Consider the following 260,846-nt stretch of genomic DNA (forward strand, 5'->3'; position numbering starts at 1 on the left):
GGGACCCGACGGGCGCCGTGCTAGGAAACAAGAACCAAATATTTATTTGGGACCATTACCGTGTCTAAGATGTCCATCTAAAGAAACCGTGATAGGAGGAGTCAAGCACTGTGAAAGTAAGCATTCAAGTACGCACAACTTTATTAAAAGAATCCTTGATGTGTTTAGACGGTGTTCATTGCATCTAAGCATACATGTAAGACTATTATCCACTGGGGGACGCGTGGTGAACCTATACGAGTTATCCATTGGAACAGGCACTAGTGGGAAAAGAGGAAATACAGAAAGGAATTTCTATCCCTGGGGAATACCCATATTAATAGACTATATAAAACAAAACTACACATGGGCCCTTATTCTGGTTGGTGCGGATATGTCCGCGTGCGTTTGTTCCGCCGATGTTTTGTGTCAGCGCATGTGCAGAGGCATATCTGCGCATGTGCGAAAGGGACATACGTCCAAATTCCGCTTGAATTGTTTACACTACGAACAAGGGGAGGAGAGGGGCGTGAAGGGCTGTTTGGCCTCATTAACATATGCATACGCTCCGCGTTTCATGGGCGTTCCCATGAAAACGCTGGGTGTACGTATGGTAATGCGGCCGTGACGCACGTGTAGTGGGCGGACATATGACATTTCCGGATGTCAGCTGCCCGCCCAGATCCCTGCTTTTGCACGGAGAAATGCCCGAGTGGTCTGAGCTCGTGGGAGCTGCCTGACCGCTCGGTCCTGCATTCGATGGTATGCGACCATCGAATGATGGGGGAGGTTCCCAGAGATGGAGGAGGTGTATACATGAGAAATCCACTCGTGCTCCGTGCGGTCAGCGGCTTACCGCATTCAGACGGAGTGAGCGATCCGTACGGAAGGAGGGGATTAGGACGCACGGTCCTGGCCGCATATTCGGCTCCGGACGCACAGACCAGAATAAGGCCCTTTGTTTGTTTATATTTTTATTTTCCATGTTCTATACGGAGATTGATGCCTGAGAATTCCCGTTTGATGTTTTGAACCATACAGTAGGATTGTAAGCTCTTTGGACATTTCCACCAAACAGTAAGATTATATTACCCTGCATATAACAGTTGGGCGCTTTATCCTATTTATTTTTCTTCCATGAAGTACTGCATGTGTATGTACTCTGTTACATGCATCTTTTGTTTTTAAACTGTGCATAGCCGGACAGTGCTAGACTATGGAAGTGATACCACCTGAAGATGCCACAGCTATTGGCTACAACTGTCCAATCTATGAGATCGGTGACACTTTTAGCTACACTGATAACGAAGCACAGGATATACTTTTTGACTGCCATTTGGATGACCAAGCTGAAGCCACACCTTTGGAAGATTTATACAGAGATCTACTTAAAATTAAAAAGCGCAAAATAGATTATCACTATCAGGGTATGTCGTTAAGTGATTACCATCGTGCTAAAAAAAAATTCCTAAGGGTTTGAGAATAAAAAAATCCCCTACCATAGGGAAGCATGACTCAGCGTTCTGCCGTAAATGAGTGGCTATAAAAAATAAATGCTCGTTTGACTTAATGCTCCTAATCATTGAGTATTCTGCTAAAGAAGTCAATGTTTGTAGAAGAAAAAATTGTGACTTTTGAAGCTGCACATAAAACCAATCTAGAAAACAACAAAGATACAGCCTGGTACGAGAAACTTAATACCCAGTTACAAACCTGTAAGCGTGAATTGATAAAATTTAAAAAGGATAAAAAAACTAAGGTAGACCTGGACTATGGCCCTTATTCTGATCGGTGCGTACTTTTCCGAATTCTTTCGGATGGCGTTTTTTAGCCGTCTGCGCATGCGTGGAGAACGCGACGCGCATGTGCCACGCATGGTCTCCGTACTTGTTCTCATTAATACCGTACAGAAATGTGCACCGCAATCACTCGGGCAATATGGGTGTGTTATGGGCGTCATGCGGAATGACACAGGGGCGTAGTTTCAAAGTGGGCTAAACTGGGCGGAAACATGGGCGGACACGGGGGAGTACACATCTTTTGGTAGGCGTGCATTCGGACAGCACGCCGAATGCACGCGAACAAAAAGGGAAGAAATGTGCGGTGTCCAAAAGGCTACTCTTGCTTTGCGGACACCACTCGGTCATGCGCTAGGCAATCGGAACGCCTAATCAGGACGGACGCACCTCAACCAATGTCACCTGAACCCAATACAATCACATACTTTACCCATTACTTGTTAATTACACGCTTCTCACTGCTACAATTGGAAGCATTGCAGCTTAAAGGGAACATTACATGCTGCACTTGTCACACACTTTTACACTGCAAATAATGCACACAACTTAATATTAATAATACTAATACACATGGCACTTCTGCATGTATCAATTAATACAGACATTTGTGGGGCCAAAATAACATTTATTAAAAAAAATTCTAAAACATCACAAAAAAAATGGTACCATAACAGGACTAAAAAGAAATAATATAGAATAAATAGCCACAGCAGAATCATTAGGAACACATCAGGTGGCTTCACAACAAAAGTACAGCACCAACACTTCAAGTACAGCACACAGTAATGGTAGCCGAAACAGGGCAACAGGGGAACCAAACATGACATTTGAACCGCGGGCAAAAGTGGTGACCCTGGGCACGGATTTGGACACAGGATGCTGACACACACAGCTCAATGGAAGATTTGGGAAGACATAACGGTGGAGATTAATGGGGACACAAGTTCATTGCGGGCACGTTTGCCCCTGGCAGGCTCCTTGCCACGTGCAGCAGCTCTTCGGCCTCGTCCACGGCCAGAGTCAGATGGTGGCTCATGTGGAGCACATGCTGGTGAGGGGGTGGATGTTCTTCCCCCTCTGGCAGCAGGGAGTGATGGTGTTGGTAATGCACCCGAAGCGGGTGACATTAGGGCCCTATTGCTGGTAACTAGCTCCACCATAAGTTCATTATGGCGGAGGAGGAGGTCATTTTGCCGCAGGGCTTGATCAGCCAGCACCTGCAGGCTAGCAGCAATAGCTTGCTGGCTGGCACTCATAGCCTGCAGGCTCGCAGCAATACTCTGCTGGCTGGTGGTCAAACCCTGCAGCACCTCCTCGGCCCTACGCACCCGCTCGAATGCCGACTCTCCCTGCTGCACAATACTATCCAGCACACGGCCCCACATGGACAATTCAGCCGCGGACAATCCCGGCTGCTGCTGCACGGGCCTGCTACTGGGGCCAGGTGGCACAGACTCCACAACCTCCTCAAGAGAATCTGGACCAAGCGGTGGGGATGCTGTTGAACGAGAAATTACCAATTACCACACATTCCATGCCAAATTTAAAACATCTACTTATGGCCTGGCAAATAATTACCTTCAAGCGTAGAAGCCATCACTTCCGCTGGGGACTCGCTGTCTATAGTACTCACCCCCCGGACCTCCTCCACTGCAATGCAGCACTGGGCCATCTCTTCCAGGGGGGTGAGCTCCAGCTTTGATGGCATGGGGCCAGCCCCAGAGGTGTGGCTGTGTTCCCACCGCTGGGTCAATTTCTTCTTGAGGTTGCCTTTGAAGTCGTGCCACCTGCAATCAAAGTGTACATATTAATACATATAACTCCTCATGTTTGCTGTAGCACCCATTGCAATATGAAACATAATACAACATGTGCCTACTGACACCAAACTTACATTATATTCATTTTTAAAACCAACCCTTAGAAGATACAAAAACAGTCACCCTCCAATAACTATCAATTCAATGTCATGGCCAACATGTCTGTGCCTCCAAGCAACGTGAACACCCATTGCCCAACTCCATCTAATATTGAATGTAAACATTACTGGACTTGTACTACTCAAATGTAACACACATGTACTTGCCTCTTCTTAACATGCTCCGTCTGACGAACTTGTGGAGCCACTGCATTAATCTCCGCCGTTATCTCCTCCCAGATCTTCCATCTCCTTGTGTGTGTCAACTTGACCGCTGGGCACTCAATTAAATCACGTGCCCGGGTCACCAGGATGTCAAGCTCCCGCGGTTCATATGCCATGTTTCTTGTGGTTGGTTCCTCTGTTGCCCCACTGCGGCCACGGGCACGGCCACTGGCACGGGCACTGCCACGGCCACGGCCACCGGTTGCTGTACTTGAAGTGCTGGGCTGGCTACTCTGTTGGGAAGCCACCTGCTGTGTTCCCAATGATTCTGCTGATGCTGAGGATGGGCCAGCTGCTGATTGGCCTGATGTTGATGGGCCATCTGGGTGCTCTTGGTTGAGGGGGACATTGGTCGGTGTTGGCCTCCATGCGGAACAAGAGATTCTGCACCACCTGGTCTTCCTCTGACTCTGAGCCAGCCATGTTTGCAACAAGTGTTTGCCTTTCTAGGACAACTTTAAATACTATTTCTGTAATTGGCGTTAATCAGCTGCAACCTGCGTTCCGTACGGCCGCGTCCCGTACGCCAGCGTCAACCGTGCGGCGCATACGGGCCGCCCCTTGGTGTTGAAAAATATTACCAAAAAACCTGGCAAACTCAGTAAGTCTGATTTATTAGCTAAATGCAGATTCCAACACCAATGACCAAATAAAACTGAGGTCACACATGAAATGTATATTTGAATGTACTTCTGTACTGTGCACTTGTTTGCTATGTAGTACAACTGACACTACCCATTCCATATGTCAATCCAGTCCACCACTTAGCCACAAGTAATCAGTGCTAGCATCCAAATCACATGTGAAAGCACTCCAAATTCAGGTTAGATGCTAGCTACTTTTCATTCCACCTCTGTAGTAGGGGCCAGTAGAAGGTAAGTGTACACATGGCAGCATGGCCTAATTTTGGGAAAAGGTCTGCCACTATTTGCTATGTTTCTGCTGCATAGCTTTCATTATAAATTAGCTGTTTAGTACCTTGTTGAGTTAGGTGTAAGTGTCTAGTGATGCAGACTATTTCACCTGTTGCTTATACCCATGTTTGGTGAATGTTATAGATTAGATATAATGTGTTTCCATCTTATTTTACACTGTTTAGGATGGGTGTGCGATGCAATGGGTTAGCCGTCTGTTCGGGCGCATACACGCTGTTAGTGTAAAAATTAACAATAAAGTTAATACCAAATATCACTCTGATCAACCAATGACAGCACATGATTGTTTGATTTGTGCCATTGCTAAGATGGCGGCTTATGGCAGAGCAGCACCTTTTTCGCCAGCAGAGCTGAGGACACTGGTCTCCGTTATGGAGACCAGGCTGGGGCGGGCGGGCCCCTTTATAACGAACAGGCAGAAACGCTCTGCCTATGCGGTGGCCCGCCGCCGTATATACGCACGCACCCAGGTGCGGCGGACCATCGCGCAGCTGGAGCGGCGGTGGTCCGACCTCCGGCGCAGGGAGCCAGAGAGGCTGCAATCAATAAGGGCCAGCATTGCTAGATGTGAGTATTTCAACAGTAAATGTGGATTTGGACATGATTGCTTACCTGACATTATTTAATCCACTAAGGTCACCAGCCTGATCATGAGTTAAACATGGCATACAATATATGAGTGCTACTTCCTGTTTGACACCCTGTAATGGTCATAAAATATGTTATTGGGGAGGATTAATGCTTGTGATGCTTACAATGGGCCAAATGTCACAGCATATCTGCCATGTTACAGGCTGTGTTTTGTAAAGGCCACTGAGGAGCTGTTTGCATGTACAATTATCAGTACTTATAACCTTTGCATTTATAGGTTGATAAGGCTTAAAACAAATTACCACTAATTGGCACTTTTTTTATTTTTCCCAAACACAGCACGTGCACGAGCAAGACAGGCCCGGGAGGAGGCAGAGGCGTCCCAGGCCCAGGAGGAGGCGGAGCCAGCTATGGGCGAGGAGGAAGAAAATGAAGAAGGGGTGGCGGAGGAAAGGGATGGAGTGGAGGAGGATGTGTGGCCAGTGGAGGCAGAGGTGGTGGCTTTCGACCACGAGGTGGCAGCCGAGGAGGAGGTCGTGCCAGCCGAGGAGGCCCAGGAAGAGGGGGAGGATGAGGAGGCCTGTGAGGTGGAGCAGCCGGCCGAAAGTGGTATGTATACATAAAGAATCGTTATTCCTTTTGACATCCACTATTTGATATGTAGCACTGTTGATTCAAATGTGTTTGTAAATACTATAAAGGCAAACAACAAATTGGGTAGCAACAGACACACTTTGGGGTTAGATAGGGTGGCCAAACCATCCCTTTCATCCTGGACACATATTAATGACACAGGTTGTGCGGATGGCTTTCAGGTCGAATTGAAGTGCCACTGAACCTGTGTAGTTAATCTGTATCCAGGAAGAAAGTGATGACTTGCTCATGTAAGGGTTACATGTCCCTGCTGGTTGCATACAATCTGTAGCCTCATATAGGTGAGTAGAGTTTACTGGTGAATGATCTTTGTAAACTAGATTCAGTATGGCCTAAATGGAGTATGGACAGGCGTGGCTTATACTGGAGTAACAAGTGGTCAGTGCCCCTGGGCCCTCCTCTAGCTAACCACCCCCTGCGGTCTGCATGTATGTTTTGCACCATAATTGTGTGTGGATTTGGTCTTAGTAATGCTTTTGAGCATGGGAGTGGGTTAGTGCTGCAGCCTCCCCTAACTGGCATTCTGACAATGATTTCTGGAGCAGACCATCAGCAGGCAAGCCATGCTTGATTGCACAAATGTACTGAGCATTCCTGAGAGTTGTGTAACTCCCCTGCCAGGCTCCATCATATAACAGACACTGAACTTTGTTTGCCGAATTGTGATTGGTGCAGCGCGTGGCATGCTTCTCAGAGCTTAGTCATGGGTGGGTTTGGATTGAGAAGGAGCAGTATGACTGTGAGGTGTTCTACAGAGTAAAGGGTAGAGGGCCAAAATCAGGCTTTCCATGTAGTATGTATGCATGTATGTATAGGTGTATGTCTCATATATATAGTTAGATATGTGTGTATATATATATATATATATTTATATATATATATATATATATACACACACACCTGTCACAATGCATGTTTAAAATGTAGGTTTGACTATGTTAAATGTATGCATGAATATCATTAGTCATTTTTAAATATGAATTTCCTCCACAGGTGAGCCTGCCCAAGCAGAGGAGGGTCGCCGTGGGGCTCTCCTTCGTCTACGAGGCCTGATGCGGCAAATGTTAAGCCTCATGGACAGCATCATTGATGCGGAAAATTAAATTTCATTTTTTTATTCTTGTTTGTGAATAAATATTTATTTAAAGTTCAAAGTTGTCAGTGTTTTTTCCTAACATGCTAAAGTATATGTGTAAGTTGTTTAAAATGTTTAAAATAAGCAAAATGTACATAGTGTATATAGATGTATGTTAGGGTCACATGCTGTAAGGGTTAATGTGTGTCATGAATGAAGTAGGAATGTGGGTTAGTATAGATGAGCATTTAATTGATTGAAATTGATAACAATCCCTTTTTCAGGAGGTTGCCTAATAGCCTAAGTGGGTCATGTGATCGCTGTGTGTACTCAGTACAAAAGTGTTGGATTGTGCGTAAATACTCCGCATCGGGGCGTACGGACAGCTTCCCGTACGTTCTGATGCGGTAAGACCGTGCTTGTGCGGGAAGACCGTGCAAGAATCTGTACGTTTCCACCGCACACGCACGGTGTGTATGTCGTCCGTACACACGCCCTGTTCTTAAAGAGTGAGTCCGTCCGAATGCGGAGGACAAGTGGGCGTTTCTACGGACGATGCCCGCACGCCGCCGCACAGCGTGGCGTGCGGAACGCACCGTAAGAATTCGGGAATATCCGCACCGATCAGAATAAGGGCCTATGAGACACACAGTGTCTATCAATGGACTGTTCCCCACAAAGAAGGAGGCACACGCAAACTGTTTTTTTGCCGTAACCGTGGTAGATACCAACAAGACGATAATTCTACAACAGACTTTAATTCCTTTGGTAGTGATACTGGCAAGTCCAAAAATAAGAAGGGAAAACAACAGATACCTTTAGGAGTAACGACCCGGGCACACACCACCGGCAGTGTAAATACACCCGACGTGGCGGACAACACGCCAGACAAGGTTTCAAAAACCTCGGAAGAACATGTAATTAATCTTTCCTCCTATGATCTTTCCACTGTGGAAACCAAGGTCCTCTCTAAAGGGTTATCCTTTGTCCCTTCTACTGTCTTTAATCATTTAGATTGGGCTGTCGAACACCAGCACCTGGCAAGACAGCTACGCCTCAGAGAACATTTTCATAAACATCAACCGCCCAAAGCGACTACCAAACAACTGGATATTGAGGAGTCACTACCTAAACAATTGAAAAAAATTCTCTGCAAATCAACATATGATCCGTAATAATTTTATGTGTCTATCTGTACATTCACCCATGTCATCAATGAGGAGGTACAAACCATCGCCCAGACACTGCAGCAATATCATAACAATCTTAGCCATTTAGAAAGAACTGCATTAAAGAATTTGGCTACTAACAAATCCCTAGTCTTTAGACCTGCGGATAAATGCGGGGCACTGGTCATCATGGACCTCGACAAGTACCATGACCAGGTTATGGTCCACCTTAATGACATTTCTACCTATTCTATACTAAGTGGTGACCCTTCTGCATCTTTTCAGTGAGAGCTCAGTAACATCTTAAAAGAGGCCATGAACACTGGACACATCTCCAGTGATTTATTCAAAGCACTCCTTCCAACACATCCATTGGTAGCTCTATTTTATTGTACTCCGAAAGTGGATAAATCACTGACAGCCCCTCCCGGCAGACCCATAGTCACCGATAGAGGGTCACTGATGCAACCACTGTTTATTTGGATAGTATCTTCCAGCCTTGCATCCGTGCCCATACTCGCTATCTACTTGACATAACTGTGCTACTACGCAATCTACAAACCTTACACCATTTAGGGGAGGATATATGTATGTTCACTATAGAAGTCTGCTCCCTATATACCGCTATCCCCCACTCAATGGGACTCGTGGCTTTGCAATGTTTCCTGATGGGGAGAACGGTATATGAGGGAATTGACATCAATCTGATTATTGAGTTGATGAATATGGAACTTACAAAAAACTTCTTTCTGTACAACAACCAAATTTTCTTGCAGCAAATGGGCATGGCTATGGGGGCGGCGGTAGCCACCTCATAGGTCAATATCTTTATGTTTGAGTTCGAACCACGTGTCTTTTTTGATAATGCTGCTATAGCTAAAAAAAATGTACAGTTTAACCGTTACATAGATGACCTTCTTATCTTTTGGAGGGAACCCCCTGAAGAGTTGTGCTATTACATTATGTGCCATAACAAAAGTGACAACCCCAACAAATTTACAGTACGTTTGAATATAATTTCCACCAAATACACTTTTTAGATGTATTGATTAAATTGGAAGATGGGTCTATTTCTACCTGTCTCTTTACTAAGCCTACAAAATTGACCGTAATGCACTGTTGACCACTAAAGTCCCTGAGCCTGCCAATGAGATGGTTATTCTGTGGGTTACCGCATATAACCAGATGACTTCTTCCATTAACAACATCACTCAGAAGCACTGGCCACTGATACAAACCGACCCAGATACTGGTATAGGTAATACCAGATTACTTATGAGCTATAACCGCTCTAAAAATCTTAGAGACACTCTAGTAAAATCTGATGCTTCTCCCAAATCCAGTGGGTATCCTACCAGCAAACAAGGTTGTATATGCTGTTCTTGCGTAACCTGTCAGTACCTAATTCCTGGGTCTACCTTTAATCACCCACAGACTGGCAATAAGATGTACATTCGACAAACCCTTTCATGTAACTCCCAGTTCACGATCTATCAAATTATCTGCCCCTGAGGATTATAGGGAAAACAGAGTGTCCCTTTAAGGAACGCATGGCCACACATCGGTCCTCTATAAAAAAAAAGCCCTCGCCAAAGGTACGAGTGATCAGTCTGTCGCAAGGAATTTTGCTTTGCTTAAACATGGCTTATCTTCCATCAGATATAGGATGATTGACCACATCCCCCTATTGCCTAGAGGTGGTAACTGGGGACTACTGCGCTGTGAAGCTCGATGGATAATACGCATGGGCACTTTAGCACCGAATGGGTTAAAATGAGCATTCTGGTTTATACACTCTTTTATAAAATAGTCTATTACTTGTTTTACAGTATATCCGATTATTGTAACATCATTAGAGTCTAGTCATGCTTCTGATATTTGTGTATCTATACTGCACCTGTCTCTATATTTATCGGTTCCATAAATATATATAATAGGTCTGATCACGTTATATTTAGATTGTTATCTATTCTGATGACGGTACATATAGATTGTTATACATTTTTCCATAGTACTATGCATGTTTGTTCTTCCTGTTTATAGATGTAACTATGGTGATGGGACACTATTGACGCTACTCCTATTGGCCAAGCGCCGTAGGAGTGTGATGTCACTCTTTTGCGCCATCTAGCCAGCTCCCGTCCGACGCTGGCGTGCAGACCACCCGGTGATGTTATAAGGTATGTTGTCCTGTTATGTTGTTAGCATGATGACGATGCTCGTGTAGCATTCAAACGTTGCAATAAACTTGTTTTTAATACCGCAAACGTTGCTTAAATTTGTATATATATATATAAACAGATATATGTATAAGCGCTGATTGGTAGAAAGTCCAGCATTATAAAACCAAGTGTTACCACTATGGAATTAAAGTCCACGAAAGTCCAATTATTAGGGCTGCTGCTCCTCACTCTCGTATAAATACGATAGCCTGGGGTCCAGGGCAGGTGATGTTAATCTAGAGAAAGTGGAATAAGAGAGGGTGCTTCATGGTGCATTAAAAGATGTAATTTATTGGATCAAACAGAACAAGGATCCACGATACAGTAAGACAATTGCTCGTACCGCATAAGTATACTCTGTGGGCTGGCTACCACATGGCTCAATAGTAATAAATACCAAGGCAATCAGCTCCCGAATCCAAGATGCCGAGTACCCCGTCCCAGAGTCCGACAGCAGACAGGTGCTGGCGTGCGCTGCACGGTGCGGGATGACGGAGAAGGAGATGCCGGCAGATGTCTCAGGTAACTGAACAAGAATCGGACAGAGCGTCACAGGCCACATCCTGACGCGTTTCGTCACTTGGACTTCGTCAGAGGGCGTGGCTTCTGTGAACACTCATCCGATATTTAACAAACAGACTGGCCAATCACAGAATACTTAGTTCAGGATGGATCACAAGCCTTAATTAAAACACATGTGTTACATGGGTCATTTATACATAAAATGCATTTACGTGCCATTACATTCAGATGGGTATAAAAAAACATGAAAAATACATGAAAAATACACAAAAAAAGCACAAAAAAAGAAGAAAAAAGGAAAAAAAGCACATATACAGGACTACTTAGTACTACAAACATAAAATTATAAACCTTAGACACTATCCAAGATTCGCTGAGGTTTCAATGCATTTCAGTACTTGGCTGCGCTAGATAAAGTAATCTATTTAAAAGAAAGGGAGACACAAGAAACATTATATAAAATATCCAAATATACAATAACAAAATATAAAAATATTTTTGTAAAATTGATTCTCTGTATTTAAAAGCAGGATACATAACTATATTCGACAAGAGGAAGAGACGTGATTTTATGCCTCTTAATTGATAAACGGGGTAATCTCATACCCTTCATACAATCCTGCTGGAACTAGCATGTTCAATTTTAATATCCAATGTGTCTCTCTTTTTAATAAAATCTTCTCAATGTCACCACCTCTTCTACCCTGTCGAATTTGTTCAATACCCTTCACTTGGATACAGGCAGGGTCACAGTTATGACAGTCCTTAAAATGACGTGGGACACTATGATTGACTAGCCCATGTTTTATATTCTGCGTATGTTCTAATATACGTATCTTAAGGCACCTTTTTGTCTTGCCTATGTACTTTAGACCACAGCTGCATGTCAACATATAAACCACATATGTAGATTTACAGTTTATGAATTCATTAATTTTGTAATTTACCAGGGTGTCATCTATTGTGGATCCCTTTTCCATAAATTTACATATTTTACAGTTGCCACAAGCAAAATAACCTTTAACGAAAGAAAAGTAGACTGGGGTGTAACAGGTATGTTTTCTAGTTGGCTTTTAGAAATTAAAGATTTCATTGTTCGAGCCCTTCTGTACACAATATTGGGCCGCTCAGAAATGTGACCTCCTAGGATTGGATCTAATTGGAAAACATTCCAATGTTTGTTAAAAATGCGGCTCACTTCACGGTCCCTGCTATTAAACTGGGTAATGAACTTAACATCATTCATATCTCTGCTGGGTTCCTGTTGGTCGGAGTCAGCCTTATATTGTAATAGCTGGTTCCTATCCAAGTTTCTTGCTCTTTCTAAAGCTCCATTTATGATTCTTGGAGGGTACCCATTCTTCTCTCTGAAGCGTTCTATATATATATTGGCCTGTTCATTAAATGCTTCTAAAGTAGAACAGTTCCTCTTCAACCAGAGGAATAGGGAAAATGGGATGTTGTCCTTCCAGGGACAGAAATGGCAGCTACTATAGTCCAGATAGCTGTTCACATCTACTTTTTTGAAAAAAGTGGAGGTTTCAATACTTGTAACACAGGGAAAGTTTTCAACAGTTAATAAAATATCGAGAAACTCGATTTGCACATTCTGTAAGTTGTGTGTAAATTTCAAATTATATGAATTTGCGTTAAGTACCATCATAAATTCCACAAAAGATGTCTTGTCATTATTCCAAATGACGATGACATCGTCAATATAACGTTTTATCAACACAACATTATCAAGGCAACTATCAGTAAACGTATCAATTTCCCATTCCCCCATATATATATATTTGCTAAGCTGGGGGCACAAATGGTCCCCATCGCAGTTCCGCAGACCTGCAAGAACCACTCCCCTAAAACTTCAAAATAATTATGGGTTAACACAAACCTCAGACAATCACAGATAAATATAATCATATCTTTTGAAAGGGACTCATCCCTTTGTAGGTGATGTTTGACCGCTTGAATACCCATATTATGAGGTGTACTGGTGTAAAGAGACTGAACATCGATGGTGGCAAATCGATATCCATCTTCCCATTTTAAATTTTTTTAAATCTGTAAAAGATGTGTAGAATCCTTTACATAGGTATCAATTAACGGTACATATCTTTTAATAAAAACATCTATGTACTCAGAGACGCGCGATGTCAAAGAACCAATTCCGGCGATGATCGGTCGGCCAGGTGGTGCTTCACAATTTTTTCGCACTTTTGGCAAGTGATTAAATGTGGCTATGTTAGTATTTACATTATACAGATACTTGTACTCCTCTAAATTAATTAATTTTTCATTAAGGCCTCTTTTGAGGAGGGTTTCTAGTTCAGTAAGATACGTCTTAGTAGGATCTTTTTCCAGTTTTACATATGAATTATTATCCAACATTAAATCATGAGACTCTTTTACATAGTATTCTCGATCCATTACTACAAGGCTTCCGCCTTTATAGGCATTTTTAATGACTATGGAGGTATCTAAAGTGATATTCTTCAGAACTTCAGATTCCTTGCGATTATACTGTCGCTTCTTGCTTATATCCATTTTATCAATGTCTTTTTTAACTAGTTCTGAAAAGAGATCCAAATAGGGACCTCTTGACTCCACAGGGTAGTAAGTGGATTTATTTTTGAGCCCGGAAGCCGAAGGTAGAGGGACATTAGCTTTATTATCTCTACTGCTAGTATCAGGATTGCGAAGGAAGTGGCGTTTTAAGGTTAATTTCCTTATATATAAATTTTAATCAATGGCTAAGTCAACTTTATTAGGCTCTTTTTGTAGGAGCAAAAGACAGTCCCTTTTTTAAAACTGATTTCTCTAGGTCGGAGAATACTCTTTTAGAGATGTTGATGATCCCCTTATTTGGGTCAATATATTTTGTAGGCGTTGTTAAAGAGCTAGAGGAAGGGCTGCTTAAACAATTCTCATCTTGGGTTCCCTTCTTGGTAATCCCTGTTCCCCTCTTTCCCCTAGACTTCTTTTTACGCTTTGGGGTGTTTTTAATTAGGGGCCCTGTCAGTTGGAGTTGGGGCGTTCGTAATCCTAAAAAAATTATTAGTATCATTTTCTTGGTTATAGGATCGGAGTCTTTCAAATCTGTTATTTTGGAGGAATCCCCTTGGTTCATTGGTCCCTAGGTGGGGGTGGGTCTCTTACTCGATTCCTATTATTATTTCTATTTTTGATTGGAACATTTTGCCATCGAAATTGCTGATCATCTGGGACAGCCTGGTTATTTCCTCTATATGACTTAATCCTAAACTCTCTGGGTTTAGCAAGAATGCGATTTCCACCTGTATCAGAATTAAACATGGAGTGTTTATTTGTTTTAACAGTCTTGCGTGCCTGTTGCCAGGTTCTACCTTGGTCAGTATCGGAATCAATTTTATCACGCAAAAAATTATTTTGTTTAGTCTCCACAATTTTGCTTTCAATAACTGACACTTTTTTATCCATATTGCTTTTAACTTGTGATAAGGGAGGTTATTCTGGTTGGTGCGTAAATTTCCGAATTCTTTCGGAGCGGAACGCACGCCACGCTGTGCGGACATTGTAAGAAGAAATGCCCACAAGTCCTCCGCATACGGATGGACTCGCTCTCTAAGAAGAGGGTGTGTTTACGGACAACATCCAAACCGTGCGTGTGCATTGGCCACACAAAGATTCTGCACGGTCTTACAGCGTCAGAACGGACATGAAGCTGCACGTACGCACCGATGCGGTGTATTTCCGCAAAACTCACGACTATTCTCTGAACTCATAAATCTGTCACATGACACACTTATGCAATTAGGCTACTTCATTAAAAATTGTTTGTTTGTAATTGGAATCAATTAAATCCTAATAGATACTTAAACACATTAAACACATTACTACCGCTTTACATTAACCCTTACATCATGTGAAGTGAAGTTAAAGAGTGTAATTAATGAGTAATGAGTAGAGGAGTGGATTGTATTGTGTTCAGCTGACAGTGGTTCAGGTGCGGCCGTACTAATTGGGCGATCCGAAAGCCTAGCGCATGACCGAGTGGTGTCCGCAAAGTAATACTTGCTTATGAAGACCGCATATTTCCTGCCTGTTGGTTCATTTGCAGTCGGTGTTCTGTCCGAATGCACGCCTATCAGAATTAGTGCACTCCCTCGTGTACGCCCATGTTTAAGCCCAGTTTAGCCCACTTTGAAACTACGCCCCTGTGTAGTTCCGAATGAAGCCCATATTTCCCGAGTGAATGCGGTGCACATTTCTGTACGGTATTAGAGAGAACGAGTACGGAGACCGTGCATGGCACATGCGCATAGCGTTGCCCACGCATGTGCAGACGGCTAAAAAATGCCATCTGAAAGAATTCGGAAATTTACGCATCGACCAGAATAAGGCCCCAGGTGTCATTATTAAATAATTGTTTAAGAGAGGGGCTGATTGTATTAATCTCCCCATCAACCTCTTTGAGAATTTTCTTTTTCTCAAACATCAACAATTTCATCAACCCAAATGAGCATTCGTCCAATATCCGATGCCATTTTCATAAACTGTGTATTACTGTATCATGTCCCATTGTGGGAACCTTCTGCAGGCGGAGACCTTGAGGGATACGGTTGCAATTGACATAATTGTGAAGCCCCTTGATATCCCACAAGGTCTTAGCCTATTTCATCAATAACTTTTCCAAATTGATCACACATTCATTTTTATCAGAAACAGTGTCATTCCTAATTTTCAACGGATTATTTTCATAAAAAATGCGCAAGCATTCTTGTGATCGTTTTGTACTTAAATCACTGTTCCTAAACATAATGAAGCAGTTTTTTAAGACAATAAGCAAGACAATCTGCAGCTTAAATACAAATAGGACCCAACAGACAATTAAAACATAAACAGATATATGTATAAGCGCTGACTCGTAGAAAGTCCAGCAATATAAAACCAAGTGTTGGAATTAAAGTCCACCAAAGTCCAATTATTAGGGCTGCTGCTCCTCACTCTCGTATAAATACGATAGCCTGGGGTCCAGGGCAGATGATGTTAATCTAGAGAAAGTGGATTAAGAGAGGGTGCTTCATGGTGCATTAAAAGATTTAATTTATTGGATCAAACAGAACAAGGATCCACGATACAGTAAGACAATTGCTTATACCGCATAAGTGTACTCTGTGGGCTGGCTACCACATGGCTCAATAGTAATAAATACCAAGGCAATCAGCTCCCACTTTCTCTAGATATACATATATATATATATATATATATATATATGTTTGGTAGAATGACCCGGCACTGTGAAGAATTCAGGTACTTGATCCGGTGCCCCACATCCACTACCCAATGTAGAGGAAAAATAGACAAGTGCAAAGTGCGGCACTCAGGACAGCTTGTAAAAAAGATTACAGGACACGATACTCCGTTTGTCAACGTACTCCTCTGGTTTGCAAAGTAAGTGTGTGCTCTCTGTTTGGTGTCCAACCAACAAGTGAGTTGGTTGGACACCAGAGAGCACACACTACATTTGCAAAGCAGAGGAGTTGGAGAATAAAAACTATTCTAAAAATAGGTGAATACAGCCCTACAGAATGACATGCTAATGAGTTTTTCCTCTTCACAAAAATCACCTGTTTATAGTACCAATATTTTTTTCTTATAAAGGTTTGCCTTAATTATTCCACCGAAGAAGTGTTTAATGGTTTACTATCGAACACAAGCCTTTCCAATTATGGTCCTATTAGGAGGATCAAGCCTAATTTAAGCCTTTAATACTCCTTTTTAAAGAAGACTACTTCTTTCCTGTAATCATACCTATTGTAGGTGTAGCAATTAAGAAGATCAATTGTTTTTCCCCTGATGAAGTTTCTTGATGAAACGAAATGCATTGGGTAACCATCATAAACTGTAAAGGAAAATCACTGCTGTATGTACTTCTACAGCTTCAAAGAGTCGTGTAAAAACAAAGTAGTAATCATTGTTTTATGGTATTTTTATTAAATATTAAATATATGTTATGTACATATTGATTGTTCTTCTTTTAGGAAAATTACATATGAACACATTGGGCGTTAGAGAAAACACTATTGGCTTTGGATATATGCGTGCACCTCAGACAGGACCACAGAATGGGTAGCGATTCAGCAATCCAGTACGTCAGACGACCACGCCCCAATGCGTTTCGTCACTACGGACTTCATCAGGAGGCGTGACAGATGGTAAGTATGGCAGGGTATAAATAGTCAGCTAATTAGCCTTAATCATCAGCCGCTCTCATTAATTAAAGCAACACTTGATACATATTCTCAGTAATAGACATACACAAGAGGATCACCTAGAATACTATATAACACAAGCACAGGGAAAAGAGAAGCGTTGATACCGAACTGCACAGTATCGATGAAGGGACACCCACTCTAGGTGCGGCGAAGGAGTGTTACCTCAAGCTACAACGTCGGACCAGTGGAATGACCCAACACTTTAGTGCAGAAATGGTACAATATCGACACCCTCATTTAGACCCATTGGCGACAGGGTATTTAAAGTATAGATCCAATATGTTTCCCTCTTGCTAAGTTTGGCAAGAATGTCACCTCCTCTCTCATCGAGAGTAATATGTTCTAAAGCCTTGAACGAAAAACAATCTAGGTTGGAGGAAAAACACATACAGTAGCAAAATGTCTAGGAACACTATGCGCCAAAATTTTATTATATAGTATGTTCCAAAATACGCAATTTAACTGCTCTCTTTGTTTTGCCGACATATAAATGACGTTTGAATATGAAGAAAGGAAGCGCTTGTGGTAAAATAGAGTAATAATGATGTGCTTGCCTGACAAAAGAAGAGGGGAGGTAAGTGGGGAAGGGAGGGTGGGTAAATAAAACTTTGGCTTTAAAAAGTCTGTTATGTTTACAGCCCTTTATGTGGCTTGTTGGTTGTTGAAGGAATGCGGGCAGGCGGTACTGGGGACACGCAGTCAGAGTGTCCAACTCCACTTTCCCTACCATACCTTGGTATCTCCTCCTCGGGTAAGTGCAGCGTCCGTGTTGGTCTTAGTTCTGCGTCTTCCATCTCCCTGTTGCCGCGATGCTCCGCTGTAGTGAGGCCGGAAGTTCGGATCGCGTACTTCCGGGTATCGGGGCGGGACTTCCGGCGCAAACATCCCGAGGAGAAGATACCAAGGTATTGTAGGGAAAGTGAAGTTGGACGCTCTGACTGCGTGTCCCCGGTACCGCCTGCCCGCATTCCTTCAACAACAAACAAGCCACATAAAGGGCTGTAAAAATAACAGGATTTTTAAAGCCAAAGTTTTATGTATCCACCCACTGGCGTAACTATAGCACCGCAGCCCCCGCCACCTCGGGGGGGGGCGCTGTGCATATGGGGGCGCCGGGGGCTGCGGTGCTATAGTTACACCTCCCCTCAATCCCCCGCAGGCTTACCTATTTCGCTGGTCCCGGCGGCTCCGTTCTTCTGCTGAGGACCACCACAAAATGGCCGCCCCCATATAGCACACTGTTCTCTGAAACTGTCTGCTGTATGGGGGCGGCCATTTTGTGGTGGTCCTCAGCACAAGAACGGAGCCGCCGGGACCAGCGCGAAAGGTAAGCCTGCGGGGGATTGGGGGGGTTTGAATGGGCTGCGGGGGGCGCCCCCCCCTAACGGCGGGGGGGGTGCCCAAAACATAGCTACGCCGCTGTACCCACCCTCCCTTCCCCACTTACCTCCCCTCTTCTTTGTTCAGGCAAGCACATCATTGTTACTCTATTTTACCAGAAGCGCTCCCTTTCTTCATATTCAAACCAAATTTATTATAAGGAGCAGCTAAAACTTATACATATTTTTCCAAAATATAAATGGCGTGCGTAGTGAGACAAGTCATCCGACTTTTGATATTCCAAGATTTTGTATGGTCGGCCTTCCAAAATAAAGATCTCTCTTTATCAGCAAACTGACAAACCTTGCATTTGTTGCAAGGAAAAAAGAACATTAATTGTTTTAAATCAACCGTCAGTCTTGTCTTGCCCAGTTTTCAACATACTAGGTGCAAGAGAAGTTTTCAAAGATGTTACTTTTTTTAAAAGGCGGTGATTACCTTTCATGATGATAGTTCTTTATTGAAGTGTATGTGAAAATATTACACTTTTTAGTAAATACTCATTGATGATGATTGCTCATGTGTGCACTCCTTCTGTTTACTTCATATATATATATATATATTTATATATATATATACGTAGAAGGAGCGGCACTGCGCAGACTGAAGTTGAAATAAAAATCCTTTATTTTAGCCCAACGGCTATAAGTCCCTGAAGACGGGGGGATATACCCCGAAACGCCGTTGGGCTAAAATAAAGGATTTTTATTTCAACTTCAGTCTGCGCAGTGCCGCTCCTTCTACGTATATTCATTGGACCCACAGAGGTAACCAGAGAAGGCACGGGCAGCAAGATAATTTGAGAGGTAAAACCAGAGTGCCGGGCATTTCCTAGCTATATATATATATATATATATATATATATATATATATATATATTTTAGACATTAATTTTTTTAATTAGTCTTATTGTGGTCACATTCTCTCATGCACCCTGTTTTTAACTAAGATTCCATAGCTTATGTTAACCATTTCCCTAGATGATTAGTGACAGGTGTGTTGGTAGCTGCTCACCTATAAAAGCAAAGTGTGCTGTGAGCTTCAGACCAGATAGCATGCCTGGAATCAAACATTGATGTGATAGCTATGTGTATTGTAGCCATTTTCAGCGATAGTGTTAGGACCTGCAGAAAAGTGGGGTCCCGTGAAGGGGGCTGCAGGCTTAAATGCATTGATCACTTCATGAACCAAATCTCCACTATTTATTATCAGTTAATTTAGCGTGTGCAGAGCCCCTACAATGTCTGTTTAAACAATGTGGTCACAAGCCATAGGGCACCCCAAAACTAGGATTGGTGAGTGCCGATGTAAATGTGTGTGTGTATATATATATATATATATATATATATATATATATATAGTGAAGAGGGCATCCCCGGCACTCCGGATACGTGATAACCTGCCTGGTGCCTTCCGTGAGGCACACCACCCACACGGTGATATAGCAGTGACGGCGGCTCTCAGGACTTTAAAACAAACTACAGGAGGCTCTTGTAGTTTGTTTTAAAGTCCTGAGTGCCACCATCACTGCTGTATATATATGTGTATATATATATATATATATATAATATACAATTCAGCCGGCAGTCTGCATAAACTGGCCTCAGTACCTGAGCAAACACTGCATTTCCATCCAAAAAGAACAGCACTCCAGAGACAATAGTAATATGAAAAACAGGATCTGCATTAAAACACAGGCCTTCTTGGTTTGATATTAGAGGGCACAAATGTAAACTGAGTTATGCCACTCTGATTAACAGAAAAATATATGAAGTGATCACAATTCAAAGCCAGCACAAAGCTTATATAATGTACAAATTCTTTGTTATATGCCCCTGAGGAAGTCTTAAAGACGAAACCCGTTGGGTGTTTGAGAAACAGCGCTCTCTATTGTAGTAGCCTCAGAAGTGGATAATAAGTAGTGTACATACCCTTAGGTTTTGCTGGCGTGCGTATATAGAAATGGTCTTTGTGAGGTTCTCCCTTTCACAAGCTGCCGCCGCCTCCTCTAGCATCCTCAAAAACTGTCTTCTGTAAGGGGGCGCCATTTTGTGAGGGAAATTTTTCATAAGGAGCCATGAGGAACTCCGGGACGCAGACTAGTAGATCTGCTGGTCCCGACTCCCTGCCACAGATGCGGTGGCAGCGTCACAATAGCCCCCACAGACCACCGACACCTACACTTGGTCAGCACCTCCCTGCCATCGTGGGGTCTGCGGCGCTATTGTTACACCACTGAACATATCCAAAATACGGCTATATCTTACAAAAGACATTGCAAAACTGTTATCAGTGTTCTCGTTATCTCCCACATTAATTATTGTAATATTCTTCTTACTGGTCTTACCAAAAAGCAGCTGCAAGGTCTTACTAAATTCAGCTACAAGGCTAATCTTCTTTGATAGACGTTCATTGCTTACATCTGCGGATCCTCTCTCAGTCCCTCTGTTGGTTACCTATATTCTACTGTATTCAATATAAACTACATTTACTAACATAGAAGGCCAAATCACACCAACATATATCTCTTCTCTTATGTCAAAATATTTCCCTCGCTCTTCACAAGATCTACGTCTCTAATCCACACTCATTACTCACTCATATTCATGATTGCACAACTACTCTCTAAGGCGCCTTCAAGCATTCTCTGAAAACTCACCTCTTCAGGCAGTTTATCAAAATCATAAACTTTATAAACCCTTCCTTTCCAATTACCTTCCCACTGTACAGACCAAACATTTCCACACTTAAAGGCCCATTTATCATATAAAGAATTAACTTATTAAAATGTAACCTTTTTGATTATTCTAAAAAGTTGTGAACATAAAGACACAAAACATACATACATCGACACAAACTTGTTGAATTAAAAAGGATAAAAATCTTCACTCAGTGGGTCCCCAGTACATTGGTTCCCTTCTTTAATCGATTTATTGGTTAGGTAACGTGTCAGATCCCCTGGTGTGTGGGCATATATTTGCAAGTTGGAGTTTATACAGATTGGTGGGTGTAAAGTACAGTGTTTATCTCCTGCGGACAAATTTGGGGGATAATGCCTGTGGGTCCGCCTGTCGCTGGACCTCAGGTAATGCTCTAGTTGTCTCTCAGAATGTAAAAGTGAATCCTGTCAGATATAATAATTTTACTGACAAAGTCGAACAATTATATTTGGAGAGAAAAAAGATTTATCAGCTGGTTTCACTGTATATTTATCAAGAATTCACCAATCTCTACACCGGCAGTGCCTGAGCCCTTGTCAATAATTAACCTGCTATGAGGTATATATGGGCTTAAGTCTGTGGTACCCCTTTATTTGGTTTGGGGGTAGGGGTGTGGCTGAGAGGTCTGTTCGGGTTGACAGCAGAAAACGTCTCACGCTGAGTGCGGGTAGTGATCTCGTCACCCGCGTGGACGTGAGCCACTGCGACCACTCAAGACACCTGCCACTGATCCCCTGCTGCTATGGATCGTGTGAGGTGTATGGCTGTGCACCACCTCAATTACACGGGTTGCCGGGTACTGCTGGAGCGTGGTGACAGATGTCAGATACCGCGCTGCTCAGCAGCAGGAGATGCACAGTTACACTAGTTACAGATCAAAATACATTGTAAGTGGGGAAGGGGTACACTTCTTGTGCGGACCCCAATACCCCTTCCCCACTTACAATATATATATATATATATAATGTAATGAATGGAGCACATACACTGGATCCGAAAAAGTCTTGGTCAGTGGCGGTTTTTACCTATGGGCTGCAGGGCCGCAGCCCCCCAAGGCAATCCCATTGGAAGGTGTTCTCTCCCTCTAGGATGCCTCTCTGTGTGCAAATGCGCGGCAGCCCCCAAAATGGGTTCTGCACATGTGCAGTACCGCAGACCATTCTGCCCATGCTCCGGACCCGGGAACCGGATTAAGCCTCCGGGGGTTGCTGCAAAGGCAGCCCATGCACTGTATGTATAAAGTTACTGCGCATGCGCTGGCCCCGTGCCGGGGCCGGAAGGTGCAGGGAGTGCGGTGAGTGGCTGCGGTAGTGGAGGGGGGGGCCCGCATTGCGGCAGCCCCCCTCCTCCAAAACAGTAAGAGCCGCCACCAGGGCCAGAGCTACCATTAGGCAGCCTTAGGCACGCTGCCAATCAATAGTACAACTCAGCTCTCTCCACTATTCAGCCCACATCCCCCCCGGAATAGTCCTGCAATTTGCTGACTCCCCATGTGCCGTTAACCGCTCAATTTAAGTGGTGGAGGAGGTGCGGCGCCGGTCATAACACTAGATGACCGGCTCTCCCCTGTCTTCTGCTGCTGCCTGTCTTGTCCTGAGCCCGCCCAGCACCCGGCGCAGGTGGCTGTGAGACCAGTCCGCAGCAGGTGAGTCCGTGAGCCCCCCTCCCTGCTCCTGACTCCCATCCGTGATTCCCCCCCATGCGCTGTTCGTCAGCGGCACGCTTGTGGGTTGCGTCCGCCCCCCCTCAGCGTCAATCCCTGTGTATACCCGCACCCCCCTTCCCTGAAGCGCGATGATAGTGCGCCTGGATGCTTTTGGGGCTTGGGACTCAAAAGTAAGCCAGAAAATGTCACAGTCAAGGTGCCTTCGGTATATCAAACCAGTAGAGCTGGTAGCTTACAAAAATAAAATAATTATACTGTTCGGGCAACTGTATCATTTGTGATTAAACACGTTAACTATTTTCCTAATACTACAGTACGTGTAAGCCACAAAATGTTAGAAAGATACCAGGAATTGGCGGTGGACGGCAGCTATGATTAATATTTTAATTGTTGTGTACCATTGTTTAGACTATGTTTTAGTGTTAAATCTTGATACATAATAAATTCCTAGTTGGTTTTGTGTAGGATGAAAGCAATGGGATTGATTATACAACACTAACAGTAAGTACTGGTACTCAGTAGAGAACTATTCACAAAAGAAACCCTTACACCAGTGGTTCCCAATCTTTTTTGAATCACGGCACCCTAGAGCATCAAAATATTTTCAAGACACCCCTAGGCCAAATGTTTCTTATCGAGAAATTCAGAAAAAAATAATCCTAAATGAAGTGCATTGTGTTTATATGTCACAGTTATCTGGTGAGGGACAGGATTTGCTTCTGTTTGTCCACATACATTATGATTGGCAGCCACAAGCACTGGTTTTGCCTGGGACATTGACCATAAATAATATGAATTGATCTTGGTCCACCAACCCAAGGCACCCCTGCAAGTGTCCTGAGGCACCCTAGGGTGCCTAGCCACACAGTTTGGGAACCACTGCCTTACACTATGACAGTGGTTCCCAAACTTCATTAAATCACAGCACCCTGGAGTATCAGATTTTTTTCACAGCACCCCTATGCCAAAAGCTTCCTATTGAGAAATTTTGTAAAATATATTAAATTAAGTAAATCGTGTTTATTTGTCATCATTATTGTAAATTATGTGGAAAGGGACCAGATTTCCTTCTGTTTGTCCACAAGCACTGGTTTTGCCTATTACATTGACCATAAATAATTTGGATTGATTCCTGCACCACCAATCCATGGCACCTCTGCAAGTGTCCCATGGCACCCTAGGGTACCACGGCACACAGTTTGGAAACCACTACCTTATAAGATTAAACTGCACATTATTTATGTAAAGCTAAGTACACATTAGCCAACAGCACAAACGATATGATATCACTAACAAATTCTCTTGAGCTGCCTAAAACTCCTGGACAAACAATTTAGTGCATTCACATCAAACAATATCCTTAACGGTATTGGTATCATTCAGTGGCCATATCCAGGAGCATGCTGTCATTGATGATATAGTCAGGATCTACCGATCAACAGTTTGTATAATCGCTGAAGCCTTTATTTTCATCATCTGATCAACAAGATGAACAGGTGCTTGTAGGGAAGCCAAATCATGAATAAATTAAAAATTATATATATATATATATATATATAGATAGATAGATAGATAGATAGATAGATAGATAGATAGATAGATAGATATAAAGCTGGATACACACTAGACCATATTATGAATGATTTTGCTGATTCCGAAATGTCAGAACAGCATACTGTTATACGGTACAGCTTTTTCCAACATTGAAAAAACTGTACCGTACACAGCGAAACCGGTCGGTGCTTTGGTGCAGACTCCTAGATACACCCTGAGACCCTGGTCCTTTTATCCTGCTTCTTCCTCGGAACATTAATGCGGACAAAATACAACAATACCCTCTATATTTAAATACTGTGGATACCATCCTGCCAACCTTCATCTACTGGTCAAGGAAGATCGGTATATCCAGCCTGCTGCCCCCATACAGCGAACTACCATCTTACCGGAGGCAAGCCACCTCACCAGCAATTCTTTGGCAATCCACCTACTTAAATTCCATCTATTTAAAAAGGTTTTCCAACAGTACCAGGACTGATACCTATTGGACATCAAAGGACTGAGGTCAAGGATGACTATATAAAAAAACTCATGCACCATTTTTCATGATTTTTTCATTATTTTACTATATGTAATTTTTTATGCTATATCGGTATGTCACGTTTTTTAGCAATGTTTATTTTTTTTTTAAATATCCTGTTTTTAAAAATATCTTGTTTACAATCAGCGCAGAAAATCCCTCCATTCCTCTTTATCATCTGTCTCAATCCTTATAGGTACATGTTCTATTTATATTTGTATGATTTATCATTCTAATTGTGAAATCACTATTGGCCTTTATGATGCCTTACAAATAAACAATGACGAGGCATACTGGCCTACATTTGCTATCTCCTCTCTGGGATATTCTCTCTCTCTCTCTCTCTCTCTCTCTCTCTCTCTCTCTCTCTCTCTCTCTCTCTCTCTCTCTCTCTCTCTCTCTATATATATATATATATATATATATATATATATATATATACGCAAGAGCCTATCGCGACCCCCGAGCACTGGTTAAAGAACTGGTTGTCAAAGATAAAATAGTTGCGGGACAATGCAAGATCGGTACAGAGCGGTGCGGTACAGAGCATTGATATCTACCAGGGCCCTAATGCTGCCTTTTTTGTTGAGCTTCTTGATCTTGCATTGTCCCGCAACTATTTTATCTTTGACAACCAGTTCTTTAGATAGTGCTCGGGGGTCGCGATGGGCTCTTGCGTCGCCCCGAGCCTGGCTAATATCTTCATGCATGAGGTTGAGAAAGATCTTTTTATCTCTAATAATACCATTATGTCCAACAATAATGCATTCTTTAGATACATAGACGATATGTATATCGTGACATATGTAGATACGTGGACAGATAGTGAAGAAAGCTTCCACACATTGATGCAATCAGCCAATACTGCAGACCCCATGTACGTACTCATGTAGTTTCAGTGACATCAATTTCCTAGACGTCCAGGTACATCTTACAGAACAGCATGAGATTGTTACCACTTTATACAAGAACCCCACTGACAGGAATACCATTCTTTCAGGCACCAGTCACCACCCACCCTCATTAAAATGGGGATTACCATACTCCCAGTTTTTCAGGGCTCTGAGAATCTGTAGTAAAAGGGAGGATGCTGAGACAGAAATGCTCGGTATGCAACAAGATTTCTTGACCAGGGGGTACCCTCATAAATTATTAAGCAATACCATGACAACAGTCTTAGCCTTGGACAGAATGTTAATTTTAAATGCCCCCGAAAATTAAAGAAAAAAGTGATAGAATAGTGTGGACCCAGAAATTAATGAGATTAGCCAGACAATTATGGGCTATAGTGTCCACAGATAGCAATCTGCCAGCCCTTAAAAACAGCTCCATTTTACCCTCATATAGAAGAGGCCGTAACATAAAGGATCTGGTCGTCCATAATGACATCTCAGATCACAAAATACCGTAAAAACTGTAATTATAAATGCTTTGGTTGCATCACTTGTGGAAATCTGGACACTGGCGACCATTTCTTTCATCCTAGAACCGGAGAAGAAACACTATTCCTTATCCCCTGACATGCACCAGCAAATTTGTTGTTTATATTATAAAATGTCCTTGCGGACTACTCTATATTGGTAAGACCATTCGTCAATTTAAAGAAAGAATTGCTATGCATACAGTAAGTCAAGCATCAGGGTTGCTCTGGAAGGCCAAGGTTCGGACCAACCGGTAGCACGCCACTTCAAACAATTTAATCATTCCTTACCCACACTCCGTTACAAAATCATAGATTGCACCCCCCCCCCCCCCCCCAACAGGTGAGGTGGTGATAGGGGTAAAGCACTTCTGCAGTTAGAAACACGTTGGATATACCGGTTACAAACAGTTTGAATGAAGAACTACTACTATCATGCACTCCTCTTGAAGTTGTGCCGTATGGTGCGCCAGACAGCATTCACGTGTAACCAGGCATAGAGTCCAGTTACTTTATTCAGCTGATGATTGAACATTCAAACAGATTTGCCATGTCTCTCTCTAATGCTTGTTTCAATTAGTTTCTGATTAGTCGCCCTGACTGTGTTCCTTGTATTTCATTTATACTATGTTTGTATACACAGGTCACCATGGTGATGGTATGACACTCAAATGATATGCCCCCCCCCCTCCCGGTGGCTCGGTCCGGTCAGTGCAGTGGTGCACTCATGACGTCATCCGGCTCCCAGGCACTGTGTGCAGGTGATCAGGTGGCACAGAGGTGAATGTACACTCGTCTATATATATGTAAGTGCTCATTTATGTTTATTTTATGTCTTGATAAAGGACTTCAGTGTCCGAAACATTAAACTGCATTACCGGCTGGTTTTGTCTTCATTTGCTGACCTGATGTACTAGTGTCTGAGTGCATGTTGCTTCTTCTACTATATATACAATAGCACTATTTAAGAGAACAGTATGATATAAATTACACAGAAAAAACAGTAATAAAAAATGCGGGTCTTTGTAAAAAAATGCCTACAGGTGATACCGCTAAAAAAAGAAGGGGATAAAAAGCGTTTCTATATGGAGTATAAAAGTATAACTTATCTATTAGGAGGAGTCAGCAGGCAGTACCCAACGCGTTTCGTCAAGGAGACTTCTTCAAGGGGTGAGGGAGAGATGTGCCTGGTGCTCTATTTATACTGTATATGCCTAGTGCTCATAATTATGATGTCACATCCTGTGGGATGTTGCTATCGTTTCTGAGGTGGTGGGATTTACATAAAAATCACATATACTTCTAGGAGTGTTTGGGTATTGGCGCTATCTAGCTAAAAGTGGTGCAGGAGAATTGAAAACATCATTCAGATAATAAGATAGACATATTATTTAAATTCTGGGATGCGTGTCCCCACTTCCGGCGGGCGTCACTTCCGCCCCGCTTCCTGTGTGTGTTTAGTTTTGCAGACTGGGTAACTTCCGCCTCTCTCCGGCGGATGTTCAGACGTGCCCCGCTTCCGTTTGTTGGCGGGTTGTATATCATTGGTTGCAGTAGCCATCTGTCATTCTTCAGCTAGTGCTTCAGTGAATGTTTGAACTTGTAGTATGGTCTTTGTCTCCGTATTTTTTATTACTGTTTTTTCTGTGTAATTTATATCATACTGTTTGTTCTCTTAAATAGTGCTATTGTGCATTTTTAAAAGGAATTGGATAAGCAGCTTGAGGCACAGGCAGCTGGGCGGGAGAGTGAGCACGTGGGCGGGCGGCAAGACAGCCAGGACGTGCTCCATCTCCAATCTCCTAGACTGGAGTAAATATGGTGCCTGCCCGTCTGTCCCTATATAGGGTTCGGATCTCGCGAGATCTCGGGAAAACCCGAACAGGCTCTGTAGCTTGTTCGGATTGGCGGGTGTTCAGGTGTTCTCGGATTCCCCCCCAATCCAAATGCGCTCATCCCTAATTAGCAGCACCCCTGGACAGATACAGAACACTTAGCAGCACCCCTGGAATTATACTGAATACATGGAAGCACCCCTGGAATTATATTGCACACATGGCAGCACCCCTGGGCTGATGCAGCACCCCTGGAATGATACGGCACACATGACAACACCCCTGGTATTATACAGCACACAAGGCAGCGCCCCTGGATTTATACGGCACATGTCAGCACCCCTAGAATTGTACTGCATACATGGAAGCAACCCTGGAATTATGGTGCACACATGGCAGCACCCCATGGCTGATACAGCACACTGAGCAGCACCCCTGGAATGATACGGCACATTGAGCAGCACTCCTGGGGCGAGATTCACCAAACAAAAAATGCAGTAAAAACCCCGCTGCGGGGGGTTACACTAGTTCTAGATGGCATACCCCATGGAAGCCTATGGGCATCCCTTCGCGTTCCCCAGCCGCTCCGGGCGCCCCTGGCGATCCACACCACACCCCCATCATCTGTGTCCAGGCAGCCTCCTGCTGTGCTGCCCGGACCAGTGACCTCCTCCGCCCTGCACAGCCCCATTAGTGCCAGTTACATATCATGTCCCCAGTAGTGCCAGTTACAGATGTCCCCAGTAGTGCCAGTTACATATCATGTCCCCAGTAGTGCCAGTTACAGATTTCCCCATTAGTGTCAGTTACATATCATGTCCCCAGTAGTGCCAGTTACAGATTTCCCCATTAGTGCCAGTTACATATCATGTCCCCAGTAGTGCCAGTTACAGATTTCCCCATTAGTGCCAGTTACATATCATGTCCCCAGTAGTGCCCGTTACAGATGTCCCCAGTAGTGCCGGTTACAGATGTCCCCAGTAGTGCCAGTTACAGATGTCCCCAGTAGTGCCCGTTACAGATGTCCCCAGTAGTGCCCGTTACAGATGTCCCCAGTAGTGCCCGCTACAGATGTCCCCAGTAGTGCCCGTTACAGATGTCCCCAGGTTTTTAGCAAAACTATGGTTTTCAGAAAAATTTGGATAATGGGTATTTGGATAAGGGATACTCACCCTGTATATGGATTACACTGACGCTGATCAGTTTATTCTAGTTTATTGTCTTCTAGTAACCTATCCACTACTTTATTTTATTCTGGTGCAGATAAAAATGTATATATTGAAAATTCATATATGAAGATACAGTAGTATATTTGTTGACCCTTGTAGCTATTCCCATTGGACCACATGCTATAGTTCACTGCCATTCATGTCTCTGTTCTACCTTACTTTAAGGAGTGTTGCCCTCGTTGCACCAGGCTTCATAAAACAGTCACCACTCATCAGTGGTGTGCAAACTGTCACTATAAGTTCTTTGGTCATGCCCCTCTTGTACAGTTACATTATATTTTCCGTATATCCATGACCTAAACACCTGGGAATACAATACCATAGACAACATCATGATTTATCTGTGAAAGAACAAGCTATCACTCTTTTCCCTCTTGGATAATGCATTTAGCACCTTGGAACGGAAAAGTGAGTCCTTTTGCTGCCATGCACATAAAAGACAGGTGTATCTAGCACACTGCAATAAAGCCCAGCACAGACAAGGAGGGGGAGGCGGAATGTTTACCACCAAGGGGAGATTATAATTAACGATATCTTGAGCAGAGTTTTTCCACATGCTCTTTGTGATGGTCTCATTTATTATGTGGATCAACTGATCATCTGCCACTAATTGTTGGTATTATCTGCTTGCTGTTCTTATGCCATTTTTAAAGGTTAATTACTGGGCTGCCTGTGGTAATAACCTTTCAAAATGGTCTTTGGATAGTAACATTTCAGCAGTGAACTGTCATAGCCACAAGTCATAATTGTTAGCATTCAAGGTATGGAGGATGATGATGTCAAAATAATAGCCTTAAAAAAAGTTAGTCAAGATCACAGTTTTTATGTAGGATATTTAGGAAGATCTGGACTTTGACATGGATGGACATGAAACTATAGGGATAAAGCTATAAACTTGGAGCTTTACCTATAATTAAATATTGCAACCTGTGGTACATGCTGATCATTACTGTTGGAGCTCAGCATAGATCTATTCTGTGCTGCTACCGGTCTAATGCTGCAGGTGAAGAGTTAATGCGAAAATGCGCAAGTAAATTCACTTCCCCAGAAAGCCTTTGCTGTTTTCCCATTGATGGCCATATGTAGCCTATACTTACATAGTTACATAGTAGTTAAGGCTGAATAAAGACTCGCGTCCATCGAGTTCAACCTTGGTTTTAGCGAGCATGATCCATTAGCTTCATCCCTTGTTATACGTAGTGTATTCTGATATCTTTAAAGACAGATTATGATTATTGTTTGTACCCCTGGATGTATTTAACCAATAGATGTTATTTTAAACGTATTTATTGTGTCTGATGACACCACCTCACCAGGAAGAGAGTTCCATAGTTTTACAGCCCTGACATTACATTTTTTGTCCTTCTAAGGGAATGAAATCTTCTTTCCTCTAATCTAAACTCATGCCCACGTGTCCTAGAGTCCTTCCTTACAGAAAAAAGGGCACCTGATATTGGCTCCTGATATATTTGTACATGTTAAGCATGTCCCCTTTAAACATCTCCTCTCTAGCGTAAACAATTTGTTCAATCTGCCCTCATAGCTTAAATTCTCCATTCCCTTTAATAGCTTTGTTGCTCTTCTATAGATAGCGCCATGTATTATCTATAATTAGCATACTTAATATTAAACTAAAGATGCCCCACATATGGGGTTCTGAGTCTCCATACACCCTCCTGATGGACCAATCATCCTCCTCATATTAGATGCAGTGAGAGGGCGGGGCCAGTATAACTAGCCCCTCCAAATATCATAGCAAATCACAGAATTGCAAATGAATTTGTGATGTAGATATAATACTTATTTATCCATCATTTATTTGAACTACACTATAAGCACCATCTTGATGTGTGTATAGTTTGTATTTCTCCTTCAGGTCTGTACTGTAAGATAAGTAGATTATTGTATTGCTTATTTTCAGCAAAACATGTATTTTCACTAATACATAAATACATAATACTAATAATACTAATACATAAATAAGTAATGCATTGCAGCAAATGGATTCTTTAATGACCAGTTTGATTCCCCAGACAATAATTTAGCCTTCCATTTGTGCTGGAGGACATGGGGTCGAGCAACAATGGCTGCTGAGCACCACCTAAAGCAATTGCCCCCTAAGTAATAGCTTATAGCGAGGGTCATCCCTGCTGCTCATGTTGAATGTTCTGCAATGTATAGTCCTTACTAAATATTTAGAGATGTTTCAACATTGCATCCTGTGTATGATATCTGCTGGCCCACTGATCTCTGGGTAATCTGATTGTGACTTGTGTTTTTATAGTTTGTCTACTTAATTCCTGACCTCTGCTTTGTACTTGACTACCTTTCTCTTGACTTCCTTGGTTCTCTCCCTGCAAAACACTTCTACGGCACCCCATTGCTCATCATGTCTGTGACCATCTTATGTGGGGTACACACCAGGACGACCACAATCGTCCACGACCGCTAGACGACCATGTAACGAATTCCCTTGGACTTCCTGGGAGCTCCCGGGCAGTCCCATGGAAACGATTAGCAAAAATTTAGATTTTTTGCGGAAAGATCTAGATCTGATCCCGATACGCCCGTGATGGTTGTAAGGACGGTCGGATCGCTGGTTTTTGTTGTTAACAAGAAACACATGCGACCGTTGTCAGATTGGCCTTTGAAATTTAAATAAAGGGGCTGGACTAGCTGAGGGGATAGGAATAGCATCAGCCATTTCAAACCAGTGTATTTCTGCTTTGTGACTAGTGAGGCTTGGTTTATACCTGATGAACACTGCACATAGCTATTTTAAACATTACTTTGCACTGACAGAGTCCACTATGGAGAATATAGTGATGGGTCGTCACCAGCAAGATTACCTGCTCTATTATGCTGTGCTGAAGCTCAAGCGTCAGAGGCCCAGCATAGGAGAGGAAGATCATGCTGGACAAAGCAGTGGCTACTGCAGCGTCAAACTCGGTCGCACATGCCACTGCTCAGGGAAAATAACCCAGACGACTACCATAACTTTTTGCGGATGGATGATGCCACCTTCCAGGAATTGCTGCATCTGATAACTTCCCACATCGAGAAGCAGGATACCAAGTATCGCATGGCTATCCCTGCTGAGGAACAGCTGGTGGTGACTCTGAGGTTTCTGGCAAAAGGACGGTCTCTTGCTGACCTGAAGTTTGGATCCCTCATCTCCCCGCAAGCTTTGGGCCTCATCATCCCGGAGACCTGCAAAGCCATTGTGAAGGTTCTGCAGTACCAGTATTGCAAGGTAAGGAGGAAAAATACACCGTACACTTTATTGTGCAAACAAAATTGTTTTATTGATAATTTAGGCCTAGGACAGAAACAGGTTTTTTAGGCCTTTAATATATAAAACATTTGTAAATATATAGAAAAATATATAATTATTGTGTTAACGCTAATATATGACAATATCGTATAAAATGTATTTTTGAAAAATCACACTACTATATATAAACATTTAAGTATCACCCAGTTTTAACTTTCCCAATAAGTACAGGCTACTGTATGGCAGAGGAGGTCTGCCGCAGATATGTGAAGTCTGCGGCACACATGGCGCATGGCGCAGATGCAATGGGCCCGGCCCCATTGATGTGCGCCATGTGAGCAGTGGCCCTCACATATCTGCAGCTGAGACCATGTCTGTCGCACAGTACTCCATACTATTGGAAAAGAAAAAACAGTGGAATACTTGGTTTTTGCTCTCCAGATTGAGAAGAATACTGTTCTTCCTCTGGTAATGCAGGTACAGGTAGCAGCATGTATATAAAACAAAAAAAGACACTCTGGCAACTTTTGATACAGGCCCTTTTTATAAATGCAACAGTAGAGATAAGGTACTGTGTGGCAGAGGAGGTCTGCCGCAGATATGTCAAGGCTGCGGCACACATGGCGCATGGAGCAGATGCAATGGGCCCGGCCCCATTGATGTGCGCCATGCAACATGTGAGCAGCGGCCTTCACATATCTGCAGCTGAGACCATGTCAATGGCAAATGACAAACTAGCCTATATTTTATGACAGATCCTCAAAAATAGGAGACTCCGGATCGTCCGTCAGTAAAGAACTATATAGGTGACGATAGTTGGTGGTTTGAGAAGACTGTGAGGGTGTCGATTGGCTGTGTGTTGGAATTTGTGTGCTCCACTAGCCTGGTACGGTGGCAGGGGGAGTAGGCACTGGTGTTTCTAATGACAGTGGTGTTTCTGGTGCACTACCCATGCCAACTATTTTGGTGCCACTTCGGAGACACCCTAAACTGCCATGATACACTAACTCCATGCATAACTTTTCAAAAGTCAGTTGCTGGTCCGGAGCCATGTTGTGCACACACTCTGCCACGTAAGTGAAGTAGTTGTCATGTTTGTCCGGCTGTCTTTGTAGGACCCGCTCTGCCCGTTTACAGAAATTCTTCCTCTGCTGCTGTTTCTCCTTTTTTTCCCTTACCACGCATTTTTTTTTGCACGGGGGAGTGGCAGAGTGGGTTCCAGAGTGGGTGGTGGAGTGGGTGCCCACGCAGTTCCCGCACCCCCAAGCAGCGGGGGCTGCCTTACGGTATCTCCGCCACTGAGTTTGAAGTACAACCTCCACCCAAATCTAACTCTCTCTGTACATGTTGCATCTGCCCCACCTGCAGTGCACATGGTTTTGTCCATTTGCAAACTAAGGGGATGATTCTGGTTCACTCGCAGTAAACCAAATCAGCCGCCTGCCCCAATGGTTGGGGTTTGTGAATGCGCAAACCCCGACTGCCAATGGCTGTGGTGATTTGCACTGTCGCCGGACCATTTTCACAGAGTGGTACGAGCTGGGGGCGTGTGGTGTTGGGCTCGGGCGTTGCCCATGGGAACGCCCAGTGTTTCATGGGCATCCACATGAAAATTCTGGGTGTTCTCACGGGATTGCGGGCAGGACAAGGTGTGTCAGGGGGGGGGTTTGACATCACATGACATCAGCCGCCCACCCTGTCTTCGTCCCGCTGCCCACAAATATAAGTCAGTCTCCACTGATTTATATTTGCGAAGGCAGGGGAAATAATTCCATGGTCGCCGACCATCTAATAGTTTTTCCTGGTGTGGGCACATGTGAGTGGATGTTTGTGACACATCCCTTCACATGGTTGCTAAGGGAAACAACAGCAGAGGTGGACGTGTATTCCCCGGGGCTGCGGGGCGGCGTTCCAAGGACTCAGTAAGCTGCAAGCTTCGCATCTTACCAAGTCAACCAGAATCATCCCCCAAATGTGCTTTGCAAATGAATCTGAATCACCCCATAATCATATCTATATAAATGCCTTCTTGCATGCAGTTTTATATACTGCAGAAAGAAGTGTGTACAACATATGAATAATGGAAATGTATCATTTTATATTTTTGTTGCCTTTCTGTGGATTTACTGTGTATTCATAACAATAGCTACACTGTAATGAATTCACTGTCCTGGATATTGCGTGTACTCAGCAATAATCACTCCCATCTAACTACAAATAATTTATAAGGGGAGATATCTAGTAAATTAATCATCGGACAGTGCAATTAAAAATAACTTTACCTATAGAATACTATGGGCCAGGTGCACTAAGCTTATAAAGTGATAACATGGAGAGTTATAAACAGCCAGCCAATCAGCTCCTACCTGCCATGTCACAGACTGTGTTTGAAAAATGTCAGACAGGAGCTGATTGGCTGGCTGTTTGGCTCAATTTTATCACTTTTGAAGCTTAATGCATCTGGTCCCCTATATGTTGTGATTCATACCCCCCAACTTCTGTGTTGGGGAAATAGGGACACTCGAAAAGGGGCCGGGGCGTATGCAAATAAGGACTAGGCTTATGCTAATTAGCCGTGACCTCATTTTCATACGAGAATAGACGCTGTGCGCATGCGCACAGCGTCTATTCTATTAGATTGGGGGGTCTCCTAATTGCCACCCCCCGCAGCGGGACAATGCCTGCCGCGGGTGGGACAGCGGGACAGGACCCAAAAATCGGGACTGTCCCGCTGTAATCGTGACAGTTGGGAGGTATGTGATATATGTAAAAAAGACACAGGCGTATGAAGCCTAGGGGTGCAGCAATGTATAGCAGAATTCTTCTCGGTGCCTGCTGCTTGTCCGGATTTTCCTTTTCCTTATTCCCACTGTCCAGTGATGATTGGAGGCCTGAGTCAGCTGACTGCTGCATCACTTGTGATGGAGGACTTGGAATCACCTGACTGCAAGTGTCATGGCGGCATCCAGCAGACTATAATACAGTGTTTTATTAAATTTAAACATTTTCTGTAAAATTGGGTGACATTTAATAGGATGCGATTTTTGGTAACATTTTGAAATCGCACCTTATCGCACTTTTAAAATCGCATTTTTGCAGCAAATTCGCATATTTAATGAGGTACTTATTCTGGGGGAAAAAGTGCGATTAAATGTGATAATGTGCAATTTTTTGTCATGAAAAAAAAATATGGCGTGAGGTCCCCCCTCCTTAGCATAACCATCCCGGGCTCATTGAGCTGGACCTGGTTCCAAAAATACGGGGGACAAAAATTCTGGGGGTCTCCCATATTTTGAAACCAGCACCGGGCTCCAACAGCCTGTGGTGTCTTGCCACAGCCGGGGGACACTTTTTACATAAGGCATACCTCCCAACTTCTGAAGTGCGCGATGCAGGACACTGCTGCCCCGCGCCGGAGGCACGCCGGAAATTTTGGGGGTGTGGCCTAATTTCAGGGGCGTGGCCTATACTCGCGGCTCCCCGCGAGGCCACGCCCCCATTTTGCCGCTATGGGGGCATGACCCAGAGGCTCTGTGAGCCTCTAGCCATGCCCCCAGCCCCCTGCGCACAGCGTTTATTCCCCGCTGTTTAGCAGCCGACAGGGGGGACTCCCAACAGCCCTCCCTCACCGCGGGACACTGCCGCCCGCGGGTGGGACAGCGGGACAGGCCCTGATAATCGGGACTGTCCCGCTGAAATCGGGACTGTTGGGAGGTATGCATAAGGTCCCCTGGCCGAAACTTGAGTACCGTGGCTGGCGAGCCTTGGATGGGGTACCTGGAGGAGTGGGTAACCCCCCAATAAAGGGGCCCCCCCAGGCTGTGGACGCCGGCCTGATAGGGTTAAACCAGTCATTCCTAACATTGTTTTATGCAGGTGAACTACAAGTGCCAGCAGATCTCCCCCTCATGCTGGGACTTGGAGAACCACAAGTCCCATCATGCGGGGCATTATTGGGCCCACTGGGACTTGTAGTCCACCTGTAAAAAAGAATGTTAAAATAAAAGAGACATACACAGAAAAGTATAACTTTATCACACACACAAACATACACCTCACTTTTACACCAATATACTTACCGCACCAGGGTCCAGCGCTGTCCTCCCTCCTGCAGAGCCAGCTCTCCCCACACTGACAGCGGGGTGAGCCGGCTTTCTTCTGCGCAGTCCCAGTGCTACAGAGGCTGCTAGCGTGGTTGGCTGATGCGTCTCCATGGAGACGCATAGCTCAGCCCTGATTTCAGAAATACGGGGGACCCTATGCTTTTTGTCTCCTGTATTTTTGGAACCAGGTCCGGCTCAATGAGCCCGGGGCTGGTTATGCTCAGGAGGGAGGACCCCATGCCATTTAAAAAAAAAAACTTTTACACATTTTTTCAGACAGGACCATGCACAGATCTCAATGATCTGTGTAGGGTTCTGGCCAATTCGCTTGTCAGAACCTGGTCTGCATGTGTGGCGATTTTTAGACACATTTTCCCGAATTCTCATCTCATTAAACGTGCAAATTGTATACTTTTCAATGGGAAAACATCTGGATGCGAGTTCCGGCGCAATTAAAAATCACACTTTCGTGATTTTGGGGCTCATTAAATATGCAAATTTGGGAAAAAGTGTGATTTCAGCCGTTTTAGGCTTAAAATTTGCACAAATCACATTTTTGCATCTCATTAAATGTCACCCTCTGTCTTCCTATTCTATTGAGAATGGTACCTTGATACAATGGGAACGATTCTGACCTGTTTACTGGGCTGCAAATTCGACTGCATGGTACGCAGTGTGCATGCGCGAGCCGTCCAACTGAAGGCAGCCAGCGAAGGCTAGCCTTAGCTCTCTGCTTACTGGGTGATTGACACCCTGAGGCGTTTGGGGGACATGCCTCCAGAGTTTTCTGTGCGTTCCTCAGGAAATGCAGGCATTTCCCAGCTGTTGGGAGGGAGGGCCACTGATGCCATCAGAAACCTCCTTCTTCTCAGGACTGAGGGGCAGATTTATTTAACTTGGTGAAGTGATAAAGTGTCTGGTTTTTATCACTGGCCAATTAGCTCCTACCTGTCATTTTTCAATCAAATACTATAACTTCACAGGTAGGAAATGATTGGCCGTGATAAAAAACAGACATTTTATCACTTCACCAAACTTAATAAATCTGCTCCTGAGTGAGTCTTGGCTTACTCATTGCTGCAAGCAGGGGCAAAATTATTCAATGGTAAATGATTCCCCCCCTGTGTGCATGCCAGCGTATGCATTTGCAGCCGTGCACATGGGCTTGTAGTGCGGGGGCATGCATTCGGTGGGGCGACACTGTGGAATTTACCTGCTCACTTAGCTCCAAACACTTGCAGCTCGGTGAAAAGGTCTGAATCATGCCCAATATGCATTGCATTTTGATTTAATTTAATGTATTAACCACATTTTATTACTCTGTTTATATTGTTCATGGGAACCATCAGTATTTTTTCTTTTGTTTTTAATCTGGCGCAGTTTCCTTGTGCTGTATTTTTATTGTTATTTTTTCACACCTCATACAGAGATCTAATGTAACTGCAGCCAATTATATAGGGCATCTAGACCTTTTTGGGTATTTGTTTCCTAGAACGGCCACACCGATTTTGATCGGGACGGAAAAATCGCGTTGATCGAATCGCATGCGACCAAATCGCGTGCGATGCGACCGAAGCGATGGACCCAATTTTTACATTGAATCAAATGTGAATAGGGTCCCTGGGACCCTATTTTACATTGGATTCAATGAAAAAATTGTCCCCAGACCCCAATTTTAACCCCCCTGATGGCTCAAATGGCCCCATTGTGAACGGCACCCCACGATTGACGCCAACCTGAAGCGTGGTGAGCATAGGGAGCCTGTGAGGGGTGGCGGTACGCGTCCTCCGACCTTTTCATACCCCTACTATCCACGTCGGCGTGGAGTTGAGAATAGAAAGTGTGGCGAGCGCAGCGAGCCCGAAGCGTGGCGAGCGGACGCGCATTACTTCACAGGTATACGTGTCCGCTCGCCACGATTCGGGCTCGGTGGCTCGCTGCGCTCCCCACACTTTATATTCTCAACTTCACGCCGACGTGGATAGTAGGGGTATGAAAAGGTCAGAGGACGCGTACCGCCGCCCCTCGCGGGCTCGCTACGCTCGCCACGCTTCGGGTTGGCGTCAACCGTGGGGTGCCGCTCACAATGGTGGGGGGCTTTAATTTATAGGCATGACGGGGGCATATACAATGAGAAATGGGCCATATTGGCACAAGACCGACGCGATGAACGCGATTATAATGTTAAAAATATTTTAACATTGAACCCTATGGCAAAATCGGGTCCATCGCATTGGTCACGTCGCGTGCCATGTTAATGCACGCGACCGACGCGATCTTGCCTTTGCCGGCAAAATGGACCTGATTTCAAAGGAAATCGGGTCCATCGCGTTAATCGTGTACCTTAAGTTAAGGTACACGATTACTGTGGCCGTTCTAGGAAACAAGTACCCCTTTTTTATACCTTCACTGGACACATTGATAGCGCCATGAGTTTATTTACTCTTTTTTCAAAATGCGCATTTGTTCATAATGACGAATCATTTTTCCAGAGCCACATTATATTTGCCGATGATGAGAAAGTTCCTGAGGAGGAATCCACTGAGAAATCATTTCAGATTGCCACTTCATCATAAGTAAAACCAAACTCACTTTTTTATATGTAAAAATTCACGATAGAGAAGCTCAGTTTCTCTATCTTGAATTTCTTATGGGTCTACACACAGGGTAATTTAATCGCTTTTTCTAATCAGTCTCACTAGATCACTTTTCATGTTCCTTCCATCATTTTCCTCCCTTCTTCATTTCCTTGCTTTTTCTTCCTTCCTTCCTTTATTTTCCTTTTCCTTCCTTTTCCTTCCTTTTCCTTCCTTTTCCTTCCTTTCTTCCTTTTACTTTTCCTTCCTTCCTCCCTTTTTCTTTTCATTCCTTCCTTCTCTTTCTTTTCTTTTTCTTCTTTCCTTTTGCTTTTCCTTCCTTCCTTTTGGTTTTCATTCCTGCCTTTTCCTTCCTTATTTCCTTCCTTCCTTTTCCTTCCTGTTACAAAAATTTCAACTTTACTTGCTCTTTGAAAATAATGTTGCTGGATCATTATTAAGGATGTTCTTGTATTCCTGTAAATCCTCAATAAAAAATACTTTTTAACAAAGAAAAGATCCCTATTTTGCAATGCAAAGCTGATAGTGTGTAAAAGGGAGAAAGAGGTGCGAAGGCTTCGTAATGACTCCTGACACAGCCTTGTTCAATAAATTGCTGGATATTTTATAATTACAGTAGCAGGCAATTCCTGAACTTAAGTATCCAAATAATGCAGAACAGTAATATAAGATAATACCAAAGACAGCAATGCCTGCTGAGAGATGCTGTAACTGTTCAATGTCTTCTGAAGGTTTCTGCTAGTGATTTGTCAGTAATGGGTCCAGGTGGGCCATGCCATACAGCATGGGTGTGGATGGAAAGATCTACAGTGTCTAGCTCGATACAAAAATGTTGACGTGCTAAAGTCAATATTGACAAAAGGTTGACACTTGAAAAAAGTGTTGACATGGACCCCCAATTAATGTTGCGCATATCCTCACACAGCTAATTTTTCTTGCCATGCTTTGTGCATGGTGCCACACTGCGCTTGGCATACTTTACCACTCCAAGTGGATGTTAAAGTATGAAAAAGTTCATTAAATGGCAGACGTAAAAGGAGGGTACATTTTGCTACTGCATGTGTGAACTTTCCCTTGCAGGTTAAATGGCTGACATCAACAATTTATGAACTTTTATGTATATTTGCTCATTGCTCTCTATGCCATACTTTGATTCTATTACTATGCCTATGTACACTTCTACTTATACATGTGCATGTTTGGGCTTCTACTTATACATGTGCATGTTTGGGCTTATACTTATACATGCGCATGTTTGGGCATCACGGATGGTGTAATGGACATTTCTGCCTCACAGCGCTGAGGTCATGGGTTCAATACTCACCATGGCCCTAACTAGGCAGCATAGGCAAATCTAGAAATATGGTAATGGGTGGTCCCAGAACCAAACAATGTAGCAGGGTGGACCTTTTGCGTGGCGAAGCCGCGTGACGAAAAGGGGGTGTGGCCTCGTGGAAAGGAGGCGTGTCATCACAAAAAGGGGCGTGGTGTTACACATTAGACCACACCGTAATGCCCATTACACATTTTAGCAAACTCCATAATACCCATTACAAAAAAAGCCACACGCCGTAATGACAATTACACATGCCACACACCATAGTGACAATTAAACATAATGCCACACACTGTAATGCCCATTACACATAATGCCAACACCGTAATGCCAAGTAAACATAATTCCACACACAGTAATTCCAATTAAACATAATGCGACACACCGTAATTCCAATTACACATGTCACACACCATAATGCCCATTACACATAATGCCACAGACTGTAATGCCAATTAAACATAATGCCACAAACCATAATGTCCATTAAACATAATACAACACACCGTAATGCCCATTACATATTACACCACACACTATAATGCCTATTACATATGATATCGCATAACTGCCACTTACCTACACGCTCATTGTCAGAGGTATATTGCTCGTTTCCAGGGGTTGTATGCTTCTTGCCAGGGGTTTCATTCTTGTTGCCATGGGGGATTACATTCTCGTTGCCCGGGGGGGGGATTACATGCTCATTGCTGGGGGAAGGGGGAATGGAGTTTTCTAAAGAATGGTTCATCCTGCCGACAACTTATTCTGGCATTCATAATCAAAATAGTCACTGTCCTCATGTCCATCAATGTCAAGGAAAGTAATGGTTGATAGCAGACCATGAACACTTTACCAGTAAAGAACCAATGCAGTTTATAGTAAGATGGCCCATACACACTAGAAGATTTTAATTTTAAAAGACTTTGCCAAAATCTCTGAAAGATATATCTTTTACCAAAGTAGTGCGTACACACTAAGCTACTTTCCCCAAAGAGCAAGAGATTTTTCAGAAAATACTTTGCCTAAAATCTTTCATTATAAGGCTATTTACATAATGGGCGGGGTTTGAATTCCAATGTATTTATGTATTATGCTGGTATTAACCAGCAAACCACTCCCCACCAATGTATTTATGTATTATGCTGGTATTAACCAGCAAACCACTGCCCACCAATGTATTTATGTATTATGCTGGTATTAACCAGCAAACCACTGCCCACCAATGTATTTATGTATTATGCTGGTATTAACCAGCAAACCACTGCCCACCATTGTATTTATGCTGGTATTAACCAGCAATCCACTGCCCACCAATGTAAAAAAAAAAAGTTAGCTGGTAATGTATGCATCGCTGGCACAGGACAGCGATCTATACGTTACTAGTGCCACTGCCCACCAATGTAAAATAAAAACAAGCTGGTAACGTATACATCGCTGGCCTGCACCATCAATGTATATGTTACAACTCATTTATTTACACTGGTGGGCAGTGGCACTAGTAATGTATACATCGCTGGCCTGTACCAGCGATGCATACATTACTAGCTCTTTTTTTTTTTTTTACATTGGTGGGCAGTGGTTTGCTGGTTAATACCAGCATAATACATAAATACATTGGTGGCTAGTGGTTTGCTGGTTAATACCAGCATAATATATAAATACATTGGTGGCCAGTGGTTTGCTGGTTAATACCAGCAAAATACATTGGTGGCAGTGTACTCACTTTGTAGGAGCGCAGCAGCGCTTCTCAAGGAGCGGCACTGTCAGTGGACGGACGGAGCGACCAGGAGCAGGGCGGGTGAGTTATGACTGGGGGAGGCAGCGGGGGAGTGCAGCGGCGCCTACTTGGATGGGAGAGCAGGTCAGAGGGAGGGAGCGGGGGGAGGGTGAAATTGCCGCGGCACCTTAGAAACAGCAGGGAAGGGGACGGGGCCCTCTTCTGGCGCTATCACGCACGCACACAGCCAGCACTGTCACAGGCAGCGGGGGCCCCTTCGCTATCTTTATTCAATACTCCCGCGAGCCAGGAGCTCGCGGCCGGCAGCCAATCAGGAGCGGCATTAGTGGTATTGGTGGCCGCTCCTGATTGACCGGTATTGACAGGGACGGAGCTGCTTGTTTTATACAGTGATTATACAGCCGGGCACCGTACAGCCCTTTTCTGCCCGGCTGTCATTTCTTTAAATTGCGGCGGCCGGCGGTCTAATGGGTGGTCCGGTGCACCCCCGGACCACCCCCTAGATTCGCCTATGCTAGGCAGAGTTTGTATATTCTCCCTGTGTTTGCGTGGGTTTACTCCGGGTACTCCGGTTTCCTCCCACAATCCAAAAATATACTGGTAGGTCAATTGGCTTCCAACAAAAATTAACCCTAGAATGTCTGTGTGCATGTTCTAGGGAATATAGATTGTAAGTTCCACTGGGACAGGGACTGATGTGAATGTTCAACTATACTCTGTAAAGTGCTGCATAATATGTGTGCGCTATATAAGAAACTGTTAATAAATAAATAATGTTTGTGGTATCTGCCAGATAACGCTAGTGGTTTATCGGGATTAAGTCATTTTTGTTTTCTCATTCTGTCTGCTTACTGGGACAGGTGGGAATGTTCCATACTGTTCCATTTTTCTTTTTTGCCTCCTTAACAAGGAATTGGGTAAATGTATTTTGATGCTCCTCCCTCACTTATTGGATGATGTTTTCGATTGAAAAAATTCTTTAAGGGACGGGTAGATGCATCTCCTCCCGTGAGCCAGGTATAGACCAGATGTTTGCTGTAGTCCATGTTGACCCGATCTTTTTTGTTTTTCTTATATGCCATGAGGTCTTTCTTATATTTGTCGACTTGCCCCGTCAACTTTTCCACCCAATTGGTTGCTGTATCTCCCGTCAGTGTGGAACGGTGGAGTCCCTCAAACTCAGACAGTTTGTTGCGAATGCCTTGTAGCTCTCTGGTCACTTCCTCTATCACTGCCACCATGAGGTCGAATGAACATTTGTTCAAAATTGATGTCCATGTCTTGCAGAATGGTATACTGTATCTGCCTAGGGTTGGGACATTCTTCACCCGAAACCCTCGCGGTATCTTCTTATCGCGGACATAATCAGACAGGGTGACCCCATGGTAGTAGAAATCAAGCTCCTTTCTTTTTAAATTGAGCCACTCGTGGTACAGTTGGACATTTTCAGGTGTACCAACCGACGCAGCCGCATCTACTTTAATAGGCCACCCATTATAATAACAAGCCCCCCAGAGAAGTGCTTGTAACTGTCAGCAGGTATTTAAATGTATGTGTTTGTGTTTATGTCAGCACATCAGTCACATGATTATGTTTTGCACATGACTGTTTTTTTCAATGTTTTTTAACTGGATCGATGGGTCTTAGTATGCACTTAGCACTTTAGGAGTGGAGGCGATGTCCTGTGGGAGCTGGAGGGGGTGACTTTATTGGCTGCCTGCCGGTTCCTGCAGAGTATTGCACCTCCACGGCACAATGGGGTTTATTCTAGTTCATTCTTTCTGACAAAATCCTTCTTAGATGGACAAAACCATGTGCACTGCAGGGGGGCAGATGTAACATGTGCAGAGAGAATTAGATTTGGGTGAGTTATTTTGTTTCTGTGCAGGGAAAATACTGACTGCATGATTTTACACTGCAATATAGATCTCACTTTGAAGAAAAACCCCACCCAAATCTAATTCTCTCTGCACAAGTTACATCTGCCCCACCCGCAGTGCACATGGTTTTGTCCATCTAAGAAGGATTTTGTCAGAAAGAATGGACTAGAATAACCCCCAATGCCACATTGCGTGCAGATTCATTCAAAAGCAGCCTGAATTGATGTCAGAGACGTCTCTTAATGCACAACTGTATGTTATAATGTTTTTGATGTATTTATTTTCGTTACAGATATTGTTTACACACAAGGGGGGCGGGACCTCTCGGTATCCCAGCCTAGCAGACTCCAGTGACGTCATCATTAGACGCCCAGGGGAAGCTGAGCAGGGAGGACTGACAGGAAGGCTGCATGTATTTATGCTTGTTTTGCACGATTGTTTGGTTGGTTTTTTGAACTTGATAAAGGGGCAACACAGCCCCGAAACGTTGTGAGAAAGTGGTCTCCTGTGTCTTCATTTTGCGAGTGCCACCGTCCCCCACAACCATATATATATATATATATATATATATATATATGTTCCACTGCTGGTTGTCACTCGCTTAAGTAAGCAGTCACAGGTGCACTCCACATCAATCAATGATAATCCAAAGAAGGAGGCACTGCAGTTGAATAAACAAGAAAACGGCTGTACTATAGCGCCAAGCACTTTCGAGGATCAAAGCCCCTTCCTCAGGGCACAATAGCAACAACCAATAGTACAAACATACCACAAATAAATACCTTTACCTGTCCAGCAGCCGTCCATTCACGCCAGGCGCCGGCGTCCGGCCCGCCGGAAGTCGTCATCATGGTACTTCCGGTGATACGCGCTGTCAGCCAACGGGGAGCGTTCATGCGTTCCACCCGTCTCTGGCTTGCGGTCCACCATTATCCAGGTGACCATCTCCACGGCCAGGTCCGTTACCAAGCGCCCTATGAATACAAATGGACAGGCTATTACTGCACAAGATGTGTACAACACAAAAGCATGCAAAACAGTGTATAATATTACAGAAAGAAAAACAAAAAATAAAAAATATAACAAAAAATATATCAACAACAATAAGCAATAATGGCAAGTGTGAATGTTCAGATGAATATCAGAAATACATAAATACATATATAATGCGGATGGGCCGCAGGAACGTGGTACCCCAATGGTAGTTAAGAGTTAGAAACGGAACAGACTGAATTAGAACTATGTCAGGCTGTTCCAATTAATTTTTTCTTTGAGACCTCCGGGATTGGTAGTCCCAAGTCTCATAATCCATTGTGATTCTTTAATTAGCAAAGTCTTAGCACGGTCCCCTCCCCTCAACGATGTTGGAACATGATCTATCATAAAATAGCGGAGGGATTCCAGGGGATGGTTCAATGCTTTAAAATGACGGGCCACAGGCTGATCTATGTCACGGCCCCTCAATGCTAAACTGATAGAGGACCTGTGGCCCCCATGCGCTCTTTAAATTTATACGTGGTTTGGCCCACATAGTATAGTCCACAAGGACACACTATTATGTAAATCACGTAGGTGGCAGTACATCCCAACACAAACCTGATGTCATAGTTTTTATTGGTATGTGGGTGTTTAAAGTTCTTACAGGGTATTAGTAATTAGTAATCACTACATTTATAGCATCCCGGTGCTTTAAAATAGGTATTAGGGCATCTCTTTTTGCCCATGCCGGTGATGTCTGTGCGCACTAATCGATCCCTGAGATTACTACCACGTGAGAATGCCACAATGGGTCTCCAGTTTTTGAACACAGGGAGGTCCTTATCAGTACTAACAATAGGCCACAAGGCCTTAGTGGCCCACTGAATCACAGGATTGGAAGTGGAAAATTTGTAAACCAAAGGGATTTTATTCTCGTCTGCTCTAGGCTTCGGGGTAAGGAGGTCATTGCGATTTAGGGGGAAATTTACTAATATGAATTTGTAAAAAATAGGTGTATTTGTAGGCAGAAATACACCTATTTTTTACACATTTGTATTTTTGGGATTTACTATCCCAAAAATACAGCAATTCGTATTCCTAAAGATGGGACATTCGTATTTGTATTTACAAATACAAATGTCTACACCATCGATAGAATACGACAGGAATCACCATTCAAAAGAATGGTGGTTCCTGATTTACTAAGCAGCCGTATAGATAATACGGCTGCTAATTGGTGTGAAACAGCCACGAAAATACGGCAGGAAAATACACCTTGATTGTCCTGTCGTATTTGCTTTAAGCCTGCACGGATCAGTCAGATCCGTGCAGGCTTTAGTGTAAAAAAATAGAAAAATAAATAAATAAAAAAACGGCGTGGGGTCCCCCCCACAGCCATAACCAGCACCAGGCTGAAAGAGCCAGGGCCGGTAATTAATATTCAGGGAACCAAACAAATAGGGGTTCCCCGATTTTTAACAACCAGCCCCAGGCTCCAGGTCCGGGGCTGGTTTCCAAAATACGGGGGACAAAATTACATGGGGTCCCCCGTATTTTAAGAACCAGCCCCAGCCCAAACCAGCCAGCAGGGTAATGTCACAGCCGGGGGACACTTATTATATAAGGTCCCGTGGCCAAAACATTAACCCTACTGACCAGTCAGCCTGGCCAGGGGCCCTGGGGGAGTGGGGACCCCCCCAATAAACAGCCCCCACCCCCCTCCAGGACTTACCTGACCAGGCTGAAGCCTGGTGCTGTCCCCGGTGAAGAAGAAGAAGAATACTTTCTTGGCTCCTGATTGGCCGCTAGGCGGCCAATAGAATCATTCTGAGAAGAGGCGCAGAATATGAAATATCTCTGCATCTCTCCTCAGTGCGATGCGGAGAGTGCGGGGAGCGCCGGCAGCTTGAAGATTACCTGGACTACGGCGGACCAAGAGAAGACATCTTCACCACAGGACCAGGTGAGTAAGATTTCCTTCCACAGCTCCACCATGGATTACTTCGGACCCGGACACCGCCATGGACCTGGAGGACGACACGGACAGCCGACATGGACCTGGAGGACGACACAGGACACCGGACACAGGACAGAGGGCTACCTACGGGCTCAAGATAGGTAAGTATCAGTATGTGTGTAATGGATGTATTAAAGTTTTATTTTCATTGTGTCAGTGTGTATTTATTGGATTATTTTTATTACTGTGGAACTACAAGACCCAGCGGGCCCTTTAATGCCCCGCAGGCTGGGACTTGTGGTTCTCCAAGTCCCAGCTTGCGGGGGAGGCTTGCTGGGACTCATAGTTCCACAGTTTTAAACAATAGTTTTTCATCTATTTTTTTTACACTGAAATCAGACCGGTGACCACAGCCCAGGGTCACCGGGGACAGCACCAGGCTTCAGCCTGGTCAGGTAAGTCCTGGAGGGGGGGCCCCTTTATTGGGGGGGTCCCCACTCCCCCAGGGCCCCTGGCCAGGCTGACCGGTCGGTAGGGTTAATGTTTTGGCCACGGGACCTTATATAATAAGTGTCCCCCGGCTGTGACATTACCCTGCTGGCTGGTTTGGCCTGGGGCTGGTTCTTAAAATACGAAGGGACCCCATGTCATTTTGTCCCCCGTATTTTGGAAACCAGCCCAGGACCTGGAGCCCGGGGCTGGTTGTTAAAAATCGAGGAACCCCTATTTGTCGGGTTCCCTGAATTTTAATTACCGGCCCTGCACTTTCAGCCTGGTGCTGGTTACGGCTGTGGGGGGGACCCCACGCCGTTTTTTTTATTTATTTATTTTTTTCTATTTTTTTTTACACTCTGCAGCCTGCACGGATCTGACTGATCCGTGCAGACTGCCTGAAAAATTTGTATTAGCGGCCATATATATGTATATAAAAACTAGGTTTTTCATATTAGTAAATTTCCCCCTTTTAAAGCGGCAATCATTTACACTGAAAAAACAGTTTGATTTTGCAGTGTAAATGATTACCGCTTTAAAAAAACTGGAGATTTCTTCCCAAATCTCTCACTTTCTGAATCTCTCATCCTATTAAATCTCACCCTTAATCTCATAACTTGTTTTTTGGTTTCCTCAGTAACCCTTTCTGATACCCCCTGTTCTCAAATTTTTGTATCACCCTATCCAAACTCTCAGGCACCCTCTCCCTGTCACTGGTGATCCTCGCTGTACGGATCATCTGTGACAGGGGGAGGCCCCTCTTCAAGGCCACGGGGTGGAAACTGGTCGCCTCTAAAAGAGTATTGCGATCAGTAGGTTTACTGAAGACGCTCGTGGTGATGCAACCATCTATAATGGTCAAATCCACATCCAAGAAGTTAGCTCTGACTGGGTCACAAGTGAAAGTCAATTGAATAAATGGACTCGAAGAGTTGACCTCAGTCATCAGACGGTTGAAACTTTCCGCCTCTCCCGTCCACAATACAAAGACATTGTCAATGTATCTCGTATACATTAACATATGGTCACTAATGGATGGATCTGAAAAGAATAGATCATATTCTGTCTCAAACATAAATACATTCGCGTAGGAGGGTGCCACAGACGATCCCATGGCACACCCCCTACGCTGTACAAAAAACTCCCCGTCAAACAAAAAATAGTTACGATGGAGTGTCAATTGAAGTAGAGACAGAAATAATGGATGGTTAAATTGAGCATCATCAACATTTGCACTCAGAAACCTTTGCATCGCTCTAAGTCCACGTTCGTGTGGTATCAACGTGTACAGACTGCACACGTCGAGGCAACACATCAATGTTCCCTCAGGGACCCTATCCAGTTCCTTGATCTTCAATAGGAACGATGTTGTGTCCGTGAGGAAGGTGGCCTGTAAAGGAAGGATAGGTTGGAGTATACTGTCCAATAGTTGGGACACCGGTTGTAACAAAGATTCTCGGGCAGAAATAATCGGCCTCCCTGGTGGTTTAGTGGGATTCTTGTGAATCTTTGGGAGTGAATACAATATACGGACTCTCGAGAACTTCACGCACAAAGATTTCCAAACTTTAGTGGGAATCAACCAATCCTGGTGTGCTTGTGTAAGAACCCCAAACAACTCTGATATTCAGGACTAGGGTCTTTTTTCAGCTTTTGATAAACTTGTGGGTCCCTTAGTTGGTCCAAGAGTTCACTCCGATAGTCGTCAAGATTCATGATGACAATTGCCCCGCCTTTGTCCGCAGGGCGAATTATAATCGACTCATCACCCTCCAGGGACTTCAATGCTGCGAGTTCTTCTTTGTTTAAATTGGGGCGTACTGCCCGGGGTGTAGCAAGGAAACGTGAAACAGAGTCCTCCATCAGATGTGTAAAAGATTTAATTGAGCTGTTATGAGAGATCGGGTCAAATTTGGACCTCACCACCTTTTTAACGAAAGGGTCAAGAATGGAGACTGTGTCCTGCTCCGCACTGCTGATAATGCTCCTTTAATCTTAGTCTTCTGGAGAACTGATGCATCTCCAACTTCCAACTAAATTCGTCAAAGTGGTTAGTGTCTTCCAGTGTCAATAGAGGACGACTCGAGAGATTAAAAATTAAACTTTGAGTTTTGTCGCAGCAATCACGGCTGCTTTTCGTGCCTCTTTTACCCTGGCCCCCTCTACGGGTGTGGTGTATTTGTGCCTTTGGGCCGTGCTTCTAAAGGGACACTTCCCATGGGGGTTGTGTCCTCAATGTCAGACACCCTAAAATCACTGTCACTGCTACTGTGTTCAGTGGCAGATTTGCTAGATTTACTTTTATTCCAGGGTCTGCGTTTCCTCTGGCTCTGATCACCATATGTAGGATCATCATTCCCATACAGCCATCTATACACTCTATTTTCTTCATAGTCAGTGTCCACAGCACACTTTTTCTGATTCTTGAACTTGATCAAATCCCTGTAATATTTATCACATTTGTCCTCAAGCTTTTGTAGCCAACTAGGATTTTTTTCTGTGTTCCAAATCTCTTTATACTGATTTTGGAAAACTGATATCTTCTTCCTAGTAACAGTCAGCTCCCTGTTAGCCTCCTCGACGACGAGAATCATTAAATCGAAAGCACACTTGTTCAGTTTTGCTATCCATTTTCTAACAAATTCGGGGTTAGTCCTCCCAATGGTGGGGACATTTCGCACTCTAAACCCCCTTGGTATTTTGCACTCCTTAAAGTAGCTTGATAGTGAAGCGCTATGCAATTTGAAGTCTGTTTCCCTACGCCTCAATCTGAACACTTGGGATAATAGGTCCTCCAAGTTCGGGGCTAATTCAGGGAGTTCTACTGTTTCTTGGGATAATATGTCCTCAATTTGGGCTTCCGAGAAGCTGAAGGTTTCACCCCTCGGTGTGACAACAGGGCTTGCATCAAGTTCATGGTCCATCTTGGACTCACACTGCCAAACAGATACAGGCAAACCAGTGATAGCACACTGTTAAGGTATTGCACTTGAGGATAATTGCCTAGAATTGTGACTGTGTGTATAACGCTGGGCGGAGTCCACTCTATAACTCTGCCCAGAATTATACAGATCTGGCCTAATATACAGGTCAGCTCAGGAGTCAGAACACACAGAACCCCCGCAGCGGCTGCAGGACAACCCCTCCCCCTCCTACTGAGCTTCATCCTGTCGAGGAGCTGGGTGCCCTGTAGTGAAGAAGCAAATAATAAACTACATTTCCCAGCAGCCCTTGCTGCAGTAAGCTGGAGTTTACTTTCAGTTTCCGGACTACAGTGCAGCCAAAGGTCCAAAAAGGGGGCAGTGCTACACAGCACTGTACTATACAGTGTACATTAGTGATGGCCATCGTTGCCATTGCCATCTATGGCAATTCTGCAACTGGCCATCGATAGCATAGGCGCCAATTCTGTGGGTGCACAAGGGCTTGAGCACCCACAGAAATTCTTAAGTATCCACTGGCCGCCCGAGTCCCCATGAACCCACTCCCCTATATTTTTGGCTTGAGCACCCACCAGCAAAAACATAAATCGGCACCTATGATCGATAGTGCTTAACTATGCAATGGATGACCATTGATATTTTTACATATGGATGGTCATCCATTGTATTTGATTGATTGGCCTGTGGGCCAATCAAAACACAGGGGTCGGGGCTTCACGGGTGTCGGGTGGAGCTATGCTCCGTGTCCCGACACTTTGAGAAAAAAGCAAAACATCATTTTGCTATTCCATCGATGGAGGAAAACCATCTGGTTCTCCCCCATCGATGGCAAAAGTATTCGACATCAGTCATGAACCATCAATGATTTTGAAGGCCATCCCTAGTGTACAGTCAGAGCCAGCAGCATGAGCAGGGGAGGACAGTCACTTCCAGTGTGTGTGTGTGTGTGTGTGTGTGTGTGTGTGTGTGAGTGTGTGTGTGTGTGTGTGTGTGTGTGACTGCTAAATATTTTGGACTGTATGAATGTGTGTATGTGTGTGAAAGTAAATGTTCATGTGAATAGGTAGGTGTGTGTAGTTTTGGATTTTAACTCACCCCACCCCTAACGCAGCCTAACCCTAACCTCTCCTAACCTTTACCTGCAACCGAGATTTTATCTTCACCCCCCCCCCCCAGCCAAAAACTTTTTAACAACCTTGCCCCCCTCTCTAAAAGGGCCCCCTCCAACAGCCGCGGATCAGATCTTCGTTAGCAATCAGATCCATGGCACAGCTCCACCACACAGACACCCATCACAGCCACCAGTGCTGTGTAGCGTTGACAGGGAGGTGGGATGGACAAAGTGTTGGTGATACGAAGAGGATGATGGGGGAATGGAGAGGTGCAGTGGTGACTGGGGGACAGAGAGGTGCAGCAGTTACCGGGGACGAAGGGATGTAGCGGTGATGGGGGTGTAGAGGTGCAGCGATGATAAGGGGACTAAGAGGTGCAGTAGTGACAGAGGGATGCAGAAGTGACAGGGGAGACTGAGAGATGCATGGGTTAGGGACAAAAAGATGCAAGGGTGGGGATGTAGAGGTGCAGTGATTACAAGGGGGAGAGGTGTAGAGGTCATAGGGGTAGGGGTGATGGGGAGACGGAAAGGAGCAGTGGTGACGAGGGGACAAAGAGGATGACGGGGATGGAAAGATGGATGGGGTAGGGACAGATAGGTGCAGCTATATGGTTTTGTGTGTGTGATATATATTTATTTGTATTATGATTTTTACTTTTAGATCTTACGGTCCCCCAGTCTCCCAGGACCTCCAGAGCCTTAATCTACCTCTGCCACCCCCCCCCCCCCCCCGACACATACCAGCGCAGCGGGGACAGCAGCACCTTAAACACTTGACCAGCAGGGACAGTATCAGCGGTTGCAGGGCATAACAGCTTCCACAGCATCTGTAATCAAACCCCCCCCCCCAATGCTTTCACCTTATTTCTTGGTATAGCTGCTAGAACTCATGGTAAGATGGTAGGAGTGTTGTTTTCTATTACCTTTGTTTGTACTTGTTTTGGAGACTTTGCTTAAGTTACCTGTATGTGTATATTGTTCTGCCTTTTACCTTGTGTGGAGTGTTTTGATTTACACAATTACTGTATATCAATAAAAGGTATTATAAAATAAGAGTCCATAGCTAGCATCAGTGGTTGTAGCACTTTAGTTGTAGCTAGAATGCTAGTCATAATCTATATTCATATTCAATCTCTACTGATTTTCCAAAGGACATGATTCAGAGCAAAGGTAAAACAGGAGTAATATCTGGTAGCAGTAAATTAAGTGTAGGATTTATGAAATTGCTGGTTTCCAAGTTGTCTTCAAGATCTTAACAGACTGCAAAATACACATCGAATAAACAGTGCAATCACAGACAAAGATGGTTCTACAGTAGCTTGTGGTCATGATCCCCATCCTCATAGTAGAATGGCTTGTTAGTATCCAATTGCAGTCTTAGTGAGGCCGCTGTATCCTCCAGACAGGTAAATAGAAATATCAGCTGCCTGTCTGCAGCATACTGGACTGCACAGTAATTGCAATATTATCACGTGTAGCAAATACATTCTGTTCCCACTCGCAAGCTTTGGGAGCTTCCAAAACAACATCATGTACAGTAGGGCAGAGAGTGCAGCCTTTTCTCCTCTAAAGCTTGTTTCCTGACGGGTTCTGCAGCTACCAATGCTGGTGTTGTCTGATGAATTGTATGGAAATGACTGTGAAGACCAGTGTGATATTCATAGGCTGCTGGTATTTTCCTTAGTTTCTGGGCTAGCCATCCCACTGTGGCATCAGTCCCTGTTTTCTTCTGTTTGGGGGCCCGCCCAGTGCTCCCTGAGCAGCCCCAGGCTCCCGTCCCTGCACTGAGTAGATGCGGCGTGCATGCACTATTCAGTGATCACCGGTTGCTCTGGATCATTGTGCATTATAACAAATGCATGAAAATTCCGCTGACGATCCCATACGACTACAGTATGTACATCTCTCAATTATTGTTTCCCCAAAAAGTGTAACAGCTTCATAATATGGGTGAGGTGAAATCAGGGAGATTGCTGGGATACGGTCACAAAGTTGACATGGCTAAGGCCAACAGTGCTGGAAGGTCGACGCAAGCATTAGGTCAACATGAGTTTATCCCTTTTTTTTCAGCTAACATGCTGAATTGGTATTACATACCCTACCATACAGTATGACGTGGGCCGCATGCAGCGAGGCATCCTGCCTGCACATACGAGGGGACATGGTACACTTAGATGATGTCCATGTCAACTATGTTAACATTCGGGACATAAAAGGTGAAAAAGTAATGTCGACTTTTTGACTGTATTCCCATTGTCGACCTAATGCTTGTGTCGACCTTGTCGATCTTAGCCACGTCGACCTATTCAGGTGTCGACCTTCAGCGGTCAACGCAATGTATGTCGGACTTCATTGAGTCGACCCTATGACTCATACTCAAAGGACCGTATTTTTGGTTACTCGCAAGGCTGCAAGTCCACCAAACATAGTCGTCGTCGTCCCCCCCGCACACACACACACACCACCCCGCACGGCGAATTTCCTTGCACGCATGTGAATGGATGTTTAGCATAACATTTGCAGCTTGCGTGTGGGGAGGAAATCATTAGATGGTCGCCGTCCATCTAATGATTTCTACAGCGCTCGCAGACCTGAGAAAACTCTATGGTGTCTTAGGACTATGTGCGCCCTGTGCGGGAAGTGGGCGGGCAGCTGACATCCGCTGACGTCAGCTGCCCACCCCCCCGCACCCGTGTAATTGCCAACCCCCGCCTGTAGTGCTGTGTGTGAACGGCCAGGGAATTGTCAATTAGCTGTGGCTGCTCGCACCAGGCGGCTGCACATGTACATAAAAGAATATGCGCAGTCACCAAACATCGCTCACCATTGGGAATTTGCAACGGTGAGTGCCAACCAGAATAACCTCCATAGACAAGTAGATTGCTGCTATTTCATGGAGCCTCCTACAGAAAGCGGGGGGGGGGGGGGGGTAGGAAACTATAGGATGGAGCTGATACACACTAGTTCCATCACAAGAGATTCCCTCTTTAGATTTCCATGGGTACAGACACTAATGAAATGTGCCGCATAAGCCAATGCTCGGTGCATGCTGTCCTATATCAAAAGTTTCCATGGTGATTTATTTGCTGTTCATGCTCTACAAACAGGTGACAAGTAGTGAGTTCAGAACTGCTATAAAGCACAGTGACCCACAAATTGGGCGCTGCTGTATCACAGGGAACTGTACTGTACAGCAAACCTGCAGCTATCAATACGGCCTCAGCTGGAGCACAGAAATATTCAGTAGATCATTCAAATGTCCCTACTTGGCGACCTGACCACCATAGACGTATCTAGAAATTAAATGCTTGTAATGTCTTTATGTAATATATGTAATGTCTCCCTCCCCCCCTTTTCATCCCTGCTTGATGCTGCACTGTAATCCACAAAAAATTCCTAGTGTGCGCAAGCATACATGGCCAATAAAGTTGATTCTATTCTATTCTATTCTAAATAAAGTAGGACAGAACAGCTACAGAAGGAAATGTCAGGATACAGTGGGCCATTAGTAGAATTACATAGTGCAGTTGAAGATTGGGCTACCTGCATGGCTACCTCCATTAGAAGAGTGGAAATATAGGGGGTTGTTCTGATTTGATCGCTCACCCGTGTGTTCGTACGGGGGAGCATTGTTTAGCGTCTACGCATAAGCATATTAAGAAGCAGACTGATATGTTGTGAAATCACTGAAATTATATTATTGTTAGGGAGGATTCAGTATTGAATCCCGGCGGTCAGGATCCCGGCGTTCAGAATCCCGACGCCGGAATCCCGACAGCCGACAAGGGGGGGACATGGATCGCCCCCCCCCCCCCCCTTGCGGGCTCGCTGCGCTCGCCACGCAGCGGGCCCGGTGCCTCGCTACACTCGGCACACTAATTTATTCCCCCTCCAGGGGTGTCGTGGACACCCACGGAGGGAGAAAGTGTCGGCATTTCGGCAGTCGGGATTCCGGCGTCGGGATTCTGAACGCCGGGATCCCGACCACCGGGATTGTAACTGCATCCCGTTAGGGACTGAGCCATCATGGTCATTTCTTTCCTGTTGGTTGTCCAGATGACACGCCTTCCTCCTGAGCAGTGGCTGCTTCACAGATCACAGCACTTCTGGGAAACTCTGCAGAGATTGTGCTCTGCAGCCAACTTGTGTCCATCATGTTGCCCTTCTGCTTTTGGGCCAATAAAATCACAGTATGGGTACAGTACGGTATACAGTATGCACACCGTAGAAGACCCTGCTGCACTCAGGCTTCCACACTTTGTAGACCCCATCACTGTGTCCTACTCTAAAATTAAAGCAGCATACGTCTATGTCACTCATCGATTTGACAACCCGAACATCCTAGCCTCTCCTCCACTGCTCCCCTCCCTGCTTCTGTCAGTTATACACAGTATCTGTTATTGTTTGTATTTCCCACTGCAAATAACATTTCCACTGAATACTTATCCTGCCATGTTGTTCAGATGTAGAATATATAAAGTAAACCCATGGAGCCAATGAGGATGTGGCCTTCTTGTATTCTGTATGTCCCTTTTGTACACTGCATGTCATCTGCTTATATATATATATATATATATATATATATATATATTTCTTTATTATGGATGAAAAAAGTCCCATTTAGTGTGATAAGTGCTCGCATTGAATAGCCCCGTGCGAATTTATAAGGCATAGTAAATTACCATGAGGAGAAAAAAAATTGATATAGAAACCTATATCGATTCTAAAGGCGCTTTATATGAGTGTGCTTGGCTTACAGCAGCAATCTATACAAAAGGAGGAGTCACCTCCAATACAATAGACAAGAAAAAAGAAGGTGGGCGATTGCGCTAATATTGAAAAAACAAATCAAATACTTAAATTAAGTGGAAGTGGTCAGGTGTGGATAGTAAAAAAGGTAGAGGCAGAGATGGACTGGATGTTGGTAGGGGTCCAATCTCTCACTCTTGCCAGATTGGACCCCTACCAACATCCAGTCCATCTCTGCCTAAAATTGGGAACTTCTACCTCGAATCCCCCTCCAGGACTGTCCACAGTACACTGAACTCCAGGTGAGCCACGCCATCTCCTGCCACCTGTATGAGAACAGTGTCCACTCACTAAGACATTGGCTGTCTCCATTACCAGTGACTGGGGTTACCTGCAGTGTTTTCCTCCAGGTGAGCAGTATACCATCTCAGCCACCTGTCAGAGGGTCCTGCCCCCCTTCAAATCAAGTCCAGATTGGAGACCATATACCCATCCTCCTCCAGTGCATAAAATCCTAATAGTGACTTTCCACTACAAATAGGAGGTGCCCAAAGTGGGTATTGAGCCAAATAAATCTTTTCCAAACCGACAGAGGGACTCCTGAGGGATATAATACGGACATTTCTCCATCGATTCCTCCAGCGGCATTAACAACCAATCCGTAATAATAGAGAGGACCGGTGGATTGCCCCCAGCACAACCCCTTGATTCCTGTTTTCCCCATACAGCAAATATTAATGGTTAAGTGCACTTTCCATTCGGACTGATATCCAATTTGGGCATTGGCCCCTACAGATTCCGATCCAATCAAAGAGTGAGACCTTCTTTTTATTATATTCTTCTTATACATTTTATTGTGTCATGCTAATATGTATTATTGTATGTAAATGTTTATTTTAATCTGCTATATAAAATAATTTTTCACTTTAAACTGGTCAATTCTTTCACTGTAAACCCAGCGCTGCTTCCTCGACTCTGAAATTTATTAGGAGGAAAGATTCAGAAAGTCAGAGATTTGGGATGCAATCTCCAATTTTTTAAAGCGACAATCATTTACACTGTAAAATCAAACTGATGTTGCAGTGTAAATGATTGCCACTTTAAAAAACTGGAGATTTCTTCCCAAATCTCTCACGTTCTGAATCTCTCATCCTATTAAATCTCACCCCCAGTGTCCTTTTGGTGGAAAACATTACATACATTTTATTTGTATTATTATCAGGCATTAAAGTAGGCCGGAATGGCATGGAATGGCGTCGGATTCTCGCGAGACACCGAGTCTATAAAAGCTCGGCGTCCTGAGAATTCGGCATCATTTCACAGTCACGCTTCCTGCTGCGCACGCAGCGTTATACAAGCTGTGTATTAAAAACAAATGAAATGTAAAAAGTCCTAATCAATTTTTCTCGTCTTTCTTCATTCTTTGTGTGTACTGCACCCATATTATATACTGTCAGAAGGTGGGTGTGTGATTGTTCGGCCTCCAACAGCGTTATACAAGCTGCACATTAAAAATAAATTTAATTAATTACATTTAAAAAATTCTAATCAATACATTTTTCTCTTCTTTATTCAATGGGTGTACTGCACCCCAATACACCATACTGATACTGTCAGAAGTTTCGTGTGTTAATAACCAGCCAGCTTGGTGCAGACCTTGGCCTAAATTGAATGAAAACAACATTGTGAGCTGTAAAATGGTCAAAATTGCCTGGAAAGGGCTGAATATTAATGTTATTGAGGTCAATATTACTCTAGGGACAAAACGCAAAAATTATGGGATTTGGTCATTTTTGACCATTTAAAAAAAAAATCCAAATCCAAAGCCTGTCACCGCTGTTTGACAAAGCCAAATCCAAATCCAAATCTTCGGCCCCGGTGTTCATCTCTAGTCCGATTTTTTCGGAGGTGCAGGATGCCTGCTGATGCCTGTTTTTGCCTTAAATGGTTGCCAGTTTAAAAAAAAACATTTGAGATTGTCCGGCATCCCACACCTCTGGCAAACTCTGTCCCTCTTATATACAGGGCTGCCGAGGGGAGGGGGTACTAATTACCTGGGCCCATGCTTAGTGGAGGGACCCGGCGGGGGCCCTGGCCCAACCCCCTCCATTCCTCCCGGGCAGCAGCACACACAAGTACAGCATGTGGTGTGCTGACAGCAGGTTCAGCATGAACACTGTCAGTGAGAACTCATGCTGAGCCTGCTGTCAGCACAGCACATGCTGTAGGTGTGTGCTGTTGCTGCTGCTGAAAGTGTGGGGGGATAATAACACTCCTCCCCCTCCACTTTAGAGGGTTTTTTCACTCTCCCTGTAATAATTTGGCGGGCATGGCCTGAATGCGGGAGGTGGCCACACCTCCCTGATTAGGCCACACCCCCAATTTTACCGGTCCCGGCATACCTCTCGGCTGCCCTGCTTATAGATGCCCCAAAATCTTCACAGTCTATACCCATGACTGCTCATACTGTATTTATTATCTGTCTATACAGTACATACAGGTAAATACACACAAACACACACATATACAGAAATAAACATAAAGTGTGGATTTAAAATGGTTTATGGTCATAAGGTCGACGAAGCAAAGGTTGACTACTGATGGTCGACATGGCTTAGGTCAGCACCTGAATTAGGTCGCCATGCCTAAGGTCGACATGGATGGGAGGTGGCAAGTCAAAAGGTCGACATGAATTTTTCACTGTTATTTTGAGCCGACATGCGCTGACAGGTGGTACATCATGCCCTACCTTCCACTAGGGTGTGGAGGGAGAATGGAATAGTGTGGCGAGCACAGCAACGAAGCATAGCAAGTACAGTGAACCATGCGAGGGTCCATGGTACATTTAGATGGTGTCCATGTCAACTGTGTCGATATTTGGGACAAAAAAGCGAAAAACCCATGTCAACCTTTTGACTGTCGACCTAGCCAGTGTCAACCTTCCATCCATGTCGACCTTAGGCATGTTGACCTATTTCAGGTGTTGACCTAAGCCATGTTGACCTTCAGTGGTCGACGCAATGCATGTTGACCTTAAGTTCAACTCAATGACCCATAACCTTTAGAATATGAAATGTCAATATTAATGGAGAAAACAGACATCCAAGGGTCATGTATAAAAGTGCATACACACACCTCTTGCAGTGCATATGCCAGTCCTGCCTGTAGAAATTAGCTTCATGTGGTGGTGGATCTAGATGACAACAATACACACTATAAATTATTTATCACCACAGTGAGAAAGAAATCAGGCTGCTGTCAGGTTTACTCCTGACCTTCCTCTCCAGTGTAAGTGATTTCTACATACGCATGGAGATTCCCCTGAAGGGAGCTGGAATGGAAGAACACCATCACAAACAAGGCTCAATACCTGAATTAAAGTCCTACATTCAAGGGTAATAACACAGCTCTTTCTTAAATAATTACAATACAGTATTGGCTTTAAAAAAAAAAGAAAATATTAAACATATATCTGCATGTGGGCTAACCATTTTACTGCCCACTCTCCCTGTTTCTGTGGATGAGACATGATTATTTGTTGTAGTTCTTCACTTGCCCGGCAGTGGGCACCACTACGCATTCTGCCATCTTCCTAGTTTAGTAAGCAGAATGCGGAGGTAATTACAGCACCTCTGCATACCCCATGGAGAGGGCAGAATATGGTAGAGGTGCCCACGCTTCTGGGAGAGTGGGGAACTACACAAAAAATAGATTGTCTTGCAAGTATGTTTAAACAATATGACAATTATTCTGAATAATTTAGACCGCACTGAATTGTTTACACAATAGATTTTTTATTAAAAAAAAAATAATAAAACCAATAACAATTATTATTTGGTTTTAAGTATGGTTAAAAATGTATGTAAATATTGCCCTGGTCCCGTCCAACAACCCACATCACTGCCAACTGCTTCTACTTTCCAAGTATCTGCTAGAAAGGAAGAATAAAAAGTTGTCATGTCCTGAAATTTCTATTGCTCATCTTAGGAAGTCACACGGATCATTTAATGTTCAAAGAATTAAAGATACAAAAATGCATCTAAATAGTTTCATGTTAAGATACATACAGTGTATATTCCAGCATATAAGGTGTGGCCGGGGCATTAAGATATAGTCAGAATACAAGGACTGCGCAAGTTTTAGGTACTAGTTCACAGGACTATCCGAGGGCTAGTAAGGTGGTGGAGGGGCATGTGAGTTTATCATAGTTGGCAGGTGAGACAGCAGAGGTTACGGCCATATCGGCATGCAGCACTGTTCATGTAATGGTGACCTGTGCTTGGAGTTGTGGTGTGTCTTCCAGGTGATCTGCATTCTTGCGTGCTTGCATACTGGGCACTACCATGTATGAGACCATCAGGTGACTACCAGTAACAATGGCTGGCCAGTGTGTATTTCTGAACCAAACACAGCGCAATGGTGGCTTATAAAGCCTATCCAGCCCAGAGGGAAGGCACAGTGAAACAAGTCACTTCTCCTAGAGGTTTCCTCTCATCGTGTTCTCTTCTGTAGTTTGTGGATGTGTTCTAGTGCTTCCAGGAACCATTGTCTCCTTGTGCTCTGTCATTATATAGATAATCTTCCAGCTCACCTTGCCTATGATATTGGTCACTGCTGCCACACCAGCCAAACTACACCAGTCCTGTTTATCTGCACCTGCTCTGCAGAATCCTGTTTACCTATACCTGCTCCACAGCTCTGCAGAAACCTGTTTACCTATACCTGCTCCACAGCTCTGCAGAATCCTGTTTCCCTGCACCAGCTCCACAGCTCTGCAGAATCCTGTTGACCTATACCTGCTCCACAGAATCCTGTTTACCTATACCTGCACCACAGCTGTGCAGAATCCTGTTTACCTATACCTGCTCCACAGCTCCGAAGAGTCCTGTTTACCTATACCTGCTCCACAGCTCTGCAGAATCCTGTTTACCTATACCTGCTCCACAGCTCTGCAGAGTCCTGTTTACCTATACCTGCTCCACAGCTCCGCAGAATCCTGTTTACCTATACCTGCTCCACAGCTCTGCAGAATCCTGTTTACTGATACCTGCTCCACAGCTTCGCAGACTCCTGTTTACCTATACCTGCTCCACAGCTCTGCAGAATCCTGTTTACCTACACCTGCTCCACAGCTCTACAGTATCCTGTTTACCCTCACCTGCTCCTCAGCTCTGCAGAATCCTGTTTACCTATACCTGCTCCGCAGCTCTGCAGCATCCTGTTTACCTATACCTGCACCACAGCTCTGCAAAATCCTGTTTACCTATACCTGCTCCACAGCTCTGCAGAATCCTGTTTACTGATACCTGCTCCACAGCTCCGCAGACTCCTGTTTACCTATACCTGCTCCACAGCTCTGCAGAATCCTGTTTACCTACACCTGCTTCACAGCTTTACAGAATCATGTTTACCTGCAAACTGTATCAATGCCACAGTTAAGTTTATCTTGAAAGACTGGAGTTGGACAAGTGTATTCCATACCTCCCAACATCTGTGTGCAGCCCTGCAGGACAGTTCGCACGGTGAATTTTTGGGGGCTTGGCCTCACGGAAAGGGGGCGTCTCCTATAGTTGTGAGGCCATGCCCCATTTTCAGCACTGAGGGGGCATGCTCGGAGCTGCTAGTTAAGCTCCCAGCCCCTCCAGCTGCAGGATTGCGCACAGCGTCTATTCACGTATGACAGGGAGGACTCCCAACTACCCCCCCCCCCCCCCCCCTGTGGGACACTGCTGGTCCCAGGAGGATAATAATACTGGAACATTCCTGTGATAAGCAGGACAGATGGGACTCGGAGGTATGGTATTCTGTTGTACAGTATATCTGATTCATGCTGACTTTCTGTATTAAAACAGTTATGTCTTTTAAAGTTTCGTGAGGAGAGAGTGAGCGACCCGCACCATCTATGGTACGTCAAATATTTAGATGGGTTGTTTGTACGTGTGAATGGCAATGAGCCCACCTATAGGAAGTGTGTTATATATATATACTTTCCTCCAAGGTTGAGGGTGCTGTCAACTGATTAGTAAATATGAACTTATGTAGAGAAGAAAAGAAAATCAGTTTAAATGTGACGCACTCCTAATTCACAAAAATGTCAAAATTGACTAAAATTCAAATATATCTTTATTAAATAGTACAGAACAATTATAATAGTAAGTATCACTTACAGGTCATCATTATTTAAGTACTAATCTCAAATTTGTATTATTTATGAAATAATGCTTGACCCGATAATATGTTTCCCTGTATCAGGGATTTTAATGGCGAAAAATTAAAATAAGATGATAGATATAGAGAAAAAGAAATATGTAGAAAGATTAAAATTAGTCTCTGTTGGCCGTTAGTGTTAGGTATTAATGAAACGGTTCCTGTTAATGTTTCAGGTAAGTATGGTACATTCTTGTTGGTTGAAATGTAGTTAATAAATGGGTTTTATTCCCAACTCTGCATCTAGTGTCGTTTTATATTGCGTGCTTTAAAGATTAATCTCTTTCCAATGTTCACATGTGTGTGTTGTATTCAAATGGTATTAGATAGGAAGATGGGTGGTGACCTGCCGTACGGCCTAGTAAACCACTTCTTTCTTCAAATCCTATCAGTCAAATCAAAAGTCATATACATGTCAATAGGTGCATTAATTCACTTATAGTGTAGATATAATAAGCAGTTATGTTTTTAATTCCGTGTCTCCCTATGCCTGTATCTGACAGGTATTAGGTGAGATGCACCTTACACATTCATTGTTATGATGCTCATGTAATAACGCGTAATCAAATGTATGTTAAGACCACATATGTGCTTTTTGAGCGCTCATGGTTGTCCAGAATGGGTGGTAATCAGCAGTGGGCTTGCAGCAAATTGCCCAGTCTGTACTATAAGTTTTGCAGTTCACCAATTATGGTTCACATATATTCGTGCAGATTGATCAGAGCAAGATGCCCAGTCTGTACTGTGTACTTTGCAACTAGTCGTGCATATAGTTCTTATTCAGACATTTTCTGCAGCCAGATCAGAGCACATTGCCCAGTTTGTACAGTGTGTGTTACAACCAATCACACATGCAATTTATTATTTAAGATATATTCGTGCAGATTGATCAGTTAATGCCAGTTCCACAGGAGATAGTTTATGTATCAGTTATATTCTGAATTTAACACAATTACCTGCTAATACATATTTCCGGCTGTCAGCCAAATATTTACAACACTTTTAAGTTATTTGACACAAATCAAAGCCACTTTATTTCATGGTTTATGTTACCGATTATTGAGTGAGTAACTCTTAACTTGTGTATGCGCCCCCCTTAATAAAGCTTCCGCAGTATAATCAGTAATTTCATAAATCACTTTCTGAAATGTACAGGCGCCGGAGCGCTCTCAGTACAGTGAGCGGCTTGCAGCCAACGCTGTCTGGGACCGGGTCACTGAGCTCTGCCTGTCTTGCAGTGTCTCAAGTGCACCCCGCTATCCCGACTACGACGGACGCTGCGGTGAGCGCTCGTTACACGCTATGTATTTAAACACAAAGTTGTAGATACATCACTACATTTGCTACAGACAGATCGGAGCAATTTGCCCAGTTCGTGGGGTAAGTGTTATAACCAATCACACATGCAATCTATTGTTCCAGATATATTCGTGCATATTGATCAATTGATGCCAGTTTCGCAGGGGATGATTTATACATCAATTATATTCTGAGATTAACACATTTGCATGCTATTTCATACTTCTGGCTGTCAGCCAAATATTAGCAAGACATTTGAGTTGTTTTGACATGAATCAATGCCACTTTATTACGCAGTTAATGTTACCGATTACTGAATGAGTTACTCTTGACTTATATACGCGCCCACCCTTGATAGAGCTTCCGCAGTGTAATAGGTAGTTTACACATTACTTTCTAACAATGTACAGGCGCCGGAGCGTTTCTCAGTACAGTGAGCGGCTTGCAGCCCACGCAGTCTGGGACCGGGTCACTGAGCTCTGCCTGTCTTGCAGTGTCTCAAGTGCACCCCGCTATCCTGACTGTAACACACGCTGCGGTGAGCGCTCCTTACACGCTACCTATTTAGACACAGAATTATAGATACATTGCTACATTAGTATACATTTCAATCAATTAATTAACGGCTAATAACAGAGCGAGCTGCCGATGCGCATTTCGCCTGTGTCGGCTTTTTCAAGGCTGACCTAAGTGACTAGCCCGCCTCTATTCGGCTATATTTATAGGGGGAGAGATCACAATCTGGGTGTGTAAGTTTGCAACCAATCCTGGTCTTGATTGGTGTGTTTTCAAATTTCAGAGGTGTTGATAGGTCCACAGTCATTATACGTATATGCATCCCTGTGATTGACAGTTCCTGATACTGCCATACAGACCTGGCAATTTGGTCAGAACGATGCTGGATAGGTTTATCCCCGCTAATGATTTCCATCTACAGTTTATTGTTATACCACAACACTGATGTCTATATATATGAATACATTTAATCCTTGGTGGTTTGTCAACAGACGTGTTCCTTATTATGTATAATAATATGAACATCAAGAATGCACAAAAAGACCTTGACAAAATTAAAAAAATAACAAGTGTGGCCAGACACTTCTTGAAATATCATATGAGCAACCCCAAAGGTTTAATGGCAATGAGCCTGGAGAAAATTTCTTTGGGGATCAGAGGAGGTAACATCACACAAGAACTCCTCAAAAAAGAATCAAAACACATATTCCTAATGAACAGCTTAAAACCAAACGGATTAAATGAAGAGATCCACTACTCTGCCTATCTGTGATACAAAATAAAAGGAAGTGTACCAAGCTGGACAAGGACTAGATAGGATTAATTTATCTGAACCGTTTAAAAGGAAATATGGAACCATTCATGATAAGACTTCCATTCTATCCCGCATACAAATTAAAATAATTAAGCATATAATACACTTGCAGGCGGTAATATGAATACTTAAATAAATCATGGGTACCTCTATCCATTGCTGGTATGCCTCATAAATAACTACCATACACTAATACATATGCCTGTTACTTAAGGAATACCTACAGATGACCACAACCATATTTATAACAAACAACACACAATGGTATATACGACACTTGAAAAACCCACTGAATATGGAAGGTTTAGGCAACAACACCTTAACCTGTCCTGATATTGGGAGGACAATGTATATATCACAAACAATCCCCTCAAATAAGACATGTATAATACCATGCCATAGTGAATTCATATGTACAGTCCATTATATATAATTTCTCACCAGCTAACCCTGCTTTACAGGGACATTTTATTTAGTCACCAGTGACACGTATTAGACTAGAGCACCATGTATATTGTTTGACAACAATTCACTGTAAGAATTATGAGTGTAATTATCTCATGATCAACACACGCAATTTTCTCTAAATACATTTATTTTCTACGTCCCCCAGTAGTACACTGTATGTTTGACACGGATGGGTACATTCAGATATTATATGCACACCTTTATATAATTTTTTTTATTGTTGGTACACTAATTATTTGACTTTGATATTTTTTGCACGTTTTATCTTCATAAAGGTAATTTTGCACACATCTATAATATTAAGGAGCAATACACGTTAATTCCTATAAATATTATTCTTATATACACTTTTCCTGGATCACCCATGAATATTTCAATAACGGGAATATAAACATGATAATACTAATTGTCTCCATTGGAATAGAAGTAGGGTTCATATTATTATACATAATAAGGAACACGTCTATTGACAAACCACCAAGGATTAAATGTATTCATATATATAGACATCAGTGTTGTGGTATAACAATAAACTGTAGATGGAAATCATTAGCGGGGATAAACCTATCCAGCATCGTTCTGACCAAATTGCCAGGTCTGTATGGCAATATCAGGAACTGTCAATCACAGGGATGCAAATACGTATAATGACTGTGGACCTATCAACACCTCTGAAATTTGAAAACACACCAATCAAGACCAGGATTGGTTGCAAACTTACACACCCAGATTGTGATCTTTCCCCCTATAAATATAGCCGAATAGAGGCGGGCCAGTCACTTAGGTCAGCCTTGAAAAAGCCGACACAGGCGAAATGCGCATCGGCAGCTCGCTCTGTTGTTAGCCGTTAATTAATTGATTGAAATGTATACTAATGTAGCAATGTATCTATAATTCTGTGTCTAAATACGTAGCGTGTAAGGAGCGCTCACCGCAGCGTGTGTTACAGTCGGGATAGCGGGGTGCACTTGAGACACTGCAAGACAGGCAGAGCTCAGTGACCCGGTCCCAGACTGCGTGGGCTGCAAGCCACTCACTGTACTGAGAAACGCTCCGGCGCCTGTACATTGTTAGAAAGTAATGTGTAAACTACCTATTACAGGTTGAGTATCCCTTATCCAAAATGCTCGGGACCAGGAGAATTTTGGATAACGGATTATTCCGTATTTCGGAATATTTTTATATTTCAATGATGTATTTTGAAGTATCTTGCATTTATGCTGTATAAACACATAATATACACACAAATATATTTTATCACCACATAAAATACACACAAATATATTTTATTTGTTCAAAAAACAAGGTTTCAAAACATGAAACAAAATTTGTGTACTATCTCCGCACTGAATTTGAATGCCAAGCAATCATTGTCTTGCACATATATAGTGCCAGTTACATATCATGTCCCCAGTGATGCTGTTACAAATGTCCCCAGTGAGTTTTTAGCAAAAAAATAAAAAAAATTTCACTTTCTGGAATGTCTGGTTTTTGGAATAATTCGGATAACGGATATTCGGATACGGGATACTCGACCTGTACACTGCGGAAGCTCTATCAAGGGTGGGCGCGTATATAAGTCAAGAGTAACTCATTCAGTAATCGGTAACATTAACTGCGTAATAAAGTGGCATTGATTCATGTCAAAACAACTCAAATGTCTTGCTAATATTTGGCTGACAGCCAGAAGTATGAAATAGCATGCAAATGTGTTAATCTCAGAATATAATTGATGTATAAATCATCCCCTGCGAAACTGGCATCAATTGATCAATATTCACGAATATATATGGAACAATAGATTGCATGTGTGATTGGTTATAACACTTACCCCACGAACTGGGCAAATTGCTCCGATCTGTCTGTAGCAAATGTAGTGATGTATCTACAACTTTGTGTTTAAATACATAGCGTGTAACGAGCGCTCACCGCAGCGTCCGTCGTAGTCGGGATAGCGGGGTGCACTTGAGACACTGCAAGACAGGCAGAGCTCAGTGACCCGGTCCCAGACAGCGTTGGCTGCAAGCCGCTCACTGTACTGAGAGCGCTCCGGCGCCTGTACATTTCAGAAAGTGATTTATAAATTACTGATTATACTGCGGAAGCTTTATTAAGGGGGGCGTATACACAAGTTAAGAGTTACTCACTCAATAATCGGTAACATAAACCATGAAATAAAGTGGCTTTGATTTGTGTCAAATAACTTAAAAGTGTTGTAAATATTTGGCTGACAGCCGGAAATATGTATTAGCAGGTAATTGTGTTAAATTCAGAATATAACTGATACATAAACTATCTCCTGTGGAACTGGCATTAACTGATCAATCTGCACGAATATATCTTAAATAATAAATTGCATGTGTGATTGGTTGTAACACACACTGTACAAACTGGGCAATGTGCTCTGATCTGGCTGCAGAAAATGTCTGAATAAGAACTATATGCACGACTAGTTGCAAAGTACACAGTACAGACTGGGCATCTTGCTCTGATCAATCTGCACGAATATATGTGAACCATAATTGGTGAACTGCAAAACTTATAGTACAGACTGGGCAATTTGCTGCAAGCCCACTGCTGATTACCACCCATTCTGGACAACCATGAGCGCTCAAAAAGCACATATGTGGTCTTAACATACATTTGATTACGCGTTATTACATGAGCATCATAACAATGAATGTGTAAGGTGCATCTCACCTAATACCTGTCAGATACAGGCATAGGGAGACACGGAATTAAAAACATAACTGCTTATTATATCTACACTATAAGTGAATTAATGCACCTATTGACATGTATATGACTTTTGATTTGACTGATAGGATTTGAAGAAAGAAGTGGTTTACTAGGCCGTACGGCAGGTCACCACCCATCTTCCTATCTAATACCTTTTGAATACAACACACACATGTGAACATTGGAAAGAGATTAATCTTTAAAGCACGCAATATAAAACGACACTAGATGCAGAGTTGGGAATAAAACCCATTTATTAACTACATTTCAACCAACAAGAATGTACCATACTTACCTGAAACATTAACAGGAACCGTTTCATTAATACCTAACACTAACGGCCAACAGAGACTAATTTTAATCTTTCTACATATTTCTTTTTCTCTATATCTATCATCTTATTTTAATTTTTCGCCATTAAAATCCCTGATACAGGGAAACATATTATCGGGTCAAGCATTATTTCATAAATAATAAAAATTTGAGATTACTACTTAAATAATGATGACCTGTAAGTGATACTTACTATTATAATTGTTCTGTACTATTTAATAAAGATATATTTGAATTTTAGTCAATTTTGACATTTTTGTGAATTAGGAGTGCGTCACATTTAAACTGATTTTCTTTTCTTCTCTACATAAGTCTTTTAAAGTTTATATTACTCGTCATGACAGCATGTATTATTTTAGATCATCTACTAATTATAAGTTGTTATGTATGTGTTTTGTATTTCTTTGAATGTCTTATTTTTTCGATTAGTTTATTCCTTTGTTGCTAGCTTAAGTTCAGACTCATGGCTTCCTCTTTTTTCTTTTCTGTAGCCCCCTCCCCTTCCTGCAGATAGCGTTTCTAAACATTTCAATAAAAATTATTGATAAAAAAAAGAAGGGATTTTGCAAAATTCCATCCCCAAAGGGGTGATGAGGGGTAAAATGTGTTGTACATAATTATTTTCTGAGCTTGCTGCCAGTTAATCAGAGCTATTATCCCGGGGCAGTATACCTACTGAGGCTGAAGCAAAGGCAACACATGCAATTTTTTATTTTTGAGTAGGTGTATATATTTTTAGCAACATGTTAATCGTGGCTTATCTCGCATGGCTTGATGTGCTCGCTTCACTATTATATTCCCCCTCTATGTCCACTGGTAAATGGTGAAGTAGGAACGACCTAATTTATGTCGATAATTTTATGTGTCAACCTTTTGACTGTCGATCTAATGATCACATCCCACACATAGCAGGTAACAAACGTATAAGAAATAAAAAATATGTGTCCTTAGGGAAGTTCTGGGTGGTTTCTCAATGCGCTTTGTCTCAGACTGTAGACTTCATCAAGGGGATGTTAACATTTATTTCTATTCATTGATTAGACTGCAGACCACTTGTGGCCCAAAGAAAGGGCCCGGTTCAGACCTATTCTCAGTGCTGCAAAATCGCAGCACAAGCGATTATCGGACGACCGCACCTGCGCACGGTGTGCTGTGTGCATTCGTGAGCGTCTGTGTGAAGACACCCAGCAAAGCCTACTCTTTGCTGGCTGCTCGCAGGGTGATTGATACCCTGAGAGCATTTTGGGGCAGTAACCAAGCATTTTTTGGGAGTGTCACCTAAAACGCAGGTGTTCCCCAGCTGTTGGGATGGAGGGACACTGAGATTATCAGTGGCCTACTTCTCCCCACGGCCTTTGCAGACCTGAGTGAGTCTAGACTTACTCAGCGCTGCAAGCAGGGGGAAATCATTTGATGGTAAGTGATTTTTCCTCTGTGTGCACCGCTGCAAACGCATTCGCAGCCGTACACAGACACAGGGGGAGGGGGAGCTCGACAGGCAGCATTTACCTGCTACAGGTCTAAATCGGGCCCAAGGTGACATCAATTCCTGCCCTGAAAAACAGAAAGTAGCAAATGTACTACCTATAATTCAGAAAACTTAATTTAACATGCTCCTTTAGATTATGTAATACAATTATATATTGGTGTCAATCCCTTAGAGGTAAATACAGGGTGTAATTGCTAAAGGAAATGTTTTAAAGTATATAATGGTGGTGGACAGAATATGACACACATAGCATCACTACTTCCTTGCGGTGGAACGCTTCGACCCAATTCTTAGTCAATCACAGCGAGATGCAGATAACATGCCCCTGTGACATCAGCTTCTATAGGGGATAGAGCGTCCCTTCTGTACCCGCATCTATATTGGATGGTGGTAAGATGTTGGCAGCATGCACCTGTGGTCTGGTGGAACGCAGGTGACACGGACTACATCATTTCTGCTTTGAAAGAAGAATGTAAAGCAATAGAACACATATCTGTATTTTTTCCTAGCATGCAGAAAAATATTCCCATTTATATATGTTCTTGTTAATGCCAACAGGTTCTTATACACAGTATTTTTTTTGAGTGCATAATATTCAGTGGCCATTCTTTCATGGAGCTTTACAGGATTTTCCTCAGGTGGACATTTTCTTGTAGATGAAGACTTTCTCTTATGACCACAACACTTGAAGTACACTTGAAAAGTCATATCTAGATTATTATATTACTCACATTAATATGTATAAGTCCTATTTTGTTAACATTTTATTGGATACAAAATAAGGAATAAAACAAGTTAGTAGATAATGAGACCTGGCCAAAACAAAGTTCATAAAAAAGATGATATTTCAAAAAGCTCATTAACACCATGGCGAACAGAGAATGGAACTCGAAAATCCAGAACATTTCCCTTTTAGATAATTTATTCAATAGATCACCTCGCTTTTAGTAATTCAATTGCTTTAAAATATCTTCTGGATTTGCATTATGTTTTTCTTAAGTATGAGCGTTGGAAAAGTACATGAAGGAAGAGGGTCCTTCTCACGAGAGCTTACTTTCTAAAATGGAGGGGAAGACGGATAGGGGTGTTGTAAGAGAATGCTATCCAGCCAAGCATATATCATACCATGCTGTGAGGTTAAAACTCACCGACTGGGAAGCAATGACATTCTGTTTCCTAGACCTTGCTGGGTACACAGGAGTCAGTGTTTTCTTGCCCCTATGCTTCAGATCTTAGCATTATCAGCTTGAGCAGGGGTGTGACGATGTGTATGAAGTGTGTTGCGTCATCCAGAGCATCAGTTGCCTTTCTTAAGGAAGTGGAGCTGATCTTTGAAGGTGTTCTGGAGTCTTGCAGGTTATTGGAGGAGTCTGACTGGTGAGGGTTATGCCCCTTTCCCACTGCAGCCTTAAAACGGTATTTTGCCGATTTTTGAGGGCAAAATACCGTTTAAGGCTGCAGTGGGAAAGCGCCAGAGTTGAAATACTGTTTAAAGTTAAACGGTATTTCAACCCGTTTCCAAAGCAGAGTTTTACACGGTAATCTACCGTTTAAGAGGCAATGGGAATGCATCTTAAACGGTAGAGATGATGGCTGATTTTTTCAGCCATCATCTCCGTGTGTGTACGCTGCAGGGCTGAAAGATTAACCACTTTCAGCCCGGCGGTACGCCCCGCTGCCGCCGCCTGGGCACCAATGACAATCATAAGCCAGTAATATATAGATTGCTGGCACATGCCAGCAATCTATATATTGCAGGCACCACTGGGCACCAATGATTTAGTTATTAGGCAGTAATATATACATAGCTGGCACTGGCCAGCAATGTATATATTACTGTCCACCATGGGTTAAATTGAGCCGACATATAGCACAAATGTCGACGGCTGTGGGATATGTACTCACCACTGGCCCCTCCCCCACCTTTTATTATGTGAAAACAACTGTGGGTGTGCACCTTTTTATCCCTGAAAAGCCAATAAAGTCACAGGCACTCATTTGTGTTGTAAAAACGTTTTGAAGAGCTAAAACGTTTTACCTGCAATGGGAATGGGACTTAAATGGCATTTAAAACTGTAATCTGCTGCAGTGGGAATGCTAAATACAGTTTAAGATTACCTGTAACTTAAAACGGGTCTGCAGTGGGAAAGCAGCATAAGAGGGAGGAGAGAATGTTCTGTGATTAGTGGTGTATGTGAGTGAATTTGGTGTGGATTGCCAGAAGGGGATGTGTTAGTGTTAAGTAATGCCATAGGTGCATGTTGCTGTAGTCAAAATATCATGTTATAATCATTATTTCTCATTAGACTCCTCCCAATAATATGAATCACAAAACCGATTTAGCAATATGAAATAGCCTGGTTATGCCCAAAAACCTTGAATATGATATACAATTATTACATTTATTAAAAATGTAATGACTGTATGGTGCACCTGCTCTCTTGATTCTTTGTTCTAGGTAGCACATCCCATTATAAGTAGTTAGGGCATGTAGTCCAGAACCCCTGCTCCTATAGAGATGCACATGTCGCTCTGTGTGGGAAAGGACAAGGCACACAGAAAGGTGGAGCTTTGATTGGTGCCAGATTTTAACTCTACCAGTTAAACTCGTGGAGGGGGACCCCATGACAGTTTTTTATTATTTATATTTATTTTATTTCTTTTTTACACAGAGAAGCCTGCACGGATCTTACTTCCGTGCATGCTTCAGCAAAATAAGCATGGAAAAGATGATCTATTTTCCATTCATATTTTGAACTTAATTCATGGATGAATTCAACCTATACGAATGTTATAAAATAAAAAAAACTAAAGCAATTAAATGGAGGGAAATCATTATGATACATAGGAAGATATGATTACCTTGATTGATAATTATAAGACTGCAGTGTGAATAGAAAAAAAATCCTAAAAATGACAATCTATAACAGTGACAGTAGCTAATATGAACATAGAAAGGACACCGCTATTTTGCATATGAAACAAATAACTTTTATCTAATCATTTGTAAATGTACACAAACACTGTAACACCTTAGAATGAACCAATTATCAATGGTGAGACTGGAAGGCATTGGTTCAGCAAGAAGAGCGTCAGTGTCAGATCGATGTCATGGTAAAATCTGTGAAAATGGTATCATCAAATTATCTTAAACATGCAGGATATAGCAGAGCAAACATTTTACCATTTGTGTAAGTTTTGAGCAGATAAGCATAACATAAACGCTTTCCTTGCCCTGGTTAATTCGGGGGGAGTAGACCTAAAAGATCAGAAGTTTAACAACATTCGAAACTATTTTTTTATTGCACCTTGAAGCGGACCATATGGTTTCCTTATGGACATAGTTGAGGCACTTGAATAAAACCACACGTGGCCTGGGGGAGGGGGAAGAATTGCGTAGTTATCCAATACTGTGAACACTTTCAATGACTAGATCAGAGCATACATCTTCGATTTCTAATAATTTGTTTCAGAAAATGGTATAGTGCTGGGCCTTTAAGGGATTTGGCAGACCGACTATCTGCAGCAATCTGTTCTCCAAATCGTCTAATTTCACCGAAACCTGTACATCAGATTTCTGCAATTTAGCAGTGGTGTCTTGGCATGCACATATAGCTTGATTTCACCAGCAGTATGCTCCACTGCAGAAATGCATTTGGTCAGTTGTTTGTACTGCCTTTAATATCTGTGACTGCTTGTTGCAGAGCTGCAGCATTTGCTTTGGACTGCTCATTCAGGAGGGGCGATATAGTTCTGGGCCACTCCCCCAATATACAGGGACCATGGAAGATGTATATTGGAACTGGCTCCACTAATGCAATAGATAAATCCCACTCCTGCATGGGAGCTAATGGTGGAAGGCAGCAGTGCCAGTTAAATAGAGTAACATAAAGTAACCCCATAACCGCCCATGACCAATTAGGAACTTAGTTGAAAGTAAAACCCCAGGGAGCAAGAGTTAGAGAGGGTGTAAGATTCATATGGTTAGTCCCTAAATGCCTAAGCTCCATAGTGCCAGCTGTAACCCCAATGGTAGCAATGTCTACCAGATTGGAAGAAAGAAAAGGCATGTTGTAGTATTAAAAAAGGGATGAAAAACTAACATATTAGACAATCAATCCAGATATGTTCTTATTTCTGCATAGTAGTATCCCCACTGTAATCTCTACCCACGCCTTCCTGGCAGGAACCGAAGTTTCAAAGTAAATTTTTTTCCCTTTTGTGTTGTGAAGTAACTGAGCCTGAATCAGGCCCTATATACTGAGAATTTAAGCACTAATAAGTAGGCGCCATTCTTAAGAAGCCTGCACTGCTGATATAGATGGCCAAAGACATGTCATCGGCCCATTTTTTCTTTAAAAAAAAAAAAGGAGACAATTTCAAAAAGGAAAGAAAAAATATTTGTAGTCACCTAACCGGCTGAGGACTCTGTGGCCAGGTTAGTATCTTCCTGAACTATTATGTAGCTGGAATGAACCATTCTGTTAATAGCAAAGTACCTTAAAATAGACTAGAAATGACAGAGGTAATACTTCATTTCCAGAAAAAAGCTGCCTGTGGGCTACTCCTTACCCTCAATTTCCACCACAAAAAAGCACTGTGTGTCATTATTTATTTGTAGTAAAAACAATAATAATAAAAATGAAGATAGAGTTTTCTGTCATTAACCTAAATCTATTTGTATAGTATTAGCAGTACATCAGTAGAGCAACTACACATGGCATTTTAAATAAATGGAACCTTACATAATATATGAAAATATATCAACACAGCAGTGTTTTAGTTTAATTTAAGATTCCAAAAGTCTAATCTGCCATAGCAGAGCAAGAAACACCAATAACTCTGTACTGTAGTCCTGAGGGCGACGGAGTAAATACATGTAAATACATGTAGCTGCTCCAAGTGAAAAGGGGCTGATACGCTGACAAACTGCATAAGCATCCTGGGTTATTTGTGTTCACAAAAACCTTGCGGGTCTGACATTACAAATATGGTCAAATGTAAATTGCATTTAGTTTTAGCTTTATGTATTTTATTTTGCAGTGTTTTTAGATTTTTACCTTATTTTATCTTTTCACTTATGTTACATTGATTTTTTTGCCCTAGTTCCTTGAAGAATTTAAAATGGGAATTTACTATGTTACATGTATGCGCTTGAAGATAAATTACAGCAATTAGAGCCGCATTTTGTGTTACTTATATAAGACTAAACAATAAATATGTTTAAATTTCAATTGAAAAAACAATGGAATACATATGGGAGAACGTTGGTCAGGATGCTGGCGGTAAGGAGACCGACAGTGGCATCGCGGTGAGCAGAATTCCAACATGGGCTGAGAATGTACAGTTAGTTACTTACCCATTCTCTCTAACCCTTCCTACCTGATGCCTAACCCTAAGCCATACCACAGCCTGTCCCCTAACCTTCAGTCTACTCTTTTTTTTTTTTTTTTTTTTTTTTAAACATTTACATTACACACGTTTGGATATATTTAACATGAACATGCATGTATTTATATCTCACATGTATACACTTACATTCCCATACAAACATTTAACATTTACAGGTTCGTATTCACTAGTCTCAGTTGTTACAAGTGGTTATATAGTGCTTTATTTCCAAGGTTTTATAAATTTCTTAATCTCTTAATCTTGGGACTGTTCTTAAATCCCCCCAGATGGTATTTTTTCCACATATTTCCTCCATACTTGCCATTTTTTTGTTACATTACTTTCTTGTACATCTAATGTTTCCATCTTATATGCATAGTTTATTTTACTGATTAATAAGTTTAAATTTGGTGCTTGATTTTGTTTCCAGTTCTGGGCTATTGCTGTTTTAACTGCAATATATATCTGATTTACTACATACTTATTTTTTATTTTCTCTTCTTTGTTATATATGTGTAGCAATACCATTTGGGGGGTTAGGTTTATTTTTACTCCTGTTACTTGCCAGATTAACCGTTCAATTTCGCACCACAGAGTTTTTAGACCCCTGCATGCCCAAAAGACATGCAGGAGATCGCCTCTTTCCTCCATACATCTCCAACATATATTTGGTTGTTGAGGACAAAATTTATTATTTTTTTCTGGTGTTAAATACGCCGCATTGAACAGTCTCAAAAAATTTTCTATATGGGAGCTGGATTTGGTCATTCCATGAATTGAGTTGAACAGGTTGGTCCATTCCCCTTCATCTAGGGACACCTTGAGTTCTTGCTCCCATTTAAATTGTGGTATGATTTTCTCCTCTAATTTATTATTTAAAATAAAGGCATACCAAAATGTAATTCCCCCTTTATAATTTCTATTTTTCATTTTGTTTAATAAAATATTAGGGAGGTTTTCCAATGTGTCCTCGGACGTTGGGGACTCAGCCAACCAACTCCTTATTTGTAAATATTTATAAAAATCTACTGTCGATATATCATATTTTATCTGTAGTTGTGAAAAGGACATTAGGCCTTCTACTGAGTATATATCTTGTAAGATTTTTATACCTTTAAATTCCCATTCTTTTAGGTTTAAGTGTGGAATACATTTTGCTATTGTTCTTATTTCCGTTTGTCTTAATGGGGCTGTGAATTTGTTTTTTTATATTTAGTATGGTGTCCCACACCTTCAGGGTCTCTTTTATGGCTTTGGGGGTTGAGGTGGTTATGTTTCTGTTTTTTGGTGGTATCCACAGTAGTTCCCCTGTGTCCAGGTGGGCTAATAAATCATCTTCTAGTTTTACCCATGATTTTTTTTCTTTACCTACCCATCCTGACACTTGATTTATTATACATGCTTGTTAGTATGATTCTAAATCGGGTAATGCTACTCCTCCTTTTTTTTGTTGGTCTAATCAAATATTTTTTTGCTATTTTTGTTTTTTTATTTTTCCATATGTATTTATTCAGAACTGTATTAAACCTATTTAGCCAGTATTTTGGCAATAATCGTGGTATTGCTCTGAACAAATACATAAGTTTTGGCAGAAGAAACATTTTAAAGGATGCTACCCTTCCTATCCAGTTAACTTCATAATTTATCCAGTCCTTAGTTTTCTTTTTTAGCTGCTCCAGCATTGGCGTATAGTTATATTCTATTAAGTTTTCGTCCTTCTCTACCAAATTTATTCCTAAATATTTTATTGTTTTTGTTTTCCAATTAAATCTATATTTTTTCTTTCAATTTCACTAGGTTTCCTTCCTCTATGTTCATTGGCAAGGCTTCTGTCTTTTTTTTATTTAGTTTGTAGTATGATGCTCTTGCATACTCCTCTATAATTCCCATTAATGTCTCTATTGATTTCTCTGGTTCCGTAAGCATTAATAATACATCATCTGCAAATAAGAGTATTTTGTATTGATCCTTACTTATTACAGGGCCCTTTATTATTTGAGTGTAGGTTGGAATATGTCTTTATCTTTTTTTAAATTATATAAATTTTTGTAATAATCTGCAAATATGTTCGCGATTTCATTTGGGTTAGAGATCTTATTTCCATTTTTATTGTATATTTCTCTTATTTCTTTTCGTGTTTTTTTACCCTTAATTTTTCTTGCTAGTAGTCTTGTGGCCTTATTACCTTCTGTGTAGAATTTCTGTTGGCATTGTACCATATTTTTCCTTATTTGTTTAATGTTATTATCTTCTAGTTGGTCTCTTAATTTATTTAAATTTTCCAGTATATTATTGTTTGATGGAGCTTTTTTATGTTCTTTTTCTAATATTATTATCTGGTTCTGTATTTCTACTTGTTTCCTTTCCTCTTCTCTTTTTATTCTTGAACAAATCTGAATAATGTTTCCCCTAAGTACTGCCTTAAGGGCACACCAGTAATTAATTTGGTTAGTTTCCTCAGGATTATTGTTTACACAGTATTCTTCTATTAAATTTAGTATTTGAGTTTTTATTTCAGTTTTTTTGAGTAAATGTTTAGGGAAGTTCCATATTCTCTGTTTATTTACCGATGCTGTATTTTCCCAGGTAGTCATTATCGGGGAGTGGTCTGATATTGTTGTTGGGAGTATTTCTACTTTTTTTATTTGTTGAAGGGTTATTCTATCTGTTAATATTAGGTCTATTCTAGAATAGGTTTTGTGGGCGTTCGAAAAAAACGTGTAGTCACGGGTGGTAGGATTTTTAATCCTCCATATATCATATAATTCTGCTTCTGCTAGCATATCGCATATTTTCTTCGAAAGCTCACAAACTGCTCTTGTTGTTTTTAGTTTCCCTACATTTGTTTTATCCATTTGGGGGTCCATTGTAACATTAAAGTCGCCCAGCATTATTATTGTTTTCCCTCCTATCTTCTGTGTTTCTCTTAATACTTTCTTAAAGAATTTCTTCTGTGCACTGTTGGGCGCATACTGTTACTAATGTTATTGGCTGGCTTTCTAATGTCCCCTTCAATATAATATATCTTCCCTCCTTATCTACCACCTGCGTTTCTATTACCCAGTTTAATCTTTTATTTATTAATATTGCAACTCCCCTTTTTTTGCATATTGTACTGGAAAAATATACTCTTGTGTAATTATGGTCCTGGAGATTAGGTGTATTTATTTTAGAAAAATGTGTCTCTTGTATTGACGCTATATCTATTTTCTGGGAATTTAGATATTGGAGGAGGTATTTCCTCTTCTGTGGGGCATTCAGACCCTTTATATTCAAAGATAAAAGTTTTATCATTTATCTAGCCATTTATGGAATCGCTTTCCTTTTATTATTTGGAGTCTCCTTACACCTTGTCTTAGCTGAACCAAACCTGTAGCGACTAACATTACAACAATTATGACAACATTGACAATTAAAACATACATTTCTTTATACGTAAACCTTTTACACCACATATATACCCGGCTCTTTAATAAGAGCACATTTGGTCTCTATTTCTTGAGACTATCTTTATTTCTATAGAGGTAGTGTTAGATTTTACCCATCACCTTATATTTAATCTTAATTTTTCTTATTAATAACCCATTCAAATAACGTTTCTTATCTCTCTCATATAGTTATTTGTTTGGCTTCCCGACTATATGGGAGAGATATGTTCATTTTCCCCCCCAAGCAAACAGACAAAAAAAAAAAAAAAAAAAAGGGCCCCTCTTAAATTCTCCTCCTCTCACTCCACTCTCCATTCCTCTCACATGCCTCCTCCTCTCCCTTCAAGGGAGAAAAGGGGGGCAAGACATATGTTACGCGCTTATCTCTGCCAAGATCTTGAGCACCCATTTCCTCCTTCCTAGTGTTTAATTACTCTTAATGTGGACTATATCTAGTGTAGTGGGGAAAACCACACATCTATTGGTGTGGTTTTAGTGTGTCTTGGTTATGTACTTATTCCGTGGTTTGTGAAAATCCCTTTCCCCCTTCCCCCCTCCCTCCCTCCGCCCTTCCCCTCCCCCCTCTCGCCCTCCCCCCCCACCCTCGCCCCCACTCTATATGCATTAAATTTAGTGGTTTTAGTATGTTGTGTCATATTATAGTCTCCCTGTGTATATATATTGTGATAAAGAAAAAAAAAACGCCCAAATGGAGGGGAAAGAGAGAATAGGTACAAAATAATTACAGAGAAAAAACAGAGGGGGAGAAGAGAGAAGGAGAGGGAGGGGAGGGAAAGGGAAACACAAGAAGGGATTAGGATAGGGTTATGGGGATGGGAAATATTAAGGGGATTCTACCATACCAAAGAGGAGGAAGGAGAGGAAAAGGAAAGAAGGAAGTTACAAAATAGTTATCCACATATTTTGGGGCTTTCCCAGATATAGTATTACTCAGAGGTCTTACTCAAGACAGTTAACCATCCATTTATATTAGTGTCCCATCTATTGTTCCCCAAGTTCTGGGATGGACAGTGTATTATAATTAGTCCTTTGCTCCTTTCTCCTTTTCTGTCTTAAACAGACTAGCTAAGTTTTTGGTTTTAAGCTACTTTAGTCCATTCCAGTTGAAGTTGTTGGGGTGGTGTTGTTATTTCTTCAGTGTATGGAATTTTCCATTCATGTAGTAGTTGACACCCTTCTTCTTCTGTTACAGCAATCTTAGTTTCGCCTTGATGTTTAATTATTAATTTAACTGGGAAGCCCCATTTGTATGGGACGTTAGCTTGTCTCAGGGCGTTTGTGATTCTTGCCAGTGACTTTCTTTTGATCAGAGTTTGTACTGATAAGTCATTATATATCTGTAGTGGGCCAAGGGTTTTTAGACCCGCTGTATCTCTGGTAGCTCTTAGAATTTCATCTTTGATTTGTGGATAGTAAAGTTTCAATATTACATCTCTTGGCGCCTCTTCTGGGGCTTTTTTTGATTTAGGCAATCTATGGATTCTGTCTATCAACATCTGTGTCTTTGGTGTCTCTGGTAGTAGTTTCTGAAAAGTTTCTTGGGCATATTGTTCCAGATTTTTTATGTGAACTGTTTCTGGGATGCCCCTTATTTTAAGGTTACTCCTTCTTGCCCGGTCCTCTAGACTGATTGTTTTTTCTTTTAGGGAGGTTAATTCTTGTTGCGAATTCTGATATGCCTTTACCAGGTCATTATGTGCCTTTGTTATCTCTGTGAGCTTTGTCTCTATCTGGTCTGTTCTATTACCCAGATCTGTTATCTCTTTAGTTAAGTCTTGTATTGAGTTTCGAACTTCCAAAGATATGTCACTTTTTAGTTCTGCCAACAGCTGTAGCATCTTACGTAAGGTTATAGGTTCGTCCATCTTTTCTTGTGCCTCCGGGGAGGAGGGATTAGATTCTGATGTCACGGCGATGCTTATTTGGCTAGAAGTTGATTGTCTCTCTTTTTGTTTATCCTTGGACTTTGTATTTGCAGCTTTGAAAAAATTTGTTGAGGTGTTTAGATAATTCTTATCTCTTTTTGGAGGCATCTCAGTTATTTCTCCCTCACTTTCCTCTCTCTTTCTCCAACACTTCCTCCCTTAAATGATAAATAATGTTTATTTTAACATGTCTGTAGCTCTTTTTCCATTTTAGTCATTCTAGTATGGGCCATTAGCGCTTAATAGGTGATGGGGTGGACGTCACTCATTTTTTTATTCTTTCCATGTTTCCTGACGCTTTGCTTTTCTGGGTGTGAGTGCTCCTCGTTTTTTTTTTTTTTTCTCCCTCCTTTTTTCCTTTTCTAGTTTCCCGCTGGCATATACAGTTATAATTTAGCTACTTTCTACTGGGGTTGTCTAATAGCTCTATACACTTATCCTTGCTTAGAATAGTATACGTCTTCAGATATTAAGTGTATTTGGCCATTTGACCCTCCTCCCCTCCTGAGTTCAGACCCTTCACACAGATCACTTAGTATTAGTGTTACCTGTTCTTTATCTTTTCTCACGAGCAGGCTGGCAGGAGAGAATATGACAGTCGTCCGTCTGTCTTTCTTTATCAGATTTTCAGGCTGGATTTGAACAGGTCTCAACCTGCCCCTGCAGGGAGTCCAACTGTTATGGGTGCGGGATAGTCTCTCTCAAGGGATAGCCAGCAGGGAAATAGGAACGCAGGTTGATTTGTTGATTGATCTTGGTGCCACAGCTTTGGAGTATTTCTACGCAGCTAGCAAGTCTTTTTATTCTCTGCGTCTTGCTTAGTTGTAATCCCTGTCCAACAGGGGCTTTTCTGAGACGCTGTAGTAGCTTCTGGCTTACTGCACTTTTTCTTGCCAAGAATAATGGCGGGTAGAGCGGGAGGCACAGGCAGGGGGTACTTTGTTGATAATACCTCCCCCCTACATTGGCCACCGTCCACTCATCCCTTTAGGCCGTTATTTGCTTGCAGCAGGCCGGTACAGTTTAACTAGGAGGTGCTTGTAGCTTTATGTTTATCGAGAGTCTCTCTGCTATTGCTGGTTTTACTTACAGCTCAGCAGTTTAAAGGCGGGTGGGACGGGAGGCACCGGCCCCTGGCATGGGGGTTTAGGCTTCTATCTCCTCTTCTCCTCTTTTCCTTCAGCATCTGCCGTCCGCTCTCCCCGCTCTAAGATGTATGTAGTGTAGGTGCCGGCTGCCGTTTAACCAGCTCACTCTCTCCTCCTTTAGCGGCTTCAGCGTCTCACCGCAGAGTGTCCGCGTCCGGTGCCTTAGATGCACCTTCGGCTTCTCTGTCTGTTGTCGAGTGGCGTTCTGGGCAGTGTCCGCGTCTGGTATCTATCCGTCTGCTTCTGCCTCCCCGCACGCTCTCTCCGTGTGTCGGTGCTGTGGAAATCTCGTGCACCTCTTCCAGCATCGGCGTCTGGCAGCGTCTCTCAGCGTCTAGCGTCAGTGGCGTCCTCTACACGCGTTCTTCAGTCTACTCTTAAACCCTGTTTTTTTGTCTAAATCTAAACCCATCCTCTTCCCCCAAAAATATGTTTCAATCTATAGAAATGTAGAGTATATTATATAATTTATAACGATCCATTATGAGATGTTCAGGAGTTTCAGCATTCAACCTCATTAATAAATGATGCTGGTTTTTGTATTCGACAAATCATGCTAGAGTCAGGGCTAATTAACAAATTAATTTCAAAATGCTTAATCTGAGAAATCCATTCAAATTGTAAAGTAGGTCAAATTAAGTTCTCACCATCTTTAAAGTTAAGACATAAAGTTAATATATGGAGTTCATTATCTCGGCAAATTTGACAATCTAACGTTTCAGTCTAATTTGCCTATTTGGATATTCCAAGGATTTGAAATGTTCCTATAAGAGCAACACACAAAGGGGTAAATTTACTAAGATGAGAGTTCTATTGACGATAGGATGTTGCCCATAGCAACCAATCAGATGTATGATCTTCTAGAAGGTGCTAATTAAATAAGTAGAATCTGAATGGTTACTATAGGCCAGTGGTGGCCAACCCGTGGCTCTTGAGCCTCATGCGGCTCTCCCCCTTGTAAAGTGTGGCTCCTGCTCCCACTGCTGCCCGCCGCCCGTCCCAGTCCCCCCTGCTGCCGGTTCCCTGAATCCCTTCTCCTTCTGAGGGGAGGAGAGTGCGCATCATGCATCTCTCCTACCCCTTACTGTGCATCCTTGTGACTGGGCCACCCGCCAATCAGAGCTCGCAGGCCAGCAGCCAATCAGGAGCCGGCCAGCGAGCTTTGATTGGTGGATGGCCCAGTCACAAGGAAGTGAGGGGGAAGGAGACGCGCGGTGTGCTGTGCTGTTCTCTCCTCCCATCGGTGACATGACAGGACTGAAGGGGGACGCCAGACTGTCCTCTCCCCGCCCCGGCAGCAGCAGCAACAAACGGTGAGTGCTGCTGCTGGGAAATTTGCACTGTGGGGGCATAGCAGATTGTGGCACTGTGGAGGCATAGCAGTTTGTGACACTGTGGGGGCATAGCAGTTTGTGACACTGTGGGGGCATAGCCGTTTGTGACACTGTGGGGGCATAGCCGTTTGTGACACTGTGGGGGCATAGCCGTTTGTGGCACTGTGGGGGCATAGCAGTTTGTGGCACTGTGGGGGAATAGCAGTTTGTGGCACTGTGGGGGCATAGCAGCTTTCTGGCACCGTAGGGGCATACCCGGCACCGTGTGGGGGGCATATGTGTATCTGGCACTATTGGGGGCATATAAATATATGGCACTGCACTATTGGAGGCATATTTGTATCACACCCACCCATTGGGTCAAAATAGACTACGCCCCTTTTTTGGCGCATGCGCCTTCGGCGCGCGCATGATGTCGGCTCTTTAGCTTGACTACCGATATTTTTCGGCTCTTTACCTCTGACCGGTTGGCCACCCCTGCTATAGGCAATATTCCATTTTCAATAGAACTCCCATCTTTGTTAATTTACCCCAAAGAGCTCATTGGCCAGGGGTGAACATTGAGGTATATTCTGTAGGTGGTAGTCATCTGGTTTATGGCACCGTGTTCACAATTCATATTTAACTTTGCTGTGATGTTGATAGAGATGCATTACCGGCATTGCAAAGAGGGGAACGGGGCTATGGTGATGCAATGCAGCACGAATACTGGCATTGACCACCTTCAACCGCCCATTTGTTCAAACGGCTGACAGAAATGGGGGGGGGGGTATTTTCAAAAGCTCTTGGCCGATCGTAGGCAAGTAAGCTTGTTACAAGTTTCCCGTACCGATTACACATGTGCAAGATTTGTGGTTATAGATTTAATGGGCATAAAGTATGTTTGAACAGGGTGCATAATTTCAGATACAGAGGGGTCCTCTTTTACCAAGGCTAAATGGAAAACATGGGGTGAGATACCTGATGCAACTGAGCTACACTGAGTGGTGCAGACTGCAGAGTAGTGACTTTCTTAAAATTTTGTATCTGACTGATTTTGAGCTACACTGAGTGCATCAGACAACAAAATGACAGTGTACCAGAGATGCTAGGTTGTATCTCACAGGAATTAGTTCTAAGCAGGTACAATGTCATAGATGAAGTCAAATGGAAAATTGCCCCTGCATACAGATTCAGACTCACTTGCACTCAGGGAATATATACATATGACCACCCAGTGGCAGAACTTGTAAGTGGATGGCCCAGGTTCAAAAATATAACTTGGGCCACCCTCCTACACTCCAACCCAAGTTCACAATATGCCACACAGCAGTTGGTGCCCAGGGGCCCCAGTGCAATGCACCTGCTGCACCAATGGTAGTTCCATCGCTGTGACCGCCCGACGGGATGCCTACGGTCAGAATACCAATGCCAGCATTCCAATAGAGCTGGGGTAGCCAACCCTGGTCCTTGAGAGCTACCAACAGTGCATATTTTGCAGGTCTCCTCACAGAATCACAAGTGAGCTAATTAGCTCCATCTGTGTATCTTTTAAAATATGTCAGTGATTAATGAGTGCAGCTGTGCAGCAGCTAGGTTGTCTGGAAAATGTGAACTGTTGGTAGCTCTCGTAGGCTAGGGTTGGCTACCACTGCAATAGAGGGAATCCTGAAAAAAGTGGGTAAACCCTTCACCATATATATGCGCTATAAAATGATGAGACTCCCCTGTATGTAGGCCCGTATCAGGGTTACTTCTTGGAGAAATTCAGTAGTGGCAATATGAAAGACAAAAAACAGAGAAAGGGCTCCGCCCTCGTGTAATACTGTTTTATAATGTGCACACGTAACAAATTATCACCCCTAACACTAAAAGGTTACTAACTTGTGAGTTTCCTAGGAGGCCGTTGCTATATACACTCCCGAAAATTCACAAGAGTTTAGTGAAACCCCCTGGTAGACCCATCATCTCTGCCAGGGGGTCCATTTTTCAACCAGTATCAGCGTATTTGGATGTGTATTTACAAACAGCTGTGCAGCACTCTCAATATTACCTACAGGATACCACAGCATTACTGTTAGCACTTAAGGAGGTGGGCAGTGTCCCCCATGGGTGTTTGCTGTGTAGCAAAGATGTCACCTCACTGTACACCAGCATTCCACACCCTGAGGGTATAGCTGCCACACGTCATCTCATTTCCAACAGCTCTTGGTACTGTGGCCCTGATGTGAATTTTTTTAGTGATTTATTGGAAATGATGCTTAAGAAAAATTATTTCTATTTTAATGGCCAATTTTTCCTGCAACTGACCGGCTGTGCGATGGGGTCTTCAGTGGCCCCATCGTACGCGAATGCTTACATGATGATGGTTGAGCATGATATTTTTTTCTCTGACCAAGAGGTCACCAACAATGTTTTGTATTATGCAAGATATGTAGACGATATGATCTTGTTGTGGAATGGCTCTTTAGCCTGCCTTAATGCTGTCATTGATCGTCAAAATAATAGTAACAGCCCTATTAAATTGACCTGTACATCGTCTGAGAGTCAGATAGATTTTTTAGATGTGCGCATTAGTGTTAACAATGGTTCACTCAAAACATCGTTATTTGTGAAACCTACTGACAGAAATATGCTGTTGTCACCTATCATCTGTTATTAAGGGTCTTCCCTATTCGCAGATGCTGCGAGTCCGCAGTATTTGTAGTGATATAGAAGATCTGCATATTCAGTTGGACCAAATGGTCCTTAAGTTCTTGGAACGGGGGTATGATTATGATCAACTTATCCTCACCAAGAAGAAGGTTCTTGCCACCTCGAGATCTAAAACCCTTAAAAGAAAAACCAAACAGTCTGTCACTAACAGAATCTTTTGGCCCAATAGGTTTAATACGGCCAGTAGCAAAGCCAGTACAGCCGTCAAAACTTACTGGCCCATTGTAACTACAGACAGTAATTTGCCTGGCCTTTGCAATAAAAAATTGGTCACTAGTTACTCCAGGGGGCGTAATTTACGTGACCTCTTGGTACATAGTGACATTACTAATTTTGAAAAAGCCGTTCCTGCATCATTTTTTAGTGCACCTAAGCTAGGATGTGTCAAGTGCACCGGGTGCGTCACATGTAGCTACATGTGGACCGGTGACACTATCAAACATCCCTTTAAAAATAAAACGTTCCCGATCAAATGCAGAGTCACTTGTTCCACACAATTCGTCATATATGTTTTAGTGTGCCCCTGTGGCAAATATTATGTGGGAAAGACCGACTGTAAATTTAAAACGCGCATGGCGCAACATCGCATGGCAATCAGGACTGCGGTCCTTAAAGGCTCTAGTGAACAGCCTGTTGCCCGGCACTATGCCATGATGGGTCATTCCCCCACTGCTCTAAAACACAGGATAATTGATCATGTGCCCCCTCTGGTTAGAGGAGGTAACAGATCGAAGATCCTGTTACAGCGTGAAGCTGAATGGATCTTTAGATTGGATTCACTTAGCCCGCATGGTCTCAACGAGACCTTAGGCTTAAACTGCTTTTTATAAATTATGTTGCTGTTTATTGATCTATTACATTGTTGCTTATCTGTATGTATGCTTGTTTCTATTTGTAGCGTTGTAAAGTTTTAAATGGTGATTGACACACTGGGTGACGTCATCATGACGGGACAGCTCAGGAGGCGTGCTGTGCGCCGGGTCCCGGCTTGATTTAGATGGTGAGGGGGAGCACATAAATATGGTGAGTGTTTTGCATTACTTTGTCCTGACGAAAATAAGTAAAGCTTATTGAAACGTTGACTACACACAGGCTGCTGTCGTGAGTTATTATTCCTGAGTGCCGCCGGACCGTGCTGCTATGTGGGAGCTATATGCTTCCTAATTACGGAGGGCAACAGGGACTGTCATTGTGTTTAGTGAGTGCCGGAACCCACTGCTGCTTTATATATATATATATATATATATATATATGTATATATATATATATTTTACAGGAGATGAGGCCGGCACTCAGAGGACTTCAGGATATGAAACAATAGACAGACACGGAGGTCTACTACAGCAACGTTTCGGTCTTTATTGGACCGTTGTCAAGCTCAAAATAATACATACACAGCACTTACCTAAATAAACTCCACCTTTTCCCCATGAGTGAGCAGCCAGCACTATCCTGGTCCAGTGACGTCACCAGCCGGCGACACGCACCCGCCGGTGCGTCAGAGTCCGGGCAGTTGCTAGGCAACCCTGTCAACAAATAAGTGAAACAACACTCATCGCAAGATCCCATCGCGCAGCCCCTGCGTTGCAAGTACCACTTTTTGTCAAGCAAGACTCTGAACAGCATAGACAGTCCAGTCCGCTTCACAGCTGCTTGTGATCCTCTTCAAGTTCATTTCTTGGATGTGACTATATTTCGGGACAGTAAGGGTCTGCATTATACCCTATACAGAAAAGAAACTGATCGTAACACCCTACTCTGGGCAACGAGTCACCACCCTCCCCAGTTGAAGTCAAACCTGCCAGTATCCCAGTTTTTAAGGGTCTTAAGGAACAATTCGGAACCAGAACGTGCCGAGACCCAGTTACAAGATTGTGTTGACCGATTCCTGACGAGGGGCTACAACAAGCATGATGTCCTAAAAAGCTTAACAAAAGCCAGAGCCACTCACCAAAATGATACACGTGTTACACGCAAGTCTAAAGAAGACAGGATGGTACTGAATGTACATTGCGACACCAACCTGGGTACCACGCAGAAATCTTTGAGAAACAATTGGCATCTGATAGCAACGGATCCAGCATTCAAAAAGCTACAGAACACCAGATCTCTAATCAGCATCACTAGAGGACGCAACCTAAAAGACACTCTCTACCGCACAAGTACTAAACCTACTATGGAGACGGAAACTATGTTGTTGTCGAAAAAGAAAGGTTGTGTTAAATGCCTTGGTTGCATTACCTACCAGGGTTTAATTGTTGGGAAATACTTTTGCCATCCCCATAGTGGGAAAAAGATTCTGCTGCAACATAAATTACACTGTCTTCTGGACCACATCGTATACTTCCTCACATGCCCCTGTGGGCAGAATGAGCCAGCACAGATATACAATCCGGGAAGCATTATCCACTGGGACCACGGATAAACCGGTAGCAGCTCATTTCTTAAAAGAAAAGCATCAAGTCGCCAGTCTCCGATATATGATTATCGACTGGATTGCCCCCAATCCAAGGGGAGGTGATCGAGGACTAGCTCTCCTGAAAAGGGAGGCATATTGGATACATCACTTGGACACTATCTCACCAAGAGGATTGAATGAGAAGAACACGCTCTCAATTTTTCTTGCGGAATAGTGGATGGAGAATTGTCATGTCCGATATCTAGAAAATCAAGCTTATGGTACTCAATTGCTAGGTTTTTTCTAAGTTTTATTGCTAATTTTTTCATTATAATAAGTTTGCATTTTTTTGATTTCTTCTATTATCTTTACGTTGGTGTTAATATTAGTTGATAGATTACCTACGGGCGGTTGCGAGGACTGGACAACAGATTGCGCATCCCTCTTGGGGTTGACTGTTCATTTTTTGCATAGTCCCCTCATTATGGATTGCGCAATGCATAATGTTTTAAAAAAAATGTTTTATAACATGTGGAATATGTATAGTTCAATAGTGGTGTTGGGGTCTCCCACCTAAGGATCTATTTGCATAAACACACTCTCCTTAGGCCTTAGGGTTAAATAGAAATCAGCATATCAGCCTTCCTAAAAAGTAACTTCTGCCTTGAGATGGAAAGCATACACACATAACATTGCCCAAATAGAATGGGAGTTCTGGCTTTGAGCTGGAACGCACGTGGCGTCAGTCATGTGACCGGACGCTACTTTCCTTCAGTATGCTATGATCACTTCCTCTCAGTGGAACGCACGCTAGCCGGAAGATGCGGCAGCGGGGCTTACAGACTTTGAAATGCACGCCGGTAAACAACAAGGGGCGGGAGTTTGCTAACATGGTATGTCTGTATCGTATTATATCCAGCTGTTATAAGGTGAATTAATAGTGATGTGCTTTGTTTGATTGGTTAGTATTGGCCTTGATGGGCGTGGTGTGTAGCATTTAGATCTGACCTGGGGGATCTCAGGACATCACTGTCAGCAGGAGATCGAGCTATATCGAGGTCTTGAAAAAGGGTCCTGTTGTGACTCGAAACGTCGACCACTATGTTGGATTTTAACCCCTTCCCGACATTTGACGTATATATACGTCATGGCCGGGAAGTACTTCCCGACACATGACGTATATATACGTCATGACTTCAAACTGTCACTGCGTCTAGAGACGCAGTGACAGAGGGACGATGTCTGCTGTCCCTGACAGCAGACATGTCCCTGCATGCCCAGGGGGGGCTGCGATGCCGCCCCCCCGTCGGCGATCGCTGTGATTGGCTGTTCAACTTTTTTTTGAGTTTGAACAGCCATTCACAACGTTTTCTGTGTCACCGGCGAATAACGTTCGCCGGTGACACGGGATCGGAGGTGATTGGTGCTGTAAAGTACAGCACCAATCACCGCGGGGTGTAAGGGTGACACTGGTGTCACCCCACCTCACCCCGCCCGCCCCCAAAGGCCGTGATTGGTTCGTCGGACCGACGGACCAATCACAGCCATGGAGGGGGGTTTAAACTAACGGTGACTGCACTGCAGACGCCATTCCGGTCTGGAATAGCGTGCAGTGCGGTCACCGTGCCCAGCTGTCGCCATTTACTGACCAGAACCTTGCTAAATACTTACCTGATCACTGCCTGGATCTTGCTTCCTCTTGTGACATCCTGTGCTGTGTTGTGCTGTGTTGTGCTGCTGCGAGTTATTAGATAGAGAGATAGAGAGAGAGAGAGAGAGAGAGAGAGATAGAGAGGCCTAGTGACAGAGAGTGCTATATTTTGTGCTGCTGCAGTGTAATAGAGTTATAGATAGAGAGATAGAGAGAGATAGAGAGAGAGAGATAGAGAGAGATAGAGAGATAGTGACAGATTGTGCTATATATTTTTTATATAACTGACTGCTGCCCCCCCTTTTGTGCTGATCAGTATAAATTAACTGATCAGCAACTTTTTGGGGGCGCAGGTTTTTTTTTATATATATATACCTGTCAGTGCTGCTGCTGCAGTGTCATAGAGTGATAGATAGTGAGAGATAGAGAGAGATAGTGACAGAGAGTGATAGAGACTGCTATATTTTGTGTCTGCTGCCCCCCTTTTGTGCACCCCCAGCAACTTTTTGGGGGTGCAGGGGTTATTTTTCATATATATAACTGTCAGTGCTGCTGCTGCAGTGTCATAGAGTGATAGATAGTGAGAGATAGAGAGAGATAGTGACAGAGAGTGATAGAGAGTGCTAAATTTTGTGTCTGCTGCCCCCGCCTTTTGTGCTGATCACTATATCTGAGGTGATCAGCAACTTTTTGGGGGTGCAGAGGTTTTTTTTTTTTATATATACCTGCCAGTTGCACTGTCAGTTGCACCAAAGGTTGTGCACCTGCTGCCCCTCACTGGTAATCAGTGTCGCATCACTGATCACCTTTTTTTTTTTTGTGGGTGCTGTGGGGTCTTTTTTTAATTTTTTTTTTACACACACTGTGATTTTGTGGGTGTCCTGTGGCCACTGTGCGCTGATCAGTGACGTACATCACTGATCATCTTTTTCGGCACAGGGTTGATCTATTTTTTTTTTTTTTTTTGATCAAATTCCTGTTGCCTTTGAGCGCTGTTCAGTGACGGACGTTACTGACCAACATCTGTGCTCAATTTTTGGCGCAGGACCTTTTTTTTTTTTTTTTTAACCCCTTCAATTTTTTTTTTTTAACCCCTTCAATTTTTTTTTTTTTTAACCCCTTCAATTTTTTTTTTTGTATAAAGTATTTTTTTTTCTGCACTACATACACACTACACACTACATACCCCCCGGGTTGAAATAAAGTTTGTACCCCCCCTACACTATACACGTGTTGAAACATTTCACTACCAGTAACACAAAAATAAAAATGGCATCCCAAATGTCATCCCAAATGTCATCCCAAATGTCATCCCAGTCATCCAGAAGAATGTATTCAGCGGAGGAGGCATATGCCATGCTTGCCTCTGACTCTGACAGCCAGTGATGCAAGCGGGGAATTTGAAGGATTCGTCTTAAGCTCCTCTTCCTCCTCTGGTGATGAGGGACCCCCTCAAAGACGCCCCCGTAGAGCAGCTGAGACCCACCCCCCAATAATTGATCTCGTATGGACCCCACCACCAGACAATTTTGAGCCCCAGGTTCCTGAGTTTTTGGCCATGCCAGGAATCCAATTTGATTCCACAGGTCTCAGAGAAATTGACTTTTTCAAATTATTTTTCTCTGATGATTTTATAAATTTAATGGTGGACCAAACTAATTTATATGCCCAGCAGTTTATTGCTCAAAACCCCACGTCATCATTTGCTAGGTGGACCCCTGTAGATGCAGTAGAGATGATGACGTTTTGGGGTCTGGTGTTTCATATGGGCATAGTAAAAAAGCCAGAAATTAGGCAATATTGGAGTACAGATGTTCTGTACAGCACCCCATTTTACCGTATGGCCATGCCCCGGGCTCGATTTGAGACGATCCTTAAATTTTTGCATTACAACGATAATGCACAGTGCCCACCCAGAGATGATCCCACCTTTGACCGGCTATTCAAAGTCAGGCCGGTCATTGATCATTTCAGTGCCAAATTTGAAGAGATGTACATCCCAGATAAATTCATTTGCATAGACGAGTCCCTTATACATTTTAAAGGAAGGGTTAAATTCCGCCAGTACCTTCCCAGTAAGAGGGCAAGGTATGGCATAAAAATGTATAAGCTGTGTGAAAGCACCTCAGGGTACACTCACAGGTTTAGGGTATATGAAGGGAAGGATTCAAGAATTGAACCGCCAGAATGCCCCCCCTCCCTCGTAGGTGTTAGTGGAAAAATTGTCTGGGATTTAGTGCACCCCTTCCTGGATAAAGGTTATCACCTCTATGTGGATAACTTTTACACTAGCATCCCCCTGTTTAAGGCCCTTGGTTCAAGAGGTACAGCAGCTTGCGGTACTGTGCGCAAGAACCAAAGAGGCCTCCCAAAAACGCACATTGCCCAAGTAATGAGAAGGGGTGAAAGCAGGGGAATATGCACCGAAAATATGTTGTTGGTCAAATATAAGGACAAGAGGGATGTCCTTATACTGACAACAATTCACGGAGACAGTACCACCTCCGTCCCTGTACGAGGTACCAGTACCCACACCTCAAAACCTAATTGTATCCTGGATTACAATAGGTACATGGGCGGAGTGGATCTTTCAGATCAGGTACTGAAGCCGTACAGTGCCCTGCGGAAAACAAAAATCTGGTACAAGAAGCTGGCCGTGTATATCATCCAGATGGCACTGTATAACGCTTACGTGCTATTCCGTTCTACCGGCCAGAGGGGGACATTTATGCACTTTCAAGAGGAAGTCATAAAGGGCCTAGTATTTGGGAACCAGCAGGCAGAGGGCCCCAGTACTTCTAGTACTGGCCCCCGTATTGTACCAGGGCAGCATTTTCCGAACGAAATCCCTGTGAGGGTACGAGTTCCTCAATCACTCAGACACCGAGCAGATGAAACCAGAAGAATGGTTTATTTTCCACAGCACGCACAAATAGACAATAAACAGTGGCAAAGGTAAATTGCAGAGTAGAAAGATATTCAGGTAGCAGGCCCAAACAGACAGTCCTTGTATAGTCACAGTCCCAGATCAGTTCCACAGGGCAAACTATCACTTGTCCACACAGCTGTGATAGCAGAAAACTGTATAAGTCCACAAAACACTGGCAACTCCACAGAAGCGAGGATGAGGCGTTCCACAAGACACAGGTAGAGCATACCTCTGAACCTTAAGACTGCGACTAACCTCCTTCCTCCTCTCTTCTCCTTCAGCTCTCATTCACATCTCTCCCCTCTCTTCCTGCAAACACCAACTTACATCCCAAAGGCACCCCTCTCCCCCTCCCTCAGGAATTCTTAACCCTTCCTATGCTGGGTGCAGTTGTATGAATATAACAGGGTCTCCTATTACCTGTCCAGGGGCTGATTAACTCACTCCCTTCATCTGGCTTTGAAGCTTGTGTATGTGAGGGATTTCACACCTTCATGTAAACAGATCTCTTCTCTGGAGACTGACCCTGGTGTTATCCATCCTTAGCCTCTTGTTATTTGGGGGGGAAGTGTATGTCTCTGCCACTATCTGTCTCTGTTACTAAACAGCCTATAAAGAGGTCCTTTGATCCCTGAACCAAAAACTATACACAAACTGAACAGATTCTAATCTAAGCATTTGGTCGCTTCTAGCCGGACCATTTGTCTCCACATACACAGTTACAATATTTAAGTAATACGCAATTGGGGCTTACATGACTAAAGTCCTGGGAAATACAGACATACATAGGGAACAATAGGGCTAAAATGTACATTAATTACTGTGGAGTAGAGGATGTCACAATTCACTTATCGCCAATGCAATTCCTTCACATTTCCTCCCCCACATTTTAGTCCATGTTCCTGGTGTCCTGGGTAATGGCAAGGGCTGGTCTCCTGGTGTTAGGTGGCACTGGGTCTGGTTCCTGCTGACGGGATAGGCCATCCGCGTTTCCATGATCTTTACCCTTTTTGTGAGAAATAGAGAAGTTGTACAGTTGTAGGGCTAAGCTCCACCTCAGTAACCGTCCATTGTCTCCAGCTGTACGTTGTAGAAAACTAAGGGGGTTATGATCTGTTACCACTGAAAACTCACGCCCATACACATAGGGCTGCAACTTCTTTAGTGCCCAGACGATGGCTAGGCACTCCTTTTCAATGGTGGCGTAGGCTATCTCGCGGGCAACTAGTTTTCGGGAAATAAAGGCAACTGGGTGCTCACACCCATCCTCCCCTATTTGACTTAGCACAGCTCCTATTCCACAAGCTGAAGCATCTGTTTGCACAATGAACCGCCGGCGGAAGTCAGGGGCGGCTAACACTGGGGACCGGGACAAGATGTCCTTAAGCTGGGAGAAAGCCTGCTCGCAGTCAGGGGTCCAGTCAATGTTTCGGGTGTACTTTTTGGTCGTTAGGTCAGTCAGTGGTTTGGCAATGGTGCTGTACTGAGGAACAAATTTACGATAGTACCCCGCTGTGCCCAGGAAGGCACGTACCTGTTTTTGGTTAGTGGGGTGAGGCCACTTCAGAATGGCCTCAATTTTTGCTGGTTCTGGACGAATACGGCCTCCCCCAACCCTGTGGCCAAGGTACAGCACCTCTGCCATCCCCATCTGACACTTATCCGGTCTGATTGTCAACCCTGCCTGGCTAATCTCTGCTAAAACCTGGGCTACATGCTGCAGATGATCCTCCCAGGTCTCACTAAAAATTGCTATATCATCCAGGTAGGCCTGGGCAAACTCCTGACACCCTGTCAGTATGCGATCTACTGTACGCTGGAAGGTGGCAGGGGCATTCTTCATCCCGAAGGGCATGTCAGTAAATTCAAAAAGCCCAAATGGGGTATTGAACGCTGACCTCTCCTGTGCCTCTCTGGTAAGGGGTATCTGCCAGTACCCCTTGCTAAGGTCCAGGGTGGACACATAGCGAGCCATCCCCAACCTGTCTAACAGCTCATCTACCCGGGGCATGGGGTATGCGTCTGTCACTGTCACCTCATTCAGCTTCCTATAGTCCACGCAGAAGCGTGTACTCCCATCCTTCTTGGGCACTAAGACCACGCTGGAGGCCCAGGGACTATTTGATGGCACAATGACCCCAAGCGCCAGCATTTCGTCTACCTCTTTTTTCATCATATTGAGCACCTCGGGATTCAGCCGATATGCTGGTTGCCTAATGGGCCGAGTTGCTCCGGTGTCGACATGATGGGCTGCTACATGAGTGCGTCCTGGCCTGCTAGTGAACTGAGGCCCCACTAGCTCCAAAACCTCCCTCATTTGTCGGGTCTGGGTTTCAGTTAACTGTGTGCCTATGGGCACGGCCTCCACCCCCACATCCTTCTTGGTTGCTGCCAGAATGTCAGGGATGGGGTCAGTCTCTGGGTCATCCATTGGTGGGCAGCAGATTGCCACAGCCCCTATTTCCCTGGTGACATATTTTTTTAATCTATTTATGTGGTAGGTGCCCACCCGCTTCCCGGTTTGATCTAGGGCAATGATATAATCTACCTGCCCCTGTCGGTCCACTACAGTATATGGCCCTGCCCAGGTCGCCTGTAACTTGTGCTTTCGTACAGGTACCAGTACCATCACTTTCTGACCCACTTCCAACTCCCGTTCACGTGCATGCTGGTTGTAATACTTGCACTGCCTTCCCTGTGCCTCCAGCATATGGTCATGCGCAAGCTGCATTAGCCTTTGCAGTCTCTCCCTCATTTGGGCCACATATTCTAAGACCGGAACCTCCGGTTCCTGGAATGATCCTTCCCAGCTTTCCCTGACTAAGTCGAGAGGACCCCGGACCCTTCTGGCATATAGTAACTCAAAAGGGGAGAACCCGGTAGAATCTTGCCTTACTTCGCGGTATGCGAATAGAAGCTGTTGCAAGGATTTCTCCCAGTCTCCCCCCTCTGATTCAGCATATGCCCGTAGCAACTGCTTAAGGGTCGCATTAAATCGCTCACACAATCCGTTTGTTTGGGGGTGATAGGCAGTAGTGCGAAAGGGATGGACCCCAAATTTGGCCCATATGGTCTGCAGTAAGTCCCCTTGAAATTGCGCACCTTGGTCGGTGACCACTTCTTCGGGAAATCCCACACGACTAAAGATATCCATGAGAGCCTGGGCAATATGCTCAGCATCTATGGATGCCAGCGCCACCGCCTCTGGGTACCTAGTCGCATAGTCAACCACAGTCAGTATGTATTTCTTTCCTGTTCTGCTCGGTTTCTTAAAAGGCCCAACAATGTCCATGGCCACTCTCCTGAATGGCTCACTGATCACAGGCATGGGTTGTAGGGGGACACGACGTGGGGGTCCCCCGAGGCGTTGACAGACCCCACATGACTCTCTATACTGTCTTACCTCCTGGTTTATTCCTGGCCAGAAGAAGTGCCGCAGCAGTCGGGCCCGGGTTTTACGAATCCCTAAATGGCCTGCTGAGGGGATGTCATGGGCAAGTGCTAGCAATCGCGCACGGTACTGCTGGGGAACAATTAACTGTTTCCTAGGGACTTCGGGCTCTAATGGGTCTGCTTTTGCTGGCACCCTGTACAGTCTCCCCTCCTCCCACTGAATGCGATCCTCCTGAGTTCCCCAATCACTCCGTCCTGCTGCCCTGCGGAGGCTAGCTAGGGACGGATCTGTTTGTTGGGCTTCCCTAAATTCCACTCTATCTACCTCCCCCAGATTCACGTCACAGTCAAGCAAGTCTGGTACCATGTTACTCACCGGCGGTGGCTCAGGGGCTGTAGCAGTAATTCCTGGTGCTGGCGGGAGAGGGCCCTCAGGTGCTATCTCTCCAGCCTGTGACTGGCTCCGGGTGATAGCTCCCACGAAACAACTGGCCAATCCACCACCCAAATCATTTCCTAGAATAACATGGGTGGGGAGCCCTTCCAGAAGTCCCACGTTCACTTCCCCAGAGTCCTGACCCCAATCCAAGTGTACCCGGGCCATGGGGATGACAGTGATCTGCCCCCCTGCCATGGAGATCTTAATTTTCCGTTGCTTCAGTAGTTGGCAGGGGGGGATTAATTCTGGGCGGATAAGGGTGATGGAGGCACCCGAATCTCTTAACCCCTGCAGTTCCTTCCCATTAACTTTTACAGGCTGTAGATGTGGCTTCATGTTATCCGGGGTGGCTTTTCCAATAGCTGCTACCACCTCCACCTGGTATACTACTTCCTCCGCCTCTGGCGCATCAGGACAGTACTCCCCTCCCCCTCCCCCAAATGATGGTTCCTGGCACACAGCTACTCGAGGCAAGGCATGTCGGGCACCTGGAAATGGTCCTCTTCCCCGGGGGCAATCTCGGCGGACATGACCCACCTTGTCACAGTTGTAGCAGCGACGGGCTCCTGGTAGCTCGGGTCCCCAAGGCCGGGGGTTGGGGGGCTGTGGAGCTGGGCGTTGGGGGGCCGCCGGTAGATCCCGATCTGGCTGGGCCCGTCGGAGATTAGTCTTTTCCTCGATGTTGGCCCCTCTCCACCGAGGCCTGTTAGCTGTGAACTCGTCCGCTAGTTGTGCCGCTTTCTCGGGGGTGGTAGGGGTCCGATCTGCTACCCATTCTCTGATCTCAAGAGGCATCTTGTTCAGCAGCTGCTCCAAGATAAAAGCATTTTTAATATCTTTTACAGTAAGGGCCTGCTTCACGGACAGCCACTTATCACAGTTCCTCCGCAACAGGTTATTAAACTCTGTAAATGAAGAATCGCCTTTTCGGGTTATGGTGCGAAACTTCACACGGTATGATTCAGCAGTCACCGCATATCTAGCAAGCAGGACACTTCGTACCTCCTCATATACCAGCACCTGCTCTGGGCTCAGGGCATGGAATGCTTCCAGAGCCCTTCCTCTCAGACTGGGGAACAGAAATCGAGGCCACTCTGCTGCCTCAATTCCATGCAAAGTCATAACAGATTCAAACATCTGCAAATGGGTATCAATATCCGAACCGGCATCATCAAAAGGTGGGATGTCATTATATCTCAGCCTGGCCACCTGGCTTACTGATGCTGCCGTAGTGGGTATAGAGGACTGCAACCCCAATGCAGCTCCCAAAACTGAGGCTCCTTGTCCCAGAGCTGCCAGCAAGTCCTGCAACTGATCTGCATTTCCAACAGGCAGCGCAGCCCCTGAAGCATTTGTCCTGTTGGCCCCCTGCACCTCGTTCCGCTCTAGGACGGGGTCCTCATCGTCCTCCTGTCCAGGGTGTTCTTGGTCCCATTGTGCCAGCTTTGCCATTAATGCTGCTCTGGTGTCCAATGCCTCAAACTCAATCTGCCTCGTACGGCACAGATCCTGCAGTTGATCCTTTTTGCTGTATCGGTAGCATAGTGGTGCTGGATCCATTCCCTGAGGTGTTTATGACTCGTTGCTCGAAGGTTGGTGTCTGAGTGGTCCCGCCGCTGCCGCCAAATGTGAGGGTACGAGTTCCTCAATCACTCAGACACCGAGCAGATGAAACCAGAAGAATGGTTTATTTTCCACAGCACGCACAAATAGACAATAAACAGTGGCAAAGGTAAATTGCAGAGTAGAAAGATATTCAGGTAGCAGGCCCAAACAGACAGTCCTTGTATAGTCACAGTCCCAGATCAGTTCCACAGGGCAAACTATCACTTGTCCACACAGCTGTGATAGCAGAAAACTGTATAAGTCCACAAAACACTGGCAACTCCACAGAAGCGAGGATGAGGCGTTCCACAAGACACAGGTAGAGCATACCTCTGAACCTTAAGACTGCGACTAACCTCCTTCCTCCTCTCTTCTCCTTCAGCTCTCATTCACATCTCTCCCCTCTCTTCCTGCAAACACCAACTTACATCCCAAAGGCACCCCTCTCCCCCTCCCTCAGGAATTCTTAACCCTTCCTATGCTGGGTGCAGTTGTATGAATATAACAGGGTCTCCTATTACCTGTCCAGGGGCTGATTAACTCACTCCCTTCATCTGGCTTTGAAGCTTGTGTATGTGAGGGATTTCACACCTTCATGTAAACAGATCTCTTCTCTGGAGACTGACCCTGGTGTTATCCATCCTTAGCCTCTTGTTATTTGGGGGGGAAGTGTATGTCTCTGCCACTATCTGTCTCTGTTACTAAACAGCCTATAAAGAGGTCCTTTGATCCCTGAACCAAAAACTATACACAAACTGAACAGATTCTAATCTAAGCATTTGGTCGCTTCTAGCCGGACCATTTGTCTCCACATACACAGTTACAATATTTAAGTAATACGCAATTGGGGCTTACATGACTAAAGTCCTGGGAAATACAGACATACATAGGGAACAATAGGGCTAAAATGTACATTAATTACTGTGGAGTAGAGGATGTCACAATTCACTTATCGCCAATGCAATTCCTTCACAATCCCCTCCACTGCAAGAAAGGGCAGGACACAAAAAAGGTGCAAAGTTTGCTATAAAAAGGGAATAAGAAAGGAAACTATTTTCCACTGTGAAACTTGCCCCGACAAACCCGGCCTATGTATAAAGGAGTGTTTTAAAATATACCACACATCTATGGATTATTAGGTTCATCATTTCACCGTGCTTCGGGGGTCTTGCTAATGCCACATAGCACCCACCAACATTCCACCAGAATCTGAGCTGCAAAATCCAAAAATCACTCCTTCCCTTCTGATTCCTGCCATGCACCCAACTGGTATTTTTTGGTCACATATGAGGCATTGCCATACTCGGGAGAAATTGGGGCACAGATTTTGGGGTGCTTTTTCTCCTTCATACCTTATGAAAATGAAAAATTTTGAGCCAGAACTGCATTTTTGTGTAAAAAAATGTAATTTTTCATTTTCACTGCCCAGTTGTACCACAATTGGTGAAACCCCTGGGGGTTTGAAATGTACACTATACCCCTAGATGAATTCCCTGAGGGGTGTAGTTTGCGAAATGGGGTCACTTGTGGGGGGGTTCCACTGTATTGGTGCTTTGGGGGTCTTGCTAATGCGACATAGCACCCACCAACATTCCACCAGAATTTGTGCTGCAAAATCCAAATATCACTCCTTCCCTTCTGAGTCCTGCCACTTTTTGGTCACACATGAGGCATTGCCGTACTCGGGAGAAATTGGGGCACAGATTTTGGGGTGCTTTTTCTCCTTCATACCTTCTGAAAATGAAAAATTTTGAGCCAGAACTGCATTTTTGTGTAAAAAAATGTAATTTTTCATTTTCACTGCCCAGTTGTATCAAAATTGGTGAAACCCCTGGGGGTTTGAAATGTACACTATACCCCTAGATGAATTCCCTGAGGGGTGTAGTTTGCAAAATGGGGTCACTTGTGGGGTGGTTCCACTGTATTGGTGCTTTGGGGGTCTTGCTGCTGCGACATAGCACCCACCAACATTCCACCACCAAAAATCACTCCTTCCCTTCTGAGTCCTGCCATGCACCCAACTGGTATTTTTTGGTCACATGTGAGGCATTGCCATACTCGGGAGAAATTGGGGCACAGATTTTGGGGTGCTTTTTCTCCTTCATACCTTATGAAAATGAAAAATTTTGAGCCAGAACTGCATTTTTGTGTAAAAAAATGTAATTTTTCATTTTCACTGCCCAGTTGTATCAAAATTTGGTGAAACCCCTGGGGGTTTGAAATGTACACTATACCCCTAGATGAATTCCCTGAGGGGTTTAGTTTGCAAAATGTGGTCACTTGTGGGGGGGTTCCACTGTATTGGTGCTTGGGGGGTCTTGCTAATGCAACATAGCACCCACCAACATTCCACCAGAATCTGAGCTGCAAAATCCAAAAATCACTCCTTCCTTTCTGAGTCCTGCCATGCACCCAAATGGTATTTTTTGGTCACATGTGAGGCATTGCCGTACTCGGGAGAAATTGGGGCACAGATTTTGGGGTGCTTTGTCTCCTTCATTCCTTGTGAAAATGAAAAATTTTGAGCCAGAACTGCATTTTTGTGTAAAAAATGTAATTTTTCATTTGCACAGCCCAGTTGTATCAAAATTGGTGAAACCCCTGGGGGTTTGAAATGTACACTATACCCCTAGATGAATTCCCTGAGGGGTGTAGTTTGCAAAATGGGGTCACTTGTGGGGGGGTTCCACTGTATTGGTGCTTGGGGGGTCTTGCTAATGCAACACAGCACCCACCAACATTCCACCAGAATCTGAGCTGCAAAATCCAAAAATCACTCCTTCCTTTCTGAGTCCTGCCATGCACCCAAATGGTATTTTTTGGTCACATGTGAGGCATTGCCGTACTCGGGAGAAATTGGGGCACAGATTTTGGGGTGCTTTTTCTCCTTCATACCTTCTGAAAATGAAAAATTTTGAGCCAGAACTGCATTTTTGTGTAAAAAAATGTAATTTTTCATTTTCACTGCCCAGTTGTATCAAAATTGGTGAAACCCCTGGGGGTTTGAAATGTACACTATACCCCTAGATGAATTCCCTGAGGGGTGTAGTTTGCAAAATGGGGTCACTTGTGGGGGGGGTTCCACTGTATTGGTGCTTTGGGGGTCTTGCTAATGCGACATAGCACCCACCAACATTCCACCACCAAAAATCACTCCTTCCCTTCTGAGTCCTGCCATGCACCCAACTGGTATTTTTTGGTCACATATGAGGCTTTGCCATACTCGGGAGAAATTGGGGCACAGATTTTGGGGTGCTTTTTCTCCTTCATACCTTCTGAAAATGAAAAATTTTGAGCCAGAACTGCATTTTTGTGTAAAAAAATGTAATTTTTCATTTTCACTGCCCAGTTGTATCAAAATTGGTGAAACCCCTGGGGGTTTGAAATGTACACTATACCCCTAGATGAATTCCCTGAGGGGTGTAGTTTGCAAAATGGGGTCACTTGTGGGGGGGTTCCACTGTATTGGTGCTTGGGGGGTCTTGCTAATGCAACATAGCACCCACCAACATTCCACCAGAATCTGAGCTGCAAAATCCAAAAATCACTCCTTCCTTTCTGAGTCCTGCCATGCACCCAAATGGTATTTTTTGGTCACATGTGAGGCATTGCCGTACTCGGGAGAAATTGGGGCACAGATTTTGGGGTGCTTTGTCTCCTTCATTCCTTGTGAAAATGAAAAATTTTGAGCCAGAACTGCATTTTTGTGTAAAAAATGTAATTTTGCATTTGCACAGCCCAGTTGTATCAAAATTGGTGAAACCCCTGGGGGTTTGAAATGTACACTATACCCCTAGATGAATTCCCTGAGGGGTGTAGTTTGCAAAATGGGGTCACTTGTGGGGGGTTCCACTGTATTGGTGCTTGGGGGGTCTTGCTAATGCGACATAGCACCCACCAAAATTCCACCAGAATCTGAGCTGCAAAATCCAAAAATCACTCCTTCCCTTCTGAGTCCTGCCATGCACCCAAATGGTATTTTTTGGTCACATGTGAGGCATTGCCGTACTCGGGAGAAATTGAGGCACAGATTTTGGGGTGCTTTTTCTCCTTCATACCTTCTGAAAATGAAAAATTTTGAGCCAGAACTGCATTTTTGTGTAAAAAAATGTAATTTTTCATTTTCACTGCCCAGTTGTATCAAAATTGGTGAAACCCCTGGGGGTTTGAAATGTACACTATACCCCTAGATGAATTCCCTGAGGGGTGTAGTTTGCAAAATGGGGTCACTTGTGGGGGGGTTCCTAAACTTTGTTTTAATTCCTGTGAAACACCTAAAGGGTTAACAAACTTCCAAAATGCTGTTTTGAATACTGTGAGGGGTGCAGTTTTTGAAATGGTATCATTTATGGGGGTGTCTCACATACAAGTCCCTCAAAGTCACATCAGAACTGAACTGGTCCCTAAAAAAATCAGTGTTTGAAATTTTCTTGAAAATTTGAGAATTTGCTATTCATATTGTAAGCCTCCTAGTGTCCAAAAAAATTAAAAGGAAGTTGAAATAATGATGGAAACATAAAGTAGACATATGGTCTATGTTAGTTATTAACTATTTTGAGTGGTATGATTATTTGTCTCACAAGCAGAAAATTTAACATTTTGCAAATTGCTAAATTTTCCATTTTTTTACGACATTTTGGTATTTTTCACAAAAAAACACAGACTGTATCGACCCAAATTTACCACTAATTTGAAGTACAATGTGTCACGAAAAAACAATCTCAAAATCACTGGGATAAGTAAAAGCAAAAAAAAGTTATCCCCACTTAAGTGATACATGTCAGATTTTAAAAAAAGGGCTCTGTCAGGAACGCAAAAACTGGCTCTGTCAGGAAGGGGTTAAAAGGATGAAATAAATATTGGAAGTTTTAACTGTATCAAGACTGGTGAGTGCGCTCTGTGGAAAACTGTTCCCTACTTTGGATATAAATTGGCACACATAGGACTCCCTCTGTGAAGCCTGGGCTTACTGGCACCTTAGCTGGAATCTGAATGAGTATTGAGAGTGCTGCTTTGTATTTTGCACACATATATATATATATATATATATATATATATATATATATATATATATATATATATATATATATATATATATATATATATATATATATATATATATATACACACACACACACACAGGTAGCAAAGTGGCACACACTCGGACTTTGGGGTTTATTCTAGTTCATTCTTTCTGACAAAATCCTTCTTAGATGGACAAAACCATGTGCACTGCAGGGGGGCAGATGTAACATGTGCAGAGAGAATTAGATTTGGGTGAGTTATTTTGTTTCTGTGCAGGGAAAATACTGACTGCATGATTTTACACTTCAATTTAGATCTCACTTTGAAGAAAAACCCCACCCAAATCTAATTCTCTCTGCACAAGTTACATCTGCCCCACCCGCAGTGCACATGGTTTTGTCCATCTAAGAAGGATTTTGTCAGAAAGAATGGACTAGAATAACCCCCTTTGTACAGATGTTACCTAGTGCATATGGGATTATGTTATAGATTAAATTAGTGTCATTTTTTTCCTCTCTATAGTTCGAAACGCTGATAAAAACCAAGTACCAGTAAGAATAAAAAGCTTTAAAAGAGGGATTTTGTACTTACCGTAATTCTTTTTCTCCAAGTCCACAGGTGTCACTGGAGTTACACTGGGGAATAGAAGGATACCACAGGGAGCATGGGCACTTTAAATAAAAAAATTAGTGTGGCCAACTCCTCCCCTTTTACTTCCCCTCTCAGGCAGTCTGAGATTGTGCCCGCAAGGGAGCAGGTCACACTTGTGCTCACTCCTGGGCATTTTGAGAATATTAGATAAAGCAGCAAGTTTTTTTCAATGAGGACAGGCACATAGTTGCTGGTACTATCTGATTGTGCCAGGAAGGGAGCAGAAAGATTAAACACACTTCCGAAAAAGGAGGTTCAACGCTACATAACATCATTCAATACATAAGTATAGAAGAAAGCATAGGTAAAGAAGAACAGTGAGAACACACTGCAACAACACATACAGAGTCAACAGACCATTTGTACATCAAAACATACAGTAGTAAAACCGTAACAGGGAACACTCCAAGGTAAAAACCCTGAAAGGTAACCTGCCCTAGGGCTAGGTAGAGAACAGCACTGAGGTGGGTGTCCAGTAACACCAACGTACTCGGAGAAAAAAAATTACGGTAAGTACAAAATCCCTATTTCTCCTTCATCCACTAGGTGTCACTGGAGTTACACTGGGGACGTCCCAGAGCTTCCAAACCAGGTGAGTGAGCGCTGAGAACCCCGTAATACCGTACGGCCAAACAATGAAGCTGGAGCTGCAAAGGTATCAAACCTGTAAAACCTAACAAAGGTTCTACTGCCCGACCATGTAGCAGCTCAGTAGAGTTGCTGGGGGGAGACCCCTCGGGCAGCCGCCCAAGAGGGACCCACCATTCTGGTTGAGTGTGCTGTTATGCAAGCAGGAGGAGTCCAAGAAGAGGTGACATAGACCTGACAAATGGTCAGCCGAATGCACCTAAAAAGCATTTGTTTAGATGCTGGTCACCCACAACGTAATTGGTCATAGGTGACAAACAGAGCATCAGCCTTTCTAATGGGGGCTGTGTGAGACACATAGATGCGTAAAGCTCTGACAACATCTAGTGATCTTGCCTCCAGCGAGTCCTCAGTGAATGCTGGAACCACAATGGGTTGGTTCAAGTGAAATGTAGATACTACCTTAGGTAGAAAGGACAGACTAGTGCGGAGTTCCGCTCTGTCAGAATGGAACTGAAGGAAGGGGGAACGACAAGAGAGAGCCCCCAGTTCAGATACATGCCTGGCAGAGGCCAGTGCCAGTAAAAGCACCACCTTCCACGTCAGATAGCGAAGGTCCACCTCCTCCAAAGGTTCAAACACTGAAATTTGTAAGAACTGGAGAACCAAGTCGAGAAAGGAAGGCCAGTTTCTTTTGGAAAAAGATGGAAAGAGCTGAGACCTGCACCTTCAGGGTATTCAGCTTCAGACCCGATCTCAATCCTTCTTCTAGAAAAAAAAAAAAAAAAGGGTCGTGGAAATGCCATGCCGCTCACACCAAACCACATAGGAATGCCAAATGTGGTGATAGTGTGCAGAGGTGACCTCTTTCCTTGCACGTAGCATAGTAGGTATCACCGCTATAGGAATACCAGCACGCCTCAGGATGGACCTTTCAGCAGCCACGCTGTCAAATGAAGAGGACTGAAGGGTCCCTGGCTGAGAAGGTCGTCCTGAAGAGGATGAAGGGTCCTGTTGTGACTCGAAACGTCGACCACTATGTTGGATTTTAAAAGGATGAAATAAATATTGGAAGTTTTAACTGTATCAAGACTGGTGAGTGCGCTCTGTGGAAAACTGTTCCCTACTTTGGATATAAATTGGCACACATAGGACTCCCTCTGTGAAGCCTGGGCTTACTGGCACCTTAGCTGGAATCTAAATGAGTATTGAGAGTGCTGCTTTGTATTTTGCACACACACACACACATATATATACACATACATACATATACTCTGTCAGAATGGAACTGTACGGATGGTACGGATGGTGTAATGGTTAGCATTACTGCCTCACAGCGCTGAGGTCATGGGTTCGATTCCCACCATGGCTCTAACTGTGCGGAGTTTGTATATTCTCCCCGTACTTGCGTGGGTTTCCTCCGGGTACTCCGGTTTCCTCCCACAATCCAAAAATATACAAGTAGGTTAATTGGCTCCCAACAAAATTAACCCTATAATGTCTGTGTGTTCGTGTGCATGTGGTAGGGAATATAGATTGTAAGCTCCACTGGGGCAGGGACTGATGTGAATGTTCAACTATACTTTGTAAAGCGCTGCGGAATCTGTATGCGCTATATAAGAAACTGTTAATAAATAAATAAATAAATATACATATACCCTTCATCCTCTTCAGACGGCTCGTCTATCAGCAGTGCTGTCAGATTGGTGTACCAAGACCGACGTGGCCAGTCTGGTGCTATCAACAGAGCTGTGACTCCTTCTCTCTGGATGTGCTGCAGAACTCAAGATATCAACGGGAACGGTGGAAAGAGGTACACAAACTGGAAGGGCCAAGGAGCAACCAGCGCGTCCACCCCTTCTGCTTGTGGGTCTCACTTCCGAGCGAAGTACCTGGGGAGTTGAAAGTTGTGTCGGGATGCCATCAGGTCCACCTGAGGATGGCCCCACCGATGGATCAACCTCTGAAAAATCTGAGGGTGTAAGCAACATTCTCCCAGATGTACATCCTGCCGACTGAGAAAATCGGCTTCCCAGTTTTCTACTCCGGGTATGAAAATGGCCGACAGGGCTAGAGTGTGAGTCTGCGCCCAAAGCAGGAATCTGCCTACCTCCTTCAACTGCGGGTGCCCTGCTTGTTGATGTACGCCACGGTCGCGGAGTTGTCAGACTGGAAGCAGATGGCCTTGCCCTGAAGGAGACGTTTAGTCTGGAGAAGGGCGTAATAGACTGCTCTTCCTTCCAGAACATTGATTGAGAGGAGACTCTGCTATCTTGTCCATAACCCCTGGAACTGGTGTTCTGAGGTGACTGCTCCCCAACTCCGGAGGCTGGCGTCCGTGGTGAGGAGGGTCCAATCCCAAACCTTTTTTACCTTGCTGGAGGTTGGTGGTGTTGAGCCACCACAGTAAGGACAGACGAGCTCAAGGGGATAGGGTCACCATCTGTTGTAGGTGAAGGTGAGATCCCGACCACTGATGGATCAGCGACAGTTGAAACAGGCGAGAATGGAAACGCCCGTACTGTATGGCCTCGAAAGTGGAGACCATCTTCCCCAGGAGCCTGGTACAAAGGTGAACGGACACCTGTCTATGACGCAGAACAAGCCTGACCAAGGCCTGTAAGGATTGGATCTTGTCGGATGGTAAAAAGACCTTCATCTGGACTGTCATCCCTAGAAACAAAAGACGCTGAGCTGGTTGAAGCTGCGACTTTTCAAAGTTGAGGATCCATCCATGGGATATCAGGGTTCTCTGAGTGAGAAGAATGTTCTCCAGCAGGGTCTCCCGAGAAATACTCTTCAGCAGAAGGTCGTCCAGATAAGGTATGATTGTCACACCTTGAGTGCGGAGAACCTATATTATCACCGTCATAACCTTGGAGAAAATCTGGGGCTGCTGGGAGCACCACGCAGTAACTCCCCCCCCGCCCGGCAGCTCCTTCTCCATGGCACCAAATTTAAATAAATCATCTGCTTTAGCCACCTTTTAAGTGCCCTGACCTCCACTGCTAACAGCGAGGCAGGGTATACTCACAGAGCTGCAGCTCTGTCGTCGGTGGTGTGGCTGGGGGAGGATCACGGCGCGCGCCTCGGTGAGCGGTGCCCGTTTGATCTCCAGAGTGGTCTCTGCAGCCAGGGAGCCGGGTGCAAACCGTAGTAGCTAGTAGCAGCCGGCTCCCTCCGGCAGGCTTCCCACGTAGCAGGCAGATAGTACCAGCAACTATTTGCCTGTCCTCATTGAAAAAAACTTGCTGCTTTATATAATATTATCAAAATGCCCAGGAGTGAGCACAAGTGTGACCTGCTCCCTTGCGGGCACAATCTCAGACTGCCTGAGAGGGGAAGTAGAAGGGGAGGAGTTGGCCACACTAATTTTTATATTTAAAGTGCCCATGCTCCCTGTGGTCGCCTTCTATTCCCCAGTGTAACTCCAGTGACACCTAGCGGATGAACGAGAAAAAGGGAAATTCGGATATTATACAGTACTTGAAAATGAGTTTTTGTTGTAAAGATTTATCACATGTATGAATGATCCACAAAAGAGGCCATATAACCTGGGTGAAGATATTAAGGAAACCCCAGCCCACCACATAGGACATGCGGGTCAGATAGTGACCTGTTTGGTACAAGGGTTTCCCACCCCATCATATCGGAGTGATCTCTGAAAGGAAATCACCAAGGGACACAGTCGTATGGGATGATCCAAATGTAAAAATATTTACTATCCAGCTGCACAAATGCAAAAGCTGCAAATTATTTTTGAGCTCACTGTATTGGGCCCTCTTTAAGATATTATTAAGATACAGCATGGTTATGAATCTCTTTTCACACCCAAAACCAGTCTGGAGAGTAGACATCTAGCCTAAGGGTAGCCTGAATGTGAAAGTCCATGCCGTTGAAGGAAAAAGCTTCTGTAGCTTCTGCTTCTGCACTGCTGCTGATCTTCCCATATAATACATGAAGTTTGAAATCCATAGAAACCAAAAACATCACTTTGTTTATAGTCAATGACTAGAATAATTTCAGTAAACAAAAAGTTATGAAGACATTCAGATGAAGTACATGACAGAATTACTACAGTTTGGGTGCCATTGTAAGATAGACAAAAATAAAAAACCCTGTAGAAATCCATGAGTGGAACAAACTATTGGGAGCTCTGAAATGGATATTCAGCATTCCGGATTGATGGTGACACAACTTATCCCATGCTCTTGTCAAATTACAGCTGTCAAAAGTTTGCCTGTCCTTTTGAGTGTTCAGAAGGCAGTGCTGCAAAAAGGACAACTTGTGGCATAAATGAACTTGGGTTTGTTCCTAAAAACTCTTGCTGCCAAGTCTGTAGAGTTCTAGATTATCTTCGCTAGTTCTGTCCAACAGTGGGCATTCCATGAAATAGTAGACGAGTACAGTAAATGGACACTATTTGGAGGTAATGCTTACAGAACAGGACTTAATCCAGAAATCTGTGTTCCAACAAGCCAACGATCTGCTGCAATCCAATATTTGAGTAATAACAAGGTCAGAAGGCTCTGTAATCACCTCCATATACAGACTCTGGATATAAACTAGGGAAACGTAGGGGAGGACGAAGAGAAGTTTTTTCCAGTGTAAATGATATCTACAACAGTTTTGGCCACTTGCTGTAGATAGACATATAAGGCTGCATTACTGCTGGAGGGACATGTTTAGGAAGCTCATTCTGGGATATATCTTCTACAGTATGGGTGCATAAATATTAATGGATGGATGAACTGACAGCTTACAGGTCTATGCTCACGCAGCCAATGATCATATGTGTGAGTTAATCTAGCAAAATAATGATATAGTGTAAACTTTAAAGGACAAATTGCACTTACAGATATGTCAGGCTCAGGTTTTATGGTCGTCCCCACCTAACCTTGTAAAAAATAAATATTTTGAATGGTAGCTAAATGGCATTTTATTGGCATGTGATCTTTATGCTGCAGTTCATCAAAATATTACATCTGGCGAAGAAACATTGAAACTGGATCCATTTTCCATTTAGTAGACTGCGTCAGTGCAGCCGAATAATCATTTAAAAAAAGGAGGAGTACAATTATTGTAGGAGAACGGGGAGACGCTTGAATTGTGAGTGTTGTAAAAGATAGTCACAGCTATCTGTAAGAATGCATTACAATTCTGTTAGTGTAAAGAAGGGACACATCCACAAATAAACCCCAGTGGCATATGAACTCACACAATAAGAAACAGCACTGAGTGATGAACTTCCATACTGCAGCTATCATTACAAAGACCCAAGCGACAGACATACACCACCTGCTGGAGAAAGTTCTATCGGCACACTGAATGTGGCTGTGTATTTGGTGTATTTCTGTCTAATTTGTAGCTTCTTACACTCGGAACATGCCAAGAAACTGTCTGCAGCTGTGTCCATACAAGTGCCTGAGATCAGGTTCCATATAAATAGGTTAGAAAATGACAATTTAATCATTTGATTATCAAAATAATAAAAACTTTTTTCTTTTTTTGTTTAAAGGTAAAAGGTCGAGAAGACACAAAAGCCCTTGCTCCAAATTTTGCGGGGAGACAAGTGACATTCAGCTCCCGCTTAACATTTTAGTCCCGTGAGATAAGTCTACGGTTTCTGCTTTCGTGCGCTGCAACATCTGCATCTTGCCTTTCACACAGGTTCCTCAATAACACTGTTCCTTTTTCGTTCAAATACTCAGTCCTTTCTAATGTCACAGAAGGGAGCCAAACCAGAGCTTCCACCCATAGAGTCCATCCATAAATCAGAAACGGCCAAATGGATTGGGAGCTTGCTGTGGTTGTGTGTCTGGAAAGAGAATGAGAACATTAATCACTGTGCACCTGCAGGCCTTTGCACTGGAAAGGAAGGAGGAGGTGGGGATGGGAAATTCACAGGACAAAGTGCTAAACATTGGACCTTATTCTGGTTGACTCGCCAGGCTGCATATACGCAGCCTTGCGGCCGCCCCCCCCATTCGCAAGCCATGCTAGCTTGCCCAGCATGTGAATGGATGTTTTACAGAAACATCCATTCACAGGCCAGGGGCAAACTCCCACATTTTTCGATGGCTGTCGATCTTTGAAAGATGTGGTGCATGTACGCATATCAAAAGTGACTCTCCGGTCACTCATATGTGTGCACATTCGGGAGGAAATGGGCAGGCAGCTGACATCCGGTGATGTCAGCAAGCCGCCCCCCACGTCACCAGGCGATTTCCATGGGCGAGTACCCAGGCCCACGACCCCTCCCCACACAATGTTCGCCGTGGATGCGCGCACAGAAATGCGCATTTGGAAAACATCGAGCTCAGATGCGAGCGAACGGACCCGAATAAGGTCCATTATTCAGGTAAGCTACAGAGGATAGCATAGGTCTACCTACTACAGACATACATAGGGAAATTTTACCCACCGCAATACTCACTGGATAATTGCTGCTGCAGTTGCCGTACTAGAGCTGCGGTTTGTTGCTGCTGCTGGGTTTGCTGCACTCCATGTCTCTGAAACTAGAGGGAAAGATACTATGTTATTATGAGATAAGAGTATTACACAGAGCACACAATCAATGTTGAAAACAACATCTGAATCTGGAGAGCCCCGGTGCCTGAATGTGAGCTATGTAAAGGCTTGTGTACCAGAGTGTCCTTAGTTGCCACCTCTCCATTCCATATTTTAGATGGTAAAAGGAGAGTAAAAAGCACTGTACACAAGCACTGACTGCAACAGAGAAACTGCAGTACTGCCCACACAGCTAACACACTGAAGTGGGTGGATGATGAGACAGGTATGGGACTTGTCCTATTACCCCCATTTATGCTCAGCCATCTGCTTTGATAAGTCTGTTGTAAGCACTGTACTAAAGTCTCTCCATGCAGATAAATGGTCTATAACTACTATGTAGACATCTTTCTCTTCTCTATTCAGCTGTCAAAAAGGATCAAAGAAAGATTTAAAATATGCCAATATGAACATAACCTTATGGTTTCTTCCACCTCAAAAAACACTTTTGAAAAGTAGTCTAGAAAAAAAAAAGGCAAGTATCCACAAAGAAGATGTTACCATATGTTGCTGAGGGGGCAATGTCTGCATGCCAAGTCCAGGGGGCTGTCCTTGTGTCTGGGTTTGCTGTACTGCTGCTACCTGCTGGGGTTGTGGCTGTGGAGGAGCTTGGGGTTGTGGAGGCGCCTGAGATTGTTGCTGCTGCTGTTGTTGTTGTTGCTGCTGCTGTTGTTGTTGTTGTTGTTGCTGCTGTTGCTGCTGCTGCTGCTGTTGTTGCTGCTGCTGCTGCTGCTGTTGTTGCTGCAGAGATTAGGATAGGCTGTTAACTGCAGAAATTCACCGCATCCATCCCATTTACCACACAAACACAGCTGTGAAAACTTCCCTTAAGACCCAAATATGTATCCACTCACCCTTAACAACTGTTGCTGCCTAAGATACTGCTGCTGTTGCTGTTCTGGTAACATTTGGGTGGGTCGGATGGCACCCTGTCCTGTTTGCGCAGTCATGTGACCCATTCCTGCCATCATGCCAGCCTGTGACATTTGTTGGTGTGGGAATCTGTTGGAACATAAAAGTTAGATACAAAAGACAGAAGTCATCCGGTCCATAGGTCAATAGGAGAGTCAATAGGTCAATACAATATGGTCGATATTGACATAAGGTCAACACAATCAAAATGTCGAAAAAAGTTTTAATTGACTTTGATGCTTTACTATGCAAGTGGACCGGGAATGGCAAAATGCCTGAACAATGGCACAAGGGGACACACCACACTATTATTGGTTCTATGTCAGGGGTAGCCAACCCCAGCCCTTGAGAGCTACCAACAGTTTTCCAGCTCACCTTACAGGGCAGTATTCAATGAGAAAAATTCTCCGTGTTTTATGGCGAGTTTGTGCTTTTCTCGCGTTGGACTGAGACTTTTGCTCTCAAAAAGTGAGCAACCCTATTCAATGTGCACTTCTCGCCGTCTTTGAGTGATTTTCGCCGTGTCTCTCCGTGTAGCAATTCTCCATCTTTTCATGGAGAAGTGGAATGTGAACTTTTACAATAAAATCAGGAATTTTAATCTGTGAAAGGGCATGCTATTTTTATACATGTGCTTATAGCACATTAATATATATTTAATTGAAAACAAAAAATTATTTTTTTTTTTTTTACACAGAGCAGCCAGCAGGGGGCCGGGAGCCAAGCTGCTCATTAGATATTCATATATTCACTGCACCCGATCATTACATATGCACGATCGGGTGCAGTGAATACCTGGCCCCCTGCTGGCTCTCCCGGGGGGGCAGTCTGTGCTGCCTGGCTCCCGGGGAGCCCACCTCCCCCCCACATACGTTCTGGGGTAGGCAGGGAGACTTCCATCTCCCTGCCTGCCACCGTCCTCGGGCTCCCTGCGGCGTCACCTCATACGCCAGATTGGCTGATACTCGCCGCAAGGGGCGGCAAGTATCAGTCACATTGAATAGGGTATAAAGTGCCGTGACTGAGAATCTCCAAACATGGAGAATCTCCGCAAAAACACGGCGAGTGGAAAAAAACCGCTCGCCATGCACGGAGAATAATCACATTGAATACTGCCCACAGAATCACAAGTGAAGTAATTAGCTCCACCTGTGGATCTTTTAAAATGTGTTAGTAATGAGTGCACATGTGAGGTGAGCTGGAAAACGTGAACTGTTGGTAGCGCTCGAGGACTGGAGTTGGCTACCCCTGGTCTATGTGATAAAATCTACAACTTTATACAAAAAAAACATGAAAAACTCATGTCAACCTTTTCATGTGCCGACAATTGACATGTTGACCTTTTATACCATAACTAACACAGAATTCTGAATTATTCTTCTCCTTCAAGTACCTCTGGCCAGTTTGGGGATTGTGACTGTATCCAGATGCCTGCTGATGGACATAGCCACTTGGCCTTTGCTGCATTGGACGCACAGGGTCATGAAGGGCACCACCCGAAGGTGGAAGAGAACCAGCATAGGACTGAGCACTGTAGGCAGGAGGCACCAAAGAACCAGCCTGTGATGGTGGAGGATGCTGCTGCATGGGTAAATGGGAAGTGTATGTTGTGTAACCCTAGGTGAAGAGCAGAGGTGTCAAAGCAAGGAAACAAAAGCAGACAGACCAAATTTAAAAATAACAGAAGCAGCACAGGGGGAGATTTATTAAAGCCTTGAGCAAGAAAAAGTGGAGAGAGAAAGTACCCATCAGCTCCTACCAGTTACTCTTCAAACACATGGCAGTTAGGAGTGGACAGCTTAGTACTTTCTTTCACCACTTTCTCTCCAAGCTTTGATAAATTTCCCCCCATAATATCCATGTATACCTGGGAGGGTTGCATAGCGCCGTACGGTGGTGTTGGGGTCATCGGTCGGACTTGTTGAGACATCATACCTTGTCCCTGCTGAGGTATATATTATAAGGACAATAAATTAACTAAACCATCCGGTATAACATTTTAAAATCTAGCCACTGGTTTATGCTGTCCTCCACTCACCAGTTTGGCCTGCAGATGCTGTCTTAGTAGTTGTCCCTGGGGAATAGGAGGTTGCTGTCTATACATCATTGGTTTGTAAGGGTCCATCATCCCTCCTACTCCTGGCGGTACACCACTACCATATGGAGGCCGAGTTTGAACCACCTTCACCATACTCATCCGCGTTGGTCGGTATGTCTCCAGACGTGGGCCACCTATGTCCATGAAAAGTACATTAGTGAACACACAAATCTAGACTGCAGTGGCAATTTAGGAAGGAGGAAGAAGCAGAGGTAAACTCCCTTACGTCGTCTGACTGATAAGATGCTCAATACTCACCAGGAGGCAATGGTTGGTTTTGGGTGTACACATTAGGCGCACCATAAGGAAGACGAGACATTGCCCCAGTTACTTGTGGGTGTAGAAGTTCAGTGGGAACTCCCATTGGGTAAGACATAGCTCGTCCTCCAAGTCCATAATCCTGCTGAATAGCAGAAAATTAAATTCTAGTAGAGTAATGTGAAGTCGTTTAGAATGCTTGACCTTGAATGAAAATTCAGGCAAGCCTCTTGTACAAGAAAAGTCACTGCTAACGGTTACACCTTGGGACTTTCCTTTATAAGTACATACCTCCGCCTTGTTTGCTGACTGACGGCTCTTCTTGTTTTTCTTGCTTTGCTTTTTCCGATCTTCACCCGTACCTGTGCAACCTCCGCCACTCTTATCCACCTTTAGTGGCTCAGCTGGCTTTTTATCCGGCTCACTGCTTGTGGGAGTAGGTGGTTCCTCATCTTCCGGGGGAAGACATAGAGGTTCTAAATAGTAAGTACGTGGCTTGGGCTTCAAATGTGTATGGTATAGAAGTAATCTTTGCTGCTCTTCCAAGCGCGACACACGTCTGTCTACACGGACTGTCCCAAACCAGCCCCAGGAAAGTGGTGCCGACTGTTTCAGACCTTCAAATAGATCCCAGGGGGAAATTTTCTGCTTAATAGAGACTTGCAGCCCCTATACAAACAGTTCAAAAAGAAAAAAGTCATAATACATCCAATATATAATTAACTTAACACAGGCACTATGTACAGATATAAACCACAATGATTTCTCTATTTCACCTCCTTCTTGAAGATAGAGTCAAAGCCAGCAATCTTGTTTCCTTTGGTGTCAATAAGCGATCCCTGAGGTTCACAGGTTATTACATCCCGGGTCTGCTTTGGTAACGGCAGCAGTTGGCGCACTTTCTCCAAACTCTCTGACTGACGGTCACCTAACTCCTTCTGTAAAGACAAACAACCATATACATATAGACAAACAAGTATGTACACATATAGACAAACAAGTATGTACATATAGACGCAGAAGCAGAGAGTGGGTAAAGACGACAAATATAATAGAAAATATATCATTTCAAACATTACCCTAAGTTTTTTCACTAAGTTCATGTATGCCCTTTTGTTTTCCTCCATGCTGCCTTGAGAGATACTGGACATATCAGCCGCCAGTGTTCCATTGATCAGCACACTCAGCATGTCCAACACTGTGGTGAAGAGCTCACTACAAAGTAAAGAAGAGATTTCCACTCAATATGGACAAGAGAACTAGACGTGGGAAGAGCATTCAACTCTTCAACAAGACCAGAGAACTAAAAGTAGCTCATTACAGAAGGGTAGAAGCAGAATAGTAGCAAGTGTCTGACAAAATATCTTCTGCGTAGGAATGGATTTTCATTTTAAGAGATTTCACAAGAAGGTACTTTACTTATTAGATTGCATGTCCACAGTGCCACTGCTTATTATGTCCAGGAGAAGTACTGCCCACTCTGTGGTTTGCTGCGTGCTGCGCTGAACAGTGTCAAACATTCCGCCTACCTGAAAATTACAAAAAAAGGAATTACACCAAAGAGAAAGAGAAAGTGGCAGATATTAAATATCTTCTATTTGCTGGCTCTCATACTACTTGTGCAGTAACATACACACACTAATTATATATATCTATATCTATCTCTCTCTGGATTTTTGTCTTCGCTGTAAAAACTTTTTTTCTGAAACAGACCAAGTTGGCAAAAGCAGCAGCAGTACAGGCTCTTCCTCCCCTAGCTTTCTTTTTTTTTTTCTCTTCCTCCCCTATACCCAGCCCCTGCCTTTAGAAGTCAGTTAACACTAGCAAAGCTCTAGGATAGGAAGAAGGAGAGGCACACAGAAGTGTTTCATGAAAAAGGGACTGTTTGCTAGAAAATAACTCCTAGCCAGACAGGAGCGGAAGAGTTGTTGTCCAACCACGAATTCAGAAAAAATTATTTCACAGGGAAAAAGAAAAAAACAGTCTTTCATCAAAATGTGCCTGTGCTGCAAGAAGGACCTATCACCAAGAGGCAAAAGGTGTCTAAACAGGAGAAATCTGATGTAGATAAATCTAGAAGGCCACCAAAAGACCTTCCAGCGTTGTCCCATGGAATAACTCTGCTCAGCCCCTCTGGTGGCACCCACTGATCCCTTGTAAGCACTACAACCAACTTTGGAACAGATTTCTAGAAACAAGAGACCGTGTGAGGATTGCATTTGAAGCGGCCCAACAACTGAACAAGACTAGCATGCCCCAAAACCAAGTAACTGAATCTACACTGTGCTCCACGTGTTGGCTCCTGGCAGTTGCAATGTTAACCCAAAACAAATTCTTAGTATATGACAAAAGTTTGCCTGGCCAATAAAGCCAATGAAACTGAACCATAAAAGAGACCTTTGGTCAGGGTCAAAACACAATGGTAAATAGGAGCCTGGTGGCACATTGTAACTGGGGACTTTGCACTTTGTGATAGACGTAGGGAACAGTGAAAGACACAGGACTTAAGGACGGTCTTGACAGCTTTGTCAATTAGCCAGTAATTGTTTTAATGCAATGACTTGTGGATTCCTGCTTATGGGTCAAATGCCTTACAAAGGAACTTGCTTACTTATGCATTAAACTGTGCTTCACTATGTATGCGCTTTTCCGCTAATTCTCACTTTTGGGGAACATACAGTTCGATGTTGTTTCAAGAGATTCAGTCAGCCATTTAAAGTGACAGCGACAAACAATAATTCTGGCAACACTGATATTTGACATGTAAGCGCTAATACCGAGATTTCCTGTTTTTGGTTTGCAAGTAAGTACAGTATGCAATGTAACGGAGACCTGATCTTGTGACCTCATTTTTGTAATCTGATTTTGAAACATAAAAGTCACATTATTGAACATAACCTTTCTGTGTGCAAAGGGGCTTCTGAGGGTTAAGTCTGCACAGTGGCCTTACACCACCACCCATGAATAGGCGAGGCATGGACGAAGACACTATCATGTTGCAAAGAGTAGTACTTAGACAGGTCTGCACTCCCAACAAAAAGTATTATCTGGCCAAGGATAATAGACAACTGTAAGTCTTGTCTGGCATGGGACATGGGACTTTTCTGTAAGGACTGGAAATTTAAACAGAGACAACGGCAAATCCTGTTAGGAATGAAACTTGTACAGAGATGACCAAGTTCTGACAGACAATATACAACCACAAAGCTGGAATGCCTGCCTATGTGAACTGCCTCAAGTTCACTATAACAGGAAAAACTATCCTGTGTGAACTATGATGGGTGAAGAGTTTGCAAGTTGTACACTGTGTGCCAAAAGTGAGCAGAGAGACGAGAGTCTGCTTCTGCCTCCTATGGGTGACCCTGGACACTTACCATCATTTTGAATGGGGTGCTGTTTGTCCTCGGTGTTCCAGTGGGTGAGCGGAAGGAACTGGACCCCGCGCTCTCCAATGGCCTCTCTGCCTGAGGGGGGGGGGGCAGTGTACAAACATTCACAGCAGTTTGAGGAGACTGCTGTCCATTCTGAATAAGCTTTGACAGCTATCGGAGCCGGGTGGCTGGTGGCGGGGCTAACATACAATAAGCACGGTCTCTGCAGCAGCATTGCCAGCCACCAAGAAAAAAATGAATTACAGAAAAAATAAATCCTTGAACCAAGCATCTGCAACACCGCTGAATGTGCCCACCAAAATAAACTGGTGGCTGAAGGCAGCGGTTGGGGTATAGAGGAGAATGGGCCTGTGCAGCCTGTTACAATCTATAGATTGTAAGCTTGCAGCAGGGACCTCCAAACTCTATGTCTGTCTGTTTTACCTAGTTTGTTCTTTCAGTGTTGTCAACATTTGTAAAAGTGCAACGGAATCTGCTGCGCTATATAAGAAACTGTAAATAAATAATTTCAAACTTTGTCTTTTGGTGCCAAGCTCCTCCCGCTCCACCTTATACTCATAGTTTCAGTGTCCACCATAGGATGAAACAAAAACATTTAGCTTACTATATCGACTCTCACCCGTCACTCATACTTACACTGTCACACTGAGCCTGTTGGAGAATCCGTGTACTCACCAAATTAAGCCTGAGTTTTAGCACATCATGAAGCAGCTGGGGCGTTTTACAGTCATCCTGATACTGATCTTCCCGCCAGTTACTAACAATCTGGAAAAAGGAGTCAAAAACAAAAAGCTGTAAAAATTAATAATTCCAAGATATTCAAGAATTAGACAAAAATATGGAAACATAGAAAATAAAACAATTTTACTACTTAGCATGGCATGCAAGACAGCCTGAATTCTCATTGGAATGCAGAAATATGCAAAACTTGTTTAAGTTCCTGGAGTGACGTTGGAGTTTGATAATGTGATCAAACCCTGTTCTCCAAAACAGACCACAGGGGCGCTATGATTTTGAAAACCAAATACTGGTGGGGAGACAGGGAAGAGGAGACACCTTGGGGGGAATTTACTAAAGGAAATTTGTAAAAAAAATAGGTGTATTTGTATCCAGAAATACACTTATTTTTGACATTTACTATCCCGAAAATATGGCAATTCGTATTCGTATTGATGTGCTATCAATACGAATTGCCGTATTTTCGGGATTGTAAATGTAAAAATAAGTGTATTTCTGGATACAAATACACCTATTTTTTACAAATTTCATTTAGTAAATTCCCCCCCTTGTCTGCATACTCAGAAAACCAGGATTGGACGACACAAGCTGTATGAATTGGTGCATTATCATCTTGGTATAAAGACGTCACCTGCCAGAAACCATATCTGCACCATGGGATGGACCAAAATGTCTGCAAAGTCCTTTACAGTGACTGAATCGAGCATGGTAATGTGGGGGGTGGGGGGTCTGATTTAGTGTTCCATCTAACATCCTGCATCTTTCAAAACCTGTGCAATTCCATCTTCCCTGTCTAGGGTGTAGTTCTCAGTTGTGGTATTTCTAACATAGGTCTGGTCTATATATCAGTGCAGAAATACAAACCACACTGTGCTAGAAGCAAAACAGCAGGGAAGACTGCATCTTTCAAAACCTGTGCAGTTTCCTAGAATGAATACCATGATATGGTTTCCTAAATCATCACGACCCACCACCATGCTTTAATACCTCCCAATATGACCCATGCCAGGAGGGACAAAATACTCTGCTGCTGGACTTTCATCTTAATGTATGATTGCCACCACCTGTTTTTGAACAGGTTAACAAATAGAAAGGTGTTTTTCCACAGGTGATGGCAATCATACATTAAGAGGAAAGTCCAGGAGCAGAGCATGGTGTCCCTCCTAGAGAGGGTCATGTTGGGAGGTATGTGCTTTACCTTTTGGCACCAGACAGTACTGATCCAACACTTGGCTCAATGTTCTTGATACTTAACCTTGTCCTGCGGTTTGAACAGAGTGAAAGACGATTGATCTGACCATATGACTGTCTCCTATTACTCAGCAGTCCACGATTTATGAGTGTTACGTGACTCTCGCTTCTTGGCATTTCCCAGGTTTACCAGTGGTTTGGTAACTGCTGCTCCCCCATGGATATTGGACTTTTGGTTTCCCTCCTCACTGTTCTTTAAGACACAGGATGTGTAACATAGGAATTCAACTCAGAAGTCACTTTTGAAGTGATTGGCTACTTATTCTTGGCCACAATCATCCTCAATGCCCTTCTGCTTCTGGTCATTAGTTAACACTTTTGTCCACACTGGTGTTTAGCTGATGATGTTTTTCTGGTAACGGTATATTGCCTTCATTACCTTTGATATAGTCCTTGCGATATCCCAAATAATCTGGCTAGTGCTGTCCCAGACACACCAACTAAGGGGGCACCAAAAATTTGCCCTCTCTGTGTCCGTAAGCTCAGACATGATTCACAAACACCCAAACAGGTCAAATGCCAACAGAGCAACCGAGTCCTCCAACTGCCACAACAAATTTCCACTCATATGGAAAACAAATGTCCATTTTCACGTTGACAAAGCACATCTAGTTCATGCATGCAGTCGGCGTGCTGTTTCCATATTTTTATCTATCCCCTGTTTATCAAACCACACTGATTGTGATAACATTTTATGAGAATATGAATACAGTATCGCAGGAAATTGAGACACTACTACTACATTTGAAGAAAAAAAATAAAAATCTGAATAAAACCCATGGAAAAGATGAAAGGTCACATACCTGCTGCACTTGACTGTAAAGAGAAGTCAGTAACCCCTCTCTCTGCTCATCCTGTCCTTTTAGGCAGGTTAGTACCAAGGATAAAAATGGCTGCTGACTGAGGAGAGACATACTGCCAAGAGAAAATAAACACACATGTAGATGCATGACAGACAAAGTCTCATTAAAATCCATACAGTAAAAAAATCTAAAGGCAATCTTACACCTGCAGATGTACAACTGAAAAAAAGTGTATATTTCTTATACATTAAGGTAACTCCAAGTATTCTAACACAAACAAATCCTGAATAACCATTTGGAGAGAAAAAAATAACAGATCATTATATATTTTACAGATTATTTTCCTAAAAGACTGTCTCACCTTTTCTGCTTTTGCCGGTCACGCTCCTTCCGAGAAGAGGATCCCAGGTGCTGCCCCTTTTCCAGCTCCTCCCCAGCTGCCTTAAGCACATGGCCTTGCACAGATGTTGGGAGTTTAGCAATTAAAGGAGCCACAAGCCAAACCCCAGACCGCTCTAGAGCACTAATTTATAATGACATAAAGATCACAGATCATTGAAAATGACTGACACAAGCAAAGACTAGATACTCGAGAGCTAGGTATGAGAAATCTACCTTAGCACTGGCTTGGATTTTGCATTGGGGGTTGTATTGCTAGCTGGGGCATTGCTAGGAGCATTGATAGCAGGAGCTGTACTGACATTTTCTGCAGATTGCTGAAACACTTCAATTGTAGCCTTGGCAATGTTTTCCAGCAGGGAGTTCATTTCCTGTACGAGTAATGTGTAAATAAGAACGGCATAAGAAAATAAAACCCTTTTCCTTTCAAAACAGCACAGCCTGAATTTTACTTAAAAACAGGACCTAGGCCATATTGATGCAGGGAGGAAGCCACTTAGTGATCGGAACATCATAGTATGTACAAGACTACTCAAGTGACTAAGATACAGCACATTATGTGGTGCTTAGTCTTGGGTGAAGGCAGCATAAAACTGCATTCATCCCTATGCATAGGACACAAAGAAAAAATGTATTTCACACAAAATCGGACTAAATGATTTTGCACAAATGTTTTTTCATTTCAAAACTAACACTGTAGTAACTTTCACTCCGAGGTGGACACAGTGAAGACAATCTTTATGTGAATGCTGCAGCCAATGGGCGTCCTATTAGCACAAGTATTCCCTGTGAGGTGAATTTGCAGATGTGCGACAAGATACATACAGATGTGGGTAGAACCAACAGTCGCAGGTGTAGAATATCCGGGGGGACTACGATATCCATGGAAATGTGTCTTTATATGCAGTCATGATCCCGCTTGTTAGCCACCCACCCAGTTACCACTCTTAAAAGTCTATCAAAATTGCATCAATTGCCATGCAAGTTCGCTCTATGACACTCAGCGGTTAATAATAGGGACCCGCGCAGCAGAGGGAAAGCATAAGTTTATCATTAAAAATGTTTTTTAGTCGAAACACTCGGTTGCAAATAAAGTCTATTACTTAAACGTCTGATTTTTATTTATTTTTAAAACAGACACTGAAAAATGCACCAAACACACATTATCACTGACTGGCTCTACCCGCTTACATTACTGACGGTCTGTTTGATCATTAGTTGAAGTTCCAGTGCTGACTGACGCATCGTCCACTGATCGAGACTCTGTTGGGTGGAAACAAACCAATAACAGTCAATTATTCAAACAAAGCAGAAAAAAAAGTGTGATGAATGGTTTATGGATGGTGATTCTTTACACCATGACGTTAAAACCAAAAGCTACTAAACTATCTATGTTTCTGAGGCACAAATAATGCAGTCATGTTTTCGTTTAACCCTTTTTTACATTAAGTGCCTTGTCACAATCTAATTCTTTAATTCACAAATAGATAAATATAAGCCAATGCAGATAGCTTATAACAACCACGTTACAAAAAAGTCTAGACAAATCAGCAAATTTGTCATCTTGTCTGCTTACACACTTCTCAACGGATCCCCGAATCTAAATTTCTTTTTCAAATTTAAAAATTCATATAAAAACAGTTAACATTGAGAGATACAGAACGGTGCGTGAAAGGGTTTTGGCAAAATGCTATTTAAAGACAAAGCATACGTATAAATGAGAAATCTATACTTATTTTATTCTACCTCAGCACTGTGACTTCTGGGAAATGCACCTCTTCAAGGAGGATGGAAATTGGGAAGATAAATATTCTCTTCAAAAAATGCTAAAAGTGCTTTTGCAGGCCAATAATACAAGTGAATCATGAGGGGGGGGGGGTGTTCATTGCTTAAACCAATGTGGATAGCATAAACACAATGTTCACCAATACTTCGGAGGTCTAGAGCTAGACTGTAAAAAAGCAGGAATGGGCCTGACAGATGAGGAACATTGGGGGTTATTCTGGTTCACTCCTTCCGGCAAATTCCGTCTTAGATGGACAAAACCATGTGCACTGCAGGGGGGCAGATGAAACTTGTACAGAGAGAATTAGATTTGGGTGGGGTTTTACTTCAAAATTAGATCTATATTGCAGTGTAAAAATAAAGCATCCAGTATTTTCCCTGCACAGAAACATGGAACTTAACCAAATCTAACTCTCTCTGCACAAGTAACATCTACCCCACCTGCAGTGCACATGGTTTTGTCCATCTAAGAAGGAATTTGCCAGAATGAGTGAACCAGAATAACCCCCTTTGTCATGTTTGGCATAGAGCGGAACAGGTTAGGTGGTGAAAACGTATCAGAACAGAGTTTCACTGTGTAACAAACCCATGCAAAACATGTAACGGTTAATTAAAAATTTGGAATTGCATATGTTGTCAGAAGTAGACAAAATAGTGTACATGACCAGGACATCCAACACTAACCTCAAAGACCGATATGAGCTAAAGTACTATGGGAAAAGGGTAGTTCTTGAGGACTCATTGGCTTTTACTTTGAGGTTTATTATGATTATTAATAATAATATTAATAATGAAAAGTATTTTCAGTAATGGGCATCAGCTACAGTAAACCCTTATCTCGACATTCATCCCCACTCCATCTACACCTTCCTCTTATATGCTCACCTGCAAGATGTATTTTATCCTCTGCCTCTGAGGATTGTCTCCTTGCTCTGCATCACTTAATCTGTGTGGATAACAGATAAGTTGCATGAGGCGCTGGGCCTGAGCACTACTCAGAACTGGATCCTGAAGATCAATGGAGTCCTCACAAAGAGAACGGACACATCGCTCTCCCACCCACTCCTATAAAAACACAAAAAGATTTAGCACAAATAAGTCTATCCAAATATACACAAAATTACAAAACAGTTGCACTTATAGTGTTACACTTTAAAAGCACATTTAGTAACATACAGTTATGTGCTGTAACTCATTTACCATGTTTCTGTAGTCGCAAGGGTCAGAAAGGTAATGTTCAATTTGTTGCTATAGGCAAACGCACATATTATACTTGTTCTATCCAAGCACTACACAGAATTCAGCCTTTATTGTACATAGTGGTTATTAGCACAAGAGTTATTCATTGAACTTGCCCAGTGATGAAAAACCAATCTGTCAAATTATCATTTGTGCTTAAAATTTTATTGAGGCTTCGTCCAATATAGGTGACACCGATGGGACCCAGAGCTGGGCACTTAAGGTGGCTATACCATCAGAAAGACATTGCACCCAATCATACAATCTCAATGGACCGCAAAAATTGAATGCAGATTGCGGGCACATCGTGTGTACACAATCATACAATCACACAATCTCCCGGCCCTCGGAGATTGGAGGATTGCTCCTCCGATCTGACGTGCAGCACATCAGATCAGTTGGGATTGGGAGCAGATTGCATGTGCTTTTAAATTCATGCAATCTGTCATTAGATGGCTCATACAACCGGGTCATTGGAGCAGATTAGTAGTTGCTGGCAACCTGTAAATTAAAAAATTATATAAAAAAAAAAATGTAAAAATTGATTTTTGGTACTCCAATCCTTTTGATCCTAGTAGGCCAGCCCCCTATTTAAATGAAGCCACAATCATGCAGCAGATGGATTGTATGACAGATTGTGAGTAAATTGTGTGTCCAAAAACCACCAAGGACTGCCAGGGAGTTGAAGGGAAATTGGACACAATCATGGTTGTAACGACCGGTCTTTCTGATGTATGGCCATCTTTAGATGAACTCTAAGCTTCTAAAACCTGAGATGCAGATTGGATCGGTTCCACCTGGCGAATATCACCCACTGCAGGAGGATGGTAGTGAAACTTCACATATGTGGAAACCATTGACCCAAAGGACTCAACACCACTACAGAAAGGCATGAATCATGGCCTGTAAGGCCTGGACCTTACCCTTAGACAGAAACACCCATTGGATACTGGATTTGAGTAAATCCCCAAGTGCAACATCCTCTGAGAATGAGTGATGATGAACTTCCACCAATTGATGACCCAGCCATGACACTGAAGGAAATCCGTGAGTCTGTTATTATCTTAAAAAGTCTGCAGCTTTGCGCTGCCATGACCACCATAATCTTAATGAGATATGTGACGTGCCAAGGGTTGCCGGAGCAGCTAATGGCAGAAGTCATCCTCCCCCATATGGCAACCCCCAGGGACCTGGCTGCTATGGATAATCTAGATCCTCATTGCAAAAATGCCCTGCTGCTCTAGTGGGGCTCTAGTGGGGATGCAGAGAAGTACTAGCCCACCACTGCCCAGTGCTGCCGGCAGCCTCCCATGTTTGACCCCGAAATCTAAAACAGGAAATACAATAATAAATACAAAGTCAGGCATGTGATGCATCTTCTATTAATGTCATTTTAAATTTCAGGGTCAAAACTTTTAAGAATCGGCCAACTGCAAAAGTAAATCTGGGCTCACAAATCTCAGCCCAGTGTACATATTGTCATGAGAAGTTCACTGCTCTTAAAATGTTCCTACAGGGTGTGTTACATACGACTCCCCCTTCTGCTCCTCTAACAGGACCACAGTACCTTAAATTGTTCCTTGTAGTAAGGAAGCTTCATACGCTCAGTCGTTCTCAAAAGGATCAAAACGAGTTTCCTCCACTAAGAAAGCAATAACGGCGAGTACCAGCTGTCATCGTTCAGACATTTTTGTGCCTTTGGTGGTCAGTGTCCAATACTGCAGCCTTTTTTTGCCTATGTACCAGCTGCCTGTGATGTCTGTTTGGTGACCAATTCAAACAGCCCTGTCTATTTTAATTCTGCTCTGCGCCATATTGGTGCCAGAGAACCAATCTCTGGCTTGTTCTCCAGTGTTCTGCTTGGGCTAAACAAATTATATTTTGTGTACAGACTCAGTTTGTTATCTCAGTTATGCACCTCTGCCTGTACTCTTTTTGGCACCTTCACTAGCGACCCTGGCTTCTGCTTGCCTGGCCATTCTTTTCTATGCAGATTCTGTACTGTGCCTGCACTCCCATAGTCACCTCTGGAGGGCAGTGAGGTTGTCACGGCCAGCAACATAGAAGCCCGTCTATGCCTTCTAGCAGTTATTGTTGAAAACCTAGAACGTGTCTGTAAGACGTGTGACTTGTCTCTTCCAGGATCCTATATTCACTCAGTGTGACAAAACCTTTAACACTTCTTTAGATTTTTTGCATATTAGATTTTCTGCTCAGTCTGTTTACCCATCTTTTTTGAGGCTTTTGTACATTATAAACTGGAAATCTGGCTGACATGGGCACTGTATAAGTGTAACAGTGCTCACTGCGCTTGGAACACTATTATATGCTCACTCTATGCCCACCTGGATAGTAACGTATGGAAAAAAACACCCTTTAAAAAAAAAAAAGGGGGGGGGGGGAATCATGTTGGCCATTCCATCTTAAGCTTGTGTCAACCATGTCAGTGTTGACCTTAACCCTACTTAGGTGTCGACCTAGTCACGGTCAACCCATTATTGGTCGACTTAGACATTGTTGACCCAGGGACGGCATACCATATGGAGTAGGTAACCAACACTCATGTAACGTAAGAACTGACCTGTTGGCAAATGCTGCGTAGAACATATTTGGCATACACATCCAAACTGGCAGTCTCTATGGATACAGATCGGACCCCTGGCTTGCTTGTCGCCAATTCTTCCTCTGTAATATCTTCAGTGCCTGCAGGCAGTGAGAAGCCAGAACCTTGCAACTCCGCATCACCTGGAAGAAGAATCATTTTTATAAGACGGTGCTCTTATTATGTTTTTTGAATAGAACCGTAAGGAATGAATTAGGGTTCAGAGAAGCTGCAATTTCTAAACCTACATCCATGAGGCAGAAATAAATTTGACTGGGACCAGACCGTATACTGGGAAGTAAATGGAAGAACAATTTTCAAACTAGCAAAAGTCGGAATTCCAAGGACAGGTTGCTAGGTCACCGTTCCAGGGCTTCCATGCCCTTTCCTCAAGACCATATTATGCAAAGGACATGTTTGCATAATGTGATCCTAAGGAAAGGGCATGGAAGCCCTGAAACAATGACCTAGCAACTTTGAGATCACGCAGTGATGTATCCGCTAATAATGCATGGTCATTTAATTATGTGCTTTTTGTAAAATAAGCACCATAAAAAAAAATAAAAAAAAACTCAAGAGACAGTTCCAAATCATCTAGCAGAAAGGACAGGAGCCTGTAGTGGCAGGAAACTGCTGGACCACAGCTACCGATAGAACACTATGCAAAATAAGCCTACCACACACACACAGTAATGTTTCCTGGCACAAAGTATTGTGCACACAACAGTGTTGGAAAAACCCCTGTTTCTTTATGGGGCTGGCTCAACAACTACACCATCAAGCCAGACACAGGAACGAACCAAGAGCGAGGTCTAGCCCGAGGGGAAGATGATAAAGGATAGTCATGGAAATCTGCCGGAGATACACTTAACAGACTCTGGAGACCAGGTTGGAAAGCATGCCCTCCATCTTCAGCTTGTGACGTACACAAAGCAGCATTGAAACTGCTGCCTCAAAGTATATTACAGGAAATCTTGTCACCATAGGAAGAAAACTTACTGGGATAGGTGTTCATCAGTGCTCCTAAATGAAGCATCCTTTGAGACTCCACCACCCAGTGCCTTACTGGCAACGTTCCGACCATCATTCCGCTTTACGGGTCAGCTCTAGCACCCCAAAAAGCTGCCTAGACTCCCCGCACCTTACCCAGGTACTGTGCACTGCCATGTTGCTGCCATTCAGCTGTTCCCTATTACACCAACCACCAAATATATTCTGCTGGCTGGGTTCAGTTCAGCATTACAAGTGTATCCAGATCACTTAGTTCAGCACAGCATTCCTATTGAATGCAGACAGCTGGGTTCAGTAAACTAGCTAAAGTGCGTTTCCACACTGACTCCAGTTTCTGTATCTACCGGCAGCAGTACAGACCATGTGATCCAGAAATGTTCAGTTCTCACTAAACTCCAGTTACAGTATCTTCCAGGATTGATCCAAGAATTCTGTTCCAGAAACAATACATTCCTTTCAACCAGAGTTTATTCTTCTATGCTAAAACACTGTAAACCAAATGTGCAAGACTTACCTTCGACCACCTAGTTTCCCACACAGAGCACTGCCTGCTGACCCAACAATAGAGTATTCCCTTAGTTCACAAAAAACACCAAAAGCCTGACACTGGGTCAGACTCGACTGGTGCAAATTTATAAACTAGCCTTTGGACTGAAGGACCTGAACAATCAAGAGGAGATGTTCCTGCAATGAGTTCATAGACTGATCATTAACCAAGTGATTGTCCAGTTATGGCATTATTAGGACACTCTGAAGCCACAAGATGACCAATCACGGACATTGTACAACACCCAAGACCCAGATAACAATCCAAACAGCAAAATCCAGGACTCGTAATAATACAACAAATCTCCAAAGAGTACAAAGTCCTCCAGTTACAGAACAGTACCTGCTAGTTCCAAACCACAAATGACTGACAAATGGTTCTATATCAGGCTGAAAGAGCAGTTGGGCTTCTGTACAAACATGCCACATGTCGTTTGAAAAAAAATAAACTGTTGGTAGATCTCAAAAAAATGGTTTGCCCAGCCCTATGGCTTCTGAGAGTTAAGGTCTTATTCTGTAGGTTCACTTTTTTTCAGGGATTTTTGCATTTTCAGCCACCCTTTGTAACACAGGTGGCCCTGTGAGTACGGTTTCGTTCGGCACTCCCTTTAAGCTGTTGAAACATTGGAGTTGTTGGTCTCTCTGATTGATGGCCATTGGATCAGCCCAACAAGCTGCAAAGTGGGTGTCTGCACACTCTACCAGCATGATAAGAGCCTATTTGACTGCTCAGCAGGGTCCTTCTGCAGAAAAACTGTGTCGGGCAACAAATGGTCCCCTGTTCACACATTCACTAAGTATTAAAGTTTTAATGTATTTGTTTACAGGTATGCCGATTTCGGACAGAAGGTTCTTCATTCCGGGTGTCCGAGCATAATTTTCCCTGGGGGCAGCTTTCCAATTTTCATGGTAAACAGTGCCTACCAGGATTGGAGAAAGTGAAATAATGGGATTATTGTATATGACATTAAGTCCACTCATTTCATCTGGAGGGACACTGTTTGGAATTGAAAAAAGGGATTGAACAGTAAGTAAAAATAGTCATAAAAATGGTGCTCATCTCCAGCAGGCATTTCCAAAAGAGTGAGATTCTGAGCAGGCTTCTGGGGTATGGACTAGAGCAGGGCTAGCCAACTCCAGTCCTCGAGAGCTACCAACAGTTAATGTTTTCCAAATCTCCTCAAATCACAAGTGAAGTAATTAGCTCCACCTGAGGATCTTTTAAAATGTCAGTAATGAGTGCACCTGTGCCCCAGCAGGTGATCTGGAAAACGTGAACTGTTGGTAGCTCTCGAGGACTGGACTTGGCTACCACTGGACTAGAGGACTTGTAGGTTGAACTTTTGGAGGCAAATATGAAGGAGCCCAAGCTCACACATTTAACTTCATATAGCAGTGTTTACAGTGCCCCAAATTGGATGAACACAATAACTTCACATGCTTCTGTTTCACTGCTGAATATTTAACGGCACCAAATACAACACTTAATAAAATAAGGTTTATGTATATAAACTTTCCTTGAACCAAATAAATATCAGTCCCTACTCTCCTCCACCTCCAAAAATACTATAGTTGTTAATGAATCATTTTATTCAAGCCACATACCTGTATTACTCCCAATGAAAAACACACATGCTTTATAATACCTTACAAATCAGTTAAATCAGTATTAGGCTTACAGGCGCGTCCTCTTTCATCCTTGTTAGTAATGCGCCTGCATCGCTGCAAGGATATTGAAGCATAGCGGGTTTGGGCTATGCCAGTGAAGTGAATGGGAGATGGCGGGCATATGAACCCGCATCCTATTTACTTAAATGGGACCCAACATCAACTTAAGTGCGGCATGCTGCCCTTCATTCGCATCCTGATCACCTTCCATTAAGCTGCTATATGCAGCAACAACGTAGCCGGACATATCTGTAAGTGTGGAAAGTTGAAGAGCCAGAAAAAGAAAATGTAACCTACCCAGCATAAAGATCGCCTTCAGTACAGCAAAGAGTGCTCCAGGCACTATACGATTCTGAGACGCTGCCAGAAGGTGGCGGTCACAGGAAGAGCGAATGCCAAATGTTGCCTTACCTAGGACAAAGCAGAAAAAGACGCATTGATCAAAAACGTCATTCAGAGTGGCAAAGAATTGTATTACTCAATAAGCCAAATACAATCCAATATAGACTAAAAAGCCTTTTTCTTACTTCATGCACCAGGTAGCCCTGCTAAGTAGCCTACTGGACTGCGCACTTACTGCCATCTGGTTCATATGGATTCAGCTGTGGCGTCTTGAACAGATGAAGCAAAATACGGCATGTGAGACGTGCGCCAGACTCCGAATCCTGCTCACTGCAGGCTGAAATGAAATACGTTTTATTACAAGTGCAAACAAACCACATTTTTGAAATGTATGCCATCAATAAAGCTTCACTCTCAGTCTGCTGCTCTTAACACTTCCCACACATTGAACAATATTGTAATGCTGTGTCATTAGAGAACATAAACTAACACCCTCTACCAGCTCCATGCCTGTGGGAAATACCCTACAGCCATTTACAATATTAAATTACACCCTGCTTATCAGGGGGGGATCCAGAAAAAAATGACAGGGGGCACCATCATAAGGAAAGGGGGCGGGAGAATGTAGTGACACTAGGCTGTGCATGCGCACGAGCCCCGGCATCAAACTGAGAGCATTGCAAGGAGCTATGTGGGTGCTCAGTAATACATACTGCTATAAGAATCGCATACTGCAAGGTCATTATAGGGGGGTAATATTGCACCCTGATCGCATTGCATATGCAATTCTTGATAAATAGGCCCCTCTGTCTCAGACTTCTCTTATATTCCCCCATGTCCCTTTATAGATTTTTTGTTTCAAGACCCCCATTACACACACACACTATACGACATACATAATGTGTGCATTCTATCCCCCTACCCCCAGGATGGCTAGTGCGGTGTATGTTCCCTCCTCTTGCAGTCATAATGCCTCATTCTCCTGTCTCAGCAGCATCAGCATGCAGGTGCCACGCAGCCCACCAAGCATAATCAGCACCAGAGTACCAGTCATAGTGCTTGTGAATTATGCATTGTGGCACATCACTGACGTCTACCCGTGGAGCAGCAGTGGACAGAGCCCTCCTGACTGCACAATTACTAAAAACAAAAGTGCATGACCCCGTCGGCCAATGATTATACCGGAGTTCAGGCAAACCGCTGGGTCCTAATGCCCAATGGCTACCAGCTGCTGCTCTCAATTAAAAAAAAAAACTCAGTAACTACAGTAGGTGTGGGATGAAACTATTTTCAAATCTCCTATATATTTGGCTACATCTGTCACTCAAAGTGGGTGTCTGTGTCTATAACGCTCTGTTCCTGGACTTTCCTCTTAATGTGTGATTGCCTTCATCTGTGCTGAACACCTTTCTGAGAAATTAACCTGTTTAAAACAGGTGATGGCAATCATACATTAAGGGGAAGTCTAGAAACAGAGCATTGTGTCCCTCCTGGAGAGGGTCATGTTGGGAGGTATGTGACAGAGAACCAGCCCAGTGAGCCCACAGACAGTGCCAGACACCCACTGCCTTCCCATGTTGCCCAGCACTGCTATTCCACAGCCACCAGGTGAGCCCCCCCCTCCAGCGATTCGCGGCAAAAACACCCGCTCCCTCGCGACCCCCCCTACCGCGATTCGCAGCAAAAACACCCCCGCGACCCCCTCTCCCGCGATTCGCTGCAAAAAGAACCCCCCCACGACCCCTCCCGCAATTCGCGGCATAACCACCACCCCGCGACCCCCCCTCCCGCGAATCGCGGCAAACCCTCCCCCGTGACACCCCCCCCCCCCCCCCGATTCGCGGAAAAAACACACACCCCCCCGCGATTCGCGGCAAAAAGAACCCCCCCGTGACCCCCCCTTGCACGATTGGCGGCACCCCCCCTGCGACCCCCCTCCCGCAATTCGCAGCAGCCCCAGGATTAAATGGCACATGCAAAACACTGCCATGGCTATGGTCGACAATGAAAAAGGTTGACATGAGTTTTTGAAGATTTATTTTTAATTTTTTTTTTTTTTTTAATATTCATTGTCATGTGTCGACATGGACACCAATGAAGTGGCACACTTATGTCAACATTTACATGTATTGACCTTTCTGTGTTGATTTTTTCTTGTGGCGATTCGCGTCACACCCCCCCTCCCGCGATTCGCGGCACCCCCCGTGACCCCCCACCTCCCGCAATTCGCGGCAACCCCCCACCGGAACCCCTGTGAACCCCGCCCTCCCGTGATTCGCGGCACCCACCCCCGCGACCCCCCCTCCCGCAATTCGCGGCACCCCCCCGTGATTCGCGGCAGCTCCAGAATTAAATTGCACATGCAAAACACTGGCACGGCTATGGTCGACAATGAAAAAGGTTGACATGAGTTTTTGAAGATTTATTTCATTTTTTGAATGTTTTCATATTCATTCTCATGTGTCGACATGGACACCAATGAAGTGCCACACTTATGTCAACATTTACATGTGTTGACCTTTCGGTGTTGATTTTTTGGTACTTATGTAGTAACTGGGCTGCCGATTTTGAAATCGGGTCCATCGCATCGCATCGCACCCGACCATATCGCATGCGATGCGATGCGATGCGATGGACCCGATTTTTCCATAGGATTCAATGTTAAAATGGACTGAGTCCATTTTAACATGGAATTCAATGGGAAAAGGGGTCCTTTTCATACCCCTACTATCCAAGTGGGCATGGAGTTGGATATAAACCTGTGGCGAGCGTAGCGAGCCCGAAGCGTGGCGAGCGTAGCGAGCCCCGCGAGGGGACACAGAATACCGTCCGCTCGCCACGCTTCGGGCTCGGTGGCTCGCTACGCTCGCCACAGGTTTATATCCAACTCCATGCCCACTTGGATAGTAGGGGTATGAAAAGGACCCCTTTTTCCCATTGAATTCCATGTTAAAATGGACTCAGTCCATTTTAACATTGAATCCTATGGAAAAATCGGGTCATCGCATCGTATGCGATGCGATGCGATATCGTATCGCATCGCATCTGATTGTATGCCTTAACTTAAGGCATACAATCAAAAAATCGGCAGCCCAGATACTACATAAGTACCGATTTTTTCTTGTGGCGATTCGCGTCACACCCCCCCGCAACCCCCCCTCCCGCAATTCGCTGCACCCCCCGTGACCCCCCCCCCTCCCGCAATTCGCGGCAACCCCCCACCGGAACCCCCATGAACCCCGCTCTCCCGCGATTCGCGGCACCCACCCCCCGCAAATCCCCCCTCCCGCAAATCGCGGCACCCCCCGCGATTCGCGGCAGCCCCAGGATTAAATGGCACATGCAAAACACTGGCACGGCTATGGTCGACAATGAAAAAGGTTGACATGAGTTTTTGAAGATTTATTTCATTTTTTGAATGTTTTCATATTCATTGTCATGTGTCAACATGGACACCAATGAAGTGGCACACTTATGTCAACATTTACATGTGTTGACCTTTCTGTGTTGATTTTTTCTTGTGGTGATTCGCGTCACACCCCCCCGCAACCCCCCCTCCCGCAATTCGCTGCACCCCCCGTGACCCCCCACCTCCCGCAATTCGCGCCAACCCCCCACCGGAACCCCTGTGAACCCCGCCCTCCCGCGATTCGCGGCACCCACCCCCGCGACCCCCCCTCCCGCAATTCGCGGCACCCCCCCGCGATTCGCGGCAGCTCCAGAATTAAATTGCACATGGAAAACACTGACATGGCTATGGTCGACAATGAAAAAGGTTGACATGAGTTTTTGAAGTTTTTTTTTTTCATTTTTTGAATGTTTTCATATTCATTCTCATGTGTCGACATGGACACCAATGAAGTGCCACACTTATGTCAACATTTACATGTGTTGACCTTTCTGTGTTGATTTTTTCTTGTGGCGATTCGCGTCACACCCCCCCCCGCAACCCCCACTCCCGCGATTCACGGCACACACACACACCCCCGCGATTCTCGGCACCCCACCCCGTGACCCCCCTCCCGTGATTCACGGCACACCCCCCGCGACCCCCCCTACCATGATTCGCCGCAACCCCCGCCCCCGTAACCCCCCTCCCGCGATTTGCGGCAACCCACCCCGCGACCCCCCTCCCGCGATTCTCTGCAATCCCTCCCCTCCCGCGATTCGCAGCATCCACCCCCCCACAACCCCCCCTCCTGCAATTCGCGGCACCCCCCCTCCTGCAATTCGCGGCACCCTCCGCGACCCCCCCTCCCGCGATTCGCGGACACCTAAGTTGCAATACAGGCATCTTTCATACAATTCTAACCATATTTCTCATATACAAACGTTCACAAATTAAGGGGGCGCAGCCCCTTACGACGGTGTGAAGAGCGCCCGTAGGGCGCGATGAATCACCTAGTAGCAGAAGAAATGTTCTTATGATACAATCATTAATCTAAAGTCTTGACTATGAGTCCTCACAAAGCAACCCAACAAGATGGGCTCCATTTATCAAAGGCTCCCAAACTTGTTCTCCTACAGTTGGCATCAAATGCAGGGAACTGGTAAAATTTGCTAAAGGTTTGCACAGAGGACCAGGTTTTTGCTTTGCACAACTGCTCAGAGGCCCCGCGGTGAACCACACAGGAAGCACTGACTGCACAAGTAGAATAAACTCGGCAGGAAGCCAGAACAGGCCTAACTAAAAATTGGTAACAAACAATAGAACCCAGGTGCAAAAAAACTGTAACCTCTTAGAATCTTATATAACAGAGTAAGATAGTCTTAAATAAAATACATCTACAAAACCTAGAGCAGATGCAGAAACTAGTAATAACTATTTTTAATGCGTTAGAAAATGATACATTTTTCTTAATACAATGTAGCAGGTGTGTGTTTTATAAAACACTCTGGCACCACAAGTTAAAACAAAGGCAGAAGAAAAATCACTTTGAGAAGAAATTAGAAGGAATATGGTTAATACTAACTTACCCCAAAGATCTTCCCACATCCAAATTAACTCTAAAGAGGGGAAACTTTTCAAATGGTGTATACCTTAAAGGGGCATACACTTGAGCAATTTCAGCCCCTATTCTAATCAATCTGACTAGATCACTTCGAAAAGGAGCACAGAACACTGTGTGTATGCCCTGCAGCGATACCAATGCGCGTTCCCACGCATCGGAATTGCCCGCAGGAATCACAGGGTTTTGGCCGTTCTAAGAAAATCAAGTTCATGCCGCTGCATTTGCAGGCCGGCAGAATGGAAGTGATGTGGCAGCCGGACACAGAGTGGTGGGCAGCCCGGCTGTCTTCAGAGCGGGTCTGCAGCTGATTGAAATCTCACGCCGGGTTGTGAGCAAGAAGCTTGAAACCCCTTGGCAGAGCATGTAATCCTTCATAGCAAAAACCTTGAAACCCCCTTGGCAGAGCATGTAATCCCCTATGGTAACAAGCATTAAACAACCCCCCCACTGTGGCATCGTGTGTGACGGGCATTACGGTCTGTGGCATAATGTCTAACGGGCATTATTGTCTGTGGCATCATGTGCAATGGGCCAGCTCTGGATTTGTTTGCACGGATGGCTCAAGCATGCACAGTGTACCATGCATATGCGCAGCTGTTCCATAATCGGTCAGGCTGCGAATTCACAGCCCGCCGAATGGATCTGAGTCCGCCCATAGGTAGGGTAGCTATTAGCCTCTTCTACATAACTTTATATAGCCCTATTTAGGCCTGCCTCCTTGCACCCTGTAGTACAGTCAATCTGATAAATTGTATGGTACAAGTGTGTGCAGTAGATGAATTGCATGCGATTTGTCACGGGTTGATAAATTGCATGCAACAGATCTTCTGCAAAATAAGCCCTCTAACGTGCAGGACTCACGGGAAGCTCAAGGGAATGTGATGCAGTTTTAAGGCCAAGCTAAATTGCCTTAGTGTATGGCTACTCTTAAGCCCCGTACACAAGGTGCGATTCTATCAAGAATTGCTGGGGATATGGTCAGGGGAACTGTCGCAGGGAGCGTGCTCCTGTGGCCAGCCCTGCTTCCCACAGGGAGCTTGGATTGTCTCGGGATTGGAAGAAAGTGCCTGTTATCATTCAGGGTCACCATTAAAACTATGCAGTCCCTAGTGGGGTAGGAGTAAGTTTATCTTATGGGATTCCAAGTACGCCTAAGTTGGGGGTGGGCTGTACAGGGTGGGGGGTTATGTGGTAGGTTTGTTTTGGGTTTTGTTTATTGTGTTTTTGTTTTTATTTTTAGTAGCTGGGTATACATATTTGATTTGCTTTAATGCTGCAATACACTTCGATGTGTATTTTTTTCAGTTCCGATCTACATGGGTGGGTACTTTTTACTCTCTTCTAAAGGCCCCCTTACACTAGTTCAACTTATCCTAGAGATAAGTTGTGCCTGATTGAATGTGAACTTCCCCAGCAGCTTTCCTGGAGTGCTACATGAGATTTGTCACTTGATGTGCCATTTTTTACATTCAATTTGGTTCAATAAATTGTATGAGATTTATCTTGCCAAATTGAATGTGTCCAGATGGGAGGTCCTAGGAGATGTCCAGAGTGCTAGGAGGGGGTGGCCAAAACTGTAAATAAAAACTGCTATGCTGTCACTAGGGATGGTAATCGGTGCAGAAATCATCTATGGCTGTGCGGCTATCTCGGGGAATCCCCTCCGTACAGGAGATAATCTCCCAAAGCACCCGACAGCGCACCCCCCCCTTCCGCCAAAATACAAGTGAGCGGCTGAGTTGCTTCAGCATTCAGAAAATATATATATTTTAAAAGGCTTAATTACATCAAGTACTGCTGCGCTGTCACTAGAGTCACTAGGGATGGTAATCGGTACAGACATCATCGATGGTTACCATCGATGCCGATTCTGCACCCAGCGATTGAAAGTAGGGATGGCCATCGATTATCGATGTTCCCAAAACATCGACATCTAGGTCCCAACCATCGATGTTTTGGGAACATCGATAGTCGATGGCCATCCCTACTTTCAATCGCTGGGTGCAGAATCGGCATCGATGGTAACCATCGATGATGTCTGTACCGATTACCATCCCTAGTGACTCTAGTGACAGCGCAGCAGTACTTGATGTAATTAAGCCTTTTAAAATATATATATTTTCTGAATGCTGAAGCAACTCAGCCGCTCACTTGTATTTTGGCGGAAGGGGGGGGGGGGGGGGTGCGCTGTCGGGTGCTTTGGGAGATTATCGCCCATACGGAGGGGAATCCCTGAGATAGCCGCACAGCCTTATCATGGAGGTCTCGGGGGAACCTGCACTGGACGGAGGACAGGGAGGTTAGACGGCGGGAGAAGCGGAGGCAACGGCAGGTAATATAGGGGATGGGGGAGGCACTGTGTGGCGCATAATACGGGGGGGGGACACACGGACACAGGGGCGCAAAACCACGGCAGCTATAATGCGCGGGGGGGGGGTGCTGACACTGTCACTGACTGTATGTAATGGCAGCGGGCTCGGAGTGCTGTGTGGGCGGGGCGGACATGAACAGGTCACCAAGTCCCTCCCTGGGGAGGCGGACGATAAGTTTAATGTCCCCTGAAGTGTGCCTAATGGACCCGATGAGATAGATCCTATGTGCAGGAGGATCAATCTCATGGGTCCGACACGATGTGCACGGGAACGCGCATCGTGTCGCAGTGCAGGAGAATCCTGTAAGATTTGGTTTGATTGATTGCCTCAATCTGTCTAGATTGAGTGAAATCGAGTGAAATTGAACCAAATCGTACAAGTGTAAGGGGGCCTTAAGACTGTTATCTATAATGTATACATTCCGTATTGCCTCCTGCATGATGTACCCAAATGGCCTCTCGGGTATATTGGCTACTACACTTGGGATACAGCTGTAAACTATGTGCCCTACAACTGATATATGTACCTTACCAACTGCATAATATTCTGTCTTTGTTACATGTACCGTCATATAGTACGCAGCCCTTTATGTACCCACAGCTGCTACTTCTGGTTATTGTGTTTGTTGTATGTTTATGCACAAAATCAATAAAAATTACTTAACTAAAAAAAACAAAAAAAAACTATACAGTCCCTTGTTTGTTTGACAGGGAGAACCCCCAAGAATGGATGATGATTATCTTGTATTTGTCTTTTTGTTTTTTTCCTAAGGGTAAAGCTAACCCACCAATTTGTACAGATGCAACTTCAGAGAAAGGTATTTAAACCCACATTAAACATACACATTCCGTTAACATTTTTCTGACTTACCTGCAGTAAGCAAGGAAGGGATGGCCGCACAACGTATTAGATCTTCAAGTGGAAAACACTGACGAGCAACCAGGATTGCTACAAATGTAGCGAGAGAATCATGGAAAGACAGATCACTTACCTACAATAGAAACATAGAAACAAGATCACTTACCTACAATAGAAACATAGAAACATAGAATTTGACGGCAGATAAGAACCACTTGGCCCATCTAGTCTGCCCCTTTTTTAAACATGTTACCTCAAACCATATTTGATCCTTATTTTTTTGTAAGGATATCAATATGCTTATCCCAAGCATGTTTAAATTGTACTACAGTATTTGCGTCTACCACCTCTGTTGGGAGGCTATTCCACTTATCTACTACTCTTTCTGTGAAAAAATTCTTCCTCACATTTCCCCTGAATCTTCCTCCCTCTAGTTTCAGTGCATGTGCTTGTGTTCTTCTGCTCCTCTTCCTGTGAAGAATGTCTCCCACCTGTACCTTGTTAAAGCCCTTGATATATTTGAAAGTTTCTATCATGTCCCAATGGGTTAAGACAGACAAAAAAAATGCTTTATGAAAGCTCCCTGGAAAATTGTACATGGTGAGAGAGAACCAATTAGCTGCTGGAAATTCCCACAGCTGATGGATTTCACCAGGGCTTTCCAAATAGCCCCAATAATACAGCACTCCACATTCCCTATAAGAAGCCTATGGATCCACAATAACATATTGGTCTGGGAAGTTATCTTGTAGTCCCTTATCGCTCAAAAATGGAGGCCTTTTTCAGACCATTTTTTTCAGACCATTTTTTTCCTGGCAAAAAACACATTGGGTGAAATGTAATAGGATGAGAGAATCAGAAAGTGAGAGATTTGGTGAGAAATCCCCAGTTTTTTTAAAGCGGCAATCATTTACACTTCAAAACCAGTTTGACTTTGAAGTGTAAATGATTGTCGCTTTAAAAAAAAAAAAAAAAAAACTGGAGATCTCACCAAATCTCTCACTTTCTGCTTCTCTCATCCTATTACAGTTCCCCCATTAGGACTAATTGGATACCAGTCAGAGATTGATTGAGTTCTGCTAAACTTACATCTACATTGCACAGCAAGTCATTGAAGCCACAGGTACCATTATTGGATGAGCAGCAAAGAGCTTTTAAGACTCCAAGCCATTCAGAGCTCAGATCTTTGCAAGATCCAGTCAACTCAGCACACAGGATTGCAATGTCGTTCACTCTGCACAAGAAAAACAAAAGACTGGTGTGTGATTCGGTTCATTGAAACAATGTGATTTAAATATACTTTTGTCTTAACTGCTCTTTTACTTTGTTCTTACCTATCAGTATCATGGTCTCCGACACACACATGGACAAGGGCATTGCACACAAAGCTGTAGCGGTTTGTAGGTGAATCTCTTAACAGTTTTCCCAGCATGCCACAGTTGTAACTGTGTGCCGATGGATTGATGATGGTGTCCAACATAAATTCCTGTTCCCACAGCATGTTCGAGTCAGATGGATCCACAATGCAGTATATTGTGTTTTTCACCTTGGAGCAGAAATCACTTCAGAGAAAATAAAATAAAAATGTAAATAATAATAAGATGAATTTAGGTCATCCCATGTTTAAGATTGGAAAACTGCCCATCAAACCTACAAGTTCAAGCAAAAGTAACATTTAAATAATGTCCTTCCCTGTTTAATAATTGTCTTGGAATACATAGGGACCAATGGGAAAACCAATGGTTAAAGGGTGGCACAGGAGAGCCTGCGCATCAAATGGTTAATGTACTTTACCCAACATAGGCTTCCCCACCCCCCTATTTCCTATCCACTTAACCGGCCTGTGCGTTGTGTTAACATGCCCAAGGAGTAGAGGGAGAAGAGAAGGAAGACCATATACATCTCAAGCACACATGGTCACTGAGAGGTCCTGATTTAGCACTAGCGGAAAAACCTCCTCCAGCCAGGTGCATCAGGGTAGGCGCCCATCGCCCCACTGTAGCTGGTGTTCCAATTGATAGCAATGTTTTTGAATTACTTCTAGTGCAATGATTTGAACACATATGCTAATAATAAGTATGATCTGTGTGGCAGCCTATTATATAACAATATGCTTTACTGACAAACATACGGATTCTTCCAAAATCCATCCAAAATAGGTTTACTTAAAGAAAGGATAAGTGAAAACATAAAACGCACTATGTATATACACCATAAATCTATTAGAGAATAACGTAAAAAATATCAAATAAATATTTATTTTCAAACAGAATAGTGAACTTCGAGGCATGTCTACCATGTTATTGCCTCTTTTCCAATTTGGGCATTTGACTGATCTCAAGGGGTCCAGTGTTTCAGAAACTTATTTATTTTTGTCAGAAATAGCAAAGCAATACATGTTATCTTAAATTGTAATGCTGCATGCAGGACCAAATTTCCAGTCCTTTCCTGCAGGCTAGCTACATCATCTGCGTGCTTCCATCACCATGGAAACGCTGGACTTTAACCAATCGCAGTAGTCGCTTTATACAGAGGCTGCTAGACTGCTGTTTATTATTATTTGTTGCACACCGAGTGAATTCTCAGGGGGCTGCTGCTTTAATTTAGAATACAGATGAGTCCTCATACTTCTTTGTTGCAGTTGCGCCAAACATGAGACTACGCTTGCAACAGGCGTCTATTTTGTTAGAAATAGGTCTGATTAGAACGCACAGACACGCTGAAGATTCATTTAAAATGTGACACTTCTATAACTGTGATTGATAAATCTCTGAATCTGCATATAAAGAGCTACGATGCAATGGACTTTTTTTTTTCCCCATAGAAAATTCTGTTGTGCTTCATATACAGAAACTGCCACACACAGATATACAAGTGCCGCATTTTCATAAAAAAATTGATTACGCTTGTATGTTAATAGATTTACTGCAATATTGTATTGGTAGGTGTGCAGGCACTTAACACGATTATGTAATTTTATAGTTTACTTGTGGTTTTAATAAAAATAAAATGGGATACTGCTGCAGACCAAAGTGTATGCCACTTACCTAAATAATTCTCCATATTTACTCTTGAGGTGACTACAGGACATGTACAAGTCATACAAGTATGCAAGAATACAACGTTCAGCAGAGGATCCATCTGAACGATTCATCCCGTGTTTCACCACGCCACACAAACTATAAAAGGAAAACATTGTATAACTAGAAGAGCCAGAACAATAAACAATTTGTCATAACATATACTGTATTTGCTGGCATATAAGACTACTTTTTTCCACTGAAAAACATGCCTCCAAGTGGGAGGGTCGTCTTATACGCCAGGTGCACTTATATAACAAACTCTATATTTTGAGTGGAAATGTTGGGGAGGTCGGTCTTATACGCCGGCAAATACGGTATACTGCTCAAAAAAAATAAAGGGAACACTTAAACAACACAATGTAACTCCAAGTCAATCACACTTTTGTGAAATCAAACTGTCCACTTAGGAGGGAACACTGATTGACAATCAATTTTGCATGCTGTTGTGCAAATAGAATAAACAACAGGTGGAAATGATATACAATTAGCAAGACACCCCCAATAAAGGAGTTGTTCTGCAGGTGGTGACCACAGACCACGTCTCAGCTCCTATGCTTTCTGGCTGATGTTTTGGTCACTTTTGAAAGCTGGTGGTGCTTTCATTCTAGTGGTAGCATAAGACGGAGTCTACAACCCACACAAGTGTCTCAGGTAGTGCAGTTCATCCAGGATGGCCCATCAATGCGAGCTGTGTCAAGAAGGTCTGCGGTATTTGTCAGCATAGTGTCCAGAGCATGGAGGTGCTATCAGGAGACAGGCCAGTACATCAGGAGTCGTGGAGGAGGCCAATGACCCAGCAACAGGACCGCTGCCTCTGCTTTTGTGCAAGGAGGAACAGGAGGAGCACTGCCAGAATCCTGCAAAATGACCTCCAGCAGGCCACAAATGGATGGGTCTACTCAAACGGTCTTAAACAGACTCCATGAGGGTGGTATGAGGGCCCGACGTCCACAGGTGGGGGTTGTGCTTAGAGCCCAACACTGTGGAGGACGTTTGGCATTTGCCAGAGAACACCAAATTTGGCAAATTCACCATTGATGCCCTGTGCCCTTCACAGATGAAAGCAGGTTCACACTGAGCACGTGACAGAGTCTGGAGACTCCAAGGAGAAAGTTCTGCTGCCTGCAATATCCTCCAGCATGACCGGTTTAACAGTGGGTCAGTAATGGTGTTGGGTGGCATTTCTTTGGGGGGCTGCACAGCCCTCCATGTGCTCGCCAGAGGATTTCATCTCCACCAATTCCAAACAAACTACAACAACTGAAGACCCTGGGAGTGCAGACCCGTGTATCCACCATCTGGATCCCCGTCCAATTTGGATTACAAATTTCTTGCAGTAAGGTAGAGGTTGAGGACCCCATCCCGCTATATTCCATCTAGCGGAGGGAGTCGGTGATTCGTGCCATCTTGGGCCGCTCCTGGACAGCACATCTGGTCCTCCCTCCCTACTGTCCTATTGGGGACACCACTACAGTTTCGTTCAGGACTTGTGGGACTCTCCTGGTCTTATTCACTCCCTAGTTTGGTTTGGTGAGATACGAACATTTTAAAATTGTTTTTAAAATCATCCATGTATTCTGGCTACATGTTTTCCTTTTTTAGAATTAATAAATCATTGTACTAGATCCAACCAATCTTTTATTTTTATTAAAATTTAACAGTTTAATATATATTACCATTTTTTTCTAGCGCTGCTCAAACCCCGTTTTTCTTTCTTTGCATATCCAGCACAGGACTAACTACCCTGTCACTGAGCAGCAGCTGGGGAATCACAACTCAAGCTAGGCGCACCTGAACCCAGAATCACCTAGTGTGATCTGGGTCACCCCTGTTTTCTTCCATTGCTCGCCAGAGGTAGCCTGACTGCCATTAGGTACTGAGGTGAGATCCTCAGACCCCTTGTGAGACCATATGCTGGTGCGGTTGGTCCGGGTTCCTCCAACACAATGCTAGACCTCATGTGGCTGGAGTGTGTCAGCAGTTCCTGCAAGACAAAGGCATCGATACTATGGACTGGCCTGTCCGTTCCCCAGACCTGAATCCAATAGAGCACATCTGGGACATCATGTCTTGCTCCATCCACCAACGCCACGTTGCACCACTCCTGTTTAGGAGTTGGCGGATGCTTTAGTCCAGGTCTGGGAGGAGATCCCTCAGGTGACCATCCGCCACCTCATCAGGAGCATGCCCAGGCATTGTAGGGAGGTCATACAGGCACGTGGAGGCCACACACACTACTGAGCCTCATTTTGACTTGTTTTAAGGACATTACATCAAAGTTGGATGTGTTACGTTAGTGTTCCCTTTATTTTTTTGAGATCTATATATTTTTTTTTTTCAAAATAACAAGAGTATGTTATATATATTTTATGTCCTGCATTTTATTAAAAACAGTTGATTTTCAGATATGATGTTTACACAAACATCTGTTCGAGGGGGGAAATAGGGGAGTAGAGGTTATTTATACCTAAATTTAAACCTTTCACTGTATAAGGAAATGTGACAAATAATCCAATGGGAATATCAACCTTACATGTAGTGGAAAATTATTCCAGCCACCTAAAGAATACAGAACTTTGCCTGTCTCCCAGCATTAAGGATTAGGTAATATCAGGGCCGGCGGTACCACTAGGCAGGATTAGGCAGCTGCCTGGGGCGCCAGCCACTAGAGGGCGCCTATTCTTCAGACCAACATTTAAATTAAAGTACATTGGTGGCAGCAGTGGGTTCGGGAATAGCTGCCCCTATTTTCCAAGCACCAGTATTTTTTTTTTTTTTTTTAAAGCCAGTTTCCACGGTATATGGGTTACTGCTGGTGGGGAGGCGCTTTTTCCTTCTGCTAGCGTTGGCTGCCTAGCGCTGCTACCTCTGGTGGTGAGACATTGGTCCCGCTGCCGCCCGCCCCTTACCAGCGGCACTAGCGGGGATCAGTGTCTCACCACCAGCAGCGCTAGGCAGCCAGCTCCTCCGCACCAGCAGCGCTAGGCGGTCAGCAACTGCAGCGACCAGGGACTCTCCACCAGCGGCAGCAGAAGGAACAAGCGCTTGACCAGCGCAGCGGTGACCTGTCCGGCTGCACCATACATTAGAAGATGGTGACAGCCGGAAGCACTGTCCCTGTCAACCCGGTGGTAAGATGTTGTTCCGGCCAGGTTGTTACTATGTGCTGTGGCTGCATATTTTAATGCAGTGTATGTATATATGTACTTTCACCTGATTTATTTGGAGTGGGTGATGGGGAAGGGGGTGGGGGGGGGAGCGGGCGGGAGCAGAAGGCATGAGTTTGCCTAGGTGACAAAAAAACTGGCACCAGCCCTGGGTAATATATTAAAGTCCACTACTGTTGGAAATCCGATCTCCAATTATTAACCCTTAGGCAATCAGTTTTCAGAAAAACTATTACCATTTTTTTTTCTTTTTTTACATTTATTAATAATGTTTTTTATTATTTATTTTTTTACAGTTCACATAATCAATTTTTTGGTATATTATTAAGTTATAATATACATCGACCTCTCTTTTAGGTATTTTAGTACAAATATGAAGGTCGGATACACCCTATGTATGTCCCTAATCTGGTAAAGGGATACAGGGGATATTAAGCTCGGCGAAGTGATAAAGTGTCTGGTTTTTATCACCGACCAAACAGCTCCTAACTGTCAATTTACAGGCTTGGTTTGAAAAATGACAGGTAGGAGCTGATTGGTCTTTATTACCGGCCAATCAGCTCCTACCTGTCATTTTTCAAACCTAGCATGTAAATTGACAGTTAGGAGCTGTTTGGTCGGTGATAAAGACCAGACACTTTATCACTTCACCAAGCTTAATAAATCTACCCCACAGTTAGGATATTTGCCCTATACAAAAGTGGCCCCATTAGAGGGTAATTTCCCTTTGTGAAAACTAAACCTAAATGAAAGCAACCACAGTCAATAAAAAAAATAAAGGATACACACATTTATTTACCTTATTGAAAGTAAAAAATTAAGACTATTTTACCAATACACATAGCCACTTATTTCCACCCTCTAAATTAATTTAACTGCCATTTTATACTGCTCAAAAACTATTTTGCTTTCTCAAAGTTCTCTGCACTGCTCTCACCCCTCAAAGACCTGCGCCGTCTGCTCCTGGTTGAGTATAAGGCAGGTGTTATAATGTCGCAGGACAGCCACGATGCACAAACACAGGCCCATTGTGTAACTACCAACCAGGTTGGAGGATTTTAGAAGGAGTTCTGCTTCAACAACACTCAGCTCATTTAGCAACTGAAAAATACAAGACAAAATAATAGTAATAAAATAATAAACAATAAGATGTAATACAAATAATAAATAAATAAAAAAGGTAAAAAACTAAATTTGAAAAACAAATAAAAACAGTAAGGATTACTATTATTGGGATGTTAAAAGCCTCACCTGAATGGCAAAATCAATGAGGCCACTGATATTTAGAGAATATTCCATCAGATCAAAGATGAACTGGACATGCTGTACCAGAGGAAGGTGATATGACAGACCCAGAGCAAAACTTGTAATCTGTTCTAAAACATTTCGAGAAACCTGTAAGCAAAACAATTATTATACCTTCACTTATCTGCACTTTTCAAATAATGGCAATGTATAACCCAATGACAAAAGTTCTCTCATCAACCATGGGGTATGTATGTATGTATCAGATAGGATCACTGGATCCTTCAAGTGAAATGTCAGCACAGTATTTTCTCTTACTCCACTAAGAAGCATTTTTTAAATTACGATTTTAGCTGGTGTTAGCCTTTAGCCCCTTCAACTTATACTATTCTGCAAGTCCTCTTAAGAGCCTGCTGCACCTTACATTAGGTTACCTGTGCTGTAACTTGGTGTTGGTCAAAATGTGAGAGCTGTTGAAATCGGCAGAAGATTTCTTCTGCTGTAGGAAAAGCTTCAGGTTTTACCCTGCGTCTGCGCTGTCCTTCATTTGACCCTGGAATGGATGTTAAACATTTAGTATTCAGCAGTCTGTAATTCACTGCAATGAATTATAAAGACTTCTCTGCACTGCTCGTACCTGTCTCAGCTGTACTCTTCCGGTTCAGAACCTTAAGGATGTCTCTAGTGATCTTCTTGATTATATGACGAGCATCATCTCTTTGCCTGCCCACTCCAAATAGAACAACTAGTCGCTGGTTGCACTCATGACTACATGACTCCTCCTGGAGGAAAAAGCAGTTAAGCCTGACACACATGTAAGTATAGTTTAAATAAAAAGAAACAAGAGCTGCATGTATCCGACACAAACCTGTGGGATGGGGAAGTGAGTGGCATATTGGATGTGACGTGGCTGATCGTATAGGGAAGCCAACAGCCCATCCCCACCCTGAGCCTTTATTGGGCGACGACCTTCACAATCCCCCTCATCGGGACCTGGGCTCCGCCCCTCACAGCGCATTGCAGGTGAGAACATCTACAAAAAGCAATAGTAGCAAGCACTGAAATAGACGTGGCAGTACTACATAAATCAGACTTACATCATCATTCAATGAGGAATTCTAGGTTTTGCAATGCATACTAATACAAACCTAGGGGATATATTTTCTGGAATAGAAACTATTGACTTCCACCCCTATTTATATGGCAGACCCCAGAATAGGTGCTGCAAGAGTTGGATAAACCCTTCTCCAGAGACCAAAGGTAAAACTAAGCAAATATAGAACATTTAAGAGTGAAAGTCATAATTTCCAAATTATTTATCGAATTCGCCATAGTACATGGGACAAGGATAACAACAAATAGGTGGCCCTAATTTATCCGAGCCTGACCTGTAGGCACCTAGTGTACAAAGCCAGTAGCGACTAGCTACCCTTTTCTTTATTATATAGTTGGGAGCTGCATTTTGGACATGTGTTCTGCAAATTAGTGAGTTCAGACTAGTTCTGCTCGGGTTCACGGAACTTAAATTAAAATTAAATGTTGGGCTCATTCAAGGGCCAATCACTGCTTCCCAAAAAGGGGGTACAGCCAACAGTGTGTCAAACCAGCATAAAAGGTAGGTCAAGATCTTGAAGACTAGGAAAATAAAGAAAATAGATCAAAAAATGAAATACACACTACATTATTTTCTAGATTTGTGAGTTAGAAAAAAATAAAAAAAGCAGTTGCAGCTTATGATTTTTTTGCCTGACATCCTGGGTTTACAATGAGCCCAGAGGCGCACTCATTGAAAAGGGTAGAAAAAAAACAAAACAAAAAACAATAAATCGTAATTTTACCGGAAATTCACTCTTCTCCATGTCATCAAATAAAGCCCCTGAACTGTGATCTAGATCCATTGTTTCTGAAAGTGCAGTGTCCTGTAGTAGTAGAGGCATGGCACAAGATTTAAAGAAAAAAATATAATCCATTAATAGATTAATTAAAAAAAAATGCAAAAATAAGCTTTATTATGACAGTAAATAGCCATATGACAACATATAAGCCGATATGGTTTTAAAACATGCAATTCATTATAAATGCACCCAGAAATGATCTACTAATCTAGTGCATGTGAGCTGCTCAAGTGTTTTTTTTTTAGTTTACACACCTCTAACTTTGTACTATTACTGGCCTCTCCCTCCTTGCGGTCTGTGTCATCCGATGGGTCCTCATATGGGGAACGGGGTCGGGGTGCATGAGCATCCAGTCCTAAATCCCCTCTTGAGATCAGAGTACACATATACATGTTGTGTGAGAACACATCATGCCGGATCAACTCGCAGAACAGCAGCACCAGATTATAGAACTCCACACGTTCTCCTTCATTTGCTGGATCAGCTGTGAAAGAAAACAAAATTAAATGCAGTATATGGTATAGATGGAAGAGGAAAATACAGACAGGACCGCTCACATTTCATTTGCATAACCATTCTATTTGGGATAAGAAAATATTCTAGAATAAAAACAGCAGTGAGGAAAAATGAGATTTATGTCTTACCTGGTAAATCTCTTTCTTCGAGGACATCAGGGGCCACAGCGTTATAGTGGGTAGTAAGGAGATGGGAGAGCACCAGTACCCTTGAGGTTAAACTTGAACTGCCTCCCAGGCAGCCGGGCTCCTCCCCTCCTCTACCCCGCCTCCAGGCCAGGAAGCTCAGTTTTTTTAACAAGCCAAGGCAGGAGACAAGATAGAATGAAGAGAAGCACCGCACAGAAACACATTCTGAACCTGTTAGTACCCTCAACCCGAGGGATAATATAACATAATCATAACTTAACCGTAACGGAAGTAAAGCAGGCGCGGCAGGGAGGGATCCCTGTGGCCCCTGATGTCCTCGAAGAAAGAGATTTACCAGGTAAGACATAAATCTCATTTTCTCCTTCGGGAGACATCAGGGGCCACAGCGTTACAGTGGGACGTCCTAAAGCAGCCACCTATGGGTGGGGACGCGCCTGTGCCGCAGCCAACACACTCTGGCCGAAGGCCGAGTCCTGGGAGGCAAACGTGTCAAAAGCGCAAAAACGCAAGACAGTAATGGCGGACGACCAAGTCGCCGCCCTGCAAATTTGCTCAACTTTAGCACTGCCTCTTACAGCCCAGGACACCTCCACAGACCGGAATGTGCCTGAATCCCCACCGGAACCGGGAGGGAGGTGTCCAAATATGCCTGCCAGAGCGACTCCAGCGGGCAGTAGTTTGCATAGAGGCGGGCCACCCTCTCATCCGAACACCATATAGTACAAAGAGAGAGAGAGTCTGACTAGTGCAACAGCCTAGAACGGTGCACATAGATGCGCCCCGGCCGGACATCGTCCAAGGAGGACCAAGCCGTAGTAACAACAGACTGTCCAAATGCCGGAACCATAATGTCCTGGTTCAACTGAAAGCTGGACACCACCTAATGTAGGTGAGAAGTAACGGTAGGAAGAACCGCCAGGTTAGAACGAAAGACCAAGAATAAAGGACTTACGGGACAGAGCTGACGTGTCAAGAGACTCCCCTGGCCAAATCTATCGCCACAAGAAAATGATCTTCCAGGCGAGTCAACACAGGTCCACCGACCGCAAGGGCACAACAGGTGGGCCCTGAAGCCGACAGGATTAGAGAGATCCCCTGGGGCAACCGGGGTAACAAAGGGAGGCTGGATATGGAAGACAACCTGCAGGAAAGTGCAGACATCCGTCGACAGTGCCACTCTGTACAAGGCCGAAATCTGAACCTTTAAAGAGGAGAAATGCAACCCAGCCTCCAGACCCTTCTGCAAGAAGGGCAGAACCCTAGCCAGGCAGTAAGTCCCAGAATCTGAATCGTAGCATTCGCACCAGGAAAAGTAAGCCCTCCATATGCGATGGTACACCCCGTCTAGAAAGGTTACCTCGCCCTGTGCATAGTGGAGGTCACTCTTGAGTGAAACCCACTGGGCCTTTTACCCGGGAGGTCTCAACAGCCATCCCGTCAAAGCCAGGTGCCTCAAAAGTCGAGAGGGAGAGGCGGACCCTGAGAGAGCCGGCCTGTGCCCAGGGGTAAGCGAATAGGAGGGGCTACTGACAAGGACTGCTGATCCGAACACCGGATTCGTCTGGGCCAAGGTGGAGCAACCAGACTCATCGTGCCGCCCTCCAGCTTCAGTTTGCGATACATTCGCAAAAGGAGGAAAAGCGGCTGAAAGGCGCCATCAGTGTGTACGGCCACGGAGCGCCAGGGCATCTACCAGGCAAGCCCCTCTCTAAACCCGCACAGTGGTGGTTTGAGGATATGGCGAGAGGCCATCAAGGCCACCTCGGTTGGGCCCCACCATTGTTCCATCATCTGAAACACCTCCCGATGGAGGGTCAAATCGTCGGCATCCAGGGTCTGAAGGCCAAGGAAGACCGCCACCCAATTCAGGACTACCGAGATAAGGATTGCTGAAAGAGCAGGGATCATCTCTGAAAGATGCAGGATGCTTCCGCCATAGTGGGCTGACAACGAGTGCCACCCTGGTGGTTAACCTAAGCCACCCTTGTAGCAATGTCCGACTGGACCTGCACCGGGTAACCCCTAAGTTAGGGTTCCGCCAGGCAGACTGCCCGGAAGATTGTCTTCAGTTTGAGGACGATGATGAAGAGCTGGGCCACCAGAGTGGTCCAGATACCATAGAACGACCTCTGGGAAGTGACCACCCTCCAAACACGGAGGGCTAGCATGCGTGGCTAAGAGTGTCTACTAGTGGATCCAGTAGTGAGGTCCCGTCCCGGCGCCACCAGGAAAAAGGGGGGCGCCTGCTGGAGACCAGGCGAACTTCTGGGCCCAGATATTGTGATAGGGTCCCAACCCCCTGGAGAGTATATTCCCCTGTACAGGGCGGGAATGGAACTGGGCCTATTCGGCCATAGCGAAGGCCAATACCACGAACCCCAGGGCCCCCCCTGCAGGCATGCACAGACACCCACAGGGGGAGAAGAGATGTCTGATCCTGGACTGTAGAGACAGATGGCAATCCCCCAGAAGGTATACCCTCTGCCGAATAGAATCTAAACCGGCCCTCATATCTGGCTCTGGCCCAAATAAGAAGGAACCCTTAAAGGGACTTTGGGCCTTCCAAAAGTGCAGACACCGGTCTGTGTGTGCAGCCATGGCTGAAGGTGACCCTCTGGAGGTGAGTGGTGTAATTTCCAGAGCCGCCACCCCCAGGTAAATTGTCACGTGATGCTCAATAGAAGGCAGCAGGGTTTTCTCTGGCACCCCTTATGCAGCGTCCGCTGTGAGAGAAGTTGCTCACGCAACTAAGGCCTTAGCCACCCAAACAGATGCCTGGGGCAGGAGTGCGTCCACTTTAGGGACAGTCTCCCAGGGGACTATGTCCTCCTGTGGAACGGGGTAAAAGGAAGGGAAACTGCCGATGGCAAGCTAAACTTCCAGTTAGAAATCTCTAAACTAATGACCTTAGTCAAGTTCACTGATTTACGGAATAAACCCAGAATACACCTAAAGAGACTCCCAAAGGTATAGGCGGCTCAGCGGGGTCATTTAAGGTAAGGACCTAGTTGAGAGCCGAGACCAAGGTCGGCACTTCAAGACGAAGTGGGGGATTCACCTTATCACAGGCCCCCCATCTTCCATACCGTCGTCGGCGGTCCCCTCTAGAGAATACTAATCCCAGGTGTCCTCCTTTGTTGCTGACGGAGGAGTGTGGATGACAGGGGTATCCGCGTCTAGCTGCGGGTACGGAGCGCTTCCACTGTGCGGAGAGCTACACCCGCCAAGGTTGGGGACGGCTTTTCTGGGGACCTTGTCAGGAGGTAGATAAGCACTCACCCAAGGGATGATGCCAATCCAAGGCTGCAGGGGCGGTGCAGATAAGAACTTGTCTACTATCTGCACCGGCAACCCCAAGTAGTCTCCTGAGAGGAGGCTGTACCTGTGGGCATCGCCCACGCATTGTAGCAGCCTGTGCATAAGCCGTCCTGTACTAGTCTAATGCGGGCATAGGCCAGCATTACAGGATGTACAAGACATCAGCGCCAGAGCCCCAGTCACTGGGACTGGTGCCCCTGGAAGACGTTGCAGTATTATAGCACTGTGAACCGGCAGCTAAAGGCACAGGTCAGACAATGCCATAGAATAGGCGGGTAGCCTATATGGTACCGCTACACAGTATTCTCTGACCAACAGAGATAGTGTTCAAGCTATACACAGTAAGCTGGTACTATGTACACCATGTGGTGGCGTAGACATTTAGCCCATATGTACGGCTAACACAGTTTCATACTTCTGTTTCATATTTTGGATTGTGGGAGGAAACCGGAGTACCCGGAGTAAACCCACTCAAACTCCGCACAGTCATCCTAGAGTCATATTTGGGAAATGACCATAGCGCTGTGAAGAAGCAATGCCAACCATCACACCATCCGTGCTGCCCCTACAGTACGCAGTAAGCTACTAGGCACATATAGCAATCATTGAGGTTCTCTGCCTGTGTGGGGCGAGCTCGCTGCGCCTCAGGCAGCCTTTCTGACAGGCAGTGATAGTGTTACACAGTGCACAGCCAGCCTGTGATATACATACAATGCAGTGATACTGTATATACAGTGCAGTGATATACATACAATAGACAGCTGCAGTGATATAGACCGGCAGTCTATACGGTACAGACAATGCCGTATGCATCTGAGCCAGCTTGTAATAGGACCCATGACCTCTGCACTGTGATGCAGCAATGCTAACCATTACACCATCCGCTCTGTCCTTTATGCTTCCGACAGGCAGTGATGGTGTTAATTCACAGGATACAATGTTGCACTTGGCTCTGCTGTGCCCAGAGATTGAACTCTGTCTGCTCTGTAACCTGACTCCTGGAGGAGATTATTACAGGGGAGCCCAGGCAGTGAAGGAGTGGAACCCCAGACTGGCTTGATAAGCTCTCTGTGTCCCTCCACACATGTTAAGTCAGCATGACCTAACCAGCAATACATGCCATATAGTACAGTGTAACACAGATTAAACTGGCAGGCAGCTAAACTGTTAACAAACAATGCAGCATACAAGGGCAATGCAATTAATGGCACAAGGCTCCTCTCAGAGCACAGTACTGTACCGTGTCCCGAAGGAGGGGTACAGGGGGGACATGCCCAAATGACCTGGCAGTGAAGGAGAGGAACTCCGGGTGGCTATGAGCTCCTCCGTGTCCCTCCTCACATGTCGCAGGCAGGCAGGAAGGGATCTCAGTGGCGGGAACTCTCTGTGTGTTAAACACAGTTCCCTGCCTACTGTCCCCGGGTGGAGAGGCTGATGTGGGGGGAGCTGGGGTCCAGCGCTACCGGGCGGCCCCGCATACCTGGCGCCGCTGCCCACAAACAGTTTCCCTGGTGGTCCAGCAGGAGCGGGTGGCGAACCAGCCGTCCGCTTGTCAGCGCAGTCGGCGGTCCCCCCCACCGAACTGCTGCAGCCGCAATGCCCAGCAAGCGCAATCGCGCGCGCTCCCAGCGGGGAGCGCGCTACCTTTTGTCAGGTCCCCGGCGTCCGGTGGCGGCTGTGGCTCCCCAGTGCCCGGGGGCCGCTGCAGGTCCCCACCCTCGAGTGGCGATGCAGCTCCGGACCCGGGTGATGGAGCAGCAGCGCAGGTGTCTGTGCAGACCCCCAGTGCTGCTGCTCTGTCACTGACAGAAGTCAGTGTAAAAATAAAAATGAAAAATAAAATATAAAAATCAAGTTAGGCTGCTAAATAGCAGCCCCTCTATTAGGTGCATCTGGCTCCTGCCAGCACCCGAAAAAACTGAGCTTCTTGGCCTGGAGGCGGGGTAGAGGAGGGGAGGAGCCCGGCTGCCTGGGAGGCAGTTCAAGTTTAACCTCTAGGGTGCTGGTGCTCTCCCATCTCCTTACTACCCACTGTAACGCTGTGGCCCCTGATGTCTCCCGAAAGGGGAAATATTGATAAAAGTTTTTGGTACTAACTATTATTAAATCAATATCTCAGAATCCATCTAATACCTTATACTTCAGTGTATAACAAGCCCACTTGATAGATCAGAATAAAACATTCAAATGAGAAAACAACTAATGCTCCAACAAAGTGAAATCCCAACAGAGTGAAAGAAAAGGTGGGAATGAAGTGTCGCCTGGATGGATTAATAGAAATATAGGTACTTGTGTATTATCACGGCGCCCATCACATCGCATATCACTAATTAAGGAATGCGATGGGACCAGATTTCAGCCTTTTTTCGGGCTGAGTATACAATTTTAAAATCGGGTCACATCGCATGCCATTACGATGTGATTTGCCATTGAGTCCAATGTTAAATGGCACCCCCAGACCCGTTTTTAATTGTATACCCACCCTGATGGGTAATAAATATGTAAAATGCCCCCACATTGTTAACGGCCCCCACTATCAATGCCAACCCAAAGCGTAGCGAGCGCAGCGAGCACGCGAGGGGCGGCGGTACGCATCCTCCGACCTTTTCATACCCCCACTATCCACGTCGCCGTGGAGTTGAATTTATAAAGTGTGGCGAGCGGAGGGAGCCACCAAGACCCACGAGGGGACACGCATTACTTAACAGGTATACGCGGGGCACGCTGCGCTCGCCATGCTTCGGGCTCGCCACACTTTATAAAATCAACTCCACGCCGACGTAGATAGTGGGGGTATGAAAAGGTCGGAGGACGTGTACCGCTGCGCTCGCCACGCTTCGGGTTGGCGTTCATAGTGGGGTGGCGTTAACAATGGGGGGCATTTCACATACTCATGACCCATGAGGGTGGGTATACAATTAAAAATCGGGTCTGGGGGGGCATTTAACATGGTAATAAGGCATCTGGGTGCCTGTACAATTAAAAATCGGGTGAAATCGTGTCGCATCGCATGTAATGCGACTTTTCATAGTACAATGCCCTGCGATGGAAATCGGGGGCGCCGTGATAATACACAAGTACCGAAATATATTTAACAGGGAGTACCAGAAAAGCTCTTTTATCACGTATATACCTTTGAGAGGTTTCAAAGCTGGCCTTAGGATAAAGAACATGCAGACAAAGCTGCATACAAATGACAACCAAGATACATTAGCTTAATGCTGGACATCATGGGTGAGATTTAATAGGATGAGAGATTCAGAAAGTGAGAGATTTGGTAATAAATCTCCAGTTTTTTAAGGCGGCAATCATTTACCCTGCAAAATCAAACTGGTGTATGGATAACCGGTAGCAGCCCACCTCAATGGCAGGTATTCAATGCTGTTTGCGAGTGGTGACAGCGAGCAGGTCTTCCTGCTCGCTGTCACCACTCACCCTGACAGCATTCAACACAGCCTCCGCATCCACCAATTCCCCCTCGCTCCGTTTTTTGAGCGAGGGGGAATTGGCGGATGCGGCTCCAGAAGCAGCGAGTCCCGCGGCTAAAAACTGCGAGTTTTCTGCAGCAGCCGCGGGTCTCGCTGTTTTGGGGAATTCTCGCCGTCCTGTGACGGCGAGCATTTCCCCAGTACGTTGAATAGAGCGAGCGGCCGGCGCGGGGGTTAAACAGCGAGGATCGTTGGTTTTCAGCAATCCTCGCTGTTTAACCCCCTCGCCGGCCGCTCGCTGCGGAATTGAATACCCCTCATAATGTTGGCCAAAGCACCATTCCAATCTGCACTCAAACAGGATAGCAATGAAAATGTAGGTGTGAAACCAATACGCAATATTTGCCCTATTCTGATGGTCCTTAGAAAATAAATGCTATTTTAAGATGGTGCAAGTGTGCAGTAAGGGAAGGGACAACTGCAAATAAGTGTAGTTTGCAGAAGTGCATACTTCGCTTTACAGCCCATGATATTTCAGTGTCACCCAGTTAGGATGGGATGCAGTCAATATGCCAGCAGTCGGAAACCCGGTGGTTGAAATATCGATGCCGGAACACGGACCGCCGCAATGCCGGCAGTTTGTCCCTCTATGGGTGTCCACAATGTTTCTTTGTACACCTCCTCCACAGAAAAGGCTCTGTAGCATGCAACCAGCTTAGCTGGTTTTTCATTTCCCAATCTGTTGCTTTTTGGATTGTACAAAAACCCTTTTAATTCCTGCAATTGTCGAAACTGCGGTGAACAACTGCTTCACAAGATTTACTACAGAAGTGTCTAACTGAAGTTGAGCCGCATAGAACATCCACCAGGCTAGAGGAGGTACTTGGTGTAAAGTGTCCACTTCAAAAGTTGATGATAACCGGAATAATTTGACAATGATTGGCAAGCGCTAACACTAGCGGTCTTAGTTTCAGCAGCACAAAGCCTTTTACCCATATATCTAAGATCAAGTAGATTAGCCAGCAAGTGGGCATCTGTAAATGCCATTTTAGCTCTTGCCTTTGGCATCTTTACTACATTTCTGTGGTGTCCAATCTTCAAGCTCTAAGAGCTTCTTCCACACTTGTACAATCTCACTGATTGTGCACCTAAACGCCTATCTTGTTCTAAGCAAAAGTTGTAGTTAAACATTTTGATTTAAATCATAATTTAATCATTTGATTTAAATCGCGCAACCATGATTGGGGGAAAGGAGCTTGAGAACTTTAAGTGGGTACTGAACTTCTCTAGAGGCAGTCAGGGGCTTCAATATTTTCTAACATAGTTCTCCAATGAACAGAGCAATAAAGTGCTCCTGCTAGTCTGCACATCTGCTCAAACGCTGCACCCTGTCAGGTTGCAAAACAGCAGGCACCAGTTTTCCCATAAGAGACAGAAGTCTACTTTACAATAGAAGTGATTCAGCAAGACACAGACTAATTGGAGGCAGGACCCCTCTGCCGATGACCATTATAAAAGGGCGACCAGACTGACTTCTGTAGTCTAAACTACAGAAACCAGCAACATTTAGGAAGCTGAGTACAATTAGGATCAGAAAGACTGGTAACAATCTCCTGGTTCAGGTGAAACCACTTTGGTCTGGAAAGTTGGGCAAGGGTGAACAGAGTTGTGCTCTCCTGTGCATTCACATGGAGGATCAAAGTTTCGCGTCTGCACAGACACATTTCTGGCAAACTGGGTTGGGCCGGGCCATTTCCATATGGTAACCAGCATCCAATGATGTAAGTGTTCCCCTGCAGCCTGCGAATGGATGTTTATGATAAACATCACTCGCAGCCAGTGCATGTGAACACACACTACGAGCAACATACTTGCAATACTAATACTCATCATCTAGGGCTAGGCCTACTGCCATTCCAAAATGCGATGGCATGCAATGGACCCGATTTCAGCCTTTTTTCCGCTATACCCAATGTATAAATACTGCCAACCCCATACACATGTTGATACTGAAATGCCCAATTTCTAAGAATACTAAAATGTCAGCCACTTGGCTAAAGCCATGCCTGGAAAACAATGCATTTTAGTGTCTGACCACAGGGGTGGGGCATGTGCTCTCTATTCGCCAGTGTAACTCATGAAAAAGTTTATTTTATGCCATGTGCATAGGCAATACTCACTCAATACTGGAGCCTGTGTATCAAGAAACTGGAGCAGGACATCTTGGAAAACAGGGGGTGAACTAAGCGCAGACAAGGACCCTGAAGATACAGATCCCTTTTCATCGACTGCCTCAGAATCGCCACATCTCTGACAAAGAATGAAGACACAAATATCAGTACTAACACAGAAGAGCGGTTCTGAATGCTAAACAATGAAGACCGACAACAGGAGCATGTGCCAACCATGACACACACCTCAGCTTCAATCTCCATTTGCCTCTTCTCTAGTAATTTAGCCACAACTAATGCGCGATGGTGTCCGTAGCGTTTACAGCTGACAGCCCACTCACAAAGAAGCGCAACTACAGCATCGTCGTCCGGAGATATCTAGGGGACAGAAAGGACACAAGAGATCAGATTTTACCAGCAAAAACCTAAGAGAAAGAAACCCATAGAAATAACAGATTGCAACTGTGATATTAGTCTGCCAACTGTGCCAAACTTGCAGACATTTGTTAAAGAACAATTCCCCTCATCACCTCATGACCGTCCTTGCCCAGACCCAATCCAAAGATGCGGTTGTACAGAGAGTCTAAGTTGTTACTAAAGTCAGACTTCTCAAAACTGTGGCTATCTAGAACCTCCAGGGTATGAAGAACGCGTCCAATAGGAAATCCTGGAAGTAGATAGAGATCATAAAGACACGATCTATTGAAGAGAACAAGTCCAGCAAGCGTAGGTAGAGTACGGTTACCTGCTGTGGCTTCCTGGCACTTATCAAATGACCATCGGACCTCTACAGCGCGGCCCCTCTCCTTTATCTGCTGCTCCATTTCACGTAGTTTCCTACGCACCTACAGACAACCAAAGACATTTGAATGAAAATGGGTGGAGAGACAACGGATAACAATAAATACACAGCATTGAAGGTCTTTAAAAAAATAAATAAAAAAAAACACCTTTACAAATAAGCTGCTGTTCAGACTAACCTGCTGGGTGAATGTAGAATTTCCCCCTGGCATAGGGAGACTAGAGGGAGCAATAGGAAGATGATCCAGGGGTGACCCAGTCTTAATTCGGTTATCAGTCAGAGAGTAATGCCATACAAGAGCACTGGGACAGCAGAGAACAATGCTCTGAAAAGATAAAAGGAAAAATAGTGTTCATAGGAAAGGGAACAATAATTCACATACTAGAAGAAATTCCAAAATCTTCCCTTAATGATATCAAATATTAAGAATATTCTCTGAAGCTGTGTACACACTGTGCGATTTGGGCTATAGATTTTGACTATATAGTCAAAATAGATAGCAAGTTAGTGCCACTTTAACTATGTAAAGATCATTCAACTTGCACTTAACTGAATTTGCATAACGTTTATTTACTTGTTATAGTAAAGGTCATACAACCACTGTCTGCCTTCCAAAATCTTCGGCTGTCAAAGAGTCAGAAATAAAAAGTGAGAGAAGACACGAAAACCCTAATGGTGCCAGTTCATATAGGACTGAGAAAGAGGGTCTGAGTTATTCTGTAGAAAACAGGAAATTGGCTCAAAAATAGGTAGTATTGTCACAAGATGACCAGCAAATCTTCCATTTCCTGCTGCTATATTACTAACTGATAATACAATAGCAAAATAAAGGAGTTCAACCTCCAAGTAAGAGAAAATAGTACCTGCAACATACAGCTTAACCCAAACACAAGGGGCCGATGTTGAGGACATTGTAGAAGGTCACTGAAGGGAGAAGATGGGGAAGATCCTGAGGGTGGAGGAGGGGCAGGTGCTGGAGGCAAAGCTGTACCCGTCTGAGCTGTAAGGAGGTGTCCTGTATGACTGCCGCTGCTTTCCAACAACTGTGCTAGACGCCTTGTGCAGAAATATGCCAGACGACGTGACAGATAAGCAGACTGCACTAACGAACCTGAATACTGTGGAGAAAACACAACCAGATTAGTGATACACATTATAGGTATCATGTAACAAAACATGCAATGTATTACGCTTACACGCAGTAAGAGAGGAAGCAGCAGTTTCAATAATTCATCTTCTCCAGGTCGGATCTTTTCAAAACATTCCAGAACCCAAGTAAGGAATTCATGGCGGTCTAGCATTCCATCCTTTAAAAACATACAAACAAATATACAGAGGAAGCAAGAACAATTCTGATGCATGTAAAGGATTATTAAAATACAACGAAGAGATGCACATGTACTACTACTAATGATCATTTTCTCCCAATAGGACTCAAAGTGCTGTACCATTGTCTTTACAGCTTAAAACAAGCTTAAATAGTAGATATCAGTAAAATGCTTGCGTAAATAAGTACATCTTTAGTCTATAAAAATTCTACAGTTGGGGCTTCTCTCACTGTGCGAGGAAGAGAGTTCCATAGAGTTGGAGCAACAAAGTTGAAAGCTCAACCTCCAGATGAATTCAGGGAGATTCTAGGTTCTGTTACAAGTCCTTCTTCAAGGGATCGTAGTAATAGAGTAGGACAGTAAGGAATCAGAAGCTGCTGCAGTTACCTTGGGCTCTGGTCATGTAGGGCCTTGAAAGTCAGTAAGTCAATCTTGAAATGATTCACCATTTTACAGGTAGCCAGTGAAGGCAGTAGAGAATGAGAGTTATGTGACTAGAACGGGGCTGGTTAGTTATTAGTCTGGCCTCTGCATTTTGTACCAACTGCAGGCGGTGCAATTCTTTTGATGGGAGACCAAGGTAGAGGGCATTGCAGTAGTCTAGGCATGATGATATAAATGCATGCATGGCTTTAGGTAGGTCTTCTGAGTGAATTACTGGTAAGTGCTTGATTCTGGCTATGTTTCTCAGATGAAAGAATAAGGGGTACTTGTTTCCTAGCACGGCGCCCCCGATTTTGATCGAAGTGCATCTTATCGCATCGCATGCAATATAGCGGCATGCGATTTTTTATTGTACAAGCATCCTGATGTTAAATGCACCCCCATTGTCAACGCCACCCCCACTATCAACGCCAACCCAAAGCGTGGCGAGCCCACGAGGGGCGGTGGTACGCGTCCTCCGACCTTTTCATACCCCCACTATCCATGTCTGCGCGGAGATGATTTTAGATAGTGTGGCGAGCCCCGCGAGGGTACACTGATTACTTTACATATATTCCGCATCCATTCGCCACGCTTCGGGCTCGGATTCCGCGTCCGCTCGCCGCGCTTTGGGCTCGGTGGCTCGCTGCGCTCGCCACACTATCTAAAATCAACTCCACGCCAACGTAGATAGTGGGGGTATGAACAGGTCAGAGGACGCATACCACCGCCCCTCCCAGGCTCGCTGTGCTCGCCATGCTTCGGGTTGGCGTTGATAGTGGGGGTGGCGTTGACAATGGGGGTGCATTTAATATTATAGGCACCCATCAGGGTGCTTGTATAATAAAAATCGCATCACATGCCATTTGCTGGCATGCGATATTTCATTGTACAAGCACTCCTGTTAATTTAACGGGAAGATCGCATCACATCGCACACCACTAAATACAGTAATGCTATGGTATGCGATGGGCGCCGTGCTAGGAAACAAGTACCGATTAAGGATTTAATTGTGGCTGACACCTGATGTTTAGGTGTCAGGCCACTATCCAGGACAAAACCCAGATTCTGCACATCAGGTTTTTTTTAGTGCTGTGCCCCCCAGCGTAAGACCTGTCATTTGTCTATGCTGCCATCTTGTCCTGTGATTTATCATCAGTACTATAACACATACAATCGGGTTAAAAAATATACTCTTCTAATAGATCATAAATATTAAAACATGTAGCCGATAGTACCACTTGACCGGTTTCAAATCCAGTCATTAATCATAGGATTATTTTATTGGTTCTAAAATTTGTTAATATATTCTGAGTAAACGGAGTATTCAATCCTTCTGTTCTGTGGGGAAAACTTAGAAATAGCGGCCGTTACCGCACAGAATAAAAAAAAAAAAAAATCAGATTTTTGGAAACTTAATCTTAAAAGACGCGGATTTCAAGTCCACATCCTTTTCCAAAGAAACGCCCGTTTCTGCACAGACAAGTTCGGCTTTCAAACAGCCAAACCTGCAGATAAAAAAAAAAGCCCAATTCCCTGGCAAAAACAGCCAGGGGTGAATACAAAAAATAATTATTATTTGGAAAATAATTGGAAACATTGAATACACCCCTAAGGACTGTGGGGTTATAAATCAGTCAAGCAAGGTTACCGGTTATGTTCAGGAGACCCTATAGATCTTTTAAATAAAATTTAAAAAAGTGCTATTACAGTATACATTGCATCTAGCAAATCTGAGAGTGGTTACAGTTTGATTTTATACTAGAGAAGACATTTCATTTATGAGTGGAGATACAAGGTTATTAATGTTGGCAATTTCCCAATTAACACTGCAAGTATACATTGGTTTGCTTAACTGCTATATAAATGAATATATTTAGGGTTTTGCACAAGCTGTCTCACCGAATGCTTACCTGAAACATAAACATGGCTAACTTCTCGTTATACTCCCACTGTTTCAGCGCAAGCTCCACCTCTGGGGGCACAGGTACGGGAGAGGGCCCGCAGCCGCCAGTCACCTGCCGGTAGTACTCTGCAATCTTTTGAAGCTGTTCCCATAAGTAGCGAGTTATGATCTGTGTCCACTCTGCATAGGTCCAAGAAAAGATTCAAAGTAATTTAAGAGCATGCTCACACTTTAAGTTAATAGCACCAGGATTAGGATAGACACCATGTTACCTATGAAGGGATCCATAACATGTCTTTTCTTCACTTTGGTTTCTGTAATGGCCGCATAATAAGCACAAGTCATCTTAATAAGCCAGGCCGCCCGCATGACTGGCACAGAATAACGAGCCAGGAAACCAAAAACCTCCTCCTTCTTGCCAAAAATAGGAACCTGCCCAGGACAAAAATGAAGCAGATTGGGAAGGAGCATAGGGGTCGGAGGATAGAGAGTCTGTGCTTTTGCATCACAACTAAACCCACATTTTTATTATAATTGTAGCACTCACCTTCTTAGCAAGATGAGTGAGAGGTTTGGTTCCAGCAAGATCTGTGAACCAATTATTTATGGAGCTCTGGGACCGAGCAGTTACTAGCCAGAAGCTGTCCTTCTGGTTCACTTGTGGCTTCCTCCGACCAGTATCTGGGAGAGTATTACAACGCAACTTTTCTGCCATGATATTACTGAAGTTAGAGCTGATCTGTAAAAAGACGATGAAAAAGGAGAAAATCTGAGTGTGTCTTATAATAATGGAGGCTGAGACATGAAAGATGGACAATTTGAAAATGCAGGACCCTGAAAGGTTTTTGGAACAGTGATATCAACAGAACAATGATAACTATATATTGGAAAAGAACAAAGTTAGATACTTGTTTCGTAGCACGGCGCCCGTCGGGGTTGATCGCATGCCTTAAGTTAAGGTACTTAAGGCATGCGATGGACGCGATTTTCTGTCAATTACCAGCTTTAATTGCCGGTAAAGAGAAAATCACGTTGATCGCGTCCATCGCGTGCCATTATAATGGCACGCGATGCGACCGACGCGATTTTCCCATAGAGAACAATGTTAAATGAGATTCAAAGTTAAAATCGCGTTGATCGCATGCCATTATAATGGCATGCGATGCGATCGACGCGATTTTACATAGGGAACAATGGGAAATGGGCCAATATGGCCCATTTCTCATTGTATATGCCCCCTCATGGGTATTAAGTATGCTTAATGCCCCCCCCCATTGTTAACGCCACCCCACTATTGACGCCAACCCGAAGCGTGGCGAGCACAGTGAGCCCGCGAGGGGCGGCGGTAGTACGCCTCCTCCGACCTTTTCATACCCCCACTATCCACGTCGGCGTGGAGTTTACTTTATAAAGTGTGGCGAGCGCAGCGAGCCACCGAGCCCAAAGCGTGGCGAGCGCAGCGAGGGGACGCGTATACCTGTGAAGTTATGCACGTGCGCTCGCCTCGCTCGCCACACTTTATAAAATCAACTGCACGCCGACGTGGATAGTGGGGGGATGAAAAGGTCGGAGGACGCGTACCGCCGCCGCTCGCCACGCTTCGGGTTGGCGTCAATAGTGGGGTGGCGTTAACAATGGAGGGCCATTTCACCCATGAGGGGGGTTTGAAATGAAAATGGGGGGGTTTTGGGGCTTTTTACATTGAAATCAATGTAAAATTAGGTCTCGGGGACCATTTTACATTGATTCCAATGCAAAAATTGCGTTGATCGCATCGCATGCGATTTGATCGACGCGATTTTTGCGGCCGCGATCAATACACTCAAAATCGCAGGCGCCGTGCTAGGAAACAAGTACCCAAAGTTATTAAGAATAGTGTCACCAGAATAAAAATACATACCTTGGCTGGGTTAAAATTGACATTCTTAGCACTGCCATGTTCATCTCCTGATACAGCTGGCTGGTTATTGAATCCTTGTTTTACGTTAAGAGCAGTTAGCTCGTCCTGTGTAAACAAACATTTAGCATGAATACCTCAGACAGAAGAAGAAACAAAAAATGCTGCTCATTGTGCCATCTACATGCAAAGTCTTATTTGCTAAAATAAATGTTAACTTAAATCTGCCTGCACTAATTCGGTTCAATGGGCCAGATCAAGCTTCAAAAAGTGATCAAATGGAGAGTGATAACAGAGAGCCAAGCAGCTCCTGTCATGTTACAGGCTGGGTTTTAAAAATTTCAGGTGGGAGCTGATTGGCTGGTTGTTGATCACCCTCTATTTTATTTCTTTTTGAAGATTGATACATCTGGCCCAATGTTAGGGAGTACTTTTTCAGAGACAAATTTGCACAAGTTGGTATTCATACCCCTTTCACACTGACAAATATCGGTCAGTGGAAATAGTGGAAATTTGTCATTGTGAAAGGGTCCTGAAAAATTATCCTAGGTCCAGCATTTTGGTATTTCAACCTGGGTCCTGATCAGGGTTGGACCCAGAATGCTCACGGGTCCACGAATCTCATTCACTGCACTGTAAAGGTGCCGCTGAGAGATGCGATCATCTCCCAGCGCCACCCTGGCAAAAATTGTTTGTTGCAATTAAAAAGATGTAAATTCTAGGTTTCTAAACAAGAAATAACTGACCAGCTCTAAATATCTTCCAGGATATATAACTTATTCTGCTGTAGTGTATATCAGTTTTCTCATAAACACTAACGTTATCACTGCAAGCAAACATGATAGCATGTACCTACAGTACGTATAATTGTTGGTACTTGTGTAGTTTCACAACGGCAGCTTACGCTACGTTTGAAGCTTTGTTATTAGCGTAGCCCAACGGCTGCCTTACTTGTGTAGTTTCACAGAGGCAGCTTAAGCTACGCTAACAGAATAGCCCAACGGCTGCGGCCGCGGGAACACTGCTGATTCTGACAGGGACGCTGGCTATGCTGCCTGCGGGAACATCAGCACTTTATGATTTTGTCTTTTTCTTTTAATTAATATATTTATTAAAAAAACGCAGCACTTCTGCGATTAAGAATATTGATTGCAATGGAAAGTTTTATTTTGTATGAACATATCCCCTCTAGTGTAACTTACAAGGCCAGCAGTAACGATAACTGCTGTCTTGGCATGTAACCTCCCAAGCATATTGGAAAAGTAACATACTCCTCCAGTGAAATCACACATCGCATGTGCAGTGTGTCTGTTTCCGCCTGAGGATGGAGGGTATAGGCGTTTGAAGGAGAAAGAAAGATTGGAAAGTCTTTCTTCTTCGAATGCAACCCTTATGAATAAGGTGTAAGCAGAGGGGGACAAACTCTGGAACCCAAAGCTTTTTGGAGTTTGGTACACAGGAGTCAAATCGTAGTCCCAACATACACTAATGGAGATTGCATGCATTTAATTAGCATTTTGCAGAAGGAAAAAAAAATGAGCTTGATACAAAGGCTACTAAAGGTCCATACACACTGGGCGACTATGCCCAGCGTGTATGGACAGCTATAATAGCCGCTCAGTGTGTACACACTGAGCAGCTTTCCCCCTGCCTGGCACCGACGGAGGGGGGGGGACGGCGTTGCATAGCCATCCTGAAAGCTGCTCATCTGCTGGTATAACAGATGAATGGCTTTCTCAGCGATGTTGCGGGAGTGTGCAGCAGCACTCATGGCTGAGCCATACACACTGGGCGGCTTTCAGCTGAAAGCCACTCAAACCTGCTGTTTTGAGCGACTTTCAGCTCAAAGTCGGCCAGTGTGTTTGGGCCTTCAGTCTAGTTTCGAATGATGTATGAGTTTGATTTCAATACGTACATAGCCCACACACTAGCTAGCAGATATTATCTGCAGACAGATCGGACATATATATCTATTGTCTGTGAGTCTCTAGAAATACTGCTACTAAGAGACTACATCTCTTTTTCACAAATGCACAAAAGACAGAAGGCAGCAGACTAGCTTTCGAAGCTTTTGCTTCGAGCGGGCTTACTAGTATCTTTAGATATATCAGGCATCCGCTGTGGTGCACAGCCGACGCAATATATCTGAACAACACCGTTCACAGATATATTGCTCGGACACACTGGCTGATGGGGCATCGATATACAGTAGTGGCCATTCAATTGAGTGGCTGATATAAAGGGATTTTTGTAAGAACTTACCGTTCGAATCCCTTTCTCTGATATGGTCCTGGTGACAAAGCTCAACACTGGGATGTAGGAGGGTCCGAAGGAGCCAGGCACCTATCCTAAAGCTTTAGAGGGTGGGCTCCTCCCCTACTGCATCCCGGACTCTTCAGTTCAATCTTTCAAAGCCACTGGAATACATTAACTCAGTACAAACGCCTGCACATATTATATGCACATTTTATAACAGTAACTGTTAACTTTTAACCATTTTAACAGGAACATCATGAAACTTCTGGCATACTTACTGAGCGTAAGGGAGGGATCGCTGTGTCACCAGGACCATATCAGAGAAAAGGATTCGAACGGTAAGTTCTTACAAAAATCCCTTTTTCTCTTTCAATGGTCCTGGTGACACAGCTCAACACTGGGACGTTCCAGAGCCGGTCCTTTGGGTGGGTACGCTCAGGTCTGCAGCGCTCAGCACTGCTCGCCCGAATGATGCGTCCTCCGACGCGAACTCGTGGAATCTATAGAATTTGGCAAAGGTATGAACAGATGACCAAGTGGCAGCCCTGCAAACCTGCTCAGCCGTGGCCCCATGTCGAACCGCCCAAGAGGTGGCAACTGACCTGGTGGTATGCGCATTTATTCTGGCCGGTACAGGCATACCCACTTTGGTGTATGCAAAGGCTATCACAGATCGCAACCACCTAGCAATAGTCTGCTTAGATGCAGGCCAACCAATTTTGTGTACGTCATACAGTACCAATAAAGTATCAGTCTTTCTGACACTCTTTACTCCGTCCACATAGATGCGTAAAGCACGCACAACATCCAAACTCTTCAACTTGTCCCTTTTCTTAGAACCCTCAGGGGGTTGAAACACAGGTAGAACTATCTCCTGATTTAAATGGAAGGCAGAGACTACCTTCGGTAAAAACTGAGGCACTGTTCTCAAAACTGCCCTGTCATCATGAAAAATTAGGAAGGGAGATTTGCATGACAAAGCTCCTAACTCTGACACCCTTTTAGCAGATGCCACTGCCAACAAGAACACTAGCTTCCATGTGAGAAACTTAAAGTCCGCCGACCTTAAAGGCTCAAAAGGTGCCTTCTGAAGGCATTCCAAAACCAGTGACAGATCCCAAGGCGCTACTGGTTGCTTGTATGGAGGTTTCAACCTGGATACCCCTTGTAAAAAGGTTTGAATTTCCGGCAAAATGGCTATCCTTTTCTGGAAATAGATGGACAAGGCCGAAATCTGCACCTTCAATGACTGAAGGCTTAGGCCCGATGAAAAACCATCTTGTAAGAACTCCATCATTCTTGATAGCTTAAAATGAGATGTGTGAGCCTTTCTTCTCTCACACCATCGAATGTAAGTCTTCCAGACTCTATAATAATTTGCCGAAGATACAGCTTTTCTGGCTTTTATCATAGTCTGTACTACTGCCTCAGAAAACCCTTTTCTTTTCAGAATGGCGGTTTCAATAGCCAAGCCGTCAAAATCAATCGATCGGAATCCAGGTGATTGAATGGGCCTTGTCTCAGAAGGTCTGGCCTCAGAGGTAGACGCCATGAGTCCACAGACAACCTCTGAAGCCTCGAGTACCAGGACCTCCTTGGCCAATCTGGGGCCACTAAGATCACCGGAACCTTCTGCCCCTGTATTTTCTTCAAAAGTCTCACTAACATTGGTACTGGTGGGAATGCATAGAGCAGATCTCCCTGCCAGTGAATAGTCATGGCATCCACTGCCTCCGCTAGTGGATCCCTCGTTCTGGCATAGAACCTGGGCACCTGATGGTTGAACCTGGATGCCATCAGGTCCACATCCGGAGTTCCCCACATCGAGGTGATCTGGTGAAACACCTGAGGGTGTAAGCTCCATTCCCCTTCCTTGAGCTCCTCCCTGCTCAGGAAGTCGGCTTCTATATTCTCTACTCCTAGAATGAATATAGCCGATACAGCTGGAACATTCTGTTCCACCCATAGGAAGATTCTGGACACCTCCCACATGGCCAATTTGCTGCGTGCACCTCCCTGGTGATTCAGATACGCCACAGCTGTGGCATTGTCTGTCTGAATCCTCAAAGGGAGGTTCAGCAACCTGTCTCCCGCCAAGGAAATCACTTTCCAGACAGCTCTCAGCTCCAAGATGTTGATTGGTAACACTGATTCCTCTGCCGTCCACAGGCCCTGCAGCCTGAGATCCAGGACTACTGCCCCCCAGCCCCTGAGGCTGGCGTCGGTAGTTACTACCAACCAGTCCCAGGTCTGTAATGACCGACCCCACTGAAGGGAATCTACTTCTGTCCACCATTTCAAGGAGTCTCGAGTGTCCGAAGACAGCACTATCATCTCCGACTTCATGGTCAGAGTGTTTCCTGACCAGGCTGACAAAATGCTCCATTGGAACACCCGAGAGTGGAACCTGGCAAATTGAAGCGTCTCGAACGACGCCACCATTTTCCCCAGGAGCTTGAGGCACCTCCATACTGAAATGCTCCGAGCCCTGAGAATCTTCTGGACTAAGGTGACCAGATCCCTGGCCTCCGGGAGAAATACCCGATGGAGATGGGTATCCAGTATGACTCCCAAGAATTGGAGCCTCTGTGATGGTACCAACTGAGATTTTTGCAAGTTTAAAAACCAGCCGTGAGCCTGTAAAAAACTGATGGCCTCTGCCAAGTGACTCTGAAGCATGGCTGCTGACTCTGCTTTGAACAGGAGATCGTCCAAATAGGGTATTACTGTGATTCCCCTGAGCCTCAGCACCGCCGCCATCATTATCTTTGTGAATACCCTTGGCGCGGTTGCTAGCCCAAAGGGTAACGCCCGGAATTGTAAATGCAGGTCTCCTATAGCAAACCTCAACAAGGTCTGATGCTCCGGGTGTATAGGGACGTGCAGATATGTGTCCTGGACATCCATGGACGCCAAAAATTCTCCCTGGTCCAGACTCAGGAGTACTGACCGTAGGGACTCCATTTTGAAATGGTCTACCCATAAGTGAACATTTAGGGACTTCAAATTTAGTATTGGTCTGAAAGACCCGTCTGGTTTGGGCACCAGAAACAGAGTGGAGTAAAAGCCTTTCTTCCACTCTGCCCTGGGAACCGGGGTAACCCCCCCCCCTTTCTCCAAAAGGGAGTGAGCTGCTCTCACAAGAGCTGTACGAAGCAGCGCCTCCTTTGGTAAGGATGTGGGGATGAACCTTTTCGGAGGCGGACCTCTGAAAGGGATTTTGTAGCCCTGGGTTATAATATCTAACACCCAGGCATCCTGGTCTAGAGAAGCCCATGCGTCCCTGAAGTGTGCGAGACGCCCCCCCACCTTTATCACTGCCGGGCAAAACCCCTGACAGTCATGCGGAAGGTTTGTCCTCCCCTTTGGAGGCAGGCTTCTTGTTAAAGGAACCAAACTTGGACTTTTGTGTCTTGCCCCTAGAGGACTGAAACTTTCCCCTGAAAGACTGTCCTCGAAAGGACGCACCACCTCTAGGGGAGGGCCGAAAGGACGGCCTAAAAGCAGAAAATCTGGAGGTCTGCTTAGCCGAGGGAGCCGGCAGAAATGTACTTTTGCCGCCCGTGGCCTGTTTAATAATTTCCTCTAGTTCAGTTCCAAATACTAACTTCCCCTTGAAAGCTAAAGTTTCTAGGGCCTTTTTGGACTCATTGTCCGCTTCCCAGGCCTTAAGCCAGAGCACTCTCCTGGCATTAATAGAGACTGTGGACACTCTGGTCGCCATTTTTAAGAGCTTCCTCCTCTGCTTCCACCACATACTCTGCAGCTGCCTTAATTTTCTCTGCCAGCAGCAATGCACCAGGGTCAGCCTGCAGCATGGTGCATAATTCACCAGCCCACTCAATCATGGCCTTAGAGACCCAGGCTGAAGCAATAAGGGGGCGTAGGGTGAATCCCACCCCTTCAAAAATAGCCTTGAGGTTAACCTCCAGCTTTTTATCCACAGAATCTTTAAAAGCTGCACCGCCCTGTACTGGCAATACAGTAGCCTTGGACAAACGTGCCACTGAAGCATCCACAACTGGCACCTTTTCCCAGAGCTCCGCATGAGACTCTGGCATGGGGTACAGACTAAGGAATCTCTTAGGCATTTGTAGCCTCTTATCAGGAGTTTTCCAAGCCCCTTCCAACAATTCCTGTAACCCCTCATCTGAAGGAAAAGTAACAGCCTCCTTCCGCTGTCGCTTAAAAACACCTTTAACAGGAGTCTTATCCTCCACAGACAGTTTTAAAGCCTGTTTCACAGCTACAATAAGATCCTCTATACCAGCAGAAGAGGTCTCTTCAAAATCATCACCCTGATCCCAGGGGATGTCAGTATACGCTCCCTCCTCCTCATCTGCCAAAGTAGGCATAGCATAAGACCTTTTAGGGGTCCCTGCAACATCAACATCCATTTTGTCTAGTATTTCACTAAACCTGTTGATCCCCTTAGCAGTATCCTGCATCACCTGAATAAGAGCAGGATCTGCCTGGGTAAGAGGCAAGGAGCCAGAAGACTGCTGAGATGATGGCATAGGTCTCTGTGATTCTACCAACACATCACTCTGCCTGTCCAGAAGCTGCACCAAAGCGTTCACTGACCTGCCTAGGGCACTGGCCCACGCGGGTTCAATCTGCTCTGCCCTATGGGGTTCACTCCCCATGGGTCTCACAGCAGCGCAAGTAATACATAAGCCCCCCTTGGCCATCTGCTCAGGGACAAATTTCTGTGTGCATACATTGCACGCGCTCAGTGCAATAAGGGCTCCCTCCCCCAAAACCACAGCCTGATGCTCAGACATGATGCAAGTGAAAATATATATATATATATATATATATATATATATGCCAGGATCAGTAAGCCAGCTCAGCTCCGCTGCAAGCGTTCTGAAAGGCGCCAAACACAGAGTGAGGGAAGAGACCAAAAGTCCCTGCTGCTGCGGGGTCCGTGACTTTTGGCGCCAACCACCCCCAGTCAGCCGCTCCCTAGGTAGGATTTCCTAGTTCCAGTATCTCCCCCTCGACTGGGGACCACTTGGAACATGCCTGTCACAACGCTGCTGTCCTCTCATATAGGAGCTCAGCGTGTAAGCTGCGCATAAAATGGCCACCGCCATCACGGAGCGCCTGTCCCCCATGATCCCCACCTAAACGTGGAGCCGGTTTCAGGGTACTCCGGAGCCCAGGCAGCTTCTTAATAGAAGCTGTAAGCGCTGCACAGGGAGGCCAGACAGCGTCTCCCCTGTGCACAGTGAGCTGACAGGACGCGATTCTGTCAGCTCCTGCTGCGCTAGCAGTGTGAGGATTCACTATGAGAATCCTCACACTGTGTGAGGATTCACTATGAGAATCCTCACACTGTGCCTACCTAGCTAGGGTGAAAGTTAATAAAACAATAAAAATTCCCTAACTACTCTAATTCTTCGGCTGCTCCTGCAGCCCTTTAGAATAGCACCCACTCCAGTGGGCACCTAACACGAACTGAAGAGTCCGGGATGCAGTAGGGGAGGAGCCTACCCTCTAAAGCTTTAGGATAGGTGCCTGGCTCCTTCGGACCCTCCTACATCCCAGTGTTGAGCTGTGTCACCAGGACCATTGAAAGAGAAATAGACCAGTTTGAATGCACCTCAACATTTTAGGTTTTAAGGATAGTCATGCATGTGCACAGATGGTAAAATCCAACGGTGACTGAGGATCATGTCAACGAATATAAAGTGTTTAATAACTGCATTTAAAATTCAAATATTTACACCCATATGCTGAGCTGGAGGCATTTTAAAGACACCCTGCACTCTCCACTAGTAACCCAAGCTGGTCATAAGCACAAGAAATCTGCATACTAATACAAATAATATTTTCTATAACATAGACAATCTTCATTATCCTGTACAGGCTAAATGTGGCCCACAAGAGCATACAGCAAAGGCATGTAATATGTACATCATGTAATATTCATGACTCAATATTATGATCAATCACCACCTAAATGTCCTCCGGTGTGATAATTCCATAGCAGCTGTATGACCATCACGTATATCTGCAGAGCAGTAATGGCACGTGACTTCGCTGTAAAAGCAGATGCTACAACAGGGCACTTAGAAAAGTGGTTTATGTAGGTAGAACATTTCTTTTTACGAGGAACACACAATACACACTTTTATCAAGCTGGGATCACACAATGATATGCGGCACAGCCGATATAGATAAGATGTCAGTGGTACCGCGGAACGAGTGATATAGAGCTAAAACACTGAACAATATCAGAGACCTGGACCCTGGCTGAACACGCAGTTGCTGACAATATAGTCAGATTTGGCTGGGGGCTCTGTGAACGACCCGCAGGAGCATGCATCGTTAAATATATATAGTGGGTACACACTAAATGATATCACACATAACATTAGCGGACATCACACAGTGGGTATGCAGCTTTATGGTTCTATCACCTATCCAAAAAGGCACTTAAGGTGTGGCATTGTGCCTTCATATAATCACAAATGTTCTCAATTCAATTAGGTGCCAGTTGGCTTGTGCGAGATGTTTTCATGGCAAATTTGAACTGCAAATAGCATCTGCAATTGCAGGTGGAAAAAAAATGTTGGGACTTGTTTCAGAAGCCCTTGGGCACATCCCTAATGACTAATTAGGCATTTGGAAGTTTACATTGGCATAACTGCAGTACATGTTACTTTGGAAGGGGTGGCCTCAAATAACACCAAAATAAAACTTCTTTACATTTTTTATTTCAATTAATTTTCTCATTATTTTCCTTTTTTTATGCAGAAATCAGATATTTGACACCTTTGAATAGGAGTGCTGATGACTTTCCATCAGTCGGCATTGCAACGGTCAGTATACCGACATTGGAATCCCGACTGTTAAATGCCTGACAGTCGGGAACCCAACTGACAGGGGCTATTCTCCCTTGTGGGGGTCCACAGCTCCAATATAGGGAGAATAGAACCTGTGGTGAGCGCAGCGAGCCAGCAAGGGGTATCTTAGTGCTTGCCCCCCTGTTGGCGTACCGGCGGTCGGGATTCCGATGTCGTATATGAACCATTGGAATCTTGACTGTCAGAGCGTCATACCACACCTTTTGAAGAGTGTCCAGTACTTTCCTTATGCCCACAGCCTTCTGATTCTTTATTGGGGTCCAGGGAGAGCTCCCCACTTTTTTATGCAGTTCAAGGTCGCATTTTATGGAAAACTCACATAATATTGCCTTAAGTACAGTGAGTAGACATATCTAATTGAATCATACATTTCTCGGATGTGCACTTTGTGTAAAGTCTGCACATTTCATAAAATAATCTTGCTTTGCAGACAAGCACATAATTGAAACCAGACAGTTTGTAGGATTATAAACTTTATTTAATCTGACAGCATTTTGCTAATTCACTGCTGCATTCATATACTTTCTTCCTAAATAATGTAGAACACTTACATTAGAAAACCTTCACTCCTGGTTCCTGCTATAGATCAGGTCTGCAAGTTTCCCTTAATGCCTCACACACCCTGTCTTAGGTTATAAGCACTGAACCAGAGGTGACTTTTTATGTTTCTTCTATAAGCAACAACAGTAAAACAGCTAGCAGGTAGCCTTTAGAAGAGTTTAACCCTTTAAGTATCAACGTTGCTGTGAGAGGACCTCAAAATACCTGCTAAAAATGCCAGCGTCGCTCACAGTGACTGTTCTTTCAGTATAAATAAATATGAAAACAGCCCAGTCAATTCAATGAAGTTTAGTTAAATAAGAACAGTCTCTGTGAGCGACGCTGGCAATGTTGGCAGAGGGTTAAAGGAGAATCTTTTCACAATTATGAGCAAACTACAGGTGCCAGATGCAAAACTTTAAAACACTATTTGCATAATTCTCAGTCTATTAATCAGATGTAAAGTACTGGCATATTGAACAGATGTCAGTCACCTCTATTACAGGAGTAGGAGTCTCCTTGTAATCAAGGCAAACGCTAGACTTTAAAAACCTTTTTATTACTAGATATCTATATAGCACACACATATTCACACACATTCCACAGCGCTTTACAGCGAACATTTCAGTCCCTGCCCCTGTGGAGCTTACAATCTATATTACCTGCCCCATCTATACACCCTAGGGTTCATTTTTGTCAGGATTCAATTAACTAACCCTAATATATTTATAAGAGTGTGGGAGGACACTGGAGCAATTTATGAAAGCATAGGGAGAAAATACAAACCCCACATAGGGGTGTATTCAATGCCGTGGGCTTCCTGCTCGCTGTCACCACTCACCCTGTCAGTATTCAACGCAACCCCCCCCCCCCCCCCCCATACGCCAATTCCCCCTCGCTCCGTTTTTTGAGCAAGGGGGAATTGGCGTATGCGGCTCCAGAAGCAGAGAGACTCGCGGCTAAAGACAGCGGGTTTCCTGCATTAGCCGCAGGTCTTGCTGTTTTGGGGAATTCTTGCCGTCCTGTGACGGCGAGGATTTCCCCAGAACGTTGAATAGGGCGAGCGGCTGGCAAGGGGGTTAAACAGCGAGGATCGCTGGTTTTCTGTAATCCTCGCTGATTAACCCCCTCGCCGGCCGCATTGAATACTACCCATAGTTAGGGCCGTTGTGGGAAGTGAACCTAAAGCCTCAGTGCTGTGAGGTGGTAATGCTAACCCAGTGGCGTAAGTTCTTCCCAGTTGCCCGGAGGCAAAATAAATATTTGTGCCCCCCACACAGAACCTTATATAAATATATGTATGTATGTGTGTATGTTATGTACATTATGTTTAAAATAAAGAGTGTGTGACGTCGTCTATGGAGGGAGAGTCAGACACAAAAGTGATATCTACGGCTTTCAATTAACTGATTGAGGGGGAGATTCTCTAAAAATCTCCGCCCCCCTTCGCAATTATAATTATCGCATATGTTCTAATATATGCGATAATTATAGCAAAGGACAGCTCTTGCATTAAGAGCTGTCCTTTGCAGTGAGAGTCGCCGGGTCCCAGCAGGTCCCGGCGGCTCCCCCCTCCCTCCCACACTCGGTGCTGCTGCTGCTGCGCCGGGCTGGGCTCTCCTCCTCCCTGCACCCGGAAGAGGATCAGAGCAGGGAAAAGGTCACAGGTCCGGGGCAGCACAGCTCTGTGCTGCCCGGACACAGGTGAGGGGGCGATGCGGGGCGGCGGGGGTCCATGCGGGGTGGCAGGGGCTCGCTTTAGAATCCCATCGGCTTCTATGGGGCATCGCCAAATTTTTCTTAGAGCATCCCGAAATGCGGTAAAAACCCTGATAACGGGGTTTTTACCGCATTTTCACCTTAGAGAATCTCCCCCTTAAACTGGCAGGGAAGGAGAGGTGCCACCTTGGGAGCAGGAGCCCGGCGGCAGATGACTCCATTGCCTCCCAAAGTTCTGCCTCTGTGCTAACCATTACACCATCAATGCTGCAAGGATACATACAGATGACCAGCGGTTGATGCCGGCATCCAGATGGAGAGAATCCCAATAGGGATTACCCTCCATCCTGCGCGCCCCCCCCCCCCCCTCCCCTAAATCGGAGCCTGACTCAAACCCCCACCCTGCGAAGCCTGGTCCTAACTCTCCCTAGTGCCTATCCTTAACTCCCAAGTCCAACTGCCTAAACCTAACACCCCTCCCTCCCCCCCCTGTTGATACCTTGAACGCTGCACATTTCTGTATTTATACTTTGTTGCCCAAAAAGATTAATCATCTCACAGTATGTGTAAATGTTTAGAAGAATCAAAACTGGAAGGGGAAATGGTCATTGGGTCACCAGCATGTTAGTCGACAGGGAGGTCGACTCAAGCACTAGGTCGACATGCGGGTAGGTCAACAGTCAAAATGTAAAAAAAAAAAAACATGTTGATCTACCCCCATGTCGACCTAAATGTTGGTGACCTAATGAACTATAACCACTGGAAGGACAGCAAATTGGGTCCATCTACATGTAATCTTTAATTAGGTGCAAAGTACAGTACAATCTCATCAAACTTCACCTGGTCTTATACTTATAAACGGTTTACAGAGTCAACTGTTCAACAACTAAATTGAATGACAAAATAATTGCCTCTGGGAAAAGTTCTGAGTGGAAAACCAAGACTAGATTGAAATCCCATACATAGCTGCAAGAGGATTATGTAAATAACACACGGGGACATTTTTTTTTAATGGGGGGGGGGGGGGGGGGAGGGAGGGTGTGTGTGTGTGTGTGTGTGTGTGTGTGTGTCACATTACACAAACTTTTAAATAGAGCCGGGAATAAGTATCCAATGTTATTCAATTAGCCACACCGTGCCCTGCAGCTAAATTGCGAGATGCAGGTTAGTGCTCCTAAACAATGCCACTTAGTCGTGGTAACCTGCAGTTTCCAACACAATTTCTGGGTAGTAAGCCTGCAACTCACATCACTAGTTTTGTTGAATTTTTGAGACTAATTGAATTGCCTTGGGCACTCATTACCTGGGCTATTTTAATAGAGAGTTTAATTGAATATCCGCCATATAGTCAACACCTGATTCAGACCAATTCACATGCATGCACAAACACTTATACTGAGGCATGTCTGGGCCACATCCGGTGGAGGGCAGCCAGAAAGTCAAATTTTTAAAGTGTTTGCACTTCACTCCACAGCAAAGCGCTCGCACTCTAGCCTACAAATGTTTGCTGGGTGGGGCGGGCTTGCAACATGTGGGGGCGCCACACACAAACTATTGCCAGACTATCACAATACTACAACCAGCTCTGAATCAGGCCCAAAATATATAAACAGAAACCATATAATCCAAAGGGGAAAAAATAAAAAGACAGTCGGAAGAGACAGCAAGCAATGCGCATGGTGCAGTGAGTTCGGATAAGAGCTGGAAGGCTTTGATAAAGAACTGGGTCGTGAGAGCCCCTTTGAAGTTTTGTAGAAAGGTGGAGAGTCTGCTAGGGCAGTGGTTCCCAAACTGTGTGCCTAGGCTCCCTGTGGTGCCTCGGAGCACTTACAGGGGTGCCTCAGGTTGGTGGTCCAGAACCAATTCAAATTATTTATGGTGAATGAAATGGGAAAAATCACTTCTTGTAGTTTCCTATTATCAAATATGTGGGTAAACTTAAGTAGATCATATTCCTCACCACACATCTTGACCTAAGGATAGAATTTAATAACTTATTTAATTTAATATTTTTTCTGAAACTCTCAGTAGCAAACTTTTGGCCTAGGGGTGCCGTGAAAAATATTCGGTACTTGTGTAGTTTCACAACGGCAGTTACGCCGTCAGCGTAGCGTCCCTGTCAGAATCAGCGTAGTTCCCTCGGCCAGCATAGTTAGTGTAGTCAGTCAGAAGTAGCGTAGTGTTCCCGCGGCCAGCATAGTTAGTCAGAAGTAGTGTTCCCGCGGCCGCTTAAGCGCCCCTGTCAGATCCAGCGTAGTCAGTCAGAAGTACTGTAATGTGTTAAGTTGTTTTAATTATTATTATTATTATTATAATAAACTAAAATCCAGTTACAAGTTAACACATGTCGTCATTACTGTCTCAGATGTATGATATGGCAGGTGTGAATGTGTTCCTGAAACACCCCCACTATCCACGGCAGCCCGAAGCGTGGCGAGTGCAGCAAGCCCCACGAGAGGACGCGTTACACGTCCTCCCGACCTTTTCATACCCCCACTATCCACGTCGGCGTGGAGATGACTTTATATAGTGTGGCGAGCGCAGCGAGCCACCGAGACCGAAGCGTGGCAACAGGAGACGCCGGGGACAGAGATATAGTTCCTGCCAACAGTGCGGTAGTTACTTGTGTACTTTCACGGCGGCAGCCTATGCTGATAACTTAGCTTAGGCTGCCGCCGTGAAACTACAAAAGTAAGGCAGCCGTTGGGCTACGCTGATCACATAGCTTAGGCTGCCTTCGTGAAACTACACAAGGAAGGCAGCCGTTGGGCTACGCTGATAACAGCTTAGGCTGCCGTCATGAAACTACACAAGTAAGGCAGCTTTTGGGCGACGCTATTAGCGTAGCTTCAAACTTAGCTTAAGCTGCAGCCGTGAAACTACACAAGTACCAAATATTCTTATACTGTAGGGTGCCGTGATTCAAAAAGTTTGGGAACCACTGTGCTAGAGAAACAGTTCCAGAGGTAGGGAGCAGCATAGATTAGATCCTGGAGGAGAAAAAAAATAAAATCAGTTGGAGGATAAGCAGCATTTCTTGGTGGAGTCAATTGCAATAAGGCCAGAGATGTAATGAAGACAGGAATAGGTGACTGATTTATAAGTTAGTCCAGTTTGAATCGGATTATGAAAGGGGATCAATGTGGGGTGTAGAATGTTTGGAGCGGGAAAAAAGCTGGGCAGAGAAGGACAGACTGGAGTGGAGAGTGTTGCAGAAGTTCAGTCTGTAGATGACCAGGTAAGTGGATAAGGAGGTTTCGATGCTTTTATGATGAGAATGGGTATGATCCTAAGATGGAAACAGCACAAATGCTAAGGCTACTCTATATGTGGTTAGAAGAAAAGGCAGGACTAAAGAATAGCTCCAAGAAAGTGCACTTGCATGCTACACTAGATGAAGTCCCTGTAAATATTGTGAGAGGTGAGATTAAGGAGAACAGGGAGACCATCATCTTAGACATGTTACCTTTAAAGAAGGATCTGTGACATCCAGGTCAGGGGAGGAGGTGGATCTGTGTATCAGCATAAAGAATAATAGGAGGCCAAAAGACCTGTTGAGCTCACCTAAAGCTCGCCCGTGAAGCAAAGGTACCAAATGAATAGAGAATGATGAAAGTATGGATGGACAACAACATGGCTGCTCTGTTCGGCAGACACGCCACTACACACCGCCCATGAAGGCCTCACAGACCGAGTGGAATGAGCCTGGAGTACCACAGAAACAGGTAAACCTGCTTTCATGTATGCCTGACTGGACACTGCTCTTCAACCCCAGAGACTGGGTACTACTCACCACAGATGCCAGTCTGATATCCAAAATGGACAGCCCCTGTCCAATTAGGACATCTGAAGTCACCACAAGAGTGAACCTTTCAAGGCAACAGCATTGTCTGGGCTCAGTGTATGCACACCCGCTGGCATTAAAGAAAGCTATGTAGAAAAGGGTGGAGTATCTTTATATTGTCTGTCATCAGAAACATCCTTTGGGCCTGAGACTCTACAAGGACTCCTAAAAGCAATATTCTTTGAGATGCAGCCACAGAGAATTCCTTAAAGGTAATAATCCAATTGTGCATTAGCAGACAGGCAATGGTCATAAGTAGATGCTATTGAAGACCTGCCGGAGGCCAGTCTGTGATCAGTAGGTCGACTAGGTAGTGGAAAATCCAGATTCCCCAACACATGAGATTTGCAATTATAACTGCCATAAACTTGGCAAAGACCCATGGGGCCATGGACAGAGTCTGAGAATGCTGATAGATGGCATTGATAGGTACATGTAGGTATGCATTCTGAATATCCAGAAAAGCTATAAAATCCCCAGTTTCCAATGCCAGGACAATAGAAAAGAGGGTTTCCGTGTGAAACCTGGGCACATGGCTAAACCTGTTGAGAGCACTGAGGTTGAGTATGGGTGGAAAAAAAAAACATTTGGTTTGCACACCAAGACCAGCGTGTAGTAAAACCCTCTCCATTGTTGAAGTAACGGAACCAGTATTATAACTCCTGACTGTAGAAGGGTATGAATGGCCTGTTGCAGAGCCAATGCCCTGAAAGGATGTGCTGGAGGTGTTGTACAACAAAAGCACTGCGGATGAAGTCTCTGAAAGGTAAGTACGTATACATGAGAGACCACCCAGGTGTCTGCAGTAGTCTGACAATAGGCCTCTGCAAAGAGAAGACGTGTTGATTGGAAGATCTTGCAGGTCTGCAAACCAAGGGTGCCTCAGCCAATCTGGAGCTATGAGGAGCACTGTGCCTCCCTCCTGTTTGAACTTGCGCAACACCCTTGGAAGAAGCATTCTGTGACCAAAAAGCTTTAACTGTTTGGTGCCCGGTTCATGCTAAACCAGCTAAAACCAAATTGTAATCTGTGGAGCCTATGGATCCTGAAGAAGAAACTGTACTTTTGAGCTTCAGCAGGTCTGCTAAACAACTGCTGCTTTGTAGATCTAATGCAGGGCTGAGCAACACCGGCCCTCCAGATGTTAATGAACTACACATCCCAGGATGCTTTGCATTAGTTTTGCTATGTGGTCATGCTGAAACTGTGTAGTTCATCAACATCTGGAGGGCCGGTGTTGCCCAGCCCTGATCTAATGGGACCAAGTCAGTGACTTCCTTGTAGTCATAAGCTGAACCACTTACTCACGAAGAGACCACATATACACAGCCAAGTGGAGTATGGGCAGAAGATGACAAGCTTTTATTAGGATACAGTTTGGTCACACATTTTTGAAGCATAGTACATAAGCCCAACCTCCAAATCAAGCCAATTGAATTCCAGAAAACAATTACCATCCGAGTTAAGAGAGGACATGAGAGTGATCCAATGTAAATTTCTTTAATGCAATATTGTCGGACAGCTTACCAAAACAGACAAGGCCCATGAAAAATCTTGAGTATTCATTTGGCTACTTAATGTAAACAAAAAATCAGTCAATTTGAAACAACTAAATTGAATGACCATTTTCCAGCTTTTTGGATTTTTGACATTAGTTATATGTTACCAAGTTTTCTTTCACAGCTGCCAACTATTGTACTTGGATGAACATAAAATCTATAGCTAGATACACTCTATAAAACTGGGTACAAATACAATTTTTGGAACAATATTGCCAATTTGACAGTTTGAAGCGACAAAATGATCAAATAGTCCAATGTGTACAAATTATGTTGCAGAAGCTCCTGCAGCTCAACCGGAGGACATCTCTAGCGAGCCGTCGCTCCAGGCATCGTTACCCCATCGTCATAAGCACATTCCAATGCTAGCTCCCCAGCGATGTCATGCTGGATAAATATTTTCTAATGTGTACCCAGGTTTAAGATCTGTCCACTCTTTCTGGTCGGTGCAAAAATCTGACAATGGGAGCAAATGACTAAAGGTGCCCATACACGGCACAATTGTTGGGTGCGATGAGATGCGCGCTCCCGTCAAACATCTCATCGCACAGCTCAAAAAGTACGTGCTGCACATACTTTGTGTACTAGACTACATCTAGTACAACCGATGCGATATATACAATAATTGTACCGTGTATGGGCACCTTAACAACCACTTTCTCCAAAAGCTGGAAAATGGGTACAATTGGTCAGATAAATTGGTAATACCAAACTGTTTTAACCAATTTGCCTGACTATACATTTTTGTCTGTATTCCAGTGTGTACCCAGCTTTAAGGTGGGATGTATTAAAATACATTGCCGCCCCACCACAGCGGTGCTAGCGCATATGTATTCACATATGCGCCTACAATCGCAGTGCCGTGATGGAGGCCCCCTGCGATACCTGTGATGTGGAGTGTGGGGGGGGGGGGGCCTCCGTCACATCCCTGGGCACCTCCTCCTCCCCTCACGCAGGGAAGCCTAAGCAGGCTGTCCCCGGCGCCTCCTCCTCCCCCCTGCAGCCGGAGTGACATCCACTGCGTTGCTAGGGGAGGAGGTGTTTACCTTCTGTGTCCAGGGAGACCTGGAGGAAGGTAAGCCAGGGGGAGGAGGGCCGGAATCTGCGGTGGAGGGGTCGGTGGAGGCAGCGGGTGGCGATAGAAGCCCATAGGCTTCTATAGGGTATTGCCACACAAAGGTGGCGATACCCTTGCCGGCGACCATGTTTAAGTACATTTGAAAATGCCTGAAAACAGGGGGTTTACCGCAGTTTTACTTAGTACATCCCGTCTTTAGTGTTAGGCCAGCTTATGGCTAGTTCCTTTAACAAACATCTGTGCTCACCCTTAACGGACCCTTCTGCACACTAAAATGTTCCCCAGCCCTCTACCAGCACACTCCTCCTATAATCCTTACAGTACCCACAACCCAATGCACACATCTTTATTGGCTCTTAAAAAAAATAAAAAAAAGGATTATACTATTTTTTTATTTTGTTCTTTCTGGCCCTTAACCTAGAACACACAACCTCCATTGTCCAATCACTCTTAAGGTGCCCATACACGTCCCGATGCGGGCGGTGCGATCTGTGCTTTGAAGTGTGCGCTCCCGTGGCACTTCATCACATAGTACAAAAAGTATGTGCTGCACATACTTTTTGTACTTGCTTTTTATCGCATTGCATGCAAAACACACGCACAAGGCATGCAATGCAATGCGTGCTAGTTAAGCGGAAAACGCACGCCCGCATCGGGACGTGTATGGGCACCTTAACAGGCCAACCAGCACACTTCTCCTCCTCTTAGGCCAGATGTACTAAGCTTGAAAAGTGATAAAATGGGGTGTAGAAGTACCAGCCAATCAGCTCATAACTGTCATTATACAGGCTGGGTTTGAAAAATGGTTGTTAGTATTGGTTGGCCAATTATCACTTTCCAAGGATTATTACATCTCGCCCTTTGTCCTCACTGGGACCTTGACCCAGCACACACCTCCTCGGCACATTCTTACTGTTCTTTTGAGTCATGACACATACTCTTTAGTCCTTTACTGGTCTCTCAACCGAACTAGATACTCAACAGAGCACACTTCTCCTCCAGCATATAGCTTATGATGGGGTTATTCTTACTAGTTATTCTTACTAGCCCCCAACCCGAGCCCACTCCACCTCCTCTTGTCCTCACTGGCCCCAACCCAGCCCACGCCACCTCCTCTTGTCCACACTGGCCCCAACCCAGCCCACTCCACCTCCTCTTGTCCTCACTGGCCCCAACCCAGCCCACTCCAACCTCCTCTTGTCCTCACTGGCCCCAACCCAGCCCACTCCAACCTCCTCTTGTCCTCACTGGCCCCAGCCCACTCCACCTCCTCTTGTCATCACTGGCCCCAACCCAGCCCACCTCCTCTTGTCCTTACTGGCCCCCAACCCAGCCCACATCTACTCATACCATCCAAACTCCTAAGTGCACACCCACTCCACCCATCCTTACTGCCCCCTCCAGTACATACTCTTATCTTTTCGATCACCACAACATACCACTGCTCCACCTACCCCAATCCAACCCCTAGCACACACCATATCTCATCTTTACCTGCACCTCTGCTGCACAAACCCCTTTTCTTCACTAACCAGCTCCCGTTCTACCAGATATTCAGCGTCACACATACTACCCTCCCATGTAGCCTTAACTTATTTCATGACATTGGTAACTGTACAATCAGGACATCCTTAGCCAGCAGTCACCCAGGTATGCTCATGATAACACCTCATCTTAGGTCTAGGCTACTATGTGTATACAGTATTGGGTGGTGTATTTATCTCATATACATTGTCTTCCCCTGAGTGATCATCTTTATTTCATATTAGTTTCATGTCCGAATCCTTGTTTCCCTAGAACAACCGCACCCTCTGTCATCTGCTCCTTTGTCCCCCGCATCTCACTCTCCCAGTGTCAGCCTCAGTAGTATATGTGTATCGTCCTCTATGTCACAGCCCTGTCTCCCCATACAGATAGCCAGCACTGGCCTCTCCCTAACAGGACCCTCCTCCTCCCCCCCAACGCTGCCCTGGGCTTGCGGTGACCCTGCACTTGCCTCCTTCTGCTTGGCGTCCTGCGGATACACGTCTGGCGGGCCGAGTCGTGGTCTTTTTAGCGGCCGGTGTTCGTAGCTGAGTATCCCGAACGCCGCCATCTTCCTCCCCTTACAGGGGACGCGCACCGGATGACGTAGGAAGGAAACAACTGGTCGTGACCGAACCCCGCTATGGTGGGGAGCGCGCTGCTTACGTCGCTGTATGTGAGAACAGCAACTCTGAAGGCGCCATCTTTACTCCTGGCAGTGTTTAGTCAATTTCCATATGTAACAGTATTCTGCACATGCATTAATGTATAGGGGTGCAGGTTTTTTTTTGGGGGGGGGGGGTTACTGCTGAAAGAGTCATTTCAAAAGTACTATAGACGGCAAGATTATTTTTAACAAATCGTTTCCACTTAAACATCTATATATAATCTAGTGTCTGATTGTGTGTCTCCAAACCACTTCCTTCTGATGTCGAGTGAAACTGCATCTATTTCTCTCTCACACATGCACAAACACAGAGGCACTCACAAGGGGGGTTGTTACCTTTTAAACCTTTTGTTAAGTATTCATGAAAACATATTTCCAGGATCCTGTATTAATTTTACTCCTTTAATGGCATGTGTTTATTAAAGTGGCCTCTTCATGATCTTTAGACAAGACAAAGAAAGAGATCAAATAATCGTGCGCTCACAGAACAGCAGCTTAGGATCAACAAATAATGAAGGACCACTTCATAAGCACATACAATACCAAAACAAGTTTTTGTAATTCCAGAGCGCTATCTGTAGTTGACCTTCCTCTTGGATATTTTTGTAGTACCCAAAAAAGAAGGAAAAGACCAATAGTGTAATAATGTTAACACTGTAGAAACCACATCTATTTAAATATGAGGCTTTTAATCGTACCGCAGGGATAGGTCTACTTAGTGGGTAGACATATGCACTTGATTGAGGGGAACCTTATTTCCACCAAAAGATCCACTTGCTTTCTTTACACATCAGGAACAAATGAAGCTCCAAAAGATGAGAGAAGAAAAGGATGGTGCAGTACGTTTTTTTAATTAAACAAATAAAATTTAACAGTGGCACAGGGGGACAAAAACAGAGGACCCTCACCAGATAAATATGTCTACCGGTGTAAGGTTATAAGCGCTGTTTGTCTACATTACACCGGTAGACATATTTATCTGGTGAGGGTCCTCTGTTTTTGTCCCCCTGTGCCACTGTTAAATTTTATTTGTTTAATTAAAAAAACGTACTGCACCATCCTTTTCTTCTCTCATCTTTTGGAGCTTCATTTGTTCCTGATGTGTAAAGAAAGCAAGTGGATCTTTTGGTGGAAATAAGGTTCCCCTCAATCAAGTGCATATGTCTACCCACTAAGTAGACCTATCCCTGCGGTACGATTAAAAGCCTCATATTTAAATAGATGTGGTTTCTACAGTGTTAACATTATTACACTATTGGTCTTTTCCTTCTTTTTTGGGTACTACAAAAATATCCAAGAGGAAGGTCAACTACAGATAGCGCTCTGGAATTACAAAAACTTGTTTTGGTCTTCATGATCTTGGCTGTGGAGTTCAATGCCCAGCCAGTGGTCATTTTGTTATTGCTAAATTAAAAGTAAGTGTTGTAATCAAATTGCAGTGTAATTCCCCTTAGAATACATCAATATTCAATAGGGGTTTTTTCCAGTCTTTGTATAAAGGAGAGGACCATGACAAAATTAAGCAATCATTATTTCTTGCAAACTTCCTAAAAATGTCTGTGGACATAGCCTGCTTTGTGGTAGTGATTGGTGTATTAATGGATTTAATAAACTTTAATGTCACTAATTGGGAGCTATATAGCCCATGACTAGTATTAGACATGGGCTATTCGTGGAATGAAATTAGTAAGAGCTGAGCAACACCTGCTGTCGTTAAGTTATATACATTTCCACACAGCATGTTTCCTGTGGTGTTCCAGACTATGGCGTCACTTAGGCTACCTCGGCTGTGCTGCCCAGATAAGGACGCTGGCACTGAACTAGTGTTGGGCTCTACCCTCTATCATGCTTTGTGTATATGCAGTTCTCTCCTGGGACTATTCAGTTTGACCATCTGCTACCATTGCAGAAATAAAAGAAAGAGACAAACCGTGAGGATGGGCAGGAGGGTTCTCTTGGCCAGTGCTTTGGTCACAGCAGGTGTGCCCAGTAGTTTGCCAATTTTAGGCCGCAGGTTTTGGTTGGCATCAGAATTTAAATGATTTTTAAAAATGCTTATCTGCTGTAAAAGTTTATATTAATGATTTGTATTTTTAAGTTCTAGAAAGGGTTAAAGCAACACTATTTGCCTTCAATAGCCTACAGCAGTGGTTCACAAACTTTTTTGCATCACAGCACCCTGTAGCATCAGAATCCTATCCACGGCACCCCTAGGCCAAAAGTTTCTTATTGGGAAATTAAGACAAAAATATTCATTAAATAAATTGTGTTTAAATGTCATCTGTGGGTTTAGTTCTGTATTGAGTAACAAGATTAGCTACTGTTTATCCACATATTTTATAACTGGCCACCGCAAGCACTGGTTATTTTGATCATAAATAATTAGAATTGGTGCTGGACTACCAAGCCAAGGCACACAGTTTAGTAACCACTGGCCTACAGTATTATGGCAATGTTATTTAATTTAATAGGGAACCGGTTACAAAAAAAGCATAATGTCACCATTGTGATAACATCCTCCTATGTAAAAGGTCACCTTTGTTTTGGTTTTGCATGTTTATATTACAAGTCTTCTCTTGTGCTATTACCTCATAGACATGAGGTTTCACAAGTAGTTAGCCAAAAATTTTGCCATTGGCATAAGTGCTTTTTACTCAGCAGGTGCATAACGATTGGATTTAGCAGAGTTCAAGCATGTACTTTTGAACTCCTGGATGTGTTTGCCTGATGAGCTATGAGAGAATAAGCAAATCATGCTGTATACTTCCACTGAGTCAGCAATAGACCTGCAGCATACATTTGCACTTTCTATGGTGTGTGTGGATCATTGGATTGACAGTCAAAAGGTTGACCTCTATTGGTCGACATGGAAAAGGCTGACACAAGCAAAATGTCAACATGGAAAAGAGGTTGACACAAGTTTTTTATTTTTTTTTTGGGGGGGGGGGGGGTGTTTAGGTCGACATATGCATCATATTTGTGTACAGCGTCCCTTCCCATGGCTGGCTGCACACAGCACTCTATTACATTCTCCCCCTATGCCCACTGGGATGGTAAAGTATGAACAAGACAGTTAAAAAAATAAAAATAAGAACTCATGTTGACTCTTTTGACTTTCTGCCTGCCTGTCGACCTTTTTTTACTGTCGACTAATGGCCACATACCCTTTCTATGTACTAATATGACTGCAATGGCAGCCTTTTAGGATGACTCATGCCAGTTTGCCACATAAGGAAAATTCAGTACTTGTTTCCTAGAACGGCGCCCACTAAGCAATTTGCTTAGTGGGCTATTCTGCGTAGGAAAATGGTATCGCATCGATGCGATTTTCCTATGTAATTTATTCACTGCTCTCTGTGCCCCAGGCCATCGCGTTGCATCTACCGCAAAATCGCATGCGATTTTATAGGTTGTGCAATGCCATGACATTAGCATAGGCGCCGATCCTGTGGGTGCTCAAGGGCTTGAGCACCCACAGAAATCCATGAGCACCCACGGGCAGCCTGAATCACGCTGCTGGGCTGCGCGTCCGTCCGTCTGCTCTGTACGTTTCCTCCTCCCCCGGCGATCCGCCCTGGTTCCCTCATATACAGCGGCGCAGCTGCGGCGGGAGAGCAGGACTTAAAAAAAAACAAAGAAACGCCCATACAAATGAATGGGAAGCCATTCATTGGCTGAGACCTCTCTCAGCCAATCAGCGATTGGCTGAGAGAGGTCTCAGCCAATGAATGGCTTCCCATTCATTTGTATGGGCGGGCGTTTTTTTTTTTAAGTCCTGCTTTCCCGCCGCAGCTGCGCCGCTGTATATCAGGGCACGGCCGCCTGCATTGCCGGGTGGTTGAGGAGCCGGGGCGGGGTGTCCTGCTGTGCTGGGCGGGTGGGGGGATAAGCTGCTGCTGGATAGACTGAGGACTAGAGCCTAGTGGAAAGGGGGAGTGGTTTGCGCTGTGCTGTGCTGTACGAGGTCATGCTGTACTGGGCTGGAGGGGACGAGGGGAGAACAGCGCATGGAGCCTCCTGTTTGCTTTGAGAGGAGACCGGAACACTGACATGGAAGGTGGGCGCCCACACTATCACTGGGACAGCTGACAGATGTGGACGCACATGCCAGGCTTTCCAGCCCACAGTGGCTGACTGCTGTGAGATTGAGGGTCCTGGCTGCTGAAGCTTCTCTCTTGTGAGCTGGGCTTCATGCAGCAGCAATATTAGTATACTGTAATAATAAGTTAAAAAAATTTTATTTAGTGTTTTTTTTTTAGTACAGTATGTGTTTGTCTCAGCTATACAAATGTAATGTTTGCTGCAAATTACTGACTCCCAGGATGCTGACAGCATCCCATATATAACAGGCATTATGGTGTGTGTGTGTGTCATAATGTGTAATGGGCATTACTGTGTTTAATATAACGTGTAATGGGCATTACAGTGTGTGGCATAACATGTAATAGGCATTATGGCATGTGGTATACTATGTAATGGGTGTGCGACGTGTAATCGCCATTATGAAATATTTTGATGAGCGCCTTTGGCGCGCACTGCCCATGTTATCCCTACTTTAGAAAAAAATTGCGTCCTGGCATAACAAGTAATGGGCATAATGTGTAATGGGCTTCACGGTGTGTGTGGCATAACAACTAATGGGCATAATGTGTAATGGGCTTCACGGTGTGTGGCATACATGTAATGGGCATTATTATTACTGCCCATGTTTTCCCTCCTTTACAAAAAACCTCTTCAGTCCTGGCATAACATGTAATGGCCATTGCAGTGCATGGCGTAACATGTAATGGGCATTACTGTGTGTGATGTACCATGTAACTGGCATTATGGTGTGCAAAATCAAGAATGTAATTGAAATGAATAGCAGGCCCAGTGCGGGCAGGCCATTTATAAAAACCAGAGCTCATACCTCCCAACAATCCCGATTTTATCGGGACAGTCCCGATTGTCAGGGCCTGTCCCGATGTCCCACCCGCGGGCGGCAGTGTCCCGCGGAGTGGGGGGGCTGTTGGGAGTACCCCCTGTCGGCTGCTAAACAGCGGGGAATAGACGCTGTGCGCATGCGCACAGCGTCTATTCCCGCAGCCAGGGGGCTGGGGGCATGGCTAGAGGCTCACAGAGCCTCTGGGTCATGCCCCCATAGCGGCAAAATGGGGGCGTGGCCTCACGGGGGAGCCGCGAGCATAGGCCACGCCCCCGAAATTAGGCCACGCCCCCTGAAAATTCGTCGCGCCTCCGGCGCGAAGGAGCAGCATCCCGCATCTACAAGGACAAAAGTTGGGAGGTATGAGAGCTCATATTACAGCAGCCAGGGAATAAATGAATGGAGGAGTGTTTAGATCGGTGGTTGGTGTCAAACTCATGCCCCCAGCCCTCCACCTGTTGTGGAACTACATGTCCCAGCATGCCCTGCCATAGATTTGGTACTTATGTAGTATCTGGGCTGCCGATTTTTTGATTGTATGCCTTAAGTTAAGGCATACAATCAGATGCGATGCGATGCGATATCGCATCGCATCGCATCGCATCGCATCCGATATCGGATGCGATGACCCGATTTTTCCATAGGAATCAATGTTAAAATGATTCCTATGGAAAAATGGGTCCTTTTCATACCCCTACTATCCAAGTGGGCATGGAGTTGGATATAAACCTGTGGCGAGCGTAGCGAGCCACCGAGCCCGAAGCGTGGCGAGCGAAGCGAGCCCCGCGAGGGGACGGTATTCGTCCCCTCGCGGGGCTCGCTTCGCTCGCCACGCTTCGGGCTCGGTGGCTCGCTACGCTCGCCACAGGTTTATATCCAACTCCATGCCCACTTGGATAGTAGGGGTATGAAAAGGACCCATTTTTCCCATTGAATTCCATGTTAAAATGGACTCAGTCCATTTTAACATTGATTCCTATGGAAAAATCGGGTCATCGCATCGCATCGAATCGCATGGTCGCATGCGATGCGATGCGATCTCCCGATCCGACCCGATTTAGAAATCGGCAGCCCAGATACTACATAAGTACCATAGATTTTATATAATGGATTGCTAAAACTGTGACAGGGCATGCTGGGACATGTAGTTTCACAACAGTATCTGACTCCAGTCCTGTCAGGCTTGTAAGCTTCTATTTTCTTGGGGTGCCTGCCTGGGCCTGGCCATGCACTGACAGTCACTGTCTAATTTGAATATTGGAGACAACTGTGCTGCGTAATATAAATTGGTATTATTTTGTGTCCACGCCCCTTCCCCATGAAGCCACTCCCCTATATTTTTGGCTTGAGCACCCACCAGCGAAAACATAAATCGGCACCTATGGACATTAGGTATACAATAATATGATTGTATGTCCCCAAAATAGGTTTAACGCACCCCCCCCCCCCCCCCCCCCCATTATCCACGCCACCCCGAAGCGTGGCGAGCGCAGCGGGACGCATCCTCCGACTTTTTCATTACCCCACTATCCACGTCGGCGTGGAGTTGATTTTATATAGTGTGGCAAGCGCAGCAAGCCACTGAGCCCGAAACGTAGCGGAATACATGTAAAGTAATCTGCGTTCCCTCGCGGGGCTCGCCATGCTTCGGGCTCGGTGCGCTCGCCACACTATATAAAATCAATTCCACACCGATGTGGATAGAGGGGGAATGAAAAGGTCGGAGGACGCGTTCCGCCGCCGCTCGCCACACTTCGGGCTGGCGTGGATAGTGGGGGGGTGCGTTAAACCTATTTTTGGGACATACAATCATATAATTTTATACCTAATGTCATGGCATCCCACACCCTATAAAATCGCATGCGATTTTGCGGGACATGCAATGCGATATAGTGGGGTACAATGAGCATAGAAAAAATTACATTAAAAATCGCATCGCGATGCGATTTCCCTACGGTGCCGTACGTAGGAAATCTGGGCGCCGTGCTAGGAAACAAGTACCGAAAATGCAAAACCCTGAGCTTCCAATTGGGCTGAAAACCATTGACTATTAAGGTATTGATTAAATCCTCCTGTTGTCCAGTGACCACATGAGCCCACTGGGCACAAGAAAATTTGTATAACCATTACGCAATATTAACTTTTGCTGTTTTATGCAAAAACCTCACATGGAGCTGTTAAAGGCTGATGTGATGGGAAACCACCAGACTCTACATATGTAAAAATGGATGAGCAATGCGTACAGTAAAAGGTAAATTCCTTGGGTTGAGACAATAGGACAGTATTCAAAGTGGCCGGCGAGGGAGTTAAACGGCAGGGATCACCGAAAAGAAGCGACCCTCTCCGTTTAACCCCCGCACCGGCCACTCACCGCATTCAATGTTTCGGGGGAACCCTCGCTATCAGATGACGGGAGTCCACTGCATTTAGCCGCAAGCCTCACTGTTTTAGCAGCTGCACATGCCATTTCCGCATCGCTGTAAAGATCTCGAAAGGTGGAAACGGCGCTGGCAATGCGGTCCATAGCCCATAGGGCTACCGTCATCTCAGAATGGCGGTAGCCCAGGAACCCACTGTGATGCCGCCCGATGTTGATACATCGGGCACCATCATATTCCCCCCCATAGAAAACTATGGGGGATGTGGCCGCGAGGGAGCAGGAGGGATCACAGCAGGTATCGGTGATTCCTACTGCAGTCCCTCTTACATAAATTTGGGGGATACTTAATATTTGCAGCTAACACCTGAAAACTATCGTTTTCATGGGAATTGGACGCAAATATTACATGATAAATGGGCCCCATATGAACAACTCAAAGGCTTGCATACAATACAATGATTAACTGATTGCAGACTGAAAAATAACTGCATTTGCACCTGTTAGTGTTTATGCATTTCTGTGACTTTTGGTTTTTATTTTTATGCATAATTTGTGTAACATTGACTTTAGAGGACTACAAATGATAGCACTTTGTAGCACATGTACATTATGAAACATTCAATCTTTATACAATACATAAAGGTTTCTGGAATCTGATTTTGGGTTGGCTGAAACGTCCTTGGCTAACAGATATACAATTACATACGAACGCTTCAATCTGTATGCTTAATAACGTCTCTGTTCTTCATTCTAAGGTATACTCTTACATTCCGTTCTATCGCTCAGTGTTCCCGATTTTCTGTCCAGTCAACGATATGGGCTTTCTAACATCCTATGTGTTGTGATCTCAGTGAGTTGTTTTCAGTCTAATATCTGGTGCTTTATTTACTGTTCCAATTGATGTTTCTACCTCCTAGCTTACCAAGTTTTTTTTTTTCTCTTCTCTCTAGACATGGATTCATTATTTTTGTTGTGTGCTTTTTTGGGCCTTTTTCTGCTACTCCCTAGAGATCAATCAGCTGCTCAGACCAAACCCATCGGAGAGGTAATAAGGTTGGGTGTCTGAGGTATTAGATTGCATTGGGGATTATTCAGACCTTATCGCACAGCTGCGACCGTGCAGGCCAGGCCATAATCAATGGCCAAAGCATGTGCGAGGCCATCCAGCAATAAAATCCTGGTACTTTTTTGACCACTGTTGCAATGCAATTTGACTGACAGGAAACTGGCATTGGGGGTTGGTAACCGGAAGTTTTCTGGGAGTGTTAGGGAAAACACTGGCGTGCCCAGACATCTTGAGGGAGGGTGTGTGACGTCTGCTCTGGCCCCGAACAGCCTTTTTCTATCTCAGTCACAGAGTAAGTACTGGACTGCACACAGTCTGTACACTGTGGAAAAATCATTCAATAGTGCAAATGGATGTATAGTTATTCGAAGGGACTGCTACATTTTTACAAGCTTATAGCCTTGCACAGGGTGGGATTTCACTCTAGCTGGTGGGGCGTATAACTGATCGCAGGGCTCTGCAACATAAGAAGTTGTGCAATCTGGTCTGTATAACCCCCATTGTACACTTCTGTGCACATCCCATCACGCACCTCAAAAAGTATGTGCTGCACATACTTTATACTAGATTGCATCTCATTGCATTGCAGAACGTATGCGATGCGATGCGATCTAGTCCAAATTGCATACAAAAATTGTACTGTTTATGGGACCTTAAGATGTTTTGCTCTTTTTTTTTTTTATTTTTCATTCCACAACAGCAGACATTGTTTGCTTTTTAGATTAGTGCTCTAGCTGTAGCAATTAATCCCAGACATGCAGATTACAACAAACATGTAAATACTCCCATTAGACAAGGCCATGTTGCCAGGATACTTCCAGTGTTGCAGAGGTGTGTGTGTGTGTGTGTGTGTGTGTGTTTGTTTTATTTCAATTGTCTAATAAAGGGCAACTTCTGTAAGACTCTATAGGCAATCCACTGGTTAAAGAAATAATAATAAAAAAACTGTTCTGAACGAGGAGAACTTGTTCCTCACAGAGCTTCCACCTGGATGGGTTTTGAATAAGCATATTGCTTCTATTTATACCGTAGGGATTTCCTATGCCCTTGCCAGTTACAAGGGGCTATATCTTGCTATTGTAATACATTGATGTCATATGCCATTAATGAATTTAATTGTCAGGGTCAAAGCCAAGAGGCTGGTACCTGGATTAGTATACAAATTGCTAAATCACCAGTGGCCCAAACTGAATACAGTGGGGCAGATTTATTAAGCTCGGTGAAGTGATAAATCGTCTTTTTTTTTTTTTTTTTTTTTTTATCACTGGCCAATCAGCTCCTAACTTAGAAGTTACAGGCTTGGTTTGAAAAATGACAGGTAGGAGCTGATTTGGCCGGTGATAAAATCCAGACACTTTATCACTTCAGCGAGCTTAATATATCTACCCCTAAGGCAGGGCCATCTTAACAGCATTCTGGGCCCCTGCGAAAAGCAGTGCAGTGGGGCCCCTACCTAAACAACCACTCAGAAAAATGTCAATTCTCAAACTAATTATGATAGTTGGAACAGTTGGACATTATTATGAATTATTTATTGTAAATCAAATGTTCAACTCCAAAAATTAGCAACATTTCTTTGCACAGAATTGCTTTATAAGTGTAACCCAATAATATTCCAACACCCCCCCCCCCCCACCCCACCCCCCAATTTATGGGAAGATGGGAAGAGAGCACTCAAATAAATAGTCTGGCACTCCAAATCTATAATACTGTATAGCCATTTGCTTGATGAGGTGTCCACACTATAAGCATGCAAGGGATGTGTGCAGCACTTCAACAGAATATCGATCAGCTTTTGAATAAAAGTCCTTTAATCCTACGCCGCTACAATGCTTTCACCCCCTCATCAGGGACACAATGATTACTGGGTGAAAGCCTCTTAACGAATTAAAAGACTTTTTTTTTTTTTTTTTTCAAAAGCTGTATATTATACATACAATTTACAATCTAGGCGTCCCTTACTTAAATTTTTTTTAGGGGCTGCTAACCACCTGCGGCCAGAGAATGTCAATGGAGCCGGAAATCACACACTTTCAGGGGCTCTGTGCGGCGACACAATGCAGAAAGTGGAAGCAGGGATCCCACCTCCCGCCGCAGCCTCGTTCCCACCCAGTAATGCTCTGCAGGCGGTCGCGGCTGGCAGACTGCAGGGCGGGCATCAGCAGCACCAACTGCAATCAAGGTGTTGGGTGCCTGGGTCCCTTTGGGTGGTGGTAGTGGTATACAGGGTGCGATCAGAAGGAGGGCAGGGCTTTATGATGGGGAGGTAGACTTTGGGCCCCTAGCATTTTAGGGGCCCTTGGGCAACTTCCCTTCCAACCTATATTTTAAGATGGCAAAGTGTGCGAGCTACAGTAAGCTTTGGTATGAAAATGAGAAAACTGAGAACAGAAAAAAATGCTAAACACTGGGGGAGAGAATCAATGTGGCAACTTGGTAACCACTTTTCCAGATACATATAGTGACTGTGGCACGTCCCAATGATACAACTCCCAACTTAACAAAATCTTGCAACTAATTTACACTGACCTCACAGAGTCAGGATCTGATAACTGCTGTGGTCAGGAGTTCCCCATCCTAAATTATCAACTTGTCAATGACCCCAAGGCTTTGTGGAATGTTTTCATAATAGATTAGTTGCAGATTGAGAGCATGTACATAATCAGCTAGCTCTGGTGAACGATCCATCGATTATAACTTAATAGTTTGTTACAGTTTTACAATAATATCTGGCACCTTTTCCATGATCATATCATGGACATGAACTTTGATGGATGGACAGGATTGCATGATGAGAATGGTATTGTATGCTTGATTAATGAAATCTAGGGTGAATCTGGTGCGTAGGCATGTTGGGAATCTGGATTTATGATTCAGTCTGCTTTGGCTTTGTGTTCAGCATTTGACTCACTGGTGGCCTCCAGTGGCAGGTCTGTGCCACATCAGCTCAATATTCTGTGAGCAATTATTCACAAGGCTGTGAGGTAATTAGCTTGTTAAGCACAAGCCTGGGAGCTCCCTGGATCTTTAGGTGTCATTAACCACCTGAGCCCTTTATAGGGCAGGCTCTCCTGCAATACTCTGCCAGCAGTGGCGGATTCAGGGGGGGGGAGGCACCCAGGCACGTGCCCTCCCTGTCATTTCATTTTGTAGTTGAGGACCAGGGCTTTCCAACGAGCCCAGCCCCGTGTCTCTAGCCCCCGGGAACCGGAGATATCGCCTGGCAAAGCTGTATCGTTTTTTTCCCCCATAGGATAATATGGGACCCGTCAATTCCGACCCCCCCGGTTCCAACGGCTGTCGGTTCCCCCCCCCCCCCTGGCATCACAGAAGCTTGTGGTTGATCTCATTAAATTCCAAATCGCTGGGCCTTCAATATGATACCAGGCTGGTCCATATCGGTCAATCGGTTCCAGAGATATTGTGTGTAAACTGATTTTTTTTTTTTATATTTGAAATGTAATTTCATGGCTGTTCATGTTCTTTGAGGGCAGATTACTATGGAACCAAACGTTCCAGATTCACTGGACCAAAATCATTCAAAGCCCACTCAAAAGTTCTTCAATATGATACTTGTCTCATGTAAATGGGTCAGTTGGTTCTGAAGATATAGCCGGTTAAATGAGATAACTGGTTAAAGGGGGGATGGGTGGTTTTCTCTCCCCCCTCACACCAGAAAATGCAGGGACTAGGCTGGTGTAAAAGGGGCCAACCTGGGAATGCATTTTCTGGTGTGAAAGGGGTATTTCAAATAGCCGGGACCCACAGTGCTCTGAATACAGCCAGGCTCTGCCACTGTCAGTGGCTATCACTTCTGCCTGGCTGCGGCTGTCCCCCATTTACCGCGAGCATGTATTCCCCCTTGGCAATGAGCATGTAATCCCACATGGCAACGAGCATGGAACCTCTGGCAATGAGCATGGAACCCTTGGCAATGAGCATGTAGATAAGCAGCACTTATGTAGCATTTTTAATAGGCATTATGGTGTTTGGCATAATACATCATGGACATAATGGCGTGTAACTTAACGTGTAATGGACATTATGGTGTAAATGTTTAATGCGCGCCTTTGGTGGACAATGTCCCTGTTTATGGCATGGCATTATGTGAATTTTGGCTCAGTCCGTGTGGCAATATGTGAATTTTGGCTCAATCCGTGTGACATTATGTGAATTTTGGCTCAATCCATGTGGCATTATGTGAATTTTGGCTCACTCCATGTGGCATTATGTGAATTTTGGCTCAATCCATGTGGCCTTATGTGAATTTTGGCTCAATCCATGTGGCATTATGTGAATTTTGGCTCATTCCATTTGGCATCATGTGTAAGGGGCAAGTATAATGGGGTCTAGTATTTTGTTGCATAATGTGTAGAAGTTGTATATGGTGTTGTACACTACACTCACGGACACGCCCCCTGTTGAGTGGCCACACCCCCTTTTCTGGAGCGCACCTTAGGCGCGTGCACAACTATATCCTTCACTTTTGTCGCCATGGTGGGCCTGCATACTTTAAATGCCAGGGCCTATTTTTAATCCCATTTCCACCCTCTCTCTGCCGCTCTCTTAGCATGTACACTGGCACCATTAACACCGCCCCCTCCCCCACCTAAACCCCCCCTGTCATTTTATCCTGGATCCGCCCCTGTCTGCCAGTGATAGCTTTCTGCAAGCTAATCCCGGTCCCTGCTTGCATGTCTGTGCCCAGTCCCGGGACTCATCCTGTCCCAGTACTGGCATCAGTGTCTGGCCTTTGGTTGGTGTGCCATCACACAGTTTTCAGTTCCTGTGCCCGGTCCAGTCTCACTGGTTATTCCCATCTCGGTTCACATAAGTGTGGAGCCTGGGTTTTTTCCATTTGTTCTTTTGGAGAGCTGCCAAGCTCTTTTAGTTATTGGGCCGTTCAGCCCGTTGTCTAGTTTGTTAGGGTTCAGGATTGCGCCCCGCCGTGGGCCAAGCCCATTTGCTCCCTCTGGTAGTTACCAGTTACTTACCTTAGTTTCCTTTTTCCTTGCCCTTTCTATGCATTTAATAGGCAGGGCCTTCCCCGTTCAGTCCTGGTTTTGTTTTGGGGATTCGCCTCTTAGCCTTGTCTCCTTTTTGTGTGGAGATTCCCCATACTCCGTCTCTTGTGCTTGCGACTGGGTCGCATTCCCCTCATTGGCCTGGTGCCGGCAGATAGGGGCATCTTTTAGTTAGGCCTGTTAGTTTAGATTATCCTCTTGAGTACCCCCTGACGATCACTAACTCTTTGTCCTCATATAAGACCTAGCTGCATCAGGGTTGGAGCGGGCCTGACTCACTCCTTCGAACGCGGCGGCCACAGGTGAAGCCTAGTTCCTGCAGGGGTTTGACATCTTCCCGGGGGACTCAATAGAGTCAGTGTAGGTTTCGTTGTGGCCGTTCTAACCAGTGGTCCCGGCTACGGGCTCACGCCTGATCTCCAGCTTCCAGCCTCCGGTAGTTACATCCAGTGCCCAGGCAGCATCCGTAACAAGGCATTTAAAGACAAATGGCCAGATGCACTTGGCTTCAAAAGTGATAAAATGGAGAGTGATAAACAGCCAACCAATCAGCTCCTGTCTGATATTTTGCAAAGACAATCTGTAACATGGCAGGTAGGAGCTGATTGGCTGGCTGTTTACCACTCTCCATTTTATTACTTTTGAAGATTAGTGCATCTGGCCCTAAGTTTCACCACAGATCAGAGGAGTCTGACTATGAACTACATGTCCCATCATGCCTTGCCACAGTTTTGCTTTTAGGGAATACTTAAACTATGGCAAGGCATGATGGGATGTGTAGTTTCACAACAGTTGGAGGGCTGCAGTTTGGCCATGCCTGTGCATCTTGAAACAACAACACCAACTCTTCTGCTATGGACCTCATATATCTACCTACTTACTTTGGATACCCCTCTGACTATGGGCAGTATTCAATGGTAATATTCTCCGTGCACGGCGAGCATTTTTTTTTGCTCGCCGTGCACTCTCCGTGTTCCGGAGGGCTCGTTGCCTCTCCTGCTGCCACTATTCAATGTTTATAAGACTCGCCGCCACTCGCGGCGAGTCTTAACCCCTGCAGCGGACGAGCGTCCGCAGCAGGGAGCTGACAGGGACGTGGCATCCAGGGAGATTAAAGTCTCCCTGGATGCCACAGAACATATGTGAGGGTAGGGGGCCCCCCTGGGACCCAGGCAGCACAGGCTGCCCCCCTCTATAGCCAGCGGGGGACCCAGTATTCACTGTACCCGAACGTGCTTCGGGTGCAGTGAATATATGAATATCTAATGAGCGGCTCGAGCGCTCCGGCCCCCTGCTGGCTGCACTGTGTAAAAAAAAGAAAAAAAAAAAATGTAAAAAAATATTTTTTTAAAAATTAAATATATATTCATGTGCTATAGGCACATGAATAAAAATAACATGGCCCTCCACAGAAAAAAAAACCTGATTTTTTGACACCAAAATTAAAAAAAACACCCTTTTAGTTTAAAAGTTCACATTCCTGCTCTCCATCAAAAGATGGAGAATTTCTTCACGGAGAGAGACGGCGAGAATCACTAAGAAAGACGGAGAATATTTCACATTGAATAGGGTGGCTCGCCTTTGGAGAAAAAAAACCTCTCTCCACGGCGAAAAAAGCACAAATTCTCCACAAAACACGGAGAACTTTTCTCATTGAATACTGCCCAAAATCATCCACTCATGCGTCTGGACAACCTTGCTGCATTATTGCTAAAAATATCCTCTGCTGCTCCCAGAAACACGTGAAATCTAATTCCATTACTTTTTATTGAACTTGCCACTGTTTTAATACTGCCTTTTATGCCACTGTATTATTCTCTTACATTTTCTTCCAAACTGCATGCTACTGTACACCTCTACTATGCACAGCCTGCCAGCAGCAACCTACTGTACACTGTGTGCCTCACTCAGATGGCTGGTTGCACCACGTATTGAGATGTTTATGTGTGGTGGGCATTCCTGGCCTTGGTCCTCGGGGCGCACTGGCAGTGGGTCACAGTGCAGGGCTGTAAGGGGTGCAGGTGGAGGAGGGAGAGGACTACTTTGCCCATTCTCTCTACCTGCTGCCTTATGTCCTGTCCATCCCTGCCATGCTCACTTCTTGCCTTTAGGTCTCCTTACCTGCTCACTTCTTGCCTTCAGGTCTCCTTACCTGCACCTCATGTCACCTGTCTGTCTTCCCCCTCCCTCTAGACTGTAAGCTCCCTAGAGCAGGGCCCTCTTCCCTCCTGACCACGGCGTCTGTTTAGGGATAGATACTCTTCCGGATCAAGGGCATTTTTTCGCCAGTCGGGGAGAAGAGGGTCCCAAAGACAGTGACGTGTTCAAACCGGGGTAACGGTTACATTGGCGGAAAGACTCAGGAAGTTTGCAACAACCTGAGCCCACACAATTCAGGACAAGTGGGAACTGGAAGTAGTTACCCTCGGTTACCAGTTAGTCTGTGGTCAAGCCAACCGTAAACAGATTTTTCATTTAAAAAATTCCAATATTTCTGTAAGAAAGTTTAGCTCTGGATTAGAGTGTAAGGGAGCTGGTCAATTCCAAGGCAGTGGAAAGAGTTCTAAGATCGGAAGAAGGATCCGGTTTTTACTCCTGTATTTTTGTTGTACCAAAAGCAACTGGTGGATTCCGTACTATTCTAGATCTAAGAGATTTAAACAGCAGAATATGGAAGAGAAATTTCCATATGGAGACAATGAAAACCATTCTCTTAGGAATAAAGAAGGGAGATTATTTAGTCTCAGTCGATCTGAAAGATGCGTGTTTCCACATTCCAATAAGAATTACAGATCGAAAATACCTCAGGTTTTGCATAAGGGGGGTTCATGTTCAATTTGCCTGCCTCCCATTCGGTCTTACGTCGTCCCCAAGGGTGTTTACCAAAGTACTGGTGACACTCTTTGGCATATCTCAGGAAAAGAGGTATAGCAGTATGGGCCTACCTAGACGATTTACTGATCACAGGAAGCTTGAAAGAAGAGGCTTCGGCGGCAACAGAAAGTGTAATCCAATGTCTGCAAGACCATGGCTAGTTAATCAACTGGAAGAAAAGTCATCTAGATCCAGCACAGATGGTTCAGTTTCTAGGAGTACTCTTGGATTCAAGAAAATTCCAGATTTCATTGTCCAAGTAAAGATGCGAAAAAACGCATATCGTTGATATTTTTGGTCCAGTCTCAAGATCAGAAACAGCATCAAGTCTATTAGGGATGATGTCTTCAACTATAGACCTAGTGCCTTGGACGAGATGGAGGATGCGCCCATTTTAGATGGAAATGATAAAATATGCCCTGAAACCTGATGTCCTATTGGGTGAAAGTTTCGCAAGGAGTAAAAGAGTCCCTAAATTGGTGGGCCAGCGAGGGCTTGCCTCTGACAGCTACATCTTTAGAAAATCCGCAATTTCTAATTCTCACGACAGATGCAAGTTTGTTCGGATGGGGGGCTCCTATGCGGACAAAATCCTGTCAAGGAATTTGGTCTCTATTAGAAAGTCAAATGTCGTCCAATCAAAGAGAATTAAGCACCGTGTGGCTAGCAATATGTCAATTCCACACAGAAATTTCAAACTCCCATCTAAGAATATTTTCAGACAATGTAGCCAAGGTCGCATACATAAACAGACAAGGAGGTACAAGAAGCCGTGTACTTCTAATAGAGATGGAAAATATAATGCCTTCTACGTTCTGGAAAAGGACAACATTATAGCAGATTTCTTAAGCAGAAACCAAGTTTTACCGGGAGAATGGGAACTGGAGGAATCCTTGTTCCATAAAGTAATCAGGAGGTTCGGCATGCCAGAAATAGATCTGATGGCATCTTCCGGCAACAAGAAGCTTCCACACTTCTTCTCAAAGGACAGAATGCAGGGGTCCGCAGGAGTAGATGCTCTGTCCCAGAGTTGGGATTTCAATCTAGCATATATATATTTCCTCCGTTTGCTCTGATTCCCAGAGTTCTTAAAAAGATCAGGGAAGTGAAAGCCCAGGTGGTAATTATACTTCCATATTGGCCACGAAGACCATGGTTTCCTCTTGTGCAGAGAATGACAGTTGAAGATCCAATGCAATTGCCAATTCATCCAGGGATGATACATCAGGGGCCGCTCCATTACCCGGATCCGCAAAAACTATATTTGATGACTTGGAAGTTGAGAAGATAATATTAAAGAACAAAGGGTTGTCACCAGAGGTAGTTGAGGTTCTATTACAAGCCAGGAAGAAGGTATCTTCAAAAGTGTACTATAGAATTTTTGGGATTTTTTTCCAGATGGGCAGAAGATAAATGTCATGCCCCTACGGCTGGTATTCCACATATTTTTGCCGTTTTTATGTGATGGATTCTCAAAAAGATTGGCAGTAGCCACGCTTAAAGTGCATATCTCAGCTCTTGGTGTATTCTTGTATAAAAGATTGGCAGACAATGAACTCATAAAGAGGTTCTGTCAGGCTATTAAGAGGATGAGGCCTCAAGTCAGATTTAATTATTACCCAATGAGATCTCAACTTGGTATTAAATGTCCTTATGTCACCACCGTTTGAGCCGTTGGATAGGATCAAGTTGAAATTCCTAACATGGAAAATTGTGTTCCTGGTTGCAGTCAATTCGGCTAAAAGAGTTAGTGAACTTCAGGCGCTATGGGCCCAGGAACCTTACCTAAAATTCTTTCCAGATAGATTGGTACTTAGAACTAATCCTCAATTTCTTCCAAAAGTGGTGTCCTCTTTTCATATCAATCAAGAAATAATTCTGCCATCTTTTTATCCAGAACCAAAGAATTCAAGGGAAGAAAGATTACATACTGTGGATATTGTTAGAGCTGTTTCTATTTATTTGAAAAGAGTTGAGCGTTTCAGGAAAACAAAGTCTTTATTGTCATTCCGATGGGAGCAAGAAAGGATTGTCTCCATCGAAGCAGACCATTTCCAGATGGGTGAAGGAAATAATATAATTTGCATACAAGATAGTGGGAAGAGGAGTTCCCAGCATGCTTAAAGCACATTCTCTGAGAGCAATGGCGGTGTGTATCAGTTGAGGAGAATTGTGTGGCAGCAACATGGTCTTTGATGCATACATTTACGAAACATTACACCCTGGATGTGAATCAGAAACATTTCGGAGAGTGTATTCTGAGTCATGTAATGGCATGAGCTATTGTAGCCCAAGCTTTATTATGCTTTTGTAAGTCCCAATGTTATGACTGCCATGAAGTAGGAAGAAGTAAATAGCGGATTATACTTATGAGAATTCCTTTTCTTCGGGAATACTTCATGGCAGCCTATGATTTCCCACCCTCTTCTGTGTTTTTTCCTAGGATCAAGGGAGGAGACATTCAAAGACTGAGGGTAACAGGGTGGAGCATGCTTATATAAGTGGTGAGGGCGGATCCTAGGCAAAAAATGTACCTGTCTAGAAGGAGGAAGGGTTAAAACCCAATGTTATGGCTGCCATGAAGTATTCCGAAGAAAAGGAATTATCATAAGTATAATCCGCTATTTTTCCACTTCTTAATTAGAGTTTGAACACTGCTGATTGGCATTCTCAATTGGTTTGATATCTTTTTATATCCCTTTCCTGTTTTATACAGTTCAATTACCTTTTCCCGCAGATCTTTTGACAATTCTTTTGCTTTCCCCATGACTCCAGACACGTCAGTGCAGCACTGGATGAAAGATGCAAGGGTCTTTCAGGAGACCAGAAACTCACTGACCTTTTATATACACAGACACACACACTGATTAAAAGCAAACCGATCACAGGTGAGGATGGTTACCTTTAGTAGCCATTCAAACCCGTTTGTGTCAACTTGTGTGCATATTATCAGGCCAAAATCTCCAGGGTATGTAAACTTTTGATCAGGGTCATTTGGGTAGTTTCTGTTGTCATTATGATTTTAAAACGAGTAAACACAGTTGTTTGACAATAAATGGCTTCACCCAACCACTAACCATGAGTGAAAGAAAAGTTTGTGAGTTATCATTCATTTTCTCTGACAAATGGCCAGAAAATCACAAATTCTGCTAGGGTATGTAAACTTATGAGCACAACTGTAAAACTAAAAGTCCCTGTTTTGCTTAGTAGTTTATGTACTCTGTAATTGGGGGCTGTGGATCCCTTGTGATGCTATATAATAAAGGATAATAAACTACTGGAATGTTAATCTATTAGTATACTGTTTTTAAGAAGACCAGTAATGACTACTTTATATGGCATTATGGGTCTTCAAAATGCCTGCGATCAGGCTTCTGCATGAATAAATAAACACTAGTATGTCTACAGACAATTAATAATGCATATGGATATTTTGTAACCCTAAACTTTTCTTTCAGTACTGTAGTAATTACCTGCATTCTTTTTATTTTATTTTTTTATTTTTTTTATATTGATTGCCCTAATTATGACATCCTGCATTTGATCATTTTGCAATATGTAGAGATGTGTCTTAATGCATGCTTGCAATGTAAATGCTTTCTCTGAGTGATTCTATCCATGTATTTGAAAAGTATATTGTGTTTGAATATGGGGACTGATTCAGACCTGATTGCAAATGACTGTTTGTTAGCCATGCCCAGACAATGAAAACCCACCCTGTGCATGTGAGTTGCGAAAATATCGCTATCCTGTATTCTTTCACACATCTATGTGCAATTCCCTCCCCATCAAATGATTTACCCAGTATGTGCAAATGTGAGTGTTTGAACCAGCTGCAACTCTGCAACAGATACTAGCTAATCGTGGTTGGCACTGACATCACACATCCTCCCTATAAAAGTCCTGTGTACACCTGCATTTTTTTTTTTCAGACACTCCTTGATAATGGCTGATTACCAACCCCTAATGCCGACTTCCTGTTCGTCAAATTGGAAGGGAATTGAGGTTTAGATATTGTAGCTACGGTATATTGTCTTGAGCGCTATAATCTGTATGCATGTGCAGTCATCCGACAATCAAATTGATTGCGAATTTTCACAACAGCAATCAACTCTGAATCGGGCCCATAGTATAAAGTAGCTGTGCTATTAGAACGCTGCTTTTTTACAGGTGAAAAGCAATGATATAATCTGCCGGAGACAAAATGGCCACTTATTTGGGTGAATGGTCTTTGTCCTACTATTCCCCTCACATGATTACTGTAACCAGTGCTGCAGTGTAACTCTGTTCCTGAACCTCTTATTAAATATGACATACGGTAATCAGGAACCCAGTTCCTGAACCTGTCCTAGGCCAAAAAATGTGCTTTCCATAAAATAAGTTTTTTTTTATTTTAAAGCATTTTTGACTGCCTTCTTTTTTGGTTTTTCCTTCTATCTACAGTATATATCAATATACATTTTTGTAAATACCTCCCAGAGCTCCTGAACCTAGGAAAAGTATTGACTGTGACACTCCTGATTTACAGTGTTTTTTGTTTTATTAGACACCATGTATCACTTGGGTTGTTTCACCCGGTGTGGTATCTCATGGTGTCACCAGACCAATATACTGTATGGTCCTCCTCCATTATCATACCACATACATTTTGTACTAGTTTTACTTTGAAATGCTAATTTCTGTACTGTATATCATTGAATGTAATGGCAATAGTAGTGATTTAAAAAAAAAAAAAGAAGGTACTTGTGTAGTTTCACTTCGCTCGCCCACGCTGCGGGCTCGCTACGCTATTTTAAAAAATCAGCTCCATGCCAACATGGATAGTGGAGGTATGAACTATCCATGTTGGCATGGAGTTAAGTTACTTTTTTGGACATATTTCGTGGCGAGCGTACACACGGAAGTAGCACGGCGCCATGCTGGCGCCGTGAAACTACACAAGTACCGAAAAGAACATTACGCATATAAATTACAATATACAATAATATGTACAGCCTTTTTTTTTTTTTTTTAAGTTTTAATCATGATCTTCTATTGGCTCGCCTCGCGTGTTTGGTGGCTTGCTTCGCTCACCACAACTTTACTAAAGGTAATAGATGGTGGCGTGGACCCAGGGTGGTGCTTATTTTTGGTGATCCCTGCTCGCCGTACAGTACGTTAGTTCCGTAGCATAAGCGGTGGCCACAAAGATAAGTACCCAGGGCTGCTTTCAGGGATTATGCTTCACCTGCCTGGTAGTACCGGGCAAGACTATGAAACCTGTAGTGCTGCGTACACAGCTAACACCCCCTGTAATGCATAATGTGCCCTGTAGTGCTAACTCACAGCCTTGGGTCTCAGCTGTTGCTGCTTACCACTGAGGGGAGGAGAGTGTAGCACACGTCCTCTCACCCCTCCAGCAGCCATTTCATTTATGGCGCCGCTGGTGAGCCAATCACGAACCTCGGATGTTGGTACACAAGCTCTGATTGGATGGCTAAGAATATGGCTGATTGCCTGCTGTAGGGGTCGGAGAGGCTTGTGCTACGCTGTATAGTAGCACCCGCAAGTCTCCGCTGGGGCAACATAGCAGGGGGAGTAGCAAACTGACTAGATTGCTTAGAAAATGTCCCTACATAGCTGTGGGCCTGCTCTGGAAATAGTTATACAGCTATAATTCATCAAATCTATTTAATACTCTACAGTCTACCCCAGTTGTTCAACCTGACCAGCTGCAATATGCGTGTTCTCCAGTACTGGTTCCAACCCCAACATCCTGTATGATGTCTGGGGCTGAGTTTCTAATTGGTTCCAAGGGTAGGCAAGGGTTGTCCAGTGGTCACCAACCTTTCTGGCACTAGGTCACTTATTTACAATATTTATTGTGTCAGTCATACATGCATTAATTGACTGACCTGAGTGATGTTTTGCACAGTGTTCACTAGGAGTTAATTTATTTATTACAGTTAGGGGTATGTCTGTGTTAGGCGCTTGTGCGTGCCACAGTATTCTCACTGTGGTCAGCAGATATATATCTATCTATCTATCTATCTATATCTTTATTAATACAAGCGTCCTTCTTCTTCAATATACTGCAGTATGGATATGTGTACCGCTTGCTCAATAATTGCTGTAACAAAATAACAAGAGATCCACCTGCATAAACGCTGCCTGAAACCAATATAGGAGGCCAGCAAAAATACAATCGCATTGCAGTGTGTTTCAGGTAATAGCTAGCACATTGATACATTGTATGAATTAAATACTCTGTATAAAGTAAATGATACAATGTATGTAATAAAAAAACACATGAAATTACATTGCAATTATATCCAAAACTAGCTTCATAAGCAATTATAATAAGCCCAGGGAACAGAAAATCATCCCATAGAATAAAATAGGAGTTCCACAGACATTAATGTATGAATATTGCTAAAATATTAGTATCTACATCCTGGTTTTAACCACAATTTCTTTTTCCCTTTTTTTGCACATCTTTACTATCGTCTTATTCGAGAGGATGTAAAATATACACCTCCTTTTAACCATAAAAATAAAAGTTAAATTTTAGAGATTGTGACATTTTCAGTTGGACGCCTTCCATAACATACTTTCAGAGTGCACCCCAAGAATCTCCCATCTTTCCTCTCTTTTCATATTAATCTATTACTATACAGGAGAGGGGTAGCACCATATTCTTGAAAAAATTAGAGAAAATATTCTCTTAGAAACTGAAAGTAAACCCTATCTCTAATATGGTCCTCCTTGCTAGATCAAAAACTTGCACCCTTAAAAGATTTTTAGGGTTCTGCTGTCACACAGCTTAATCAACATGAACAATGCATCTCCGAAGCATCATGAGGAGCATTTGTATAACATATAGTAATTTAGGTAAGAGTCTAGATCTGGCCACCTCCACTCTTCCCAGCTGGGACATGGACTTGGAAATAGTAGAAATTATGAGAATAAAATTACTTGAGTATAAGTGAGACGTTCGCACAGGGTTCGACAAACCCCGGGGGCCAGGTTGCCACGGCGACCAGATTCTGCTTCCTGGCGACCAGATTTTTTGGGGGGAGGAAGCAGAATCTGGTCATGGCCGGGTGCGCTTGTGGTAAAAGCTGGGCAGAGCGGTGGGCACAAATCACCCGGCTGTATGAGAGCATTTCAGCCGCGGCTACTTCAAAACTCGAGTCAGCGGGGGCGTGGCCTAATCAGCGTGCACTGAGCCCGATACGAGCCACTGGATCCCTGCGGCTGCACACCAGGATACCAGCTGCTGGATCTCCGCGGCTGCACACCAGTTCCCCTGCTGCCTTCACACCTCAGCCTTCGCTGACTCCCCAACTGTCTGCAGTTCCCAGCCGGGGGTACTTGCGCTGGCCGCTCTCTCCAGTTCCTTCCCCAGAGGCTGTGTCCTCCTGTCCCATGTATGGTCTACTGTGGGGTAGGGATTTCTGGCTGGTCAGCACCCAGTGACAGCAGCTGGATCATGGCTGGCAGCTGCTGCTGCACCTTGAGACGGGTGCTGCTCCCCTGCCTGCTCTCCGCTGCCACTGTATTCCACCAAGAGAGGGGCCCTGTTGTCTGAGAGATTCAGTCAGGTTCTCCCAGGACTCTTGCTACTATACCCCCTCTACCTGCCAGTCTGGTGAGTCCACTTTCCCTTTTATGTAACTGAGGCTGCTTCCTTGACTGAAGAATGGTATAATTTGAGTTTTTCTGATTTAATTTTTAGCGTATGTGCATGTGCAGACCCCTGGTGCAAGCGGGCACAGCAAACTGCTTGTTCGACCATCCCGTTCGCGCATAGCTGTGTGGACGGTGGTAGGGCAGAGCCCATGGGAATGTCCAGCATTTCATGGGCGTTGCCAAACCAATGGTCCTGTGGTATGGGGGGCAGGCAGCTGACGTTGTTGGATGTCAGCTGCCCGCCTGCTTCCTGCACAGGGCGCTTGTAGATCTGAGATAACAGATGTGTCTCAGATCTGCGAGCGCTGTAGAAATCATTCAATGGTCTGTGACCATCGAATGATTTCCTCCCTGCACGCAAGCTGCGAATGGATGTTTATGCTAAACATCCATTCGTACGTGAGCAGGGAATTTTGGCGCGCACTGTCGCTCTATTTACTTTGTCTGGCTCCTACACTTTCATCCTGGCTCCTAGATTTTGAAAGAAATTTGTCAAGCACTGTGTTAGCAGGTATTTGAATAGCTAGATATTTGATTTGAGTGGATTGCATCTTAATAAAGCATAGATCACCCACTGGAAAAAGCAGAGGAGGGCCCCCTCAACATCATCAGTTCAGATTTATTGATGTGTATCTTATAACCTGAAAAAGCTAAATTGTTTAATGATATCAAAAGCAGCAGGTAGTGAGTGTCCAGGGAGGACCGGAATAATAGCATATCATCCACAAAGAGTGATACACCTAAATCTATTTGGCTAATTTGAATACCCTGAAAGGACGGGGATTGTCTGTGAGCTATCGCTAGTGGTTTAAGTGCCAGGGCAAAAAGCAGGGGTGATAGGGGACAACCCTGTCACGTGCCTCTAAGGATTGGGAACGGATCAGATAATATTCCGTTGCATAGAAATCTAGATGTAGAATCTTTATACAAAGTGTGAATTAATTATATAAATCGGGTTGGGAATGCAAATTTACATAAAACAGTGCATAAATGGTCCCAGTGAACCACGCTGAAGGCCTTCTTGGCATTGAGCGAGAGTATCGCTAACGGGGCGGATGACTTGCCACACTGGAAATTCTGCACCACTGATAAAACTCTCCTAATATTAGTGACCGTGTTCCTTCTCATTACGAAGCCGGTTTGATTGGGATGAATCAAAGTGGGTAGAGACATTTTTAATCTCTCTGCTAATATTTTTGTAAGTATTTTATAATGATATCTAAAAGGGAGACCGGTCGGTATGATCCCAGGTCAGAAAGGTCTCATCCCGGTTTTGGAAGATCTTTACTCGTGGCTGAATTGAAAAGGCGGACTTGCAGATTCATTGTCTAGGATGGAGTTATAAACCTTTACCAGTGTAGGGATAATTTTTGGGGCTAGCCATTTTGTAATTTTCTGAAGTTAAGCCATCAGGGCCTTGCCCGTTTTCAGACCCTGTATGGCAGTGGAAACTTCTTCAAATGTGATAGCTACACTCAGAGCAGTGGAGGAGTCAGACGCTACGATTAGCCATGTTGTCATCAGACTGGGGTGCAGACTAGAGGGAGCTGTAAAACAAGTTAAGGGTCTGAGCAGTTTGAGCATTGAAAGATGTAAGCCTGCCGTTAGAGCCGCAAAGAGGCTGAATAGTAGATGGGGGTTGGTGGCCTTTTAGTAAGGAGTTTGCTGGAGTTGTTACCAAATTTGTGAAATTTGGCGGTAGAAGCAAAAGTGTACATAGACTCAGATTTAATAATAAGTCCCTCTAAGGTAGACTTTACTTGTTTGTAGTCTAGTTTGGTGATCGGGGTGGGTGAGTTTTTATAGAGATGGAATTTTGCTGTGTGATCTGTTTGGGCCTCGGTGAATTCATGGCAAATGTTTGTTTTGTCTTTTGATGGGCTACATGAGATATTATAGCTCCCCTAATAGTGGCTTTTGAGGCTTGCCAGAAAAGAGGGGGGGTGGTTTGAGCTGTAGGAACATTATGTGTGGCGTTGTCCTCTCATGTTTGTAAGATAGTTTCTTTTAGAGATTCGGAGGTGGGCAAATAGGATGGGCATCGCCATGATATGTAGTCTCGTTCCTCTAATGAGAGGGATAATGACAGCCAGATAACTGCGTGGTCTGAGAATGTAATAGGCTCAATTTGAGAAGTTAATATTTTGGGGAATCTAGTCTATTCTAGAAAAGGTGCTCGTAGCAGCTGAGAGATACGTGTAATCACGTTCTGTAGGATGAAATATACACCAAATATCCATAAGGTGGAGTTTGGATGCTAAGGCAGGGAAGCCGAAGGTTGGCAGGCGTCTAGGAACAGAAAATTGCCTATCTAATTTAGCATCGGAGATTAAGGTAAAATCTCCAGAGAATGATCGGCAAGTGTAAATGGGGGGTGAGTAGTATAATTGTGTGGAAAAAGGGATTAGAGTATGTGTTGGTTCATAAATATTAAGGATTATGTATCGAAGCCGTTCAAAAGTGAAACGGCATAGGATATATCTATCTTTGGAATCAGCTTGTAACACGTCAGCTGGTATTGGCACGTCTCTCCTGCTCATAACCACTCCCCGGGCTTTTGAATTCTAGGAAGCAGAGGCCAATACCTACCATGAAGCATCTTTAGTTGTGGGGAATTTATCCCGCCTGCATTCCAACTTCCAATGTTAAGCGTAGTCATAGTAAGGAGTTAGAAGGAGGCAAAAATGGTAAGTTACTGTACACAAAACATAAAAGTTAAATAAAACAATAGGCAATAATTCAAAGGACATGGAAATGCTGTGACAGAAAAAAGGGGAACGATTTTTTGGGAAACAAACATCAAAACAAGGACTTCCTGGAATAATCCAGATGGTATACATCCATATGGACGTAGCATAATGCAGTAGTGCTCCTGAACCAGGTCGCCCAACCTGAGCCAGGTCGCCCAACCCAATTATGAAAAATAATTAAAGGATTCGCATGCCGCCAGAGTGAGGGTGGGGGTCAGTATCAAATATGCATATTAGGAAAACATTGCATAGGTATAGATATTAAGTGGGAGGGAAGAATTACAAGGAGGATAAACCGGGTATTTAGAGTAATAAAGCGACTTATATAGTAACATTTAAAAAGTGTCAAATAACAATCAAAGATTTCGAAAAGTCTACATGTCATCAGCAAATCTATGTAAGTAAGGATTCACCAAGCAGTGTGGTAATAATCATAAAATCAATCATCCAAAATAAATATAACTGGGAAATGGTATATGAGAAAGGTAGAGTATTAATATAGGCTAATCAGGGATCATCAGACCGCATGTAGGACCCCTTTTCTTTCAGGAATGATTTAGCTTCGGCAGGAGACATAATATCTTTAAATGAAGTGCTGTCATATACACGTAGCCGAGACGGGTAAAGCAGGGCAAATTTGACGCCAACTTGAAAAAGTTTGGAGCAGATTGGAGAAAAGTCTTTTCTCACTTTAGATAGTTCCGCAGAATAATCCTGGAATAATAGTATCTTGTGGGATTGCCAGGTAATGTTACGTAGTTTACGAAATGCCATCCATAAAAGTTCCTTGTGCAGGTAGTTTAATGTTTTGAAGAATACTGCATGGGGTCTGGCGCCATCCTGTGGTCGAATTGAGCCATGGATATGTGTTCTTTCTATAATTAGATCATTGCAGCGATCTGAAACATGTAAAGCTGGGTACACATATGTACAATTTAATTTTTCTTGCGACCGTTCGATCGACCGAATACACGTTCGGCCGTCCGAAACATACGACCGATCTGCGCGTACACATATGTACAATTGTACTTGCGACGTCCGATGTACTCCCGTCCAAACAATCGCAAGAAAAAGATTGTACCACCGTACACACTCTCCCGTTCTGGCTATTCGCACGATAAAAATGTACACAACATTATCATAATGGGCTGGATTTAAAAGAGCATACCAAAACGAGGCGTGATCACGGAACAAAGAATCGTTCGTGTAGTACAGTGAATAGAGCCGTGACTATTCAGATCATTGCTAGCTGTACTGGATATACGTACGTTCGTTCGTCTATCGGTGCATTTGGGCCTTTTTAATCATGAGCTTGAGGAGAAGGAAGGCTCGTGCGTGCATTTTGGCTGCTATGGCCATTAGATTGCGGGCTATTAAAAAAAGAAAAAGGACCAAGAATCGGAGCTGCTGGACCAGAGACTGGCTTCTGAGGAGAGACACCTTCTCCCACATGCCATTGCTAAAGGAGATACGGGAGAACAATCCTGATGATTTCAGGAATTATCTCCGTATGGATGACGCTACCTTTATGGAGCTGCTGACACTGGTTACCCCTTTAATAGAGAGAGAGGACACCTATTTCAGGAGGCCCATTTCTGCAGAGCAGAGACTGGTGGCAACGCTGCGTTACCTGGCAACAGGCAGGACCCTTGCCGACCTGAGATTCACCACCGCAATCTCATCTCAAGCGCTGGGGTTGATAATACCAGACACCTGTGATGCCATCGTCCAAGTTCTTCAGGACAAATACATGAAGGTAAATATGGAAATTACATACATGTCCCCCATATGTATAGCTGTGCACATACCTGTACCCTACATGTATATCTTTACAATGCCTGTTGATTTAATCTTTTACACCAGTGGGTGGGGGGTCTTTTTGATAAGGCGGGTAATAGCTTTGAGGCTGCAATGGGGGAGGGCTGATGGGTCTAAAATCAACCAAACAGATTATTAATACGCATATACTTTTATATTGCAGTTTCCATCGACCAAGGAGGAGTGGCAAAATATTGCACGTGATTTCCGTGATCTATGGAATTTCCCTAATTGTGGTGGAGCTATCGATGGCAAACACGTCAGGATCATGCCCCCTGCAAAGAGTGGATCTTTTTATTATAATTATAAGGGGTTCTTCAGCATTGTTCTAATGGCCATCGCTAATGCCCGATACGAGTTTGTATTTGTGGACATTGGGAAAAATGGTAGAGTTTCAGATGGAGGAGCCCTGGAGAATACCTTTTTCCACGACCAACTGAAAAAAAATGAACTGAATCTGCCAGAGCGGACTGAAAATGAGCACGGTTTGAACTTTGTTTTTGTGGCGGATGAGGCCTTTGCATTGCACCCTAATGTCCTTAAACCCTACCCACAAAGGGCGCTGAACAGGGAACGACGCATTTTTAACTATCGCCTGTCACGTGCCAGGCGAGTGGTTGAAAATGCGTTTGGGATTCTGAGTAATAAATTCAGAATTTTTCACAGTCCCATCAATCTGCGCCTAGATAAGATTGACAAAGTGGTGCTGGCCTGTTGTGTGCTGCACAACTACCTGCGCAGAAAAGCGGTGCACACACAACAACTGGGGGCTACAGTGGATGAGAGCCAAGTTGTTGACGAGCCTATTGGTCTGACAGCTTTGGCAACTAATTTAAACACCAGAAATGCATCAACGCAAGCAAAGTTGTCAAGAGACGAGTACTTGAATTATTTCAATGGTGTTGGGGCTGTGGAGTGGCAGAATGACATGATTGCTTAAAAATGTACCTTTTTGTCATTGTAAATATATTGTTTTTTGGTGTGTAATAATCCATATTTTGCCAATAAAATTTGTATACTCACAGTTCCGCACAAGTTGTCCTCTGCGTCTTCTTGCAGCAAGGAGGGGGAGGTGGAGGCCGAATCACGGCAAGTGAGTGGTAGTACTCAGGTGCCAGGCATTCCTGGAGGGCACAATGCCACGGCACCTGGAGTGCAGACTGTACCCAGTACTGGTGTTTATGTACTAGCAAGTAGTTGCTCCACCACACCTATTTCTATGCCAATTTCTCCTGGTACTTTGTACGTATGTATATCTGTGCCCTATAGTCACCCTGCATGGTAAATGATATTTTCACACGGACACCAACTAGATTACAGAATTTTTTATTTTTATATAAATTATTAACTTATAAACTTATAAAAAATATAACATAAATAACAAGTAAATAAATAATAAAGAAATACTTAAACATAAAAATATTTAAAACAATAATGCACTTAAATAAACTATATAAAATATTTACATATGGTGGTAAACTTGTCCCACCCCATAATCCCCTGTATCCATCGGTGGTTGGGAGGGAGATGGACTTTCCAATAAACTCTGGAAGGGGCCACCAGGTGGACCTGGTGGGAGCGTATTAGCCAACGTTGCCGGTTGGTGCTGCCTTTGCCCAGTTGGTGGCTGTAAATGTTGATACTGCGGATATTGCACCGGGTGAAATACCGCTTGTTGGGGTATAGGAGCTGGGCTGATGGGTTGAAATTCAACCCTAGGCAGAGGGGTCTCATCGGTGAGACGTGTGTGCCGGGACAGAGTCCCCACACGGGCCCGGTACAGCGTCTCATAAAATATGCGCTCTACCTCCACCCTTGTAGCCGGGTCCAACTTTCGCAAATTGTCAGCTAATACACTCCCCACCCGGTCCGCATCATCCTCATCCATGGTCATCAATCTGTTGGCAGACTCCAGGATCTTGGTGGTTGCCACGTCCGCAGCATCTGGAGTCTGCCTCGGCCTTTTGCGCCCTCTTCTTGATGGCGCTTCTGCTGGAGGTTGAGCGCTTGTTTGCGGTTCAGCGCTGGTCGTGGCGGTTGGTGTGGGGGTGGAGCAGAGGGCCGGTGAAGGCAGCTGTGATGCCACCTCCAGCGATGCCGAAGATTCATCCTCGGCAAATAGCGATGGCTGTAACAAAACAAGATGACAATGATGTATCACTATCGATTTTTAAGACTTCCATATATTTTTATATCTACGCAGAAGAACGCAGCCCATACACCACCATGTTGCTGCCATGGATGAAAGTGAGCTAGTTGAAGAGGCGTTATGACTGGCATCTCTGGAAACTAATTATTTAGATACCAGACATACCAAATACTAATTTAAACACCAGAAATGCATCTATGCGTGCTAAATTAACAGGGATGAATACATGCAGTATTTTATTGGTGTTGGCGCTGTGGATTGGCAGAATGATATTATTCCGTTAATTTTAGACAACAAAAAATATTACAATAATCCGCGCCAGAAAGACTACAACAGTGTAGATACCAGGGATTACCAATGACAACCAAAAGTTCCAAATACAAAAAATGTGGTAAATGCACTTGCGATGTCTGAATATTGATCACTGTGTTCTCAGGCGGATAACAGTATACCTCCACCACTGAGAAGAACCAGAATTAGGGCCACAGAGAAGGTTAAAATGACGATGTATAACCAAAAGGGGGGGTATCGCCCCCTGCAACTGACCTCTCTGTTGTGCCCAACAGAGAGGTCAGTTGCAGGGGGCGATACCCCCCCTTTTCATTTTACATGTTCACAATTTTTATACTGTACTTGCTGTTATATTTATCTGGTTTAAAAAAAATTTTTTAAAATAAAATACGTCTACTTACTGTGCCGCAAATGGTGTCATCAGAAAGCTCTTGGTTGCACGCGGAGGTGGAGGGGGCAGGCTGGTTCCTTGTAGTGTTGCTGACCGAATCCCTGGGCAGCTCCTGGTCCACCGTGAAGGCCAGCAGGTCGTAGTACCACAGCCTGGGCACATAGACTTGGTCTGCCCCTGCCCCAGACCGCTTTGAGGACTCCACCTTATTTAGTTCCTTTTTAAATACGGTCCTCATATTAGCGATCCGAGTCCGGACCCACTCTACATTTGCTGTGGGGTAGTAGGTCTGGCTCACCCTCACCAGCTCCTCCAGAGCAGATAGCCTCTTCTGCCGATTCGAATGGTCTTTGGATTTGGTATTCCAGAGACAATTCTGATCCCTGTAGGCCTCAATGAAGTCCTTCATAAATTCGACATTTTTTTCTGCCATGGTTGAATTTCTGTTCCAAAAAATAAAATAAAAAGGCATATTATTACACCATAAACCATTTAATGTACAGGTGTTCAGTCTGTGGGACACTAGATATACTGTAGCTATAGTACAGGAGTTGAAACTCTGTGGGACATAGGATACACGGTCACTACAAGCCCCAGCATACCCATGGCCCACAGATTGAAGTCCCTGTCATAGAAAACTACACATTTTGTGTTAATACTCACCGAAATAATTGTCGATACAGTCCGGAAAATTCGCTGCGCTGCTCCGATCAATCCAACAGCAACGACGGAATATTCTTTCGTGCTGAACGTGGCTTGAAACACAGTGATTGGATGAGCACACGAATCTCCGCCCCACGCACGTGCTTCGCGTCACACAGACACGGGACATCGAGGAGCCATGTCGGAGGGTCTGGCGCCACCGCATATGGGGGAGGCCAGTACAGAACCTACAGAACCTTTGTTTTCCAATTCTGCACTGATAACAACAGATAAAGAAATCGCTGACAACAAGGAGAAAAAAGTGACGCGCGCATCCGCCATGTCATCTGCAGAGGTGGAACTGATGGTCAAAATGCTGGATAGAAGGGACTACGATTGTTCGAGAAAAACATACCCCAAGACAAATTATAGAAAAGAAATTATTATGCAGCGTGTATGCAAGGAGATAAAGGAGAAGTTTGGGAAAAGAAGGTCCAAATACCAGCTCCAAAAACGGTGGTCGGACCTGAAGCACAAGGAGCAGGCCAAGCTCAAGAAAATTCGTGGAATTATTAAAAGAAGTGAGTCCAATGCCCTAGGTAGCTTTATTAATATACTGTCATGATCCATTACATTTTGTGTGTTTTGCTGACATGTTGCTTGTTTTTACTCAGAGGAAATCCATCCCAGGAGAAGACATGAGGAAGGCAGAGACAGGGCCTCCAACCTAAAAATAAAGAAGGAGAGTACAACAGGTAAGGTTTTGTACCAGCACACCAACAGAACACATGTTTTATACACACAACAAGGGGTAGTAATATGTCACTTTACCTTGTCACTATAGATGATATCCAGGCTGCGCAGCCGATGGAAGGGACCGCAGAGGGCCACCAAGTGATTGCGATCACCAGCAGTGTAGATGGTGAGTGTATACTGCAAATCATCTTTATGGGATAGTGACGTATCATTTGTGGAAAGGTAAACCTTTCTTTATCTGTACTTATTATAGATATCATCGAGATTTCAGATGTCAGTGCAGAGGGGGAGAAGAACACACCATCACCTGACACGTCCAGCGACGAAAGCACAATGCAAGAAAACATGACACAAGTCCATAAATGTCTACAAGAACTTAGCGGGAAAGTCCATACCGTAGCCCAAAAAATTTCAAAAATCCAAAAAGGCGTAGCAGTAGTACACTCTTTATACGAAAAAATTTATAACGGTTTGCATTGTAAAGTCAAAAAATAGTTTGTGTACTTTATTTAACTTTTTTTCTCCTTCTTGTTTATTTGGAGGCCAGAAGCATGGTGCATGTCGTGGCAAGCAGTCTCACGGCAGCAACGCATCCCATGTGAGCAGGCCGGGATGTTCCCATGTGATGCGTTGCTGCCGTGGGACCGCTTTCCACTACATACACCACCATGTTCAAATGTGTTTTTATGTTTTTTGGATGGGTGGGCTTTCCTGCTAAACCTTCACACGTGGCACTTATGTCATGGCAAGCAGTCCCACGGCAGCAACGCATCACATGTGAGCAGGCCGGGATGTTCCCATGTGATGCGTTGCTGCCGTGGGACCGCTTTCCACTACATACACCACCATGTTCAAATGTGTTTTTATGTTTTTTGGATGGGTGGGCTTTCCTGCTAAACCTTCACACGTGGCACTTATGTCATGGCAAGCAGTCCCACGGCAGCAACGCATCACATGTGAGCAGGCCGGGATGTTCCCATGTGATGCGTTGCTGCCGTGGGACCGCTTTCCACTACATACACCACCATGTTCAAATGTGTTTTTATGTTTTTTGGGTGGGTGGGCGTTCCTGCTACACCTTAACGCAAGCACCTGTATAGAGAAAATATGTCCATTTGTACATTTAGATTTTGGCAGGTACCACAGCTGATATACTGCATGTTTTTTGGATGGGTGGGCTTTCCTGCTAAACCTTCACACGTGGCACTTATGTCATGGCAAGCAGTCCCACGGCAGCAACGCATCACATGTGAGCAGGCCGGGATGTTCCCATGTGATGCGTTGCTGCCGTGGGACCGCTTTCCACTACATACACCACCATGTTCAAATGTGTTTTTATGTTTTTTGGGTGGGTGGGCGTTCCTGCTACACCTTAACGCAAGCACCTGTATAGAGAAAATATGTCCATTTGTACATTTAGATTTTGGCAGGTACCACAGCTGATATACTGCATGTTTTTTGGATGGGTGGGCTTTCCTGCTAAACCTTCACACGTGGCACTTATGTCATGGCAAGCAGTCCCACGGCAGCAACGCATCACATGTGAGCAGGCCGGGATGTTCCCATGTGATGCGTTGCTGCCGTGGGACCGCTTTCCACTACATACACCACCATGTTCAAATGTGTTTTTATGTTTTTTGGGTGGGTGGGCGTTCCTGCTACACCTTAATGCAAGCACCTGTATGTGATATACTCTGTTCAGGTCCGACCACCCAAATAAACAAAGTGTTCACAGTATTTTTTGTCAGTATTTCTTAATAAATGTTAAGTGTTTATGCAGAACAATGAACATCACATATCTATCTATCTATCTATCTATCTATCTATCTATCTATCTATCTATCTTCTATAACTATATCTGTCAGGAATGCACACACAACGATTATTTATTTCAAAAGGAATGCACACACAACGAATATTCTTTAACAGCATGGCGCGGAAAGTACGGGGGAGAAGACTTCCTGTTGTTTACATGCTGCGCTGATGGAGGGATGACGCAGCTAGTCAACACCCACATGGGCGTGCTGCTTTTGGGAGGAATGATCGCAGGAACGGGCTGCATATCGATCGAACGTGCGTACACATGTCACTTTTCTTTCGATATGGAGCCGTCCTGTCGGAAGAATATTAAGCAGCAAAGAACCTGCGACCGACCGACCGTGGACGGCCAAGAGCGTTTTTGGCCGTTTATCGATCGCAACGAAGGGATCGGGACAGCGTACACATATATACAATCGAACGGCCGTTCGTCCGCAGATCGGAAGAACGGCCCGACGATTGTACATATGTGTACCCAGCTTAAGAGTTCGGGCAGAGTAAACAGATGAAATCAAAAAGCTCCTGACCTTTTACAGATTCTGGTAATCCTACCAGTTGGAGATTATTCCACATGGATCTGTTTTCAAAGTCTTTGGATTTTTGTTATGTAAAGATTGTGGGCGACATTTAATAGGGTCCATATTTGGGGGGGGGGAGCAATTTTTTTCGTAAAAAACAAACAAACAGCCGTTTTCGCCTATTTTACGAAAATCTCATGTTAGGTTGCGATTTTTGGGAAAAAAAATCGCATTTTGTTCCGCTATTTCGCACATTTGAAAGGTGCGATTTTTAGTTAAACTAAAAATCGCATCCAGATGTTTTCCCATTAAAAAGTATACAAATCATCTATTTAATGGGATGCGATTTTTAGTAAAGGTTACTAAAAATTGCAAAATAAATAGACCAGGTTCTGACTGGCGAATTTGTCAGAAACATGCACAGATCATTGAGATCTGTGCATGGTTCCGGTGTAAAAAAAAGAGATAAAACAAAAAGTGGAAAAAAAAAAACTGCGTGGGGTCCCCCTCCAGAGCATAACCAGCCTGGTTTCATAAAATCACGGGGCAGAACAAATAGAGGTCCCCTGGATTTTACAAAATCAGCGCCAGACTCAAGGGCCGGTCCTGGTTCCCAAAATACGGGGGACAAAATGACTAGGGGTCCCCCAGTATTTCAAGAACCAGCACCGGGCCCAACCAGCCAGCAGGGTAATGCCACAGCCAGGGGGAGACTTTTTATACAAGTCCCCCCGGCCAAAGCATTCATCCCCCTGACCGGTCAGCATGGGCAGGGGTCCTGGGGAAGCGGGGACCCCCCCAAAGAAGGGGTCCCCCCCTCCCTCCAGAACTTAACTGCCCATGCTGAAGCCCGGGGCTGTCCTCGATGCCCCTGGGCTGTGGGCATCGAGCTGATTCTGTGTAAAAAAAATGATGAAAAACTATTGTCTTATACCGTGGAACTATGAGTCCCAGCAAGCCTCCCCCACATGCTGGGATTTGGAGAACCACAAGTCCCAGCATGCGGGGCATTAAAGGGCCCGCTGGCACTTTTAGTTCCACAGTCAAATAAATAGTTAAATAAACACACTGACACCCATTAAAAATAAAACTTTAATACATCCAAAGCCCACACATACTGATACTTACCTATCTTGAGCCTGTAGGTAGGTCCCTGGGTCCGGGGCTGGTCCGGGGTCCTGGGCTCCAGGGCTGAAGAGTCCGGGGTCCAGGATCCGAAGAAATTCATAGGGGGACCTATGGAAGAAAATCCTACTCACCAAGGTCCTCAGGCGAAGCTCTGTCCTCTTGATCAGACGTAGTCCAGGTCTTCTTTAAAAAAAATGCGTACACTCCCGCTGGTACTGTCTAACGAACTAGCCGGAGAGACGCTGATGCTCCATCTTCAGCGTCTCTCCTCGGATTGATTCTAGTGGCCGCCAAACTCGGCTCCTGATTAGCCGCTAGGTGGCCAATAGAATCATTCGGAGGAGAATGATTCTATTGGCCACCTAGCATCTCTCCGGCTAGTTCGTCAGACTATACCAGCGGGAGTGGACGCTTTTTTTTTTATTTATTTTTTAAAGAAGACCTGGACTACGGCGGATCAAGAGGACAGAGCTTTGCCTGAGGACCTTGGTGAGTAGGATTTTCTTCCACAGGTAGGAATTGGGGTTTTGCATTGGAGTGCTAAAAAAGACTGATTAAGTCTTTCCTGGGGCACACTTAATGATGTATTTTGTAAATTGGAAAATTTAAAAATAACTTTTATTAGTTGCTTTTCTAAAAGGAAGAGTGACGTCTGTCACTTATTAGGATATTTTATCAGGAATCCTATTCCAGTTAATGTATGCTACAATATAGTAACAGTGTTCCAGGTATAAGATAATGCATAACAATTTTTGGCAAATTGTGCTCTAACTGCGAAAATTTCTATGTTAGATAGATGCCCTTTCCTGTTTATCATATATTTCTAAATTTCCATTTTAATCGTAACAGGTATATAGGGCTACCTTATCCTGCCTGCTTTCCTCCCTCCATACAAATAATTTCTCTGGTACCCACACTGGTTTACAATAAAGATTGCGCAAAGAGATAGAGAAATACTGAGTATAGTGTGCTTTTGTGTCACAGAACCTCTCTTCTGCTTTTGTGCATCATATGCTAGTATCAGATGCCGGATGAGAGAGAGAGGGTACTGTGTTTTTCCTAGCACTACAGATAGGGAGGTTAATAGATACAGTGTTGGCCTCTACTTGCCCTTAGTGACTGCTCAGAGCGTCCCTGTTGCAAAGCAGTGCAGGGTTGCTGCCCGGCTATCGGGCTTAGAGAGCCTTACTGTGAGCGTTTGGTACTTGTGTAGTTTCACGGCGCCAGCATGGTGTTGTGTGTCTGAGTCCCCTTGCGGGACTTTTTATGGTATTTGAAGAAAGCGGATATATGAGCTAGTTCCATAAAAATCCACATTGTAAAAATAATCACTCTTTGGATTGAAGCACACTGGGGCAAATCCTCTGTGACCCAGTCCATAATCATAGTTGTCATTAGAACCAAAGCTTGTACTATCCGTTTCTTTGTTTGTCTTTCTTTTACCAAAAATGATGTCGAATGTCCAATCATTCATGATGTTTACTGTATGTGTTCCTCAGGTTAGAGAGACTGTGCACATTTTTATGTTATGGGGCTTCCAGCCTCATATGTCTACATGGACTACTTATGCTGGCAATTCCTTCTGCAGCTGAATCCAGGTAACTTCACCAACTACTCTCTAACCTTTCCACCTGCAGTGACTAGATAGTGGTGACACTAAATATTTGGTTTCTTACAATTACAATGGAAATATTTTGTCACTCTGTATATTATTGTTGTTGGGTTTTATGCAGAATGGGGTTTGTTAAATTTAACGCTAAAACATTCCTCCCTTAAACGACACTTTTATTGCTTGTATACAGAGTGCATCTGAAGATGTATTCAGCTCTGTACACTGACAAAAACGCCAGGTTTACCCTACCAGGGCAGAAGCGCAAAAACATTTTGTAATAGTAAAAACAATGCATCAACTAAGAAATCTGATGGGGGGGGGGGGGGGGGAGAGAAAAAAAAAAAATATATATATATAATGGTGCGTGGCCTCGTGTGTGTGTGTGTGTGTGTGTGTGTGTGTGTGTGTGTGTGTGTGTGTGTGTGTGTGTGTGTGGTAATTTGGTGGGAAGGGTAATGGATATATATTATTTCTCTATCGTCTTGGTTGTATATTTTCCTATATTAGATTTAGTTTGTCATATTTGGCTGTGAGAGCTGTGAACAGTAGAGGGCACTATAGGAAAAGACTCGGGAAAAGAATTTCCTTTCTGTGGAAAAAATAAAATAAGAAAATAAACCTTTTATTTTTTATATTTTTAAATAACAATCTTTGCTTCTTCTGGATTCTCCACGTGAATGAACATCCACCCTCTGCATGCAGTGAGCATTCACATAAACATAAGTACATTTTGCTAGTCTAAAGAAAATGTCACTATTCAAGATGAAATTACCCAATATTGACAAACTATATAGTGGTCTTCACCCTCCAGGTTATCTGCTGTCAATCTGAGACTTCCCTGTTTGCTTTGGGTTCTTCAGAAATGTGATTGCATCCCTGGTGGAATTAGTATTGTAAGTCCCATGTGTCTGCTGGATATATTATGGTAAAGTAGGCCTTGATGCCTATAATTCACCATCATCATTAAACTTGACCTTCCTTTCCATCCTGTCTCAGCCCCTGCTGATTTGCTAACCTTTATTGGAGGCAAAGGCATAACCAGGGCCGTCTTAACAGCAGTGTGGGCCATAGTTGCAGACTTTTTGGCTGCCCTCTCCGGAGAGGGCAGCCAGCTCAGTAAAGCAGGGGGGTGAGGCCATCTCCGGGAGGGGAAAGGGGCGGTTCGGGGGCAGAGCCACAGGACTGGCTGTCCTATTAGGGGCGTGTTTTTAGTGATCTCATCATTTTAGCCCCACCGTGCAATGCCTGTATTTCAGGCATTGCACGGCAGGGGGCGGGGCTAAAAAGCCGCGATCGCGTCATTTAACCCAGGGACCCCCTGCCGGGTGGGGGTGTCCGCCGGTGATTAAGGGCAATGCGGGAGGGTTGCCCCCCTTTCCGAGGGGCCGGGAGGGGGACCCGATTTCCGGTACCCTCCTGGCCATTCCGGGAGGGTAGGCAACCCTGGTGTGGGCCCCTGGGCAAAGCAATGCACTGGGGCCCTTACCCATTCTCCCCTCCTAGGCGTGGGGGGGTGCTATCAGCAGCAGCTTTGATGTCCCACGGGTGGCAGGGGGTGCTCTATCTTCCACTCAACATGTAGGACCTGGAGCAGTAACTTCTGCTAATTACTCCTTTACTGCACAGGTGGTGGGAGGGTGAACACTAACGTGTGGAAGGGGGCACTGAGCTGAATGAAGGGTCCCTTGTAAATGACTTCCAGGGAGGTAGGGGGGGTTTATACGCAGGGGAGGGTTGGATAATTGAGTGGGCTTAATATTCGTCATTTTCCAGTGGAAGGGCAGCTTGTTTGACTGCAGATATCACCATTACCTGGAAATAGATTTCTTAGCCTAGTAGAAAAACCTAGAGTCCCAACTTTCAGGAGGTGCTGGGAACTTGGGGATCAGAGATCAGGAGCCAGAGCAATCCATTGACAAAAATATAAAACTGTACACCAGACGTTTGGAGCTGGAGCAGGGACCGGCTGCTGGAAGGCTGATATCTTTGGTTCTGGGCATGATAAAGACAAGCCGCTAGTGTCGACAGGAAGGAAAGACTCCCAGCTTTTGGAATATACTCTCAGAAAAATGCAGAGAAAACCTGAGAAATATGACTGGGAATTGCAATTAACAGGTCGGATGTGGACTGCAGCTTTTGAAGTTTGATACAGTGTATCTCCAGTTTCCCATGGCCGATTTTCTAAATTCTGGTATCCCTGGAAAAAGGGGATCCTCAGCTATCAGCATAGGACCCTTATACACCTGGGGCCCCTGGGCAAGTGCCCATTAAGCCCATACGAAAAGACGGCCCTGGGCATAACTCTTGGAGGCAATGGCATCACCTGCCGCCAGGCTCCTGTTCCCAAAGGGGCACCTCTGCTCCCCAGCAAGTTTAAATCCGTTAATTGAAAGCCATCGATATCGCTTCTGTCGCTCCCCCTCCTAGCATCATTTTTGCAAATGTGTCACACCCTGTATTAGAACCCATGACCTGTCTACTGGAGACACCTTAATGGTTGAGCTATGTTGGGGGCACCAATATTTATCTTGCATTTGGGCCATACTTGCCTACTTTTGAAAACCAGTTTCAGGGAGATTATAGTTGGTAATAGAATTTTGCACAGCGCCCTATTGGGGAGAGTGTCATGCTCCACCCAAAGGGCGTGTCTAGTTCCATATATGGAGAGATTGTGAAAGTGACACCTAGAAGCGTGGCAGAGTACTGCTACATCTGAGAGGAATCTTTTAAAATGACTTCTATCCAAATGTAGATGAGCCCCAGAGCAGTTAGTAAGAGATACTATACTTGCTAAAGTGCTGGGAAATGGCGCTGGCGATTCAATGTAAATGTATCTGTATCTCATTCATTTTCTTCCCAAAAATGTAGCAGTGTAATGTGGGCTAGGTGAAATGAGGGAGATTGCTAGACTAATGAGGGAGAGAGGGAGATTGCTGTTATTTCAGGGAGTCTCTTGCAGAATGCAGGAGGGTAAGCAACTATGCTCTGGGCAACTGGGACAAATGTACACCACTGCTTTGGGATTATGCTATATTTGCTCCCTATCATCTATTTAAAATCTGTCTACACACCACTGCTGTGGATGTAATAAGTCTACTCTCACTTTTTGTGTAGAAGTCTCAAAATGCTCATTGCTAAATACCAATCTCCAGAGCTCAGAAGATGGTATCGCAGGTAACCTGATGCTGCATGCTAGGACGCAGCATGGATCATTAATGCAAGCCGGAGGTGTCTACTTATCTAAGGGCGGTATTCAATGTGAATACCGGCGAGGTGCAGCGAATGCCGGCTCCGGTATTCAACGAGTCAGGGGCTCGCTGCCCCTGACCGGCGAATATGAGCTCCTGCGGCGAACGCCTTAGGGAGCCTGAGGACGGTGGCAGGCAGGGAGATGGAAGTCTCTCTGCCTGCCCCAGAGCGTATGTGGGGGGGAAGGTGGGTTCCCCGGGTGCCAGGCAGCACAGACTGCCCCCCGGGGGTGCCAGCAGGGGACCGGGTATATTCACTACACCCGATCATGCATATGTAACAATCGGGTGCAGTGAATATATGAATATCTAATGAGCGGCTCGGCTCCGGCGCCCCCTGCTGGCTGCTGTGTAAAAAAAAATTAAAATTATATATATATATATATATATATATATATATATATATATATATATATATATATATATATATATATATATAATTTTTTTTTTTTTAAATTAAATATATATTCATGTGCTTACAGCACATGAATAAAAATAGCATGCCCCTCCTCAGAATAAAATTCCTGATTTTTTTACACCAAATGTAAAAAACAAAACACTTTATTTTAAAAGTTCACATTCCACTTCACCATAAAAAGATAGCGATTGCTACTCGGTGAATCATGGTGAAAAAAACCTTCAAATGTATTCGCCATCTGGTCATTGAATAGGGTGATTCACCGTTTTAGTCAAAAATTCGCCAAACAGCACAAATTTGCCATAAAAACCTGGCGAATCATCCTCATTGAATACCGCCCATAGAGTTGCTGCATTACCATACAAGTGCATATCTGCGGCTTCCAGTAGTGCACCCCGAAAACAACCCCTCATAGACCAACAGTTGTTATTGTGATACAGAGACCGCTCAGTCTCCCTCTGCATGAACAGCCACAGTGACGATCATCAGAACATCTAGCAATGAGCAATTCAGCAGAGCTCTCTTTACTTTGAAAAGCACAGGAGAATGCAGGGGAGCTGCAGACAGTGGGAGTGCCAGGCATTTGCCTGCACCGTGCACCAGTCTATGGATCCACTGCTGGGCTGGCTTGATATCTCTTCAGTGTTCACAGGGGGCCAATTCCTCACTCTTCAGCGCCGCCTCCAAATGTAAGCTCCGCCTCCAAATTTTCCCTACACTAATTCCCTGCTAGATGGGACTTCAGAGGGCAGGGGCTCTCTCATACCCTGGGGACTGCACAGATGGAGAGAACACTCACAGCAGCCACGGTGACACCAGGTTATACCTGCACTATACAGTATATGACATATTCTATTTTTGAAGATATGTGTGTGGTGTATATACTGTATATTGCACACATAGCACATTCAGAGAACATTTACTAAAATTGCTTGAAGTTTTAAAACCATAATTCCTTTATTGGCCACATACCAGCATACAAAACAGTGTGACAGATGTGTCCTGCCAACGTTTCTGTCTGCGAAGAGACATTTGTTAATTACATACATCCTTCCTCATCCCTATTAATGGCTCCAATACTCATTCAATAAAGGGATGAGGAAGGATGTATGGCCTTGTCTCTTCGCAGATCGAAACGTCGTCAGGACACGTCTGTCACACTATATCAATGTTTCCGTATACTAACCCCACCTTACCCTGAAGATGGGGGTAATACACTGAAACATTGATATAAGCACACCGCGTATGTGTTTATTTATGGATGGGGGCGAGGAACCTTATGTATGTATGTATGTATGTATGTATGTATATATTTTAGATTTTAGAGAGAGAGTTCGAGCCATGGTGGGAATAGAACCCGTGACCTCAGTGCTGTGAGGCAGTAATGCAAAGCATTACACCATCCGTACATATATTGTGACCATTATCACAAACCTGGGGACTCAGATGAAGACTTTGTTGTTTATTCTCAACAGCAAGTTACAGCATAGCCGGTTAAATCCATATGCAGACGGTATTACAGGCAATAGCATACAGGCACTCTTAGCATAGCAGACTCTTGATAGACTTTAGTGGTCGCTAGTTTAACCTACACAGCCCAATCTATCACTTGTGTAGCTATTCCACCAAGCAAGGTGATTCTGCCCTGGAAACCCTTTATATGAGGAAATCCCAGGTGCTGCTGATTACACCTGGGATTCTGTAAGACAAATTGTTTTTTAAAGTCAGGAGCTTATAAGACCGGATCGGTACATAAAGCTGGTCTTAAATCCTGACCCTCTCCTCCATGCGGGAGAGGGTCAGGTAGCTGAGGGTAACGAGCCATGTGATAAACAAGCCATGGGTATATAAAGCCAACCTCAGCACAGCCAGCTATCCACTTTTGATAAAGCCACCTGGTGTGGGGAAACGCATCAGAAAGCTGTCTGGACAACCCTCATTGCACACCCCCCACTGGATAGTAGCCCGAACCAACCTCTGGGATCCCTCATTTCCCCAGCTCCAGTCTCTGCATTCACTGCCTGTAATTCCCACACTAGTTCCTAAACCTAACAATTTCTTGCTAACTGTTTTCTGCTATTTTTAGATGATTGAAGAAGCAAAATCCTAATTTCTGCTTATGCCCAGGTGTGACTCTACACAAGGCCTGGTCCTGTTCCATGATGTCATCCTATATGCCCCACTATTGCTTGCATTGGTTGGTAGCCCTTTGCTGCTGAGAAGAGCTGTTTGTGGAGGTACAGTATGCAGACAGTTCTGCAATCTATTATTCACATCTGCTTTGTGGAATGGTTAAGTGTCAACATAATGATTGTCGGTATGAGCCCTGCATCCCGTTGAATGGATTCCTTTGATAATGTGCTGGCAGCATTCATGTAGCTGATGGCTCCACTGGCTATTAATAAATGGCAGTGGATAGAGTACATTATAATGGTGGTCAGGCTTGGAGATCTACAATGAATTGGCCACCATAGCTTACCCCAGATACACATTAGGTGATATATTGTCCAATATATCGTTGCAATGTGGATCGTAGTGATATATTATACACATTGCATAGTGCACTGGTCTCCAAACTGGAGCTCGCAAGCTACCGGTAGCTCATGGTTATAATATGGGTAGCTACCCTAGCTGTAGTACTGCCGAGACAGCAGGAAGTGATCCAGTGTCAGTGACCTAAAACAGACAGGTGGCTGCTTTCGAGACCTGCAAATATCAACACCACCAGTGGGAGACAGCAGTGCAGCTGACACTCTACAGTGGAGGGAAGGTAATGCCCCTTTCAGACAGCACATACTATCCCGTATTTTGACAATTTTTTACAGTTTCAAAACGGTAATATGTGCGGTCTGAAAGGTCCACAGTGAATTTGCCGTTTCCCAAAAAAAAAAACGGTATTTGGAAACGGGAAAAAAGCAGGGTCCTACCTGTTTGAGACTTTTGTTTATTTTTTTGCAGTCTGAATGGGTCTGAAATGGTATTTAGGACCCAGCTAATAGTGAGCACAAGCTGATCCCGCTCTGTGCATATCTAGTGCAGTGAATATTTAATAATCGGGTCCCCGCCCCCTGCATATGGAATGAGCGGGACCCGGGATCCGCTCATTAGATATTCACTGCACTACCTGGTCCCGCTCATTAGATATGCAGGGGGCGGGGACCCGCTCATTAAATATTGACTGCACTAGCGGGTCCCGCTCAATAGATATGCACAGAGCGGGACCTCAGTGCTCAACCTGCAGGGCTTTCACACCGCAAAATCTGCTCAGTAAGTGCGGTCTGAAAGGGACATAAACCTGCTTTGACCCGGTATTTAAAACATTTTAAATACCGGGTCTTAGCAGGTTTTGCGGTGTGAAAGCAGCATAATTGGGAGTCACTGCAGGATGGAGAGGGGATCCGCAGAAGAGCCTCCATGCTGCAGCTGGTTGTCAGATCAACGGGATAGGCCAAGGGCTGGAAGTCGGTCACTTGAAAAACAACCAGCTTTTTTATTTTTATATATTTTAGTAGCTCTTCGTTTTTCTTGAGTAGCTCACACCCCAAATAAGGTTAGTGACCACTTGCACTGACCCAATCCTTTGGTTGTTTCCTGGGACGTCCTGTCAGGTGAGCTGCACAACAAATGGGAATAATGGCTTGCAGTGATAACAATACATTGCACTGCTGCAGTGTAATTGGTGAAGTGATATTATTGTACCATTGGACGTACTGTCAACTGGGACACACAACATCCTAGTGTAAACCCGGCCTCTGAGTCTGCTATAAATAGCAAGTGTTTTATACTCTAGCATAAGTTCTGCAGGGTGTAAGGACCCCAATATTTTATTATGAGGATCTTGAGTAAAGGCGGCCATACACATGCAGATTTATCTGCAGATCTGTCTGGTTGGAAGAAAAAAATGGCTATGGATGAGAGCAAATGATCTTTGACCATTTGCTTGGAAATGCTGGGAAACTGACAAACTGTCACTCATCCATAACCATGTTGTTTTTGTTTCAACCAGCCAGATCTGAAGATAAATCTTACTAGTGTATGGGCACCTTAAGCCTATGCCACACACTTGAAATTCTGTGTTTTGAAATGATACACCTCTATGGCAGTGTTTATGCAAAACTTGACTAACAAGAAAAGGTATATGTATAATTTCTAATGCACAGTATGTTCATTTACTTCATACTAGTACAACACTATAATAAACTTAGAATGATGCATTTATATATATTTCTCTTTACATTATGTGCCTGGCAGTGCCTACTGTCCTTAAAATGCAGTGTGGGGTTTACACGTGCAGCGAGCGGTCCAGAAAGCGGAATTTATGTAAGAGGCTCATGCAGATCAGTGGTACCTTTATAGCCTGGTAAGTTCCAATTCTCACTGTACTGTTGGCATTTATAAAGTTTTCATTTCAAAATACACAATGAGGTATTATATTTTTATGTTTAATTTCTCTGCTTATAGCTGGCTTGGAAACCTAATATGCGACTTCCTGCTGCTTCTGGTGGAGGTTTGGGGAACCTCTCCACCTCCGCGGCGGTTACAGATTTCTGCTTTAACAACTCTTGTACTTACGGTAAGCTAAATCATGAGCAACAATGCAATGCAATATGATTTGCTATAAGTTATAAGGAAGCACAATCGGTACTTGTTTCCTAGCACGGCGCCACCGATTTTAATTGTATCCATCGGGTCGGAAAAATCGTGTCGATCGCATTGCATGCCAACCAAATCGCATGCGACGCGATTGACCCGATTTTTACATTGGAATCAATGTAAAATGGTACCTGAGACCCGATTTTACATTGATTTCAATGTAAAAAGGCCCAAAACCCCCCATTTTAATACCAACCCCCCCTTATGTTTGAAATGCACCCCCCCATTGTTAACGCCACCCCACTATTGACGCAAACCCGAAGCGTGGCGAGCCCGCGAGGGGCAGCGGTACGCGTCCTCCGACCTTTTTATACCCCTACTATCCACGTTGGCGTGGAGTTGATTTTATAAAGTGTGGCGAGCGCAGCGAGGCGAGCGAACGTGCATAACTTCACAGGTATACGCGTCCCCTCGCGGGGCTCACTGCGCTCGCCACACTTCGGGCTTGGTCACTTTATAAGATCAACTCCAGTTAAACTTAAGGCATACAATCAACGAGATGGGCGCCACGCTAGGAAACAGGTACCGCACAATCAAACAAAATGTACATTTGGAATGTACTCTTCTACAAAAAACACACACACACACCTTTCCTTGCAATATACATTTATTTATTTTTCTTACATTTTGGGTGAAACTAGGACACATTGAACTTTTATTCTGTATGGGGAGGCCGGGGAAACTAGGGAAAGAATTAGGGATGGGGGGACAGTGGCAAACGCAGTATTTTCAGAAGGGGGTTTCCAGAGGGGCGGAGCAAAGAACGGAGATGGACACTTAGGTGACCCAGTATATGCCGGGTCAGTTAAAGTATTCTAGATAGACCAAATGTATATGTGTGTATGTATGTATGTATGTATATGTATATGTATGTATGTATGTATGTATATATATATATATATATATATATATATATATATATATATATATATATATATATATATATATATATATATATATATATATATATATATATATATATATATATATATATATATATATATATATATATATACGCGTCAACAGCAGTGTAGACCCCTGGGCATAGCAATGTATTGGGGCACCTACCGATCCTCCAGCAGTAGGGGAAGCTTTGATGTCCCCCCGGGTGGTAGGGGGTATTATATCAACCGCTCAGCATGTAGGGCCTGGATCAGTAATTACTAATTACCCCTTTACTGCACAGATGGTGGGAGAAGGGGGCATTGGGCTGAATGAAGGGGCCCTGATACATAACTTCCAGGGTGGTAGAGGATGTTTAATAGGCAGAGGAGGGGTGTATAATGGAGTGGGCTTATTATTCATAATTTTCTGGTGGGAGGACAGCTTGCTTGACTGCAGATATCTCCAGTTCCCAGAAATAGATTTCTTAGATTTTAATGGAATTAAAAACTAGAGGAGCCCACCTACCAAATGGTATTGGGAACTAGTGGATCAGATTTCAGGAGGCAGAGCAATCTGCCAACGAGGATATAAAACTACATACCAGGTGTGTGGAGCTGGAGCAGTAACCAGCTGCTGGAAGGCTGATATCTCTGGTTCTGGGAATAGTAGAGACCAGCTTCTAGTGTCCATCAAAGGGGAGAGTCCCAGCTTTTGAACCTGAAATATCTGACTGGGAAGAGCAATTAACAGGCTTGGATGGGGACCACTGCTTTGATGTCAGATATCTCTGGTTCCCAAGGGTCGATTTTTAAAATTCTTGTACCCATGGAAAAGAGGGGAGCCTCAGATTTCAGCCTAGGGCCCTTAGACTCCTTGGGGGGTTTCCCCCAAGTACCCAAACCCCCCCCCCCCCCCACCGTGCGCTACTGTGGGAAATACTCACTAGATTGCTGCAGGACCCACAGGAAAAAGCTGTAGATGCTGCTGCTGCTGCTGCTCAGTTAGATGTAATGAAAGGTGGAACGATCCCTCATTCCATGCTTCATTACACTGAACGGTGCTATGCAGCATGGCCGACCAGAAGATGTTGTATGCCACCGTGTGAGTGTGCAGATTGGTATTACACATTGAACACTAATTATGCTGGAAACTATATAATTGGGCCGAGATTGCTCTAGTGTGTAGACATTGAAATTTAGCATTCATTTGTTGACATGAGTAAAAGAAGCCTGCAGCGTTCAACGGTCCACAACACAGCTCCCAATGGCAAGTGGCTGCAAACTTTTACTGGGGTTACATAAAAACCCACCCGTGTTAATGCTTGCTTAATGCCAGGGGTTAAATGGCTAATGGTCACATCCTCAAGTATTCCTAAAATCTTTTTTATAATCCACTTTCCTTATAGTGGTAAATATTATAGGCTCCTCTTGCATGAAGCAACGTGGTGATTTGGGCTTTTTGTTGTCGTACAATGTTATGCAGTGTGTTGGTGGTTTAAAGATAAACTACAATAGTGTGCTTTGTTTTTCAGGGTATCTTGAATCCCATGTTTTGCTCTGTACATTCCCTGGCTTTTTATGGCTGGAGGAGTTCTGCTGCCTGTGTGAGTCAGAGTAGTGGTGCAACAGAAACACCTTCAGGGGTCAGTCTGGAGGGGGAGAATTCGGCACTGGTAGAGGAGGAACATCACTTGTTGAGGACACAGTCTGTAGAGAACACAGGGAAACTGTCTTTTCCAAATATACTACGACTGATGGACTCGTGCTCTTCTGTGGGTGAGTATTGGACAGCCAATCGTAGACCAGATGCATACTGTATAAGGGCATAATGAGAGAGCCATAAATAAAGTTATAGTTGTATAAGCCTGCCAACTGATGTGGACCCAACATATGACACAATGTGGCACAGTACCAGATTAACATAAAGTAATGGAGTTAATTATCCTTTAAATCTCTCTTAAAAGAAAAAATAAATGTATAATTGCATATTGGGGCAGTACGGATGGTGTAATGGTTAGCATTACTGCCTCACAGCACTGAGGTCATGGGCTCGATTCCCACCATGGCTCTAACTGTGCGGAGTTTGTATAGTCTCCCCGTGCCTGCGCGGGTTTCCTCCGAGTGCTCTGGTTTCCTCCCACATTCCAAAAATATACTGATAGGCTAATTGGTTACCAACAAATTAACCCTAGAATGTCTGTGCATGTACATATGTTGGGGAATATGGATTGTAAGCTCCACTGGGGCAGGGACTGATGCAAGTGTTCAAAATATTCTCTGTAAAGCGCTGTGGAATATGTATGCGCTATATAAGAAACTGTTAATAAATAAATAAATAAAATATTATTGGATCCAACTATCTCTAGGAAGCATCCCACCGTGTATTAGCTGGATTGCTAACTCCACAAATTGTAGTACATGCCAGCCAATCAGAGTTCATTATAACTAAATGTACTACTGCCAAAACAAATAACACTGCAGACTGCTCCCTAGCAGACTAGCTAAATGTGATCTGTTATAGCTAGCTGGACATAGATGCTGGCCTGGTATTGTTACGCTGACCATAGTACGTATCTGGTGGCCATTATCATGGATGGGCATCTGGATGTAAGTGCTGGTGATAGAACGTATGATTAATTTTTTCATTTCATAAGCTGTGTATGTTGAAACACTTCTTTGCATGTCTTGTGAATATTAATTTCTCCTTCGGGAGACATCAGGGGCCACAGCTTTACAGTGGGTAATAGGAGTGGGAGAGAGCTCCAGCACCCTAGAGGATAACTTTAACTGCCTCCCAGTCAGCCAGGCTCCTCCCCTCCTATACCCCGCCTCCAGGCCAAGGACCTCAGTTTTTCTAGGGTGCTGGCAGGAGCCAGATGCACCCAAAAGAGGGGCTGCTATTTAGCAGCCATAACTTTAATTTTTTTTTTTTTTTACACTGTAAGTGTCAGAGCAGCAGCGCTGGGGGTCTGAATAGACCCCTGCACTGCTGGCTCCAACACCCGGGTCCGGCGCTGCATCGCCACCCGCGGGTGGGGACCTGCAGCGGCCCCCGGGCACTGGGGAGCCTGCAGCCACAGCCGGACGCCGGGAACCACAGGCGCCCCCTTCACACAAGCCGGGATGCACTGTGAGTAAGACACGCTCCCCGCCGGGAGCGTGTGCGATAGCGCAGCGAGGCGCACAGATGTGGCTGTCACAGCCGGCGAGGGGTGACCGCCGGCTGTGCTTGCAAGCGGTCGGCCGGCTCGCCGCCCGTCCCGCTGGACCACCAGGGATACTAGTTTGTGGGCAGCAGCGCTGGTATGCGGGGCCGCCCGGCGCGCGCCGGATCCCCGCCATTTTACCAGCGCTGCATGAGGACACCTTCCCTGTGGTCATTTGTTAGCAGGGGGAGGTGGCTCCCCCTACATCAGCCCCTCCCCCGGGGACAGTAGACAGGGGACTGTGCTTGGCGCACAGAGAGTTCCCGCCACTGACATCCCTTCCTGTCTGCCTGGCTGCACGTGAGGAGGGACACGGAGAAGCTCCAGTGCCACCCGGGGTTCCACTCTTTCACTGCCAGGAGGCTTGGGCAAGTCCCCCCTGTACCTCTCCTGTGGGACACAGGTCACAGTTTCTGAGTGCTCCAGTCAGCCATAGCTGCTGCAAGAGCCTAGTGCCATTTGCCTTTCATTGCATTGTATGCCTTGTATGCTTGCTGTATATGTGTACTTATTAACCCAATAGCTGCTGCAGTGTATTTGGTGTCATTTTGTACTTAGCCCTCCTGTACTTACAGTAATTATGCCCAACAAGGGCAAGTCCAAGAAGGGGGACGCCCCAGCATTGCTGTCATGCACAGCCTGTAATGCGGGCCTATCTCCCCTGGACTATGTACAGGACGGCGTATGCGCAAGCTGCTACAATGCGCAGGCGCTGCCCACGCCTACGGCCTCTTCTCAGGAGCCTGCTTGGGCCTCATCCCTTGTGCAGATGATGGCGCAGCTAGTTGATAAAGTCTCAGCTGCGCTGCCCCAGCGGCCCGTGCCGTCCTCATCGGCGGCGGGTGCAACCCCCCCAGCATTGGATGCCCAGGGGGAGGGTTCATTGCCCGCAGATAGACGCAGGTCTTTAGTTAAAAGACCGGCGGCACTCCGGCCCCTCCTCATGCATGATTCAGACGATGAGGAGGAGGAGGAGGAGGAGCAAGACAATCAAGATGATGATGATGATGATGACTATGTGGAGGAGGCCATTGACGTCGCCGCTGACATTGGGGATGCCTGTGTTGGAGAGGACCCCCCGTCTCATAGAGAGGATCCCCCATCTCGCCTTGATGTACCAGGCCTGATTACAGCGGTTAAGAAGGTCCTTCTAATAGACGACCACGCTGATCCGCCTGCGGAGTCGGGCCCTATATTTAAGCGCCCTAAACGCTCCTTAAGTCTATTTCCCAAGTCAGATAATCTTGACATGGTCATTAAAGAAGCTTGGGAGGTCCCTAATAGGAGGTTTGTCATTCACAAACGTTTCTCCTCCCTCTATCCTCTCCCCCAGGAGGACAGGACCCCCTGGGAGACAGCCCCCAGGGTAGACGCTCATGTGGCAAAACTGGTGAAAGCCTCTCTGTTGCCAATCCCTACAGCGTCTCTTAAGGATCAGGCGGATAGGAAGTTGGAAAACTTCCTGAAGCTTATCTACACCACGGCTGGAGCAGCCGGCAGGCCTGCCCTGGCGTCAGCCTGGGTGGCTATGGCCCTAACTAAATGGACTGCTGTCATCACAGCAGGGGTGTCTGAGGGGGCCCCAGCAGAAACTCTACTACCGACTATAGAGTTGATACATCAGGCTGCCCTCTACTTAGGCGAGGCAGCTCTTGATTACGCTACGCTCTCCTCCAGGGTGTCCGCTTCAGCAGTGGCCGCTCGCAGATCACTTTGGCTGCGTTCCTGAAAGGCTGACACGGACTCTAAGAAGGCCTTGGAAGCTCTTCCATTCGACGGTTCCCTCTTATTCGGTCCCGAGCTGGATAGGATGGTCGCTACGGTGGCGGCCTCAAAAATGGCTTTTCTACCATCCACCCCGACTACACGGCCCCGGCCGGCCTTTCAGTCCTTTCGGTTCCAGGGTCGTGGTAGGGGACAGGCCTTCTCCTCCAGATCTTCCCAGGGGGGCAGATCCTCCCGCCCTAGAGGCAAGCGTCCTTGGGCCACCAGACGCCCTGATCCCAAGCCTGCAGACAAGCCCGCCGCATGACGGGGTGGGCCCCCACCTGGGGGATCCCAGGGTGGGCGGTCGTCTGTTGGAGTTTTCTCCCATCTGGTTGGAATCCACCACAGACGCGTGGGTTCAGGAGGTGGTCTCTCGGGTCCTACAGGCCCATACTCAACTTAAAGAAGCTGAACAAGTTTGTACGTGTTCCAAAGTTCAGGATGGAGACTCTGCGCTCCATTGTCCTGGCCCTTCAGCCAGGGGACTTCATGGCATCCTTGGACATACAGGATGCGTACTTACACATCCCCATCCGTCCGGAACATCAGCGGTTCCTGCGCTTTGCCATACTGGACCAACATTTCCAGTTCAGGGCACTACCATTTGGTCTGTCCACTGCCCCCCGTGTGTTCACAAAGGTGATGGCAGTGATGGGCAGCAGTCTGCGCAGCCAGGGTGTCCGGATACTCCCATATCTGGACGACCTGTTGATTCTCGCTCCCTCTGCAGACCTTCTTCGGGACCACCTGACTGTGGTGATACAGCTCCTGGAACGACATGGCTGGATCATCAATTGGGACAAGTCCTCACTGATTCCGGCACAGTCGATGGTTCACCTGGGGGCCAGGTTGGACACCATCCATCAGAGGATCTACCTGCCAGACGACCGTCGGCGGACCCTGCAGTCCCGAATTCGTTGGCTCCTAAATCCCCGACGGGTGTCCATGCATGCTTGCATGAAGGTTCTGGGTTCAATGGTGTCGACCTTCGACATGGCGGAATATGCCCAGTTCCACTCCCGCACACTTCAGAAGGAGATCCTCTCCAAGTGGTCAGGATCCTATCGTACTCTCCGATCTCAGGTGATAGCCTTATCGCCGGCAACTCGTCTCTCTCTCTCGTGGTGGCTCCTAGACCAGAACCTCACGATGGGACGGCCATTTTGGATCCACCAATGGACCCTTCTCACCACGGATGCCAGTCTCCGCGGTTTGGGAGCGGTCACTTGCCAGAGGTCATTCCAAGGACTTTGGTCTACATCGGAGGCCAAGCTTCAAATCAATGTCCTCGAACTGAGGGCGGTCTTCCGAGCTCTTTGCCTGGCAGAACCTTGGCTGAAGGGTCATCCGGTGCAGGTCCAGTCGGACAATACGACCACGGTGGCTTATATCAACCACCAGGGTGGCACCCGCAGCCGGGCAGCAATGGTGGAAACATCCCGCATCTTTCAGTGGGCGGAGAGGAAGATTCCTGCTCTATCAGCGGTCTTTATCCCAGGAGTCCAGAACTGGGAAGAGGACTTCCTAAGCCGTCAAACACTGAATGCCGGCGAATGGTCCCTACATCAGGAGGTGTTCCAGATGCTGGTACGTCGGTGGGGCTTACCCGAAGTGGACCTGATGGCCTCTCAACACAACCACAAGGTTCCCCTTTACGGATCCAGGGCTCGCGACCCGGCTGCCATCTTGGTGGACGCCCTGTCCGCTCCGTGGCCGTTCAGGCTGATGTACGCCTTCCCACCATTCTCCCTTCTATTGCGACTGATTCGCAAGCTGAAGGCGGAAGGGGGCACATTGATCCTGGTGGCCCCGCATTGGCCCAGACGAGTCTGGTTCTCAGATCTTCAGGCTCTGTCGGTGGCCCCCCCGATTCGTCTGCCATTGCGCCCGGACCTTCTCTCTCAGGGTCCGTGTCTACATCCAGATCTGAGGCGCCTGGCTTTGACGGGGTGGCTATTGAAACCTCCCTCTTGAGATCTAGGGGGTTTAATGCACGAGTAATCTCCACCATGCTTAGAGCGAGGAAGGCTTCCTCGGCGAGGGCTTATCATCGTGTTTGGAGGGCCTACTTTATTTGGTGTAGGACTCGCCACTTCAATCCTAAGTCTTACCGCCTGGCTCGGATTCTATCTTTCTTGCAGAAGGGCCTGGAGGCTGGATTGCGCTTATCTACCTTGAAGGTTCAAGTCTCGGCTTTGTCCATCTTGTTTCGCCGAAGATTACCACTTTTGCGGGATGTCCGCACATTCCTGCAGGGGGTTTTGCACATCCAGCCTCCCTTTGTTCCCCCGGTTGCTCCTTGGGACCTTTCACTTGTGCTATCTGCACTTCAGAAACCACCATTTGAACCTTTGCGGTCAGTGGACCTGTGTTGGCTCACCTGGAAAACGGTTTTCTTATTGGCAATAGCATCAGCTCGGAGGGTGTCCGATCTGTCTGCCCTGTCTTGTAAGTCCCCTTTCCTGGTTTTACATAATGACCGGGCGGTCCTTCGTACCGTCCCTTCTCACTTACCAAAGGTGGTGTCCAGTTTCCACGTTAACCAGGAAATCGTGGTTCCGGCCTTTCAGGGGTCAGATGCGTCTCCGGATCAATCCTCCTTGGATGTTGTCCGGGCGTTGCGCATCTACGTGCGCCGCTCTCGGTCCTTTCGCAAGTCGGACTCGCTCTTTGTGCTGTATGGCTTTCAGAAGCGGGGATGGCCGGCCACTAAACAGACTATTGCCCGCTGGCTTCGTTCTGTCATCAGGCAGGCATACCTGGGCGCCTCCCTTCCGGTTCCGGCTGGTATCCGGGCACATTCCACCAGGTCTGTGGGGGCGTCTTGGGCTGTTCGGGGCGGTGCAACAGCTGAGCAAATTTGCAGAGCTGCGACATGGTCGTCAGCTGCTACTTTCTTGCGTTTTTACGCTTTTGATACGTTTGCCTCCCAGGACTCTGCCTTTGGGCAGAGTGTGTTGGCTGCGGCACAGGCGCAGCCCCACCCATAGGTGGCTGCTTTAGGACGTCCCACTGTAAAGCTGTGGCCCCTGATGTCTCCCGAAGGAGAAAATGAGATTTATGTCTTACCTGGTAAATCTCTTTCTTCGAGGACATCAGGGGCCACAGGGATCCCTCCCTGCCGCGCCTGCTTCAGTTACGTTAAAGTTACGTTTCACTGGTTATATTACTCCTCTGTTGAGGGTACTAACATGTTTCAGAATGTGTCTCTGTGTGGTGCTTCTCTTCCTTCTCTCTTGTCTCCTGCCATGGCTTGTTAAAAAAACTGAGGTCCTTGGCCTGGAGGTGGGGTATAGGAGGGGAGGAGCCTGGCTGCCTGGGAGGCAGTTAAAGTTATCCTCTAGGGTGCTGGAGCTCTCTCCCACTCCTATTACCCACTGTAAAGCTGTGGCCCCTGATGTCCTCAAATAAAGAGATTTACCAGGTAAGACATAAATCTCATTATCCATAGTCCTAGATCAGTGACGGCTAACCTTGACACTCCAGCTGTTGTTTAACTACACATCCCAGCATGCCCTGCATCAGTTTCAGCATGGCCAAATAGGAAAACTGTAGCAGGGCATGCTGGGATGTGTAGTTCAACAACAGCTGTCCTAGATGTAACCTAATTTGCCTCACACTGATTTAAAGTATATTATATTTCTGGATTACTGTGACTCACAGAAGGAGAAAAGTCTTCTATAGAAAAGGATTTTTTTGGATAATATTTTTATTCTGTTGATGTATCTGCACGGGATCACATATTTTATGTACTTGTGTGTTGTTGTTTTTTTTAGAATTCCGGTGCTCTGCCTTGGAGATAAATGCAGTAAGGCTCTTGGGAACACGGGATTCCATGCCTGCCTCTCAGGCCAGGTCAGAGTTCCACCCACAGCACTCTGTTTAAAACCATGGAACAATCAGCGCTAATAAAACCATTGTGGTTACGTATTGCGGCACACATACCACAGATGGACAGACGCTAACTAATTTTCCCAAACTGATCTATTGACCTGACTCTGGTACATTCAGTTTGTTTGCTAGTGAAAGTCTCTTGCACTTTTAGAAATGCAGTTATTGCTGTTGGCCTAAATCTTTACACTGTCTGTTTGTAAATCATTTTGTGATCACATTGCTTAGTTTATAAGTGAGGGAGCAGCGGAGAGAAGAAATGAATAGAAATGGCACTATCACATGTACTGCATATCAGCCTACACAGTCCCAGGCAAGCCTTTGTAGGCTCGGTCTGTGGGCTCTGTAGTCACAGAACATTTTCCAGCTGCTGGCTAAGTATATACAATGTATAAATGTGAAGACTATGTTGGTGATACTGGTTTATTATTCATCATACAAATTATACGGTACTACAGTGAACTCACTGACCAGACAGGAGACCTTAAGCTTGCAGATATCTGTGCGTTGTGTACCATTAAATATTGTTATTGAAGCAACAAGAATAGTGTGGCCTTCTCTAATGTGTACTTTTTTGTTTTGTTGAATAAGAATTTTGTTTTCAGTTTTAAGGTACTCCATGTTCTAGAATACCTATGTGCTATATATATATGGGAAGTAACTGGCATTCTGAGACTTAAGATGCCGGCAGATGGAAGATCAGCATTCCAATCCCAACACATGTCATAATACTGTTGCCGGACTCCTGAACAGAAGTAACCGGGGAAGCTATGGTTAGGGTGCGGGAGGGGAGGTTGGGTGCCGGATGAGGACCTGATAGTCGGTATACCGATTGTTCTAATGCACGACAGTCGTAATCCCGACTGACGGGCTATTCTCCCAATAGAGAGAGAATAGAACACGTGGCGAGCAAAGCAATCCATGAGCCCACAAGGCTTCTTTGCGCTCGTCCGCTGTCCGATATCTGTATACTGACCGCCTGTCGGCCCAGTTAGGGTTATGCTGCATGGTGGTTCAGGCTGTGGGGGGGGGTTAGGCTACAGGAGAGTGGGGGGAGAGACAGGAAAAGATGCCTGAAACTGTGGGATTGTAGCCATCAGGATTCTGTGGTCATTCTTCTGATCAACAACATTTTCAACATGGGGATCCCCTATCCAACCGCTGTGTTCATCTAATTATGTGTGGATAGACTAAACTGCACTCATTTATTATAGAGGACCTCTTTGTTAAAAAGTGTTTATATGCAATATCTTTGAAATTGATGCATTTGTGGACAGTGAGGTTGGTTCGGAGTCCAGGCAGGTGAATTTTGAGAGCAGATCAAGCTATTTTTAAACTCTGCCTGCCCAATAGTGGAGCATGCGCTACTGAGAGGGAATATGCACGATTAAGGATCTCCACATGTAGCTGACAGTGTGTAAACTGGACTGTGGGCTATGAGAGATGAGTATACGCAGCAATTTGGCTTGCACCAAGGATAGGGTTGGCTCAGATTTGTGATGACCGGATGGATATGGGCAGTGCAGCCAAAACTATGACCACACATGGATATCGGCAGTGTGGCCTGACTGAGTAGTCCATATTGACTTCATGCCTCTAATGCTGACTCCACCTTGTTGCCATTTAAAACCGGCAGTCTGATGGTTAATCTTCTGGATCTTCTAAAATCTATGACCACCTCCTTTTGTCTTTTTACCTCTCATGAGTAAAGGCCCATACAGACACTACGATGATGCCTAATGATGATGAACGACCCCATTATAAATCACCTCCTGAACAACCCAGAACGACTTTGTTCAGGGTCGTTCAGGAGGTGAATCTTTCAACATCGTCTAGTGTTTATGCTGTGAATGATGGACGACTACAAACGATGCGCGTACCCGTGGGTCGTTAAAGACCATAGCCATTGTCCATGCATGCAGGTCAATTTGGCTATGGTCGTTAACATTGTTTGTTTTTTCAATAGAAAAAGGACCTGCATCTTTTGTGGTCGTTTGTCATCCGTCGTGCACCAGCGATCACTGCAATGCTGAGGTCTTTCATTTTCACTTCAAGGGTGAAAATGAACGATGGTAGTTAACGATGTGACACATCCTTGTGTGTGTATGGACCTTTAGTTATTAACCTCCCCCCAGTTTATCAGTTGCTGCACCTCCATTCTATAACCCAGGCCCGAACCCACTACTGTGGTATCATCAGCAAATTTAACAATGAGGTTGGACTTGAATTTGAAGAACAATCTGAAGTGTACAAAGCGTACAAAAAGGGACTCAAGACACACCTTTGGAGGACACCTATGTTTAAAACAAGTTCTGATGAGAAGGTAGAACCCATCCTAACTGACTGTGATAATAACTTAAGAAATCCAGCAGCCATCACAAATGGGAACATTATAACCTATCTCCCGAAGCTTTGTAATCCACACCGCAGGCACAGTGGTGTTAAAAGCGGAGCTATAATCCACAAATAATAATCTAACATAGGAGTCCTTGTTCTCCAAACGACAGAGAATTCTATGAAGAACCGTAAGAGCAGCATCCTCGGTGGATCGATTTGACCTATATGCAAATTAATTAATGGTCCAAGCCCGCATCTGGCCCACAGTGAGATTTTTAACACTCTGATTGATAGGATGTGATTTAGGGGAGATAATGGGGGAATGGCGGAAAAATGCAGGCCTATCATTTTTGGGGCAGGCATCTGCCTTCAGATGTGAACATGTACACACTGAAACCTAGTGCCACTCTTGCTACTGCCCAATCAGTAAGTGTAACAATAGACTCACTGTATGGTCACACAGGCTGATTGTTGTTATTGAGTTGGTGCTGTATATGTGTACACATTTGCTGACGTTGTAAGGGCTCCAATCCCTTATGGGGGAAACACTACAGTGATTAGTGCCCCCCTAATCACCACCAGGCCTTATGCCTGTTTCTGGCCACGGGCCTAATTACCGACTAAATTACACACAGGCCTAGGTGCCTGGATCTGGAGTCACAGGCTCCATACATGTGTTGGGCATACTCCTTTGGTCCTTACAGCAAAGATATGTAAGTGTCTATATTATTTTCTGGGTGGTAACTTTGCAAAGCGAGGATTAGCAAGTCAATAGCCTGGAAAATCACATCTATGTAGGCAAATGCATACAAACCTGAATAAGGCTATTGGTTATTTTACAATGATTATGTAGGCTTATTATCATCCTTTATAATTGTCCGACATAGTGCTCAGTGCTGTACAATGGGCCTAATTCAAACCTGATTGCGTGGCTGCAAATTCGCATTTGCGAGGCCATCTTGTGATAAAATCGTGATACTATTTTTTTTTTCAACAAATTTTATTTGAGTTTTCATAAACAAAACAAAACAACATTTGTGCATACATAAATACATATCGAAATGTGGTAACTTTGACATGGGTGCACAGTGCTCACATCTTGCACGGTGGACATGGTAGACATCTTGGACATGGTAGACCTCTTAAACCTAATTGACCATAAGCATATAAACCGGTTGGTATGTCTCACCGGGAGATTAACGAGGTATAAACTTTTATGTAGATGGGTCTACAGTCTTCCGGGAGTAAACATCCCAGCACATTATTTAACATGTCTAAACAGTTGGGCCAAGGGGTAGGCCTTTCAGCGAGTGCTTTGTAGGAAAAGTATCCGGCTGAACCTTTATGTAGGTTTTTACACACGTGCAAACAATATTATAGTAACTAAATATATCTTATTTATGAAAGAATAGGGGGAAGAGAGTAGAGAAATGTGGAATAGATTAGGGAAAAGAAGGGGGGGGGGGTAACTTGGAGGCACGCGCCTCAGGTTTTAGTATATTGTATCAGTGTAGGTGTCTAATTGCCTGTGCCTTGGTATAGGTAGCAAATGTGGACGGAGTGAGATGAGGGCATCACCGGCCAGTTGATGCCGAGGGTCTCTCCGAGATATCTTCGAAGTGCTTCCATCGTTTTGCGTACCCAGTCATAGAGTTCGAGGGCAGGGAGGAGTCATATTTGTCGAACAGCCTCATCTTGGTCAGCATCGATATCAATTGTGTTAAGGAGGGGGGGTTTGGGGAGAGCCAGTTCTTAAGTATTAACTTCTTTGCTGCCGTGACCAGGATGGTAAGGAAAGGCACATGGCATAATTGTGGGCCAGTTAGGTGCCAAACATCAAAGTTAGCAAAAAGGAATGGTACAGGATGTAATGGGGGGGATATATCAAAGTGGGTTTTAACAAAGTTAATAATTTTATTCCAAAATTTTTTGATGTATCCACAGGTCCACAAATTATAAGATATTGGCGGAGCCGGCCTTACATTTTGGGCAGTGCCCTGTTTCCTCCTCAACATAGTGACTCCTTTGGCCCTGAGAAATATACGCCCTATTAAGTGTTTTAATGTGCGTTTCTTGCAATAAAGAAGATTTTAGAGAACTCATTGTGTCCTTGAATAGGGTGTCCTGGGAAAACATACCGGGGCGGTCCTTGGACCATGCCGCAGTAGTTTTGGCCCATATAGATTCAGTTTGGGATGCTAAGAGTTCCATGTAAATTAGTCTGGTTTTGAATTTTTTGAGACGGAATTTCGAGATGATCCCTTGAAGAGGATCCTGGGGGGATTGTGTGAAGGTATTGGTTGGGAGGGATTTGACATAGTGTGTTAATTGCATGATTGGGAATATGGCACTGTGGGGCAATCCGAAGGTCTCCTGCAGCTGCGATAATGTGTAAACTCTTCCTCCCGGGTCATAGACTTGCGAGGTGAGACATAACCCCTTCGCTTTGATGCGTTTGAAGGCTGCGGAATTTACTCCTGGGATTAACATCGGGTTGCCCCATATTGTCAGCCAAGGGGAGTTAGTTGGGTTCTTTTTAAGAATCTTGCATAAGTGCTGCCATGCGTCATATGTGTTTTTAAAGAAGGCGTGTGTATAAATTGGTGTAGGGATTAGCTTTTTGGGTGAGTGGAGTAGTGCTCCTGGAGAGTATGGGGATAGGATTGTGTTGTCAAGGTCTGGGATGGTGTAGTGGTCAAGGCCTAATAACCAATCAAGGGCATATCTATTTAGTAAGGCTTTAGAGTAAAGTGTTAGATTTGGGAACCCAAGGCCACCTGACTGCTTTGGTTGTTGCAGTTTTTGCATGGATATTCTAGGTTTCTTAAGGTGCCAAATGAAGGAGCTGCATTTTTTCGTTATGCGGGTAACATCTGCTTTCGATGTAGCTATAGGGAGAAGCTGCATGATGTAGGTGAGTTTGGGTAGCAGTATCGACTTCACCACCTCTATGCGCCCTAATAGGGATAAGGGTAGATCCTGCCAGCCCTCCAGGGAGTTGGTGATTTTTAGGAGTGAGGGAGTGAAGTTCAATTTATAAAGGTTTGATATTTTGTTTGGTATGTTTATACCCTGATATTTAATATGGGAGGATTGTAGGCGGATGGTCTTTAGTTCCAGGTTATCCTCAAACCTGGGAGGCTGTCCCGAAACAGTAAGCAATTCCGATTTACCTATGTTTATCCTATATCCTGAGAAGCTGCCAAACTGGGAGATGATGTCTATTGCTATGGGGATCGTGTGTTGGGGATGGGACATGAAGAGCAACATGTCATCCGCGAAGAGGGATACACGTACGTCTGAATGTCCTAATATAATGCCTGTGTACAGTGGAGATGCTCTAAGGGCGACCGCTAGTGGCTCTAGGGCCAATGCAAATAGGAGCGGGGATATGGGGCATCCCTGTCTCGTGCCTCAAAGTACCTTGAAGGGTTCGGAAATGGTGCCATTGCAAATTATTCTAGAGGATGAGGCCTCATAAAGAGTTTGCAACCATGATACAAAGGCGTCTGGAAAACCAAAGCGCTTTAGGGTGAAGTATAAGTGGACCATATCGAAGGCCTTCTCCGCGTCCAAAGACAGGATAGCGTTTGGGGCCCCCGACACTAGTCCCTGGGATGCACAAATCACTGCTAGGACTTTTCTAATATTTGTTACAGGATGGCGTCCCGCGACAAAGCCTGTTTGGTCAGGATGAACTAGATTGGGTACAACTTGCTTGAGCCTATCTGAAAGGATTTTTGTTTATATTTTATAGTCTAGGTTCAGTAGAGAGATAGGCCTGTATGAGGCTGGGTCTGCGAGGTCCCTGCCCGGTTTGGGCAGTACGCGTATGTTTGCAGCATTAAAGTATTCTGGGGCTGTCTTGGATTGGAGGAGGGTATTGAACATGGAAGTCATGCATGGGGCTATATGGGGTAGAAGTAATTTGTAGTAGTCTGCCATAAGGGGCTTTGCCTAGTTTTAGGTGTGAAATTGCTTTAGTGACCTCGTCTAGGGTGATGTCCGCAGTAAGCGAGGAGGAAGCAGCTGTGTCTAGTTGTGGTAGGGTAATATCTTCCCAAAATTGGTCTCTTTGGGTGGGTACAGTCAGTGTTTGGGAGAGAGTATAGGTTGGAGTAAAATTGGTTAAGGACTTCGGCTATTTGGCGGTGTGTGGAGGTGCGAGTGCCGTCTGGTTTGGTTAGGGGGTGGATCGTAGCAGGGGATCTCTGGCCCTGTAGGAGATTAGTTAAGTCTGCTTGATTTATTTCCATATTTATGGAATCTATATTCCTTTTTGAACGTGTAACGTGTCTCTAGTTTCGCTAGTAGTTTATCAAAGAGAGCTCTATCAGTGTTATATTTGCTGCGTTTTTGTGATGAAGGGCAGGATTTGTACTTTTGAAAGGAGTTAGTGAGGTTGGTTTGGGCTGTGATATAGTCGATAGTGTGTTTGCGTTTTTGGTGTGAGGAGAAGGATATAATGGCCCCTCTAAGGACAGCCTTGGGAGTTTGCCAATATATGGAAGGATCGGTGAGAAGTGTTTCAGCATTGTTTATATGGTAATTTTCCCAGGCCTTCAACACTACGCTCCTCACAGCGGCCGAGGATGATAGGTAGGTGGGGCATCTCCACAATATAAAGGTGGAGGATTCGGAGGTTAGGGACAGTTTAAACCATGTGACAGCGTGGTCCGACAGTGTGATGGGTTCTATTGTAGCTTCTGTAATATTTGGTAGTAGACTGAAGGAGGTGAGAATATAATTAATTCAGGACAGTCCTCCCGTGGCAGCTGACAGACAAGTGAATTCGGAATCTGTGGGGTGTAGGGTGCGCCAAATGTCTAAGAGGTTAAGTTTTGATGCTAAGGCCGTCACCCCAAATTTGGGCTGACGTCTCTTCCTGGCTGGTGTGCACTGTCTAATAATGGATGGGCTAGCATATTGAGATCACCACACATTATTATCAGCAGGTGTAGGTGTGGGGAGACCATAGAGACTAACTTGAGCAAGAAATCCCTTGAATACACATTTGGAGCATATATATTAACACACTTGTATGTTTTATCTGAAATTGTCATCTGACACATTAAGTATCTTCCCTCAGCATCTGGAGTCACATTGTCCAATTTAATTGGTAGGGATTGTCTGGACAGTATTACCAGGCCTCTCGCCTTGGAGTTATATGGGGCTGCGGCCTGTACCTTCCATCCCAATATAGACAGCTTAAGGGATTCAGCAGCTGTCAGGTGCGTTTCTTGAAGGAATACTATGTCCGCATGGAGTTTTTTTAAATACATAAGGATTTTCTTGCGTTTGCAAGGGGAATTAATCCCGCCCACATTCCAAGATGCTATCTTAACAGACATATCAGAGATTTAAGAAGTGAAAACATAACAATATACTCACAGCTTGCAGTTTGGTATTGTACACTTTCAAGTTCGCGTGCTGGGATGGGAGGGGGGGAGGCAAGAACAGTAGGGGGTAGAAGAAAGAGGGGGTAGAGAAAAGTATAGAACATTAGACAAATTCTAATAACATTACAACTTCCGAGGAAGGGGGAACAACTGTATGCATCTTGATGCATCATAACTTCGCAAAGCAAACTACTGAGGCAGTTTGCCCGTCGTGCTTGAGTTTTTATGAGACGCCATAAATCAGGGATATGGGGGGGGGGGGGTACTTCACTGGTCCGGAGGGAGCTTTATGTATAGTTTCTTGTTTCGGGGGAAAGGGAACTGTGAGGTAATGGGGTCGGGTGGGCAGGGTGGGGAGGTTGGGGGGGAGGCTGGGATGGGTATGGAAGGAGTTATGGCTGGTGGGTGATAAAGATTAAGTCCTTTTAATCCTGGTTGTGATGTTTAGTAACAAAAGAAAGAGTCTGGGTGAGGCCGCAGTCCCTGAGTATGATGTAGAGGTTCCGTATAGTGTGTCTGAGGAAGTCCATCTCATGAGGGGGAACACCATGAAGTCTGTGACATCGGGGTCATAGGCCTGTAGATGGTTGGAAGGGGTAAGAGGTAACAGGTTTCTGCGGTTAGTGCCGTATCACATTAACCAGGACTGGCGGTAGGTGTGATTCAGTCACATTCTGACATGGATCGGGGGGGGGGGGTGTGACGCATCACCCTCATCCAGCCAGAGCTCTGCATCATGGGGTGTTGAAAAATCTTTAAAGGATGTTCCAGAAAAGATGCGTAATTTTGCCGGGTATAAGAGAGCAAATTTTCTCTCGACTTTGATTAGTCTGGAGCATATGGGTGAGAATTCTTTTCTCGCTTTTGCTACTTCGGCAGAGAAGTCCTGAAATAGTAGGATTTTGTTTCCCTCCCACTCTATGTTTCTTTGTCTGCGCGACGCACTCCACATTAACTCCTTGTGTAGGTAGTTCAGCAGTTTAAAAATCACAGCCCTAGGTCTGGCTCCCTCTTGTGGTCGTTGAGGACCTAGTCTATGGGTACCATATCCTGGCATTGGTTTTCTATCTTAAGGAGTTTGGGGAGGGTGATTTTTATAAAGTCATATAGGTGCTGACCTTTGACCGTTTCTGGGAGTCCAATAATCCTCAGATTATTCCTCCTGGACCTGTTCTCCAGGTCCTGTAGCTTATTGTATGTCTGTGTGACTCCCTTTTTAATTCTGCGATTGCCGAAAAGTTTTCCCCCACTCTGTGCTCTGTGGCCAGTGCCCTCTGGTTGAGCTGTGCAATCTGGTATTTGATGTCTGCAGTTTGCTCTTTTAATAGCGGGCCTATGGCCACCCTTATGGCCTGTATCATGTCCCCATAGGTGACTGGGTGTGAAGGTGGAGGGAGTACCTGTAGGGTGTCCGCAGTGTTGTCCTCCTGAAGGAGGGGGTCAGCGCTCACTTCAGTGTGGGTTGGAGAGGGAGTCTGCCTTGCTGGGGTGTCTGGAGGTGCAGTCTGGGATCTGTGCACGCTGTCTGAGCTTGCGGGCGCCATCTTGGATTCTTTAGCCCCTTTTCTCCAGTTCGCGCTGTGCGTGGCTTTTTGCGCTGGGCATTGCTGGGGTGTGCTGTTCCATGCAGCGGGAGCCTTCCGGGGGTAGGGAGCTGGTATTTGGCATCTGCTGGGAGGCGAATTTCGCTGTGAAAGAGGTGTTTGGGCTGCCTTCTGAGCGGAGCTGCAGCACTCAGCCTCCTCTCATCAGGGCGCCGGAACCGGAAGTCCTTTTTTTTTTTTTTTTTTATAAATCTCTGGTGATTGACAGAAGCTGGTGTTTGTGGGTGGTAGCCGACCATTTTCTGGGAGTGTTAGGGAAAACGCAAGTGTACTCAGGTGCCTCCAGCTCTAGCCCCTACAGTGTTTTTTACGAATTACTGTGGGCTGGACCCTCCTCTGGGACCAGCCATGTACGCTTTTTACCTTCCACTTCATATGTTTCTCACCACTTCCCTTTTACCATCTTTATTACTCCCTTTATCAACTCCCCTTTGTCCTCCAATTCCCTTCCTTCATGGCACCCCTTGACCACCCCTATTTCCAAATAAGTTCAGCCGAAAATGTATCCTGCACCATGATCCATATGATTTCATGGTTGTGTATGTTCCTGTGAATGGACCTCATGTGGACGTAGCTAGTTGCAGCCGCATGTGCATCCCAGCCTGCAGCATATCTCTAACCCCCCATCTAAGTGCCTAACCCTAATAACCTTCGCTTCCCCATAGCCCAGTGGTTTCCAACCTAGCAGGTGCACTCATTATTCAGACACATTTTAAAAGATCCACAGGTGAAGCTAATTATGTCGCTTGTGGTTCTTTGTGGAGACCTGGAAACGTGCACTGTTGGGGGTTCTTGAGGACCAGGGTTTGGGATCCACTTCTCATTAGAGCCTAAACCTAACCCCACTCCTTTCACATCTACACACTAGCCCGCCCATGATACTCACGAGTGGTATGCCGGCTGTTGGTATTCAGGAGCCTGCATCCCAACCACATGGCAAATGTATATGTGGGACCCAGCATATGCAAAGTACTGCCCATTGTTGCCGCCTCCACACATGGCCAGCTTCATCTATCCTTTGCTTCTCCACCATGATGTGCTCTATCCTGAAATCCCTGATCAGTTACTCTCTGGTTTTACAGTGTAATAACAAGTGTCTTGCTTGTCCCATATGCCATTGTAGTTTCATTCTGGCCTGCCAGCTTCCAGGTCTCTCCCTCCAGCTTATCCTGCTAGTCTTGGCTGTGCCGCAGAAATACATATGCCTGGTGCAGATGTGGACAGAACAAAGGTTCTGCTCCTTCAACGAGTGCTCTAAATCTAACCCTAATCTAATACATGGCCAGCTCTCATTATCCTGAACCTCCTCTTCTACCCTGTGTCTCTCAACCTGTTCCCCCTTCACTCTCTGACTCTCAGCTGACACTCCCCCCCACCCCCTTAGTTGCCGTGCTCACCTGGATGACCAGGTGCCACTTCTCCGCTGCAGCATCAGACAGGACAGGGAGCCTCGCTGTGATGTACTGCCGGCATTGCGCTCCCGCCTCCTGCCAACCCTTGGAAGGTCGTGTGGTGCAAAGTGTTTTGTCCAGTGCTTGAAGTATACCACCCCACTCATTCAGCCTGTCAAGCGACAGCCCGGCTGGCTACAGGGAGCCCAGAAGAGACCGCAGTGTGGCCGCGTGGAAGGGGTAGCTCTCTGGGCGCGGCTGTCTGTGTGAGGACGCTCAATTACCCTGTCATTGTGCCAGAGGCAGAGAAGAGTATACATCTTGGTGGCTGCAGCTCACACACAGCACAGGACTCTAGCATTGGCTCCATTGTAGCACCGTGAGTCAGTGCCTCTCCCCACACTGCTGTTTCCCTTGGAGTCCCAGGCCACTTCCCCGCCCGCTCATCCGCCAGCCCATTCACCAGCCTGCCAGCTGATACTCCCGGCTCACACCCATCATGTACACCATAGCCAATGGCCAGCTCTGTGTACAGGCAAGACAGTGAGGGATTAGTGACTGTCTATTATGGCCAGCGGCACTGCGGCAGCAGCATGTCAGATTATCAGTGTGCCGGGCAGATGCTGGTGCCTAGTGCCCACACAGACCCCGCTGCTGCTCACTCCCCCAAGCGGCAGCGGGGGCTGCCTTGCGCTAGATAAGCCACTGGTGGTACTGCTATGTAGCATAGCGTATGTTCACTCTAGGGGCATTCATAGTGCAGACAAACACAAACAAATATGCCCACAGTTGTCAGGCATCAAGCCATATGGTCTTTCAAGGTGAAACAGAGGGGTGTTAAGGAGATTTCTTGTGTAAACCATGTAAAGTAAACTTGCCAAGAAGCTGTTTTGAAAATACGCAGGAAAGAAGGACTACAATTTTTGTTATGCACTGTGGGTGCAAATAGAACATAAAGATGACAACAATTACCTCATCGATTCTCATTTAATGATTGTAGAATCACATACACAGCTGATAACACTGTTGTCATGAGCACACTCATATCAGATGATTGTGCAATCTAATGTTTTTTGCTACTTTTTAGGCTAGAGCAAGCCAATGATTTTTACTTTGTTTACACAAATGTTTGTATGCCAGTGGCTCACCAGTTGAGCAACTGTCTGCAAACCGTTATAATAAATCAATTATAATCTCATATTTCGAGACTTTGTCTTTGACTGCCCCACGGAGCTAATGCCTGATCTCCCGGTGGTCTAATGGTCTAAGGAGTGGTTAGGAGTAGGTGGCCCAGGGCTGCCTACCTGTGGTTGAAAAACTGGAAACAATGAAGGCAAGCTTCATTGTTTCCAGTACCATCTGTGTCAGTGGTACCAGCTTGAGCTACATACTTACCTGCAGTGCTCACTCCATATTCCCCACCATTGATGGCCTACATCGGCTGAAGCCGAATGTTGTGTAAGTTACAGTATTATACTTACCTCAGTCCTCCAGTCTTCCAGTGACTTCTTCAACGCTCATGCTTTTGGGTCTCCTACATTGCTTTCAGTGGTTAGCATTATGTATATGCAGTCCAAACTAATTAAAGAACCCAGCTTCCGTTTCACTCCAGCCTCAATTCAAAGTCACCCCTCAGAGTTCCAATAAAAGCAAAAAGCTCAAAACTGGGCATTTACAATTTAGATTTCAGCGTGAACGCACCCCCTACTAAAATCTAATGTAAAAATAAAGCCTAACAGTAGTGGGCTACATGCACAAGTGTGGACATGATGGAACTGCTGGCACCTGTAGTCAGCCTGGGAAGATAATATTAAAACAAAATCAGGAAAATTATTATTGAAATAATTTACTGGACAGCACATTTGTATGGGCAGCAGCAGCCTTTATTCAACCTTTATTCAGCCTTTATGCTCTTTTGCATGACTGCCACCTACTCAGAACTTGGAACATCTTCACATTCCCTCTTCACCCAGATGGGAGCATTTAAGCTCTTTTGCATTGGCCACCACCTCACGCCACCTCCCCAGGACTTGCGTCATCTTCATTTTCCATCTTCATTGGGGTGAAACAGCAGTTTAAGCTCTTTAGCATAACTAACACCTCCCATGTACTTCTGGTGTCTTCTTTCATCTTCACTCAGTGGGAGATTGCCTGTAAGCTATTTTTAATGGAAACCTTCTCCCTAGGGCCTCTGACATCTTCAAGAACCCTTGCTTGCTTCACCTTCACTAGAGTATGTATTTCAAATTATTGATATTCTACAACCAATGTTGAATAATTTTGCCATCGATCGTGGAGAAAGGATTTACCACCATTGATGATGCACATTTTTTTTTCTTCTGGAGAGTGCAGAGTCAAGGAGCTTAGCTCCACCTCTGGCAATCCAATTAAGCCATGCACCCAAGTTCTCATTGGCCTACAGTCTACTGAACTGTGCAGCATTGGTGACCATTGATGGGTGAAACCATTGATGTTTTCTTACAGATGATTCCACACCATTGAGGTTACTTATCGGTGGTACCATTGATGGTGTCCATCAATGGGTAACCAACCGTTGGCCATCCCTATGCCGCACTGACACCTGCTGTCTTGCACTGGCTAATATTAACTGGGACAAGGACGCAGGGTGATAATGCTGGCAAACTGACAGACTCACCATGGCCATCTTGGACTTTAAAATTGTGCAGCTAGTGAGCCAATCATGATATGTGGCACCTTTTTTTGAAGGGGAATGTTACCATTAGGCCCAATGCACACGGTTATACTCATATGCAATACTGTTATGCAATAGTGGCTAATTAGGACAGGATCCTCCAGGATTCAGGCCTATTGCTATGCCTGCCGCTCCACCTGTCACCTCTACCAGGTCAAGACAGCAGAGGATGTGTTGGGATCCCACCAGATTCATGGACTCACTCCAATGCTCTGCAGGGTAGGGACTTAGATGGTTGAGTGGTGCCCACATGCATGATCGCTGACCCTCTAATATATAGTCTGAAGTCCTGTATTTAGACTGTACTTGTATGAGGCAGGCTATAGCTTGTTTAGCGCTAAATATTCTCCCTTCATGGTCTGACTACTCGTGATCTAAAGTCAATCATTTGGAAACCCCTTGTGTTTACTCTTGCTGATGTATCTATATTTTAAGCCATTAGATGCTAAAACAATGGTGGTTTCAGTTCAATTATAACTCTGACTATTTAAAGAAGACTATCAAATATTGATACGGCTGCTCCACAAATCCGTTTCTACTCAATTTTACACATGTGCTCTCTAAATATAGGCTGGTATTAAACCCAAGATAACAATGGACCTTCCATTCCTAATTTGGGTCCTTCAAACAAGTGAAAACAAGCACAATGAGATAGTTTGCTTTGGCTTGTAAACAGCCTGCCTTGTGGTCTACCCTTTCAATAGGAGAAGGCTTCTCTGTTCATTTGATTTACAGGCCCTTATTCTGGTTCACTTGCAAAAACAAATTCCTTCTGAAATGGACAAAACCATGTGCACTGCAGGTGGGGCAGATGTAACCTGTGCAACGAGAATTCGATTTGGGTGGGGTTTTACTTCAAAGTGAGATCTATATTGTAGTGTAAAAGTAAAGCAGTCAGTGTTTTCCATGCACGGAAACAAAATAACAAATCTAAATCTCTCTGCACATGTTACATCTGCCCCCTGGAGTGCACATGGGTTTTGCCCATTTGAGAAGGAATTTGCCTTTACGAGTGAACCAGAATAAGGGCCACTTTTCGCCCGTCTGTCTAAATGTACTCCTGATGCACTTTGGACCTCAGACCATAGTATCCAATTAGCCTTAGTACAAAAGGAAACTACCACTAGGCACAATATTTATTTATGGTGCACTCCCTCTCACCTCTCCCTGATTTCTGTTATCTTAAATATGTAGCACGGATTTATCCACCCTTAGTAATTGAACTCAAATTAATTAAATAAATGTGTTTTACATTTCTGCTACCTCAATTTAGTATATACTTCTCTGACCTATGTGAAGAAAAATGTGTTAAGTCATCTTTTAGTCAGCTGTACTTAATATGCTATAATAATACACCTTTTGTAGGTAGGGTGACTGTAAATGATTTCTGACAAATCCAGAGATGGATGGTATTCACACAGCAGCAGCATCATCTATTTACTGTACACAGCGCTGGTATTCTATGGTAAAGTGTACTTACATGCCCAAAAATCAAACCTATCCAGCAATCATTCTGTTCCAACTTATTGCTGGTCAATTTCCATTCGGTTCTCCCAACAGGTGTGGCAACTGGATATTTAGGGGGAAATTTACTAAGAATACGAACCTGAAAAATGAAATGAATACGACTTTTTGCTTTTGCTGCTGCACTCCACCAGTGTGCTCTATTACTCACACTGTCATCTATGATGACCCCTAAATCCTTTTCCACTGCAGAGCTCCCCATATTAACTTCATTTAACTTATAACTAGCATGTTAATGTTTGCTCCCATAATGAATTACTTTGCATTTATCCGCAGTAAATCGCATCTTACACCCACTTTTCTAGTTTAATTAAGTCATTTTGCAGTGCTTCCACGTCCCCTCCTGAATTAATTCCCTCACTCCGTTTTGTGTCATCTGCGAATATTGCAATATTACTTTTTAGGCCATCACTGTTGTCATTTCTGAATATATTAAACAATGTGGGACCCAATAATGATCCTCGCGTGACTCCACTTTGGACCTTTTCCCAGCGGGAATGTTTACTTTGTTAACTTCCATGTGGCATAGTTCTCTGAACCTTTGTGTTTTAGGAGTTCATTGTGGATGCAGCTATTGTGAGAATGATGTTGCTGAATCAGTCTGCAAGTCTCACTGTCTATTCTAACATGAGGCATTCTATGGTGCTTGTATTATCTGGGCCCATAAGCAATGTGTGTACCATGGGCTTGCACTTGCATTGCCTAAGGATCGCATATGATAAGCTTTTGCAAGCAGTTTATCAAATGTGTTCCATACTGTATGAGGGACACAATCCATTACTTAAAGATTACTTAACCTGTTCCTAATCTGTAGGTCCTGACCATCTCAGCATGGGGTCGTGACTCCATGCTGTTGTCCATGTTGTTGAGCATCAGGCTAATGACAATTTCTCAGTCAGTGATCCATGGAGTCTGAAAAAAATCAGTTGTCTCACCTGTTACTTCAGACTTTTCACAGCACTAGCTTAAGCTGCATACACACTGGGCGTTTTTGCCCAGCATTTATGCTCAGTGATGATGGGGAAAATCGCAGAGCTGACAAACACTCATATAAGCAATTTTCCAGGGGGTGCATGGATTTCCTAAGCTTTCCATACCATCTACCAGGTTGCTCATCTGCTGGTAATACCAGGGGCGGATCCAGGATAAAATGACACGTGGGGCACCATGATAAAAGAGGGGTTAGGTGGGGGAGGGGAGGGTGTTAGTGGTGCCAGTGTACATGCTAAGAGAGCGGCAGAGAGAGGGTGGGACTAGGATTAAAAATAAGCCCTGGCATTTAAAGTACGCAGGCCCACCATGGCGACAAAAGTGAAGGATGTTGTTGTGCGCGCGCCAAAGGCGCGCTGCGGGAAAAGGGTTGTGGCCACTCAACAGGTGGCGTGTCCTTGAGTGTAGTGTACAACACCATATACAACTTCTATACATTATGCAACAAAATACTAGACCCCATTATACTTGCCCCTTACACATGATGCCAAATGAAATGAGCCAAAATTCACATAATGCCACATGGATTGAGCCAGAATTCACATAATGCCACACAGATTAAGCCAAAATTCACAATACGCTTCATAAACAGGGACATTGTCCACCAAAGGCGTGCATTAAACATTTACACCATAATGTCCATTACACATTAAGTTACATGCCATTATGTCCATTTTGTATTATGCCAAACACCATAATGCCTATTAAAAATTATGCTACATAAGTGCTACATAAGATGCTACATACATGCTCATTGCCAAGGGTTCCATGCCCATTGCCAGAGGTTCCATGCTCGTTGCCAAGGGGGAATACATGCTCTTTGCCAAGGGGGAATACATGTGTGGCACCCCTGTTCCCCAAAGAGATTTAACATTGCAGGCAATGCTGCTTCAAGGACCTTCTTTTATTGTGCAAGCTGCAGGGCAGTGAGGGGTTAACAAGACCCAGTAAGCACCTAGTAAGGAGTGAGCACCAGAGGGTGACCGGAAGCTGAGAGGTCAGAGGTGACCTGAGCCCAGCAGGTGTGTGAGGAGAAAGTCTGTCACTTGGAGCAGAGAGGGAAAGAGACTGTGCAGCCCTGGAAGATTTAGCCAGCAGCGTGCAGCCTGAAGGCTGGGAGAGGAGGACAGGAGCGGTGTCCGGGAGCTGCAGGGTGATTGACAGCTGGTGCCCGGCCGGAGATATCAAGGAGAGGAGAAGCGTGCAGGGGACCGTGCAGGAGTGATAGGACCCAGGCGCATGAGAGGCGGCCTGGCTGGAGTCATGGAGCGGGTGTACTTACCTCGATGACCCCGCTGACCTCAGGAGTCGGAGCCAGTGCACGGAAGGAGCTGGGAGGCTCGTTACTGGCAGGAGCTGGCATCTGCAGCAGAGTAACAGGTACCCGGGTTCTCACCTTTCCCCAGGGTGCCGGATGCATCAGGGACACCCCACAGCCCCACACTTTACCACCCACTGCCCGGAAGACGCACCAAGGATTCCCCATCACCTGCTGCCTGTAGGAATAGCCTTGCCCTGCCTTCTCTGCCACCATCAATAGGGAGCCTCACAGGGACGATTAAAATAGGCCCTTTTGGGAGCAGACTCCCTTCTGACTGTGATGTTGGGGTGAAGCCCCTGGGATAACAAGGGCCAGTTGCTGCCCGGGTGTCGTGCGCTGGTTCTGTGCACGCAGCTACCTCATATTGGACACAGACCCATTATATCCAGATCCTGCAGCCTATTTAGAGTACAAGTACAGGAGGTTACCCTAAGGAATGGGAATCTGCCTGCTCCTCTTATATGAGGATTGTTTAACCCTTTTTCTGAGCTATACATTAGTGTGCACACTATCATAGGGACCTACCCTTATAGCAGGGTTGCCGACTTTAAGATTCTCCTCTCCGGGAGAAGCCCGGAGAGGAGAGTTTCAGCAGCCGCTCAGGGGGCGGGGCTTACAAGTGACATCACTAAGCCCCGCCCCATGTTGTTAACGCAGCGAATTCAGTGATCTCCGTGGAGGGGGCGGGGCTAAAATGACGCGATTGTGCCGTTTTAGCTCCGCCCCCTCCTCTGAGACCCGAGGATTGCGGCATTTTAATGCCGCAATCCGGGGGTCAGCGGGGGTGTTCCCTGAATCCAGGAGGGTTGCCCACCCTTCCGGGGGCCGGGAGGGGGTACCCGATTTTCGGGAGACTCCCGGAAATTCCGGGAGGGTCGGCAACCCTGCCTTATAGACGTTGAGGGCCTATTAAATTGGGATAGTGCATAGTGATTTTGCTAATAACTTGCATTATGTGTGTTGAAGTGTTTAGATTGGCTGTAGGGCCAGAGAGTGAAGCTAGCTATAGACTATTTGAGAAGCGCCACCTGGTGGACGACGGTTAGAACCGTCACAGTCGATTCAAGATTAGGTTACCGTAGTAATGATTGTTTCATGTAATGCTTTACCATGACAGTTTACTTGTTTATTGTTAATGTAATTTACAAATAACCAGTTAAATATCGCAGTGACCAATTCTTGAGTCTTCCGTAAATAAATCCTTATCGCTGCTAGCAGTAGTCGTGGTGTCTTTTGTGGGTCTCCTTGGGTTGTGCCATCTGCTGTCACAGGATCTTCCTAGGAAGAGGCTGTGAAGATATGAAGCTGGCAAGTCCAGAGTCCAGGTACGCATCACACCACCCCGCGGCAGTGAGGCTGTCACACATGCTCACGGTAAATGGGGGACAGCCGCCGCCAGGCAGAAGTGATAGCCACTGACAGTGGCAGAGCCTGGCTGTATTCAGAGCACTGCAGGTCCTGGCTATCTATATAATAAGTTGAAGAGTCTGTGTGCGTGTGTGTGTGCGTGTCCGTCGCATTGCGGACACACCGTGGCACTCAGAGACACCAAATTTGGCAACAAGATACCTCTGGACCCGGTGGTGTGCACCTCGAAGCCGTTTTTGGGAAATTTCACTTAGAATTAAAAAAAAACACCAAGTTTTAATTTTCCTTCATTGATGATCTGGGGAAAAGATCGACGATTTGGGAAACCGTGGACGAAGGAACAACTCCACACCTGATTTCATTGCTGTCATTGAGTATGACACAGACATTCTAACATTATGGTGAAGGCTTTAAACAATTAGGAAATAATTGAGGATATACATAGACCACACATAACACACACACACACAGTACACCACATACGCACACATAGCACACAACACACACATTTATATGTAGAGCACCTCACACACTTAAGCTGTGTACACATGGGGGAGATAGGGGCTGAAATAGCTGGAAACACCGTATGCAGTACAATACAAATCCATACACACTACAACACACACCCAAAAACAGTACAACAAACACACAACTCCTGGCTTCAATCAATTCTATGGAGACGGACCACGATAAAATGGCCGCCCCATAAAGCAGACAGTTCTCTGAAACTGTTTGCGGTATGGGGGCGGCCATTTTATCGTGGTCCGTCTGCATAGAATTATTAATTGAAGCCAGGAGGGGAGCCGGGACGCGCAGACAGGTAAGCCTGCGGCGATATGGGGGGGGGGGGGGGGGGTGGTGGCACCGGCGGCTGGGGTGGGGAGGGGGGGAGGCGCCAATTGTAAATTGTACACTTTGTAACATGGCAATTCTTTTTCTCAGTCTTATTCTTCAACTTCTTACACTCAAACCTTATCAATGCACCCATTGATGATTGTGATGGCTGGTTCAGTGGATTGGCTCGGCGGGTGTAGGGAAGAATTTGGCCCATTGCACCCATTCCGAGTGGGGCATTACAGTGGTGCGGCTAGCGTGCGTCGCGTTATGACATCATGTGGCCAGGCCCGTGGACCTGCTCCCACACTCAGGGGCTGCCCCACTGTTTGGTAGAGATGCCCGGTGCATGTGCTTTACAGATCCCCAGACCTCAGAGACTGCTGCAGGCAGGTTCGGTGAGGGGAGTGGCAGTGGCAGGGAGCAGTGAATTTTTAATTAATTATGGTGGGGTAAGTAACACAAACCCCGGTCCCTTCGCACTCAGCGCCTGTAATTACACACCCTAGAAACTGTACAATTTGAAAGTATAGAAATGGAGGTGTGGCCACGTCCCTTTCTGATTTTGTACCGATTTCTGACCCTCAGATGTTGGAGGATATGTCATACAGTAGGTGCTAAATCTCAGGAGTGGATGTGGAATTCATCAACACATACAAGTTATCAACTCAGGAGCGTTGTGTTTTCAAACAACAACACCACACCTGATTTCATTGCCGTCATTGAGTATCAATGCAAACACATTCTAACATTATGGTGGAATCTATAACAAATTACAATCTTAGGTCTTTGGCACAGCATATTGTAAGATGACATTTTTCAGCAATTTTGGAAATAAAGAAACCCCAAGGGTTTCCCGGGCAACGCCAGGCGGGTCAGCTAGTTTGAAATAATACCCCTTTCACACCAGAAAATGCATTCA

General features: G+C 44.7%; 2 protein-coding genes across 9 annotated transcripts; one reads left to right on the forward strand and one right to left on the reverse strand.

Moving 5' to 3' along the window:
- Positions 1–109,288: 109,288 nt before the first annotated feature.
- Positions 109,289–184,554, reverse strand: MED12 (mediator complex subunit 12). 7 transcript variants are annotated; one of them, XM_083159198.1, is made up of 44 exons: positions 184,370–184,554; positions 164,506–164,610; positions 163,153–163,344; positions 162,878–163,037; positions 162,613–162,785; positions 160,145–160,255; positions 159,812–160,066; positions 159,127–159,273; positions 158,892–158,991; positions 158,677–158,813; positions 158,393–158,524; positions 158,156–158,285; positions 148,819–149,048; positions 148,508–148,588; positions 147,538–147,702; positions 147,307–147,451; positions 147,104–147,222; positions 146,676–146,819; positions 146,362–146,525; positions 142,222–142,353; positions 140,509–140,736; positions 140,264–140,408; positions 139,187–139,307; positions 131,168–131,269; positions 130,888–131,001; positions 127,345–127,508; positions 124,410–124,589; positions 122,931–123,002; positions 121,956–122,110; positions 121,702–121,863; positions 121,341–121,452; positions 119,224–119,313; positions 116,576–116,685; positions 116,236–116,371; positions 115,933–116,094; positions 115,448–115,825; positions 115,157–115,298; positions 114,839–115,032; positions 114,668–114,745; positions 114,194–114,417; positions 112,743–112,890; positions 112,390–112,629; positions 111,743–111,836; positions 109,289–111,136 (listed from the first exon to the last, which is right to left on the reverse strand). In XM_083159198.1, the coding sequence occupies exons 1-44, from the start codon at positions 184,466–184,468 to the stop codon at positions 111,093–111,095; spliced, it is 6,516 nt and encodes a 2,171-aa protein (XP_083015324.1). In that variant the 5' UTR covers positions 184,469–184,554; the 3' UTR covers positions 109,289–111,092. The 7 variants fall into 7 exon arrangements, with proteins under 7 accessions (XP_083015324.1, XP_083015327.1, XP_083015329.1 ...); XM_083159201.1 differs by having other exon boundaries at positions 112,471–112,629; positions 115,157–115,301; XM_083159203.1 differs by having other exon boundaries at positions 111,755–111,836; positions 184,370–184,553.
- A 1,773-nt stretch (positions 184,555–186,327) lies between these two features.
- On the forward strand, positions 186,328–240,979 carry LOC146035633 (G-protein coupled receptor 143-like). 2 transcript variants are annotated; one of them, XM_083159204.1, is made up of 9 exons: positions 186,328–186,544; positions 192,624–192,718; positions 192,819–192,913; positions 222,264–222,362; positions 228,170–228,279; positions 230,294–230,402; positions 230,504–230,615; positions 233,112–233,355; positions 240,329–240,979. In XM_083159204.1, exons 1-9 carry the CDS (start codon positions 186,328–186,330, stop codon positions 240,436–240,438), a joined length of 1,191 nt encoding a protein of 396 aa, XP_083015330.1. In that variant the 3' UTR covers positions 240,439–240,979. The 2 variants fall into 2 exon arrangements, with proteins under 2 accessions (XP_083015330.1, XP_083015331.1); XM_083159205.1 differs by lacking the exon at positions 222,264–222,362.
- The last annotated feature ends 19,867 nt before the right edge of the window (positions 240,980–260,846 follow it).

Source organism: Crinia signifera, chromosome 9, assembly GCF_055691185.1.
Source record: "Crinia signifera chromosome 9, ASM5569118v1, whole genome shotgun sequence".
NCBI lineage: Eukaryota > Metazoa > Chordata > Amphibia > Anura > Myobatrachidae > Crinia > Crinia signifera.

Bases quoted from the DNA above. Each gene is read 5' to 3' on its own strand.
- LOC146035633 (XM_083159204.1), top strand. From the start codon at position 186,328: ATGGCGTCACTTAGGCTACCTCGGCTGTGCTGCCCAGATAAGGACGCT. The intron at 192,914-222,263 runs GTAATAAGGTTG...TGTGTTCCTCAG, and splicing joins AGACCAAACCCATCGGAGAG to GTTAGAGAGACTGTGCACAT. The intron at 228,280-230,293 runs GTACAGTATGCA...TGTGCCTGGCAG, and splicing joins GAGAAGAGCTGTTTGTGGAG to TGCCTACTGTCCTTAAAATG.
- MED12 (XM_083159197.1), bottom strand. From the start codon at position 184,468: ATGGCGGCGTTCGGGATACTCAGCTACGAACACCGGCCGCTAAAAAGA. The intron at 140,737-142,221 runs GTAAGTGGCATA...TTTTCTCTGAAG, and splicing joins AAATATGGAGAATTATTTAG to TGATTTCTGCTCCAAGGTGA. The intron at 139,308-140,263 runs GTAAGTTTAGCA...TTTCTATTGTAG, and splicing joins ACTTGCTGTGCAATGTAGAT to GTAAGTGATCTGTCTTTCCA.